At 37.2% G+C, this 288,358-nt stretch overlaps 12 protein-coding genes across 29 annotated transcripts in view; 6 read left to right on the forward strand and 6 right to left on the reverse strand.

Moving 5' to 3' along the window:
* Positions 1 to 9,600: 9,600 nt before the first annotated feature.
* LOC133522267 (host cell factor-like) lies at positions 9,601 to 29,866 on the reverse strand. Of its 3 annotated transcripts, XM_061857541.1 has the most exons (15): positions 29,796 to 29,866; positions 28,009 to 28,038; positions 25,545 to 25,708; positions 25,092 to 25,190; positions 24,884 to 24,987; positions 24,348 to 24,543; positions 22,333 to 22,444; positions 21,907 to 22,044; positions 18,952 to 19,079; positions 18,127 to 18,317; positions 17,706 to 17,786; positions 17,312 to 17,473; positions 16,090 to 16,260; positions 14,553 to 14,739; positions 9,601 to 10,697 (listed from the first exon to the last, which is right to left on the reverse strand). In XM_061857541.1, exons 3-15 carry the CDS (start codon positions 25,693 to 25,695, stop codon positions 10,609 to 10,611), a joined length of 1,809 nt encoding a protein of 602 aa, XP_061713525.1. In that variant the 5' UTR covers positions 25,696 to 25,708; positions 28,009 to 28,038; positions 29,796 to 29,866; the 3' UTR covers positions 9,601 to 10,608. The 3 variants fall into 3 exon arrangements, with proteins under 3 accessions (XP_061713525.1, XP_061713540.1, XP_061713532.1); XM_061857556.1 differs by lacking the exon at positions 28,009 to 28,038 and having other exon boundaries at positions 29,796 to 29,813; XM_061857548.1 differs by lacking the exons at positions 28,009 to 28,038; positions 29,796 to 29,866 and adding an exon at positions 25,900 to 26,381.
* LOC133522338 (small integral membrane protein 8) lies at positions 26,792 to 27,470 on the forward strand. Its single transcript, XM_061857661.1, has 2 exons — positions 26,792 to 27,048; positions 27,234 to 27,470. The coding sequence occupies exons 1-2, from the start codon at positions 26,941 to 26,943 to the stop codon at positions 27,387 to 27,389; spliced, it is 264 nt and encodes an 87-aa protein (XP_061713645.1). The 5' UTR covers positions 26,792 to 26,940; the 3' UTR covers positions 27,390 to 27,470.
* On the forward strand, positions 29,528 to 44,063 carry LOC133522314 (antichymotrypsin-2-like). 5 transcript variants are annotated; one of them, XM_061857626.1, is made up of 10 exons: positions 29,528 to 29,771; positions 30,063 to 30,166; positions 30,500 to 30,634; positions 30,867 to 31,070; positions 32,325 to 32,423; positions 32,669 to 32,809; positions 36,690 to 36,899; positions 37,500 to 37,644; positions 40,983 to 41,155; positions 43,455 to 43,594. In XM_061857626.1, the coding sequence occupies exons 1-9, from the start codon at positions 29,753 to 29,755 to the stop codon at positions 41,132 to 41,134; spliced, it is 1,209 nt and encodes a 402-aa protein (XP_061713610.1). In that variant the 5' UTR covers positions 29,528 to 29,752; the 3' UTR covers positions 41,135 to 41,155; positions 43,455 to 43,594. The 5 variants fall into 5 exon arrangements, with proteins under 5 accessions (XP_061713610.1, XP_061713600.1, XP_061713619.1 ...); XM_061857616.1 differs by lacking the exon at positions 43,455 to 43,594 and adding an exon at positions 41,414 to 41,552; XM_061857635.1 differs by lacking the exon at positions 40,983 to 41,155 and having other exon boundaries at positions 29,532 to 29,771; positions 43,455 to 44,063.
* Positions 44,064 to 45,359: 1,296 nt separating this feature from the next.
* On the forward strand, positions 45,360 to 55,635 carry LOC133522287 (rab-like protein 6). The gene is made up of 11 exons (XM_061857569.1): positions 45,360 to 47,064; positions 47,236 to 47,390; positions 48,064 to 48,251; positions 49,471 to 49,617; positions 50,452 to 50,626; positions 50,965 to 51,123; positions 52,216 to 52,358; positions 52,973 to 53,107; positions 53,818 to 54,056; positions 54,906 to 54,946; positions 55,042 to 55,635. The coding sequence occupies exons 1-11, from the start codon at positions 46,953 to 46,955 to the stop codon at positions 55,234 to 55,236; spliced, it is 1,689 nt and encodes a 562-aa protein (XP_061713553.1). The 5' UTR covers positions 45,360 to 46,952; the 3' UTR covers positions 55,237 to 55,635.
* A 10,108-nt stretch (positions 55,636 to 65,743) lies between these two features.
* LOC133522209 (uncharacterized) lies at positions 65,744 to 95,694 on the reverse strand. Its single transcript, XM_061857451.1, has 10 exons — positions 93,916 to 95,694; positions 92,634 to 92,829; positions 86,822 to 86,978; positions 84,861 to 85,021; positions 83,911 to 84,077; positions 82,799 to 82,939; positions 82,422 to 82,586; positions 80,829 to 81,054; positions 78,749 to 78,905; positions 65,744 to 78,167 (listed from the first exon to the last, which is right to left on the reverse strand). Exons 1-10 carry the CDS (start codon positions 94,726 to 94,728, stop codon positions 76,277 to 76,279), a joined length of 4,074 nt encoding a protein of 1,357 aa, XP_061713435.1. The 5' UTR covers positions 94,729 to 95,694; the 3' UTR covers positions 65,744 to 76,276.
* A 135-nt stretch (positions 95,695 to 95,829) lies between these two features.
* Positions 95,830 to 175,784, forward strand: LOC133522215 (uncharacterized). 9 transcript variants are annotated; one of them, XM_061857491.1, is made up of 15 exons: positions 109,151 to 109,296; positions 120,775 to 120,847; positions 122,051 to 122,476; positions 141,215 to 141,327; positions 145,271 to 145,388; positions 150,427 to 150,509; positions 156,079 to 156,200; positions 158,935 to 159,146; positions 160,262 to 160,617; positions 164,625 to 164,717; positions 167,564 to 167,715; positions 167,939 to 168,073; positions 169,958 to 170,246; positions 171,716 to 171,882; positions 173,268 to 175,784. In XM_061857491.1, the coding sequence occupies exons 3-15, from the start codon at positions 122,169 to 122,171 to the stop codon at positions 173,406 to 173,408; spliced, it is 2,289 nt and encodes a 762-aa protein (XP_061713475.1). In that variant the 5' UTR covers positions 109,151 to 109,296; positions 120,775 to 120,847; positions 122,051 to 122,168; the 3' UTR covers positions 173,409 to 175,784. The 9 variants fall into 9 exon arrangements, with proteins under 9 accessions (XP_061713500.1, XP_061713507.1, XP_061713457.1 ...); XM_061857516.1 differs by lacking the exons at positions 109,151 to 109,296; positions 120,775 to 120,847; positions 122,051 to 122,476 and adding exons at positions 95,830 to 95,974; positions 99,165 to 99,407; XM_061857523.1 differs by lacking the exons at positions 109,151 to 109,296; positions 120,775 to 120,847; positions 122,051 to 122,476 and adding exons at positions 96,086 to 96,253; positions 99,165 to 99,407.
* A 3,097-nt stretch (positions 175,785 to 178,881) lies between these two features.
* Positions 178,882 to 192,741, reverse strand: LOC133522295 (zinc finger CCCH-type with G patch domain-containing protein). The gene is made up of 11 exons (XM_061857581.1): positions 190,453 to 192,741; positions 190,168 to 190,286; positions 189,639 to 189,842; positions 186,306 to 186,416; positions 185,580 to 185,717; positions 185,208 to 185,302; positions 185,008 to 185,125; positions 184,558 to 184,741; positions 181,712 to 181,869; positions 180,299 to 180,469; positions 178,882 to 179,423 (listed from the first exon to the last, which is right to left on the reverse strand). The coding sequence occupies exons 2-11, from the start codon at positions 190,207 to 190,209 to the stop codon at positions 179,007 to 179,009; spliced, it is 1,638 nt and encodes a 545-aa protein (XP_061713565.1). The 5' UTR covers positions 190,210 to 190,286; positions 190,453 to 192,741; the 3' UTR covers positions 178,882 to 179,006.
* Positions 192,742 to 192,838: 97 nt separating this feature from the next.
* Positions 192,839 to 197,465, reverse strand: LOC133522303 (uncharacterized). 2 transcript variants are annotated; one of them, XM_061857595.1, is made up of 3 exons: positions 197,196 to 197,465; positions 196,879 to 197,046; positions 192,839 to 196,597 (listed from the first exon to the last, which is right to left on the reverse strand). In XM_061857595.1, exons 1-3 carry the CDS (start codon positions 197,252 to 197,254, stop codon positions 195,346 to 195,348), a joined length of 1,479 nt encoding a protein of 492 aa, XP_061713579.1. In that variant the 5' UTR covers positions 197,255 to 197,465; the 3' UTR covers positions 192,839 to 195,345. The 2 variants fall into 2 exon arrangements, with proteins under 2 accessions (XP_061713579.1, XP_061713588.1); XM_061857604.1 differs by lacking the exon at positions 197,196 to 197,465 and having other exon boundaries at positions 196,797 to 196,934.
* Positions 197,466 to 199,506: 2,041 nt separating this feature from the next.
* On the forward strand, positions 199,507 to 214,024 carry LOC133522346 (cytoplasmic 60S subunit biogenesis factor ZNF622). Its single transcript, XM_061857669.1, has 6 exons — positions 199,507 to 200,520; positions 200,714 to 200,914; positions 201,521 to 201,675; positions 202,474 to 202,614; positions 208,565 to 208,693; positions 209,446 to 214,024. Exons 1-6 carry the CDS (start codon positions 200,053 to 200,055, stop codon positions 209,555 to 209,557), a joined length of 1,206 nt encoding a protein of 401 aa, XP_061713653.1. The 5' UTR covers positions 199,507 to 200,052; the 3' UTR covers positions 209,558 to 214,024.
* A 4,595-nt stretch (positions 214,025 to 218,619) lies between these two features.
* Positions 218,620 to 260,829, reverse strand: LOC133522358 (arginase-1). 3 transcript variants are annotated; one of them, XM_061857677.1, is made up of 7 exons: positions 260,693 to 260,829; positions 227,067 to 227,218; positions 226,309 to 226,512; positions 225,820 to 226,006; positions 223,634 to 223,744; positions 222,714 to 222,841; positions 218,620 to 220,213 (listed from the first exon to the last, which is right to left on the reverse strand). In XM_061857677.1, exons 1-7 carry the CDS (start codon positions 260,731 to 260,733, stop codon positions 219,975 to 219,977), a joined length of 1,062 nt encoding a protein of 353 aa, XP_061713661.1. In that variant the 5' UTR covers positions 260,734 to 260,829; the 3' UTR covers positions 218,620 to 219,974. The 3 variants fall into 3 exon arrangements, with proteins under 3 accessions (XP_061713661.1, XP_061713672.1, XP_061713666.1); XM_061857688.1 differs by lacking the exon at positions 260,693 to 260,829 and adding an exon at positions 227,670 to 227,916 and having other exon boundaries at positions 227,067 to 227,193; XM_061857682.1 differs by lacking the exon at positions 260,693 to 260,829 and adding an exon at positions 227,670 to 227,912.
* On the reverse strand, positions 229,182 to 230,628 carry LOC133522374 (uncharacterized). Its single transcript, XM_061857699.1, has one exon. It carries the CDS (start codon positions 230,062 to 230,064, stop codon positions 229,192 to 229,194), a length of 873 nt encoding a protein of 290 aa, XP_061713683.1. The 5' UTR covers positions 230,065 to 230,628; the 3' UTR covers positions 229,182 to 229,191.
* A 25,948-nt stretch (positions 260,830 to 286,777) lies between the features above and the next one.
* LOC133522386 (odorant receptor 4-like) overlaps positions 286,778 to 288,358 on the forward strand; it is a 20,726-nt gene continuing 19,145 nt past the window's right edge. Inside the window, exon 1 of the mRNA XM_061857709.1 lies at positions 286,778 to 287,555. Within this exon, the coding sequence (XP_061713693.1) occupies positions 287,278 to 287,555 (278 nt within the window). The 5' untranslated portion in view covers positions 286,778 to 287,277. The remainder of the gene's footprint in view (positions 287,556 to 288,358) is intronic.

Below are 288,358 nucleotides of genomic sequence, written 5' to 3' on the forward strand. Positions count from 1 at the left end.
ATGGTGACGAAGGTCTGATAGTGAAATCGGAAGTTGTCAATGGAACTCATCGATGACTTCCCATAATGCTATCGAGTTTAAGCTCATTTTAAATGTCATGACGAGTTTTTTACGATACACATGGTTGAGGTTCATCATTTTTGAAAACCTAAAACATTCCCTAAAACCTGTAAAACGACATCCATGACAACTTTTATGACAAGTTGCATGGCCGCCATCTTGGATTCCAAAATAGTCATGACTTTCGAAATCCGCACTCCCTAAAACCTATAAAACGACATCCATGACGACTTTTATGACAAATTGCATGGTCGCCATCTTGGATTCCAAAATAGTCATGATTTTCGAAATCCGCATTCCGTAAAACCTATACAACGACATCCATGACTATTTTTCTGACATATTTCATGGTCGCCATCATGAATTCCAAAATGATCATCATTTTCGAAATCCGCACTCTCTAAAACCTATAAAACGACATCCATGATGACTTTTATTAAATAGTACGTGGCCGTCATCTTGGAATCCCAAAATAGTCATCATTTTCAAAACCCGCACTCCCTAAAACCTATAAAACGATATCCATGACGACTATTATGACAAAAAACAAGGCTGCCATCTCGGATTCCAAAATAGTCATGATTTTTGAAATCCGCCCTCCCTAAAACCTAAAAAATGACTTCCATGATGACTTTTATGACAAAATGTGTGGCCGCCACCTTTGATTTCAAAATGGTCATCATTTTCGAAATCCGCACTCCCTAAAACCTATTAAACGATATCTATGACGACTTTTATGACAAATTGCATGGCCGCCATCTTGGATTCCAAAATAGTCATGATTTTCGAAATCCGCACTCCCTAAAACCTATAAAACGACATCCATGACGATTTTTATGACGTAGTACATGGTCACCATCTTGGACTCCATCCATGACGACTTTTATGACAAATTGCACGGCCGCCATCTTGGATTCCAAAATAGTCTTGATTTTCGAAATCCGCATTCCCTAAAACCTATAAAACGACATCAATAAAGACTTTTATGACAAATTGCATGGCCGCCATCTTGGACTTCGAAATGGTCATCATTTTCGAAATCCGCACTCCCTAAAACGTATAAAACGACATCCATGACGACTTTTATGACAAATTGCATGGCCGCCATCTTGGATTCCAAAATAGTCGTGATTTTCGAAATCCGCACTCCCTAAAACCTATTAAACGATATCTATGACGACTTTTATGACAAATTGCATGGCCTCCACCTTGGATTCGAAAATAGTCATCATTTTCGAAATCTGCACTCCCTAAAACCTATATAATGACATCCATGACGATTTTTATGACATTGTACATGGTCACCATCTTGGACTCCAAAATGGTAATCTTTTTCGAAATCTGCACTTCCTAAAACGTATAAAACGACATCCATGACAACTTTTATGACAAATTGCATGGCCGCCATCTTGGATTCCAAAATAGTCATGATTTTCGAAATCCGCACCCCCTAAAACCTATAAAACGACATCCATGAAGACTTTTATGACAAATAGCATGGCCGCCATCTTGGACTCCATCCATGACAACTTTTATGACAAATTGCATGGCCGCCATCTTGGATTCCAAAATTGTCATGATTTTCGAAATCCGCATTCCCTAAACCCTATAAAACGACATCAATAAAGACTTTTATGACAAATTGCATGGCCGCCATCTTGGACTTCGAAATGGTCATCATTTTCGAAATCCGCACTCCCTAAAACGTATAAAACGACATTCATGACGACTTTTATGACAAATTGCATGGCCGCCATCTTGGATTCCAAAATAGTCATGATTTTCGAAATCCGCACTCCCTAAAACCTATATAATGACATCCATGACGATTTTTATGACATTGTACATGGTCACCATCTTGGACTCCAAAATAGTAATCTTTTTCGAAATCTGCACTTCCTAAAACGTATAAAACGACATCAATAAAGACTTTTATGACAAATTGCATGGCCGCCATCTTGGACTTCGAAATGGTCATTATTTTCGAAATCCGCACTCCCTAAAACGTATAAAACGACATCCATGACGACTTTTATGACAAATTGCATGGCCGCCATCTTGGATTCCAAAATAGTCATGATTTTCGAAATCCGCACTCCCTAAAACCTATAAAACGACATCAATAAAGACTTTTATGACAAATTGCATGGCCGCCATCTTGGACTTCAAAATGGTCATCATTTTCGAAATCCGCACTCCCTAAAACGTATAAAACGACATCCATGACGACTTTTATGACAAATTGCATGGCCGCCATCTTGGATTCCAAAATAGTCGTGATTTTCGAAATCCGCATTCCCTAAAACCTATAAAACGACATCAATAAAGACTTTTATGACAAATTGCATGGCCGCCATCTTGGACTTCGAAATGGTCATCATTTTCGAAATCCGCACTCCCTAAAACGTATAAAACGACATCCATGACGACTTTTATGACAAATTGCATGGCCGCCATCTTGGATTCCAAAATAGTCATGATTTTCGAAATCCGCACTCCCTAAAACCTATAAAACGACATCCATGACGATTTTTATGACGTAGTACATGGCCACCATCTTGGACTCCATCCATGACGACTTTTATAACAAATTGCATGGCCGCCATCTTGGATTCCAAAATAGTCATGATTTTCAAAATCTGCACTCCCTAAAACTTATGTAACGACATCCATGACGATTTTTATGTCATTGTACATGGTCACCATCTTGGACTCCAAAATGGTCATCTTTTTCGGAATCTGCACTCCCTAAAACGTATGAAACGACATCCATGACGACTTTTATGACAAATTGCATGGCCACCATCTTGGATTCCAAAATAGTCATGATTTTCGAAATCCGCACCCCCTAAAACCTATAAAACGACATCCATGAAGACTTTTATGACAAATAGCATGGCCGCCATCTTGGACTCCAAAATGGTCATCATTTTCGAAATCCGCACTCCCTAAAACGTATAAAACGACATCCATGACGACTTTTATGAAAAATTGCATGGCTGCCAACTTGGATTCCAAAATAGTCATGATCTTAGAAATCCGCACTCCCTAAAACCTATAAAACGACATCCATGACGATTTTTATGACGTAATACATGGTCACCATCTTGGACTCCATCCATGACGACTTTTATGACAAATTGCATGGCCGCCATCTTGGATTTCAAAATAGTCATGATTTTCGAAATCTGCACTCCCTAAAACCTATATAACGACATCCATGACGATTTTTATGACATAGTACATGGTCACCATCTTGGACTCCAAAATGGTCATCTTTTTCTAAATCTGCACTCCCATAAACCTAAAAACCGATTTACATGATGACTTTTATGACTTACTGCATGGCCGCCATCTTGGATTCCAAAATTGTCATCATTTTCGAAATCGGAACTCCCTAAAACCTAAAAATGATGATTTTTATGACAAAGTGTGTGGCCGCCATCTTACTAAAACCGGATACAATAAGCATCTATATAGTAAGTCAACATTAACGAAAAGTACTTTTACGTCGGTAGTTACAATATAACTATCGTCAATCAATTACGTAATGCCCATCTCTGCCGCGGTGCCGCAGCGGTGGGGGAAAGGCGCGGGAGAGGGGTAAGGCTTACCCTAAACCGAAAGGTTACCGGTTAGTACATGCAAAACACAAACCGAATCAGCTCCTGTAAGCGGTAACCACTTGTTACGATTAGGTTAATCTGAATAATACGGGTTAATCATTATTGTTGGGTAACCGGTTGAACGGGTTACCCAAACGATTAGCTTATCATATGAAGGGGTTACCCATTCGAACGGGTAAGCCAAATGAACGGGTTTTCCGGTCCCTGTTGTCATGTCTAATTCCGTCACTGTCTTAACTATAGCCCGCTTGAGGGAGTCAAGATTTGTGTGGGGTTTAGCACAGGCTTTTTCCTCAATAACCTGCCATATGGCATAATCCAGGGGGTTAAGATCCGGGCTGGAGGACGGCCAGTCTTCGTGGGCAATAAAGTCAATTTTGTTCCTTAGAAACCAGGCTTGAGTTGTTTTTGCCTTATGTGCAGGAGCTGAGTCCTCTTGAAAGACCCATGGCTGGTTTTGAAATAGGGTGTGGCTTAAGGGCTTCACTATTGGTTCGAGAACGGTTTCCTGGTAAACTTTGGCCCCAGTTTTCACACCTTTTTTCACAGAAATGAACCTGTGTTAGCCCTGAGTATGATACACCCAGCCAAATCATCACATAAGAGGGATGATGGCCTCGTTGCACTCTCGGAACAACCGCAATCGCCTCTTGACTGTTTTTTAGGGTTCCGTACCCAAAGGGTCAAACGGGACCCTAATACTGAGACTTCGCTGTCCGTCCGTCCGTCCGTCCGTCCGTCCGTCCGTCTGTCACCAGGCTGTATCTCATGAACCGTGACAGCTAGACAGTTGAAATTTTCACAGATGATGTATTTCTGTTGCCGCTATAACAACAAATACTAAAAACAGAATAAAATACAAACATAATTTTTTGCCGTTTTTATAAATAATGGTACGGAACCCTTCGTGCGCGAGTCCGACTCGCACTTGCCCGGTTTTGCATACACTCTTGTCATTCTGGCGGTTACAACATTCTTCAATGGTATTTTTTTTTTCATCTGTAAATAGTATTTTTCGGTGGCCATTTTGTGCGTACCGCTTCAATAGCACGCGACTTCTCTCTAGCCTCATAGTCTTTAATCGTCCATTAAGCAAATGACCTTTTTGTCTGCGGTAAGCGTGTAGGTCCAAGGTCTTCATTGATAACTTTTTTTAGAGAGCTTCTCTTCACAGACATCTGTATTGCCAACAACTTTTGCTTCCGGACGGGGTTTCTTGCAATTCTCGCCTTCACTGCCTTTATTAGAGCTGGGGTCCGAACGGTGCGTGGTCTTCCAGACCTCTTGCGATCATCGAAGCTCCGAGTACTTTTGTATCTATTAATTGTGCGATAATCAAATTGTTTGTTGATTTTTAGGTTTTCAAGCAACTTCAAAATCATGTTTGGTGGGTGCCCACATTTGTGCAACGCAATTACTGCGATACGGTTCTCTTTTAGGCCCCAATTTGTTATAGATACGACGAGATAAGTGTTATGTGTGGTATATAATTATAGCTCACAATATCACCACATAATGTCATTTTTTATTCTTTCGGTAGCATTTGTTTTAACGGAAATAAAGAGGTTGCAAATCGAGTAACAGAACTTAGTAACCAACTAGGTTATCGAGTTTTTATTTTATTATTTTACCACTTTGTCAACAGATTTACATACCCGTGCCAAATTGCAGCTTTCTAGCACTAACGGTCAGCGAGCTAAGCCGGGACGATTACGGCGAACCTATGTATAAGGGTTCCTAGTTGACTACGGAACACTAAAAACCGTCCGTCACAAGTCAGAATTAAAAGGGAAGCCCCCTTTTAGTCTGACCACTGAAGGATGTTCATTCAATTAAAGTGGTTCAAGACAAAAAACCTCCCTTCCTTACGTTTACGGGATCGTACCTTAAACAATTGCATAAATTGTAAATAAAACAGGGTTTGTGTTCAACCTTACACTTGAAGTGATTTATTTGATGAATATTATGACTGTAAACAATAGTTAACTTTCGTAAACGTTGCTTATTTTATAACTAAGCCATTAACGAGGCCTACAGAATTGCATAATTTGATAGTCGTATCTAGGTACAGTGGGTACATAGATTGGGGCATTAACGCTTCTGAAGGATTCTGGACAGTTTCCATTCCAACGTTGTGTAAACAGATGTTATATTGATTACTCGAGTTGTTTGTGTGGACTCAAAAGAAATTATTATTACATACATTTTATCTCCAATAACACTCGATGGAGATATTTATATCGGTGGGTTAAACACAAACAAAAAGCTTGGAAAAATAACTTTATTATCTGCAGATAAAAACACGTCTAAGCTATATCTACATTGCTATTAAATCTCCTGTACATTTTATTTAAATAAAGGATCGAACAATTTTAAAAGCAGTTCTACATTTTATTACATGGTTGCCACAGAATTCCTGATCTAGTATTTGAAAGAGTAAACTGACATTTGAGAGCGTGTTCTTCATAAGATTACGACGATAGGTATATAATAGATCTTTAACTCTTTCTTAAACTTACAGCCTGTTTTACAATGTCCAAGTAAAGTCCTGAATAAGCTACTTGACATTTATCTGACGAATAAAACCATCGTTGGCGTTTTACAATCGCCAAATAAGCTTTACCGGTAGATAACGTGCCAAGATTTGCAGGAAGTTTTATCTGGCAGTTATTTTTTTGTTAATTAGCTATTCAATAATTTACTTGGACATTGTGAAACAGGCCCTTAGTCCCATACCTTCTTAGTCATGTTCATATGTATTTATATAAATAAGTCTAAATCAACTACATCAATCAACTAAACATGTTTTTTCGACGCCATGTCAAACACAAAACCAAAGAGCATATAATCACTACGTTTTACACAAAACCGCCAAAATCAAACGCCACGGTACCGAAGTGTCAAAACTGAAATTGAACTTTATGCATATACAAGTAGGTCTATGTTGCTCTGTGGTTTGTGGCGGATTAATCCGTGGTTTGTATCGTTTGTTCGTAATTGTTTAGTTGGTTTACATACCTTTTAGAACCTAAAAGAACAGACTATAAAGATAAGATAAGAAAATCGCTGCCAGCTAATCTTGGTCTGATCCTAGCCTCGGTCATAGCAGATGAGCACGAATGTGAAAGAAGTGATGGGATATGAAGTGCTAAAAATATATTTTAGATAAATAGTGGTCTGTGTACAATCCATAAGAAGCATTGACTTATATATCTAAGGGCGGCCCTTACGGGCAATAAGAATGGGGCCAGTACAGTGGTGTCACGCACACGAATTCGAGCCAATCGTGCAGTCTAACGCTGCAACACGATTAGTTGATGAATGATGAGTTCACACCACGCGCGCCATTGGTCGCACCTAGTTGCGTTAGACTGCACGATTGGCTCGAATTCGTGAGACACCGCTTAACTAGTACCATTCTTAGTGTCCGTAAGGCCTGTCTTTAGATATATAAGTCAATAATAAGAAGGTCAAATACGGCGTTCTCTGAATAAAAGATTTCCTTTGGCAGAATTAATCTTTGTGTTCCTAAGAAATATTTAAGTGGAGCCACCCAGATTGTTGATACAGGTTGGTGAAGTCTGAGGTTAATAATTGACAACATTTGATTTCCATAAAACCCTAAATTTTACATATGATTTGGAAGAATTTTGTTTCCTGAACACTGCGATATATTACTATCAATTTAATATCGCTTATTACCAAAAATATGAAAGAATTTAAAAAATGTTTTTACCAATTCCACGACACAATAGGTGAAATGCCATTGCCATTCATCACGATAACAAATTAGTTGGCGTATTGAATTCAAAATAAAGAGAAAAATTACATAATTAAGTTACTATATACTAATCGTTTTTAAAATGGACAAATGAAAGTTTTTATGATGTACTCCTCCAAAGTATACTGAATATTGTTTCGTCCCTTACTTACTGCAAAAAATGATTCTATGAAGACATCGGACAAACATTTTATTACATTCGTGTTTATCCGTATGAAAGCCTGGGATCGTATTAATGTATCAGTGTCCGTTATTATATACAAATCGTCGTACATCTCTGATATATTATTAAAATTGTTTTAAAACAATAACAGACCAATTTAAAACATTGTCAATAACAACGTCAGATTAATAATTAAGTCTGTAGTTACGCCATTTTAGAATAAGAACTCATTGAAATAATTAATAATAAATTAAATACAATCCCTCGCCTCAATTAAAATGTAGAGATCAATAAAATGATAGGGTCAGAAATATGAAATGTTGTCAATCGTTTAAGTTTAGGTCTCAGTCAAGTTTGGTATCATTTTCAACTAAATCCAAGATGTAGACGTAGATTTCATCTAAATCGGTTAAGCCGTTATTGATTCCTCATACAGACCTATACCTCCCTTTTCACTTATATGGGTAAAAAATTGGGATAAAAACTATCCTATGTTCTTCCCCGGAACTCAAACTATCTCTTTACCAAACATCAAAATCGGTTCAGTGGTTATTGATTCCTCATACAAATTTCCACCTCCCTTTCCACACTCTTAAGGGACGATTTTTGGGATAAAAACTATCCCATGTTCTTCCTCGGGACTCAAACTTTCTCTACACCGAATTTTAACTAAATTGGTTAAGCGATTTAAGCGTGAAGAGGAATTTAAAAAAAGTTTTTATTATTATTGTTTATCCTCGTGGCGCCCAAGGCTTTTTTGGCTCTTCTTTAACTATGACCCGACCGTCCTTCTTATAGGACATAATAGTTATAGTCCTATCCGCCCAAGATTTCGAGTTGAAATTTTTATGTGTTAGAGTTACCGGTTTGAAGTGAAACTTTCGGGGTATAATTATGATTATATTAGCATGTGTTTTTCAATTCAATTATTTGTCTACCTTTTGTTCTTTACAAAGGCGACTGGGCCACAATTACTAGATTAGAAGGAATTATTAAGTGATGTAAAATTAATAACTTTTTTAGGATTAATATGTTTATTTCAGTTATTTTTCAATTAAATGACTTACTTCTATTACAGTTATTCTTTAATCAGTCTTATATTACAAGGCTTAGGTTTGGTTTACTCATTAGATTCTTATAATAATAACAAAATCTTAAAATTCTTCTATTGTAAAATCTGCATCCGCTTCTCCGTCATCTTCAAACTCCGAATTGTCCAGGTTACCATCGCCCATAAAGGCTTGGATTTCTTCATCCCGCAAACCTGTGATTAAAACACCTTACGTATAGGTGATCAATGCAATCCTGAACCTCTGGCTAACAATACTGGGTTAGAATAGTGCTAGATAAGTGTATCTACACAGACTAGACACGAAAACTTAGTAGTGTAAAGAGTATTAAATTATTAGTGAAAAAGTAGCATTTTCATATTAGTAATATTTCATAAACCAGCATAACATAAAGCCACAAACTAAAAACATTAAGATATTTTTAGTACTAGCTTCGACCCAACCGACTTCACAAAGTACATATTATTTTAAACCAAGATTTCGAAGAATTTAAGCTATAAAAATGCGAAATAATTATCTCCATTTAAGAATTACCCATTCATTAGCAACTTTTTGCATAAAAACATACTCGACAGTCACGGATTATCATAATAAAATGCGATCTACTTACCACGTGTTCGTGAGCCAGCCATACCGCCGTCCATTTATCAAAAAAATGACATATGTCAATTGTGACAGCTAATGGTAGCATACCGGAAACTGTTCCCTAATATTTCGTTCAGAAATCGGAATAAATTATTTCTTTGACCCGCGAAATTTCAAAAATCTAGACAGAGTTTATTAATATGACCTTCTGAAAGGCGCATGAGCGGTAATTGAAAGTTACTTGAAAAAAGTTCTGGGCTGGAGTCGCCATGTTTATTTTGGTTTATCAAAAGGCGCGTGGGCGCCACGAGGTTATATGTTTTTACTTCGGAATGGTGTCAATATGATATGTACCATAAATGAATTTGGCATCCACGATTTATACGAAAACGATACCACACTTACCCTAGTAGCTTAAATGATATAGATATCAAGATAAAGTTGAGACCAACTTCCAAATTACGTCAAGATTCTCGGTGGCTCCTCTACTTAAATCCATCCTTGAACCTTTAGAAACAATCCTGCAAAAGTAAATCTTTATTTCACGCAACGCCGTATTTTATGAGCTGCACCATCAACTAAAACGATATAAAATCATATTCATAGAATACACTTAAACCATTTGTAAAGTCATGTAATTTGCAATGCAGATATAAACAGTCAAACTAATCTAAAGTAAAAAGTCGAATACATTAACTTATTTTATTACGCCTTCCTTTGAAGGCTCTAGCATAATTAAGCTTGACCAGTAATATATGATCACGCGCTATATTGCGGAATTTCATTTGAACTACATTTTTAATACTTAACTGAACTGTCACCCTATACATGTTTGACGACCGGTTTGACCCTGCGTACGAAGCTGATGGTCCCGGGTTCAAATCCTGGTAAGGGCATTTATTCGTGTGATAAGCATGGATATTTGTTCCTGAGTCATGGGTGTTTTCTATGTATTTAAGTATTTATAAATATTTATATATTATTATATTATATATATCGTTGTCTAAGTACCCTCAACACAAGCCTTATTGAGCTTACTGTGGGACTTAGTCAATTGGTGTAATAATGTCGTATAATATTTATTTATTTAAAATATTTATTCATGAGAATAACAGCGCCCTCTTGACAATCATCATATATTTCTGGTCAGGCTTTAGAAAGGAATGGTGAACCAAATTATAAAAGAACTCAAAACCTCAAGAGCTATTATGATTTTTAGAACGAGATTTCATGTTTCGGAAAGATGGATCGAACAATATTCACTCAGTCTGTACATATAGCTACTTAAATCTAGGGATACTTTGATTTAGTCACTCGAGTTGTTTAGTGCATTATTTGTTTAGGCTGTTTGGATGGCGACGCGCCGGGTAACCGGCCCTCGCCTGACCTTTTTACTCCCGTTGACTTCATATCTGAAACAAACAGTACATTTCTTTCTAAATGTACGTGTATTTTACGTTCCAGGTAGGAACGACAGTACTTTAAAGGAATATTTTTAATATAAAAAAATTAAACATAAATATGTAAAAACGACCTTACTTACAACTACAGCCTTCTCACTATTAGGATGTAACATTTCGCAGTCACACATTTCTAATGTAAGCCGCGTAAGGTTGATCAAATCGTTTTGATGTAAGTATGACTACACATGATTTTGTTTATTTTAGCACCCAGTTGTCTATTTGTTGAGATTCTCCATATTTGTGTGTATGTATAAACTCGTTATTGTATAAAACACAAAACATAAATATGGCACAGGATAGGCAGTACAAACTTATCCCTTTAAGTGATTTCTTCCAGTAAACCTTTCCTTACCTATCTTTTTTATCTTTATTATTTTTTATATCACATGTTCAAGCATATCTAAAAAGTATTTATAAATTAAAATACTTTAGGCATTTAGTCCCAGTACTGTAGATATGTAGAGAGTGAAAAGCAAATAGACTACATGAAGAATGAATGGGCGTTTTCAGAATTAGGGTCCGTAGCGTAATGGGATTCAACCCACCAAAAAAAAATTTTTTAACTAAAAATGGGTTTAATTTAATCTACATTATCGATATTTTATGAAAACGTTGCTTTCTTTCGACATACATTATTTATATTCTCAATAAATCACTTTAAACGTAATGACAATCAATGTGAAGATCGATTACGTCACAAATTTTAAGTAGGTTTTAAGGAAAGATCGAAGAATTTTAAGTGAACCAGTCTTTATTTATTAAAATTCAAAACAAAAATAATCTTCTAAAAACGAATAACATCTGCAATACTATGTATTACAATAACATTATTTGACAAAGTCTTTCCAATACGCTTCATTTTTGGTTTTATCCGTTGCTTTACAATCATCTTAGCGTAAAATACGTAAGGTAAAGGTACTATAAAAAGTTGCTTTTTTTTTATTATCACTTATTATTCTTGCAAATGAGGTCGAAATCAGTTTCAATTATCCTTATATTTAATATAAATTCTTATAAGATCAATCACAGCTACAGTAGGACAAAGTGACGTTATGGACCATAATGTGACGTTTAGGAATCACAAGAAAGGTTCACATGTACGGAAAATCTACTTAATTTAGTATTGAATTAGGGATGTAACTAAGAATTATGTACTTAATATGCATAAAAGGGATGTTTTATTAGACATTCGATTTTGTGAATTGTTAAAAACATAAAAATAAAAGAAATATGCACAATGAATACAAAAGTAAATCAAAATCAGCAATTAAAGTTCATTTTAGGACCTTTAGGTACATTTTTGTTAAGGAAACAAAGTTTATTTAAATTATTAGCAGATAATCTGTTGTGAAATCATTTTGTATTTGCGCTTTTCAAACTGAATATCGGGTGTATTTAAATCGGCGATTCCGATATATCGGTATTGTTACATCCCTATACTAAATGTAATGTTTGTCTCTCCAAAAATCTTATTATTATGACTTTAATGAATCTTTTTTTCATTAATTCGAAAATGTAAACACGTACAAGTTATAACTAAACTAAACCTATCGTAACTGTAATAAAAACATAGATGTTAGTGAAACCCACCGAGTTTCCAAATATTTCAATCAACTGCTAACTTATTCACTCAATTATTACAAAAGAATGTATGATAGATTTTTTTTACAAAATTTAAATAATCATGTTAATGTACCTACAATTTATTATTTATTTATTTTTTATGTAGCTATAATGATATGATGATACTAACAATGTTCTATGGAATTTTTAATTTTCTGAAATAGTTTTTTTTTTGTTGAAATATACGATAACTATAGTAATTTCATCGCCTATTTGGAATTTGAAAAGCGTAAATACACAATGATTTGCGCAACAGATTATCTGCTAATAATTTAAATAAACTTTGTTTCCTTAACAAAAATGTACCTAAAGTCTAATGTAACTGTAATTGCTGATTTTGATTTACTTTTGCATTCATTTTGCATTATTCTTTTATTTTTATTTTTCAATTTTTCACTCTTCACAAAATTGAGCGTCGTTAACATTTCATACAAGTTATATAAGTATGGCTCAAAATGCAACACCACACCAGTTAAGTTACCTACTAGTTAGGTCGCCACGAATATAGCTAGAGTAAAATGATTTGTCTTTTTAATATTATGATCTACCTACTATATTTTGGCAGCGTATTTATTACTAAAATGACGACATGTAAACCGTGCATTTTTATTCCATACTTCACGTTTTTTTGTTCCACTAATACATCACGTGACGTTTAGGATGAAACGTAGGCATTCCGGTTGGTAAATAAAGCGAAATAACGGTTTCATCCCTTGAATTTTCTTGATTCTAATTATTAGATGTCTTACAACACATAACAATCTACCAAAATTCATAAATATTTGGTCAATAAATGGTTCCTTACCTTCAACTTAATCCTGTTCGTAGTTGAAAAAAAAATCTACACAGCGTGACGCACAACCTAAACCTTGCTTTATTCGACCTCAACTGCCTTGTAATAGAGGATTATAATGTTACAACCATGTAAAAATGCGTCAGATATTAGTAGATTTTTGCAACTAAGTTGGTAAAAACTCCGTGACGTGGGTGGAAATTTCCACTACATCGATATTAAATGACAACCATAAATGAAACTTGTGCAAATTTTTGCTTTAGGTGCTATGAAATGAGATTTTAAATTTATTTTGGCTGATACAATCTTATCACACAACAACCAGGTTCAGGCCTAAAAGGAGATAGATAAATAAAATAATACTTGGCTCCAAAGTTTGCAAAGTGTGCATGGGACACTCATAAATCAGTTCCCTTTCTTCAGTTTTTACAATTTTTTACCTTTAAAGTAACATTTTAACAGTTTTTATAGTATAAATACTCAGATTATAAGTCACTTTACAATTATTGTACCTATGTAGTACACTTTAGTGCAGTATTACATGGTAAAAAAGTACACCAAAGTCGTGGGACAGTGATATTTGAACCAGACATTTATTTCTGAAAACGCCCGAATATAATCATAGACAAAAGTAATAATAATAATTATATCTACGATTAAATACTCGCGTCAGATATTGCGTTTTTAAACAATTATATCCACGATTAAATACTCGCGTCAGATAGTCTGTGCGGAAAGAGAAGAGTCGTGGAATGTATGGGGCCCAATACATTCCACGACTCTTCTCTTTCCGAACAGACTATATTCCGTTTTTAAACAAACAACCTATTAATTATAGTTTGACAACTTCGTTCATGACACTCCCATGGTCTGCACGGGGGGCGGGTGGTGTTGCTCACCGCTGCGCGCGATATGATTAGTGTTACGGATATGTCTGCTGATACCCCTAAGAATGTTCCGCAAATCTACATTAACCGAATTTGTTTATAATATTGTGTAGACGTCAATTAACCTCGAATTGAATAGATATAATATATTTGATAACCACGTAATCTAAGCCGCCAAGTTCGCCAAATTAACATCGTTTTGCTGTTCCATTGATGTTGGATCAGCCTTGAGTTGTTTAATTACATAACAATACAATTTGTTTAGTTTAAGGTCCAATAACTTTTCCTATACGCGGACTCTGCTTTGCAATCTCATGAGTGTTTCATTGCGGCCGCACTTGTTTACACAAGCTACCGCCAACAGCCACGGCGGCCAACTGATGGCCCCGCCGCCCGCACACTTCATACCGCCCCTGCTGTCTTTCGGCCCTCGTCGCCCGCGGACCATGGGAGTGTCACGTACGAACAACAACAGCAGCCAGCGGTATAGGATGAACTAACCTTGCAGCCACCTGACTTGCGTGGCGGGCCCGTAGCCCTTCTCGTTGCGCGCGGCGATGCGGAAGATGATGGCGGGCTTGGTGGAGGAGTCGACGTGCGCCGCGCTCAGCGACGACTGCGGCACCACGCACGTGTTCGCCTTGCCGCAGTACACGCGCACGAATGCCAGTTGCGACTTCGATGCCTCCTGCAAACGTTGAGTAGATTAACAACAGATACACTCGTAAGAGGGTGACACCTATAAACTTAATAGGAGGCAGTTTTTGCGACTGGCGACATCTTATGTGTTAGGGCAGCAAAATGTCCTCACCCGATGCTCCCAAATAAATCGACTACATCGACTACTGGCTTAAAGGACTCGCATCAGGGCCATAATTGTAAAAAATAAACTAAATAAATATTGTATTGTATAAAATAAATTTAGATGCTCAAAAACTGCTACTTTACGTATGTAGCTGTTTAGCGTTCGCAAAGTTGGTTTTTGCGAGCTAGTGCTTTTTACTTTACAAACTTTTTTAAATTTATTACTGACCATAATCCATACTTCCACTCCAAAGAGATTGGATATCGTAGAAGTTTATATATATTTTTATATCGCCATTACACGTTTATTACGTCCAAAAAATATTATTTCATGATATAAATTAAATATGTATTTGTTAATGTATAAATAAAATATTTTAAATTACGATATTTCACTAACTCTGATTTTTTAATCATCGGATAGTGATTTGTCATATAAAGATAACACTCTATTTCTTCTTGCTTGTGAAAGAAAGGGAGCGTGTTATCTTTATCTGACAGATAATTTTATCTGATGTTTGGAAAATCAGACCTAAAACATTTTTTTAATTACTAGCTGAATTAAACTATTATTGCCACGTTGGCTGTCGTTAACAGAAAAAATGAAAAAGTAAAACCTGCGCCCTTTTTTCAGTGTTTTATTTTAAAATTTAGTTGTATCAAAATAATTCAACTTAAATTACAACTGTGAGTGTTTTGTATGAAATGAGTTATTGTGATCAATTTATGCAATTAAAATCATCGCTGAACGTAGTGTATAGTGATGAATTAACAATATCATTCAAGTTCCAGAGATAATTCATAACTGTACGGTCTGTAAGTGTAATAGTCACGTAACCAATATTTGTTTTAAACTATTTTGCATTTAAAATAGTATATTTAGGAAGTATTTGTATTTTGTATTTAAATACTTTTTATAAACTACTGTTCCCATCACCCATTCACTGCCAGCTAACCCCGCTAGGCGGATTTTCTGTTCGTAAGCTTTTTACGCTACAAAGCGGAATAAACACGTTTAATCAATCGGCTACGTTCGTAGCATGTAGGTCGCGCTGGCAGTGAATGCTTAAGTTAAAGAGTAGGCAGCAAATTTAACTGGATTTTACCCTTGGAATCCCACGGATCGAAATTTGCTTGCAAACATTAAATATTGATTGTCAATGCAGACGCGATCGCGTCCGTGGGACTCAAGGGCTAGCCTTAAACCAGCATATTGTTTTTAATAAGAACTTACCTTAGGTTGAGTATTGGAGCGCACTGCCAGATAAACTGAGTATTCGAATATGCCCTCGGCGGCCACTTGCGGGGGCTCCCACGACAGGTGAGCGCCCTCCACGGACTTGGATATCTTTATAGCAGACGGCGCCCCGGGGAAACCCGGTAAACAGGTCTTGAATGCGCTTTCCTAAAAAATATATGCACAGTAATTCTACTATCTATCCTACTAATAATCTTATACATTTGACAGTTTGTATATTTATTACAACGACTGCTGAATTGGATTTGCTGACGGTCGATTTGACATACATATGTGGCGTTATTAAAAATGTCTGTGAAATCTAACAAGTCATTGATAATCATTTGATTTGAAGCGAAATTATAGCATAGGTTTGCAACATACAATAAAATAAGATACTTTGAATCAGGGTATTCGACCCCTAGTCAAAAAAGAGGGGCAGAAGAGGCAGTTTAATGACTTCTATATGAAGTTTTGAACGAGTGGGCAAATCATTTCCCCAAAATCATTATTTCACTGCAGTAATTTCTAGTCGCGTATTTTCCTATTCTTAATTTACACAAGACGTATTTATTCCTTACATGATTTCTCCATTTGCAGATTTTCCCATTAGACAATTTAACCTCGCATAAATATTTCTAACGGCATTTATTCTACAATCGAAATTTTTGTTATAGACCTTTCTCCCACTATTTTTTTTTCACAGTCCTAATACTCCCTGTATTACTGCAATGTTCTGCCGCCAGAGTGAAGCACTAGCACCTTTCATAAAGTAAATACGTCTGGTGTAAATTAAGAATAGGAATAAAACGCGACTGGAAATTACGCTGCAGGGAAATAATGATTTTGGGGAAATGATCTAACGGATATAACCAGTCTTTTGAGCGCATGCCAAGTTCGGCTTATCAAATTAAAGCTGCAATGGAAAACTAGCTCTTCAGCAATAAGACCGCCCGTTGTCACCTCTGTCTTCATATATTATGTGTGTCTCTCTGTAAATGTTATTTTGAAGTTGTGCAATAAAGAGGATTTGTATTGTAAAACTAGCGGTGGATACACAATCGCCCGCTATTATCTTGGTGAACATACTACAAATCAACAAAATAAATTGTCAAGTATCAAAACTCTAGTTAATTATGTCCCATACTAATAAAAATGGCCTGAGATAAGTGGTAAACCTATAAATAGATAGGTACTATAATTTTATTTTTTAACTTACTTCACTAAATTCTCCCCTTCCGCACGAGTTGATGGCCGCGAGTCGGAACTTGTAGGCGGTGCCGTGTTCGAGAGGCGTCGTTGGCAGACCCGACAGGTCGGGCAAGTTGTCCAGTGACAAGTTGGACAAATCCACGTTTGGATCCGACAAATAGTTTTGAACCTAAAACAAAACCATTGAAGCTGATATGAATTGTTTGATTATTGTGTGGCACTAAAAGCACCAAGCAATTAATCCGCGCCCAGTCATAAATGTGAACCTTGGTGGCCCACAGAACAGTAGAAGTGAAAATGATTAAACTTGACGCATTTTTTGCCATAAACACTGTGCTGGATTTCAAACTAGGGGCGTGGTCGATTTCTTAATCAATGGTAGGAAACTAGGAAATATTTACCGTAAACGTGGTTCCTTTGACGATTCCCACAGTGAACCAAGCATCTTCATCGTTTATTTGTTTCGGTTCATCGGCTTCATTCTGAAACAATACTTTCTTTGAATAATTGGTCATTATTTCGTTTCTTTTTCTTGGTCTACCTATGTACAGTCAGCGTCAAATACTTTGTAGCAACCAAAGTAGCCAAATAGTTCGGTACACCATATATTTAGTATGGTGTACCGAACTATTTGGCCACTTTGACTGCTATAAAGTATTTGACGCTGACTGTACGAAGTCATATTGAGAACATGAGTGTCATCACATTGCAATAGTCGAATTGGCTCCTTTATTTCATCCCCTTTTCAGTTATTTTGCCATTTCGAAAAAAATGTGGTTTGTTTTGTCAGAGAAACACCCTATAAACAAATGAACCTCGTACCTGTTCGTGGTGGTGCAGCGCAGCGCTGGCCAGCGTGGCGAGCGCGTGCGCGGCGTCGGCGGGCCGCAGCGGCGGCGTGCCGTTGTTGCCGGCCACGGAGCTGCTCACGGCGCCCTCGCCCTCGCTCGCGCCGGCCGCCGCCGCGCTCTCAGCCGCCTGAGACGACGACACGCCTGCTCCGCCCTCTTCCCCTACACAAAGTTTACATCGATTTATGGCAACTATTCATAAGCGAGTAACGAGCGAGTATTTTCTCAAGAAAAGCATTCACATCTCATCAGAGGGCGCCATAAGTCCTCAGGAAATTGCATATACTTGGAATAAATCGACCCATGTCGCCGTGGCCCGGGTGGCCGAGAGTACCTGCCGCGATAACAGAGGACGCGGGCTCGATTCCAACCGTGGCCTTGGTAATTTTTTCTTTTTATTTCAGTTCATTCGCATCTCTTTTAAAAGAAAACACACTCAAGAAAAAATTCACACAAGAAGAATCAACTTTAAGGACTTCTTTTTTGTATATAATATTACAGTTTACGGTGCAGGTCATTACACTTACGATGTCGATTATTTGGTGCTACTAGACTTGAAAGTAACGGACAACATGCAATAAAAGTGTCAAGGAGAGAGAGCATATTTTGAATAAATATAATTAAAGCTATGAATTTCAACCTACGATATGCATACGATATCATCTTTCTTACAATCCGGGAGAGAGCAACGCGGCACCGTCGAGATCATAGTCAGCAATGGCATAGACTCGCCGTGTCCGTTGCGCCCTCCATCTCCGAAGTGTTCGTGTCGCCGCACCTTAATTATGCTACTTGCCTTGCATCAAGCCGGGAGAAAGCAGCGCGGCGCCATTCGAAGCCATCGTCAGCAATGGCATAGACTCGCTGACCGACGGCATCGTGTCCGCAGCACCCTCCATCTCCGACGTGTCCGCATCGCCGAACCTGAATAATGCTCTGTGTTAAAACCATGTTCTACCTCTCTCACATCTGGGGAATCACACAGAATGACAACCTAAATCATAATTGATTTCTGAACTCATATTCAGCCTGAGTCAGATACAATAAAGAATATTACGTAAAACTCTGCATAGAGAGCGCTACTAGCACAAACTGAAGGCCTACCGCGAAACACGAAAATCGAAATTTCGTTGTCTGCCTCTCTATCACTTTTGCACATTCGAGCGATAAAACTATACGCGTTTCGCGGTACTCTTTGTAAACAAACCGTAAAACTTGTCGAAAAACTATTTAAGGCATAGTGTGTATAAATAACTTAAATCTATGGTCAAAATATGTGACAGAAAATATAGTAATACCCCGCTTAAACCTCCAATAGCGAAGAGAGGTTTTTTAACAAATTCTTACGTTTACTCATGTTGCAGTTTGTGTAATTCAATTTTCGAATCAATACAATGAAGCCGAGGCCAATAGAAAGCACCACATCGTGGTTCTGGTATTTATGTGACGTGACATCATACAAACACAAAGGGAAGAACCTAACCTAACCTAACTTCGTAAATAAACTTTTATAAATGTACTTTCAACATGACTGCAATCAAGCTTACTATTAAGACATTTTACCTCCCTATCTCGATCAGCTTTGGAAATATAGGGCGCAATAGATTGCCAATACTCATTAAAATTAAAAGTGAAAACATAGAAAATTTGGCAAAATTATCTCGCAAAGGCAGTTTTATCTTTCGCTTCAAAAGCTATGAGTTCGTCTTGTCAATAAAAAAAAATTGAGCACTTTATTGAGGTCCTTAGTGTTCCACTTAACGCACGTTTGACGTTAGCTGCGATACCCACAATAATATTGTAGACTCGTTCAGCAGCTACGCTACACGGGTTGGTCTCGTTTGCTAAGGAAATAATTTTGACTTCCATTTGAGTGTTCTATGTCTATACATAACTAGTCTATACTCATTGAATATTTTTTAATAAAAAATACATATTACCAAACGTGAAATACGTTTCGTTGAGGTATTCCATTCTGGTTTACATCAGCAGTTCTACATCAAATGTCATTTTTGAATGTAAATGCTTGATTTGTTGATGAAATTACAATAAGTATGCTATGTATGTATAAAATAAATAAATAATAAATAAATATTATAGGACATTATTACCCAAATTGACTAAGTCCCACAGTAAGCTCAATAAGGCTTGTATTGAGGGTACTTAGACAACGATATATATAATATATAAACATGTATAAATACTTAAATACATAGAAAACACCCATGACTCAGGAACAAATATCCATGCTCATCACACGAATAAATGCCCTTACCAGGATTTGAACCCGGGACCATCAGCTTCGTAGGCAGGGTCACTACCCACTAGACCAAACCGGTCGTCAAAATGTATGCTTATAAAATTTGAGGAGTTCCCTCGATTCCTCATGGATCCAATCATCAGAACTACATATTGGCAAAAATGGGACCAATCTGTAAGTGTATACTTTCAAACATTTTTTTTATCAGTTGATAAGTGAGGAAGTTCTGAGGTTACAAACAATATATAAATAAAACTAACTGTATTGAGAACCTCCTCCTTTTGAAATTTTCAAGATGGTTTAAAATACCGTACCTAAGGATTAGTCCTTTATCCACTATAATATATAATTAAATTTGTTTTTAGCTAAACTATAAAATAACTATCATGCATTATTTACAATTCAAAATATTAATATTGAACAAACTGGTTTAACTAAAAACAGCAGAAATTCGCACATGCAATATGAACAAACAGCAGCCAAGCTAAAAAGGTAAAAAAAAGAACTTTTTTCAGGTATATTTAATATTTTTACTTATATAAAAAAGGGTTACTAGACAATTCAAGTAAAAATCGTTCATTTATAGTTCGTGTCATCCACGATGACTTGCAGATTTGACAAATTTAACCTTTAATAACATGACAATACGAGTCAAGGCAAGCGTCTACGCAAATGACACGATCTATATATGCCTTAAACGAAACTTTAATTGATAGAAAGTTGTTAGATCGTAAAGCGGTAATCAATGTCATTTTCACACTAGCTCTCAAACGTCATTTAGGTTGGTTTTGTTGTTTGAAGAAAATGTCGGCGTCGTAATTCGCGGCGCTGTAAGAATATTACTTGAGAATGGATAAATTTGTTACAAATGTTCAACTAACTGAAATAATGTCAACTTCATATATGGTGTAGCATGTCAGATATATATATCAGTTCTCTCCTAAGCATTTGCTAAACATATAACATATCGTCACCAAACATTATTAATTTTCGCCGCGCCACCGAGAAAGGTTCTAATCTAAATTTAGCCAAAATCAATATGCACTACAACTTTGCTCTCAGCATCCCGAACACTGGAAATTCAATTTAAGCTAGACGTAGCATGACCTAGTTCCTGGTTATTGCTTTTGTTTTGTCTATCAATACCTTATAGAAGATACAGTTATTAGTGTTAGTATGGATCGTAAAATTATATACGGCCAGTAAGTGATCATAAAGTTATAAATTGGTATCTACATATGTTCAAACTGAGAATATCAAATGAAAGTAAAAATTAACAGTAACTTACTTACTGTTAACATTTGTCGATTACAGTTCAAATTATATATTGGAGAAATATTAAATTCATCATCAACATTATTATTAGGTACTGTGCATGAGAAACTGCATCACACAGTAGATAATAATAGAATATTTTTTTAAATACTTAACTAATTTAAAATATTTGCTATTATCATGAAAAATGTATTAAGAAAAAAACAGAATACATACTCATTGGCATGCGCCTGTTGGGCTGCAATGGAGAAAGAGTGGAGTAGCCCAGCTGGTCCATTTGCTGTAGAGGATATCAGTGCTGCCTCTGTCTGACCACTGCTTGTTATGTCCGATCCAGCTTCAGCAGTGCTTGAACTGAAACAAACAATGTTCGTCAGAATTATAAATATTTTATTAATATATATCATTACTGCCATTTCAAATTATATTGAAACATACAACCTTTATAAACCCTTCATTATAAATAAATAAATAAAGGGACAAATTGGCATAAGTTACTTCTATAATGTGAATGTGTGCAATAATAATCTTCCTTGAGGAGTAGGGTAACAATAAATATATATCCCAAAAACTGTATTTTTACTGCAATTGCGTTTTCTGCGTAAAAGTTCTAGGACGTAAAATAGGTCTTATTCTATTTACCTTATTCCTGTACTCAATGCATCCTGAGCAGCACTGCTGATGTCATTGACATCATCACTGCTGGCAACACCTTCACAAGCTCCCATGTCTTCATCCATAGTGCTGGACTCATCTAGGACAATATCTTACTTGTACTAGGAGTATCATCACAAGGAAAGGATGAGAATACACTTTATTATTGACATGTCACTATGAGCAATGTCGGGTCACAATGTTATTATAAATATACAACATTTCATTACAGCCTTAGAAATTAATTCTGTACAAAAAATATTCATGTATTATGAGTGTCATAACAATATTGTGTAAAGAATAGTATGAGTATGGCTATGTGCTGGTGGTGCTTGACTAGTAACTAAGGGCCAAATTATTAATTTAATGCATTCAATGCTCGCGACCTCTCTGGTGTTCACGACAGGCAGGCTCGCTGTTCCTAAGTGCTTATTGCTACAAAGCGGAAAATAAATATTATCCTCTACACTCTTATCGTGTAACTGACACTGGTTTTATTCACTAACTATATCGTTAATTATAAATACAGATAAAACCTGGTCTGTTGACATGTGTATTATTTTCTAAAGCTGATTTGCTATGTTCTTATATAATCTGAGGGTATTTTTAAGCCATATCCATATGTGATATAAGATGTGAACCAGTTTAAAAATAAATTAGACAAGCATATTATATCTACTACTCGTTCATCATAACTATCTCTATGAATACTGGATACAGGTCATACCAGGTGTCATAACTGCCTGCCTGCTTATTAAATAATAATAATAATAATAATAACCATCCCCCATGATGAGAATCTCGTGAAAGCCGAGAAGGACAAGTCCAGTAAGTACCTAGACTTGGCTCACGAGATAACCGCCATGTGGGATGTTGATTCGACGATCATTGTCCCGATAGTCGTTTCAGCGAACGGTCTCATAGCGAAAAGTCTCGACCAACACCTTGAGAGACTCTCGCTAGATGGTTGGATCAAGGGTCAGATGCAGAAGGCGGTGATCTTGGACACGGCGCGGATAGTCCGTCGGTTCCTCTCTCTGCGGCCCTGACCACCGGCAGCTTGGGCCCTGCCCCGCTGCTGGCGGCACCCTAGGTTAGGTTTTTTATAATGTGTTTATATATATTTTGTATTGTTTTGTAAGTGTTTTTATATTTTACTTTTATATTCATATTATAAATGACCTAGCCTAAGACCAAAAATAAATAAAGGGAATAATAATAATAATAGGCAGCGCGTGCGTTTTCCTCGCCCGAGCGCGCCGCCTCGGCCGAGGCACCTCTACACTGGCCGTTTTGTGCGTGAGGAAATTGCCTCGCGCGTATGTTCGCTCTGTGTGGATCCGGCTATCTAAGTGATTCATGACTGCTCAATTAAGCATCCACAGACTAAAAGTGGTGATTTTTGGTTTTTACATAAAAATGACTTTATATGCAACATTTTGCATTCCCATCAATAATATCTGGCTCCACCGGAATGAGGGAGACAGCTAAAAGAATCAACGAAAAACCAAATCCTGGACATTCATGACATTGAACCATCGCTAGAGCAGCAGTGACAGCATGGTGGCATTTTTATCGCCTGTCACATTGTAAGAAGTATGTAAATGCGAAAGCGCAATAGAAAAGGTGATGAAAATGCAACCATGCTGCCACAGCTGGTTGATAAAAACACTCCATGATGAGTTATCGCTGCATGTTGAGTTGTCATATTAGAATAGAATAGAAATACATTTGTTGTATAACATGATATTAAGTAACATCATAACATGCCATGGTCTCTAAAAGGTCACCAACAGGTCCAAAGATTTTTTAAACTAAAAGAATTGATTAGAACATGGGTTCCCAATCTTTTTCAGTCTGGTGCACTTGCATGTTTTAATCATGGCACCCTAACATTGCTAGACTATTTGCAATAGATAGGTAACATGGTGAGGAGGATTGCCTCATGGCACCCCTCTTTACTGTCCATTGCACTCCTGAGCACCAGCACCATTAAGACTTACCATCTTGCACCATTTGTGCACCATCACCATCACCCTCCCCATCCCCAACTCCACCTTCAATTGGAGTAGCTGAGCTAATTGACTGATCAGGAGATTCCTCTTGAGCTTCAGTTCCTTCGAGCTCATCTGCACCTTGGTCTTTCAGGGTGTCCATCTGATGTTCTTCATCTTGGGGAGAGCCATCATCTGTTGCCGCCTGTAAAAATCACACAGGTGTAGAAACTGTACATTTGTAGTAGATGCAGCAGTAAATTGTAATGGCATTTTAAGCCAACTAAAAATCCATTCCACTTTAACAGTGTCTACAAAAGTAAGGTCATTAAAACACTTCTGAAAATCAAATCAAACAAATCTTTGAATTTACAGTGTTATGTATGCAATACAGATAGTAAATAATCTAGACAGTGTATTAAATGAAAATTTATATGAATGCATCGATTCCCATCTGCACCCTGCAGGAATAAATGGGAACACACCATATAGACTGACCCTTAACACACACTGTATAAAGTTAAAGATGTGCAAGCTGTACTCACGGGTGTAGACAAGCAGTTATCTCCAATGTAAACCGGACCATCTGTCACCGTTCCAGTAGCTGTATCATCAATATCCATTTCCTCTGGCTCAGCCTCAGCACTTGCTACAAACAATGCAATCTGATCAAGATTGTTAAGTGAACCTATTACAACCAACACTTACTTATGTGCTGGATTGAATAGTGTTCATTCCATTATCAAACATTACCTTCATCATTATCTTGGATTTCATCTTCTGCTTCACCAACAGCAGATTCAGGCTCTTCCAAGGCATCACTACTGCTAGTTGGAGCGACACCATTTGTAGCTACAAATCACCAAAAAATAAACTTATTGGAAATAAACACAATTCATCATTATGCATAACCATATTACCAATAGAGATAACTTAAGGTCATCTTTAAGTAAATGATGGCATTTGAGTGGGGGTTGAAGTTTTATATAAGTTAAATAATAACCTAAGACCCTCTACTCTATTTAATGCACTTAACACTTATATAAGTGATCTGTCGTAGTAATAGAATGTATAGCAAAAGCTATTTTTATATGCTTTAGCTACATTTACGATCAAAGTAACAAGCCGATTATGGGGTGCATCCTGGTGGTGCAAGATCCGCATCGGCATCAGTTACTAACATTAAGCATTGGTAAACCTTCATACCTGATTCTTCGGTAGTGGCTGCTTCCGAATCTTGGCTAGTAACATTGTCTTCAGAGTAGTCGGCATTTGCGTCGGTCGCTTGAGCTTCCTCCAAGGGAGAGTCTTCCGCGCCATCGTGAACTTCGTCGTGCAGCGCTGAATCAGACTCCATTTTCACTTAAACTCTGAATTTAATCAACACCAAAACAATAAATATAGAAATTGAATTGAGATTAAGCAACCATAAAAAACATTTTATAGCAGTAATATTAAAATCGGAATCTTTTTTGACAAGCCTTCACGACCATAGTGTTACTTTCGCTTGCCTGCCATCTTGGCGTCATTTTCAAACGACCATAGACTATGCAGTTGTCACCTGCTAAATAGGGACCGTGCGCGTTGGAGGGTCTGCCATCTTGTGGCCTGAATCGGAACCATAAACATGCACATGTACACGTCACGTGTTTTCTTGTGCATAGTAGGTTCTGCCATCTTGTGGGCTACATCGGAACAATAAACATCACATTTACGCCCGCGCCAAAAATCTGACGGCTCCTGTGCTGCCTCCTACAGTTCATGCACGCTCCCTATAATGATAAAAATATTCAGTCGCATCACAAACGTTATCAACGTAACAAGTTAAGAAGCGTAATAACATCGGTAATAATGGTAATATCATTCTCCACAAACTACAAAGAAGATACGCAATAGTTGAACATTACATCTTAGTCTGACTCTAAACTAAATTCTAAATGACTAAAGCCTACTGAGTTATAACTGACCTACTGTTCCAGTATGTACATCTTGTTTGTGCAACGTTTCTTAAAGAGTTCACTCTTGTATATAAATTTATATTTGAGAAAATAAAAAAAACTTTTTAGGCGGTCGGTAGTATCTTAGGGAAGATACTACCGACCGCCTGTTGTTACCTATTGTAATGTGTGTTCTTTTTATGTATTCCCTTTTATAGAATATATTATTATACTACGTATTCATTATTTTATAAGCTGCCTCCTTATGTTTGAACTTGTAGGTCGCGCTCTAGTCTAGTCATATGCTGTATGCAAAGAAGAGCCATTGAAGCAAAGAGTAATTTGAAGACCAATTAAAGACACTAAATTTAAAGTATAACTCGTGTAACATACCCTTAAAAGATAAGAAAAACTAAACATTATTTAAATCTGGTATCACCTGCATTCAAATGTCATAATGATGAGTGAAAATAGTGAATGTTAATGTTCATTCTATTAGAACGTAGTGATTATATGCTCTTTGCATTCTATCTTGGTTCACTCACGTTTGTGATGTTTTTTGAATAAAATGACATAATCGTTAAAAAAATCTTTAGTTCTTAGTAAATATTGTGATTTATGAAAGAAAAGTTCATCAATTTACAGATATTCTAAAAACTTTCATAATGTCGAGTAATGAAAAACCAAATGTTGAAAAACCTGGTGATGGAATCCGTTCTATGAGATCAAGTACAGCATTTAGAGTTGTTAATTTTGAGCTGTATGCTAAGCCAGTAAGCGCAATCATTATCATTAGTTGCATAAAACAAGATTTGGTTATAATTTGATCTTATACGAATTAGTTATATGAAATTGATATTTTCTATTAAATAACTGGTACATGTTAATTTAATAACTTAAAATGCAATGCATTGGGAAGGATACAATGATTAATTAATTCAAACATTTTGTTTTGCAGAACATTGTTATCATGAGTATAGGCCTCACATGCTTTGGCCTTACTTTAGGTTACATTGCATACATGAGGCATAAATATGAATCTTTGGGATACTATGCAGCGGTTGATAAGGATGGGAAAGAAATATTTGAAAAGAAGAAATCTAAATGGGATTAATATTAATGAATGTTAAAATATGTTGAAATATAAGTGTAATGTCAAGAATTTTGTTAGTAAATAAATTATTTGCACCACAAATTTATCTTATTTACAAATAAATTCTCAAATATTTACATAGTCTGTTACACAACTAGACCTATCTGTAACTTATCTTTCAGACCTACTTAATTTTTTGACATATGATTAGTGTGTAATAATTCATTTTCATAATATATCACTATAGTAATTCATCCAACTTGGTTCCAATTGTATTCACAAAATATGTCTTGGTTCATGAATAGACCCCTTTTTATAATGTGTTTTTTGCAGTATTCCCTCTTTGTGTGATTTGTGTCTATAAATGATAACTTAAGTTTCAGAATGGGGTTATTACCGGACACCCTGCTATCTTGCTGCTAAAGATTCAAAGATTCAAAGAATTTATTTGCATAGAACACAGTAATATAAAGGTCTTACAAGATAAAAGAAAATCCGTGCATTCAGTCTGCATGCAGGCGTGCAAATATTTTAAAAAACAGTCAATATATATAAAAATAGAAACAAAAATTTGAAAATATCAAATTTACACAATGTCAAGTAAAATTAGATAGTAAGAGGAGGGACTGGAAAAATATACCTTTCTCCATCCATCTCCAAAGAAAGTGTCCTGAAAAAAAGATAGATATATTACATTCAAACTTATTTGAATGATATTAAATCAAATCTTTTTGTAGGATTAAACTGCAAGTGCATCATGAATACTTCCTTTCTGGCTCACCCTATAGGAGATGGAGCCCAAGGTCTATGAGATTTAGTCAAGGACCTTTTATTTTATCAAACTGCATATGCCTCCGTTAAATTGAAGGTGAGATAAAATAATGATCTTCAAGGTGGAAGACACACTATTTTTATTGACACAAGCATATTAATGGACAACAATGCAAAACATGATTTTGCCTCTCTATTGCTCAGCGCGAGCGATAAAGACGCAGATTCGATTTTCGCGGTGATACTCTCGGATCCCATTTAAAAAGGTCATGTTATATACATTAGCAAACCTACTTAATCAGTAGAAAAAAAGCGAGAAATTAAAATTTTGTATGGAAGACTTCGCCATACATTTTTTTTAATTTGCCGCCTTTTTCTACTGACAGAAATTGGACTGTCTCATTTCAAACATAGAAATAATCTTTCTGTCTTTGTCTTACGCTATATTTGTTATTACTTGGTTATTACTTACTGACAAGTTGTGTTTGCTTAGACTACATATAGCAGTGTTGGCCGAAACGTTAATGCAATTGACCATTAACCATTACAAATTCAACGCTTAACTGTAACCGTCCGTTACGGTGCAATTAACGCTCGGCCAACACTGGGCTCCTACCGGGAAAATCGAAGTTCGTCAATTGCGGGCATTTTTCTCTGTCACTCTAATTACGTCTTAGTAAGAGTAAAAGAGAAAGATCCCCGCAATTTGCGAATTTCGGTTTTCGCGGTAAGCCCGAATATGTAGTCTGTCAAACCACTTCCGTCAGTGGAAATAAGGGTTCCGTTTTTTGCAATTTGGCTACGGAACCCTAAAAACCGAACATTTAAAAAAATGTAGGCGCGTAGGTTATCGTCCCATAGAAATTTCGAAATTCCCGACTTTTTCTACTGACAAACTTGTTTAACGGCTAACATAAGCGTAACATCAAAGAGTAAATATTGTATTCTTTGCTTTACGGAAGGTGGTGCTTAAAACGTAGTGATTATATGCTCTTTGGTGCTTAATTCCACACTCCATACTTTGGTTACAGGGGGCCTACCGCGAAAACCGAAATTCGCAAATTGCTCTTTCTCTATTACTCTCACTAAGACGTAATTAGAGTGACAGAGAAAAATGCCCGCAATTGACGAATTTCGATTTTCCCGGTAGCCGCCCTGGACTTTGGACACTTGCTTGACCAATGGCGAACAGCCTTTTGACCGGTGTTGCCGGTGTAAATTTTTAACCATTTAGGTGACTAAAGATTGATTGGGCCTTGTTATTTAGTCATATTTTAGCTATTATCATCATTGAATTTAGAACCTTATCACGAAGAAATACAATTTTATTTCACTTGTCTGAACTAATAATGACAATACGAGTTTCTCAGCGAGAGCGAGTGGAGTGACAAAATTTAATGATGACATACATTGATACATTGGAGATTTTGTATTTACATTTTTTAAATACTAAATAAAACGAGGATTATTTGAATTTTAACCTTTTTAGAAGTGTTTACTGTTGAGTGAATAACTGACTAATTCTTGGAGAATTGTTGATAAATACTTATCTCGCAGAAGTTAGATCGAATAGATCGTACACTGATAATCAATTCTCTACCTCGCTCCAACTGATGTCAACGTTTTTACTAAGTAATTATCTTTATTTAATTATACCCATTGATTCCAGTATCGCAGTGCTCCAAAAATTCACACAAATTTACGTGACGTGTTACAAGCACATATAATTACCCACAGTGTGTAGATAAAAAACATAACCTTGGATTCCTGCAAGTCCGCGATGAGTCATACTCATACTTTGCCGGCCGACCACAGCCCACAGTGTATTTATTGAACGACTCACCAGTAAAGGCATCCATTTGCTTATAGAACTGGTGTGTGGGCTGTTGCGTCCATTTCGTTTAATCAACGCATTTGTTTCAGCCTTTCTGTTTTTTATATTTTCAACAAACCAAATCAGTTCCACAAATATGGATTCCGCTGCTGTATCCTCGGCTGTCGCCAAGTTCTCCATGCAGTTCTGCAATGTGAGTACTTATGATTGGTTTTCCTCCTATTCTATTTCTATATTTTCTATAATCAGTCATTCAGGTGACTCAGTATTGGCAAGTTAAAATAATAGAATGTGTAGTGTATGTAGGTTTACCTTCATATTGTAGGTATTTAATGCATCAAATTAAATGGACCCATTATGAAATTCAATAACAGTAAGTGAGCCTAAGTAACATATTTTAAGTAATTACTAACCATTACTTCATTTAACATGGTTCCTAGGTGCCTCAATCAGATGGTGATGGTTTTTGAGTCTGAGATCTATTTGGTTTTTGTACACTTATTATGCAATATGGTTTGTTTCTCAGGAGCTGGATAAAAGCCAGAATGTGGTGTCTTCCCCCCTATCGGCTGAAATTCTGCTGGCACTCCTTTCACTTGGATCCTCTGAACCTGCCCTTCCAGAGCTTCTAGGAGCCATTGGATTTCAAGACACTGATGCAGTAGGTTTTAAAAACCTTACATATATATGTTGTCTGCAGTTTTTTAAATAGATATTAGGGTCTTGAGTTTGAATAATAGGTATACGGCAATTTAGTGATCATATACTATCACATAATGTAAATTATCTATCCGATATTATCTAAAGAATGTGATAAGATTATTATGACTATTAATAAAAGCAAATTAGTAATTGTCTTAGGTTAAATATGTTAAGTTCATTGTCTTTTTCAGATCCGCTCATCATTTTCACTTGTGTCATCAAGACTGAAATCCGTGAAAGGAGTCACTTTGGATGTGGCCAACCGGGTTTACTTACAACAGGGCCATGAGCTGGATCCCAAGCTTAAAGATGATGCAGTTAAAGTCTTTGATGCAGGACTTGAGCCCATGGATTTTTCCAATGGTGCTGTTGCAGCAAAAGTTATTAATGACTGGGTAAGTTTATTAAGTAATTTTTTTTGAGAACATACACAAATCGTCCTAGCCTTAACTAAGCAAAATTGGTACAATGGGTACTAGGTGACAATATACATACTTAAATAGATAAATACATACATAGGTAACACCCACGACACATTTGTATTGTATTGTAGTACGGGCGATTTTTCGCAACTCGACGACTGGCGCCTATTTTGCGTGACAGGGTGGGTGGGGGGGGGATGGAGGGTTGGCTACTATTGCCAGCCCAACTCCTCGAGGAATCCTATCAAACCTTTGATGTTGAGTAGGACCTCAGGGAGGTCTCTCGGGTATCCAAGATGTTTTGCCCTGTATGGGGCCACTGCTGCATTCCAGCACCACATGAGAGGCTGTTTCTTCTGTCTCCATGCATCCTCGGCATAGGGGACTGTCTGTGACACCTGTTATGAAAAGATGTTTGTTAAATAGTCCATGACCTGTTATGACACTGGTGGTTGAAGGAGCGCCCTTGTGAGCTTTCCGTTAATGCCAGGCATGGCTTCTTTTGCCTGCCTGCATCCAGTCTGGTTCAGCCAGTGTTCTGTGTGTAGTTTCCCTGTACGTGCCAGCAGCATTGAGCGTACCTTGCTAAACGGTATCGGAAGAATCGGTTCCGGACCAATCGCCCCCGCACCCGATCCTTGCCTGGCAAGCTCGTCCGCAGCATCGTTACCCCGGGATCCACTGTGTCCCTTGATCCATTGTAAAGTGATCTTATTATTATTATTATGACATACCTCCATTAGTTGTTCGTGGCATTCGAGTATAAGTTTGGATGTAACTATATGGCTATTTAGAGCCATTAAGACTGCTCTACTGTCGGAGAGTATGCCGACCCACGATACAGGAATAAATATCCATGCTCATCACACAAATAAATATTCTTACCGGGATAAGAACCCAAGACCATTGGTTTTATAAGCAGGGTCACTACCCTCTAGGCCATACAGGTCATTGAATTTGGCTTCACTTTATCAATTATATGATACAATTTCTCATAGTGTTGATTGTAATTGTTTTGTATAGATTTAGCCATAATACAATACAAATCCTCTTTATTGCACAACCTCAAAAATCTCAATATAACATTTACAAAAACACACATAATACATGAAGACAGTCACTACCACTCCACTCGACTAACCACTTGAGTGATACTGTAATGAGAAAGCCTGGTTGTGAGGAAACACTGACCTATATCATCTTTTTAATACTTCTACCAATTGACAGGTGGAGAGCAAGACTAACAACAAAATCAAGGATCTCATATCAGAAGACTCTCTCAATGCCCTGACTCGACTTGTACTTGTCAATGCTCTCTACTTCAAGGTAGGTATACTATAATTGTCAAATTATTGCTAAGTTTCGTTCATTTCATTACCATTTCAGACCTATTGCCGAACTTGTACTCAAATAAATTGCTACATTAACAAAAAAATGTAAGATGCCACTACTATAGACCTGAAAACAAGATCTAACTTGACAAACTTTCTAATAATTACTATCATACTATGTGTTTTGAAATATTTACATACATACAAATAAATAACATCAATTTTTAAACAAATTTTTAGGGTAAATGGAAGCATCAGTTTAAGCCCCATAACACAATGGACAAACCATTCTATGTGAAGAAGGACACTACTGTGGATGTTCCTATGATGTATATTGAAGAACAATTCAGATATGGGGAGAGTGACAAATTAAATGCACAGGTTGGTATAACAAAACTTTTTATTTATTTTAATTGTTTATCACAGGCGCATAAAAGTCCCACAGTAAAGCTCAAAAAGGCTTGTGTTGAGGGTACTTAGACGATGATATATACGAGTATATAATTACATAAAAAACACCCATGACTTAAGAACAAATATCCATGCTCAACACATGAATTAATGCCCTTATCAGTATTGGAACCCGGGACCATCAGCTACATAGGCAGGGTCTCTACCCACTAGGTCGGACAGGTTGTCTACGAATAATAAGTACATAACAATCCTTGTAGAATGTGTGTAATAATCAGAGATCGGACAAATTTGCGTCATTGCTCGCAATAATGTGGACATGACTCCAAAATTAATCAAATATGTAATCATTTAATTAATTTCTTACTTGACTTAAATTTTAATTCCTAGTCAATAAATACAAAAGTTTGTTAAAGTATAGATTTATTAAGAAAATGATCAGTATTCTTTCCAAATTTTCTGCAGTCAGTCTATTTCTTTTTACATCAAAAATATACTTAAGTGCTGAAAAACTCCGCTCGCACTCCACTGATGTTAATGGGGCAAACTTAAGTAGTTACTATAGAGGCCGGGAAACGTAGGGTTACAAGCCTAGTAGATATAGACGTAGCGAAGCCGGATAGAGATACGCAGCCGGCAACCCCGTTTCTCGCCGAGATTTGTATAGTGCTTTTCTCAAACTTACAATTAAAACAAAAAATGTAGTCAATTTCTTTTGAGGCAAACTACTCGGCTCGCCACTCTACCAGCGGTGCCCTACGCGCGTAAGTCCGCACGCCTGCGCGATGAGCCTCCGCCGCTAGAAACGAATATGCTCAACAGAACACCGTACCGTACCTATATTTGTTGATGGTTGAATGCCAAGACGTTGTGTCACAATTTGATGTTAAAAAACAAAAGAAGGTTTCTTTACAGTCCTAGGTGTGTAAGGCAGTATGAAATTCCTTTACATATCATCTTCACTCATCGCACCTGATATGTAGTATTTCCGGACCTAATTTCACGTAAGTCATGTCATCATTTCATAGCAAATTTGAGAATAGTACCTACATTTCGATGCTAGTGCGGAATAAATGACATTTCCGCACGTGTATCGATCGACGTTTTTTAATACAGTTGCGAAAAAATAACAAAAAGAAAACCGGTCAAGAGCATGTCGGGACACGCTCAGTGTAGGGTTCCGTAGTTACTCTTCCGTCACAATAAGCTAAACTGGAGCTTAAAGTATAGTAAATTGTTAACCAAGGGATGAAACGGTACCTTTCACCGAGTTAAACAAATAGACGAATTTGCATAATCAGTACTTAAGTAAAGTAAGTCTTAACTGATCATGTCCGCTATAGTTTTCATTTAATGTCTTTCTTAAGCTCTACTTCCACGATTTTTTTCATATTTTTTGGACCTATGGTTCAAAAGTTAGAGGGGGGGGGGACATTTTTTTTTCTTTCGGAGGGATTATCTCCGAATATATTCACTTTATCAAAAAATGTTTCTCGAAAACCCCTATTAGTTTTGAAAGACCTTTCCAACGATACCCCACACTCTAGGGTTGAAGCGAAAAAAAAATTTCACCCCCACTTTACGTGTAGGGGAGGTACCCTAAAAAAAATTAAATTTTTAGATTTTATTGTACAACTTTGTCGGCTTTATTGATTTATATATCCATGCCAAATTTCAGCTTTCTAGCACTAACGACCACGGAGCAAAGCCTCGGACAGACAGACAGACAGACAGACAGACGGACATGGCGAAACTATAAGGGTTCCTAGTTGACTACGGAACCCTAAAAAACGAGTACTTTTTTATGCATGTTCTGTAAGACAGAAACAATTGTAAATATAAAATATTATACTATTATAAATAAAATTGAATACCGTTTTATTAGGCAGGCGTCCGGTTTTTTATCCCATAGCCCAGTATTTATTCCATCGTTTTCACCCAATAGCCCAGTTCATTTTAGATTCCATCAACTCTCAAATAGTCCTTGCACCCTGGCGGGTGCTGCCTCTGCGTGCGTCCCATGACGCGGGCAAGGGCAACATCCGCTAGGTGTACCCCTTACATTTCATTAAAGTGTCAAAAGGGACTCTACGTGTTGGCTTCGGCTCCGCGCACGCCTCCCAAAGGTCCGGAACACCATTGTTCCGTGATGGGAAAGACATAATAATAAATATTATAGGACATTATTACACAAATTGACTAAGTCCCACGGTAAGCTCAATAAGGCTTGTGTTGAGGGTACTTAGACAACGATATATATAATATATAAATATTAATAAAATATGAAATATGTTTATATTTATTATTTTTAAATTAACAGTAGTTTTTTATGTTGATTACGACTTTTAAAGGAAACTAACATTAACACTCATCAATAAGTAAAAAGCACTAGTTCGCGAAATCCAACTTTCCGCACGCTTAACAGCTACGTAAAATAGCACTTTTTGAGCAACTGTAAAAAATAATATTTACTGTGCATATGGTGCTACTTTCCTGCACGCGTGCGGGAATGAGCACTTTCCGTACATATGTCGATACTTCAAAGAGCCATATGTACTGTAAAACGTTGTACGATACTCGTAGTGCGAATAGGTCATTCGCAACTCGTGTCGATTTAAAACACTCCCTTTGGTCGTGTTTTAATTTATCACCACTCGTTGCGAATTTCCTATTTTCTGCACTTGTATCGTAAATAACTATTATGTGCCTGTGAAACTAATCAGTATTTCTCCTCATTTTGTTTACGAAAAGGAATCAATTTGCCCAGACTACATGACTCGTATATGTTAAGGACTTTCCCCAATGGGATGGAGATATTCCCCACGCCTTTCTTGTAATGTATTTCTGTGGCATTAGGGCGCCACGACGTAGCCTAGACATCTCTTTCTAATTAATACAGTTAAAAAAGACGATAGGTCTATGTGCGTGCGAGATATTGTAACACTTATTAAAAATCAATTGGTTCTACAGTAGGACCAAGATAAGTTGACAGCGATTTTGACAGCCCAGACAGTGCAAATGTTATTTTAAACCTCAAATTTCTATGAAATTATGTCATTTATTTAACACTTGTACAGGCTGGGCTATCAAAACCGCTGCCAACTTAGTTTGGCCTGACTCTAGGTATAGGTCAATAAGGTAATACGGTTCTCACGAGTATAATATAGGGTGGGACTTTACTTCTTCTTCTTCCTCGCGTTGTCCCGGCATTTTGCCATGGCTCATGGGAGCCTGGGGTCCGCTTGACAACTAATCCCAAGATCTGGCGTACGCACTAGTTTTTACGAAAGCGACTGCCATCTGACCTTCCAACCCAGAGGCTAAACTAGGCCTGGTTGGGATTAGTCCGGTTTCCTCACGATGTTTTCTCTTACCGCTAGGCCACCAGCGCTGCTTAGGGTGGGACTTTACTATCACTCATTATTGTTTTTACTTGGTACTTACTGTTGAATATCTTGCCAGGTCTCAAGCTCTTGATAGCGCTATAAATACAGAAAGCTTATTGCAATTTAGTGAAATCACTCATTCATTAGGTACTCGTAAGATACTATTGATCACTTGAACTGTAACTATGTGATGTATTTCTAAGTGGTTTGTCTTTGAGCTATTTTGATCTTATCAACTTTAAATACCAATATTTAGGGCAGATAGATTTTCGAAAATTTTGTCAAAACTGCCTCTACTCACGGTGTTGGCTTTGACTCCGCACACGCCTCTTGCTAACATCCGGGACACCACAGTCCCGTTGCCGGGGAAAACCTGTAGTCCTACAGGCCCAACAACCAAATTCAGCAGCAAATTTTATTCGTATTTATGTAATCAGTAATATATGCCTTATTTAATGACTTAGTTACTGGAGATGCCGTATGAAGGCGACGAGGCGAGCATGGTGATCGTGCTGCCCAAGGACATCGAGGGTCTCGACACGGTCCTCAAGCAACTGGCCTCGGGCGTCGACCTCGTCCAGGAGCTGAACAACATGATCTCCACCAAGGTGCAGGTCACCGTTCCCAAGTTCAAGATAGAGACCGAGATCGACCTTAAGGAACTGCTGCCTAAGGTAGGGCTATGTTTGAATTATTTAAACTTTTGGTAGTCGGACTTCACACATTTATTTTTCAAGTAAACCTAAAGCCGCGGGCTAGACACAAGCGGCGCGCGGCGCGGCGGTCGGTATATCTGGTTCATACTCGTACATTGCGCTCGACCGAATGTATGAATGGCCTTGATTTTCCGCTCTTAATGCTTGTGGCGCAGATGACTAAATATACTATTTTAGTATGATTGACAAATAGTTGTCATGTTTTTTTTATTTTAGACTTGGGTATCAAACTCGGGAACCTCCAGGAGCCGGGACATTTAAACAAAATTTCAGCTTGATTCACAAATTAAATTCCATTCATAGCCACTCATAACACTTATACTACATAAATAAAAAAAGGTATGGCTGCTATGGCATCGACTATAACTTGCTCTGTTGGTACAGTCAGCATATCTATTAGCTTAGCACTTCTGCATGCAAACGTGTATGCAGGAGTGCCAAATTATAGCTTTGTTGACTGTAAATTTTACAATTTCTTAACTTTTTTGTTTGTACCCGTTATGAGTAAGTGTGATGTGACGAGAAATATTTCACATCCCATGTACAACGTGATTGCAGCTAGGCATCAAGGCCATCTTCGACGAAAAGAACTCTGGCCTAACCAAGATCTTGGACAGCACCGAGCCCCTGTACGTGTCCAAGGCGATACAGAAAGCGTTCATCGAGGTGAACGAGGAGGGTGCGGAGGCGGCTGCGGCCACCGGTCAGTATTCACCTTTGTCTTACTGTTACATATACCACTAGGTGACGTTTGGTAAATAAATAAATAAGAGCGGTAGTTTTTAGTATAAGGTAGCTTATTTCATAACTAAGGTTGCTTACTTTCATAATTCTATACTTTTATAAATGTTAATGGGTTGCGTTCTTGTTTACTAGCATCAATATTAGCTGATGAAATAACGCGCCAAAAGTTTGTATCTGCCAATGCCACCGTGGATAACTATTCTGAATAGAGATTAATCTATCCGATTCGCGTAATTTTTTTTATTACAGTCTAATTGTTCTACACAGAGATGTATCTGTTTTTGATAAGCTGTTTGAGAATGGCAGATACTTTTGACTCTTAGGCTGATCCGCTACTTTTGATGCTGACTGTACCATAGACAAAACTGCAAGTTCATTTAGTTTGGTGTTTTAGGTACCTTAGTTTAGTTTCAGTATTTACTTATCATAGCTAATACATTCAGTCGCACGCAGCCAAAACTTCAACCCATATTCATCCATAATAACCTCTCGCCAACTGTGTGAAATAACTAAGTGGTAGATGATTAATGTCATAGAGCCTACAGCGATATTTGCAACAGTACATCAGCCTTTGTGAAAGAGCTTATCATCGGATGAGTGGTGCAGTGATATTGATCGGTTACGATTACCACGTAGGCTCAAGCTGGTGGGCTGTATACACCCGTCTCATTCTATCAATAAGACTAACTACTCGGCTCGACCCTTCATGGAATATAACAATACAGCCATATCCATAACGAATCTCACCCGTATCACTGCATAAAATCACTGCGTAAGATAGCCTATGCTTGCATGTACCGTAAACTAACTAATCCTTTCGAATCCACTTCCAATGTTGCGTGGGTGGGATTCGAAGAGGGAGAGAAAGAAAATTACCTAAAACATGCGGCTTCACTGAAAAGCTTCTCATAGATTACTTTCTTATTTGTATTTTATCCACCGTGATTTAACCTCGAAGGTCATACGTACCTTTAGATTTGGGTACACTTTTCAATGAAGTTCATTACGTATAATTTGTTTACATTGATGATAATTTTTATGTTTAATTGACGGAACAAACGATGACAGCTCATAAGTGAAGTAGTTTCAAGTTAATTCAGTTTTGTGAGTGTACCAACAAAATGTTGCTTAATATGACAAAATATGGGACTGACAGAAAACGGCAAAATATTTTTGATTAATTTTTTTTTTAAACATTTCCACTTATCCAATGTGCTTATTATTACAAGTATAAATAGCCCAATCTACGTTAATTCCACGAATACATGTGTGATGGTTTGTTATGATAATGCATGGTATCTGTTTATTTTGGTGCCTTGTTCGCGTATTCGCTTTGCTTTGCTTGTTATTGATTAATATGTATAGCATTCTTCAAATATAAGTGTTCGATCACGCGTTGTATTTCGGACTGTATAAAATAAAAACTGATCTTGACAAGATATCTTATACCTTTAAACGAGCAATTCTTGTATATTTATATATATATATATATATATATATCTCGAAAACAGCTATAACGATTACGATGAAATTTTCTACATATATGGAGGTTTTCGGGGGCGAAAAATCGATCTAGCTAGGTCTTATCTCAGGGAAAACGCGCATTTCTGAGTTTTTATATTTTTTCCGAGCAAAGCTCGGTTTCCCAGATATTCTATTTTATACATGACAAGGGTAACAAGACAATAGCCACCTGACTCATGAATGTCCAATGAAATTAGTTTTACTTCAGTTCAGTAAGCCCTGATGCTCACCAAACCAAACATGTTATACATAGCAATATTAGCAATTCATGCAGTAATTAAAACAATAATGCATACATAATAATGACCCGTCTAACTGACACATCACGGAAAACACGAAGGCGTGTTCTGCAAGTGCACAACAACAAGCACAAATGAATATCTCCAACCAGTATTGTTACTCGTCATTGTATTATGAATACGACCCAGTAAGCTTAAAGTGCATTGTGTATACTATATTATTGTACTATATTTGTATATTTAGTTAGGTAGGTATTAACTGTGGCAGGCTGGTTTACTGATAACTGGTCGGCAGTATGACGATAACACTAATGTTGCGTTAAATATGTGTCATGTTGGTGGTATTTTTCATTGTTGTGAATTATATTCCTCGCCTATAGTAAACACCCCTATAATGTAACAGGCACTAGTAATGGGATGGTATAGACAAATCATGTAAAACAAGTATTTACCATCAGTTTTTAATCGCTGGTGACATTTTACCATAAATAAGAGCTGCTTCAGTTTAATATTTCATTGATATTTGTGAGATTCAAAATTAATGGCGCCATACATCCCATGAATGGAGCAAAAAACCATAGTTTTAATTGGTTAATAAAATTGAAACCAATTTCAGTAGCTTTCATTAAATAAATAGAATACATAAAGAACGAATTGGCCGAATTGGACATTCAATTGTTAAAGCATAAAGCGGTAGAAATTTTACAGATGTCGGTGAAATATCGAAAATACTCCAAATATGTCCCATGATTGGTGCCGTTAACATAGATAATAACATTATATGCTCGTATTTATGTTTCATCGAGAAATTTTATTTAAATATTTAAGCTTTTAAATTCGCGCCCCTTATGTGTGTACTTAAAACTGACGTATAATAAAACAGGTATATATTGCGACAATAACGACAGAAAATATTCTAATAGTCTCCGTCTCCTAAGTGTAGTCTTATTTACTTCATGCTTCTCTTTTTGTGTCTAAAACTTTTTTGGTAGACTGCGTATTGTTGTTGTAATAGATACATCTAAGCTATGTATCTATTTGAAACGCTTTGTTCAAACTTTTGCGGTTCTGGCTGAGGATTCACTTTCACCCAGCGCCAAATGTTTGTCATAAAAACTGACTACAAATTTGACGTGTGATTTTCTGCAGTAATAAAGAGCACTTAGTAAACGATATTTAGGAGGGTACATTATGTGTTATATGAGAGTTCGACAAAATACAAAGTCTATAGAAATACAGTAAAAGTAACTCACAAGCATGCTTACTAACAAACGTATAATTGGCGGTTACGCGACCTCCATGGCGCCACCCACTGGGATTATCGGCGGGACATACCCGGCGTACCCGTATACAGACATGCAACCCTGCTCGGAGCTAAGGGGATTTATTCTTCTGATGCATGCAATACGATGTGCTTTTCGATCGATATATGTTCGCGGTTTTCCCGCCGGTTTCCGAGGATCGCTTAAGGGTTGGTAGTTAGGCATAGATAACGTTTCCGTCCGGTACTGAGCGGTGATTGTGTGGGGCGCAGTTGGAGCCATCCGCACCCGACGCGCGGCGCCGCTGGACCCGCGCGTTTTCACCGCAGACCGGCCAGCGCTCTGGTGCCTGAAGGTCGGCAACCACGTGGCTTTCGCGTCCTGGTACCGCCCGTCCGCTAGGGCACCGCGCTCTGACCTTTAAGCGCCAAAAACTGACGTGAAGGTGAGACAGTATAAGGGTCCGAAGCTTCTTACCCTTAAGTCAACCTAATCGATAAATTGTAATATTTAGTTAGCAAATATCGACTAATTTACATCGCTTTGTCGCATCTTCTATTTTCGTTAAGCGTTATTAACTGAGCGGTTTGCTGATTGCGTGGTGAAGTGCCGTTTATTTGTGTAGACATATCCAATTGACTAGGTATGGACGTCCGACGGCTGTACATAATAATGAGGGAGCTAAAGGCGTATGTTGGTGCAGGCATGGTCCTTATGGCGCGGTGCGGCTTCGTGATGAACTTCTCCTTCGTGGCCGACCGGCCCTTCCTGTACGTGCTGGCCGGCAGCGACAAGGCTCCGCTCTTCGTGGGGCTCTACAAAGGAAACAACTAAGCCGATAACCTGATGTGTGATTTTGCGGTGTTATTAGGGCCACTCTTTATTAATCACCTTATTATAGCATAATGATTTATGTACAAATACGCACAGAACATCTCTGTATTGTCAATTAGTGGCTTGTGATAAAGCTTGGGTATTACAGTAATAGAATATATATAGTTACGCAAATAGGTGACTTTAAGGTATTGTATGTAGTTTAGGCTTTATAATTGTAGGTTAAAATATTACCGTATACTAAATAATACATTAAAACTAATAGTGTATATTTATTTTCATAATGTCTACACTAATCTAGTTTATCCGTCTCGGTAATTATATATAATACATGTATCAGAATTTTCCAAACATTCGATTCGAAAAATCATGTCTTTGAGTGTTAAGGTTTTGAGGTTTAGTAAATACGCTAAAGCTTCCGTTATTGTCATTCTTCATGATGAAATATCACATAATTACCTATCATACAATTATATCTACCTCTATACCTATACTTTTGGTAAGTACCTACGCACGCGCACAAATTTAACGGGTCTAAGGCCACATAACATAAGGCATTAAATTGCATTTAAAATATATAATTATGTAGAGTCTTTGATTAAGATTAATATTAGGTATGTATATGTATGCAATGTTGTTGTATTAAATAGTTTATAAAAGTTTAAACATTAGACGTTGTTTTATTGCGTGCTCGCTCCTGTGGGCTTGCTATACCGCGAAAATCGTTACTAGTTTTCGTTATTTGTCTCTTTATCGCTCTTGCCCGTTTTAACTATATAGATAGAAATAAACGAACGCACGAAGGAAGTGTTTCGCGGTAGGCGCTCTATTCCCTATAGCGTGTTGTGTACTCGGATCTACCTGATATTTCAAAGTATAGCATAGTTACCTAGCACGTAAATGTAATGTTTACCTTGCACGTCATGTTATAAGATGACAACTGACAACCACAAAATACTTACACATACAAGGTGTAACTAAAATAGTGGGGATCCGTTTAATCCGTCCGGGCATACAAAGAGAAAAGAAAATATTTTTGGCTTTGTATGGAGGGTTGGCCGACTTAGACGACCTGCCCCATAGAAAAAAATATCATCATATGACCTAAATCAGCTCACGGTACTAAATATGCCCTTAAATGGATACCCACTATTTTTGTTGCGTGTTGTATAAGAAATTAGCTCTACTAAGTAGAGTTATCTAGTTGTAGTTGGTCATTGGTATTCAGGTATGGTTGCTTTCTAGATATTCATAAAAAAGAAAATCAATGTTTATCAATTAGCCTAAATTTATCAGAGAATATAATGTGCGTTCACATGCTCGATAATCTCAGGGGCCTCCAAACTCCGCAAGTCTTCTAATCCGAATCCGGCCCACGGAAGCGCCTAAGCGAAGGCTTCACCGTCAACGGCAACAGCAGCCATAAAATATTGAAACGTACGAATTTGTCTAAAGTGCAATTTGGCCCTCTGGTCTGGTAAAAAAGTTTGGAGTCTCCTGCAGTCTATAGGTATTTACTGCACGAGGGTCATGACGGTGTTCAAAGGCTTCTAGTTTTGCTGCAGCTTACACATGTAAACGTATCATTATTCTGATTATATAGGTACCTACTTAATTAATGTGGTTAAAACCCCTACAGATCTAGTTGGCTTTTGTTTCGGAACCGAACAAAAGTCTGTGGTATATCTCTTGCTTCGCTCAATTTCAGCCACATTCATCCATGTCCATATCCCATAAAGATTCATATGTTATTTCGATAGCTGGGATTAGAACACTACCGGAAACTGGATTGTAGCGCTATCTGCGTTAAGCTTTGCGTGTTTATGTACAGAGTTCATCCGTTAGATTTTCATCCTTAGATTGATTCTAAATTGCTCTTAATATCTTACTTCTTTGTCTCATATTTACAGCGATGAATATTATGATGTGTTGTGCAATGGTGGACGTCGCCCCCGTGCCAGTATTCACTGCGGATCGACCTTTCCTCGCGGTCATCCAAGCTCACGGAATACTTTACTTCCTGGCCGTACACAGCGGGAACGAATAAGATATACAGTACAATCTCACTAATCGAGCACTGATGTTGATACAAGAAAATTCGGATTACTGTTACTAGTTAGATCAAATCTGCATGTTTTATTGATGTGTTTTTAGTATGTCGTAGAAAAACATTTTACTAAAAAACTAAATTTAAAGAAAAAGTTTATAAAGAGATTGAAGTGTGATTATGTAAGCGCACATAGTAAATTAGGACATAGAATAAATATTTCTACCCCAGTTTCAGTGCCGTATTACTGGGTATACTGGACCATTGAAGTGCCGGATTATAGAGATTTCACTGTACGTACATTCACGAGGCAGTTTTTAGTATTTACAGAGCTTTACATTTCTTTAACTATGATTAAGTATTACAAATATAATATAGGTGCTGTAACTTTTTGTCAATTTAGAAGTTTTATAATGTAGTTTTCAACTGAGATTTAAGTTTTATAAAATGTTTAATAAATAAGTGCTAATAATTTTGTTTATATTTTTGTGTACTGTATTTACGCAATAACATAGAGTCAGACCAAGTTAAGTTGGCAGCGATTTTGAAAGCCCAGCCTGTGCAAAAGTTTGACGTTTTAAATAACACTTGCACTTTCTGGGCTGTCAAAATCGCTGGCAACTTAGCTTTGTCTTACTCTAATGTCAATCTTAATAATTAGGTCAAGGCACATAACATACAACACTTAAGATCATTTTAATTAAAGTTACACACAATTTTTTTCATGTTATCCCTGCTCAGAATCACGGGTTCTTTCGATCCTAATACCATTTTTCATAGACTTTATTGTATGACGGTGACGGAATGAAAGGAACGAAATGTATGTATTCTTCGATTACGAGTTTGTGATTCTGAACAGAAATAACAAAAAATCCCCAATATGAAAAAATCATGTAGTAAATGGGATATTACGCAAAACTCAGCGTAGAGGGCGCCACTACCACATTCTGAGGGATTAGCACGAAACTCGAAAATCGATATTTCAATATCTGCCTCTATCACATATTCGAGCGATAAAGAGGCCAGTAAACGAAATTTTGATTTTCGCGTTTCGCGGTAGGCCTCTGTAAACAAACCGCTTTGATGCATCAATGTCAGTAAAAACTTCTCAAAAAACTGTTTAATGCATACTTAGTATGTATAAGTTACTCCATGGTTTATGTGAGGTGATAGTGCTGCTCTCTGGCAGCAGAACATTGCAGTAATACTCCCTATTAAAATGTCCCCTTAACGACAGGCAAAAAAACAAAAATTTGGGTTCGCTAGACTACATGGGCATTTGTCAGTAATTAGGCGGGTCCACACAGAGCGAGCATACGCGCGAGGCAATTTCCTCGCGCACAAACCGGCCAGTGTAGGCCAGGCGCGGAAAACGCGCGCGCCGATGCGGCCGAGGCACATCTTCACTTACCGGTTTGTGCGTGAGGAAATTGCCTCGTGCGTAGGTATGATCGATCTGTGTGGACCCGACTAATAAGGAAAAAAAAAGATCCTCATCCGTGTTCTTGGGTGCTAGTACTAGTGTAAGACAAAGACAGTATGATTATTTCTATCTATGTTTGAAATGAGACAGTCCCTGGTCAAACTATCAATTCTCTTTGGTCATGCCTACCTATTGGCGAATTTGCCAAAACTCATATTACATTTTTTGCTCCTTATGACCTCAGGAATTTACCACGCATTCCTGAGGTCATAAGAAGCAAAAAATGTAATATGAGTTTTGGCAAATTCGCCAATAGGTAGGTATGACCAAAGAGAATTGATTGTAATAGAGAGGTAGTCTAAGAAAAAAACGTACCTATTAGTTTGACATCCAAAGCAGATGGCGTCCAATGCTCCGTATGTTTTGCGATCTCTGAATTGTCAAAAGTCAACTTTTGCACGTCATGCACGAAATTTTCTTAGATCTTACGCATCTTACTCAATGTATCTTTGCTATACTAAACCATGTCATATAGTGGCAGCGTCACGACTAAAAAGACGTTTTCCACTAAGTTATAACAAAAAAATTCATTATCTCTAAAACAAGAGAAGACATTCTAGTCTCTAAATGCGGGCAAAAATACACATGTAAAGTCTGTCGGGTTTAATTTGATCCACGGTGTATATTTTGGCATGACTTACGCCAGTACTTGCATCCAAAACTTTGAAATGAAAGGGATTAGTATAATTTTCCTGGTTCTGGTGACTGCCTTTTGTATTTGCCAGACTATACCGGGTGTGGCCTTTAAATTAATTTAACTGTAGGCTGTATTCCTCAAACTTACCAACATTTGTTTTTTTTTGCTCCTGTTGCAGGCCAAACCCGGTATATCAACTATATATACTCTGGTACACCCAGTTTGTCATTGGAAACTTTGTCCTCGTAGAAAATCTTAATTTCGCGTTTTTTTCTACTGACAAATTTGGGTACGCCAGAGTAGGTAGATTTTTTCTATAGGTGTATAATTACCATCGCCCATAGATACCTGCAACACCGAAGGGGTTGCAAGTGCGTTGCCGGAATTTTAGATGGGAGTACGCTCTTTTACTTGAAGGTTTGAAGGTCGTATCGTTTCGGAAATACCGCTTATAAGTATTTTGCGGTAGCTAAGTCTGTCAAGCCTTTTAATCGGCTATAGAGATATATGGGACACACAAAACAAACATTATTTAAACGTCGTGCAAAATCTTCAATGATTAAAATCTTGCGAAAATAATAATCAAGTTTTAGTCTGTTAAACAATTTTGTCAGTATAATAAGGCGAATTCAAATTCGTATTTCCTATGGGACGATAAGCGGAAGCCTACAGAGGAAAATCACTACGGAACTCTAAAAAGCTTTGTTTCGTGCCCTTTTTAATGAAAATGGACAAAATGAAAATTTGCGCAACGACGCGGGAATTTTGTAGCTGGCAACTCTGAATTGTTGCTGTCATTCATACGTCAAATTTGATGTGCTCGAAATCCATTCCAAATCAATGCTGTAAAAATCATACACCCTAATCCGTAAAGTATGTAAGATTACAGCCTGTTAGTCAAAAGAAGAAGAAGTAAATTTTAAATTTACTCATAACATAAATAATCTTATAAGCTAATATTAGTTTTTTTTATATTATACTAGTGAGAGCTTATTGTAGTACTTATGTCAACGATTTGGAACGCAACTGCATCGGTTCGTTTCTTGTGACGTTCGTTCTGCCTGTTTTTATTAGTTCACAATATTGAATGTTTCATACTGGTTGATGAGTCTTGTAATTTATTTTAATTGATAAACTTGTTTTTAAATTTGAGTATATAACTAGTATTGATTTACGAAAGATAAGTCTTGTTAATTACCATATTGGGCATACAACCTCAGTGTAAATTAGAAAGTTTTAACATGTTCTCTGCCCTTAAGAAATTTGCAAAAGGCAACGATGAACGCTGCACTGCTCCAGTACCCATGTCCTCCTCTTTACAAAAGAAGTTTTCGCGTGGAGTTCACTTTAACAGTAAGTACGGGTACATTTTAAATCTTAAACACGACCATGACACCGATAATTCGTCGAAAACGTCTAGTATTTGTAATTTAATTCATCGCACACTATTCCGTACATTTTGGGATATATTTAAAAGAAGCTTTACATAAATAAATAAGGCATTATCATGCTTCCTGCTTCCAGTGAAAATATTGATTAAAGGCGACCGAAATGTTGGCAAATCTTGTCTGCTGCAAAGACTTCAAGGTGGACCTTTTATAGAAGAATATGTACCTACTGACCAAATTCAGGTGGCTCCTATACACTGGACCTATAAAAATACTGATCACATAGTAAAAGTAAGTATGCAAATGAATTCTGTTAATATTGATATTTACTATATCTCTGCTGGACATTATATGTTATCAGGTGTTTTTTTTTTTAAATGTGGGCATAAATATTAGCATAGCAAAGAGAAAGCTAATGTTGCAAAGAGAATAATGATAGTTTGTGTAATATTTTTGCCTAAATAAAATTTTAAGCATGCATCCCTAAAAGTTCTAAACTATTGAGGTAGAGGTTGCACTAAAATCTAACATTATTACAATAATTTACTGATGCTTGTAAGCACTACAAAATATCTGGTGAAAACTGAATTGGTCTATTTCTTAGCATGGTACTTGATATATAAATCAAGGAATACTTTTTTTTCAATATTCTAACCCCCTTATTCATAAATGTCTACTAAAGTAAAGTTATGGTGCTGCTAATCATCGTTTGTCCCTTTCCAACATACCAATATGTCGGAAAGGGACAAATGATTATTAGCGGCATCATAACTTTAGACGTTTATGAATAAGGGGATAATAGTATAAACTCTACTATAAGTACTACATCATATAGTGCTAAGTCAGTAGACATTGCTTGATAAATAAAAAACTGAATTGCACTTTATTGAAAATGTTTATTACTCCTATCCCAAAAGAAATTAATAATCTCAATCTTAAGTTATTTCATCTGTTTACATTTTAGGTTGAAGTGTGGGAGGTAGTAGATAAAGGTAGAACTAAGAAGAAATCACCTCTGGGCTTGAAGTTAGAGAACCAAGCTTCTGTAGTCCAGGATGAAGGTTATGAGACTCCAGTACTGGACGCAACATTTCTTGACGTGTACAAGAATGCAACTGGTGTTATACTGATGCTGGATATCACCAAACCTTGGTAAATCTATTTTGATAAGTAATCTTTATGTATGCTGAGATAAAAAAATAACTTTCTTAATTATTTTAGTAGTCGTTATCGGTTTGCACAAATGATGCCTATTGGTCCAAGTGTCTCCACAAGGGCCTGAAAAATTATAAGATATGACTAATGGGAAACGGTTAAAGAGATGCTTCAGAGCCAGAAACCACCACCAACTTTTGGTTTTCTGTTGAGCATGGTATTGGGTTTCTATACCGCCAAGAGACAGTGGCGCCGGCTGTCTACTTCACTTTAGTGGAATGACACCATCTAAATGGCTCCCACCTTGTTGTGACTACTGTATATGGGACCCAAACTGTGTATTTCACATACATGAGTGGGGAATGAAATCAAAGCAGATTAAATACTTTTAGTTCACACTGCATTCCAAAATATACTAAATTTTAAGAAGTCTTTAGGAAGATCTGCTGAATTTTTAAGGATACTGGAGCCCCATTTCCAGTTGTGGCTAAGACCACAGCTTTGAGCTTAGCTCAAACTGTCTATATTAGAACAGAACCTAAATTCGATTCGTGATTTACGAGACGTGAGCAGGGCAACCCTCACGCTCAATAAATGCTAATAGATTGTTTTTTATACTACAGCAGTGGCAAACAGGCATATAGGCCTGATTGAAAGTATAACACGACTTTCCCGGTTTTTTTATCGTGGTTACCCTACAACAACAAATTAAAAAAGATAAAACCTCTTTAAATGTTATGATAGCATGTTGAGATACGATTTTTCAAATTTACCCTGACTGATGAAATTCAATTTGATACTGTTCACTGATAAAGTAAGGAGTATCGGTATTGGACGAAAGTATTCTAATTGTAGGGTGACAATAAAAAATTTAAATTCTTTTGCAACACTAAATTACGTTAATCTCACTAATGCTGGCACGGAACAGTAGCTTATCATCTACTGAATAAGGTGGGTTGGTCCTGCTCACGACAGTTCACGTATCCTGAATCATTTTGTATTTGATTTGTCCCCTAAATTTTCCTTGTCCTTTATTTCCATTCAAACATGCAAAGGAAGTAATACATTATGGTAACCTGGTAATATGTATATTTATTCTTAACTTTCTTTCACAGAAAAGACTCCCTAGATTTGACTACAATTTTTTTCCCATGCAAACATTTTGCGTATTTGTCCTTTGCATTCTAACCAGATAATGTGTTCTGTAATTACTTAGGACATTCGAATATGTCGTGAAGGAGTTGTCGCGGGTGCCTGCCGACCTGCCCGTGGTTGTGCTCGGCAACCACTGCGACATGCAGCATCACCGCCAGGTGCACCCACACCACATCGAGCAGGCGCTTGAGCAGGCTAAGCTGAACAGGTGAGAGGTTGTTGACCTAGCTACGAGTGTTTTATCGCGGATGAGCTAATAAACTGACCAGTTGACACACACTCACACACACACACACATATATTGGACACTCTTATTCAAAATTCAAACATACGTCCAAAGGATGGCTTTAACTATTTTCGTCTCTAGTCTTAGTAATATTTCGAGTGTCGTTTTTTGTGGTTGTTTCTGTGGTTTAGTAATTGACACCGCCAGGATTAAATGTCACGATACAAGTGTTTTACGTATGTATCTCACTGATTTTCGTATATGGATCTACAAATATTGTGTGAACATCAGTTATAAGACGCTAGGTCTTTATATTCTAATAAAGTTAAATCGGATAGCGTTAAGTAGATACGCATAAATGAATGGTATGTTAGAGATTTATGTTGAATTCTTTCATAGACGCTTATCCAAATTATTGTAGTGTAAATTCTTTCATTCTTAGATCCGTAGCGTTGACATTAGAGACTTTACTCTACCGTCGCTAAATTTCAAGCAGAATTGAAGCTGTAATAATTATTCCTCCTATAACAACGACAAATGAGATCTTACATTATTGTACGAGCACGAGCCAGAAACTAAAAACGAACTTTTAGCTCCCCTTTAAGGAAGAGATAATTCCTACAATGATTTTGATCTTTATTTCAAAATGATAGGATTAAACTTCCTAAGTCTGTATAGATGTAGAAAATACTGTATTCTCAAGTGCTTAAGTGATTTTTGTAAATTTTTTTTGGGAATAAAGTTCTTAAACCATAACTTCCACGTGACCATATACGGACCACTATACGAAGAGTTAACGACGCTTAAACTTACCAGGACGGCGGCAGTGCGGTACGCAGAGTCCTCCATGAGGAACGGCTTCGGGCTGCGCTTGCTGCACAAGTTCCTCAGCGTGCCGTTTCTGCGCCTGCAGCGGACCAGCCTGCTGGAGCAGCTGCAGAGGAACCAGAAGGACATGGAGGAGACTGAGAAGGAGCTGGATGACTTCCAAGTATATTATATTCCACGTACATTGTTTTCATGCTTTTCCGCGGCCTTGTTGTATAATGCTTTTCTGGGGACACTGGAAATGTGTTTTTATTTTGTATTTTAATCATACGTAAACCAGGTAATTTGCCGGAAGATTTTGTTTTTGTTTATTGATACTTAAATATAGGTAAGTATATAACTCTAATTATGCCTTCTCAGCATTTTTATAGAAGATCTAGGTTGGGGGATCTGAGGCACTTCTAGCAGATGCTTTAAAAAATTTAACCCAATTAGTGTTTAATTTATAAATCAAATAAAAACAATTGTATGGTTTATTGTAAAACTGTGCTGTGTTTGCAGAATTCGGAAGAGTCCCACTACAATCTATTCCTGGACCGGCTCGCCAACAAGCGCCGTCAGAGCCAGGGCGCGCTTGAGCCGCGGCCGAGCAACGAGCGCTCGCCGAGCATCGTGCTGGGCGCCGGCAAACCTATCGTGCCGCCCGCCGTCAACCCGCTGGTCAGTACTCTACAACTTATCCCAACAAGCCCGTCAAAGCAGAGCCCGGGCGAGTAACGATCGCTCGCCCAGCATTGTGCTAGGCGCCGGCAAGCCCATCGTGCCGCCCGCTATCAACCCGGTGGTCAGTACCCTACAACCTATTCCAACAAGCCCGTCAGAGCAGAGCGCGGAGGAGCAACGATAGCTCGCCCTGCATCGTGCTGGGCGCCAGGAAGTGCCGCCCGCTGTCAACCCGCTGGTCAGTAGTCAGAGTCAAGTTAGATTTCACAAAAGGGAACTAAGAACATGTGATCTTGAAAGTGCTTCTTTATATGGATGCACCTATGTAATGTCTATACACTACAGCACCTTTTTCCACTACGCGTATAAAAAAGTAGGTGGTGCGGACCACACTCGGCTGGAAAGATTGGCTGGAAGAACAAAGTATTAATTTTATTATAACTTTTATGACGTGATCTTGTTAAGTATATATAAGAAAGGCTCCACGAGGCGAAATATTTTTACGCCAAATATTTAAATATTTTTTTTAGATTTACAATAAAGACATAAGTTTGAGCAAAACGTGTTACCTAATAATTGCCTATCTTGTTGAAAAATTAACTTTAAGATAAATTTCTAACAGTATTACATTCTTTAACATGTTTAAAATACACCATATTTTTTTCAGATTTTAAAATGTATATTTAATTTAATGTTACGTACTAGCTTCTTCACTCAAAATGAGACGCGGAGGTCTGTGTTCATCGTTGAATAAAAAGTATAAATAATGGAGATACATTTCTACAAGTGAAGACTTTTTGACTGAAAATTTCCTCCTCTTTAATAATATTGTATTGACATTTCTTAAATAGCAATAATTTTTGAGATATTGGTGAAAAAGGAAATATCTTCTTTTTGCCGCTTTTTTTTGTCTACAACTTTGAAATTTTTTGTGTGCTAATAAACACTTCGAATACATTTTTCTATACATTAGATCAAATCTATCACACGTAACTTTAGGAGTAGTATCTCTATAATTCACCATTTTGAACTTGTCGACTAGACTATAGGGCTTAGACTGAATATTTATTCTTAAAATTTATCTTAAAGTTAGCGCAGTCCCTGAACCCGTTGGGCATAAAAGCGCAGCACGGAACGCCGACGCAGAGCCAGTACGTGAGCCCAGAGCTAACGAAAACCAGGCCTACTGTCAGCATGGACTATACGCCATCCATACTTAAGCTCTCGGAGAGGTGAGCAAATGTAACATATATTGTTAATTATTAAGAATAGTGGACTACCGCTTATCCACACAAGCGTAGTTCCCATTTTACTCTTTAGACCTTGACGTAAAAAATCACAATTAGATTTAACCAGAGCTATGCTCCTTCGTCTGACTTTTTTTTTCATTATTACAAATGTAAGGAGTGGAAAGCAAGTTCCATACAATTTTTAGACGCTCCTAGCTTTCATTGATAATTTAAAGACGTGATTAAAATAGATATGATTGTGTCAAAAAAAAATTTACAATGTTGATATCCGGCGAGGAAAATGGGAACTACGTGTGTATGGAGAAGCTGTCACGTGACGTGGTCTTGTTTCGTCTTAACCGCCAAAAACGCCCATCCACGGTGATGTCAGTTGGGACCTAAAATATTTCTGCGCCGTCTGCGTTAAACTTCATACTTTATATTATTTCTGCTCACAAGCTCTTTGGATTTGTATCAAACAAAAAATACAAAAATTTCATTGTGTCACCTACCGTCATATAAAGTTTATGAAAAATTGTAACGCAATGTAATTAAACGCACTGATTTATAAAGTGTTTAGTAATATTCAGTAATGTTATGTTTACTAATATGGGCAGCGAGCAGAGTACACCTTCAGGCGCCAAGTCCCCGTCGGGCACGTTGGACGAGTTCTACGCGGGCGCGCTGGATAGCAGCTTCCTGGATGATCTCGCGCCTGCTTCCAATCAGGAAGTCACTTATGAGAGCGACAGGTTAGCACTTACCATTCTTAGCAAGCGTCACACAACAGGGTACATATGTATTTACGGCATTTCGGAGTTTCTGACATTTTCAAATGCTTGGAAAGTTGGAAACTTAGGGGTTAAAGCGACTTTGGGGCATCCCACGGGAATGTCTCTTACGTAACGCTTTTGCCTTGTATGGCAGCTACATCCAAATCAATCAAATCCATAAAACTCGAAAATATACCGCCAGTTTCTTTGCCAAAACATGAAATATTACCAGACCCAATATGGTTTTCTCAGCATTTTCAAATTACATATGGCGTAACATTATCGCGCCCTTTTAAATGCCGGGCCTATCTTTTACCGGTGGTATAGTCAGCATCAAAAGTAGAGGATCAAACAAGGTTTCAAAAGTATCTACCATTCTGTAACAGCTTAACAAAATGTGATGGTTTTATATGTAGAACAATTAAGACGGTAAAAGATATACTTTGGAATATAAATTTTAGAGATTTATCTATATTTGGAAAAGTTATCCAGAATATCAGATACTTTTGGCGCGTTGTTTCATCCGCTACTATTGATGTTGACTGTACGTAGTTAATCCAGATTTTGAATCTTTGTCCCCGACCATACCTCACTTCTATCAGTGTGCCTAGTAGACGTACTGACATTGAAATTGTTCTAGAATAGGAATACACTATGTAAAGTACTGTAACACCGGCACATGGTTTTAGTGATGATGAAACGACGAACCCAAAGGTGACTATCGAACAAGACGACGTAGACATTGACTACGCCGCGATGATCCAAGACCTAGCCTCAGAGCAGGTCAAGCCCTTGCCCGAGCCCCTGGAAGACCGGTTCACCCAACTGGACGTCAAAGAATACTCGTCGCCCGAAGGTGATGTGCAGTCCATGGAGAATGAGTTCCCGCTTTGGGCCGGTGACGCTAGCGCGAGGAGGTCACCAGAAGGTTAGTTGATTAGTTTTTTTTTTTTTAATAACAATATAGACAATGGATATATACAGAGGATTACTATAACTAGCTTATATCTTAAATAGGCCCTTGAGGCATTAGTTATATTATATTACAATTTAGAATATTGTGAACTTGTGAATAGTCAGGTAAGAGGTGGAGAAACTTTTATGACTTATTATTAGTTTGTATTATTGGCGTACCCCGTTATTGAAAATGAGGGTTGGCAAACATATCTACCGTAAGGAACCTAACTTCACCTTCGGTGACCAAATTCAACCCAAAGGAAATATTAAAATTTTATTTTACTAACATTTACATGTACCTATTGACATTGGGCACCCTGCCATCGGGCGACGAGCTAGCCCCTATTTTTTATTTGTAAATATATGGATTCAGATATGTTTCTTTACTTTAGTTATATTCTTTTTTTGTATTTTATGCGTTTTAATAAATTAGTTTAGATATATTATACTGTAAACTTACATTGTATTAAATCGATTAAACCCTATTGATATCACAATAAATAAAACTCCTCCAAATTAGTTTTGAAGTAAAATCATAAACACTCTAAAATACCCTAACTTATACTAAAATACGTAATACACCTTGAATCTTATAAAATACCAGAGAAACAAATTATAGTGGTTTTCTGACTAAATACTATGTATAGATAGTGTCATTCACAATGACGACAAATCTCACCTTAAATGGCATGACAACAACTCGTACGAACTAAAGTATGCGTCCTCGTGAATAACACGATCTATTTATATATAAAGGCGTAATTAATTTACGATACGTAGTTTCGCCAAATTATTGATATTGGTATGGATTTATTTTCAGGAGGGGAAGATCCTGACGTTGCTAAGGAAACTGAGGTCAAGGTCAGTCAGTTATTAGCGAATTCGATAAACATACGATTACATTGATAGGAGTACAATTGCCATTTTATTTACTTCTGTGACTTTTATCATTTCAGACTGAGAAAAAACACAAAAAGAAGAAGTCTAAGGACAAAGACAAAGGCGATTATTCTGAGAAATCGGAGAAGAAAGAGAGAAAGAAGCACAAAAAAACTAAGAGCGAAAAGAAGATAGTAAATCCACAGGCGGCTCTACTGGATCCTACACCAGTCGACGGCTTCTACGACGATGTCGAGTATGACTCTCTATGAATTAAACGTTTTTGCTTGACATTTGTAAAGAGAGTCTGTTACAACGAATAACGGTGGCATATTGAGATAGAATGTGCGCATACGTTGAAGAAACATCTGTAGAATATTTCCTACATAATTATGGAGTCATTCCGAAGCGCACAACTTTACTGTCTTATGAGCAAAGGGAAATTGAAAGGGTTTTCAAAAGTTATGTTTGACGACCGATCTACCGCAGAAATTAAGACGCTACACAGCGCCACCTACTGCAACAACTAGAAGACACGATCCTTTCTTAGACTAAATTATAAGCAATACTCACTAAGAGCAATGCAGTAAATCGTTGGAAATGATGCACGTGCATACGAGTCACCGTTTGTCGGAATTGCGCCAAATGAATAATAATATATGAATAGTAAATTATTTGTTTGTATTCGTAATTATATTGCTATTTATTGTTGCATAGCGTGAGCACAGCTTACGGCCTATAATAATGTTTTGATATCTTCATTTGAACGAAAACAAGTTAGTTGGTTATTGTACTTAAGGGGCTCCCCGCGGTTTTCATCGATTTTTGTCAAGTTTTGAGTCTTTACTCCTATATTTGCACTATAGATAGAATTATAAGACAAACGGCTATCGGTTCTTCAATCTTTTATCTCCATTCTGGTCTACCAGATTTTGAAAGAAATGAAAAATATTTTTTAAACATTGTCTAAAAAACACTTATTTCGTTACTCGATTGCTGTGAAGGAATTTACATGTACGAAACTACATATTTAGGTTCGTCTTTAATGTCTCTAAAAACTGGTCTGAGATTTTAATTTTAAACGAATTAAGACAAAAGTTATGGTCAGAAAACCAGTTTTTTGGCCAAGATTGTTCAACTGTGATGCCCAATATCTCGAAGACAGTGAACTTTGAAGTAAATATGGGATACTATATTGCTTAAAGCCGTTGCTGTTAATATTGTTTGTTATGTTCAGCCCACTGGTTGACATTTTACTTTTTTTTGTAAATTTGTGCAATAAAGTTTTAATAAATAAATAAATTATAAGTTACAAAAACCATTAGAAAACTAAGGGATTCAGATCGAAGGTCATTTACGTTAGGGAGGGGAGGTCAATGCAACATTCATCAATTCGTTCTAGATTACAATCAATGACTAATTTAATATCTTTAAAAAAAATATCGTAAGCCGGTGAATAATGTATCATATTTATGGGCGTTTTCAGAAAATATCGTTTACCGTATAGTTTATGAAATGGGCACCAAAACCAAGTTTTTACTGAAATTTAATGCTAAAATTAATATTTTGATTATTGTGAAAAATATGAGCGGAAAACAGATTTCATATAATTTTTTAAATGCTCCTAACTTTAATAATAGTAGAAAATTCTAAAAAATCATACGTAGGGGCATAGCTGTGGTTAATATACAACAAATTATGTCAAAATATTTTCAATAATGTTAATATCCAAAGAGGAAAATGAGGACTACGTTTGTATGAAAAGGCGAATTTCGCTCGGGTCCTCCACTTTCGTCTTAACAACTCGCGCTAATTGGGTCACTATTTTCCTTATATCATTTATAATACAAGTTTTTAAACTCCTTAAAAAGGTATTTTAGGTATTATTACACAATCAGATAACTATGACGATGCACCTATGATCGACTAGAATCTCCTAACTAAAAGATCTGGTTTCTTGTTTTATACATATATTATTGGCCTGCTAAAGTACAACCGAAGCTCCAATTACATCCACACTTTCCGATATCCGGCCCGAAATCAATCCCGATTTCGGGCCTTTCACGGAATATCAGCACATCGTTAACAATGTTTGAAATGTAAAAAATACGTTGCCTCTAAATTGCCAAAAATTTACAATCTTTGATATTTTTTGCATACGAATCATTGTTTTACATTTCAAATATTGCAGGGGTGGCCAACTTGATTAGACCCAAGATCTCCTGTTTACTAACGAAACCCTGTGCGATCTACCAATTGCATATTTCGTGAAACCTTAAATGAAACTGGTCTACGTATTTATATTTTTTGCCTTGCCACGATCGACTGGACTAACAGTCGCGATGGACCGGTCGATGGCGATCGACTTGTTGGCCACCCCTGAAATATTGTAACCGATGTGCTGATATTTGGTGAAACAGAAAAAACTCTTGCTCGGGCCCGAAATCGGGTCAGATATCAGGCCTGATAAAGTGTGGATGTAATTGGCACTTAATGTCCCAAATACAAAAAACCCTCCGAGGAGCAAGTTTTGCCATTTAGTACTGGTCTATAGATGTACCTAACTACTAAAATTAATCGCATTTTGTCCAATTCTTGTATTTAATTACTATTATTATGAAGTGTTTACAATTGTAAGTATTGTGTGTATCTAACGACCACTTTTCTCTTGTATATTGTGCATATTATTCGTATTTAATTATTGTGTTAAGCTTTTCTTATTACATAAAACGATGGTAAACAAGGAATCGAACAAGTACAATCGTTATCAATAATATCTTTAAGTACTATATAACTGACAAAAATATCAGTCTATGATGGTACTGTAGCTTTTTTATGCTGTAAAACTCCTTTAAGTTATCGAGTTACCATGCAAAAGGATTAGTAAGCGTCCAGCCATGAACTCTATAGGCACAGTAAACGTACGTATTTTTTTACAAATATACTGAATCATACGTATGTACTTACCCATCTACCTGCTAGAAAGAGACTGACTGTTTAAGAGTCCTTATTCCTACAGACGAGCGTATTTTGTAAAATGCTTCCTTTTTCATTCAAGATTACGACGTAACTATTAGTATTTATTCAAAAACTGGTAACGTACTTAAATAATCGTTTCCTAAACTAGCGGCTCCAACAGTTCAAATTTTCATTTTCTCTTTTAAACCTCTTTTTTAATGAGTTTTTTTGGGAGTCTTTTCCAAAATTTGCAGTGAGATGTGGCGTTTCGGTTCTCAATTTTGCTGTAAACAAGAATCATTTGGTACATGAATGACTACAATTTGATTCAACATATCTCGTACGAGGGGCTGGAATGATGAACAATCGAAGATTCATTTGAAAAAACTGATAAAATACCTTCCGAGTTTTCTTCATTTTTTTGGCGAAAACAGGGTTTTATTATATTTTTTTTCCGCAAATTGTACGCATATTTTGTTTTAAAAATAATATTATAGCAAACTGTAACTTTATGTTAACCTATAAAAAAAAAATCATAACTATGGGACCTACATTGCCGTAAATTTATATTTTTTTAAAACACGTATAAATCACGCAGCATTGACGCCACGCTCTCATTCTGCGCGGAGCGCGCTTAGAGGACGGACCTGTGCTCGATTGTAAGGCATTCGTTACGTTCGTAATCAGCTACGGAGTTCCGAGAAGTGCTATATACTGCGATTAGAAAATCTTAATAAAAGTTCATTTTTTACACTATGCTTAACAACAGACTCTCGCTTATCGATGGATTTTCAGTGGTCCTTTTTTTTATACTACGTCGGTGGCAAACAAGCTTACGGCCAGCCTGATGGTAAGCAGTATCCGTAGCCTATGTATGCCTGCAACTCCAGAGGAGTTACATGCGCGTTGCCGACCCTAACCCCCTCCCGACCCTCGTTGAGCTCTGGCAACCTTACTCACCGGCAGGAACACAACATTATGAGTAGGGTCTAGTGTTATTTGGCGGCGATATTCTGAAAAACGCATTTTTACTTGAAATTACGTTAGGGTTTGCATTATTATTTTTGACCCGGATGAAGTCCAAGTTCTCATGATGGAGCCAGGAGTTGGTCACCAGAACTCCTAATCTACTCATTATAATCCCATCGTGTTTGGGCTCAAAAGATTTGCCCTGACGAACACCATCGATCTAGATGAGGTCCAGGGTCTCATGATGGAGTCAGGAGTTGGTCACCAGGACTCTTAATCTATTTATCATAACTCCATCGTGTTTGGGCTCAATAGATTTGCCCTGACGAGCACCATCAAAAGTCCAGGGTCTCATGATGGAGTAAGGAGTTGGTCACTAGAACTCATAATCTACTCATTATAATTCCATCGTGTTTGGGCTCAAAAGATTTGCCCTGACGAGCACCATAGATCTAGATGAGGTCCAGGGTCTCATGATGGAGTCAGGAGTTGGTCACCAGAACTCCTAAACTACTCCTCATAACCTCATCGTGTTTGGGCTCAATAGATTTGCCCTGACGAGCACCATCAATCTAGATAAAGTCCAGGGTCTCATGATGGAGTCAGGAGTTGGTCACTAGAACTCCTAATCTACTCATTATAATTCCATCGTGTTTGGGCTCAAAAGATTTGCCTTGACGAGCACCATCGATCTAGATGAGGTCCGGGGTCTCATGCTGGAGTCAGGAGTTGGTCACCAGAACTCCTAATCTACTCATCATAACTCCATCGTGTTTGGGCTCAAAAGATTTGCCCTGACGAATACCATCAACCTAGATGAGGTCCAGGGTCTCATGATGGAGTCAGGAGTTGGTCATCAGAACTCCTAAACTACTCATCATAACCTCATCGTGTTTGGGCTCAATAGATTTGCCCTGACGAGCACCATCAATCTAGATAAAGTCCAGGGTCTCATGATGGAGTCAGGAGTTAGTCACTAGAACTCCTAATCTACTCATTATAATTCCATCGTGTTTGGGCTCAAAAGATTTGCCCTGACGAGCACCATCGATCTAGATGAGGTCCGGGGTCTCATGCTGGAGTCAGGAGTTGGTCACCAGAACTCCTAATCTACTCATCATAACTCCATCGTGTTTGGGCTCAAAAGATTTGCCCTGACGAACACCATCGACCTAGATGAGGTCCAGGGTCTCATGATGGAGTCAGGAGTTGGTCACCAGAACTCCTAATCTACTCATTATAATTACATCGTGTTTGGGCTCAAAAGATTTCGATAGATCGAAGATAGGTCGATGGTGCTCGTCAGGGCAAATCTATGGAGCCCAAACACGATGGAATTATAATGAGTAGATTAGGAGTTCTAGTGACCGACTCCTGACTCCATCATGAGACCGCGCACTTCAACTAGATTGATGGTGCTTGTCGGGGTAAATCTATTGAGCCCAAACACGATGGATCTGTAATGAGTAGATTAGGAGTTCTAGTACCAACTCCTGACTCCATCATGAGACCCTGGACCTCATCTAGATTGATGGTGCTCGTCAGGGCAACTCTATTGAGCCCAAACACGATGGAGTTATGATGAGTAGATTAGGAATTATGGTGACCAACTCCTGACTCCATCATAAGACCCTGAACCTCATTTAGATCGATGGTACTCGTCAGGGCAAATCTATTGAGCCCAAACACGATGGAATTATAATGAGTACATTAGGAGTTCTGGCGACCAACTCCTGACTCCATCATGAGACCCTGGACTTCATTTAGATCGATGGTACTCGTCAGGGTAAATCTATTGAGCCCAAACACGATGGAATTATAATTAGTAGATTAGGAGTTCTAGTGATCAACTCCTGACTCCATCATGAGACCCTGAACTTCATCTAGATTGATGGTGCTCATCAGGGCAAATCTATTGAGCCCAAACACGATGGAGTTATGATGAGTAGATAAGGAGTTCTGGGGAGTTCTGGTGACCAACTCCTGACTCCGTCATGTGACCCTGGACCTCATCTAGATCGATGGTGTTCGTCAGGGCAAATCTTTTGAGCCCAAACACGATGGAATTATAATGAATAGATTAGGAGTTCAGAGGGCCTACCGCGAACCACGTTCGACAAGTTACCTCCCTATCACACTTACGTACGAATTTACAAGTGCGACAGAGAGGCAAACGTCGAACGTGGTTCGCGGTAGGCCTCCTGGTGACCAACTCCTGACTCCATCATGAGAACCTGGATGGACTTCATTCGGGTCAAAAATAATAATACAAACCCTAACGTGATTTCAAATAAAACTGAAACTCTATACCACTAATGTGCGCAAACGATTGGCATCTTGACTAGGCAGCATGGGTGCGTAGCCACCATGCCAAACGTTTACGATACGACAAGGAAACACTATCTGTCTCTCTATCGCACTAATATGTGCAATCGATTGGCTTCTTGGCTAGGTATCTTGGGTGCGTAGCCAACATGCCAATCGTTTATGATACGACAACGAAACACTACTGTCTCTCTATAGCACTAACATGCGCAAACGATTGTCATGTTGGCTAGGCGCCATGGGTGCATAGCCAACATGACAATCTTTTACGTCACGACAACGAAACACTATCTGTCTCTCTATCGCACTAATATACTTTATTTATACCTGCAGTTATTTACTAACTTTTTCATTTTCCATTGGTGTGAAAGAGACAGAATAAAGAGCAAGGGTTATAGTACACTCTGTAGTCTGTACACTTAGTAGTAGTGTATATAAAAAAAAAACTACTGTGCATATAAAATAAAATAAAGTGTGCCCATATGATATCATATAACACTAAAATTAATGTTGCTTGACATTATATTGAAAACTATCAAGATTATTCTAGTCTGCATTGAAACGCGCGTCGCGTTGCCGGCGCTCGCGTACCGAGCGCCAACGCCATCTATCGAGCGTTATTTCGTGAAATCGGAGAACGCTCCAAGGAATAAGGGCTCTTAAAGACGAACACAAAAGCGGAGGTGGTGTTGTCATAGTTTAATTTTGTATTCTCTCGAGTTCCAGAGGTCCTTATTCCAAAGGCTTTATTCCAAAATGTAATTTTAACTTTGATTAAATAAATCAAGTCAAAAATGTGGTCAGCGTTAATGCTGGCTTAAGAGTCACAAAAACCTACTCGCTTCCATACAATTGCGCTCCCATTTTAAAACAACATACTGAACTGAAATGTCACGTGGCATAGACATTCGAGTAACATATATCTATATTTGATATTAGTTTTCATAGTTAGAAATTGTAATACGAAGAAAACTGAGCAAGTTAACGATTTCCATAAGTCGGTTCGCTCTATTTTCTTTAAATTTAAATATTTAGTAACAAAACGAATACTAGACTTGTTTTAGTATATGTTACTTAAATATACATGCCAAGTTTAATTATTTCATTTAATGCTAATTATTTAAGTATAAGTAGGAATAGAGTGCTAACTCCATACATCAGTTTTCTTACCAAGTCGCGACACTCGTGACATCACGCCGCGTAGCCAACGTGCAAATTGCTTACGCTCCGTAGCGATCGAAACGCAACCGTTACTATCGCACTAATGAAGAGTGATAGAGAGACACAAAGCCTTTCGTTGTTGAAGCGATTATTACCGTGGCTAGGCCGGCTGGTGTAGTAACAGTACTAATAAATTCCCTACATGACGCTAGATGTCGACTAGGAAAATAACCCGCGTTTTTGTAAGAAAACTGATGTACTTCTACTTATGGAGTTAGCCCTATATCCTTACTTATTTCTCTACGGTCTTTAATGAGAGCGTAACTTTGGTTGAATGGGAACGGCTTTTTTGCGGCGAGTTCGTGACACTTTTATACTCTTACCCCCTTATTCAAAAACGTGTACTAAAGTTACGATGCCGCTAATAATCGTTGGCCCTTTCCATTATACCAATACGTCGAAAGGGACAAACGATTATTAGCGGTATCGTAACTTTAGTACACGTTTATGAATAAGAGGGTTAGTGTGTAAGTTGGAATACTTTTATCCACTCGTACCTATATCCTATGTCCATTAAGACGGTCTTAACATTAGATGTGGATCCGCATGCTCTGGTGTACGAGCGTGTGATAACCGTGTAACGCGAAACCAGTCGAATTATTCACTTTGGGCGAGAGACACGTTAGATGTTTGATTGATCGAATTATTTAAGTACTTCTTTCTGTTGGTTCCCAGTTTAGTAGTCACAAATCAGGAGTGTTGAAGGAAACTGGGAATAGTCTAGAGTTGTAACGCTCACAATAAGCCGCGGTAAAAATGACCATTGCACAGGTAGCATTTACGATTCATAAGATTGTGTAGTACATTATGTAGTCAGCAGCAGAAGAAGGCCCGCCTACAGTTCGAAAAACTAAATTTCGATAGGTATCAGCCTCGCTATCGCTCTTGTATTTTCGACCGAGAAAGAGGTAGATCAGATATTTCGATGATTACGGCAGGCCCTCATCAGCACCTGGTGCACATGTGGAGGCTCACACCTTGCCTCTTCTTCAATCCTCGAAGCACGCAAACGAACTACAAGTTGTAACAACTTCGCAAATAAAGGGATAATAAAAACACCTGCTTAGCATTTTGTCCTTAAATGAACATTGGTACTTCTACTACTGACTATTATAAGTCCGCTTTAGATTTTATATGAATATCGTATTATGTATTAATTATGAACTTTATGTCTAGTCTACTTAAAAATGTTATTGCTTCAAGTTTCGGTGTTGTATGAGCGCGAAAGCAAATTACTATTATAAAAATATTTATATTTTTTGTTATTGAGAAAGTGTACCTACCTATTATGCAATAATAAAAACAAAAAATCATAATATTGACTTATTAATTGTCCAGCAAGCATTATGACTATACTGCAGATCATCACTACACCTTAAACAAAATCCTCCGCCGCTGGTATTTTCATGCGATTTCACCAATCACTAGAGTGATTCTTGAGGAAGGATTAGGTGTAGGTATAATTTGTTTAAGTAATCCGTGCGAAGCCGGGGCGGGTTGCTAGTCTAGTATATTATATACCTGAATGCATACATGACATATATTAAAATTAAAATGTTGTATCACTTAGAATAACTTCACCAAGAAGTTCATAAAGGTTTATTCTTGATTACACCTTTATTCTAAGTGATACAACATTTTAATTTTAATTCTTGATCTTAATTACTTTTAACAAACCGTTTTTTCGATAATTTAACAACCTTGGATTATTTCGGTTCAGCACCACGAGGTCTTAAAAACAAGAAAAAAGTTTTCCCAGTTTTTCATACAAATTTTTGGTGTCATTTAAGTGATAGTCCATACAAAATGTATGGGGAAATTCACAAAACTGTAAATATTTTTCGGACACTTTCGCGTTCGCTAGTTATTCGCTCACTTAAGACACTGCCTTAAACAACAGCTCAATAGTTGAAAAATATAGACTATATTTTCATGGGACTTAGATCAAAAAACGCAATTATTCAGAACCAAGCATTTCACAAGGACTGAGCAACATTCAGATTATACATAGCTGCCAGTGGATTTTATGCAGATATAAGTAGTTTCGAATGCAAACAGCTAGTAATGTATGAAAATTACCAGCAATTGATAATTCATTCGCTGAAAATTACCCTTTTCCAGCCTGTTTCAAGTCATTAAGGTCTGTGTAATAAAGGAAAATTTTTTTTACTAAACTTTAAGAAAATGAAACAACATTGTACAGATTTTAAAAAGCGTAAGAAATTATAAAGCCCGGAACAAAACATAATACAAAATTAGGTTTTGGCCGGAAATTGAATATTCGGTAATACCTGTCTCGAGTAGTGTTGGTATGCTTATTACTGGATCCAGGCGCCTGTCAGCTATTTTTAGGTGGACGTCAGTACAACAGGCCAGCAAAACTTTTCAGTTACGAAAAAAGAATACCTACGTACAGTCAATATATTAAATATCGATACGGACTAAGTGTCAAAAATATGTAGGTACACATTATCTTGATATATGGGCAATAAAAGCGTTATCACATTGCCCGATCCGATATCGGATGGAAGTAAATTGTAATGTGTTTTTGTGTATTTATTAAATAAATCATTATTACTTAAAAACGAAAGATAACGTAAAAAAGGCGGACGTGATGCAATGTGTCACTCTCCTGCAGCAGTTTTTTTATGAATCGGAAAGGCACTTCCGATAATTTCTGCCATGTCGGGGCCCCGGCAGCTGTCGGACCAATAATATTTGTTTGTGTGCGTAGGTATGTGTATGCTGAAGTAGAAAATGTATGACGGGTAGTTCAAAAATCTGTATAAAATCAGAGTATGAAAAAACACCTGAAAATTGCCTTATTCCTTCTTACTCTAGGGGTGAAAAGCTGTATACCCGTATACTTACGATAAATCTTTTTAAATGGCAACACTGGTGAGACAACTTCGTGAAGGGTTTTTGTTTACCCCGCTCGCCGCTGGAGGTGCTTTTATTTTAACTGTGGGATGCAAAAGTAGATACATAACACAAAGTAAACACGCAACGATTGCAAAGTACCTATGATTAGTCGTAATTACTAGTAGCCGCAGCGAACGTGTTAATTTAGGGTCAAGGAGGGAACAGTGGCTCGGTAAAAAAAAGCCGGGTACAGTGACTCAGTCAACCTAATTTCAACACGAGAGAGGCGATACTTGAGCAACTGAGCCTCTGTTTCCGCCTTGACCCTACTGGGGCCATATTGCTGTCGATAGCTCCAAGACTGGATCATGTGGGATTTGGTAAAATCAACATAAAAAAGGTAGTAACAAGGATGGGATAAGGATTGCAACAAAACAAGTTCAGTAAATAGAGTACATTCTATTCAAAATGTAAATGTACAACCACATCGATATTTTATTGGTTAGGTTATAAAAATTGGACCACCTGGGAAGAAGTCCACGCAGTAGTTTAACAATATTACAAACAAAAATCTCTACATAACAGAACTTACAAGTAAACAATATTAGTCAACTTTATACATAGGTACTATCGTACCTACACGATTATTTAACATTAAAATTTACCTAATATTAAATTTTATACATTCTATGTATAATAGGTAATATTCTTTATTTTGTAATAAGTTAATAAAACTATTTATTATAAAATATTTTTTCAGTTACTCATTAGGCATTTATAAGGCTAATGTGGGTAGTGGAAATAATATTTGGTGGTTGTCAGGATTTTAAATACAATGATACAATATGCGGAATTACATTACATACTAACAGTAGCGCAACTCCCACGCCTGAATACCAGTGGGCTCTGGCGCCTTACCTTACAATGTACCGTAATATAACTTATAAAAGCACTTTGTACTTGGCTTGCATCATTATTACATTGTAAACTTTATGAATTGATCTTTCATTCGACGATAACAATACATCTAAATAATTTGCCCATACAATATAAAATAATCATATTGCTTCGTGAATAAAAATAAATATAAAAATAGATACAAAACATACGCAACCAAGATCCTGGTGCGCAGCGACCATCCCTTTGTAAATGCAGCCTTTCTTATTCTTTGTACGGGGTTTACAGTAGATTACTTTCTCGACCTAGACTGATTATTAATTGATGAATTATTTTCAGCTTGTCTTTTATATTTATAATATTATGACGTTTATGTAACAATTCGGTGGAATATGAGGCCGAGAAAATAATCTGACGAAAAGATACGTAGTTTGATCCACCACGAATACGCCCGTAAAAGAAATGTGGAAACTATTTTCATGGAAACAAGTTTATGTGTAAGTTTATGACTTTTTCGGTTTTTTTAGATACCACAAGCGTAACGGATAATGTATCAAACGAAATTACCTTAGAAGCACAATGCCCGCTTCACTATGCAGAGATCCTAAGTCTAGGTAAACTAATATTACTAGATCGTGTTTACTTAACGAACGAGACCGCGGTACAAAAATACGTGGTTTCTTATTGCTACAACGTTAGAGCGTTTTCACATTGCCCGATCTGTACCCCTAGTGTAAATAAATTCGATTTCCAAACGTGACGTACGCGTTTGCGTTTAGTCTCATTTTGTATTGGATTTCGAAAGAGCGCGCCAAGCGGGACGTTTTGGAAACTCAAAATCCTATACAAAATGAGTCTTAACGCAAACGCGTTCGTCACGTTATGATGTCGATCAAAGTTACACTAGGGGTACAGATATCGGATGTTGGATGGAAAGAAAAATGTAAGGCATGTGTCTTACGTTATAATTATAACGTATGCAGAGTGAAATCTCAACAAAGTTATGTACATGTAAAAAGCATAAAATATTAAACTGAAATTAATATCAACTTTAAAGTCTATATATCTGTCAATTAATCCGGTAAGTTCAATGGGCATTGGATTCTTTCTCTTATGGTCAATCTAGAAGAACACCGTGGCGACCACAAGACAGTATGTAATTTCTCCAGTATTATATCCCTATGGCCGAAAGCGAAGATAGTGGAGCATTTTGTGGAAACGGGTTAGAGCTGAAGGTCAAGTTTATGATATTTTTTGCGTCCTTTTTCTTTACAAAAACTACCGCTAGAAAGTCAGATTCAGGGGAAAATTTCAGCATTAGCTAGTTTTCTGAGAGAAATCGATATTTTTATATGGAAGAATCTGAAGGCCCGCTGAATCGAAAAATCTTACAGAGAAGTCACGATAACATTCAAATGTGGCAGTAAAACTGTTTAAAAATATGAAAATATGGGCATCGGGAAACGTTTAAGAAAAGTAAAGTAAGACCGTGTCCGAAAATAAAATAACTCTGAAATTGCGGGTACATAATTTGGTCAAAATGTAAACAGTTAAGTATTATTGCATTATGTGATTTATGGGGAACTAATCATATGTCACTTAAGTGTAAATTCATGGCAAGGCACAGTGATTCCGCCGTAGGCTATAAATCACAAAAGGTCATAAGCGTACCCTGGCCTAAAAGGTAAGTTGTTCACTAATAGACAATCTGTCAAATACTATAAATGTCACAATAATAAATTGCAATTATCATTTACATTTGTGCAACGAAAGTTATAACATTTCAACCTTCATTAGCAGTGCACTTTTGACGCTGTTAATCACTTTGTTATCGTGTATTATTATTACTATTTCTTTATTAACACGTGGTGATATTATGGAAATCCAAGAAGAAGGTATGTACTTTATTTTCTAATATGTTTTATGTATATATACGTGTGTTTGAATTTTATACAAATTTTCTACGGGAGGTCTATCGTTTCGTAAGAAATATTCTTAACTACGAATTCAATTAGAGTTATACTTTGATGCCGACCTGTGCCGCACTAGTGGCATACCTCATTTTAAAGATTAAAGTGTCCTTAATAAGAGCTGTAAGCTTCATTCTCGTCTAATGTCGTCTTTTCTAGTTAATGGGGTGTCAACGAATAAGTGTCGTTGGCCAAGAATAATGAGATTTTTTTCCAGCATGTTTATATCTTTATTATAGGTACTATTTTGAAATGTGCTATTCCAAGGCGTACTATTTTCGATATGTGGAACTCCAAACAAGGCACTGAAAAAGAAAAATGTCAACACGTTCTGGGAATTTTCAGTAGTAAAGGTACAAAAAGGAGAAGACTTGCTGAACTATCCAACTTAGATTCGTCTGCTATCAACACGTTGTTCAATACTTCCGTTCATGCCAGTTTAAGCTCTACAAAAATGATGTTTTGTCGGTTATTGCAGCAGCTAAGTTGACTAGGCACCAATATTTATAAATTAAGAATTGTATAGACATTAAGATATCACTGCGCCAAGAGGGATATGGCAGCTTTTAAGATCGACCACCGAAACTGGGAAAAGCTTGCGGAGAAGCGAACGGAGTGGCGCAAGTGCGTTGGAGATGGTCGCAAGTTCTGCGACGAGGCCTGGTTTGCGGCACTGGCAGACAAAACGTAACCGTAGCGAAACGTCACAATCCGTCGCGAACTTCCCTTGCCAGCTCTGTGGCAAAGTATGCCGCTCTCGCATCGGCCTTTTCAGTCACCAAAAAAGATGTTTTGCGGACATTGCACCATAGATCGTCTGAAATAGACGCTAAGGCCAGTATATAAGATATCAAAAAATAGTATGGCTTCCTATCAAAGTATTGTAGAAGTTAAAAACAATGTTATCCTCCAATTGTAACTGTTACCGAATCATCCGCTGAAGTTGATCTTCAGAGTTTGTTAGACCACACTGCCACTTGGATTCTTGAGTCTGAGAAAGATGTTTTAGACAGAGTACCTAGCTAATCTCTAGATAAAATATCTTTAATAGGCAAATGGGGGTTTCGATGGCAGTACTGGACCTGGCGAATATAAGCAATGTTTTTCTGATGCCAACCTTAAATATAGTAGCTTGTTTGTTACCTCCTATGTACCATTTCAACTTGTTTCGACACCTGAAGTTTTAATTCACGGTGCTGATATCATGAACCACGGTTTGTTATCCATAGGGGAGCTATCTGAAGAAGCAGCTGAAGCGAGTAACAAACACATCACAGCATTTCGACAAGGGCATACACGGAAAATGAATCGCGTTTTGACGAACACAGGCTTGATTAACAGGCTTCTTCTTCACTCAGATCCACTTATATCAAGTCTAAGAAAGTTACCCACAAAAAAAATGACTGTTTATTAAAATCTGTAATAAAATTGTTATCTTTGAATAAGTAATTTTAATGCTTGACTGATATTTGTTTTATATGATAAAATTAGTACAGTTTTGTGTTTATGATTTTTGAGTATGAATTATATGATTTTTTATTATTATCTGTTTGATTTGATGTTTGTTTAACAACTAGCAACCCTTACTTCTGCCTTTTATCCAACGGATATCGCGTATATTAAATTCAATGTCGAAAACCAGATTACTGCGAAGCATTTCTAGACTAAAAAAACGTTATTTTTTATAAATATATATACCCATTGTGTATAATTTCCATTTTTCAAATTGCTTTCATGGTATTATAACGTTTTGAGTAGAAAAAACCTTTATTTCGCGGTAAACGTATTTATGGCCGCCCTTGTATGGCAGCGGAATCACTGTGCAAGGTAATCATTATTTTTAAGAACACCAATGATCCAACGGACGAGAACGTTGTCGAGCGTACGAAATTTTCTAAATTCTAAAGGAGAATAAAATTTTAACTAAAAAAACCGATCGACACCGATGGCATTAAAAAATACCATAACTGTCGTTAAAAATCTCGCATTGGAGTAAACTTTTTCTTGCATTTAACATTGTTAAATACATTATTTAAAAACATGAAAATGTATAAGAAATAACCATGTTGTTTTTATTTGATACGACATTAAATTTTCTACAGATTTCATACCGATTCAATAAATCATTTTTCCCTTTTATTAAATTTTTTAAATCATTATTATTATAAACGATAGTTAACGCAAAAAAGGCGGACTTGTTGTCATATCGCACTCTTGCAGATCTTTTTCTCATAGGCGTCTCCCGACATCCCATATCGGAAAGGTGCTTCCGATAATTTTACCTATGTTGGTGATGTCGAACCGATAATATTTGTTTGAATTGTTTGTGTGCGTATGTGTAGGCATAATGTTTGTTGTAGTGTGCGTGACTGCTAAAGACGGTGCCCCCGCGGCCTGATTACACCTCCGTTCCTCAGATCCTACATCCGATATCGGATCGGACAATGTGGAGACGCTCTTAAGATTCACTATTTCACTGCTTTCCCCTATGAACCTATTATTCAGAAGAATATAACAGTTGGAAAAATAAAACGTTAGACTATCCATAAAACGACATAGGTATTCATTTTGATATTTAATAAAGAAGTATGGATACGCTCGAAATTTAACGCCTATTTAGTATTTAGCATAGCCAAGAAGCCCGACAAGGAGAAATTTAATAGAAGCAGATAGGAAATAAAATAAGCGCCCTGTGAGAACTAGTAGCGTGTGAAAATGTAAAAAAGGCGTAGACTATATATTGCCATACGGACGTCAATGTCGTTATATTGAGTAGGTGCTAGTAGAAAAAAAAAGATACCACATTTACTTCGATATTGTCTACTTACAAAAAGGAAAAACCACGCTAGCTGATGTCATTCATATAACACAAGTTTATTCATTTTCAGTGTGAGCTATACGAGATTCATTCTGCAGTGGCAGCATGGTTCTATTTTTATCGCTTGTCACTATGCCCGTCACTTTCGCACTAACATACTTGTTAGAACGTGACAGGCATGCTGACAAATGATAAAAAGCCGACCATCTTAGCCCTACTGATCTTGTTTACTCGGATAAAAATTATATAAATCGATATATGATATTTTACAAGTCAATTGATAACTAATAGAAGTAAAAAGCCTTCCAATTTCATTCATTAATTGATTGTACAGTCAGCGTCAAATACTTTGTAGCAACCAAAGTAGCCAAATAGTTCGGTACACCATATATTTAGTATGTTGTACCGAACTATTTGGCCACTTTGACTGCTACGAAGTATTTGACGCTGACTGTATGTGCATAAACAAGTAAAATGTTAATAAAAAAACCGGACAAGTTTGAATCGAACTCGACCATCGAGGGTTCCGTACAAAATTTTGTTATCAATCTTTTTTGATTTAATTACAAATGTATAGTTTTTAGATTTTTCCCTATACTTGTAGTATACAAGACGACTTGCCAAATTTCATAGTTCTAGGTCAACAGAAAAAGAGAATGTATAGTCCCATTCATTGACGTTCATTCTATGACGTCTCGGACATTCTATGACGACCGGTCTGGCCTAGTGGGTAGTGACCCTGCCTATGAAGCCGATGGTCCTGGGTTCGAATGATATTTGTGTGATGAGCAACAGATATTTGTTCCTGAGTCATAGATGTTTTCTATGTATTTAAGTATTTGTAACAACACAAGCCTTCTTGGTTTACCGTGGGATTTAGTCAATTTGTGTAAGAATGCCCATAATATGTATTTATTATTATTATTTATTTATGACTCTTCTCTTTCCGCGCAGACTATACAAGAGTGTCGAAATATATGTATTTTCGCGGAAAATCTTTTACGTTCACAGCTTTAAGGGACTGTACTCATGTCGTATGTGGTCTTAATTTCAACTCAATACCTCCGCGCGTTCCGCAGAAAGGGTCTTGGCAGACAGACGGACATCAAAGTGATCCTATAAGGGTTCCGTAGCCAAATGGCAAAAAACGGATTCGTCATGTCTGTCCGTCCGTCCGTATGTCACAGCCACTTTTTTCCGAAACTATAAGAACTATACTGTTGAAACTTGGTAAGTGGATGTATTCTGTGAACCACATTAAGAATTTCACATAGAAATATAAAAAAACAACAATAAATTTTGGGGTTCCCCATACTTAAAACACGAAACTCATTTTTTTTTCATCAAACCCGTACGTGTGGGGTTTCCATGGATAGGTCTTCAAAAGATCATATTGAAGTTCCTAATATCATTTTTTTCTAAACTGAATAGTTTGCGCGAGAGACACTTCCAAAGTGGTAAAATGTGTGTCTTCCCCTGTAACTTCTAAAATAAAAGAATGATAAAACTAAAAAAAATATATGATGTACATTACCATGCAAACTTCCACCGAAAATTGGTTTGAACGAGATTTAGTAAGTAGTTTTTATTTAATACGTCATAAATGGTACGGAACCCTTCATGGGCGAGTCCGACTCGCACTTGGCCGCTTTTTTCCTTTACCCAAAAATATATTACAGAATTTAGATTCACAAGATTACAATTTTGATCACTGCGTCTAAAACCGGCGTAGCGGCGATTGTTCAGACATTGCAGTGGCAATACAATCAAAGTGCAGAAAATTACTATTATACACTATTATTTATTATTATTGTGCACCAGCGAAGGGTATTTTACAAAATTGCATGTTGAAAGAAAACTTTCGGCGTCCTTTAACGATATTGCTAAATAGAATATAAGGCAACCTTTATTGTTCGGCAAAAAATAAATATCTACATTAACGTGATACATTACTGGTGTAGTACTTATAATTAACTACATCTATATATGTATTGTAACGCGAAGAAATATAAATAAGTTATATGCTTCTGCGCTATCGTCGCGCGTATACAAGGCGTGGGCCAAACAAGTCTCGTTGCGCAACAATTTGCCTAGCAATCTGAATAAACAAAGAGTTTTATTGCTTTAATATTTGTATGCCGACAAAAGGGCGAATGGCAGTTACTTTGTGAAAATTGCTTTAGCCTAAGGGACGAGCCCTAGCGAATCTAAGTAACAATTTTTACCATATTATGTATTAACCTAACTTCCACGTGCGGCCATTAAGGATATACACAACAAATACAGCCCGTTAACAAATCAAGCCTTAGAATTAAGGTTTAGTCAATACTGTCTTCCTATGGGTAGCCAGGCAATTAGGCGTAACGCAGACTCGACCATAGTCGGAACACAGATATTTATTCATTACGCGAAATGCATAATAATAATCAGGTTAGATCATCTTCCAAGCTTTACATCTTCAGTGAACGTCGAATCATACGAGTTTGCTGTGGGAAAGCGTCTAAAGAACTCGATTTGCAATGGCAAGCCTACTGACAATTGATAAGGTTTAATCCACGCAGTAAAGATAACATGAATTGATGATTGATTGAATCAAAAATCAGTACTTAAGTTGAATTTCCTTTATTCAAGGAGTCAGTGCAAATGCTACTTTATTTAGTTTATTGATAGGATTAAACTTTATATCATGTCGAGAGGTCTCATAGTATAAACCAGATCAAATCAGCTCAGGCTTGCCACCTGGTTTGTATGACGCTCAGTCACTGGTAGGTTGTGCAGTACTGCTATGTATGTACCTAATACGGCTAATACTAATAAGATTGTCGTGGAGTGGTATATTTAGAATTTAAATTTGTGAGTAAAAAAAATATGGCGGATTTGTGGCCAATTAAAATCGTTCACCTGCGTTATGCCTTAGGCGAGTGATGGCATGTGTCCTCGATATAAAAAAGATTTTGAGTGCATACAACACGCACATAATTATCTACATGTGTTATTTAACGGTTGACTCATCTTTATTCGCGGTGCCGCACGGTAAACTAGGTTTGAACCTAGTTTATATATCACAGATACCAAAATGACAGTTCTTTTGCTCCAATTAGTTCAGATTATAGTACAAAATTCGTACAAAAGCAGAATGATTGGATAATAAATTGGTTAAGTGAACTATTATTTTAGTATGGGATATTTATATTTATTTGTTATAAAAAACACTGCTTACAAACAAGGCTGCTTACAACTGTTCTGTATACTTAGCACGAGTGTGGCGCGACAGTATCTCGCGCGCTGCATAAACTACCCGTCTTTTTCTAAAAGTATTAATCTCGCGCGCGTAATACTGTCGCGGCGCATCGTACCAAGCCTATTGATACGATGAAGGTATCGAACGATTGACAGTTCTTTGTCACAAGCCATCAGTGCCATCACTCACCCGATCCCACTTTATAACCTTATTTAATGGAGATATGTCCTAGCGTTTCTCTCATAAATCCATGACAATCAACTTACGATAACTAATAGCTGCTCTAACGATGCCGTGAATGCTACACTAAAGCGTTGTAACAAATGAGATGTTGGGTCATTTTATGAAACCATTACAAAAACAAAGTTTGGCAGTTACTTTGTTACATTGTGAGTTCTTTGGACAAGAGGATATAGTCAGTTTAAACAGTTTAAAGCACGCTGCGTGACAATTTGACCTATTTTTACTGGCTATTCGATATGTGAAATAAAAAAGTAGCAGTTTTTATTTTCTACTTCAGACCTTCTGTTTGACAAACAATATAACTTTATTAAGAATATGAATGTGAGCTTTGTGATATTGTACTATTTCTTATAATCAGAGTGATGTTCTACTATAAATAAGTAAGATATATTTATAAAATAGAAAATATCTGATATGGTGTTTTGAAGAAGTAACACAAACCAACTTAAACATTTATCTAAAGCATATAATAATACAAATATTTGTACACAGATAATATTTTGCGATCTGAAAACAACTGTTAAATATTTTATACAAAAGGAATGTTCATTATTATTGCATGTTATCGAGTATAGGTACAAACTGTTACAGAATAAAAAAATATAAAAATGTAAGACCAAGTTGATGAAAATAGGAAGCTTCAAGTGAGCTATAATGAGCAGCAACCATTTGTACCGTGAAGTTTTAAAGATTTCTACATACATCGAGTCTGCGTAAGTTCTACCGGTGTGTTTGGTCCTTAATCTTATGGAATAACTAAGTACCACACAATTTTCATCAACAATCATAGAATATGAAAAAAATAGGAGAGAAACAACATTAGCCTAGGTATAATGTTTAGATTTACGGGACAAATGGATGCTTTTAGAGGCGAAATAAGTACTCAGACGCTGCAATATTAGGAGCAGAACGAGAGGCATGCTTCTGTGTTAGCTCTGTATATATAATATATTACTTACTCTTAAGGCTTACTATCTCGACACACAGGGCTTCAGAGAGGATGAGTTATCTTAACCAAACTTAACCGAATCTCTTAAGGTTTAACACTACTCAAAAAGATGTTTAGCTTTAGGTAACTGAGCGTTGATAGTATAAGTTACTTAGAGCCTATCCGATCTGTAAGACCAAATTCGCCATAGATTTACTATGACGTACTTGATCTTAGAAAAGCGGGCAGACTATATATCAGGCGGTTCAGTACAACCCTCTCTTGCAGCCAGTAGTAGTTCCAACTGATGATTCAAACATCTGCTTCTAATAATCGTTTGTATTATACTCACTATCGAGCTTCTGAGGCACTATCTCATAATCTACTGAGGTATATTTGTAAAACATGTGTCTCCTCGAATAACAAGGCCTTGACAATATATACGTCAATATAACATTTATGTATGTATACATATACGAGTATATAACTCCTGTACGATTTACTATCCGGTGTTTTTAATCAAAGGCAAAATATCTATACCTGGAAATTGTAAAAACTTATCGCCTCCACGAAAACATGATTTGCATCGGGAAAGCAGAATATCATCTTGGTCTCATAAATGGTATGAAAACTGTTTGGTATCGTAAGAAAGAATCACTCTAATATCTAGCTCAGTGTATAATCCAACTTCTAAGATGGATGAATTAACTATATATATTCAGCTCTCATCTTCCTATCATAGGCTGCAAAATAATGTTAATGCAAACCTACGCTTGTTAATGCTACATCTAAAAAAGATAATCTTATATACAATCTCTACAAGATAATTGTTCAAGGTGTATACATACGCAGTGAACGCGGTGAGGTGCGCGGCCGCGCGTCATTCGAGACGCGAGCCCGAGAAGCCATCGCCCAGGTAGCTCTGCGGCAGGTGCGGCAGCGCGTGCGGCGCACTCAGCGAGTCGAACGACACGTTCTGTTCCACAAACGTATTGTGCACTTGATGAGGAGGCTCCACACGAAACTGACCTAATGTCCACGGGTCACTCATATCGTTATTGGGTCTCCGCGCACTAGAAGTGAACGAGGGCAGGCCGGGCCACGCCTGCGGGGGTGGCGTGTTCAGCATGGGGGGAATGTTGTCGAGGCGCGGCGCGGCGTGCGTCGACTCCGCGGAGTACGAGCCGCCGGCGCCCCACACCAGCGACTCCATGCTCGTGCTGCCCAGCTGGCTGAACCTGTCCAGGCCCCACGCGCCCGGCAGCTCAGTGCCGCTGCCGGCCATCATGTCGGGCAGCTTCGCCGCTTGCCGGCCGTACATGTCCTGCGTCCGGCCAATCGCCGGCCTCGAGCTTTGCCCGCCGTCCGGGCTCGGTAGGTGACAGTCTGGCCGCATCATGGGACTGTAACCGCCGACGCCGGGGCTCTTTTTGTTGTTGTAAGCTACGTTTTCGGCGCTGGGTCGCGGGGAGTAAGGACTCTGGTGCAATCGATCTTGCCGCGACATAGGGCTATACTGACCGGGAGTTTTATTGGGATTACTTCTTATAGAGTCACTTTTAACTCCTAAGCCGGGATCCGGGCTCGCGTGGGTCGACGGATGAGGTGAAAACGGGGCGTGGTGCTTCGGCATCGGGCTGTAATTGCCAGCGTTCCAAGCTCCGGATTTAGGGATGTCTGATTTTACCATTTGGCTTGTGTCAGGACTAGGCTGGGCGGAATAAGGACTAGGTTGGGAGGAGTATGGACTTTGTTGAGTGGAGTACGGACTAGGCTGAGCAGAGTACGGGCTGGGCTGCGCCGGACTCGGTTGCGCAGAATATGGGCTTTTCTGAGAAGGAAACTGACTATCTTGCCTGGTCATTGGACTATAATTACCATAATTCCAACTATTAGGATTCTTTATGTCCTGCTTGGCGCCCAAGACTTCCGGACTAAGTTTATTTTCTAATGACGTTGTTGGGCTACATTGTTCTATAACTTTACTCGCTTTCACTCTACTGTGGCTGTCTAAGCGATTGAGAGGACTAGCTTCAGATCTGTGTGTTGGGGTTGTTTTAAACTGTCCCAGGTTCCAAGAGTTGCTTTTGAAGGACTCTGATAATACTTCAGGACTATTTTGCACTTGACTATCGGGTTTTGGCACGGGACTGAAGTGAGGACTGCCGAGATCAGTTTTGGCCGAATCAGACCTCGGAGTGGAAGAGGAATCGGGTTTGGACTGTACGATGGGACTGAGAAGTTTCGGAGTCGGCTCTCTCGTAGAACTTTTGCCCTCTGGAGTGTGGACGGGAGTGTCCACGGCATCTTTGCTAGTGGAAGACTCCGCCTTAGAATCTGGGGAACATTTCGTCGATACTTCGGAAAGTTTCTTATCAGATATGACGGTGGCATCGGATACGCTTTTAGGTTCCTGGAAAACGCTCGAGGAAGACTTCTCAGGTGACTTGGCTTCTACTTTGGCAGCGGACTTTTCGTCATTGTCATGATTGGGCGTCTTGGCGGACTCTGATTTAGAGTCGTCTTGACACTTTTTGTCTTTTTTGTTCGGGGTGTCGTCGTCCTCTTTGTCGGAGTCTTGTTTGGTTTTGACCTTGGCGGGGTCGAAGCTGTCCTTGAGGTCCTGCAGCTCCTTGCCGGTGTAGAGGCGCTTCATGCCGCGCGGCAGGGCGCGGCACGCCGCTAGGTTCAGCGACTCCAGGTGCGGACACCGCATTAGAATCTTTTTCACAGGTTCTAACGATACAGATGACCCGCACAAGTTTAAAATCCTGTGGAAATAAAATCATCATGTTAAGATTTTTAGTACGGTTTATTATAACGTAAACATTATAAGTATTGCACGATAGAGATGCTGCACACACACAACAACAGTTGCATATAGATTATGAAAACTAAACACCCTGTTTTTATAAACTCAGTTAATTTGAGTGCATTCGTGAGCTTAAATTAAGTTAATTTCTCAAAGACACCGGTATTCTAAATAAATCAATTTTGAAGATAATCAATCATTTATTTTTATCTGATAAGGCCCTTACGAGCGTGTACACTTGTTTTAGGGCCTGTTTACATATTGATTAGTGTTTAGTACGAGTTCAAACATTTGCTACTAAAAGTACTATCTCAGACTATCGATGTTCGAAATGACATAGATATAGTGCATTCATAGTTTTCAATCATTTCAGTGATACAACAAAGCCACATGCAGCGTTTAATTATTTCTTAAGAAAAAAAATACGCAAAATTAACTTGCCATTTAGTTTCCTTAAATGTACTTAGCCATAGCCGGAATTTAACGGAATTCAATAAAAACCCCGTGTACGCATATGTGTATACGCCTCTCCAGATATACCTGAGCTTGCTGTGCGGCGCGTCGGCCAGCGCGCACACGGCCGTGTCGAGCACGCGCTCGGCGGACGCCCACGACAGGTCGAGCTCGAGCAGGCTGTGCGACCACTTCTCGCAGATCAGCTCTAGGCACGAGTTGCTCTTGCGAGTTACGTTGCAACCTGGATTGAGGAGTTTATATTATCTTAATAATAAGTTCTTTGTCAAAACTTTCATCTAGCGATAGCAACTAGTAATCATCGAGACAATTCTAATAAACCGAAACAAAATTAGGTTGTGTTGTTTTATCAGAGTTCCTAGGGCCATCTCCTGTGTCCATCATCAGATAACCTCAATCAATCAATCTTTCAGTAACATGGCTCCATCGATACTGTTGACGATTTCGCCAACGTAGTAACGTACCGCAGATCGAATTAATATTTTATGGAATAGTCATAGTCATTTATTCATAGAACAATATACATTGCTTTTGAATTTTACATTATATCACAATTACAGTTTTATAAACAACAATTAAAATTTAAAGGGTTACAATTATCTTGCATAATAACAAATTTAACGAATAAAATTAATACATATAATATAAAAATAGAATATAATAAATAATGAATATCTGCAATGTCTACGTCCATTCCTCTAAATTAATTAATCATTATTCATTACTATTATGTCAGAAAGAAAAAAAAACGAATTTGTGAATACTATATTGTACTCTGAGCTGACAAAAACTCATCCACCGAATAGAAGCACTTCTTCAACAAATAGGTTTTGGGACACTCTTTGAACAAATTTAATTTAGTGACTGACTTCCATTCGGATGGCAATCTATTGAACAGAGTAACTGCCTGGTAAGCCAAATTAAGAATGATTGACCACTTGCAGTTTAGTGGTTATTGTTTGTGGTAAGTCTTTCCTTCTATTTTCCAGTCGTTTTGTCTTTCTTCCAACGTTTCAATACAGTTAAGGTACTTTATAAGGTCGCTAAGAATCACAAGAATGTAGAGACTAGGTACTGTGAGAACTTCAAACTTATTAAAATAAGTTTTACACGATGTTATCTGAGGTATTCTGGCTATTGTTCTGATCGCTCTCTTCTGGGCTACGAAAGCAGACTGCATGTTGTACAGGTAACTGTTACCCCAGAATTTTATGCTGTACCTAATTTTCGATTCGACCAAAGCGTGATACGCGTGATTAATAAATAACCTTCAGCCAGTGTACGGTATAAAACGGTAAATTATGGCTTGGATGAGAGGTAGAAATACCGAATGCTCGTAGAGCACGACGTTGTTCGGTCGTTGGGTTAATTATGAGCTCTTAATAAGGTGATAGTTAGATTTTACAAGGACCCGCATAGGCTACCCGGCGTTGATGCCAGAATGGTAGTTAAATGTGTTTTGAGATTAATTCTTTATTATCTGCACACTTTCACATTATTTTACTGCATAATACGTTATCAATAATGCACTTTAAACAACAAATGAAGAAAAACAAAAAAAATATCACGCAGCAAAATGTCACCAATATTTATTATCCGCACACTTTCACATTATTTTACTGCAAAAAAAAACTAATAGATTTTGAAATAGAGGTGTATTGTCAAAGAAAAAAAATTAAGCCACTTAAATTACTGCCATTTTTCGACACACGATTAAAACTTTTAGAACGCCATTTTACTTTGATCCTTATTCTTTCACTGATATGTGTTAAATTTCAAAAAGTGGCGCCGTAAGTTCTCACTCTGTTTGCTCGCATACGTTTGCATTTGTTTATATACAATTACACGAAATCAATTGGGAAGAACTGGACACATGTATCTGGCAGACCAAAGTAATTCTACCGGGACTGAACTACAAGCTCATCAAAATGAGAATGAAGACACCTAAACTGATAGCCCCATGTGCAGAGAGTACAAAGAAACAGAGGAAACAAACAACATATTTTCCTAGACAATCCGAAAACATTGCTAGGTTTCGTGGAAGAGCTGGGTTGGTAAGAGTAGCGCTACCTCGTTATTTACGCAGAATAGGCAAAATGCCCAATATAACTAAGTGACAGAGTCCGTTTAGTCAGTTTGTACTCACCACCCAGGAACAGGTGTTGCAGGTCCCATGCCGGCACGCGCACCAGCCCCGAGTCGGACAGGCGGTGCAGGCCGCGCAGGTCGAGCAGCCGCAGGCGCGTGGCGGCGCGCACCAGCCGCGCCAGCGCCTCGTCGCCGAGCCGGTACTCGCCCACGCCCACGCGCTCCGTCGCCGCCTCCGCCGCGATCGACAGCTCCTCCAGCAACGTCCAGCCGACACACTCCATCTTGTTGAACAATACATATGACTTTTGATACGTGTTTGTATTATTTAGAAAAAATGAGTTTTTATTCTAACTAAAATATTCAGTTCTTACTCACTCGAGTCACTAACTGTGGGTGTCCAAAAACATGAGTTCAAAAGAAAAGTGGGACCAAAATACTAAGAGCAACCCTTCTGCAATGCGTGACGTTACATGTGTACTGGTACATACATACATACAATCACGCCTATTTCCCGAAGGGGTAGACGGAGACCACGGATTTCCACTTGCTACGATCCTGACATACCTCTTTCGCTTCCTTCACTTTCATGACATTCCTCATACACGCTCGTCGGTTTAGGGTGCTCTTGACCTGGCCTTTCTTCAGGATTTCCCCGATTTGATCAGAGAAAGTCCGCCGAGGTCTACCCCTTCCAGCTCCCTCTTCTACTTCTCCCTTATACACTCTCTTTGTTAACCTTCTTTCACTCATTCTTTCCACGTGTCCAAACCATCTCAACATACCTTTCTCAATTTTTGTCACTACATCTTCGTTCAGTCCACACTTTTCCCTTATCACACTGTTCCTAATTCTATCTTGTAATTTTACACCACACACACTTCTCAACGCTCTCATTTCCACTGCATTCACTTGACTCTGATGTTTCTTCTGCCATACCCAACTTTATGGTACTTATGCGACGTGGGATGCTTTTAACATTTCCAACACCTCTTTGATACATCATACCACTGCCCTGTTACGGAAAAAGAGCGTTTAGATAGAAAATATCAAATAAAATAAGTGAAGAAGCGCTGGTGGCCTAGCGGCAAGGGCGTGTGACTTACAATCCGGAGGTCGCGGGTTCAAACCCTGGCTCGTACCAATGAGTTTTTCGGAACTTATGTAAGAAATATCATTTGATATTTACCAGTCGCTTTTCGGTAAAGGAAAACACCGTGAGGAAACTAATCCCAACAAGGCCTAGTTTACCCTCTGGGTTGGAAGGTCAGATGGTAGTCGCTTTCATAAACACTAGTGCCTACGCCAAATCTTGGGATTAGTTGTCAAGCGGACCCCAGGCTTCCATGAGCCGTGGCAAAATGCCGGGACAACGCGAGGAAGAAAAGAGAGATATCAAATAAAATAAGCTGTTTAGTCGTAATAGGGCCGACCCGTCGTTCTGCCCCACCTGTTTAGATGTGGTAGCCGAAACCGATACGAGCTGAGAGTTCGTGGCCCTGAATACCCTCAGCTTGGGGTAACCCTTCTGCAACACTCCAGAGCCACTGCCGCTCTGCACTTGGGTGCGGGTACGACGTAGATCTTGCGACCAAGACCCCCAATACCTCTATAGATGCTACATCATCCTCGTCGTCAGCTGACTACACACCTGTTGCGACGTCGTAGCAGAGGCCAGTACTAGCTGCGAGTTCGCGGCCCTAAATACCCTCAGCTTGGGGCAGCCCTTTTGCAACGCCTCCAGAGGCACTGCCGCCGGGTGCGACGTAGCTCTTGCGCCCGAGATATCCAACACCTCTAGATTCGGACAGTGCGCCTGTAAACCAATACATTTATTATTTTACGGAATTCGTTACACTATAATGTAATGTTCTTATATAAGAAACGGTTAAGCATTTCAACCTGCCAAGTATTAAAATGAGCACTGTCATACGATCTGACATAATCGATCAAACAGGCCTATGCAAAAAAAGTAAAAAATTGCCATTTTATGAATTGTATCCTCGGTTATTTGATAGTTCCACGTACCGCGATAGAGGAGAGTATCTGAGGCAGCGCCGTGAACTTGTTGTTGGCCAGCGTGAGGTGTGTGAAGCGCTCGCCGAAGTTGGCGGCCAGGCGCGCCATCGACCCCGCCGAGAGACATGTGCTCGACCCGCCCGTCTCCGACTACAAACCAACATTACAACCTTCATATATTATTTTGAAAAATCAATTTCAGTGGCATTCAGATATTTCACTCATATCCTCTCTATTACCTGAGCTTTACAAATGCCATCAAAAAAGCTAAAAATGTTTTTTCTTATTTTACCACCACACAATTCATTGGAGCTAAGAAACCAACCGAGTTAACCAAAAAAGCCAGGAATACTACAATTTTGCAGCTTAACATATTTGTTATGTGCCGTGGGAAAGTTTCCGAAATTGCAAAATTTTCACATGGAAAAATTTCGGAATCTTCTCATATATATAAGTAATATAAGGGAATAAAATTTTCCATTTCTAAAATGAAAGTTTCCTTTGTTTCCTGTGAAATGTTATTAAAATTAGGAAATTTCCGCAACTTGCATATCTGTTGTTGTATTAGTGTTTATTAAATACAGTCCAGATTATTATACGACAGTTTTGACGCTTTCCATAACCCTCTATTTGAGTCAGAACTTGTAGTCAGACTGCAGAATAACGAAATGCAAGATAAGTGGGCGGCAAATTATAATATTGACGCAGAAATAGCGTTACAAAATCATGAGCTCAAATAAAAATTCATTGTTTTGAATGCGTGCGCTTAAGACCTTGCCTTGTTCGAAAATAATTTATGAAGAAATGTATTCGTTTTCTGAATGTATAAGTATTGTTAGGTAACGAAAATGCAGGCAAAATTATGTAAAATCAGCTCAAATTACACAAACCTTGAACTGTGAACTGATTCAAAATATACTTACAAATTTAAATTAAAGGTACAAGGTTTAAGTTTAAGGTACAATAATGTTACCTATAATGGAAGCTTGATTATGAAGTTTCCGTTTTGGAGAGTTACTAAAGCTGCCAAGCCAGACAAAAACCAACCAATCCAAATCACACAAACAATAGCGAGAATGACAACAGCCTAACTCGGGATTTCTAGGAATCTTCGTACATACCGTCAGTGAGAGATCCAACCGCTGAAGCTTGGGCAGCCCTTGCGCGAGGTCGTACAGCTGCTCCGGCGTGAGGCGGCTCCAGCCCGCCACGCTGAGCTCGGCCAGGTTCGGGCAGTACTCTATCAGGCACGCCAGCACCCAAGACACGTTGCACACCTTCCACTGGGCTGCAAGTTACATTCATATGTAGTGCAGCTAACGGCCGAGACGGTACAAGTACTCGCATGCGAGTTCTATTACGTTGTGGTATTTAATCAATCAGTTGAATTGGTTGTGTACCTCAGTATTCAATGTAACTAAATTAAGCTCGCGTGCGAGTTACCGCAACATCTATCTAAACCTTAAAGATTTATTTTCTTGGACTTCATTATCCTAACTCGAGAAAAATAAGAAGAATTATCGTTAGGTCATGCGTACCGTGCGGCTTTTTCGCAAGCTAAAGGTCCGTGTATGGACTTCCCCCTTATTCATAAGCCTTTACGAACCTGAATTAGTTAAATTATGTTTTATCTCTTTTTACGTCTGTATGACAAACGATTCATAGATAATTCAGTCTAGTGGTTTATTACTCAAAAATCAAATAAAATATGAGTTATACGAATTGTTCATCTTCGGTACAGTTTTATAATATGCTTTAAGGAATCTCTCAAATTTAAAAGAGAACCGGGATGGGCTGCAGCAAATGTTTAAAACGTTTAATATAATCTCACCTGTAAATTACATACAATAACAATCGAAAAATAAATATAAATCGCAAGATGTATTCAAATATCCACGACGGGCAAACTCATGCAAAACATATAAAACTGATTAAAACATGAGGAAAATATTACAATCATTTCAATGATACGCCATTCAGAATAAAGTAACAAAGTAAAACTGTACTGACATACATGAATTTATATTTTAAATAAAGTGATTCAGGCTGCCCGGGCCAAAAATATATTTACCGATATTGAGACTCTGGCAATGAGATAACCGATTTTCGAGGAGCGAAACTAGTCTGTAATCGGTTTTGTGTTTCTCGCTGGTGTACTGAGCCAGGTCCACCTGCTTCCAGAGCTCCGGCCGGAGGCTCACGGCGTGCCACAGCTTGCACACTTTACCCAGTCTGAAAAAAAATTACACTCACATCAAGCATGATCGATATTAAAGCTATATTATATGCTCACGTTATGTGATAAATAACGTTTTAACGGTTGTTCAGTTACGCCTTAATAATATACTTACTGTATTCACTGTGGCAACATCATGTCACAGTTGACATTCAAATATTCAAAAAATAAACTGTTGCCCTGTCAACTTAACGGTAACTTCGCCCTACACTGTTTTTTTTACACTCAAGCTCAATTCAGTAATTTAATATTATCGCAACACAACTTTCTTGCTCAACCGACCCCTAAATTTCATTCCCTATCGCCCTTTTTTTTCGACATACAGTCCACTCTTTCGCTAGTGAACAAGTAAGTACAAATCCGGGTAATTTGTACTTATTAAGTGTATTTTATTTTTGTTACGTTATTTATATAATTAGTAGTAGAAAGTTTTTAATTTTAGCACTTACATTACAAACCTTAGATTTAGATATAACAATAGACAAAACTGATATGATTTTTTTAGGAAAACTGTCATAACAACAATTCTTAAAATAACTACTTTAAATAATATGTTTGGTAAAGATAAATCATTCATCATACATCGTACAGGTTTCATGTCGAATTCTTTCAACATTCAGGCAATCCGGCTGTGGAATGATCTTCCTTTCTCTATGAGACAAACCCAGAACAAATTCTCCTTCAAGCGCATGTTGCGCAAGCATCTGTTTGACAAGGTTCAAAGGTCGTCCTCATGATGTTTCACAATGGGTATATATTTATATATGTATGTATTTATATTTATGTATCATATTATTTATGTACGTATAATTTTATATAGGTAATTTTGTGATATATTTTTTTATCATTTTACTCTGTATTCTGACCCTGCACCAATTAGGATCTTTCGGTTTGGCTCATGGTTGACTGGTAGAGAATGCCTTCTGGCATTAAGTCCGCCATTTGTACTCTTCTTCTATTGTGCAATAAAGTTTAAATAAATAAATAAATAAAATCATATGACCGTGTAAAAATTAACACCCACATACATTTTTTTGTTAGTTTGAAATTAATACTTAATTTCTCTTACTAGCAATATACCAGGATGACATCTAGGGAATGCAATCTCAAACCGAGACGAGATTCGTGATGTAGTTTGAATCGAAATTGGGTGTGACTCTCTCTCTCTCTCTCTCTCTCTCGACCGTCAGACATTCAAATCGAAAATAATTTTGACGAGATCGAGATTTGACAAAGTAATTAATAATGAGATATTTTGTCCAAATACAACTAATATAATAATACTACTATAACTTATAATTGGTATTGTAGTATTGGTAAATACGACCAATTTAGGGTACTTGCTGTTATAGTTGTAAAATAGAACAGCAACTTACAAATAAATTAAGAGCAAAAATTATATAAATAATTATGATGAGTATGCTCCACTTGATTCTTCAACACGTAGCGCGCCTCAGCGCTCTTATCGTTAGTTAAAGCCGACTTCATAATCACATAGAAGCTGTCCGAAAAACAAAATAATTCAATCGAGTCAATCTTTAAAATCTCGTTCGAGATCTCGAAAATATTAATCGAGATCTCGACCAAGATTTCAAAAACCGAGATTTCCTGCAACGAGATAAAATCCGGGGTCCGCAGTTTCGAGATCTCGCGAGATCTAGATTGCATTCCATATGACACCGTTATACGTATATTAAACATAATCCCGCAAACTTATAGAGTAACATAATAAATCAGGCTGAACCGTTTTCCAAATGTCAGTTGCTCAAAGAAAATCTACAGAAAAAAGGACTTACTTGATAACGGAAGGTAAAGTCCCCTGTGAAGCCACTATGTAATCGAAGATCTTTACGAGAATTTCTTCTGGCATGGAGCTCGCCCACCCGCTCTGGGGTCCGCTTTCTTTGCTGCTCGAACCGCTAACCCTACTTTTGTCAGTCTTTTCGGTTTTACCTATAATATAAAATAAGCTTTAGCAAATAGTAAAGTAGGAACAGACCATAGGGAAACCTTAACTAACTGCATTAAGGTTCACAAAGTCAATTCACTGTATCACTGATGATATACTACTTAGATTGCATTTGTGTACTGTAGTAAGTAGTGTGATTGTACTAGGGTGTGTGTTGTGTATTTATTAAGTTAGAAAAAACATAGATATAAGTAAAAAAACACACACACACACACACCTTTAAAATCATTTTATATGTTTGGGACTGACTATGCCACAGACAGAGAGATACACATACATACAAAGGTGTTACACTGTACAAATCGGTATTTCAGAGCCCGTAGTAGTAACAGTAACTATTACTACTAGATTAAACTACAGGTAAATTGAGTCTAAACAAACTCAATCAATTAAATAACACTTTAAGTTCACTTAGCATTAGGCCTGATGTACACATTGATTAGTATTAAGTGCGAGTTCATATATTTGCTACTTGCGTTTAGTAGCAATTGTTTAAACTCGCACTTAACAGTAATTAATGTATAAATTGGGCCTTAGGCCTGAAAGTCGCCCAGCATAATTTAAACAGCGTATTATACGCCTTACAATTCGCCTTCGCTTTGCCTTCAAATATCGAGTATAATTCATACTCGCCATAGTGTTAGTTAAATTTCGCGGAGCAACATTTATCGCTGGGATAATCAATTCATGATATAGATGTTAAAGAGAGAATAGAAAGTTCACTTTGTAAAAAAACGTAATATGCAAAAAATTCTACGACTTAAACATGCAATGCCATGTCAACAAGCTTCATCCTTAAGACAAGTGTATTATGAAATAGACAACTATACATTCTCGTATGTGGACAGTAATAATTTATAAAGAGCCATTTTTGCATTAACACATTCACTGCCAGACAAAAAACGGCGCACTACCCCAGAAACCGGTGGTCTATATCTGCGTACAAAACAACCCGGCATCTGAACAAAGTTCACGAGCGCCCACCAGGTGGGTTACCGGCAGTGAATGTCTTAAGAAAGGACTTTGGTATTCTGTTCAAATTTAGCGTAATTAGGATGTAAGAACGAAACAACTGACTTACTTATCTCATCAAAATGGGTTAAATTCGACTAAAGATTCATTGATCCCGACTAAAGTTTGACACCTAAAGATGATCGAGCTGTACAACGCCATATTTATTTATATTTTACGACAACTTGACAGCCAGAGTTACTGTATAATGGAACGAAGCACGTTTGTCTTAGACTTTACACACAAATAAGTATTTTATTCATTAAAAAAATATGTGTTCTTGTGCTGTGCTTTAAGATTTTTGTAATCCTTATGCAAGATCTTTTAACAGGACAAAATAAGAGCTATGCAGAAACTAAACTGTAAACTTGTTCAAAATAACTGAAAGCCCAACATTAAATAAAACTGCCTTTATGCTATGCCTGTCCCTTGCTGCTATTAGAGCCGGTACAGACGGACTGCAACTAGTATGGGAACTGCACGCCGACGTTGCAGTTGGCGTCTGTATCAGCCCTTATAGTTCAGTAAAACAATTCATTTTGATAACTGTCCCATTCCCTTTATTATTTTAAATTATTTTATTACGATCGCTCAGCAATAAGCACAAATACCTGTTGCAACGACTAAAATAAAACATTCGCACATGCAGACGCAAAATATACCTACACTTAAGTTCTACGTATGGTTAACTTTTACTGTGGTATAAAAAGACTTTTGACTCGTGAAAATGTGAAGAATCAGTTAATTATAAAATTATCAGTAATGTTCAACTGTTCAACAGTCACATCTCCTTAAGCGCTGTAATAGTTATTTGATTAAAAGGGGGCAAAGTTGTTGTTTAACAGCTCGTGTTAATATTGATACCCGAGCAAGCGAAAGAGTGCAAAATTGAACCACGAGCGTAGCGAGTGGTTCGAGAAGTGGCATCTTGAGCGTTGCGAGGGTTTCAAGATCCGAGGATTAAACAAACTTTGGCTCCGAGTGAAACCCAAAATTAATCTTATAGATTGCTTTTTTGACTGGATACCAATTAGCATAATGCCGCAGGAACTCTACAATATATGTAAGAGAAAGGTTTCTATTTCGATACATGTTCTCAGTTTTCAGGAAATGTAACTGGAGTGGAATGTCAAATAACGCTTAATGGCAATAAGTTCGCACATCAGTATGACAATAATGATAAACAAACTACAGGAAACCATTCGAAAGCTTCTCACTTAACAAATAATAACATTCTGCATTTATTATAAACCAGTAATCACTGCACATTCATAAATACCATAACAATGTAGTGCATTACTCATCTGATTTTGGATGTTATTCGAATTGAGGAATTATGTTAATTTGAAATTTGTTAATATGTTATTTCTACTTAGAATTACGAGCTCTTTTGTCTTAGACAAGAAAATAATGACTAAATCTTTTTATACCTTTCTATACATCTTGAATCAAGATTACAGAAACGAAGAATCTAATACATGAATATTTTAGGATATCTTTAAAAAAAGTGAAATGAGCAGTTTTTTTTTGTCAAGCCAATATACACTTTTATTAGGCCGACTCACAAGAGCCATATCACCAGCTTCACATTAAACCGGCCTATAGCCTGATTTTTTTACTATGAAGTCATGTCCATAGGAATTAGCATTAAAAAAGTATGGCGTAGCGTATTATTTTATAGTTTAAAAAAGCAGACAGTTATAATTAGAATGATAGGCAACAGTATAAGGCACAGATCCAGTTGCAATTCATAATTATGCGTTTACGAGTATGTTCCCTTAAATCATTCAAAGCGATTTCGTTTTGAGGTAGAAAGCAACTGTTGGTAGAAAATTATAAAAAACCGGACAAGTGCGAGTCTGGCCCGGTGAGGGTTCCGTAACTTATTTATGTTTTACAAATTTAAAGAATTGTGGTTTTTCCCTGCACTTGTAGGATAAGACTTGCCAAATTTCACAGTTCTAGGTCTATGAAAACTACCCTATAAATTTTGATTCCTTGAGTGTCGAAATACACTCACGGGCAATTAATACGGGTCAGTACGCAAAACTAGAATATCTCCTAAATTAATAAAGCTGGGAGCATGAATTAAATTGTATATTATAGATAAACTCATAGTTAATAAAACAACATCAAAAGTTAGTAATGATATTCACTTGTTTATTTAAATTACATAGTAAACACGATATCAATTCATTATAGGTAAAAAATCAACAGTGGTACCTCACACACAAAACAAAAAAAAACATATTCATTTCCTCAAAGGTTAACTGGAAGAGATCCCATACAGGGATAAGTTCGCCTTTGTTGTATTTAATTTACTCTGTAACTGTGTTTTTCGTGTTTTATTTCTATGTACAGTCAGCGTCAAATACTTTGTAGCAACCAAAGTGGCCAAATAGTTCGGTACACCATATATTTAGTATGGTGTACCGAACTATTTGGCCACTTTGACTGCTACAAAGTATTTGACGCTGACTGTACAATAAAGTATATACATACATACATACATACATACATACATACATACATACATATACATACATATTAATACTTCATATTGCCTCCTCGGGCTCTTCTTATAGCTTCTAAACGATTGGGCATACTGTTTATTAAGTTTCTTATGCTTTCTTGCGGGATATTAGCCCATTCTTCCATTAACGCCTGTTTCAGGTCTCTAAGTGTAGCTGAGGCGGGGTTTCGATTTCTTACACGCCTCCCGAGCTCGTCCCATACGTGCTCAATCGGATTTAGGTCCGGGCTCCTCGAGGGCCAGTTCATAGTGTTGATGCAAACTATTCAAAATAATCTTCTACAATCTGAGCATGAACATGGAGTTTTCATCCATATTAATTAAATATGGGCCGACATGCTCATTAAGTATCTCTTCCACATATCTGGCACTTGTTAACGTTCCATTTTCTATCAAAACTAATTCCGTGCGACCCTCTGAAGAGATTCCAGCCCAAAACATAACAGACCCACCGCCGAAGGCAACTATTTCTTCAAAACACGCTGGAATAAAACGTTCACCTGGCCGTCTGTATACTCTTCGCCGCCCGTCATGTGCATAGAGCATAAATCTGGATTCGTCAGAAAACATAATTCTTGCCCATTCTTCGTCACCCCATCGCCTGTGTTCGCATATGTAAAGTTTTCTTACTGTTCGATGTCCTCTGTCAAGTTTTGGGCCATTTGCCGGTCTATGTGGGATCAAATTAGCTTCACGAAGCTGCCGCCTTACAGTCCACTCGCTGATGTCATCTCGGTCTACCAGTTCCTGGTCTTCGAAGGTTCCTGCCAGTTTCTAGGACACGCCTGTTCTTCTTGCTGTATATCTCTGACTTCTGCCTTCTTGTAACAAAGTGATTCATCTAGTGTTAGCGACATGAGAGTAATTCAATATTGACCATCAAAGACAGCAATAACTGCCATTTAACATTTTGCTTTGACAGATTGAAAACAAGCATAAGTGAAATAAGCTCGATTTGAATTTAATACCAAATTAAATAAAACTATTTCCAGATTTCTTGTAGAACATTGAAGGTTCAAATCAATTCGATATTAAAGTCTCTATAATACACAGTTTCCTGCACATACCACTATTAATTTGCAAAATATAAGGGTTTTTGTCACTGACCCGTATTATTTGCCCGCGAGGCACTGAAGACCTGAATATATGGTTATAATTTCAACTCAGTACCTCCACATGATCCCGAGATAAAGGGTCTTAACTGACAGACGGACAGACAACAAAGTCACCCTATAAGGTTTTCGTTTTTTTTTCTTTTGAGGTACGGAACCCTAAAAAGTGACCAATATTACAAATTCTCCCTTTAATAAATTGTCTAGATTTGGCAATTACTTATATATTGAAAATAAAATCCTAAGGCAATAGTAACACTTTCTCATACACTTATCAAGTTATCAACTTATCACTCAAAAACGTGGACTTATCTCTTGACATGGCTTGATATTGCTAGTGAAAGCAAATATAAAGTTTAAAATAAAGTTTGTACTTCGTATTTGACAACTAGTATATAGATGGCGCTGTTGGGCTCCGTACATTATGCGGTAACACTGGTTGTCAAAAGTTGACGATTAACAATCGGTTATCAGTTAGGTACCAGAAAAACATATGGCGCCCTATAGCGTCATCTAGATAGACTAATAAATTGTGGTACTTATACTGAAGAAGGTAGACTTTACACCTCTTTCCCAATTAATTACTCTTTAGTGAAAGTAAAAGGTGACGAATGTATTAATTAGACACACTGAATTTAATAGTAAAAGTTAAAGAGTTCTCCTCAAAACTTAGGTTTGAATAAAAACAAAAAAAAATCACAACAACCATGCCAGAATAAGTACTCATTAGAAGTATACAGACTTTAGTGCCGAGACTTATGGCCCTTCTTGGATTACCCTTCCTGGCAGAAAATGAGTAGTACAAAAAGTTTTTGGACACTCTGAACAACGCAAGAGTGCTAGTATCTTAACTATTTTTAGTTGGCTACTAGATAATTGACTTGTAAACATTTTTTGTTGATAGCGCTGGGGTTTCTGGAATGCTCTGAGAAAGTTTTATCAATCACACTAGCCGCTCCAAATATAAAGTAAAATCGGCTTACTTTTAGAGTTGGATTTCCTCGTTTTGGTTGGCGGGTGTCGCGGCTTGGGCGCGGCGACGCTCATGGCGGCGGCGGTATCGGGGCGCGCAGGGTCATACTCCTCGCCCGAGCTCACGCTGCCCACCGGCGACGCCGCGCGCTTTTTCTTAGACTTCCTCTGTCCAATGTCGGCTATCGACGTCGGGGTCGGCGGCACCTGTAAACATACAATTAAAATGACTTTATCTTATTATTTTATTTATTTAATCAATTTAGATAGAGTTTAAAGAGTAGTGATTGGCAATTAGAATAATAATTAAGTCAAATCACAAACTAGCTTTGACATACCTGAACAATTATGTTGCTTTGAAGAGACCCACTTCTATTTACAACCTAATCATATCACCATCTTCCATATATACCACTGCTGAACACTGGGTCTCATTGATGAGAGGGAAAAATGTGGGTTGTGAATACAAAGTTCATATACACCTATGAATATCTGTGCAGTGATGTAGATGCCCTAACAACATTTAATGGAATACAATAATCAAATAATATCAATAGATCACTAGGAAAAGAAGAAATAATAATTTTAGAATACCTATGATTAAACCTTAATGGCACTAAACACATAATGAGAAACCACAAAGAAAAGTGTTCGTAAGATATAAAGGTATTAGGGAAATTATGAGATTAGAGTTATTACTGGAGAAATGTTGAGGAGAGTAGCAAGATAAGTGAAATTGGAGGGTTACTTTTGCAGAAATATGAAAATCATGTCAACTGTTCTAGTCTAGGATTATGTTAACTTTCATATAATTATTTTAATTTAACTAAGGTAAAAGATGGAATAAGTGCAATAGGTAAATAAGCTAGGACCAAAAGCCATTTTACTTTGGCCTTTTAGCATGGCTGGCATTTTAAAATGGCCAAGGTACTTTATTAATACCTACTCCCAATATCCAAAAAAAGAACTAGAATAATACACACTATTTATGTTCATTAATACAGAAAACAAATTGTGGTTTTGAAACAAACATTTTCAGTCTTATGAAAGCTGAAAATTCAGTATTTTTATTCTAATATTTTCATTTCAGAGTTTAAATTAGTTACAATTACATATAGTGAATATTAAATGCTCTCTAGCTGTAACAGCTATCATATAACTAAAACAATAGTAATGACAGGATGAGTAAAAGCAAAACTTGCATTCCTACAGTTTTGTAACTATTGTAAGACTAAAATGGATAGATAAGGAGTTTACTTGGACTATACATTAAGTTTAAAAATTAAAACTTACCGTTTCATGAACACTAGTTCTTCTAATTTTTATTTTAATAGTATTTGTGTCCACAATCTGACTGTGATATGTGGGGCCACTATCCGATTTCTTAGATTTCTTCTTGCTTTTGGAACTACAAATATCTAACATAGATCTGGGCTTTCCACTACATGGTGTCACAGCATGAGTCCTTCTTTCCTTCACAGAGTCCTTGGATTTGCTCTTTTTTGTTGATAATTGACTAAGTTCATGACTGTATGGCTTGCCACTCTGCCGCACTACATTAATTAAAGGTAACTTCACACTAAATTTGAGCACTTCATCCTCCGAACTGTCCTCCTCAGCATCCTGCTCTACCTGACACTCACTACTACTCACTAAGTTCAAGTTTTTTCCACCTTTCACATGTAATGTCACCGCATTGGTCGGTGAATGGTTGTGGCGAGACTTCTTCTTTTTCTTCTTTTGCGGGAGGCAGCCATTAGGAGGTGACTGCTCTCCATGGGAGTGGGAGTTGTGCCTAGAGTGCTGTTTGTGTTTGCGATGCCGCGGGCGCGGGTGCCGACGCTCTGAGGGCGACAAGGCGCCATTGCCCTGCAGCTTTTGGTTGGCGATGTCATCAATGCTCTTCTCAAAGTCTGTCTCGAGATTGACGCACGAGATACTCTCCTCAAGCAGATCCTGCTGCGAGTCGTCCGCGTCAGCGTCCACGTCGGCGGCGACGTCACCCGGCTTGGGCAGGCGCACTTCCGGGAACAGGTCCTTGCGTACGCGGAGCGCGGGCTCCGCTGTCTCGTACCCGCCGTTGGCGGGGCTCTCCCGACCCGCCATGCCCGCGCACCTGGCCCCTGGCCGCGGCAGCCTCGCCGCCTTGCGTGCCACTACTACAAACCGCTCACGCTCACCTGTGCGCCGCGACGTAAACAATCAGTTTGACACATCACATTTTCACTTTTGTACATCGAAAATTCAACGATCGTTATGCGAAGATATGTTTTCGATTGATGATAGTCGATACACAGGACATTATAATTGCCGTTGATAACGTTACTTGTGACAGTCCAAAGCATCTTTTCTTCTTCACGTATTCGCATTTTAGGTCATCCATGTTCATGTAACGATGTGATTGCGAAAAACAAAGTACAGATCATTTTAGCGAACACTCGCGCATGTATCTTAGATAATGACGGACAAAAAGCACTTTCTTTAAAGATAAAGGCATAATATACACTGATTCTTCATTATTTTCGTTGTAGAGTTGATGAAAACTGTTGACCTTGTTTAGATAGAAGCATATAATAATGTTTCAAATTTTAATCAACAGAGGGGGGCATTCCTGCTACCCAAACGACGGTACCATTGCGCACGTAGTCCGAGACTGTCAAATGTCAAAATTGTACCTGCCACTTTCATCCTTATGTAAATACAACAAAAACCATTTTCGCATGAATTATTAATAGCTGTATTCAAACTCTATAGCAGCACAAAAGCGTTGTTGAGAGAGTGAAACCTGTGTCACAAAAAAAGTTATTCATGAGTTAACTGCAACAACATTGTATAAGCGTCTAAATAATCGTAATTTGAAAAAGTATCAAAGCATTGTAATGTAATATCAAATTTCATGTACACTTATAACATCACATAAGATTCAATCATATCAATAATATATAATATTTATAGAGTGTACAGTATTTTGAAATGATAAATATGCAACTAGACTTCATTACAAAGTCACTACAGCTTTGTGTCAAACAATATGATTTCGCCTACTGGCTGGCGTCGTGTAACTGATCTAATCCCAAAGAGGGCACCACTAGTACGAAATTCAATATCTTTCTGTTTTGTTTCATTCTGTAATAAGAAATCTCGACCGTAATGTCAGTGAAAATTTGTAGGAATCGCAAATTAATCAAGTATATAAATAAAGATTCTAACTTAATGCAGTATACATAATAACACCATGGTTATTCTTTGCAAAAATAGTAATACGCATGTGCTGTGTGCGACGTTTATCACTATACTTGATACATAATGATGATAACCTATACGGTCTCTGTGTAGCCAAGTATATAAACGGGTGAGTCACATTTATATTTATTACATTTTGCTGTATCGATGATCTCATGAAATTGTAGGTATGTCAGCGTTCTAAGCATTCACTGCATTGCTAGGTATCCTACGATTGGTCGAGTTTCTGTCTTATATTAAATAGGGTTTGTTTGTTCCTAATTACACTATCTACGATTACAAATAAATTGTAGTTTTATCATCAACCATCGAAACAGGCATTAGTTATTCTTTGAAACTGATTTAGGAAAATATTATACGTAGTTCTTACCAGTAATTTATAATGTAGGTAAGATACTATGGTGACATAAGTACTCACCTATGTATGTAAACTTTGGTTTGTTTTAATATGTATATTTAATTGTTTATGCATGCCAATCATAATAATTTAAGACTTTAATGTGTGATTTTTAATAATAGCTATGTTTCATTACCATTTTCTGAGATTCTAATCTCATTTACTATGTTTTCATTCATTGAGATGGAGTGGTTAATTTTAAACAAGGCATGTAAACATTCATAAGTCCTTTAAAATGCACTGGTATTTTCTCAATTTGATTCCTTTCTATCAATTAATAAATGACACAAGAAATTAAATCTTGTATTAACTTTTAGGGACCAATTGTATCACCTGTCCGTAACCAAGTATGATCTATAGGATGATAACTTGGAACCATGATATGGATCCATTTATAATTGTGTGTTAAAGACTGCTTTAAGCAACACTTGTACTATCCACTAACTAAACAGCTGTATGCAATGTTTAAAGCAGACAATGCATTTTCTTATAAAGGCTTGAGTAAGCAGGTAAAGAACACTTATAAAAATTATATCCGCAACTTATCTGGCAGTTTAAATTTCAATGCTTTTTATTCACCACCATCACAACTTAAAATCAGTAAAGAAACCAAAATGAGTAAAGAAACCGGAATGTACCTGTCCTGCCCATTTAGAAATATAAATTCACTATCTTCTTTCTTCCAATGACTTTGTGTAGCACTGAGTGATGATTTTCGCAATGAAAACTATCCTGTATATTTCCACAGAACTCAGATTATGCCCATGTCAAATGTTATTTAAATCAGTTCAGCTCAGAACCTGAAGATGTACAGATAGATAGACAATAGTTTTCTTTCCCTAACAATGTACCATCAGGTTCAAATTTGCATGGAAAATTTATGAATTATTTCATTCATAACTCGTCCATGTACTTTTGTACCCTACTGTACAATTGTACAAAAACACCCCCACCCTTACATGTTTCTAATTGTCTGTTAAGGTGTATATGACCATCTGTCTATCTTAGACACTTCTCACATTCTGAAACCAAAGATTCATTTTTCCCTTACCTTATTTTACAATTTAATCTTATTAGTATTAGTACTCTGACATTGGGGAACTTTTACATCTCCAAATATTATAAATTTCAAGTTTAATATATATTTATTTCAGACTGTTTAGGGGTCATCCATTAATTACATCACACGTTTAGGGGGAGGGAAGGGGTCAAGAACGGACAAGAAGAAAAAGAAGAAGGACAAGGGGGTGGGGGAATCACAAACTTTGTGACATCACTTTAACTTCATCTGTAACCGAAAAAATTATTTAATAAAAAAACCAAAATAATCATGTGACGTAATTTATGGATGACCCTATAGGTCCATAACATTATTTTTATTACAATTACAAGTAGGTACTTACATTTAGGAGTTAATGCCTACACAATACACATACATACAATAATAACCAGAACTAATTGACATATAACAAAAAGTAATATAAAAATCTAAATTAAATCATACAATAAAATTTTGTTGAAACTCAAATTCAATAATTACATTAAAATAACAATTATCATTAATTATGCTATTCATGTCAAATTTATTATTCATTCCTGTTTATTCTTATTTAACATTAAAAATGAGAGGTCAGTTACTTGTATGGACGTAGTGCCAATGCCTCATAACAGGGCACTCACACTTTTAAATTACAACACTCAGGAGGCTATTGGTAGTCTCTCCTACTCTGCGCATCAGGGAAGCAATATAATTCGCGAAAATCGCTTAGGTGGGAATGGGAATGAATAATTATTGCTAATGAAATCTAAGTTTGGAATATTTTAAAACCTTAATTGTTTTGTTTAGCCATAAGTTGCATGTGTCTACTGTATCTACTTGGTTGCAAATAAACATTGAAATTGAAATACGTTTCCGCAGTATCATATTGAAGCCATCCATGTTAGCCTCTTAGAAACAAACATGCATGAACACAACAGCATCCTGGCTTTTGACGACCGGTCTGGCCTAGTGTGTAGTGACCCTGCCTATGAAGCCGATGGTCCCGGGTTCAAATCCTGGTAAGGGCATTTATTCGTGTGATGAGCATGGATATCTTTTCCTGAGTCATGGGTGTTTTCAACAAGTTTTCAACAGTGACCAAGGTTATTGAACTCGGTGGCCTTTTTCAAGGGGACTACAAGCAGTTTTACTGGTGGAACTCTACTCAGTTTTCTAGTTCCAGCCTTGAAAATAATATTAATACCCCTGTAAAAAATTCCAGTCTCGCTCAAATACATTTTTTGCAAAGTAATTTTGCACGCGTCTGGCAAGTTTAAAGACCCGACCAAATGATCTGGCGTATTATTTTTATTAATCGTAATATGATAGGAGAAGTATGAGACAAATTTTTACCTTGCCTCAAATTCCTACTCTAAAATGTCTACCAGCTCTCTAACCATCAGTGCATGTACTAAAAAAATGTTTCATAAATGTTATGTTCGTATGTAGTCGTATGTACCTAAATATTATCTTTATTTCGGTTTTGGTATACCTAAATAGTGATAAACTATTTCTTACGCATCAAAATTTCCTTCGTTGGTTTTGTTTGCGTTGCGTATATAACGTAGGTCCTTCGGAAATGGTTTGTCTCTAGTATGGATTACCTATTCAATGATCTTCCAGTAGAGACAGAGAGCCAATCTTATAGAAAAGTTAACTCACAGGGTAAATTCGCGAAAATCGCTTTGGTGGAAAACCGATTCATATATAATCATGAAGATAAAACATTGCACATCTCTAGTGGAAAAGCAGCCCAGAAACTCATAAACTCAACCTACTGGCGTCATGAAACAGTAAACTTTTGGCCTACACAGAACTACCTTGGTGGTAGTTGATAATAAAATACTGTTTCAATTGTTTCAGACATTGGCATCGCAAAATAAATATGAAATCAATTAATACAACAAGAAACCGGAGTCAGTAACTAGATATGTCGGTGTCGCATGGCGTGTGATCAGGTGTCGGAGGGTTGTGTGTGTATGATGTTGTAGTGGGCGTGGGGGGGTGCAAGTGATGCCAGTCGCGGTGATGCGGAGGAATGGTGGACGTGGCTGCGGAGCGCCGGGCCGCCGCCGCCTGCTACGACGCTGCCCACAGTCTCACCAAGTAAGTGCCTTTTTCAGTAAGCACTACGATAAAATTGTGCACCACGATCATATCTCTTTCTTCGACTACAGATAATATTTTCTATAGGCAAGGCACGGTGAAATGCGGGAGTGAGCAGTCTTACTCGTAGTACCTACTTCATTAACTTTATAGCACTGAAAAAGTCATAGGCATTAATGAGAAGCTGTGCCGAGACACCTAGATTTGAGATCCAGCAGAATTATGAAACGTAGGGTTGCACGCCAAGTAGATATAGACGGTTGGGATACACGGCCGGTAACCCCGTTTCTCGCCGAGATTTGTATAGTGCTTTTCTCAAACCTGCAATAAAAGAAATGTAGTCAATTTGTTTTATTCGTAGATTTACACAGCTAAAAACAAATTATGAATCTACTACTATTTGATGGTTAAAGGCCAAGACGTTGTCACAATTTGACGTTTAAAAACAACAGAAGGTTGTGTACGGTACAGGCCTAGGTGTGTAAGGCTGTATAAAATTCATTTACATAAATCATCTTCACTCATCGCACCGGATACGTAGTATTTCCGGATCTAATTTGAAGTCATGTCAACATTTCATTGCAAGTTTGAGAAAAACTCTTTACAAGTAATATTATTTAGTAGTATTGATCTTCTCCTTGCTTACTTGATTTAAATTGTAAATCCTTTAACTTACCTATGGCGCATTGGTGTGGGTAAAATATCCTTTATCACTTAACTAAATTACGACTTCGTTACTATACTTACAATCTACATACATACCTAATTTGAGTATCTAACTTGTTTAAAAAAAGTAAACATAAACTATTGAAACAACTAAAATCTACTTATAAAAAAAATGCCTTCTAAATCGCTGCTGGTGCTGTGTGCCTGTAGGGCGTGGTCAAAGTCAAGTAATATTAGGTCATAAAATTTCAGAACACTTCCTAAGGTTCCTTTTTCAGATATGTGTACTCTAGTCTACCCCGTGTTTATTACTTATAGTACTTTAGTCGCACAGTTTCAAAACATATACCATATACCTACCTTAAATTGATGTAATTAGCTGACTGTACATAATTATGAAATGTGTAAATATATACCTTCATAAATAATAAATTGTCAACGCTGGTTTATTCTCAACCATTCCAGATAGCTTAGGGTCAAAAAGGCAAATATTTAATACTTATATAGAAACCACCTAATGTGGTTATGTCCGACATACGTCTATAGAAGTATGGCTCTATAACTAATATTCGGAATGTAGAGATTTGTTTTATAGTTAAATTACCTACTATACATTGTATAGTGTTGTAGCAGCTAACCCTCTTAATTGAAGTTTAGTTTTTATGATCACGATTCATCGGCGTGATGATGTCAGTGGCAGTAGGGCCCATTCGAAGCAACCAATAAACAGACAATAATTTATATTCATTGCTATAGTTCACATGTCAAGTCTTCACTATTGACCGTTGGCATTTTGCCGTTAACCCCTAATATGATCAGCGATCATTCTATTGAGTCTCATTGGCAGGAAGCACCCATCCGCGCTCGGGCAACGTAATCAACTACAAATCATCGGTTAAGCACATTATAACTTGTACTTAGGTACCTATAGTGGTATGTAGGTATAATTTAAGTACTTTCTCACATTAATCTACTAAAATGTAGTAAATTCAAACGTCCTCAAGCCCTTTCATTCCTGACCAAGAAATTTGCGCGGTTTACGCGGTCATCACTGATGCGAATTGGCATGTCGCTCCGGTGTGACAGCGTGACAGCGCTATGCATGTATATAGCGATGTGTCGCTGCACACCGGAGCGACGCGACGTGCGAATTCGCATCCAATGCGAACACCGCCTTATATAGTTCTCGTCAAATTTTACACGTGTCACGTAGATATACTTTTCATTTAGCAAAGTGCGCTTAATCAATCTGACACTGAAAGTGCCTAGTTGCAAAACTGCCTAAAATAAAATTTCGATAAATAGCTAATAGACACATGGCTGCCTTTCAGCATACATCATAGAGCGATATTTCGAGTTTCGATGTTCGCGATACTTAGTAATACTTCACGTCCTGATCCGGATTTTGGTTGCAAGCTAAGTACCTCCTATATTTTATCCAGGTAAATATCACTAATACTACTATTTTCTACACGTTTAAAAGAAAAAGTAAGCTGCATGTTACGATGGTAGAAAGTTCATCTCCCTTCAATACTGATCGGCCCCAGAACTAAATCGTCCATCCAGAGACGTATTTTAATATTTGGCGCTCTGGATCAGTGGACTGGGCCCATGAAGTAAACAAAAGCATTGTTTTATCAGCCAGGCCGAAGGCCGAGCTGCACGAAAGCATAGTTTAGAGTCGAACCTATGGCCAATTGCGTATATCCGCATAAAGCCGGAGGCCCAGAGCGTCCGATTGCGGTGCACTGCCCTACGAGGCTTAGGTCAACTATAGAAGAGCAGCGCTTAAACCAACGTAAGCGAGGCTGCGAATAGGATTAAAGGCCTGGAGTTTTCTGCGGGCCTATAAGACTTTGAGCTTCAGTGGAGCTGAGCTGTGAAAAGAACCAATGGCAAAGTGTTTTAAATGCAAGAAGCCGAGCCAAAGGTTGAGCTGAGCGGTTCTATTTTTCACTGTGATTTTTGCATATTGCTCAAAGTTTTGCCTGGTAATTAACCACTAAATGAACACAGTGTTTGATAGAAACTTTAGTAGAAAAGTGCTCGGTTGTTTCTGCCAAGCACGGGTCACTGCTCCTTTCGCCACCTTACATTAAATTGGGACTATAGTCGGAGTAAGATCTACCGTTTAACTGATAGCCTTAGTATTATATATATATATATATATATACACGAGTATTATTGTATATCGGCACTACCCAAAGGTTGTATGGAAGGGATCGCTTCTTAGGGATAATACCGCCTGTTGTTACCTAACTTTTAAGTTTTTTTTCATTTCTTGTCTATTTTTAATTGTATGGTATGGTGCACAACAAAAAATATTTACTTATATGAGTAAGGGTCAATTCTTAACTGTCAAAGCCTCCTCCTCCGATTACAGTACAACAATGTATTGAAGATATTTAGCAGTTTAGCAGCGTTGTTCTAATACATAGTACTGGGATAGTAGGTTGTGTTATTGACTCTGTTGACGTATCGTAAGTCTTGCAACAATTGTTTGATTAGGTGTAAGGCGAGCTGGGCACGCAATTTGCCTCGGGTAATGAGAGCACTGATGCTTGTCACGGCCTTGTCACAATATAAGAATTTTATTCGACATAGTGACTGTCCGCTATCGCTTTCGTGCCTTGTTTCTACAATTTCTCAACTTTTTTATGTATGTTTGTAAGTACGCAGTTGTGCTCAATCTAAGTAGCTAAACGTTATATCAATATCAAAACCGCGTCAATGTGAGTGTGCTCGTTTCAGTCGCTTGTAGGTGTAAAGCCAAGGTGCTGATAACAATAGTTGTGCTGTGGCCTGTTATCGGTGTGAAGATGTGTGAGGCAGTATCACACACGTGTTACACATGCGTTACGCCTGTGAGCGTGTATAGTAGCGCTTCCAGGAAACGCGAGTAGGTTTCTCGGAACCGATCCACGGTAGCAGCGCATTTTCTTTCACAAATTAAGAGATATCTAACACGGAGGCTTACGATTAGGTATGACATTTACATATACTTTTGTTTCAACCGCTTTATCGCATGTACCTACTGAATGCAGTACGATATGAACTTATACAGCCCACTGTTCTATTATCAACGCATTATTCAAATATAGTCCACGCGGGCTCGCTTGTAATTGCCAGCGTCTATAAAATAACTTTACAGTACATAATTATGGTGCTACTTTACCGCACTAGTGCGAAAATTAGCATATGACGTAACTGTGTCGAACATTTAAAGGGCCATATGTCAGGGATCGGAAACCGGTATTTTTTGTATGGGAACGATAACGGTATTTTTTCGTTCTTTGTTAATTACTTCATTTCTAATTAGGCAATCTAATAATACGAAGTCGTTATCTGAAAACACAACTGAGTCCTACATTTAGAGTATAAAATAAACCGAAATATATGGTTATTTCGATGTTTTTGTAAAAAACCGGTTCCGATCCCTGCCATATGTACTGTAAAACGTTGTACGATACATGTGCGAATAGGTAATTCGCAACTCGTGCCATTTAAAACACTCCCTTCGGTCGTGTTTTAATTTATCGCCACTCGTTTCGAATATCCTATTTTTCGCACTTGTATCGTAATGTACTATTGTCATACCCCTTAAATAATTACAAATCGTAAATAAGTATGTTACTTACTGTTGACTTCTTGCTCCCCATATGGGGGGCGATTACATAATAATAATAATAATATTGTTCATGGGTGTCTATTGTTGCGCCCGTGAACGGGTTCCAGCAGGCGTTCTACATGACATTAAAGCTCTCCAAGAGGCCTCTACGTGTTGGATCTATATCCCCACGCAAGCCTATCAAAAGACCGGGATTTATAGGCCCGTGAAATCCAAGGAGATATAAAAATAATAATAAAATAATAAAATTAAAGTTAATTCTAATCGCATATAGGCAGGCAGTGGCCTAACAATCACTTGTTGGCTTGTTGCCATTGTCAAAATTTATAATCATTACCTACAACATTCTTATGCTACTACCGTGTAGGAAAACATAGTTAGGAAATCCGCATACACCTGCAAAATAGGCGTTTGATTGAAGTCCCGAATCGGGACTATATCACGAAGTCAACCCCGTCAGCAACCCAAAAAACGATGGATGGATTGTGTGAAAGAGGATATGAGAAAGAAAGGAGTGAGTGCTGAGGTGACGAAAGATAGAGGAGAATGGAAGAGAAGAACATGTTGTGCCGACCCCACATAACGTGGGATAAGGGCAGGAGGAAGAAGAAGGTACAGTTGAAATGAATATCAGAGGAGTTATCTTAAATTAAAAATTCCATTTCGTGTATATGATTTGTACGAAATGTCAAAGACGGTAACTTTTGTTAGTGCCAAAATGTACCACCGCATGCGCTGCGATAACTTTAATATAGTCCCACCATGCACTTCGCACGTAGCCAATTCGCGTCCAACGACAATCCCAGAGTGAACAAGTAGTAAATAAAGACGCGATCTAAATTTTAAACTAGTACTTATATTACGTTGAGATCAGCATAAAATAAGCTTTCAAATCATGGCAAACTTTTTTAGGGTTCCGTAGCCAAATGGCAAAAAACGGAACCTCAGCATTACACATAATCGGCGAGCTCACCAGTACACATGTCGGCTGTCATATACAGGGTGACCTTAGCCATTGGACAAACCCTGAAATCTCACGTAGGGCTACTTTTCAGGAATGCTCTGACGTTAATATTTTTTTAATTAGAACAAAAGATAAAAAAAAAAAATATTCGAACTAAAGTTATTTGCAATAATCGTCAACAAAAAGAAACACACTGTGTTAATCTTTGGCAGTGTTTTTGACAATTTGTTCGAAATATTTGATAATGATGATATTTTTCAAAAGTAGCAAGCTTATTAGTGTCATAAATAAAAAAGATAATCAAAAAGGTTGAAGAAGGTTCCATACTATTCTTTGAGGATATTACCTTAGGAGCTCCTAACACATACAAGCTGCTCCAAAGTAAAAATTGGTAATTTGTTAATTTCTTCGTAACCGCTACACTGGCTACTTACGATACTTTGTGCACTAGTTCTAAATACCCTAATGCATATGTACATTTCGGCTTTGTCCAATGGCTAGGAACACACTGTAGATAGAGTTTGTTTCAATAACATAAGCTATGCAGATGACATGGTACTGTTGAGCCCGTCAGATGGTGGTTTGAGATTGCTTATTGAGAAATATGAGTCATATGCCCTAACGCATAACCTTAAATACAACGTAAAGAAGAGCGAGTACATGGTCTTCAAAGCGGGAAGCAAGTGCCCATCACACATCCCACCTATTCGTTTGAATGGCATGCAACTAAAAAGGGTTTCCTCATTTAAATACCTTGGGCACTTGGTAACCGACGATTATCGTGATAACGCTGATATTGAGAAGGAGCGGAGGGCCTTGGCCGTCAGGGCCAATATGATAGCTCGCAGGTTCAGCCGGTGTACAGCGCAAGTTAAAATAACATTATTTCGAGCGTTCTGTACATCGCTGTACACCTGCAGCCTGTGGACTCGGTACACGCAAAAGGCTTTTAACGCCATGCGCGTACAATATAATGACGCGTTCAGGGTATGGTTGCGGCTGCCTCGGTACTGCAGTGCGTCGGGCATGTTCGCGGATGCACATGTGGACGGATTCCTCGCGACACTGCGCAAGCGCTGCGCCGCGACGCTCCGCAGGGTGCGCGACAGCCGCCACAGTCTCCTAACCGTCGTGGCTGACAGATGGGATGGCATTTATCTCTAGTACCTAAGATAGTTATTTAAGTTTATTTTTTAAGTTAACCTTAGTCATAGCTTTTAATTCTCAAGATGTACTAACAAAATATGGACCATGTTTGTATGAAAGAAATGCATTTTAATTTATTTTATTTATTTATTACCATGCAAACTTCCACTGAAATTTGGTTTGAACGAGATCTAGTAAGTAGTTTTTTTTAATACGTCATGAATGGTACGGAACCCTTCATGGGCGAGCCCGACTCGCATTTGGCCGCTTTTTATTAAAAGGTTTGTATTACTTTTGGCTGATAGTCAAAACCTTTGTGACAGAACTTATGACCTGAGTACAAGAGATAAGAAGCGATTATGAAAAATGTTACCCCTAAGGTGGTTAAAAGGCGGTTGAACCCTTGTATAGCGTTCAAGTTTTATTTTAAGCCAAAAAGTTGAAACTTCGTGGAAAGGTAGGTACTTTTTTGGAAATTAAATTAAGAGGGTTAAAAATGGGATGAAAGTTTGTATGTCGTTTGTAAGTCGTGGGCAAGAGCTTGAGTTCCTATATTTTCATAAATATTTTCACAATTATTTATTTCAAAATAATAAAAAAATATTTATTAGAAATTCATATATAACAAGCCGTTATTTGATAAAAGTGGCATGTTCAAAATTGATTTATTTACATGACTCTTTGGGTCACCGCCTGAGTTAAATATGTGTCCAAAATTATGAAATTTTATTCCGATCGGTGTAGTTGTTGTAGTTTGGACAGACAGACAGTAACGGTATCATTTTTAGGGTTCCATAGACAAAATGGAACCCTTATAGTTTCGTCATGTCTGTCTGTCGGTATGTCACAGCTATTCTACTCGAAAATTATAAGTAAGTCATATTTTAATGATATTTGGAACATAGGTATTTGTTTTTATGGAGTATTGTGAGGCGGATTTGGACCGCTCCTGATCTTGAGCGAGTAGGCATGGGCAGTGCAAGGGGCACACATCTCGCTGCTGGCAGGCGAGGCGCTCGGCTCGACGCCGGCTGCGCGGGCAGTGTTCGACTCGGCCCTCTAAATCCGGCGGTGACGGTGCGAGGGGCCGGCGGCGAGGCGGGCGGGGGACTATTTTCGTCTGGCGGCCACGTTTGGAAAAAGGCCCGGTGACGTCACGGTCCTCCGCGGCGATGATGCCATCGAGAGCTCGCGACACGCATCAGTTGCCGCTTTTGCCAAAATATCACTGCAGGCTACTTGCCATCAACTTTATTTTGGTAATTGTTAAATGACACATTACTTGAGATGGACTTAGCTATTTTAATTTTCATACGGTCCACGATTTCATTGACCTACACTAAGATTTTTAGCATAAGCATGAAATACCTAAGTATTGCATACAGAATGGCCACTCTTTATGTCACCCCGAGCCCGAATACAATCAGTCTATGCAGAGGGGGGAGGTCACCTCTCTCTGCATCTGACTGTACATATCTCAAACCGCGGCAGCAGATTGAATGAAGATCGACCGGCTCTCAGTTTGATTAGCAACGCAATGACGGAACGTTCAAAAGGCCGGTGCATTGTGAAATATATGAGTGCTAGTAATTTTCAGTAAATAATTTGGTACCTTCTTACAAATAGGTATACTTATCCGTTCGTTTCCCGTGTAAGGCACCTAATGTCGTTCGAGTCCATTATTATTTCTTGTGCTTCGTTGCCATGGTTACACCAAAATATTTTACAATATCGAAAGCGACTGACTGGCCTGTGCACATATTGACACAAATCACTAGTCATGCAGTCACACACACAAATACAAAATATTTTCGTACTATGCCGTGTCCGCCCTGTGGATTCAAATTGAACTCCACAAATATAAGTTTTAGAGTTAAACCAAGATATGTTGACAGCGATTGTGAAAGCCCAAACGGTGCACGGCTTATTTTAAACGTCAAACTTATATGATATTTGTAACTTATTTCAAAATCGCTGCCAACTTATCTTGGTCTGCCTCTACCAGGCTTTTTAGTTTTACACACTAATATGATGAAGTACACAATATGTAGGTTCTTAGCTTTAAATTAAATTCGACTCTTCCCAATTTTTTGCCCTAAATTCTAGTTTTGTACCGTTAAGTGCAAAGCCTATATGCATGGCAGATGGGGTCATATTTGTAAAACTTAGGGAGCGGAACTATAATTTTACTGCATTAAGCCCCTGATATAAATCTTTTGTAAAGTTGTTACTATAGCTAGAAAAACGTATCTAGTATCCATAGTCCGCGATAAAAGATGGATGTCGAAAATATCGATGAAGTCAGAATTTGTTAGTGCTTGATAAGCTGCCAATAATCAGAGGATGAAAGCGGAATGAGCCCTTCAACCTTATCGTGTAATCATACTTGAAACCTATAATAAGCTAAGATGGGTAAGGCAATTTGTGTCGATGCGTGTCAAAAGTAGGTTAACGACAGAGAATTGGCAATATCTATCGTAAAAACGCGCCTTTTGAAGTGTTTTACCTGCTGCAAAAAATGGTTTTCCTTATAACATATTTTTATATTTTTTCGTTCGTGCTCGTTAGTCGCGTTATAGTTAGTTTTTTAGCATTAGAAAGAAGGCAAGCGGTCTTGACGTGTCTTTATAAGACATTTGAAAATTAAGTCACAGCAAATATGTAACAATTATAAATAATATACTTACTCAATAATAATAAAAACTAATTTTTAAAAACGTTTTTCAATTATTTCCAATAAAAAGACACTTCAAGATTGCTTACTTTTTTTAAAGCCAAAATAAACGAAGTATAGTGAAGATTAAGACAACCTTAACGAGCTGGTGTGGTGAAAAAGTATTTATTTATGTTGGGAATGGGATATGCGTTTGAACAACACGTCAAGGAGTTAATCAGAACTAGCGTAGCTTTTATGTGTAGGACTCAGGTCAGGGGTTTCCTACAGTAACTACTCGTATGTATAATAAGTTAAACACCATTTCAAATGCATGAACAAAGGCGCCAGGCTCAATTTGTGTTCACGAGACATTTGAGATTTTTGTTATCATAAAAAATAAATGTGTTTTTTTTTACTTACTAGTATATATATATATATATATATATATATATTTAGTTCGGTAATGCATAATTATATTGATGTACCTATACGTACTTAGTGTGCGGATGAAGTTGTATTGGTATACTAGCTGTTATCAGCGTCGAGGTAACAATGCTCGACACCTCATACCGCGGAATCGAAGCGACGATTCGAGTCGTATCAGAGTCATGTTTAATGGTAGAGCGCTGGTTTAGTGGCGACGGAGCCGCGGTACCGTTAGTAGAGGAGAGGTATCGTGGTAAGAGGCGACGGGTCGGGCGCTAGCTATCGTTCGCCGGCCACCAGTGCTGCTCGAACTGTTCCGCGGCTTGGTATAGCGCGGTTCTATATATCCACAAGTTTCAGTCGCGCCAATTCAACAATCTTGCCAGTTTGTTTACAGTGACGTGTGTGTAACTAATTTCTAAACGTACCTACTCTTATAGGTAGGAGGACTTATCGATCGACATCGACATAGTACAACCTAGTTGTACAAGTATGTAGTCCGTTTTGTAGCGGGAAATTCGGTATCGTGACTGTAGAGGACACGAAACTTGTATTATTAGCAAACACCTAACTAAATTGTGTTCAGTTATGTATGCGTTAACCGTAAGCTATGGGTATGTTACTTATTTATTATATTATTAAAGTTCTAAGCTAAGAACTCACATTATATTTTGTTTATTTATTCAGCCATGTTATATGGTAGTGAAATATGTATTGACTTTATGCCTTATATCAGTGATATAAAGTAAACTGTACAAAACATTATTTGACTTCGACTGTACATAAATGTCGCTTTACAGCAGAGAAGGGTCCTTATGCTTCATGTGCATGAGGACATATCCATCAAAAAAAGGGGCCTTATGCACATGGAGCATAACGACCCTTTTCTGTGGAAAGCCACATTAAAGTCTTATGTCCCTTAAAGTATATCAATTAGAGTTTACATCAGGCTGTGATTAATTGATCAACTGTAAGTAAATAAATAACTTGGCGATTACGTAAGTCGAATAGTACCTATCGATATGAAAAAGTTAGATTAACAATGAAACATTTTGAGGACCACGCGGGAAACCGACCGCTGCCGTTGGTGCCTAGCAACTTGTTCATATAAAATTGTGATTGATTTATCTACGGAATTATAAGTTGGGTTTTAAATTCTCCTTCATAAGTGTATGCCATGCGTCGAATATTATTATGCTCTATTGCGCAGGTGTATTAGAAATAGTAATCATGCTTAACCTATTTGGCCGAATACATAAATATGCCAAATTTAAACATGACGTGATTGTGGCAATTTACTAATTTCATGGTGTACATTACGGCGGTAATAGGGCGTGAAGTCGGCATTTAATTTGGTCTGTAATCGCATTGGCAATACCTCTGAAGAACATACTAGGTATATCACATTAATGGTTCCGTAGCTGAAGAATTCATACAGATTAATAGTAAATAGAAGGCAGTATACAGATTGACCTCCCTGTAGGTTTACCTATAGTCTAGTTTTGCCGCAGAGAAAACTTTAACGTAGTATTCTAGTGCAGCCAAAAAGTAGCCAAAAACGTATGACGTGATTAATAAACAACCCCTTAGGTACTTTACAGTTTTCCCGGTACATTTACTCGAAAACATCATCAATGTGTAATGTCATCGAATAGCACCCTGTTAAACACATTTTAGCAAAGGACCTGCTCGTAGTCAGTTTCTTTTTCCATAGGAATACTTTGGTCATACGTCCATGTAGCAAATAACTGAAAATTATGTTCCTTTTCTTTGGGGTGATAGTTATGACGTATAAAGGAAAGAGTATGCGTCTCACAGCCGTTTGATGTTGGTCTACGAATACTTCTTATCTGAGACGGTTGGTTAGAGGTTATTATGATAATCACTATATTCAGAGGTCTGGCAGCTGTCCGTCGGTAGAGACCAGGAAACCCAAGCCAAGCCTAAAATGCAAGTTTAGAGTTCTCTCTCAGTCTATAAGCTAATGTCTACTACAAAACCACCTTACCGACCGCCTTGAGTCAAGTGGTCCACCTAAATAATGTTCGCTTTGTTGCCCCAACATATTTTTTACATCGACACTTACGAGTAAAAAACAATAAGTGGCCAATTATGTGCCTACATCTAATCCAATCCATTATGATGTCATTACATATACTGATAAGATATTGGGCGTATTAATTTATGCAAATTTTTACACGGAATGACATAATTACATAATATATTCTTAAATAAGCCGACATGGTATGATTTTTTATTTCAATCTGGCTGGCGGTTACCTCTAATCTTACAGGAGTAGTGATAAACTGACGCAAGATTTATACTGAATTGTTAAAAATCTCAAATAAAATCCGCGCCAGCATTCATGATTTTGCGTACGACAGTCGTACTTCGCGAGAGTTCTGCATAGACGGACGAAGGATTGGAGCGTCCTCGCTCCAGAATAACTGTAACCATAGATTTCAGTGCTTTTAGTAATAAAGTTATGTAGCACATATATTATATATTATTCCTTTCCTTTCGAGTGAGTACTTATTTTAGTATAACATTGAGAGGAAAGGAGACAGGCCCCTTCTCCATACAAATGTGGTCCCCATTTTCCTCCATAAATATTAACATTATAGAAAATATTTTTATGCAATTTAATGTATTTAACTATGGGCTAACGAAGGGGTCGTTTGATTTTTTGATTATTATTAGGTTTCGGAGCACTCGCCTACTTTCGTCTCTATAAGTTATCATCATTAATATGGCGTTCACCTGTACATAATGTATGTCGTCACGGAACCTGTGATTTCTCTGCCTAATTAACTACATTCAAGTATCGTACAGTTTTTTAGACTATTAATTTGGTAAAATGTTTAACATAATTTAGGTTTTCATTAGATGCTCAGGGCTCGAAAAAAATACCTTCGTTCGTTCATATTCGTTCTTTCTTATCAGTTCGCCACGGCGGTTAAGTTTTATGCTGTTATACACTAAAGGGTTAACAGGAGCTCAATATTACTCAGGTCGATGATCTACCTACCGATGACCAATACCTACGTGCGATTTCGAGCTCCGCTACCGTGCCGGGCATTTTCCTCCGATGACGGCATCACGCAGAGGATGCTCGGCTATTATAACATCTCATCTCATCAGTAAAAGAGATGACCGTATGCTACCGGACGTTAAAGATAAACTTTATTTTGCCATTTATAGACAACTAATTAATAAAAAAAATATCTTTTCCTGTCTCTTATGCACAATAAAGTGTGTACATACATACAGCTGCTATATTGTATGTATGCTTAAACTTTGTATTCGTTCAGTCTTGGAATTAATGTCTGCCACGGATCTGAAGCTCTTTGACACCGCGACAACTTGCAAGTCAATGATTAAACTTTCATACAATTAATTAATTCAATCAATAAATTTAATAACTATATGGTCGCGGTTATTGTCTATAAAGACAAAATGTGAATATTGCCAGTCTTGTATGCTTTTTTTCTATAATCTTACCTATAAAATATACATCATGCATGTTTATCTCATCATCATGCATGTTTATCTCACAACCATCGCGGTATAATTGGTAAGGATGCGGGTCACGCGACAAAACTATTATGCCCGCGGTCTAGAGAGCAATGTGATTCCGGAGGCCTAATAAAACCGCCAATGTAGTGAACTTTAAGACGCTATTCAAATATCACAATTAAATTTGATTTAAATTTATGGGCTGTTATTGTCAGATGGAGGTGTTTAGTTGTCGGATAGCTTTATTGCCAGGATGTCTTGAACCCGTTTTAAGAGCACAATAGCTCGGTATATGCCACAATGCGTGACCTCGTCCATTGTAAACGGTGTATGCGTATATGATTTCTACTACACTGGCCAACTTAAGGAGTATCTTCTTCTTCAATCACTGAGCACTTCCGGGTCTTTGACTTGTTAATTCACCCGTTCTATTATTATTTTATCTTATAAATCTACTATTGTAAATCTTTATTATGTTGTATGCGTAATTTACATACACGTATTCATTGTACAGTCAGCATCATTCTGTAACAGCCTAACAAAAAGTGATGTCTTTAATATAGAACAACTAAGACTGTATAAGATATAGTTTTGAACGCGAATTTCAGATATTTATCTATTTTTGGAAAAGTTATCCAGAATATCAGATACTTTTGGCGCGTTGTTTCATCCGCTACTTTTGATGCTGACTGTACATGCGTAAATGCACAATCTTTTGGCATAAGCCTGTGCGAAAGAAAAAGAGTCGTGGAATGTAAGGGAACCCATACATTCTACGACTCTTCTCTTTCCGCACAGGCTATATTATGCTAAAAACCTAAAACTATTGCTGTATGCCTTCCCATTTTGGGAAAAGCTATCTTACAAATTTGTTTATCTCTTTCCTGGATATCCTTGAGTTGCTTGTGGAATTGAAAGCAGTACAGGTTCAGAGCTGATGTCTTATTTTTGAAGATGACTAATTAGGATTCACTTCCTTTTAAGCAAATGCCGACCGTGTAACTCAACCGAACTTAGTCAACTTCCTTTGAATTTCATTGATTAATGCAATGAACTGTGGTCACCGGCCCCATTAAAAGTATATCGACACCATTTGAGCATCTATAGTTTACTTAAAAAACGAAGGCTCTCAAAGGGGGAGCAGTATTCAGCGATATTATCATTTAAACTGACGCTTTATTAGTAGTGTTTTCGTCTTTGTCTGCTTCTCTTTTCTTTAATTTAGCATATATAGTTTTGGATACTCTACTTCTAGTCATATATCTAGTCATTATGGTTTTAAATAAAACATAATTAACAATATTCACTAATTATTTTGAATGTAGGTAGACATATTTTATCGGTTTAGTTACGTCACGAAACGGAGAAATGAGAAATAATACTCTAAAAAATATTTATCGTCAAACGTGTCACATATTGTTTTACAGTGCATAATATGCTGTTTTACCGCACTAGTGCTATAATTAGCACATTATATGTACTGTAACACGTTGTACGATATCTGTAGGTACAAATTCTTATTTTTCGCACTTGTATCGTAATGTACTATTAAAACCGTGTAAATTTCTAAGAAGCAAAATAAAACCAAATGTTATTGATTACGCTATGTACGATAATGAAACGATTGCCTGAGAATTTCGCCGCTACTCACCCTGAGAATTTTAAAACCACTAACATCACTCATCATCAAAACCAAAAACAAACTATCTGTAGACGTATTTATCGAATTGATAGTTGTGCAAAGGTGTGCCAAAATAATAAACAGTATGTCTACTAATATTTTAAATCAATCTTGGGATAAAATTCTCCGTAACTATCCCTGAGTAACGAATGTAGTAACGAATTCGTACTGAACTTAAAGAAGAATTTATAAGGACTGAGTAATATACGATTAAACTTTAACAGAAACCACCTTATCTTTATAAAAAAATTAAGTGGGTAAACGATGGAAACAAGTCAGTGAGAAGTCATAGAAATCATTCCTTGCTTCTTGCTTGACCCTAAATATAGGACCAAGTTTTTTAGGGGAGGATTCAAGTACGCAGCAACAAAAATTTGGAATGATCTCCCACCACTACTAAGGAGCCCTATGCCGTTGCTAAAATTCATGAAGCTGGTTAAAGCACATTTACTTAAAATACAGAAAGGAGATCGCCCCCCTAAGTAACTAATAAATATATATATATATATATATATATTTATATTTATTAGTTACTTAGGGGGGCGATCTCCTATATATATATATATATATATATATTATTTACATTCATTGTATTTGGTTCTTGAACACACACACACACACGCGCGCACACACACACACACACACACACACACACACACACACACACACACACACACACACACATATTCACATAAGCAACCGCGCCGATCGCATATAGTATAGGTACTGGGTTTTATGCATCCTTGGATATGTAACGACCGACCTGTCAAAAAAGGCACCCGTCTGAAAATCGTTGAGTATATGAAGTGACTGCATGCATTACAGAAAAAAACTACTATTTTTTTAAATTATTATTAAAAAAAACCCCCGACTGCACACGAAAAAGAGGAAAACAAGCCCCACAAGAATATAGTTTAATCAAATGCTAAAACAAAGCTTTGAAATACCGTTTAAACAATATAAAAGGCACTATGAAATGTGTTCGTAATCGATAGTTAAATAAATAAAAACTTATTCTAAATATTATCTATAATTTATAAATGTTGATGGTAAGTATCGCAGGCGGGGGCTTGGTTTTAGCATTTGATTAAACAATATTCTTGAGGGGTTTGTTTTCCTCTTTTGAGTGTGCAGTCGGGTTTTTTTTGTAATATTTTTTTTATAACTTTTTAGTTGTTTTTATTTAACGAAAATATTGTAGTTTATTATGTAAGTACCACGCCACAAAGCCAACAAAGAAACAGACATACATACATACATACTTACAAACACTCGAAAAACATTATCCTCCCTCCTTTGGCAGTCGGGTATAAAGGAAAAAAATAGAATTGTTATAAAAATATTTTTATCTGAATCAGAAGAGTTACTTTTATTACATTACCTTAACTCCATTGTGTTTTATTTTCAAAATATTTTTATAAAGAATCCGTGTTTTTACGGGACAGTAAATACACTTAAAGGTACATATTTTCATGCAATTCACCCTACAATTGTATTCCTTACTAATATAATGACAAATTAGAAATTCTTAACGACTACAAGTCTTAAATTGGGTTTATAGGATCTTAAATGTAAATCATAAAACCCGCTTTCTAAACAACAGGATCTATAAAGGCAATTGACGTGAGTGAATATCTATATACAAAGTACATTGCACGCATGCGCGACTATAGGAACAGTAGGAACGTGTAGAAGATTACATTGAATTGTTCTGTGCATCCCGCCGCTCGATTAGAGGCAGAAGTGAATGGTTGGTACGCCCACATCACAAGCTGCGGCTCGGCATCCGTCTCGCCGTGATTGATAAACCAATTGACATCATTGCCGTGGGAATATTTAATGTAAAAGATCGCTTTTTGCTTTATATTATAATACTCATTTGATTGAATAGATGCTCATTTACCTAATTAAGACAGCGCGCTTCTGGAGATGCAAGCGCTTTCAATCGCTTTACACCAGGCAGGCCGTACGCTATCTTGTGATATAATATTACCATCGTGATATAGAAAATAAGGGCATGAGGCATGAGATACATTTATACCAGCGTTATCCTTTATTACTTTAGGGGCTGGTAACGAGTAAATAAATAAAATAAATACTTGGGGGCAATCTGGGCACTGGGCGACGATATACATATATGTATATAGATAAATACATAGAAAACACCCATGACTCAGAAGCAAATATCTGTAATCTGTCAATAAAGAAGTATTTGGCGTGGTTAGGATTACAGGATTGCTTATTTGTTTGCCCAATGGTTTAATTCAAGAAATTATCAAATATTAACATTCATGAATTAAGTACCAGTTTAATGGGCCTAATTTTCTGTTCGATTTGATCCGTACAAAGACAGCCACCAGCAGCAGACAGATAATTGTGGTCTGGGATGCCTTACATTTCGTTTGCCTTAAACCTATAATTAATAATCGATAAAATCAAAAGCTTATATCAGTACTATCAGTACTTTGCATTAATCCCTTTGTGGACGACGTCGATAATATACATTTCCCGTCATATGTGTAATTAGATGGATCTATTAAAAAAATAGGTTGCAAATCATATATAATCATATTTAATAGGAATGTTAAACCACTGAAGAGTCAACAAAAATACGCCTAACAAAATAACAAGCAAAATCGTAGGATAATAACTATGCACGCGGTATTGCGTTTTTAATACGATACTATGCGCTTTAATTAAAAGCTTGCTGCTACAATGAATAGTTTTTTAACATGACTAGGTAATAGCTACAAATTGTCGATCGGTGTGCCGATAATCGGTCGATGTGGAGTGGCAGCGGCGCGCGGCCGGTGGGAGACCGCGGGTGATGTAAGATCGGCTCCGGTGGTGATGTCAGCTCGCCCACGCCTCGCCCCCGCGCCCCTGCCACTGACCCCGCGGCCCGCGAAGCCTTCCGCAAGCCTATTCGAAACATACTATCGCAAACAAAACGATAATATTATATCCACATCAACTAAGCGTGTTATATGTATAGGTGAAATAAAACTAGACTCAGACGGTGGTTGGGTAATCGATAAATTGATTGCAATTGAAACTGAAATTTTAGGAACATTCGTAGATTGAAAGACCAACAGAGCTACAAATTAAAGTAGAAGCTACGAATCATAAAGGTACCCATAAGTAGACCAGATCCAGGCTTTATTCCATTTCTCGCGTGCAGTGTACCGCTGTTCAAGTGTACAGCGCTTGCATAAGTATTTGTTCTATTTATATCAATTTTGTTGATAGGTTTTCATGTTTTTTTTTATGTGAACATGAAAACGCCTATAATCCCTGTATGGCTTAATATGGTAAGCTACTCTAGGTAGTATGTCAACCGCTAAGATTTAAATACTCGTATACAGATTATTTTACAGCCTTTAGGCAATTGTAGATGGCCTGAAGGGTAATGATAGGAGACGTGCTATCGCTACCTACATACTGCATTTACCTCTCTCCGATTGTAGCGGCTATCCGTTCGTGGAGCAAGAGGGGTAGAGACTAGAGGGCGCGTCTCTTTGTTTGCGCGAACACCTACGCATCATAATATATCCTACGCAACGACCTGATACTAGCAAAGTGAACATCAAAAGACCCGTGGCCTTATGATAATTTAATTTTCATCCGCATGCATTTCGAGTGGTCCGCATTGCTCGACAATCAATTGACATTGATGTGATTATTTACCAACTACTGCAAATAAGTCTGTTAACAATACTTCAGCTAGATCCAAGGTTATTGTAAAAAGTATTAAATACGTGTATCGCCGCCTGGTGTGTTTAAGTGTCGTATTAGCACCAGTCAACGACTTGGTGCAGCCATGCAGTCGGACGGTCGCTCGCCAACTGGACCGCGACTAGCAGTAGGTATAATATGACTATGATATGATTATTGACATAAATCAGGAAAACTAATACCAACACGTCTTAGCGTAAAACTATCAAAAGAGTAACACTAAAAAGATGATAACTATAGTATTTTGGATACGAGGCTGGTAATTCCTGACAGCTGCAGGCTGGAGGGAATTAAAGACCCGAGTTTGCAATATTCTTACCCCCGGAGTTACACACAATGTTTTTCATCACACTTGTGAAGAAAAAACTAAATTTTAAGCGAAATCTTATACCTTTAAACGAGCAATTCTTGTATATATATATATTACTATGATCTCGGAAACGGCTCTAACGATTTCGCTGAAATTTGGTATATGGGGGTTTTTGGGGGAATACAATCGATCTAGATTAGTATTATGTTTGGGAAAACGCGTGTTTTCGAGTTTTCATGCGTTATTCTTTCGACGCAGAATATGGTCGCTAATTTCACGTTGCCGGTCACTGTCCGTCTAGTCCAGCGGGTTAAGACGCGGACGGCTAGAAACGAGTGTTACGGGTTCGAATCTCGCCCGGTGACTAACTTTTGTTTTTTTTTATATGTTCAAGTTTATATACATTTTTATTGTTTTAGACAAGTTTAATTTAGTAAAAAAATGAGCAATGTAATAAGAGAAATTGTCAATAGATGGCGTTACTCTGTGACAAGTGCTGTAAGGTTGAAATCGATTGTAATTAATAATAATTGTCAGTTCACATTTTACTTTTTAAGTTTATGTAGATTAATCACCTATACACCACCATATTACAATAAATAGTTATAACCGAGCAAAGCTCGGTCGCCCAGGTACTAATTCTTAAATACGGTGACATATCAAACCAAAGAGAATATAACCACTACGTTTTAAGAGACGGGACTTTCTTACTGACCAGTGGAATCAATTTGGCATAAGTCTAGTGACACACGCACAATAGGACACACGTCAAACGTCAAAATTGAGTCAAGCAACGTGAGTGCCAACATAGCGAAACGAATAGTGCTGTACGCACGCATTCCAAGCATTTATCGATAAATTATCCGTGGTACCGCTCGGATGATACATAAGTTATCATTTTTATCGATAAAAAAAAACAAAAATAAAACAAATAACCTTATGTCAAAGTATTTTATTTACTAAATATTACAAACATTAACCTATTTTGCTGTGCCACCTTGCTCGGCCTTTTTTAAGAAGTCGGCAGTGTTATCTTCTCGCAAAGAAAATCCGTCATTTTGGCTACGACATTCGTTGCGTAGTAATAAAACGGAAACATTAATGCTAACTTCTCAGCGCAGTCGGCATAATGCTCAGGGCACAAATGTACTATTGCTAACCTTTTTTGTAGACGGCTTTTCTTTCTGTTGAAACAATTGGGTTGAAAGTGATCACCACAAACAAACTTGGTGTAATTTTTAAATTGGAATATAGGCCAGGTTCTCGTTCCCTATAATTTTCACCCACTGCCTGCAACTGATAAATAAATATGAAAGTAATCGATAGTTACTAAGAGCAGCACTAGTGTTACGAACAAAACAATTTTTAAAAGTTTTTAACGAATAAAGCATACAATCGTGTGTTCACGTTACACGGGATCTAATTTCTTGCTTACCGGTCAGGATCCAAAGGAAATCTCGCCATAAACTGCCTTTCTTTATTTTCACATCGGTAGGCACGAATTCCACAAATAACACAGGTTCTATAATGTTCTTTGGTGGCATTTTTGTAAATATGCACAATCCGTTTCTATAAATTATTTTTATATAATTATAACACAAATTAAGAACAAAAACACGAAGAAAAACTCAAAAACTAACAGTTATCTTTGAAGCTCCTGCAAACACAATATGACCACAGAGAAGATTAAAATGGCGACTATTAGATGAAGTAAGATGGATAAACTAAGAGAATGAGATGGCATTATCCACCATTAGTTTTAGGCAAAATCCCATACAAATTGTTTTGTGTTCCTACTTGCGCCAGGCTGTATCAAACATTCGTCCGCCATTTTGTATTTTCTTGACAGGTTAGGTATCGAATTCAGCCACGATTGAAAATTATGTAAAAATATTTTAAACGGCTGTTAAATTAATCAAATAAGATCATTTTAAACATAAACAAAAATATTAAATTTTAAACGTCATTAAGTCATGGTTCGTATGAATTAGTGACAGAATTAAAAAGTTATAGCTTTTTTTTTCATAATACATAACTCCCGCGGGAACAATATAGGCCTTTGTCCTTTAGTATACCTGCATGAAATAAGATCTTTTTCGAGCAAGTGTGATGAAAATAAGTGATTCTATACTGATCTTATAACTGAACACAATTTATTATTTGTTGTGCATTTATTTATAGTATATTACGGTTACCGATGAAGACGATTTAGATAAGATTAAAAATTATTGTTACAACATAACGTCAGAGCCCCTAGTGTAAATTTATTCGATAGCGAAACGTGACGTACCCGTTTGCGTTAAGTGTCATTTTGTATGGGATTTTGAGTTTCCAAAACGTCCCGCTTAGCGCGCTGTTTCTAAATCCCATACAAAATGAGACTTAACCCAAACGCGTACGTCACGTTTCGCTATCGAATAAATTTACACTAGGGGTACGGGTGTCAAGCAAAGCTCACTAATTACTTAAAAAATAATTAAACATAAATCAATCTTATTTTACATAATAAGGTTGATTATTGTTTTATTATTTTTTAGTAATTAGTGAGTATTGGTTGTCACCTGACGAATATACAGTTGAATACAATGGGACAATACTATACATACAAGACCTTTACGAAATTACATTTTTATTGACAGCCTTGTGGATAAAATAAAATGAATTGAGTTAAATATTTACATTATGTGTTGTTTTTGTACCAGCAGAACATTGGTAGGTTCATTAATATTTTAATTTAAGTACGAGTATAATTAGGTTGCTAACATTTTCCACAGTGCGATAGCGAACTTATACATTTATGGAACATCTATCCGTATGCATGTACATTAACATGGGTTAAGGGAGGACATTAGTGGCAGTAATGTATTTATTAAAACTGTAACTGTTGTTATACCTACTAATACATAAACCAGCCCGCCAAGCGAATTATTTTTTATTCTTAGGCAAATGATGGACGATCAATACCTATAAATTGTATTACTAATGTCTTATGCGTATTCAGATTGTAATAACAGAGTATGGATTTGATCTGGATTGGTTATGGATATAATCTTCAACCAGAAATGTGATGTTAGATAATGTCACTATTGAAATATGTTGATGCCCTCTCTACCTGGCCTATATTACGATCAACTTTGATTGTCTGACCTTTGTCTCTATATTTATCGCGTCAGTACGTAACGCATCGCGACTACAAAAGAAATGAGCTTTACCATACTAGCTAGTACCATTAGCTAGTATGGTAAAGCTAATTTCTTAAGTAGCTAGCTAGTTTACATACGTACGAAATGCGTTGCATGCTGCTGTGATGAACAGTTAATTATGTATATCACGAATCATCTTTATTGAATGACTATTACGGTCTTAATATAATACGCATCGTTCTCACCTACGCTTAAAGTCGAGTACTGTACGTCCTTTTCTGTCTATATTATATTCCAAAAGCAAAAAATCAGGCATGGGTTAACTTAAGGAATATTTGATTGATCTGTAAATGCTTCGAGATTTATTAATTGGTATTCCATCAACTTCCCGTCAAGGATAGAATCTTGTAACAAAAAAGTGTGCAAATCCTTTTGAGTAGGTAATTCACCCACGTTTCGATGACTAGTGAGACTACAACACGATGACAAACTTGAAACTTTTAGGTGTCTTGTGTTACAAAAGGTCATTTTTTGTAAAGGCTTCTAGTAATGTAGTATCAACTATTAACCGGACGTTATGATTTAACGAGTGTAGCATGCAAGGGTGATTATTGCAAATTTGATCTACTACTTTGTGCGTCACCGTTCCGTAGAGTTAGTTATCTTTAACAAATTTGAATAAATCTGTATGGGTCTTTTCTTTATTAAAAACGCTTTCCCTAACTCATATTTTATCCGTAAGGCTGTATTCATAAATTTTATCGATTACTAGTGACCGTCCCATCGCGAATGGATAAAACGCTGTGTCAAACATTAAACTATCAAGTGCTGTGTAACACGATAAATATGGATTCAAACATACACTAAGTGCAGTTAAACTGTGTCCGAAGATGGATGGTGGTATTTTGAGTACCCCGCGAAACAGATTCCAAACACAACTGAAGAATGCTGCGAGTGCTTTGTGCTCTAGGAAGCACAGGAGAAGCGAAGACATGTCAGCCGCGGTGTTTAGTTCCGCTCGCCCTCACACTTATCCTCGGGCGACATCGACCAAACGGTCCACCTTATCGTGCGGAATAGAGCCCCATGTTTGCGAACAGCAGACCATCGCGTTAGAGACTAGTGAACCGTTCATAGCTGACGTCATTCATGTCTATGCTACGAAATCTAATGGAGTCTTTAAAGGAACTTTGGCAAGGTAAGATTTATTTTATTTAATCCACAGGAGCAAATTAAATGTACTTTTTTTTGTAATGACCAGTTGAATTATCGGTGCAACATATTATAACTTATTTATTACAAACACAAGTATGTTCACGCTATCAATTTCCATATATTAAAAAAAATACACAAGATGTGGAGTACAAAGGTGTAGTTCTTATTACGTTTTAATTGTACGCGTGTAGCATGTGAAGACGGAATTTTTAGATTTAAAATGATTGGCAGAATGCAGTGAAGCGGAGCTTTAAAAATCGACTTAATATTAAGGACGCAATAATAATAATAAAAGTGGAGTTCAGTAGAAATTACAAACCTCTTTTAAACAAATTATATAATTATGGAATCACATATAACGCGTATAATTAATTAAAATCTTTTTTATCCAATAGAACACAAATTGTTAAGCTAACCGCAAACGGTCAACGATACGATTCTGACGTTGGAATGGAACTGTCGACGTTGGCATCCCTTAAGGCTCAGCACTTGGAAAAACCTTATTTCCACTTTTTATAAAGGACCTTCCGTCCGCCATTAGCACAGGCCTATCTGTGCTGTTCGCTGACGATACTACAGTTATTGCTAGTGCCCAGACGTATGAAGAACTCAGTGCAAAGGTTAATGAGACGTGTGTGCAGCTGCAGCAGTGGTTCTCTTCAAATGGATTGCTTTTGAATATAACAAAGTCTAACTCTTCAAGTGGCAGTTGTAACAATCAAATTTGAAATTTAAATGACATAATCGGTTGGGAGTCGACGGCCTACCACTCTAAGGGATAAGATAATGCTTTTCTCAGGACGTCACGTTGAAGTGCCTCTTTGTTTTGCAAATATCCCAATGACAATTTGTAATGAAAATCGGTTTCTAGGGTTGATGATAGATTCCCACTTAAATTGGAAAAGTCACGTGGATAAACTCTGTGCTAGATTAAGTAGTGCCGTTTTTGCACTGCGGAAACCAAAACCCCTTATATCTCGGTACGCCTTAAGATCCGTGTACTATGCGCATTTCCACTCATTAATATCTTACGAGACAATAATACGGGACAAAAACGAGCACTAAGTATCCTAGCCGGAGTGAATGCTAGACACTCGTGTAGGTCATCGCATTATGACGCAGACGATCTGTTTGTAGAACATCGCATTATGACGCAGTTTGCCTTATATTTTTTTGAAATCATTATGTTCGTTAGAAACAATATACCAGCATATCTCTCAAAAAACCCTCGTGTGATAAGACCTACTTATTATGAAAAACTTCCAGCCGACAACATAAGAAGTGAACTGTGTGATCAGACATTCAAACGCCGATTGAGAGATTTTTTGTTGGATAGACCGTTGTATTCTGTTAGTGAAATTATGAACGATGTATATATTTAGACGATCCTCTAAAGGAGATACTATCTTGACATTATTTTAAAATGTAATTATTTAATTTTTGAATTGATATTTTTTGGTTTATGTTTTTGTATATCTGTTTTGACGATCATAATATATGAATTCATGTAGATTGGCATGCCTGCAATTTATAATGTAATCTGTATAATGAAATTAATAAATCTAAATCAAATAATGTAAACAAATATGATAGAATTTGTTAGAATTTGGCAAAACCTTAACATTTTACGAAGGTGTTTTTCACTGAAATATAATTATTTATTAAATGAAACTAAATTAAAACGACAACCATCCAACTCATCTGAAATATTAATAATTGACTTTGACTAAAAAATTATATACCAAATAAAAATGTTTAGCATATGTGGCTTTCCATCATAGTAGGGTCCTTATGATTCATGTGAATAAGGACCTTTTCATCAGAAAAACATATAAACTGTTGATAAGATCAGAGGTTTCCCTAAAAGTGTGTGATTACGAAGTAATGAAGGTAAATTGGTGCTGTTAATGTTATTCGCCGTTTCTATTGAACTCTACTTTAGAGTCACTGTCCGATCACGGCCCTCCTGCAGCTCAGCCCTCGGCCTTGCACTGAGGTCAAAGCAGGTCTTTGAAGGCCGGAATCGTTCACTCATGCTACCCGATGGAACATATTTCATAGCATAAAGCAAACGTCATGTTTCTGCAAATAATACACATCTTTCAGTCGTAATGGACACCAATTTTAAATACATTTCATATCATAACGAGTGTTCTTGAAGCCATATAATTACCATATCACCGTCACCGTTACACATGGGATCACCGTCCGATCCCATAATCGTGATAGGCGAAATGAAAATGCATAGGTTTTGCTGTCTATTTGTCATCATTATCTTATTCTATGGCTGCGAAGGGCATGGCACCTTACTAATATGCGATTAGTTATGACAATTGATCTGAAATAAAGACAATAATGTAATTAGTTAATCAAAAGTCTGTCAAATCTAAAATGCCATTGATAATAGTTTGTCAGTAGATCATTTTATTATGATTACTAGGAAAAGACAAATTTTAACCGAAGTTTGCTAACGCGTTGGGTTACGAGTACAGCAACGAATGGGATGATATGCATCTGTAAAACGTTTAATGGCGGAAACCTTAGTTAAGTGGGGAAAGTAAGTGCAGAAATGTATGGAGCAGTTTGCACTCTTGTCCTAGGCGACGTCACTTGGCACAATTGGTCTCTGGGTCATACTTAGCTGACCGAATGCCCTATCTAAGACATTGTTAACTCTTGCTACTCCCAAAAATGTATGGAGAAAAGACGTCTCTCGTGGTGCAGTTCGCGACCTACATCTACCTGTATACATATTTATAAGGTTAAGTTTATTTTCATTTTATAAATTGAGGACGAAGAATTCATTTACGAATAAACCTTTACCTTTTCATAAAAAAAATGGGTTTTAGCACGAATAATGAAAATTATATATATCTACCTTTTGCCCGCAACTTCGTCTTTGTGGGATGCTGATGATGATTGATAAAACTATGCTATGACCTTCCTTATCTATCTCATGCCAAATTTTATCTAAATCGGTTCAGCGGTTTCAGCGTGAAGAGATAACAGATTGACAAACAGAGTTACTATTGCCCTTGTAATATTAGTAGTCATTATAATTTTTGTGTATAAATTATTATTATTTGTATGAAAAGGTCAAACGATTATTTCATAAATGAATTCCTGTTCCCAGATTTTTATACCAATCTTGCTCTTATAGCTTTAAGATGTAGAAATAGAGCTAGAACTGGATCGCCGGAACCGACTTTCCCCCACTCTTTTTGGGTGTTAGCCAAGTGTTAATCTCGTCAAGAACAAACGTGCCAAGTGACATCGCAAGAGACAAAAGTGCATACTCACTGCACTTACTTCCTCTACTAGGTCTATAATTTGATCTAATGCCCCTTTAAAAAAAATATCTATAAATAGTATAATATTTTACGAGAACAACAACGAAGGAAATACTAAAAGGCATGCTCCTGCGCCGTTTCGGTCAACAGCACAGCACATATGACATCACGCTCGCGTCGATTTGTTTACCGGCCGGGGTAGAGGTGATCGAGTAATTGATTACGCCGCTATGCCAATTGTTGATTCAATTTTGCTATTTGCAGGCCATTGTCCGTTTCACCAAAGTACCTACCCTATTAATCTTTATATCTAGGACCGATTGAGTCATGGTATACAAAACAAAAACAATTCACAAATACATATAACTCTCGTGGAAATTGTGAATGACTAGATGGGTCAATATTTTTACAAGATAAGAGTCGCTATCTATCTACTAATGTCAAGACAAACGCAGTATTGCTTAATTATCCAGCTAAAGTAAATATAGATACTATCGTGGGCCGCATTTACAGCGTTTTGAAATAATGAAAACGAATAGAATCGTCATATAATCGATACCTAGCTACATCTAGATTTTATCCCAAAGTGTACTTACCTGTACCCCTAGTGTAATTTTAGTCGATAGCGAAACGTGACGTACGCGTTTGCGTTAAGTCTCATTTTGTATGGGTTTTTGAACAGCGCGCCAAGCGGGACGTTTTGGAAAGTCAAAAATCTCATACAAAATGACACTTAACGCAAACGCGTACGTCACGTTTCGCTGTCGAAAATATTTACACTAGGGGTACTGATTAAGTCATGTAATAAGAGCTGACGTTCAGTTTTTTGTGGGTGTGGTTTTCTGTGGGATCCCGTTTTAGTAGTATACGTGTTAATGTTTTTTTGGTTCGTGTATTTTACTCCCGCCTGCGGCTGTCGCGAATATATAGACTCTCGTACAATATTTCACTTACCCCCCCTCGTTGCACAATGTACTATTAATATTAATGCTAAAAGTAGTCTTCTCTTCTAAAATACCTAAGTATTTATGGTGATTTGTTATGTTATTGAGGTTTGTCGAATTATACATCCTCACATTACATAAACGTTTCTTATGGCTATTACGGTTATTATTTTTATTTACCGTGATCATGGCTTCAGGTTAAAAACTTAGATTGCGTTATACAGTTTTAAAACCGGATTGGAGAATAATGTCAAACATTTTTAGATTGACAACATCGTTAAAAATTAAAGTACAAGCAGTCCAATGAATGTATGTATGTATGTTAGTATAAACTGTTTATTGTACATAATACAAAATATAAATATGGCACAGGATAAGCAGTACAAAGGCGAACTTATCCCCCCTATCCCTTCCCCCTAACCCCTTCCCCTTCTTTATCCCTTTAAGGGAGGTGTATGTTCTTTATTATTTTACATACATCTCATTTCTCCAATAACTGTCAACGGGATGAGCTTCTACAATATAGGAGGGATTTAATGAAGGGATATTTTCTGTCGGGTCAGAGGTGTAAGGTTAAATCCGGTGTAGCTTTATTTGACGTTCATAAGTGCGTTGTAAAATAAACTATATTTATCTAACGCTAAATTCATCGTATAAAAGGAAATCTTACATTTATTTTTATAAGAGGGTGTACTAAAAATATTGGAGCACAATCGTGATACAAGGTGCACGGACCAGGTATAAGCACCGGGTCAATAACATGAAATGACGTCAGAGTCAAAAGCTTACATATCGTCACGCGCTGATGACTCGTTCGAATGCCCAACATTGTCCAGCAGAAAGGTGTAGAACCAAGCTATAAAACAGAAAACAGGAATTCTAAATAAAAATAATTAATAATAGTTACTGCGAAAAAAATATATCTTTCATCACACTTGCTCGAAAAAGATCTTATTTCATGCAGGTGTGCTGAAGGACAAACGCCTATTTTGTTCCCGCGAAAGTTATGGATTGTGAAAAAAAAGCTATAACTCCCTAGGGAGTCATAGTTTTTTATTTATTTATGTCACTTATTTAGTGTTGTTAAAAGACTAGTCTTGAAGACTTTGAAACCTTAAAGACTCGCAAACCTTGAAGGTTCAAGCTTTGAAGACTTAAGCGTTGAAGGTTTGAGCTCAAAAACGGTTCAGAACCTTAACGAGTGTTTTTTTTTAAAGAATATTATGAACCTAACTACGTTGCTACTTTGTAGTCATGTCTGGGTGTAGTGATTAACAGATCGCAAAAACGGTTATGTCACTCATAAAATTGATCTTCAGTCGAAATAAATCTTTAACTTTACGTTTAGAGGTATTGCTTACCCATTCTAATTGATATTTTACAAACAAAAATGCGATAAAGTCCAAATATATTTTTTCTTTTTTCCCCTATTTCACAAAAATTTATAAAATATTTTTTTTAATTCTAATGACCTCAGGATTACGCTGTTAAAATCGCTCGGGGTCCTCACGGGCAACCTGTATAACTATCAAATATGGCATAGATTGATCTAATTTGTTAGAAGCTTTTAAGACTCAAATGCTCCAAACCTTATAGACTTAAACCTTCAAAGCTTAGGAGGCTTTAAAGCTTGAAGCCTAAAGACTCGAGGTTTCTGTGATCGTAAGAAGCAACGCGAACTTATTAATTTGAGGCTTATACGGTCGAGGCTTTAAGGTTCAACACTTCTAGACTCAGCAGTCGCGACTCGAGCCTTGTAGTTTACGCCTCGAAGCTTAAATTCACAACACTACACAAACCAAGTAGCATAAATGAGTTTTACTTTTAAAATACTGACGAATTGAATATTTTTGTTTATGTTTAAAATTAATTAATTTGATTAATTTAACAGCCGTATAAAATATTTTTACATAATTTTCAATCGTGGCTGAATGCCGAATAGGTCTGTGCCTTCGATGCCTCATCTGCCAAGAAATTACAAAATGGCGGACGAATGTTTGATATGTCACCGTATTTAAGAATTATTACGCTTAAAAATAGGTTTTTTCTTCCCAAGTGTGGTGAAAAACATTGTGTGAAACTCCGGGGCTAAGAATATTGCAAACTCTGGTCTTTAATTTCCTCCAGGTTCCGGCTGTCGGGAATTACCACCCTCGTAACCAAAATTTCACTTACCCCCCTCGTTACACAATGTACTATTTATAACGTACTTATTTGTTACCGACTGTACTTAATGCAGTACTAAGAAGTGGATCCGTCAAAACTAATTAGTCGAGTTTTATGTCTCCATCTCAAGGGGTTTAATTTACTACTAGACACCGAAGCGTTCCACTGTCTATCTTCAGGGTTCATCCTCAGATTAGCTCGCTGGAACCAAATAATTTTATTGCAATGTATTTTGTACGAAACATACTTGCAAATCGATATGGCTATTAGTTAGCTTGATTATTGTTTTGTAATTTGAATAGAATTTTAGTAATATTTTTTAACCATAATAGATCTAACCCCGAAATGTTATCATCGCATTCAAAGACAGGCAGTCAGGCAGTTTATTTTAAATTGTATATTATTTTACAGTACATATGGTGCTACTTTACTGCACTAGTGCGAAAATTAGCATATTACGTTACTGTGTCGAACATTTAAAGGGCCATATGTACTGTAAAACGTTGTACGATACATGTGCGAATAAGTAATTCCCAACTTGTGTGAATTTAAAACACTCCATTCGGTCGTGTTTTAATAAATCGCCACTCGTTTCGAATTTCCTATTTTTCGCACTTGTATCGTAATGTACTATAATTTTGCTGTATACAACATCCTTTACACAAAAACTCAGTAACACATACACGGAAAGTAGTCATTACTAACTATGTTATTAAATGTTATGATGTAGATTTACTACATTTGAGCTATTTCCCTAAGCTACTACTTTTGATACTGACTGTAGTCGAGTTTAAGTTCCTGAAACACAAAACGAATACGTATTATTTATTAAAAAAAGAAAACAATACCTACTTAAAAGAGTGACTAGACGTAGCCAGCAGAAGGCGTTCTTTCAAACGACCTTTGATTATTTACGTGCACCTTATACTTGCGCTTGTATATGAGCTCATACCCTACTTGCCTAAGCATTTATTTTCTCTCTATTTTTCATTTTTCTGATTTGAATGTTTTTGTACTGATACACAGTTTAATAAAGGTATAGCCGGTAGAGGTAGTAATTTAATAAAACTAATTAGTCATTCAGATGAAAAGTAAAATCATACTTGTTGATCACAACATGTGGTGGTTCGTGATGTTAGCGGGGCATAGCGAGGTAAACAATCACGACTTGACGTTTTACATAATTATTGTTGCTACACACGTGTATTTCTACTAACAGATTCGTTACATGTGTAATAGCAAACTAACAAAATAGACAATGCAATGATGCTGTAGACATAGGAACTACCATAACATACAACACATATCGATTAGGGTATTTCTAAATAATAACCTACGTACAAAGTCTCATTTTAAACGCCATAGTATTAACACTATTAACGGAGAAATTAACGATTTACGATTTAATACTTCGGAACAGCCTGTTTGTAAATACACAGTAATTAAAGAGCATGTCATGTCACTAGTATCACTTTAATCATATCGACATTGTGAACGACTAATACAGAATGCTCCTATTTATTGATGATTGATATGAATTTATTTAACTTTTAAAATATATTTTTTTCAATGTTTATCTAATTCAATAATTTACCATATTAGAACATCCCTGAGAAGGAACTTCACTCGGGATCTCGGTCAATGTGCAGAGTGTAGAGACACGTTTATATGTATATACCTGGATCGATCGATTTAGCAAATCATGAACATAACATGATTATATATTATTGGAACATATACCTACTTAAAGTATTTTTAAATCGAATTGTATTAAAATTGATATAACAGTCAGCAGGGCTTTCATGGTTTAAGATATACTTATCCCACCAAAAACATTTTCATGTAAAATGTTGCCACGAAGAAACCATAAAGCTCTATTTTATTCTATTGGACAAAATTATCAGATCTTGTGGAGCAAAGCTTCCAACTCTACAAGTCCTAACTTTACAAATTCTACGTCTTAGTAAAAATATGTGGCTTGTACACTCCAAGTACAGGGAAACTACTGCAGAATATGTAAACAATAAAATAAAAAATTAAGTTAAATTTGTACGGAACCCTCGGTGGGCGAGTCCGACTCGCACTTGTCGGCTTTCTTTATATTAGATAAACTATATATTTCATATCAACATCATCTACGAAGTTGAGTTTGCAATGTTAGGTTAGGTTAGTTTCAAGCTCAGCTCGAAATAAATCATTTCTATGCAAGAAACAAACGTGCGTCCATACTATTTCCTATGGACATCACTTCATAATTAAAAAAAAAGAAACAAGACTATAGTACTAAGCTTATCAATCGCACACGTCCGCACGAACTCTGGTACATAGTATAACACGAATCGAATACATGCCGTCGTGTATTTATAATAAACACTAGAGAGAAACAAATGACTATCCCTCTCGCTCGCACACCATGATGTCATGGTGTATTTTTATAAATGCTCGCCTGAGTTGCACGTTTTGAGTCCTACTATCGGTATCAGCTTTACAGTTAATGCTGTTTTGTTGTTTTACAATTCCTCGCGCATAATTAAGGTCAACGATTCCCATTTTAATGCTCCCTGAAAATAATATGGCGTCTCACTTTGCGTGGCATTGATAATCTTCGTCAACGTAATTTAGTAGTAGAATTATTATCAAATTATAATTACTTATGCCACGAGTATTTCCAACTATCCAGTGTTCGGCCTAAGTTATTTACAATTAAAATGTATCACGAATAATTTTTATCATAAGTCCACTCATAATCGTCAAAACCTGACATCAATATTATCTAAAATTTTTGGTAAGTTTATATCAAACTATACTGCATAACAACTAATAATTAAAATCGGTCGAGTGTTTCAAACGTTTAGATAAAATCTCAAAACTTACTCTTTGCCACGATTAATATGAATAGTATTTTTTTGTTTTAACAAGGGAAATAAGTTGTGGTTTACGCTACGCCTCGGGCTTATACATATTGAAATACGAGTATGCGAAATATTCCAATATATGAATTAAACTAGAGGTAGAAACTAAGAGCGTGACGAAAAACGAATTAGACTTATTAAGAGAGAGACAAGCTACAGACTTTGACCAAAGAAGATCATGACAAAAAACAAACAAGATGAATAAAGAACGAGTGAGGAACACAGATTAATAAACGAAAGACGAATGAGACGAGCGATGCCGTACCGAAGTCGTCAAGCGAACCCCATTTCGTTTTTTCGTTTTTTGCTTTAAAATCATATTTACGATCAAAATAGGTCATGATAGCTGATAAATGGTAAACTGCAATAATACTGGACGAAACAGTAATAGTAAACTTTATATGTTCCAACATCGAGCTAGAAATTAGGCTTTTATATCATATAGTATTATTCCAGGCTTACCAACGTAACGGCTGGCTAACCATTTTATCTAGTCTTTAGGTAATTGTAATATTAGTTATAATGAAAGTTACTGAAAGCCCGTCAGAAATACACTTTTGGCACGCAGAGTTGTCTATCGTATGTCACAACAAACGTGATAAGCGAAAGAACATATGTTTTAACATAAAATGAGTTGATTAAAACCTGTGACGAAGGGTAAAACTTTTATACTTGAAAGCATCATACGTATCCCCAGGAAGAGGATCACGAAGTGGGCTATCAAAACATAATGAAAGATACATTTTTTCATCGAATTCGTAACGAAACAACGACGAAGAAAATTAACCGAATAATATAAAATACACCGATAATTCTGACTATTTTCAGTAAAGCAAAAGTCAAGTGTGTTTAACATTAAAAATGAAAAGATTCCGCACATAGGTAACTAATAATTAAAGTAATATAGGTATTATAGTAAACATTTTTAAGGAATAACCTTTATTTTGTTGAGCTCATTATTTGACAGGTCCTCAGTAGTTGCGAACGCTAAGCGGCGCTGCCATCGTGCACGCCAATTGGTGCCCGTATTTTAGTTGAAAAATAAGTGTCGTACAGTAAAGTTTTTTTACAATACCTGTATATCCCTGAGCTTAAATTAAGTAACTTTCTCAAAGACACTGGTATTCGAATTAACTCCATTTCGGAGATAATCAATATTTAATTTTTATCTTATAAGGCCCTTACGAGCGTGTACTCTTGCCTTAGGGCCTGTTTACATATTGATTAGTGTTTAGTATGAGAGAAAACATTTGCTACTAAACGTAAATACTATCTCGGACGATTGATGTTTGAAATGACATTGATATGTCACAGTTTTCAATTGTTTGGTTGAGTTAAATGTAATGCCCGGGTTACAACAACGCTATATGCAACATTTAATTACTTTTTATAAAAATAAAAATTATTTAAAAAATTGATTAAAGTTTTTACTTTGAAAATTAACTATTCCATTTAGTTTCCCTAAACGTTCTTACCGATACCCCGAAGTTAACGGAATTCAATAAAAACACGGTGTATATGAGTAAAGTATACGAGTGATTATTTTCTGCTTACTTGGCTAATTTGTTTATATATATTTTGGGCTTTAAATTATTAAATTATAACGAATGTTTCTATATCGTTGGAAAATTATAAAATACAGGACCATAAAGGAATGCGGAGCGCAACTAAATACTTTCCGTCCAAAGCAATTCAGATCGCTAGCCAGATCAAACATTTATGTCTAAGCTTATCAAAGATTTCTGTGTAAGTTTTACCATAAAATTAAACTGTTTTAGATTTTTTATACTCGGCATATATTTTTAGTAGTCGAAAAATATGATATAACATACGTTTGATCATCCATGAAAAATATATTCATATCAAATTGCAAAGAATCTTGTAAAGGTTTCCTAAACATGTTATGAAACTCTTATATTGTCTTACCAAATATTTGAGGGTTTATGCATTTTTATGTTTTTGTTTTGTATTGACACACTTTTTACTCTTTGGCCACTAGACTTGCTAGTTTTTTTCTAAATCTTAAGAAACAAACAGTCGATTACAAACAAGTTTACAAAATATTTCTTAAATCAAGACCTGGAGTTTCCTTATTTTATATACATTGCAGTCTATAAAACGCTCGTTGGCAGTTACTATAAAAAACTCATATATCATTAAATGTCATGTCATGTTATATCTCCTAATGTTTGCAGTACATTGCTGCTCGGTAAATTTTCAAAAATTAATTACGGGAACATTAGTGTGTAACTTAAAAACTTCCTAATTAATGATTTTATGGATATTTTCCATATCTGGTTTAATTTATCGCCCTTAACCTGCGGTTAAAATTAAAATTCGCTATCTTTCTGATCAAAGTAAAAGTTGAATTATGCTTTTCATTGAAAGTTCGCAAAACTGTTTTTTCCTATTTTTTTCATCGTCACATTTATTAAGTCAGGTGATACGCTGGAAAATCACAAACTGGGCAGTGCAAGCAGAAATAATCATTCGCTCAACTAGTGCAATTTATCCTTAGACAATATTAATGTAAAAAAACTGAATAATAAATTGTACCAGTTGGGTGATGTGTTAGACACCGTTCTAAAAGTTTATTCATTGGTTGGTATGCTTTGTCCATAGAATCCTCTATAATAGATTTGATACCTATTATAAATCAAAGGAGTTTTCCTACACAATTACATCCTTCAAGGAAAACATGACATTAAAAAATAGACAGAAAACACCCTGGATGTATACATTTTTTGCTCGAAGAGTTTGATTAATATTAAGTTAAACGGAATGATCTCCTAGGTCAGAGATCCGTCTCAGGATGTTATGACATGCTAACCCTAATTAACCATCTTTGTTCGATTTGAATTACTGCCAGGCCGTGATCTCATCCGTCGGTCAACGTCGTTTGAACTTGCTTGGTACAAGTCATCCTTCACTAAATCATCTTCTCGGAATGCCCTTAGGCATTGAACGAATGTGTATTTACTAACATCCTTCCCCATTTGTCAAATCGGAAACGAGAATGAGTAAGTACTCTCTGATGATGACATCCTACACCTTATAAAACGAAAGTCCCCCGCCGCGTCTGTCTGTCTGTTTGTATGTGCGCGATAAACACAAAATTCTGAACGGATTTTCTTCCGGTTTTCACTTATGAAGAGCGATTCCTAAGGAAACGATTCTAAAGTTAGTGGATTGTCTCTCTTTCATTGGTCTCCAAAAAGTCTGCGATGGTATATGATGTACGTACAAATTTCTTCTATAAAGAAAAGTAGCTACTGTATGTAATTGCATGGTTTCTATAGTAATCTATATTGTATTTTTTCTTATTTAATGCATGTTAATTATAAGATGTAATGTTTTGAAAAGATGTGTCCCGCCGAGTTTCTTACCGGTCCAATTGGGATACCCTCCTCCAATTTCAAATATTCTCGAGTCAGAGGTGTATGTAGGGTTAGAGCCGGTGTAGCTTTACATATTTGATATTCATAAGCGCATTGTAATATGCCTACTTTAATAATAAATAGTAGCTTATGTGACTGCTACATAATAAAAGGCAAATATACACCAGTGTGGGTTTAAGAAACGAACGAAGTGAGTTTCTTAAAATGATCACACTAGTGTTTTAATGCCTAATTATGTACAGTTACATACACTATTTTATCTACACACATATTATAAACTTTCTATGATATATTCACTAACCCAAATTACAGCGAACGTTGAGCATCTTTGCTCTCTTGGCGGAACTCGCGGATATGTGGTGACGTCACCGAAATATTTTTATCGCTCATTTTACACGCACCTTTTGCAATTGTTACTTTAAAAACAACAAAACATATTCATTTTATACTTAAAACTAATTAAAAGATAACTGTACGTCAAATGACGGTAAATGAAAGTTTTTTTTTAATTCAGAGATAAACTAGAGTCGGGGGCCTAAATTGTAGCAATTGACATTTCATTTCGAACAAAAAGGCATCTCGAATGATATTAGAATAGAGGTCAAATCGAATTGCTTTTTTTTCCGAGATGTTCCAAATTTGAATGTATAACCACACATCGATTTTGATGTAGTTATGAAGCAATTACAACATCATCACAGATAAGAAATCTGTTGTAACAAAACAGTTTATCGTAATGTTGGCCATTATTTACGGATTTTGGAGGCATCATAGAGGGTTTATGATATGTGTGTAGATACATAATATCTTTATCTTTACGTCTATCTTTTAAGAATAACTTACTATACCCATTCTTAACTTCAAAAAAAAATCCCTTGTAATGAGATATTTGCAAAGCTATTAATCATTATCAAATTAAATCCATTATGAACATTGAGTTAATTATTAATTTTCTTATTTTAAGTATTAATTACTTTTTGGCAGCAATTTGCTTTACGGGGTGGGAATATAGTCGGGTTATGGACTGGATGAAGATAGGGGTGGGTTGGTATTTTGATTTATTTTTCTTTTTTTCCAATAAAACTAACCAGGAAAGAGCGCTTAATCGATTTACATGGGTATAAAAATAAAACTGGAATTCATACAGACGAAAGTACCCCTACAACTGGGTAAGATATATATACTAAAGATATTCAATCTGCGATGTAGATAACCTTTTATAAATCACTATTAATATTTAGACATATTGCGCCATTTGCTAGGGTCAGACAATAGGTTTGTTTGTCCGTTGCCGTTCATACGCTGGACAGTAATTGCTTTGTAGTATCCCCGCCCTCAGAAGGCCACATCGTCATCGCGCGGAGCGTACTACGTTGTACGGAGTATTTTGAGTGATGACTCATTATTTTTATACATTAATAATACTAATGATTCAAAGGGAAACAACAAGGGCTTATTTAACATACTAATATGTAGCATATTACTATGCTACATATTTGTATGTATGATACAGGAGTCGTAAATATATTTTACAGTACTTATTATGCTACTTTACCGCCCTAGTGCGGTAACTCGCACTATATGTCCGTATGTTAAAAATTTAAAGGGCATTGTAAAACATACACGTGTAATACACGTGCGAAAAGGTATATTTATTATTCTAACTGGAGGAGAACCATACCACGAGCGCATGAGGTTCGCATCGGGATCGGAGTAATTAATACTAAGAGTATAATAGTTTGTTTGGGACTGATGTACTCTATCATATAATATACCATAGCTTGTACTGGCTCACGTGCTATAAAGCACTTGTAAAAAAAAAAGTTTGTTAAAGTTGCAATTTTTTGAGATCCATAGTTCCATACCATATGGAACTTAGCAAGCAAGAACTTCCATGCAATTTACGTTACATTGCCGACTACTAAGTAAACTGCGTTCAAACGCTTGATCAGATACCACATTGTATAGAATATTGCATGTAAGTACTTGCTAGTCTAAACCTAAACCTCGCTCTAGTCTATGAAACTTTTTACGAGTGTCCGACTGATGTTTTGGATTCGGAAAGTATTTTTAAAAGGACAGTAGGCGTGTATACGAGTAAGATCTGCAAGCCAAGTCCAGCATAACAAACACAGCAGGCCCAGCCGTACCCTGTTTTCTCGAAGCCGTTTGGGGCATTTTCGACCCCCCTCTAACTTCGTTCTAGATCAAGATATAAGTATGAATTCCCAGTGACCAAGTGTAAATAAGTAAGCATAGAGTGCTCACTCCAGACATCAGTTTTCTTACCAAAACGCTTATTATTTTCGTAGTCGACATCTAGCGTCAGGTAGTGGATTTATCGAAACTGCTGCTTGACAATAATTGTGGCGACGAACAAAAAGTTTAATGTTCAACAATTTTCAGATAATATTATAACCGGACTAACCGGAACTATATTTTCGACTCCTTCTTCTTCTAATATTAGTTATTAAGTCGCGACATCCGCTACTTGACGCTAGATGTCGTTTTGGTTAAGAAAACTTATGTATGGAGTGAGCACTCTATGCTTACTTATTTCTCAATGCTACTGGCAAGAAAATATTTGGGAGAGTGATTTTAGTAGAATAGATACCATTATATTCAGTTCTTACTAGACGTCAACGAGGATATTAGAGGTGGGTGACAAATATATTGAAAACGAAAGGAATTACAATAAAGCACAAGTTGGTTGTGTATGTAACTTGAAGAAAACTATTTCTGGCTCTACGAGTACGAGAAGCCCAGACCCGTGGGATAAATTTAATTTGCGTAAAATAAGGTTCCCCATCATGCACTTAACAAAATTATTGTTGTTGAATAGGCGGAGCATACGACGCTCTCAAGCGAGGAAAACGCGCGCGCCGGCTCTGCCGAGGCACGTCTACACTGGCCGGTTTGTGCGTGAGGAAATTGCCTCGCGCGTATGCTCGCTCTGTGTGGACCCGCCTAATGACTAATCTAACTTGGCGGTAGAGAAAGTTTCCGTAATTCAACTACGCAATTTTCCTTTTAGTGTCGGCGTCAAGTTATCGTTATCATCAGAGTCAAGAGGAAGAGCAAATTTGACGATGATTATATAAAATATATTTTATCTCTTTCGTTAGTTTTTAGTTGTATACTATATAATTAGTTTATTAATTGTATTACGAGTAAATAAACTAGATTATTTAATGGGAAATCTACAAGTGATAGTACGGTTTACCGGTGGTACAACATAGACAACTTTCCTCTTCCCTATACTTAATAAGTAAACGCAAGACTAATCAAGTAATCAATACGGGTCACGGGTCATAGAAATCTCCATATATATACAGTGTGTATGTGTATTTTTTATATAACCTCAAACTTAAACTAGACGTAGGTTTCCGTGTTATAAAACAATTCTGAAAGATATTTTTAGTTTAGTCTTCACTAGAGCGGCAATGTATTTCGTACATCATGATCAGTTGTGACAGTTGTGACGTCGCGTCATTAATGAGATGTTTTGAGTTAAAACAAAGTAGTGATACATTGCGTGCTGAATTATTTTGTATGAATAAATAATGGTCGTCCATTTTTTATAAAAACCTATGAAAGTGTGTTAATTACAGCCTAAACTAACTGCCCTTTGATTAAGTGGTCGTATCAAAAATACACGCTGTTGGCCTAGTCAAGGTGACAACCGCTATCGCTACGACAACAAAACGGTTTTGTCTCTCTATTACTCTTCCATGTTAGTGCGATAGTGACAGTTGCGTTTCGATCGCTTCGGGGCGTAAGCGATTTGCATATTGGCTACGCGCGGCCTGTTTACGCATTGATTAGAGCTTAGTGCGAGTTTATACGTTTACTACTAAACGCCAGTAGCAGATGTATATGTAGTTATATACATGCACTAAACACTAACCAGAGTGCTTAGCCAACGTGCTAATCGTCAACGCGCGTAGCATAGCGTGGTCATCTCTCTCCACAACTTTTCCGTTTCTTTGCGTTTCGTTCGCTACGGAGAATTACAATATCTATAATATATAATATAAAACTTGTACCTAACTAATCTGATAAGCTAATAAAAATGCGTAAATGTTAACTACCGAGATACCGAACTGGTTAATTTCTATACAGGGTGTGCGTTCTGTACGAATCAAGCGAAGGTTAAGGATATACCTTAAAAGCGACAGATTTGACTTCCAATGTACATATGTTCAGCGTAAATTAATTTCTCTAACGGTTGATAACCATAATTTGTAAGGGCATAATCGAATTACTTTCATACTTTTTTAATAATTTCTTTACAAGAGTTAGGTTAGAACTGTTAACGAACTTAACTAAGAAAACAAAATCTATGATTTCTCCGAAATCGTTAATTTTCACTGAACACACAGGAACAACACACAGGGGTGAAATCGGTAGCTATTAGAATTCTGTATAATTGGTATTCATTTAATCTGTCCGTACTGAAACCGACACCATATGTTAACACTGGTATTCGATCCCCGCTTTAAAATATCGAGATTTGACTTAAATCTACAGATATGAAAATTAGAAAAATTACTACTATGTCAAATAATTTTAGAAAAATCCATCTTGCATCATGGCTACCGTTCCTGGTAATACCGTAACTAAGTAATCTGGTTAATCCGGAGTTTGATACCCTTAGCAAAAGGAGTTGCTGAATAGTTATGACCCGACGGAACGAAAACGGATTTAGGTTTAGTTGCGGTTTTTTGTAAAAGATCTGTAGTAGGTACACCATCAGCGATGGTTCTTAGACAGGTTTAAACTCATCAGATTTCACTGTTATAATTTTGTTAGGGATTTTTAATTTCTTATTAAATTCCGATAGAGAGGGTGAAAAATTAATAAAATAATATCAGTTTTTGCATGCTAAAGGGCACTTAACGGGCATTTGCGTAGGCTTGTCGGAAATATCCACAACTGATAACAAGTTCAGTAAGTCGACATAACAGTTTACCGCAGCTCATGACTTCATTACTGCAAGTTTTATGCTAAAGACGACATCTCATATACATGTTAATTATATAATAATGTTTAATAAATTTTTAACCTTATTGTGCAGTTGTATCCTGGTGTCGTGTGTTTTATCATATAATTGTCATTGTAATTCAAATTGTGATCAATATTTATACGAGTAAGTTTTTTTATTTCAGTGTATTCGCTGTCCTTGCTTTCTGTCGTAAAATATATAAAAAAATCTTCCAAAATAGCCAAGACGGCCAGTGTGCATACACTTACTACTAGTAATATGTAGTTGTTTCTCTTGCTCTCTCTTTACTTTCGTCCCACGGAAACGTGGGCAATTGCTCTCGGGTACAAATACACATTCTTAAGCATAAGTAGAAAATAACATGTAGTGTGTGGCCTATGGCTGTTTGATACTACATGGACTTACCGGGTGACAGCGGTCAAGGTTTTAAGGTAGCTACTTTAGTAAGATTGTTTACTAAGTACCTGCTTTATTTATTAATGGGGAATATGTTAGATATTTCTATTTAGGTTAGAAAAAAGAAACAAATAAGAATAAGAATCTGAGAAATCAAATAATGTAGAATCACTTGTGACAAGTATAAGTTCTTGGCGATAGGGCAAGTCTGGGGATTCAAAATTATATGTACGTGACTTATTTATTTTTGTTATAGGTTATACTCACTTTTCGGGAAGTTTAATCTACAGAAATTACTTGTAAACACTGATAAATATAAATACAACAAGGTCGTTAAAAACGTAAGCGCGGTTCATTATTTTTCATTCTTTCAGTATCTACGGCAGACGTCTTATCGTATACTATTATTGACTGTGGAGCTCTCTAGTTTTGATATAAAACTTGTATTTAGTTAAATCATTTTTATGAGTAAAAGTCTGTGTAGAATTCAATATGTGGATTTACTGCACATTAAATATGTGTGTATCGGAAGAACCTTTATTAATTTTTTCCAAGTTGTTTATTGTGTATATATCAACTTAGTATTAATTGTTTGATTGTTTTGTTTCAGAGAGGTAGCGAATGCTTGGGAGAGAAAGGTGGGCAAGCCAGACCAGCCGGCGCCCGCCAATCGCGTCAAAAGCCTTTTCTACGACATCCAGCTATATCCGACCGATCCCCAAGGTAAGCTTCACTTATATTATAAGGTAAGCTTCATTTTAACGTTTTTGCTGTCATAAACTCCATAAATATTGTAGGTGCAGTCAAAGAATTTAATGTCATTGCCATTTTGTACCTTGACACAGTGACAATCAATATGAAAGTCACTAATTACGAGGTAAAGTCAGCGTCAAATACTTTGTAGCAACCAAAGTAGCCAAATAGTTCGGTACACCATATATTTAGTATGGTGTACCGAACTATTTGGCCACTTTGACAAAATGGTACTGAAATGAATAATATCGATGTTCCAAAATTAATTTGTATATTTTCATGTGTTTGCACTAAGAATTTGTAGTCTACTCCCGGGAAGTAGTCGACTCACACAGGTTGCTACTGCTAGTTACGAGTAAGTACATTCGAAATAGTGTTTGTATTTATGACGAGCAAAATAAATAAGTACTGGGACTTATATTATGTTAATCAATAATATAAAAAATACTTCAATAGTAAAAGGAATTTGCTATCACTTAAGAATATTGTTTTTTTTTTTATGTAATCTGTGTGGCGATTCAACTTGTATAAGGCTAAGAAATACAAATCAAAAACAAAATAAAACAGCAAAAAAAAATGTGTACAAATCCTTCACCCTTTCTCCGTGTTAAGTGCATACGACGCAGTGCAGTAACATAATATCTTCATCTTTTACACATCTTCAACACTCTTGATAATTTTCTACTTTACTTACAAATTATCTTCGTAACAATGTATTAAAATTACGGATGGGCGATAGGCGATTATGACAGCGGGCATTACATTACTAATCCAAGCCTGGTTATGCCGGTCGTAGATCGATGGAGCGATAATTGGTACGAGTGAGCTGGCTGAATCAACACGACAGTTTATATGCCATTAAAAATTACGCATGCCCGTTCCGCATGCCGCACGTCGTCGCCGTTCACCATTTGACGAATAGACACCGATGCATATATTGCAACATAATTCATTGAAACCGTTGGCCAAGTTAATACTTATAGCATACCACATGATTTATTGTATATTATAAGTTATAATTACGATATCTATATTTTTTGTACATATGAGTAATCCGGAGAATCCCTAAAACACAAACAGTTAAAGTAATGAGTAATTTTTCTAGGTACAGTTATAAGTGATTTGAAGATAATAATAATGATTCATAAATTGTGTTTCCCGGTACTTATTGAAGGGTGGGTTCGTCAAATATCTAATGAGCTACTTTAGTGAGTCAGGTTCACGGGTGTACCTAAATAAAAACGAAAAAAGCTTACCATATGTTTGTACCTAATTTGTACTATTTAGTAGTAGTAGTAATAGTAAAACACTTTATTGTACAAAAAGAAACATAAAACAGGAAAGAACTCTCATCATTTGTACAAAGACGAACTTATCCCTTTCAGAGATCTCTTCCAGTACTATTAAGGAGGTACTATTTAGTACCTCCTTTAATTGTACCTCACGGTACTTCAAAGTTATCGGCAAGAAACAGTACACCCGCCATTTTGACAGTCAGAATGGCGCGTGTACTTTATAACACGATGATCCCGCGGTTATTGATAACTTCTACAAAAACAACATTTTTGCACCTTTTTTGTAACTTTATATTCAATAATAATACGAGCCATTTATTTGTGGTTTCCAAGTTTTACCAATTTTACATTTTGCTTGCTATTACACTTTTGCAGGCGCTATAATTTTTTAATTTTAAAGCAAACACACTACGGTACAATTATTATTATTACGCCAGGAATTAGTACCTTTCACTTATTAGTACAGTCAACAAATTTAATTTGTGACCAATTTCGTACCTATTCACAGTGATAATATTATGAGGTCTAGCGACTTTCATGTTGTTTGTCACTGTGACAAGGTACGAAATGGGTCACAAATTAAATCTATTGACTGTACTTTACAAATTCCTGGCGTAGTAAAAATAATTGAAAAAGGGTTTTTCTTAGGAAAAAACCCTTGACACGGCGCTTGGCCTTTTTTAAGACGTAATTTTCTCAGTTAGTTGAACTTACCGTATTTAACGTGAATAAAAATAAATTTTAAAATGAGTAAAACTTGGAAAACACCAATAAAATGCCAAAATTTATATTAGAATATGAAGGTACAAACATTTGGTTTAGTCAGGATAGCGGGTGTAATGTTTTTGGTAATAACTTTAAGTACAGGGAGGTACAATTGTTTTAAAGGAGGTACGAAATGTAGATACACCCGCCATCCTGACTCTCACGTTTTATTTCGTTAAGATTCTAGCAAAACTAGACTACATTGTTGCACTGATGTTTTGGAAGCATTGCTTGTGATAATTAGGTATGTCACTTAGGTATAAATTTCGGCGTTGACTTCTGTGTCAATTTGGCATTTTTCCATCTATTAGTTAAATAGTAGGAGTGAAACACAGTGTTTTTTTTAATATTGTGGACAATCTTACTTAAATCGACCTAGCCCCAAACTAAGCATAAGCAGAGCTTGTGCTATGGGTACGGTAATACTTACTTTTATACATAAAAGACACCCATGACTCAGGAACAAATGTCTGTGTTCATCACACAAATAAATGTCCTTACCGGGATTCGAACCCGGGATCATCGGCATCATCGGCATAGGCATGATCACTACCCACTAGGCCAGACCGGTCGCCATCATCATCGTCGTCAGTTTGCGTTGTAGATTTTTTAAGGAAGCTAATAACTATTTAGTTCCATTGACTGCCATTTGCACGAGCAGACTTCAAAAGTGCCGGCGGCGGTGATTCTATCTCAAAGTGCAAATTGTTGAACGCGGCTGTCATATAAAGCAATTTACGGTTCTGTGTGGTTATTAAGACACGCCCCTAGTGTATATTTATTGCCTATGAATCTCACGAGCGAGCCATCAATTCACAGCCCACCGTTAATGTCTCTTGACAGACATCATCTCAGTTTATGTTATTTTACAAGTCAGATGAGCATCAAACACTTCTATGAATGACCTATGCTCTGTAGTTGCTAATTGTGTGGTGCAACTAAACAGTCTATTCGTACCTATGTAGGTACATATTACCTACACGTGATTTATTACTTTACAGTTGAATTTTTTGTATTTATTAACGGTTATAATTGATTTGTATAATGAATTTTACAAGAATCACTTTTTTAAAACATTCAATAGTAAAATCAAACACACACACATAAACGACACGATTGTTGGACTGTGTTTAATACCTGACTTCGCGATTGGAAAGATCGTCTGTATCGACTGCTGACAAATTGGTACCCTTTGACTGAATACGTCGCGATTGATTATAGTCATAACATTATACTAGATAATCAAACTTATCTACCATTCCTAATTGAAACATTAGTATAACGCGACAGGTGTTATTACAATGATCTCACCAATTGCTCACTATAGTTGATGACCAATAACCGACTTAGGTCACGACCGCTCGTGATCCGGCTTTGTAACTATAACTATACCGACGGACTCAACCGGAAGACCGCTTTGAAACGTAAACTTATTATCGTTTCGTTTTGTTCGTCGTTTTTTATTGTGGTTCATATTGTTTCGATAAACGTAATTCACTTACTGCGGTAAATTTTATTCCAAATTCCAATTTTGATAGTTATCCCACCAAAAACATTTTCATGTAAAATGTTGCCAAGATGAAACCTAGTAACTTACTTTTACATGTCCCCAGTAATAGTATTATCTGTTCCCCAAGGGGTTAGAGAGGTTACAGACACTTCCACTGTATCCTAATTTCCACAGTCCAAAATGGAAAGTGTGTACGGTGTAGTAGGTAGTGCCTTACCCTTACTCTCATCCTTGTATTCCAAGGATAGAACCACTGACCAATTGTCCATACTTACGAGCACTCCTTATCTTGAGCAGGCATAGTTCTCGATAGTCCATGTTCTAACTGTTCCCTATGTTTCAGTGTTCGAAATGCTGGTCTGCGCCAGACAGTGTGCGCGACGCAAGTCGCTCACACTTACGTTCGGCGAGTTCTGCGTGTTCGCGGCCGAGCTGCGAAGGCATTCGAGGCAGGTCAGACAGTGAGTAACGATTTTAACTACAAAGTAAAATTAAAATACTTGACTGATATTAATATTATTATGCACATGTCACTTCAAAGACAGGTTGATGATAGTTAGTGTTCCCTAGTGGTAGTGGCAATTTTCTAACCAATAAATTATTTAAATTTTATAAGTTATTTTCCATAATGTTGTCCAAGCTTCCACCGCAAAAGTGCGTCCTCCACGTTGGCCGTAGCTTGGCGCGCATCTAAATGCTCCATAATATTTTACTGATGTCCAGTGACGTAAAACGAGTAAAACGTTATTTTGAGTACCCGTCAAATCGTTTAATTACGCATTCAAATACAAACACAAGTAAGAAACAATGTAGTAAAAAAATAGCATTAACCTAAATACAAGATGAAACTAAACTTAATCTAAAAAAACGCCCCTGTGGTAAGGTTCCGAAGATGCGGGCTGCATTACCCTGCTGAACTGCAAGACTAATGCGTTGAGCGAGGTAACTACCAGCTCTTCGCTCCCCAGTTGCGTCCCTAAGTCTCTTTGACAAGTCTCCGAAAAGACTCAAAGCGCCAGGGCCGCCGCCTTCGGACCCCGACGCCGAAGGGAACTAAACTATACTCGGCACCGAGACTACTGTTTGGCCCCACCTTGGCATTACTTTGAATTACCTACGAACAATTTAGTATTGAACCCGAACAAAATTTTGGTGGTAACTACTGGGAAAAAAATCCCACCTTTTACCAGTGGTAACCACTGGCAAAAAAAATCCCAGTAGTTACCACTGGTAACAACGTGGTGGTAACTAGTGGGAATAACCCTGGACAACTCTACGTGATGTGTTGTTGTAAAATCGGCTCGCAAGTTCATTATACATTGCCAGCTCGATTTAGCGTTATTTATAACGTGGCACCGTGCGCACGTTAAATAAGGTTAAGACTGTATACAAATTGAATGCAATAAAGCCGTAAATGTTGCCCCATTTGTCCTCTGCGGGCATGAATCAGTATTATTTCGTCGATGACGTTAAAACCAGCCCGCTTGTCCGTTCTTGAACCACGGCTGACTTTGCGGCTGCAGGTTACCGACTCATTAATATTTTGCGGTTAATAAAAGGGTCGTCTTTATTTTTGACTAAATCTTTACTTCCGGTAGGCCTGACGATGATGATTCAGAAGTTAAGCTTGATAACTTTAGTGGTTAGTTTAATGTAGTATTTACTTGTCATAATCACCCATTAATTTTTTTATTTTTTTAATACTTAGGATACTACTTCACTACTACTACAGAATATACTTCTATTCCCAATTACAGGAAAACATATAAGAAGGTAAAGCGTGAAACCATCTTACGAAATTATTTAATAACTTTGTAAATAATTGTGTGATGTACGGAACTCTTCAGGCGCCAATCTGAATCACACTTTTCCGGTTTGTAGGGTTACGAATCCAAAGGGTAAAAACGAGACCCTATTACTAAGACACCACTGTCCGCCTGTCTGTCACCAGGCTGTATCTCATGAATAGTCATGAACCGTGATAGCTGACAGTTGAAATTTGATGATTTCACAGATGGTGTATTTCTGTTGCCGCTATAACAAAAATGCTAAAAACAGAATAAAATTAATATTTAAGTGGGGCTTCCATACAACAAACGTGTTTTTTTGCCTAATTGTATGGAACCCATCGTGCGCGAGTCTGACTCGCACTTGGCCGGTTTTATTTTTTAATTTGTCTCTCAATAATAGTCCACCTTTCAAACATATACTGATTTGTGTAATTTACGAACAAAATAAATGTGGTAGTTAGTTATATTCTGGGCCTGGACCTGGTGACAGCCAGAGCGGAACAAGCAATAGAAAATAATGCTTGGCCACTTTTCTAGACGCGGAGGGGGCTTTTGACCGCACCACGTATCAGGCAATCAATACTGTAGCATCTAAATATGGTATAGAACCGATAATCTGTAGATGGACTGGTACTATGCTAAATAGCCGACTAATGAAATCTTACTTTATGGGAGATGAAATATTAGCAACGGCCACGAAGGGTTGCCCACAAGGTGGAGTTCTCTCACCGACTCTCTGGAGTCTGGTAGTGAACTCACTGGTGGAAGAACTTAACAAAGGCTCAACATAAACGGTAGGGTATGCAGATGAATTAGTGATTCTTGTAAACGGGAAATTCCCGGGACCAGTATCAGGAATCATGAATACAGCACTGAAGCAAGTGGAGAGATGGTGCAACAGCCATCAACTCTCTATCAACCCAGGCAAAACAGTGGTAATACCGTTTACCAGGAAAAAGACCCTTAATGGCATGGAGCAACTAAAGCTTTATGGAAGGGTACTGGAAATGTCCGATGAAGTGAAATATCTAGGTGTACCACTAGATAAAGAACTGATCTGGAGGAAGCATGTCGAGCTTACCACAACCAAGGCACTGAGAGTGTTTGGAATGTGTAGAACGGCATATGGGAAAACATGGGGTTTAAACCCAAAGGTACTAAGATGGATCTATACCATGATGGTAAGACCTATCATTTTGTACGGATGCCTGGCATGGTGGCCAAGGACACTAAAGAGCACATGCAGGGAAACCTTTATGAAAATACAGAGAACAGCATGCATGGCTATTACCGGGGCGTTTAGAACAACGCCAACAACGGTGATGGAGGTACTGCTAGACCTCCCGCCGCTACATCTGGTGATACAATCTGAGGCACGGAAATCGCTACACAGGCTGGTTCTAACAGGCCTATGGAGCGATAGCAAGCCAAAGACTAAACACACAAATATGGAATGTGACAATTTCATGGAAAGGATAACGAATATTGGCTGCGATAAAATGCAACCCAAGTTTGTATTCCGTAAGAGTTTGAAGTTAAAGTTCCAACAAGGGCTGAATGGGCCGAAGGTCTTCAAGCACCAAACTCGGATGAAAACGACATCATATGGTACACAGACGGGTCCAAGACAGTATCTGGTACGGGGGCAGGCATTTATGCAAATGAATTTAGTTGTAGCATAAGCAAGGGTAATTACGCTACTGTCTTCCGAGCCGAGACGTACGCTATAATTGCCTGTGTGCATGAGAATATAGTTAGGCAAACCCAAGGGAAGAATATCTATATATTCAGCGAGAGTCAGGCTGAACTCAAGGCGCTCATGGTGCCCATAGTGGACTCTAGACTGGTATACAATAGTGTCCAAGCTCTGAACAAGCTTGGAAGACAAAATAGAGTGCAACTTGTATGGATCCCAGGGCACGAGGGATTCATAGGCAATGAAAATGCAGATGAACTTGACCACATAGGTCCGGAACCATTCGTGGGGCTCTCAACTCAAGACCAGACACCAAAAAGAATGGGACAGTCTGACGGGTCTAAAGCACTCAAAGCTCTTCATACAAGGAGTAGGTAGACTCCGGTTGGAGCAAAAAGCTATGGAAACTTAGCAGAAGACAACTCCAAATTATAACAGGGGTGTTTACGGGCCATTATGGGGTCAAAGGGGTTTTGGCCAGGATGGGACGCTCCGACAACACCGATTGTCGAATGTGTGGTGAAGAGGAAGAGACAGTAACACACCTAATGTGTGAATGTCACGCCGTCGCCAGACAAAGAATGAAGGACTTTGGAGCAGGCTATCTGGAACCAAAGGAATTCAAAAGGCTACCCATAAACTCCATCATCCGGCACATGGAAATGGTCAAAAAAGCTCTTGAGTAGGTAATGGATCTTTCCTTAGACTACACAAAAGATCCCTATGGGTCGAAGTGTATCCGCAAGGGCCCCCGAAAATTAGAAGATAAGATATATTCTGGGCCTCTAACATATATATATATATATATATATATTATAATAAGCAGAAGTAGTTAAAGCATTTTAACCTTTTCTACATTCGCCCTTACTTGTCATTTACACTAAAACTGTATTAACCCTTTACCAGGCAAAGGGTGATACGCCAACCACATAATATATCGTTTACCATATTCAGGTGTTAGCTCGAAATCTCCTAGAAAGCATTATATCGATCCCTGAAAATATTATTTTACGATCTTCATTCACAACACGCTTCTAAATCCAATAATGTTTCTTTGGCAGTCGTTTGAATTTTCTTGGCCAGTTATTTCGGTGGTTTATGACGAAAACGGAGCACTTTACTTCATAGCAGATAAGTAGGACAATTTTTTGATATTTTGTAGATTTTTAGTGTTGTAAGATTATCTAACCTCATATATTCGTAACGTAAAAAATAGTGCTTACGCCAATTCTAGGGATTATTTGCCAAGCGGCCCCAGGCTCACATGAGCCGTGGCAAAATGCCCAGAATTTGGATGTGGGATGACACTATCCCATTGCCTTGTTAGAGTTTGACTATGTGGGAACTATTCTGCCCATAGCCCGGTTAGGTATCCTGTCTGTAATATAAAGCTTATTGTGTTCAATCTATAACTAGGGAATTTGCGTAGTCTTAAATGTTCCCTTTAAAGACTTGTCCTCTAAGGAGATTTAGAGTAAAATACTGAGTATGGTAAATGATATTCTATGAGGGTGACATATCACCCTTTGCCTCGTAAAGAATACAATTACACTAAATTGAATATGGCAGTTCATTAATAAGACAGGAAATGGGATTACCGTATCCCACGTTTTTTCTTCTATTTTACAGGAGCATATCCGACTATTGTACAAGACGTCCAATACGGTTGCAAATCTATATTAATTACTTAATAAAACACGCTTGTTGTTGGCGGCCTGGTAAAGGGATGATATTAGATCGGGTCGGTATTAGTATATACTTGCTAGGACGTTTCCGCCGCTCTAAATACTAGTAGTTTTTATTCGAACACATTCAGGCAAAAACGTATAGTAAGTAGCACACTCACTATTCAAACAACATGTTGAGTGACTCACTCCATTCATCTCCGGCGCGTGACGTTCGTTCGAAAGCCAACTATCGAATCTGATCTTAACAATCGGAGTAAATGCAATATGCCATCATTACGCATTAACAATGCACTGTTTTGTTTCTAATTTCAGTTTTCATTCGCAGGAGTCCAAACAAACCGGAGTCACCGCAGTGGAACGTAGAGAAGGAGTTTAGGGAGAGGGAGACAATATGCAAACCCAATATCGGTAAGCTATCTTAAACAACTAATAATACAGTATGTGTTTTTGATGTCTGCTTATGCTGAAACTGAATATTTTTCTGTCCCAATATTAATATCTCCAAATATTGGCTCCATCATACATTTTTTATTACAAACTGTGCACCTCGAGAATGGACATCCTGTATAATGTCATAATTGCAGTTTCATAAATCGGGGTTAAATAGGTAACCAATTTTCTACAGATTAAGCTTTTATTGTTCTGGTGAATTTTTGACGTCTCTTTGTTTTTTTTTTCATTGTCAATTTTCATCCTAATTTAATTAGGTTTTTATACAACAGGCAGCATGGCAGTTAGGTACACCTACATCGCATTTCAGTAATGTTTGACGTGGCTGCACTTCATTGAACTTCCTTCCTTCGAAATTCACAAGTAGGTAATTCGAGTCACAAAATGGTCGTAAACGCTTTATCGAACACGGAATGACATCATGCTCTGTTGTAAATACACTTCCTCAATAAATATTTGGATTTTCTTTGTCGCGCGTGTACCTATGGTAAGTAAAGTTTGCACACAATGTCTCCTGGAAGGTCGATCGGAGACGGCGTCTCGCAATCAGACATGCAATGAGTAAACTTTCCGCACGGTACCAATCCAGAAATACCCGGCAGTCCCAGTGGTGCGGCCTCGGCATGTGCTCGGCGCAGCAGTGCGGCATCGTCGCCGGCCCACGCCTCGTCTGTCGTCCACGACCGTTAGTTTCGCCGTAGTTCATAGTACGCATTCAACCCCCCCTCCTCATTCTGCTCTTTGGCCAAGTCCTACACTATTAGGGATATTTATTGGTAACAAACGTTTGTGCACAGTTCATTATACTGTAGATGCTTGAGCTATTTTGTCGTGATTTTCTTTAACAAAGAGAGTATCTTAAGTAGGAGACATATTTGATATGCGTCAACGATACAAAGTGAAACAGCTGAAACCACAATTTGAGTAAAACAGTTCTAAATCGCTGATAAATATTTAAATTGTTTTTCCTTAAAATAAAATGTTATGTGAATAACTATCAAAACATATTAATATTTTATACGACAGATCTTTACGCTTAAATATATTAAATAAAACATGTTCAACTGTTCAATCATTATTGGCTGTTGTCTTGTGCCTCACCGTGTCACGAGCATCACGGCGACGGCGCTTCTGAGCAAGTGAGTACAAGTACCTACTATTGATCGGGGATGTCGAAATACTCCGCAATAGCTCACGGCAATCATAACAACAATACATTCTAAGGGCATACGATCATCGCTCGTTACGTATCTGTTTTATTGTTTTTACTACCTACTTATACAACCGCTCTATCGTTTCGTTCGGATTTTGCACTCGCGACTACGGTGAGGCGTCCGATTTGCGTCAATCTCCCATAGCATCTGAGTAATAAGTTATTATAGGTCCAGGTGGATGTTATTGTATTAGGATTTATAGTTAATTTAGAAGACCGCCACCGCTCACCTTCCGTTTAAAATACTTCGCTTGAGAGATATTAACTACTTATTTTCTATGAATGACACTTTAACTCCTTAGGGCCGGTACAGACGGACAGCAACCTGACGCCGTCCGGCCCTTACTAATATTATAAATGCGAAAGTAATTCTGTCCGTTTCCCTGTTCCCTCTTCACGCTTAAACCGCTAAACCGATTTAGATTTTGGTATGTAGATAGTCTAGAAGTAAAGGGCATGTGGTAGTTTTTCATTTCATTTCATTCCACGCAGACGGAGTCCCGGTCTGAAGCTAGTTTAGTTCAATAGTGTACACGTAGGTAACCAGCGGTGGCAGCATGGTTCCATTTTTATCACTTGTCACTATGCCCGTCGCTTTCGCGCTTACAGACTTGTTAGATGGTGACAGGTATGGTGACAAATGATAAAGAGCCGACCATCTTAGCCCTACTGTAGTGTATAATAATTTTTTCACCACACCAACTGGTAAAGTCCCTCTTGATTGTTCAAAAACGAATGAGAAAGTAGCATTTTATCCACGTGTGGGGCAAAGTAATCAGATGCAAATTTTGAGTTGTTTCCTTATGTTAGCTGGTGGAATTGACTTTTAAATGATTTTGAATGATACATTTTATATTACGTTCATTTGGATTTCATTTGGTTTGATTTTTTTGGTATTTCGTAGTTAGTATTTTCCTCGCGTTGGTGTGGTGAAAAATTTCGTGTTTCACTCGGAGGCAAAGTTTGTTTAACCCTCGTGCCTTGAAACCCTCGCAAGGCTCAAGATTCCACTTCTCGAACCACTCGCTACGCTCGTATCAATATTAGCACGAGCGGTTAAACAACAACTTTGCCCCCTTGTAAAACAAATAACTATTGTTACTACCTAAGTGCCCTTTGCGTGACAATGGAACTATTGAGGTTTATAAAACTACAATTATAACAATTACTACACAAAACAAAACTTTTGTACACCGAAAATGGGCTTACGAGTACGTCTCTCCGTCTTCCGGGATTTCTGTTTCGTTAGTTATAGACCTACCTATGATCTACCTATGATAACCAACTATATCATAATATATGTTTAGCGAAATATCTAAAACACTTTATAATGTAGTTAAAAACATATGCAAAATGATAAATCTACGTATACATAGAGAATAGACTGATAGTTGTCTTGACTGTGACGTGCAGGTGATCTGTGTGACACATACTAATACCGCAAATGTATGTACCGCAGAGTACGAGTAATGTGTCGCTAAAGGTTTGAGAACCGGCGTGGCCTCTAGGCTCTTCCGCACGGACTATAATCGGAGCACGGAAGTGTCGTGGCGATGCGCCGTAGCAGCGCCCAGCGACGCGCGCCCACGGTTTTGGACGTCGAACGTCGGAAAACAGACCGTTCATTGCCGTTTACGCTACACATAGAAATATTGCGAAAACAACGCGCGCGAGCTTCCTTATCAACCGGAACAATACGCATGTGACTTAAACCGTGCTGTATATTTTGACCTTATTTCAATTCTGTGGGATAACACTCTGGTTTCCTAGTAAGGGATAGGTACAATCAATATCATATGTACATATATTGTATCATATGTACATGTATTGTAATAAATCTCCCCCCATTGTTTTTTTTTTAATATACTACGTCGGTGGCAAACAAGCATACGGCCCGCCTGATGGTAAGCAGTTTCCGTAACCTATGTACGCCTGCAACTCCAGAGGAGCTACATGCGCGTTGCCGACCCTAAACCCCCCTCCCCCACGTTGAGCTCTGGCAACCTTACTCACCGGCAGGAACACAACACTATGATTAGGGTCTAGTGTTATTTGGCTTCTGTAAGTTTAGTTTTTGCATAACATTTTTTTTGATTTGTTATTGATATAGTAAAATGCTTTAAGCTGTAGTTTTTTTTTTAATTTTTAAAGACATTATAGGAGAGTTTTCATTTCCTATATGGACAATTTTTTACGAATTATTTTATAAGAAATAGAGATCTTTTTTATACTTATTTTTTTGTATAAAAAACAGAGAATTATTACTTTCGCAAATTACATCTTTCATGTCCAATCAGGACTGCGACTAGCTTACGTAGCTGCCACCAAGCGCTCTCTTTGGTTATGACAATACCAGCCTTTGCCAATATAGCCACTCAATGCAAAATGCTTATATTCCAATCTTTTATCATAGATTATTATCTTATACTATTTATTTCTCTTCAGTAGAATGTTATAATATCGTGTAAGTCCGTATTCAACAACAATAACGTCGCGAAATTTATCAGCCTCATAATAAGTTTAGTCATCGCCGTATACACGCATGTAACGCGAGTGTCGTTAAGACAAGGTAAACTATAACTGGTTTTTTAGATGAGCTTGTATTTAATCAATACAATGATTGTCTTTATGGAGCTTTAGATATAACGGAATATTTTAAAATGCGGAATTGGCTAGCAGTTGTGTAGAAACGGCGAGAAGTGGCGTTCAGTTGGCCGCCGACCGTCCGACGGTGGAGAGCGCGCACGGTGTGGATGACGCTGCCCTTCGATCAGCCGCAGCCATGCCGCCGACCACCATGATCGTGCCTTGTGCGTCTTGCTTCCTATTTTTTTAATAAGATACCAATGAAAGTCCTAGTGCACTACGACAGATGCTATTCTCTACCGCTTTGCGCGTAAATAACCGCTCCCTCGTTTCAGAAATAAACAAAACATAGTTTTCACCGCCTACGTATTTTTCTCCATCTCGTATACTGTGTTACAAAGTGGTGTATCTTAGCAGATATCTGGTATTATATCGTGTTAATTCTATGTGAAGTTTTGTCAGTTCATGGACATCCTGTCGCGAGTCCTGTCCAGCGCGAAAAAAATATGATCAGTTCAGTCGCTTGTTTGTTTTTATTTTGAAAGTGGCGCCATTCGTGAATGATTTGACTTCCGGGTTAATGTTGTGTTCCTTAGTTGAAATTTATCAATGGATATGAAAATGTTACAAGTTACTATAATTAAGTATTAAAGGATATACATACCTAATTCGTAAGTAGTAGATATTAAAATTATAATTTTTTTGTTGTTTATGTACCTACGCAACGTGTAAATGTGGATCTTAAGACAACATACATACATACCACAGAACCAGAGATTCTATTTATTAATCAATAACCTGATATCCTGTTGCCAATAACAAATATAATAACCGAAGCGAATTTTAATCGACTGGTGCCAAATATTTGTCTAGTTAGATTGATTTGTATCGTTTAGTTGCTGACACATGTTGGTCTATGAGTTGGAGTAGGTGTATTTCATTCAACACGTGGTCTATGCCATATGTGTCTATTTTAATCTCTTCAGATGTGTACTGGCAACAACACAATATCATTGTCGTCATTATTATCTTAATTCTGTTCGTGACCTAATTTGGAATATAAGAAAGCTGGCTTCATAGTTTAAGAGCACTTTATGTTACATTCTTATCGAGTCATCCATTCGAAAGTAGGGGTGCTTTCGTACAAACTGCCGAAAAGTTGCAGCCCACGCAGTCGATGCTCATCAATCATTAACGATGAGTGGGCAGGTTGAACGAACCGGCACACCGCTCACCTGACTTAACCGCGATGCTTTAGAATCAAGGTGTACTGTCCCTCATTCTCTTTCTGCAGCTCCACGTAAACTTGCCCCCTTATCTTGGCTGATTTATAGTTCCATTTAAAAGTACATGATTGATCAACGATGGTGATTGGTTTCGTATTAAACGGTAATGGGTCTCGTTTAAGGTTGTCCGTGTCGTGCGAAGTGCTGATCATTGGTTGCTAACTGCTGCGGTTCAAGCACACGCGCGATTGCGTGCCGGACCGCACTACAATTGTTAACAATTAACTGTATTTCTTTTGCGTGCCTCGTACCCATCTCTACAAATAGGGTCAACTCTGTTCATCTTTACTTTGTAGTACTCAAGTCATGTTTATAATGAAGGTGCTAGGACGCTATGGAAACTGTCAATTCATTATGATACAAACGTTAAGTTATTTATTCATAAACGCCCACTCTTGCTTTTGGATCGGAATAAAAGTTACTAATGTAGTATCTTGCGCAGGCAGCGAGGCGTCGTCGCTGGACTGCGAAGTGTTCCTCGGAGGGTCCTGCAACCCCACCACCTGGCGAAAAGAGATCGCTATACCTAAACTGAAAAAGATGGGCATCACGTACTTCAATCCCGTAAGTTCACTTCATCTCCAACTACAAAAGTTGCATGCACATTTCATTAACAAATGTAATAGGAGCTCATTCCATAAATTGATCTCCCGTGTTTTGGGTCCATAACCGTTACAGATATTGTCTACTGAGCAGGAGGTCTAATAAGTATGGTCGCAGTTTCATCGTCTGTCATTGGAACTGTGCATTCCTAACAAGTGTTTAAGTACAATAGAGTGCCTTACACTACATACGAGGGCGGTTTGAGAAGTCAGTGACTTAATGTAAAACAAAAATCATTTTAACATATAAACTTTTTAATTACAATTCTGAACTCCTTGGTAGCTGGCAGTTTTTTTTTAAAGGCGGGGCATTAAAAAAGTTGTCATATGTCAAATACGATCAGAAAATGAGTTGGAAAATGGAGAAAAGCGAATTTCGTGTGTTAATTAAACATTACTTTTAATGTGGAAAAACTATTAAAGAGACTGAAAACTGTTTAAAAAAATATTATGGGGAATCTGCTCCTTCTCATGGAATGGTACATAAGTGGTTAACAGAATTTCGTTCTGGACGTACACCACTACCAATGACGCAGAACGCTCTGGAAGGCCGATTGAAGTGACCACTGATGATGTCGTGAATAAAGTTCACGATATTGTTTTGGATGACCGTCGAGTGAAGATTCGTGAGATAGCTGAGACTGTACACATTTCATCTGAACGAGTTTTTCATATCTTGCATAATATTTTGAATATGAAAAAGCTTTCCGCAAGATGGGTGCCGCGTTTGCTGACAGCCGATCAAAAACGACTTCGTGAAACAACTTCCGAGCAATGCTTAGCCAAATTCAAACGTAATCCTAATTAATTTTTACATCGATTTGTGACGGTAGATGAAACGTGGATCCACCATTATACGCCAGAGACATAAAATCAGTCAAAACAGTGGACTTCTGCTAACGAACGGGCCCCAAAGAAAACGAAAACCGTTAATTCGGCAGCAAAGGTAATGGCCACTGTTTTTGGGACAGCGAAGGGTTTATTTATATAGATTATTTAGAGAAAGGTAAAACAATAAATGGGCCTTATTATGCTACTATGTTGAAAAAATTTAACGCAGAAGTTGTGAAAAAACAGCCACATCTGGCAAAGATGAAAATCCTTTTTCACCACGACAATGGCCCTGCACACTCGTCAGCAGTCGCAACAGCCAAATTAGTAGAATTGCGTTAAGAAATACTGCCCCACCCACCTTATTCTCCAGATTTGGCCCCATGTGGTTTTTTTTGATTCCCAAGCATGAAGAAATGGCTCGGTGGGAAAATATTTTCATCAAATGAGGAAGTCATAGCTGAAACTGAAGCATATTTTTCAGGGTATGATAAAAAATATTTTTTGGAGGGGTTGAAAAAACTGGAACATCGTTGGATGAAGTGTATGGAGTTGAAAGGAGATTATGTAGAGAAATAAAACTAAAAAAGGTGAAAAAGTTTTTTTTTTTTTGCAAAAAGTCACTGACTTTGAAACCAACCTCGTATATACCATAAAAGTGATTCGAACAGTTTTTTTTGAATCGAGAATTGACACTTGAGATTATTTAATCGCGAACTAAAATCAATTGACTCTTAGCATTTGAGAGATTTAATAATTATATCATATAATGAAAAAAAAATAGTATGCAATATTCCTCTATGCCCACTATGGTAATAATATAAGGAAATTGTTGACTTCTTCGAATGGACTTATACTTATTGAAACATCATACACGTTCTAGGAAGAAATCTATACGTATCTATTAAAAGTCGATCTTAAAAGCCACAAAGCCTAGTCTAGTAAAGTCTAAATTAGGTAAGGTTTATATTGAAACTCTCGTGATCGATTTCATTGCCCTTTACGCCTATGGTTCTATGAGTTGATTTAACAAATACAGAACTGCGCATTACGACACGCGCCCAATTCTGCTGGACGCCCTATAAGGTCAGAAGCCGATACCATTTTTACATAGTCGATCGCCTTGGCGGGTTTTTCATCATCCACTTTGATATTGTGAAGTGAATATAAGCACAGTAATTTAACACAGAAATTCAGACAGTTTAAAAAGTTTATTGTAAAAAGCTGCAAAATATCCATCTTTATTTCATTTCCCATAGATATAAATTAACATCGAATGCCGTGCAAGTCCTTTACTGTCGGCGGCATCAATGCCTTACTTGAATCCACTAGTTTCTCTTGAGTGAATTTGAGTTTTGTTATTTTCCATGTCATAATGACTTCTACGACAGTGCTTATTGAGTGATGCGTGTCAAGTATCTAGTAGTTAAAGCGACAAAGTTCTATAGTGGCCTAGGATTCTAATTGGTTGACTGTACCTATCCTGAATTCCAAAAAGACAGTGAGAGTAGCCAATCTACTCACATTAAAGTAAAAAACCAGTCAGTAGTAAAATTAGATAGTAAGTAGATTTAATACTCAAACTGTTCTATGAAAACAGACTTTAGTCGGGAAATAAGTTCCTACGTGCAAAAATTGCTCGTCGTCCGTGATTTACTAGATATTCACTTACCCCCTTATTCATAAACGTGTACTAAAGTTACGATGCCGCTGATCATCGTTTGTCCCTTTCCGACGTATTGGTATGATGAAAAGGGACAAACGATGATCAGCGGCATCGTAACTTTAGTACACGTTTATGAATAAGGGGTATGTTTCTTGCACGTTACGGCAAGCCCTGTGGATAACAAATGATTGCTTACCAGCAAGTGGAGAACTGGTCGACGGAGCTGATGGAGCGCGAACACCGTGCCAAGTCGGACGCGCGCGCGCTGCTGTTCGTGCTGGACAGCGAGACACGCGCTATCGCGGCTAGCGTCGAGGCGGCGCTCATCGCCGCCACGCCCAAACTCCTGCTACTCGTCATGCGCCCCTACTCGCGCCACCAGAAGATCGCCCAGGAGTCTATCACTGATGAGTCAGTTTACCATTTTTACCTGCACGATTCAAGGCCAGCCGACACGGTTTCGGCTCCCCTAACTGTTTACCGAATGCGTAGGATATGCAATGCCAACGCTGTATCATGCAGTAAGCCGCAGCCGTGTTACATTACGCATGCGGTATAATTTGGTCTTCAGTTCCACCGTCCTCGTTCTATCACTGAGCGTTCAGACGTGGAGAGCGAGTACAGCCTTAAGAGGTCGATATAATAGTACATTACGATACAAGTGCGAAAAATAGGAAATTCGAAACGAGTGGCGATAAATTAAAACACGACCGAAGGGAGTGTTTTAAATCGACACGAGTTGCGAATTACCTATTCGCACATGTATCGTACAACGTTTTACAGTACATATGGCCCTTTAAATGTTCGACACAGTAACAATAATATGCTACTTCTCGCACTAGTGCTATAAAGTAGCCCCATATGTACTGTAAAGACTATTTATTCGCATGAAGCGTTTTACCCCGTCCTCTTTAACGCGAACTGCTAAAAAGTAACCACCATCGATTCGCTACCATCGTCTGTATTTTCTGAAAATTACAGTCATTGATTATTAATATTCCAGTAAATCACTGGTCAGTCATAAATACATAGTATTTAAGTGTGTCACTAGTACGATGAGAAGATGAATATTTACAAAGACTTAAGTTTTCGGTTACATTTGTTTTTAATTTGTGTACTGTCAACCGTGGCTACATTAGGTACCTTGTTGAAGCAACTTGTCTACCCTTAGTTATAAAATATGGCATTCACTAACTATAAAATACGAGTAACTTGTAAAAACGATAGCTTTTGTTGAAGAATGTTTCTTGTTACTAAAGGTATACTGGTGAAGTTGCTTACAGAATGTTGCCACGTTTGTTTTGATTTAATTGATTGACAAAATAAGCAAGCGAGCAAATATTTCAATGCTGTGCGATTTGACTTTGTTGTCGGTGAATGTTTGTTTGCGATAGAGCGGAGTGACAATGCGAATTTTTGTAATCATTGCGTTCATATTTGTTTCTTTATGTGAACTTATCAATCCGCAGAGAGGTGAACTGTACGAGCGCAGCTCGACGAATTTAATTGTTAACCATTCTTTTCAGAGAGTACATTGAGTTATCGCGAGCGCGTGCGACGTTAAAAGAAGCCGTAGAGAGGAGAGGGTTGCCCACTTTCCATGACATTTCGTCGGCGCTCGACAGCGCCGGCGAGGTGCTCCGAGGGCGGAACCTGACACACCCGCGCCACAACATCGGGAACTACATCCACCGCCTGCGGCGGCTGTACGACGCGGCGGGCGGCCGGAGCGCCAAGCTGCCGCGCCAGCGCGCCGTGGACGCGCTGCAGGAGGCCACGCGGGTGCCGCGGGACGTCGCCGAGAGGAGCCTGCCCGCTGCCGTCGACCCTGTAGACTTTGACACGTTCTGCGCAGCCGTTGCTGAAATCGCAGCTGACTCAGGTTAGTGCTACGATCAATTGTTATTATGGAAAAGTTTCATTGTCACTACCACACTCTTTATCTAATTAAGTAAATAAATTACTAACTCATTTAATTCTTCAACAACTACATAAAAGTCCATGTCATTTAGACCAAAACGAACGATTTAGTTTCGCATATTGACAATCTATGCTACTTTTTCTGATAATTTCAACCTATCAGTAATTCCACGCAATTAGCTTGGAGATAAGTTTTCTTTGACTGCGCAATGTTAAAGATACATTATGTTATGCATTTGGTAGTAGTGTTTTATCTTAAATACGATAAGATTTGATAGTAATCGTAATACGCCGTAAACGGCGCTTAGAACGTGCCATCTTGTAGTTCCATTGTATGTGTGAAATCGGAATATTGCCCGAATTGATAAAAGCTGAGAAAGACGCTTGGGAGAATACCGATGCCATACAGGAGGAGCTATGCTTAAAACTTTTCATAGTTATTTACAGTATGGTTTGATTGTTCGTTGAATGAGAAAATTCAAATTTGTTAATTATGAACATACATTTCGTGCGGGAATGATGTCGTGTATTTATAACTTTGTTTATTGTAAAATAATTACCAAACTATGTCTTAATAATAGGTAGTAACCTCCAAATATCGGGCCAGGCTTAGACCCGTCCGTCACAATAGGCAACCTTGAACGGGGGCTGTTAGTTGATATTATTATAGCTACATCTGATTAAGAAGGGAATACATTTTGCGAAAACTTGAAAACTGCATTACCGATTATGTTTGCATTACTATAATAGCTGTAACTAAAGTGTTAATTGAAAGTCTTAATCGCGCTTTACTTTCACAATTGTTTCATGTTCAATTGTGAGTTACAATGAAAATTGGTTTTTGAAGACCCTTATTCGTTTTGAAAGATCTATCCTACGATATCCCTCACCTCACCAATCTCACCATAGGATTGAAACCGAAAAAAATCACCCTCTCTTTAAGTACAGGGGAGGTGAAATAACATACCTAAATGTATCTAAATATGTATTACTAAACTGGCGAGTAAGTGACGTCACCAATAGTAAGCGTCAAGGATTCAGCGATCCCACGCATTAAAACTTGGTCGTAGTTAATTGTCTGTGTAGAGGTTCCCAATAAGGTTACAATACTTCATTCGATGATGATTTATTTAATAATAAAATGAAATATACAGATAATCCAAAAATAAGCAGGATTTGGCATATAACCTGACCGCCGATTATACGGCTCAGGACCGCTTCATCCACAATCCTTATTTTATCACCTTAACTTGTCATTATTGTCATATAGTCCACAGTTCTGATTCGTGAATATTCTTATATCTTCACTTTCCTATCTTGTCCATATTCTAATGTGGTCTGCAGTGCTAACTCGTCCACATTCCCATATGGACCATAATGCTGACATTAGTGGAGATCAAAATCACAGGCAAACGAAACTTTTCACTTGGAGTAATACAAAAGTAAATGAAAACTGCAGAAGTTGTTTTATTCATAAAAGGCAGTCAGGATAATGGGTGATGATACAATTATTTGGACGAGTTAGTACTGCGGTTATAATAGGAATGTGGATTGTGGACGATCTGGGACTGTAGTCAAAATAGTAACGTGGACGAGTGAGGAAGGTGACGATTTAGAAATTGTATGTTGATTGATTTAAAAAGGCGACGAAATAGGATTCTGGACGAAGAACGTAAAAATAAACTAAAAATAAAACGCTATTGTGTGGTGTTACATTAGGTTTTCTTTCAGTCATCTGAATACAGTCATATGTCTACACGTGCCCATGCAAAGGGCATCTTTTAGAATGACAACCCGAAGAATTAATTTCATTAAATAATTACGTCAGCGTTTTAGCCTTTGACAAATCTCTCTATCCTAATTTTATTTACGTACCCACCCTACCACGTTTTTCAAGCTGCGGATTTGTGATACTTTCAACACACGTAATATGTAGAAAAAGCTATTTAAAAAGCGTTTATAAAAAAAGTAACCTATTTACCTTCTCAATACTTAGCTGTCGTTTGATGGAATTAGATGAAGCCAGCTATGCCGCAGACTATCATGTTTTGACTTGCGTCGTGGGTGGTCTATTACTGTGAAACAGTGGGGATCCCACCGGCTTCGTGTGACACTTTTTGTTTTTGTCGCTCTGCTAATAGGCCACGTGACGTCATTAATCTTAAATACAATTTAAATTATATGCTGACGATCCTTCTTTATTATTTAAATGTTATAGGAAAGATACTGAGCTTGTTGAACGAAAAAAATACCCTATCCATGATATCCGACTGGTTTGCTGCCAATAATCTAGTACTGAATCCGAGTAAAACGAAATGTAAGTATATGGCTCTCACTAATATCGAATGGTCGGACTTTAGAATTAGTTAAGACTACTGTTTTCTAGGAATAATTTTAGACTCCTAATTAAAATTTAACTTCATTAACTAACAGGTTGAAGTCCGCTGCATTTGCATTAAGGAGGATAGCCTTATCTGGCTTACCAATGTAGAGACGGCACGGTTAGTCTACTTCGCTTACTTTAACAGTATAATTAGTTATGTTCTTATTTTGTGGGAATCAGCTGCTGAGATTAATTCAATATTCATATTACTACCTAAAGGTTATGGCGCCATCGCTCTTCGTTTATGTGACTACTACATAATGATAATGAAATGCATTCAATGAAATACGAGTGTTTATTTAGGAATATTTTCTATATTAGTAGCTTATTACTATTATACTTAACCGATGTTAAGTATAATAGTGTTATTAATTAAGAAACGAACGTAGTGAGTTTAATAAAAGGACCACACGGGTATTTTAATGCGTAATTATATAGTTACATACACTATATTATCTACACACATTATTAAAAACTATCTATAATGTATTCACTAACCTCGTGCTAAGCCGGTATTGGGGCATCGTTGCCTTCTGGTGGCACTCGCGAATATGAGATGGCGTCTCCGAAATATCTTGATCGCTCATTTTACACGAAAGTTTTGCTATAGTTCGTTTAAAAACAATAAAAAATATTAATTTTATTCTTACGAACTAAAAGATAAACTGTAAATCAAATGGCGGTAAATGAAACCTGTTTTTCAGGCATGTCACTTGCATGTCACGCATCCGTACTTTTTTTAATTCAGAGACCAAAAACTAGAGTCGGGGGCCGATTGCCTCATCTTTTGATACCAATGCAATTAGAGATTTGTCAAAATTGTTTGCATTTGACATTTCATTTCGAATAAAACGACTGATATTAGAATAGAGGTTAAATAAAATTCCTTTTTTTTTTAATAAAATTACCGAATCAATTGTGATGTAATAATAAAGCAATATTAACATTTTCTCAGATAAGTAATTTGTAGTAACAAAACAGTTTATCTTAATGCTGGCCATTATTTGTGGATTTTGAAAGCATCATAGACGGTTTAAGATGTGTGTGTTGATAAAAATTATAAAACCTACACAAATATTTAAAATATTGTAAATATAACGAAGTACCATGTGAATGTAAGAATTATGTGATGTGACTGCTGCCACGATGTTCCAAGAACTCAGTCGTGATGCATTGCTTAGCTCATTCCCAAGCGGTATTCTCACGGGCGCTACGTCATACTAACGCAACGATAGGTAACCTATGATGTTAAATCATTATTGCAGATGCAGACCTATCTTGATTGTATCATTTGTCCCTAATGCCTATTTCTCATGCACCGCCAGGTCTTCTCATGTTTATTTTAGATAGACGATGAGATGACAATATTCACATAACACACAGTATAATTAGGTCGGCGTTAGAATAGAACGTAACGGGTCGTTCGAAATGATGAATTTGAAATCTCGCGTTAAGATTTATCTTGAGTATGTATGGATCTATTTCGTACGTATTATTGGAAAAATCCTGAAGAACCCGCTGAAAGGAGGAAATCCAGTGGCCTTGATTAGGGAGCTTGGCAGTGACTCGTAATGTATTTTTTAAAGGGCCCAGGCAGTCGCCGCGGGCGGAGGGGGTGGCCGCTCGCCTGCGGCGCGCCTTCCGTTCCTTCTGCGACAGGTTCTCCCCGCTCGCCGCCGGTGCGTGTACGCTGCTGTACACAAGGCTTTTGCTTCTTCACTCAGACATTTTCAACGCATTTTACCTAACATTAGCTTCATACAAAAGGGCTCGCTCACTCAGAAGCACCCTTCTAATGTTTAGCAATTTAGTTGTTTTTTTTTCTCCGTAAGCTTAATATTTAGATATTTATAATCACGCGCTTGGCCGATTTAAATGTGATTTGCCTGTTTGAACGCACGTACATTTTTTTTTTCAAAAGCTAAAATCGGCACCAACGATATTGATGAAATCCAAAAACTGCCAGTTTCGTGGGAGAGTCTTCTGAGTACCTACTCAGCTTAGGTACTTATATCAAAACTATGTTCCTTATATTAAGTTTGGTAAACACATTTAATTCATCAAAAGTAACACCAATAGACGTCTACACAGGCCGGTTTGTGCGTGAGGAAATTGCCTCGAAAAACAAGTGAGCGAAACCATCCCCGTGTGTAGGTACGTCAAAATGTGTACATACTGTACATGTTGATAATGATATTGTTAGGATGGGACGGCACGCATACTATGATTTAATTAAGTTTTTATAGCATTATTTACATAGCTTGGGTACTATGACAGCTGTCATCTCAACACAATTTTGCATTTTAAATTGTATGGAGATGTTCGCTGTTAGCGTAGGTAGTCACGGTATCTGGAAAACCTTATAGTTCATTGTATTCGCGCCCTCTCATCTCCGATCTGCTATGAATCGGTCTACAGCTAGTTATCAGTCAAAACTGTCTTCAGAATGTATGATTAGGTATTATAATATAAAGTATATAAAACGAAAAATGATAACAGAAGACTTTTTTGTGTTCTATTTTTCTAATTACTAAGACAGGGTTTACATATCGTTCTAAAATAGGAGTGGATAGTATGTTTTGAAACCTGCTTAGTCTAAAACAAAGGTAGCTCCTTTATCGGAGTTGAGCGCCGCGCTCTCATTCAACATTAATAGATAGTTAGATAATAGTAGTTTGTGACTGCTACATAATAAAAGGCATCAACTACACGAGTGTGGGTTTAAGAGCAATTCCTAGCTGAGCAACTTTTCAAATCTCGAATTTTTGAAGCTATGTTTCTGTCGCGCTGCGGTGGGCGGGAGCCGGAGCTATCTAAGTTTCTTAAAAAGATCACACAAGTGTACAGCGTTATTATGTACAGTTACATACACTATTTTATCTACACACATATTATAAACTTTCTATGAAATATTCACTAACCCAAATTACAGCCTCCTCGTTGCCAAATCGTCATCTCACTTGGCGGAACTCGCGGATATGTGATGGCGTTACCGAAACAATTTTAACGCTTATTTTACACGAAACTTTTGCTATAGTTACCTTAAAAACAACAAAACATATTAATTTTATACTTAAAATATAAACTGTACGTCAAATGGCGGTAAATGAAAACTTTTATTCGTGAAGCATGTAGTTTTTTTTTTAATTCAGAGGCAAACTAGAGTCAAGGGCCTATTTCCGTATCATTCGATACAAACTAACATGCGAGATAAGTCAAAATTGTATGCAATTGACATTTCATTTCGAACAAAAAGGCATCTCGACTGATATTAGAATAGAGGTCAAATCGAATTGCTTTTTTTCAGAGATGTTCCAAATTTGAATGCATAACCAAATCGATTTTGATTTAGTTATTTATGAAGCAATAACAGATAAGAAATTAGAATTTGTTGTAACAAAACAGTTTATCGTAATGTTGGCCATTATTTACGGATTTTAAGGCATCATAGAGAGTTTATGATATGTGTGTAGATAAAATAGTTTATCTTATCGTTTAGTCCACACGTTTCATTAAAAAGTGCACGCGGGAGTTTCTCTATAAGCTACGATTACGACATACCGCTTGTAACGTTATTTAATAGGTACTTCATAAATCACGTTTTATGGACAACTTTTTTTATCGTAACACATTTTGAGGTAATACTCTGGTTATACAATAAGTAATTCCATAAGTAAGAATCCTCCTCCTTAGAATCTATTTTAGCCTTCAATTATTTCAATGATTAATTTTTTTACGTTATAGAAATTCATTTTTGTAGTAACGATCTAAATCTATGCTCTACATCTGATCTGATAGACCAAGGAACTATTTGTCACAGCAGTATTTTTAATGTTCCGTACAAAACGTTTTGTGCTAAGTGAACTCTGTTGCTGCAAGCGTTTTGTGCTAAATAGACGTACCAGCATCAGCTGCCTGTCTAAAACTAAATAATAATAATAATAATAAATTAAACTTTGTTCACGGAACACTTTACTTAGCTATGCGATCAGTTCGATTTTGAAAATTGGTTAATTTCTTTTAACATACGACGTCAAAGGAATTTAAGACACTTAAATGGGGTTTTTATTCAAATGAAATAATTATGTTACGTAGGCTTCATATATTTTGAATTACTTATGCACTTCTGTTAAAGGCCATAATTATGTTGTCTAAATTTCTCTGTGTGTAATGGCTAGAGCTCTTATTTATCTTTACACTTTTTTCATTCCTTCTGTCTAATCTCATTTCTTCAAATTAAAATGTATCTGATGCATGCGGATTAGCCTTGAGTGATTGGATCTTTGAAACTATTTGTGATGTGTTTTACTACACCGATTTCATACTTGGATTAAGAAGGAACATATTTAACAACGGTCCTTTCACTCACCATTTTAGAAGCTCATACCATGGAACGTACGCTACAAATCAATTCATAAATTCATAAAAGCCTTCAATTTTCTTTAAAGCTGTGCTTTTAACACCTTAAGCCAAAAAAAGACATTACTTTTAGAAGTATTATACAAAGTAAATATTTTGTTCACAGAGAGTCAAAGTCGGAATGGCCGAGAGGAAGCGGGAGCGGCGGCGGGCGCGGAGGCAGAGCGCGGCGCGGAGAGCTCGCCGCCCGCCGGCCTGCGCGTGCACAACGCGCGGCTGCGCTCTTGCGGGCGGAAACTACCTCTCCTTATACCCAAGGTATGGACGGAAGATCTTACTTTCAGCTTCGTAGATTTTAGGATCTCGCGATAGGCACCTTCACTATTGAGAACACAAAAAGCGGCCAGTTAGGAGCACAGAAAATAATCTTAACATTGTTATCGGAGTTCAAATGAGTAAATACGGAATACATTAGAGTACATCTAGATGTCACAGGCGTATACTTTGTCTTCATTCTTCAAAGTATGTCGTATTTTGACAGAACGGCGGCAACAGAAGTGAACCCGAGAGCGGTGGTGACTCGGTGCTGACGCCCGGCACGGAGCGTCGACTCGAGGCGCTCCCGGCCATGCTGGGGGCACCCACCTACGACGTCTACCTCGGCGGAACTTTCCCGGTATGTCTGCACATTCCGTATACATGAAACGAGCGAGCCGGACGATGGCGACGAAGAAGTTTGGGAATATAACAGGACAATTTTTATTTGGCGTAAAGTCGTAGACAAACGTTCAAAAGTACCTAGCTTTTAATGGGTCTTAGGCCGAAAACGTTTATATTACTTATGCACATGAAAGTCTCTCTGTGGAAAGTTTAAGCCTTCTAGAAAACGATCTACCTGATTTCCATGAAAAAGTTTACTTTTTTTGGGGATACAAAAGTTACGTTGGTTTTCATTCATAACATAACATTGTGAATTGTAAAGTATATGCGTTAAATATATATAAATAGTGGCTACAATAATATCAAATGGTTCAAACATTTATTATTTACTATTTTAAAAATAAAAATGTTATTTTTCGAATGTTCAAAAATATTGTATACCTTTTCATGTAAGTATATATAATTAAAATCAAGAATTCATGGGTCCGTAATAGTTTCCTAGCGCCGACTTATACATCGTTTCGACTTATTAGTCGTTTGAACTATTACACTATTGCTCATATTTTATTTTAGTCCATTGAAGAATGTAGGTGTGATACAACTTCCGTTCGTTCGCTTTTACACTTCGCGGCCTCAGGCTTGCTCTGACTCACAAATGGTGGCCAAAAGGGCAACATATTCAACTTTATAACATATAGTTAAATGCATAAGAAAATTGTAACATATAAAAAAATAGTATAATTTTTTTTTATACTACTTCGGTGGCAAACAAGCATACGGCCCGCCTGATGGTAAGCAGTATCCGTAGCCTATGTACGCCTGCAACTCCAGAGGAGTTACATGCGCGTTGCCGACCCTAACCCCCTCCCGCCCCTCGTTGAGCTCTGGCAACCTTACTCACCGGCAGGAACACAACACTATGAGTGTTAGTGCTTGTGTTATTTGGCTGCGATTTTCTGTAAGGTGGAGGTACTTCCCCAGTTGGGGTCTGATCTAGATCTGGAATGACGTCCGCTGTGCTGTGCCCTACCACACAGAGCGAGATGACATTCACAATGCCCATACCTCTCTTGTGGACGTAGTTTAAGGACGTGGGTGACCCGGGTGGGTCCATAATAATAAATAATATAAATAATTCATTATTATTTATTGTAATGAATAATAATATAAATGATTTAAATCGATATGAGTTGCGAATTACCTGTTCGCACGTGTATCGTACAACGTTTTATAGTACAAATGGCTCCTTAAAGTCTCGACGTATGCACGGAAAGTGGTCATTCCCGCACGCGTGCGGGAAAGTAGCACCTTATGTACTGTAATAGTGATTTACAGTACATGTGGTGCTACTTTACCGCGCTAGTGCGAAAATTAGCATATTACGTTACTATGTCGAACATTTAAAGAGCCATATGTACTGTAAAACGTTGTACGATACACGTGCGAATAGGTAATTCGCAACTCGTGTCGATTTAAAACACTCCCTTCGGTCGTGTTTTAATGTATCACCACTCCTTTAAAATTTCCTATTTATCGTAATGTACTATTACTATACAAGTGCAGAAAATAGGAAATTCGTACCGAGTGGTGATACATTAAAACACGACCAAAGGGATCGATCGATATGAGTTGCGAATTACCTATTCGCACGTGTATCGTACAACGTTTTACAGTACATATGGCTCTTTTTAAGATTCGAAATAGGCACGGAAAGTGCTTATTCCCACACTAGTGCGACAAAGCATCACCATAAGTAGTGTAAAAAAAAAATACTGGCACATGCCATACTGTTTATTTTTTAACCAAAAAAACAACAAAAACGGTTATTTATCGCTTTGTCTCAGGACACTTAATTATATTGAGATAACTAATTATTTATAATTGGTAATTGTTGTGGCAGTCCGGCACCCGTCCCGACGAGACGCTGCGCCGCGAGGGCTATACGTACATAATGCCGCGGCCGAACGACTACGCGCGCATGTACTCTGCGCCGGCGCGACGCTCGGCGCCCGCACACCCCGAGTCGCCGCGCCGTGACAAGAAGCCGCGGCCCATGTCGCCCGAGTCGTCAGAGGACGTGACGCTGCGCTCGCGGGACACGGACTCCGCCGCCGCGCCCGCCGGCGACCGCCTCAGTGCCAGCGACTTCTACAACGTCACCGATGACGTGACGCCGCAGCCCTTCAAAGGTACACCTCTACAATATCAGCGACATTTGACTCATGCTCACTTATTTAGGAACACAAATTCTTCTTCCACTACACCCGTCTATCATTAATAAATACTTCTTTATATTATTTATATAACGTAATTAAAATGTTCGATTGATCGTTAATTATACTAGTATTACATCAGTCTTTCGAACTAATAAAAAAAATCCCAAATCCTTTTGTATCGGCCAATTTGCTCGTAAAGTAGGAAGAAATAATGGAGAATGATGGTGTCATCATGACTGATTACTAATGAGGAAAATTGTTTGAAAACGCGAAATATAATGAATGTCACAATGACTAACGCATGGCCCTACGCCATAGTGTATGACTTGCAAATAAACATTAGGTTATTGCCGACTATATTTAGGTGATCACTGGAGGTGTTTGCACACAAACTTTGCAATCCACAGAACACTCATGGAAAGGAACGACCGTTACTGTTGACAGAAATGGGTATCATTAGGTACGAGATGGCAGTAGTCATCCGCACACCATATAAATAAAATAAATAAATAAATATTATAGGACATTATTACACCAATTGACTAAGTCCCACAGTAAGCTCAATAAGGCTTGTGTTTAGGGTACTTAGACAACGATATATATAATATACAAATATTTATAAATACTTAAATACATAGAAAACACCCATGACTCAGGAACAAATATCCATGCTCATCACACGAATAAATGCCCTTACCAAGATTTGAACCCGGGACCATCGGCTTCGTAGGCAGGGTCACTACCCACTAGGCCAGATCGGTCGTCATATAAATGTGATGATATACTTAAAAAAAAACCCCGACAGCGTAAATGAAAAATGACCAAAGAAACCTGAAGATGATTCTCAAATCCCTATAAAATAAAACTCCAATCGACAGTATTTCGATTTTTCTTTTTTACACGTATTATGGTGTCTGATTGTCGTCATATTGTTTAATTTGTCTATTTTTTGTCATGACTTTAGTGACACTCGGACAAAGTAGAATTGTAGATAAATTGATTGACGTAAGAATCATTAAAATAGGCCGACGCGTTTGGTTTAGAGTGTCACAAAGAAACACACTGATACATACATATTACATACATAAACTGGTAAACACAATACCCTCCTTTGCGTCGCGCTGTCAGGTAAAACGAGCCTTCTAAAATTATAATGTGGCAAGCTGCGTTTAATCTGAGTTAAAAATATTTATAATCTTTATTAATTTTTCCTTACTGCCTCCGTAGCCTAGTACTAGCTGGATGTTCTGGGTTGGATTCCCTATTGAGTATTTATTTGCGTGATGAGCACGAATATTTGTCTTTGCTATGAATGTTTATGTATATTTTTAACCGGCTAACTGTTATGTACCCACAACACCAGCCTTATTGCGTTTACCTGGGAGACTTGTGTAAGCTGGTCCCATAATATTGATTAATGAAGTGACACCGGTTTGATGTAGGAACGTTCGACGAGGACCAGTTGCTGGGGTCGCGCGTGCTCGTGTTCTCAATCAGCGCGGAGGCGCCTTGTTTCGCGACCATGGTGCTGGCGGCGCACTACATGGGCCTGCAGACTTCCAAGACGGTGCTCATCGTGCAGCCCATGGACCCTGCCGCCTCGCATCCGGTAAATACCCTCATTTTCAGCGTCATATACCGTGTTTCAGTGCAATGGTCCCCGATCGTAATGCAATATACCGTAATGGTCGTCCTTGGCCAAATATAAATTTGTCAAATAGTTCCTTATTTCGTAAAGGTTAAGAACCACTGCCCTATTTGTAGAGCGCAAACAAAGTAAAAGTTTTTTTTTCCATTGGAAACCGATTCAAAACGAATGTTAAAAACTATAACTATATAAGTTAATTTTCTCAAAAATTGACGGCAACGTCGATTTTGCCAGTTCAAAAATAGGTCGTGAATTGCGTAGTTTATGGTCAGTCAAAAATTTAAAACATTGAAGTCTCGATTTCAGGACTGCAATGTTGCATAAAAATTCCAAGGTTTCAAAAAGTTGAAATGGCCATATTCAATGATACCGCGACATTTACCTGTCTCAAATTGGTTGGCGTATTTTCGGCAGAAAAATACACTTCTATTTTTTAATTTAAAAATTAAAAGGGTGCAGAGCAAATCTTTCCAATTGTTTTTACTTTTTTCTGTGAGTGTATATGAAGAACATTGCTTCTGTTAAATATTTGTATTAATAAATAATAAATAAATAATAATATTATTACACAAATTGACTTAGTCCCACAGTAAGTTGTATTATATTTATATTTCTTGCATCTTTTTGAGAAAACCCTAGGCTGGAAGGCTATTTGGTGGCTTCGGATTGAATCAAACGGACTCCCAAGGTTGTGTTTATCACGAATCCTCAGACAACAAGTAGCTACTTCCAAGCCTCGACAATAATGTACTATTGGTTACTTAACAGTTTTTTTGTAAATAATGTCAATCGATCTTGATCTTCCTAAGGATCAAATGTCTATATAGGACTCATGGCATTTAAGAAACACAAAGATGACTGACGCTCGCACTCGACGATTGAAACGCCTCTAACAAAATGATATTCTAATTTGACTTCACATTACATTAGCCTGTCCTAAATGTATGGAAGATCAAGAAAATTGCTATTTTGACCCTGAAATATTGCGTTCGTGTATATAGTTGTGATACAATTTATTTTTCAATAAAATGGAAGAAATCGAATGGTACAGTCGAGTTCATAAATATGTATACATTTCTTCATCTTAATCCATTGCAATAAGATGAAAAAATGTGTACATATTTATGAACTCGACTGTACCATTTTCTTATTAAAAGTAAAAAAAAAAAATTTTTTGAGATCTTGGAGCCTTGTATTTTTTTTATAATCTCAAATCTCAATATGTCTTTAAATGCCACTTTTTTATAGTGGCTCATTTTCTATCCATTTAGCTAAATTGTCAAATTCAACATGTGTCAAGTACCCAATTGTAATTGTAGTAATGTTGTTGGTATTTTACGTTACAGTACAGCAAAGTAGCCGTGCAAGATTACAACCGAGGGCGGACGTACTTGTCGGACCTGGCGAAGCGGGAGGGCATCCCCGTGTTCGACAACGTGGACGCGGCCATGGAGTGCGTGCTCGCGCGCCTGCAGCCCGCCGCGTAGCCCGCCCGACTGCGCGTGACTACATGCCGCACTCTCCTTCATGTTTAGGATCAGCTAAAGCGGGATCATGTCTGACAATCCTGGACTCGTGGAATGCGTGCAAACTATACGGGTGAATCGTAAAGCGTGGATACTTACTTCAGCAGGAGATTGTATACGTGAATAAGTGATACGTAGACCGAGCTTGTCTATACGATATGCACAGACTTTAGTATACATCACATTTTAGTTTTAATAATAACCACGTAGGTTTAAATTTTAGGAAAAAATAGGCTGACTAAACTGATTTTACGTGATTACAATCGCCTGTTGCAATGGTACTGTATTTGGACTCGGGAACGACTTCTTTGATGAAGGTGGCGCTCAGTTTAACAAATCTGGCTGTGTATATGACTTTAAGCCACTCGCACTCAGACACATCGATTAACAGAAGCGCAAGGGGCATGGCCAAGCTAAGAACAGTCAACTCCAATCAAAAATATAGATTATGGTTGAAAATGATCATGCCGATCCATTTTTTACTTTTCGAACACGAATTATGTTTGTTACATTGGCTACGCCCTTTGATATGGCTAACAGTCATCTCAACCTTTAGGCCTATATAGAACTGTGAGTGTTATGAACCTTAGTTCATAATGTCATGAATCAAGAATACAGTCCGGCCGCTTCATGTCTGCCTACACTTAATAAATGCTACAGGTAATCTAATCTAATGAATATTTATTATTTAAACTATACAAGGTGCCCGTGAGCATTGCGAGACATTTTAACTAAGCATTCCTGGTAATATTTAGAAACTAAAATGTCTTAGGCCTAGTTTCAGAGATAATTAAATGTTTTTCGAAATCATTCTTTCGTCATAAGTCGGTACAAAACACATTTTTGACTGCGGTATTGCCACTTTGAGGTCTAGTCTGAACATACCTATTGATTGACATCGAAAAATTAAAAAAATATATTCGAGAGGCTACCCCCAAATAAAAAAAAAACTTTATGTTTAATTTTAGATTATGTGTTTATCAATAAAAATTACGTTTTATGTACAAGGAGTGTTCAAAAAAAAAGGGAAAAAAAATTGTTTTTTGTCGAATTTCACAAAAACTCATAACATTTTTTGCTTCTGTTGCCATCAGGAATGCACCGTTAAAATCTGTCGCAATGCTCACGGGCACCTTGTATAACTATATACAATTTTACACTTTCAAACAATTGGAATCTCATGTATTGTGTTGTCCATATTTATGTGCAAGTGTTCATTTGTGTTATTCGTTATATATAGTACGATTCTCACGGTACATGAAGCAGCTAGTATCACAAATTATGTAATCCAACACATCACAAATACTATCCATCACGGAACGTTGTTGGCGACGAAGTCTCACACTGCGTGTACTTATTAATTACAAGTTTAGTTTAGTACAAAGATTGTCTCTCTTTAATTTAGGCACTCTCTATTGTATTATACCTATTACATTATTTTGTAATGCATAGGAATAGGCACTAAATTTTTAATGCAATTGTACTAAGAACATGTGAGCGAGTATGAAAGGCGAAGGTTTTAAAGAGGTAGTGAGGATACAAGGATACAACAAATCTCTGTGATTAATTTGTTTAGAAAAATATAATATTATTTTGAATTTTCAATGCATAAGCTTAGTTTAGTAATAATGTAAGATTGTTCGTCTGGAAATGGTCAGACAGCGCATTAATGTAATATGTGGTATGTCTCCCCGACGCGGTGCGCGGCCGTCCACTGTCCGCCGCCGCCTCCGAGCAGCTGCCGATGGCGGTTACTGACGTCGTGCGTGAGGCATATGGCCTCGTCGCATCGTGGGAATCTATTTGGAAAAGCGGTAATAATAAAAGTACAAATCATCTTGCTCACGTAGCAAAGTAAATGTTGTAAATTTTCAAGTGGGAAAGTAAGAAATATCGATTTACTCTTATCGGTATATCACCTTATACTCATTTTTATTACATCTTAGATTATTGTATTTTTAGAATTGAATATGAATAATATTTAATACAAAATGATTAAATTAATGCTTGTAATTTGATAATCACAACTCTGGGCTTTGAAAGCTTTTAGAGCCTCGGTCCAAGCCTAATCTAGTAACTAGTATATATAATAAGATATTAAGTTTTACAATTTTGACCCACTGTCACTAAAACTATTACAATTTGATATATTTCAGCAAAAAATATTTTGCTAGTCACACTACCCATAACATGTATCAGTACTTTATAACATTATCTGATAGTACAAATATCTAATTTATAGAAAATGATAAAAATTATATATTAATTAAATATAATTTTATGCCATGTACGCTTATTTTAAACTAATTATTATGTAAATAGAGGAATTTGTAATCATTGACTTGTTTTATTGTTTACCTACTTCCTAGAGCGCTGAAATACATATTTGTTAGATCAGAATGTCACGAAAGTTTTATTAACAGCGATACAAAGCAGTTATATTCGCGCAGCACAATTCTAATCTGGTAAGGTCATAGTCATATATACGTGGTCACACCAATATTGACACACTTATAAACTGAAATGTCATATACTAAGAAACAGTAATAAATAATTTAATTTGTTCGAATACTTCTAATAGTATTGACATACTTAGGTTAGGTGTTTATTTTTGCTGGGTACAGTGCTGTAAATTAATTTAGCTAGGTATATGTGCGGAGCATCGAACTTGTGCATAAGCCTGTGTAGGGCAAGCCATAGTTATTTTGGCTTTATTTAGGATTAGGAAATGGAACATTGTTATGAAGTAGGCACGGCAAGTTGTCGGAATGAAGGCTACCGTTTTTATGGTCACTAGTTGACCTCGATTAAGGCTCGAAGTGCAGCTGTCAAAGTGGGAAACAGTGACAATTGACATTTCGGAGACCTCATCCAGTTCTATGATCGATTCTTCACCATTTCTCCGCTGACTGTTGAGTAGACATAGATACGTGGGTATCGGCAGAATAGCTGAGGCGAAATATTTGCATTCACATTTACGAGTAGATGCTAATTGAAATCCCAAAGCCAAAACATAATGTGATTTGACTGTACGGTCACGTCAGAAAGTATAGTATAGGGTCGGCAACGCGCATGTAACACCTCTGGAGTTGCAGGCGTCCATAGGCTACGGTGACTGCTTACCATCAGGCGGGCCGTATGCTTGTTTGCCACCGACGTGGTATATAAAAAGAACATTAATATATAATAAAGTCGTGTATACATATTTTTGAGACTTCGTTCGTATTGACATGAATTCAAAATTCTCTCCTTCATTAACAATGAGTTTTTTTATTGGAAAAAGGTAAGCATTTCACCATAATCTCACCTGTCGCCGATGCAGTCTAGGGTGGAGCATGCCTATCAAAAAGATGTCTATTCACTCTCGATTTAAAAAGATCTAAGTTATAGTGGGCTACGAATAGATTTGCAGGAAGCGAGTTCCACTCCTTAGGCGTTCGCATGCCCAAGTTGGATGTATAGCGTTTAGTGCGAATCAGTGACAGAGTAACAACGTAAGGGTCATACGCAAGTACGCGGCCAGTGGCACGGTGGCAGAACCTATACATATATCATTAGCATTAGAGCACCAACGGGATCCTGAAAATGATAGCCGAGCGGTTAGTTTATATGGTATTTTGGGACGATTTATCGAATTGCATGTTCACAAACGTGCAGTTAGTTGCAAATAATCAGCAATCTAAAATGTGTAAGTTTACCTAATTTCTTTTATGTAATTTATTGTACGGTAACATAACATAGGTTGTAAGTTGATACTAACAAATATGGACTGTATTGTCTGAGAAAAAATAATTTTTATTTATTTATTTTATTTATACTTCTGGTCTATGAAGGAACTTATGAAAGGTAAACTCCCAATTGCACTGAAGCGCAAGCTCGTCGACATATTCATCTTACCCATCCTCACCTATGGTGCCCAAACCTGGTCAAAAATTCACGGCTCAAGGTTTGCCAAATGACACGAATGAATGGAGCGGAGTATACTGGGTATCAGAAGATCTAATAGGGTTAGGCACACAGACCTTCGCTCCAAAACCCGTGTCGTTGATGTTGGGATGAAGACCGCCAGGCTAAAGTGGGACTGGGCTGGACATGTCTGCCAGATGAATGATGACAGATGGGCCAAAATAGCCACTAGCTGGCATCCCCAGAGTAGTCGTGGCAGAGACAGACCGAGGAAGAGATGGCGGGACGACTTGGATACGTTTCAGCGGGATTGGCGGGATCTTGCTCAGCACAAGGAGGATTGGAAAGCGAGAGGGAAGGCCTTTGCCCAGCAGTGGGACACACAAATAGGCTAATAAAATAAAATAAAATACTCTTTGGGCAGAACGGAGATGGGGGGTCATGTAATCCCATCGCTCATTCCCCGAGATGTATCCTGTAGAATACCGATAATAAAGGTAATAAGTAAAATGAATACTTAATGACACGTTCCATTAGGTCTGGTGTCGATACCTATACTTTTAGGTAGGTATTTTTGTTCGGTTCAGTCACAGAATAAGTACCTAATAGTACCTACCTACTAATAATATTATATACTCGTATTTATATTACCAAAGATACATTGATTAAGATGTGTAAAATCTAAGCCAATTTCGTGCTCTGAATTTGACATGTAAACGAGTATACATTTTGCGGTAACTCTGTGCCCCTAGTGCAAATTTATTCGATAGCGAAACGTGACGTACGCGTTTGCGTTTAGTCTCATTTTGTATGGGATTTTGAGTTTCCAAAACGTCTCGCTTGGCGCGCTGTTTATAAATCCCATACAAAATGAGACTTAACGCAAACGCATATGTCACGTCCCTTATAAATATACACTAGGGGTTCTGATTATCAAAAGTTGCCGTTTGACAATTCGCCGACCGCGCGACATATGGCGCAGTACAGCGCCATCTGTTTTGAATGTCAAAATAAGGAGCACGTTTTTTAACTTAGATTTTACTCTTTAGCACAAAAAATCCTCTTTGGTATTACTAATGTAAAAAGTAAATGTCTGTAACATGTTTAGACTTACTTTATTCTATGCTTTAACCGCAGAAAGAATGAAATGTTGTATGGAGATAGTTTGAGGCCCGGATATAGGAAAGTTTTTATCAATCACCAATATCGTTATCATCATCATCATCATCCCACGTAGACAAAGTCGCGGGCAGAAACAGGTAATTCATAGTTTTGAAGTGTAATTAGGTGTAAGCTTCATTCATGGTTTATGTGAATATTGTTGTTTTAAATCTGTATGACTTCAATGTTCTTGGAGCAGTAGGTAACACTTCAAACTACGTAGTTACGTACGTTATTACTATTGGAAAAGTAAAAATTTGTTTTTAGAATTCCCTTGTCTTGAGAATTTTTAATCTGGGAACGGGCTGATTACAGTTACGATGGACTACGGGCAATTCTTCGAAAGACGTGTGATAAAAGACGTGAATAAATATCAAATAATTTTATTCTAGCATACGATTTGTAGTACTTATTTAATAATCATAACACAATTTATATTCCAGCAATCACATTAACTATTCACAACACAAAATAAAAAACATTGTCACAATGTTAAAAAACTGTCATTTTCCGTTTATCTTTTCGATGGTTTTGTTCCTTAGCTATTAGATGCTCTTTTTTCTTCAAAATGTTCAGTTCTGCATTCTTTTCAACAATCTGTGAGTTAATTCGTTTGTAGCCTTCGGATCCCGCCGAATGTCTGCACAGAGAACTGTTCAACTTGCTTATTTCCTTTTCAATCTTCTTAGTGTCTTCAGTTATTTTAAATTGTTCTATACTTAAGTCTTTGCTTGATGATTGCTTAATGTCGATTGGAGGCGGTGCTGTTTCGCCTTGTTTCGATTGGTCACCAAGAGTTTTGTTGATGAAATTAAATACGTTTCTTCTTTCTTTTTCCTGTTCTCGTTCGTAGGCTCTTTTGTTGCGTTCCTCTTCTTTTTTTTGCAATCTTTTTAGTCTTTGCTCTACCTGCGTGATTAAAAATTACTATTAGTAGACAATCAACTGAAGGCCCTAGTTGAGTCTAGTATTAACCCTTTCAACGCTTTATGTCATGAACAACAACATCACTCAAACGCCCAGCTCCCGGGCGCAAGGGAGCTAAAGTAAACCTTACTCGAAAGTGTGAAGGTTACTTTGACAGCGTCTGCCGTAACACCTATAGGTGTCCTTGGCCCTCTGGACACAAGTAAAGACGATTTTAGAAGTTTTTGGCGTTCAAAAGGTTAAAAGATGAATAGAAAAACTGAATCTCGTAATGACTAGTGTTAGGTTTTTCAGTCGGTCGAAATAACAAGGTGTATTGCCGTTCTCGAGAACGTTCTCCGTTTACTATGGGGAATATTCTCGCACGAGAAAATTCCCCATACCAAGGTGTTCTATTCTTAGGGCCGGTTCAACCATACCGCCTGTCACCGTTAAAGCGTTCGCTAAATTGTATTTTCTCTACCGTGTGATGTTGATTAGTCTGTCAAATGTGGTTGGTGCAACTGGCCCTAATACTAAAGAGTTCCAGTAGAAGTTTCAGATTCGTCCATCCTTAGACTAGAGATTGACTAAAACGTTGTTCAAAGTTGCCCTTTGATATGTCAGTGAAAGTTGCTGTAGACCAAAATGACATGTCGCTGTCAGTCGGTGCTTTCGCAGAGAATGTTAATACCTATTACTATGAAGAAAAATTAAGCGTCTTAAGTCTGTCAAGCCATTTCCGTCAGTGGACAAAAACGGCAAATTAAAAAAAAGGCACAAAGGGTTATCGTGCGATACAAAATTTGAATTTCGCGCCTTTTTCTACTGACGTAGTTGTTTGACCGACTATATTAACAAAGAGTTTATAAGTTCACCTTAAGAGGATCCTGAGCAGCGAGTTTCTCGGAGAGCGCCATGCAATGATCGAGGCTGCGGCCGCGCGGCACGGCGCGCGCCTCCACGGGCCGCACGCGGCCCTCGCCCGCCGCGCCCAGCCCCGCGCCCGGCACATAGCCCATCGCCAGCATCAGCTTCGAGCCTATGCCCTGTTAAACACGTATATTAAGGCAAAGAGAATTTGGAATAGAGGTGTATTCTCAAATAATTCTTTGTAGCGACGTAAAATTACTGCCATCTTTCGACACATAATTAAAGCTTTTAGAACACCATTTGACTCTGATCCTTATTCTTTCACTGATATGTGTTCAATTTATTAAATCAAATCAATTATCTATATCAAATTGTCTTTGATTACATTAGGCTTATTAACACACTATGAGCTTCTCATACAAATTACGCGATTTTAGTTTATTGTCAATAATCTCATTTTTGACCCAACTTTCTGTCACCGATTCTGTCAGCGAGCAGGCATAATGTGCAACATCATATAATAATATATACCTATAGGTTTGTACGGAACCCTCGGTGGGCGAGTCCGACTCGCACATGGCCGGTTTGTTTTTTTTAAACCTAACAAATTTACGGTTACTTCACTTCATCGATTTAAGCAATAAAAAGAGTGTCCCACTTTTAATTGCCAATTTTGTAACGCAGTTAACTCATAAATTTTGTATGGAAAATTAAGGATATAATTATCCTTAATTCTAGTAGCGGGTACATTTTTTCACTTTGGAAGTCTCTCGCGCAAACTATTCAGTTTAGAAAAAAATGATATTAGGAACCTAAATATAATTTTTGAAGACCTATCCATAGATACCCCACACGTATGGGTTTGATGAAAAAAAACTTTTTTAAAATTTTATGACGTATTAAAAAAAACTACTTACTAGATCTCGTTCAAACCAATTTTCGGTGGAAGTTTGCATGACAATGTATATCATATATTTTTTTTAGTTTTTTCATTCTGTTATTTTAGAAGTTACGGGGGGGGGACACATTTTACCAATTTGGAAGTGTCTCTCGCGCAAACTATTCATTTTAGAAAAAAATGATATTAGAAACCTCAATATCATTTTTGAAGACCTATCCATAGATACCCCACACGTATGGGTTTGATGAAAAAAGATTTTTTGAGTTTCAGTTCTAAGTATGGGGAGCCCCCAAAATGTATTGTTTTTTTTTCTATTTTTGTGTGAACATCTTAATGCGGTTCATAGAATACATCCACTTACTAAGTTTGAACAGTATAGCTCTTATAGTTTCGGAAAAAAGTGGCTGTGATATAATCGGACAGACAGACGGATATGACGAATCTATAAGGGTTCCGTTTTTTGCCATTTGGCTACGGAACCCTAAAAAGTACCTATAGAAATGTCTAGTTTACTTACTCTGGTATGTCGTTCCCATTCGCCCATAGCAGGAGCGTTGTTTTCTAGGCTCTTTTCCACCAAGAGCGCTCTAGTGCCGTCGTCCGGCCGCGGCGCCTTGCTCTCGGGGTACTCCGTGTCGCTCAAGCTTTCGTCAGAGTCTGAGTCTGAATTATCCACTGCAAATGTTAAACAGATCATATGAAATCAGTCAATCTTATACCTTTAAACGAGCAATTCTTGTACGAGGGTCATGCCAAAAGAAGTTAGATACTCTATGGTCATTTGATCGATACTGGCCAGTTATACACCATTGTAAAGGTAGGTTATTTGCTAATAAATTCAAATATGGAACACTCGGAAAATGTTAGGATTCCTTTTTTAATTATTTTTTTTCTGGGTAATTTTGGAGGGAAATTTTCGCAACAATGGAGCTCACTCGACGTGATTTTCGTGTTATGATTTATTATGATTTTAAAAAAGGTTTAAAACCTCAAGAGTGTTTTGAACTTTTAGTTTCAACTTTTGGCGAGTCTGCTTGTTCACGTGCAACTGTTTTTAATTGGTTTGCTGAATTTAAAAGGGGACGAGAGACCTTTGAAGATGAGGCGAAGACCGGACGGCCGCCAACCGCAGTCACTCAAGAAAACGTACAGGCTGTGGAAAAAAATGTTCGTGCGAACCGACGAATTACATATGCAGAGCTCGAGCGTGAGCTGGGTATTGGATCAGCAGCATTGCAAACTATAATTCATTATCATCTGGCCCTTCATAAGCGTTGTTCAAGATGGGTGCCGCACAAACTCACCGATTTGCAAAAAGACCGCCGCGTAGATTGGTGCAAATTTATGATAGATAAATTCGACGCTGGCGAGAAAAAAAATGTATATGATATACTTACAGGTGACGAAACATGGCTATATAACTACGACCCCGAAACAAAGCGGCAGTCCACAGTATGGTGTTTTGAAGATGAGCCGACGCCAACAAAATGTCGCCGAACCCGAAGTACACAAAAACAAATGATTGCCTCATTTTTCTGCAAGACGGGACATATTGCTACGATAGTGCTAGAAGATCAAAGGACAGTCAACTCTGAATGGTATGTGACAGTTTGTGCCCCCAGAGTACTGTCAGCTTGGTGTGACAAGCGGCCGAAATCGGGAACTCAGCACCTGCTCTGGCACCATGACAACGCTGCCCCTCACACTTCTGCTAGAACACTTGACTATTTCAGCTCAAAAAACGTGACTATCTTGCCCCACCCGCCATATTCCCCCGACCTAGCCCCTTGCGATTTTTACTTATTTCCCAAAATTAAAGAAAAATTAAAAGGAAGGCGATTTGAGAACAAAGAAGATGCCCTGGCTGCGTATAATTATGAAATTTCTGAGGTATCTAAAGAAGAGTGGTCATCGGTATTTTCTAAGTGGTTTAGACGGATGGAAAAGTGTATACGTGTTCACGGTGACTACTTCGAAAAAATAGATAGCTGTAATAAAGAATAAAGTCGGTAACTTTTGAGTATCTAATTTCTTTTGGCATGACCCTCGTATATATCTATATTTCTGTGATCTCGGAAACGGCTCTAACGATTTCGCTGAAATTTGGTATATGGGGGTTTTTGGGGGTATACAATCGATCTAGATTAGTCTTATGTTTGAGAAAACGCGTATTTTCGAGTTTTCATGCGTTTTTCTTTCGACGCTGAATATGGTCGCTAATTTTGTGTTGCCGGCCACTGTCCGTCTGGTCCAGCGGGTTAAGACGCGGACGGCTAGAACTCACTCGACTAGCACTCGTGTGTTACAGGTTCGAATCTCGCCCGGTGACTAACTTTTGTTTTTTTTTCAAGTTTATATATATATTTTTTAATATTTATTGTTTTAGACAAGTTTAATTTAGTAAAAAAATTTAGTTAAGATTATCCCTATACACCACCATATTACAATAAATAGTTATAACCGAGCAAAGCTCGGTCACCCAGGTACTGGTTAACTAATCAAACAACAGCTTATTCAATATGACCTACACTACTTGCATGAAAAATATTTTCATACATTTTAGCGCAGCCGCTGTGACATCACAGGCCGCGCAATTTTTATATGGGGCACAAGAGATATCAGGTCAATAAAACATTTGATTAACACGGGGAGTTGATTCGTAACATCATCCGAAAATTCATGCATGTAGCTAATTTCATATTGACACAGTACCGGCCAATAATATATCAACTCCGTGTTTACACGGTATGACTTTTTTTACACATTTGTAAGTGATTTCCGCCACTACAATTACTTTAGGTAGTCTATTAGTAGTCCTTAATGCGAGCGGTGAGAAAAATTGGTCTCCTGTAACGGTTTTATCAAGAAGGTTTTTTGTTTTAATATACATATACTAGACAACTTGATTTTTTTGACTTAGTAATATGCTGAGTCTTCTGTTGTAATTCATGGTATTTGATTGCAGTATTCATCATATATTTGTATATTAACTAGTAGAATATGCAATCTACAAACTCACATATATCATTCACTCTATAAACGTGTTCATACAGGAAAAGGTGATATTAAAAAAAAATAAAGAATATGTTTCCTTTAAGTAAAATAAACTATATTAAGATTTGAAGGCACTTTCCCTCCAGGGCCGATTAATTTCATTTCATTTTATTCCACTGTATACCTGCGTGCATTAGTAACGGGGAAAGGTGAAAACTAAACATAGATGGTGCTCTGGACTATGACACACTTTATGTATGAAATAGACAGTTGCGAGTTGCGTCCCCACTTGAAGACTCTTTTATTTCTTATCGTGCAAAAGTTCCATTTTTTTAAAGTGCTTACACTGAATCGTAGCTCTGCTCTTACCAGTCAAAGGGAAGATCTCTTCGAAATTCACTAAACACTCGTCGCCACACTTCCTCTTTTCTCCTGTTTTGACACCACTCTCGAGCTTCACCATACATGTCCTATTCTCTTCGTCGACGCTTTTCACAACAGCTCTGTGCCATAAGTGGTACTTCTCACTCGACTTCTTTGTTAAATTCGTGTCCTGTAAATATATACTCGTTGTAAGAGTTTGTAGGATTTGGGATTACGATGTTTTGACTATTTGTTAAAAGTAGTTGAGTTATGGGTACAGATTAACTAGATTCTAGAATGAACTCCGAGATATGCATGCTAGACTAATTTAATCTTCACTGGGCGAAGAGGCGATCGCACTTCTAGCCATAGTGGCTATACGCTGTGCTGTGGCAATCTTACCCTTGTAGATCATTACCAAAAAGACATTTAATATGAGGATGGAAGCATACAAACCTCACCATCCGGTGGCTTTAACTTTAAAAGGACCCTGCTGCCAACTTTTATGCCATTAAAATCAGGCTCGATTGCCTCTTTCAAATTTGATAAGTGTACAATGGATCCATGAGAATATCTGGAAATTGAATCATGATTAGCAATTAAGGGTATCAACCAGAAATTAGCTGTACCGGTTTTTTGTTCTATTACTGACTTACCTACATTGTTCATCATCGAATCGGCATTCACCGTCTAAAAAGAACGGGCACGGCAGCATCTCAGCATGAGTGGGATGCGTGAACAACACGCGCACCTGGCGAATAAGTGTTTAGACAGTTTTATAAGGGGGGCGGGGCAGATTTTTATAATAGCGCAATTTTTGATGCGGTGCACAAATATGCGTACATTTTTCCCATATATTTTGTACAAAATTTGTACGGCAACTTACAAAATCGCTCACACAGCTAGACGGCTTTCCCGCATAGACGCCGTACGGTCAACGGGAAAAAAATACGCCTTGTGAACTAGCCATATAGTTTCTTGCTTATCTTATTTATTATTAATACGAGTACTAGTGCGAAAATACAAACCTGGAGATCATTGAACTGGTCTTGGTCTTGTTTTGGCACCACTGAGCTAACCATTGCATTGTGAAGGCTGGGTTGCCCGCCCCATTTGTGTGTGTGGTACACTGCACACTTCATCCCAAGTAAAGTCGCTAATTCATCCTGTATACAATTGGGAAATGAGCTGATTGCAGCATGTTGTAATTTGATAGTTATAGTTATATTTTTCATTTATTGCATGCAAGGCAATGCAAAGTGAGAATTCAAAAGAGTATGCTGTTTGTTGTGCTTTCAATTTCAGTTCATTACTGGCATGTGGGGTGTGTCAGAAAGAGAAAGTAGGAATTCTGTTTTTATGTTTTCATACGCTGTACACACAACAAAGGACTGATAAGAGTTATAACATGTATCTTATAAACTTCAAAGCAGCATATTTGGATTAGGACACAAGACACCTTAGATTAGAGCATTTAACCAACTGGAGAATACTTGTCTGTAATTTTCTGTACAAAACAGTCTGCCGATTTTCGCGGTAAGTAAGGTAAAAAAATACTTTAGAAAAAGGGTAAACAATCTGCATGTCTTTTTAGTGAAAAATAAGACACAGCATTGTTACACATTACAATGATATAGCATATATGATAATTTATATTATTTTGGTTTAATAAGTGTTAAAAAATAATTTAAATTTAAATAATACTAATTTAGCAAGGTAATGTTTTAAGCCTTTGGATACTGAAGCCTTCTTACCTCAATGTCACTTTCATCATCACTTTCTTTTGATGTAACAGCATCCTTAGAGCTGCCAGGTTTTTCTTGTGAAATATCTTCTTCATAAGCACCACTTGCTGCCATTTCTTTCTGTAAGCAATTTAAAAATACAATTATAAGTACCCAGAAATCATAATTCCATTGTTGGTTAGTATTGTAAGCAAGCAACAGGAACATCTAACAAGGAGGAATACTTCAAACAGCCTAGAGCCTGAAAATTCAGTAATAAATTTAAAACTTCTAGGTTGTTTTTGGTTGATCCATTATTGCAGTTCTGGTAATGAGTAATGACATTTTAATGGGTCTCTATTGGTTCCCATAAATGTTTAGTTCCGATTTTCTCAGTCCATAACGTTTTCTACCATAATTTTTATTAGTCATATTGTTAATAGTCATAAAATTAAACGACATAAATTGTAGATCCGATTTTTGCAGGTCATCATTATTGTTAGTCATAAAATTTGTCGGTCATAATATTCAAAGCTCAGATTCTATATCATTACATAATGTAGAAGGTAATAAACTTGTTTATAATAATTGTCGTAAGGTCTATTTTCGCAAGGTATAATGATCGATATTCACTTGATTAGTTACTAATACAATTCAATGTTCTGGTGTTGTCAGACTTCATAATGTCGCATTCAATAAAAAACACTCGTAATAATTATAATTTATAAGATTATTTCAATTAGTAATTTATAAGATTTCATGTAACTTATTAATCCATTTCGTGCCGCCAACGAGTCGACGGAGCCCCGCTTCGCGGGACTCCTATTTTCGCTCTGAGGGACACAAGGTAACTAACGAACCTACCTGGGGAAACATGATTTTTTGTTTGGCTTACTGACTTTACCTCCGTTTCCTATATTTCATGTAACTTATTAATACATTTCGTGCCGCCAAGGAGTCGACGGAGCCCCGCTTCGCGGGACTCCTATTTTCGCTCTGAGGGACACAAGGTAACTAACGAACCTACCTGGGGAAACATGATTTTTTGTTTGGCTTACTGACTTTACCTCCGTTTCCTATATTTCATGTAACTTATTAATACATTTCATGCCGATTTTCGCTCTGAGGGACACAAGGTAACTAACGAACCTACCTGGGGAAACATGATTTTTTGTTTGGCTTACTGATTTTACGTCAGTTACCCATATTTCATGTAACTTATTAATCCATTTCGTGCCGCCAACGAGTCGACGGAGCCCCGCTTCGCGGGACTCCTATTTTCGCTCTGAGGGACACAAGGTAACTAACGAACCTACCTGAGGAAACATGATTTTTTTGTTTGGCTTACTGACTTTACCTCCGTTTCCTATATTTCATGTAACTTATTAATCCATTTCGTGCCGCCAACGAGTTGACGGAGCCCCGCTTCGCGGGACTCCTGTTTTCCCTCTGAGGGACACAAGGTAACTAACGAACCTACCTGACGAAACAGGTTTTTGTTTTGTTTGGCTTACTGACTTTTGCGCCGTTTCCTATTTTTCGTGTAGATTATTAATCCATTTCGTGCCGCCAACGAGTTGACGGAGCCCCGCTTCGCGGGACTCCTGTTTTCGCTCTGAGGGACACAAGGTAACTAACGAACCTACCTGGGGAAAAGGTTTTTTTTTGTTTGGCTTACTGACTACCATGCCGTTTCCTAAATTTCATGTAATGTAGCTTACTAATGCATTTTGCGCCGCTAACGTGTCGAGGAAACCTCGCTTCACGGGACTCCTATTTTCACTCTGAGGAACACAAAGTAACTAACGAACCTATCTAGATACATAAGTTTCTTTTATTCTTATTTTACAGCATAATTTTAACAAGACATTATCGAAAGGCATAATTATAAAAGAAGCACCTTCAAAAGTATGTCTTTAAACTTTTCTGAGTAAATATATGTATGTGTATAAAGTATGTATGTGTAAAACTATAGGAATAATAACCATTAGTCCGTAAAAATGTATGCCTTTAAATATTTCTGAATAATAATGCATAGGCCTTAGAATGTTATAAATACTAATCAATTTTATAACTTTTGCGATTATAGTATTTAATATTATAGAATGATAATGTTCGAACTATTAAACGTTATGCTTAGCAAAAATTATGACTATTGATCTTTATGTTCTTTAATTATATGGATATCAATTTCTGACTATCGAAATTCGGAACAATAAGAATATGGGAAAGAAAGGGATCCCCATTTTAATACTTGAAGTAACATGTCAACCATAAATACAGTGTCCAGTGGCAGATTCCCAATTTCGATTTCAAATTATTAAGTGCAAGGGATCCACAGTTTTTTTTTTTAAATATATATGGAAACTAGAACACTGCCACTGGACACCCATTAAGTACAAATCTACATTTAAGACTAAGCCACATTTGATAAACAGTTTCCAAATATTCTAATAACTGTTATGTGTAATGTTTATAGAAACTCAGTCTTTCTAGTCTAAATTTGAAGAACTTGACTTCTTTTTATGACTGCCCTAAAAAAACCTTTTAGTCTTAAGTCTCAACTGACTCACTAGAGTTTAAGCTTTATGTTCAATTTAAAAAGACTTGACCCTCCGTACAAAAGACTCCTTCAACAATTTTGTAGGTTTTAACAAAATACTAGAAGCAGTAAAGAACCTTAATGAATGGTGTACGTGACTATGAATTTTACATGTAAACAATACTTTTCGAATTTATTAAAAAAAAGAGAGTTCTCTAAAAAGGACTCAAATTTCTACAACAGACTCCGGTCTCCAACAACTTGAACAGAACTTGAGTTTTGACTTAATTATATGAGTCTGAAATGTGTTTCACTGTGGCAGAGACTTGACGCTAAGGACTTTTTTTTTCATTTAGAGTTGTTGATGTGAATCAATTGGTCATCGCTAGAGATATGGGCAGCGGTTGTGTTTCATGGTGAGACTCAAAGGACTCGAGTCTTAACCAACACTCTGTGTTGATGTATATAAAATTTTGATGCCCAATTATACCAGATATACTTAACTTGTATAGTAAAGTAAATTTGCAAGTGCACAAATATGACAGCCACCAAGACTGGTATGATGCACTTCTGCCTACAATTTCGTATGTAACCTCACCCACCATACTATATTTTTTTAAGCAAGTTGGAATTGTTGTACTTATTTTATATTGTTAAATTTCATTTATTCGAAAGTTTTGTAAGATAAAAGTAATGGTACTTTGTATGTTTGAATTAAGGTTAAAATTCCAGTGAAATAGAGAGTACATTGTAATGCACATTGAGCGGTACGAAGCTAAGCAACACATTTGGGTCACTTTTCTTTCTAGAGGTAATTTTACCATAAATAGAGAATATTCATCATCCAGATCATGTTTTTCGTTCTGCTGTACAGGCAGTGTTGAGATGCTGGTTTCCTTGGCAATGATGGCATCCAAGCTTTCCTGGGTAAGCTGTATTAATTGATGCAAGTCAGACTGCAGAGCCAGTAGTGATTCTTTCTCACTATCAGTTGCTTCTAATAAAGCTGTATTTACCATACTTAACTGTAACAAAAATTACACTTTAATAGTATTTCAAATAAGATTAAATATTAAGAAATAAGCCACTCAATTAAAACTTTTAATTTATAAAATGAAAAGCCTGAAAAGGGAGGTCGAAGTTTGTATGGGGAATCAAAAACCGCTGAACCCATGTAGGTGAAATCTACGTCTACATCCTTGATTTATTTGAAAATGATACCTAACTTGACTTAGAACTTAAACAATTATTGAGACATCTTTTCACTATCCAATTTGACAACAAATGTATTTAGGAATCAGTAAAGGATTTCTGAAACATCTAATATAATACATGTTTTATAATACTTACTTGCTCATTGTATTGAGTAAGAGAACCTTTTAATTCCTCCATGGTTTTATGTGGAAGGATCAGTTTCGGACAGGATTTTAAATATTCAAATTATTTTACTGCACAAACCAGATATATGGCTAAAATACGAAAATCAGGAAAAGAAAATAGAGAAAAGTAATTTTAGGATAAGTTATAAAATGTTCTAGCAATTACAACCTAAAACTTAAATTAAATAATGTCGAAACGGCAACAAAACACTCCCGATAATTAAGATTTGCACTATTTGCAGAATAATAAGCTTACAATTCACAAAATAATATAAATTTATATACTCGACGTATGAGTATCCAATCACAATGGTTGGTAACTGTCATTGTAAAAACAAATTTGGCATTTCGACATGTCCACAGTGGGAGCGTGCACGACTGTCACGCAACCTAGTGTCCGCAAGTCTAGGGGAAAACGTCAATTCACTACATCTTATAAAACTAGTCCAAAACTAAAAACTACTGAACGGATTTTCATACGACTTTCATTTATCAATAGAGTGATTCTTGAGGAAGGCTTAAGTATATAACTTGTTAAGGTTTTGTGTAAATTGTTTGAAATATAACGATGTTTTCGGTAAAAATCACGCTGGCTAGGAGCTTTAATCGAAAACGCTGCCTAATCCGTTTGAGCTATAACAACACAATGTATGGTGGGATTGTTTCTCATTCATAGGTCTACAAAAAAGTCCGCGATGTTAAATGTCTATCTTTTAAGGATAACTTACTATATCCATTCTTAACTTCTAGAAAAAGATCACGTAAATGTGGCATTTGCAAAGCTATTTGCATGGATACATTATTAACAATTATCAAAATAAATACGTTAGTTATATTAAGCATTTCATACAGATTACAATGGTCCCTTACACCATACAATTTAAATGAATATTTCAGGAGTAATCGTAAATCAAAGTTTCATTTCGAGCCATATAATTGTACGAAATGTTTAATACGCTATCCGCAGTTAGTTCAAATTTTTACCACCTTATGCGCTGGGATCGCTTTGCTTACCCCCACCATGCACTTCGCACGGTCCCATGCGTGCATGAACTGTAGGACTTCTAGGAGGCAGCACAGGAGACGTCAGATTTTTGGCGCGAGGCGTAATGTATGCTCAAGAAAACACGTGACGTGAGGGCTTGCAATTCGAATTTTCGCATATTCGACCTGTTTTCATATTCGAATATTCGGCCGCTCAGTTTTCGAATATTCGAATATTTTTTATTAATCGCAAAAATCTATTTCATCCGCTATAGTTACAGTTTCTGTGTGTTTTGCCGGGTATTTTTTAAGGTGAATGAGGAACGGTTTCAGTAGGGTTACTACAAACGTAAACGCACCTGCCCGACGAATTTAACCATGCACCTTCAGGTGACGAATAATCTACCCAGTAGTCAGCCAACTTTTCCCCTTTAATATTCCAATATTATAATAGCCAACCATCAGGCATCAAAACTTGCCAAAAAAAAGCAAATAAAAATTCAATATACATAGACACATACAATCACGCCTATTTCCCGGAGGGGTGGACAGAGACCACGGATTTCCACTTGCTACTGTTTAGGGTGTCTAGACCTGGCCTTTCTTCAAGATTTCCCCGATTTGATCAGAGAAAGTCTACCGAGGTCTACCCCTTCCGGCTCCGTCTTCTACTTTTCTATTATACACTCTCTTTATTAGCCTTCTTTCACTCATTCTTTCTACGTGTCGAATGGTTTGATGGTATCTCAACATACCTTTTTCAATTCTTGTCACTACCTACATCTTCGTTCAGTCAGCACTTTTCCTTTATCACACTGTTCTATCTTGTAATCTCACACCATACACACTTCTCAACGCTTTCGTTTCCACTGCATCCACGTGGCTCTTATGCCTTTTCTGCTATACCTAACTTTCGCTACCATACATAAGTGCGGGCACCAACACCCCTCTAAGCACAGACAACCGTGATTTTTGTGACACCTTCTGGCTGCTCATAAAAGCGTTAAGTGCCCCATCCACACGACACGATTAATTCCCAGCATTTACTCCCATTCAAATGTCTTTATCATGCTTACCGTCTCTAGTGAACAAAGTTCTCAGGTACAGTCAGCGTCAAATACTTTGTAGCAGTCAAAGTGGCCAAATAGTTCGGTACACCATACTAAATATATGGTGGTGTATGGTGTGGTGTACTAAATATATGGTGTATTTGGCTACTTTGGTTGCTACAAAGTATTTGACGCTGACTGTACACAAGCTATTTCACTTGTTCCACTCATTCTTGACCAATAAAAAATTTCACAGTTTGTCATATTTCCCCCCTTTCCAAATACCATTACTTTCGTCTTGCTTACATTTATTTCATTCCTTTCCTTTCAAAAGACCCATTCATTCTAGTTACCATCTCCTGCAACTCTTCACCCGATGATGCTAGCAATACCAGGTCATCTAAAGAAGACATCTGAGTAACCCACTCATTCTCAACCCACATTCATCATTTCTCAAATGATGCAATGCAAACTACTGTACATGAGTAGATAGAACAGCCACGGTGACGTTACACATCCTTGCCTAACACTCTTTTCGATGCTAAGCCACTCGGTGTACTATCCGTTTACTCTCACACAACCACTGGAATAGAGCGGAATAAAATACAATTGAATGAAAGACTTTTTTATTGGCAACTGAGTGACTAAAAATAAATATTAAATATAATATATTATATAATCGCAAAAATAATACCCTACTACATTTTTTTCTCTTACGTTTTTGGATGCTTATATGTAGTTATAATAGTATTCATTCACACAACGATGCATTTATACTAAAAGTTTTATCTACAAATATTGGATACGGCAAATTTTTGCGTTTCGACTCGTTTTTATAAATGTGGACATCGCAGTAGGGTGATAAAGCTAGTCAATTAAGTGGATTTCTGCAAAATATCATTAGTTTTTGCAATATTTGCAAATAGTTTTTGAATAAACGATAAAAAAAACGATAAAAAAAACGAATTCCCGGTCATTTTTTTATTTCTTTAAAATATTCGAATTTTATTCGAATATCTCGTCAGAAAAAGTCGAATACCCGAAAGTTTCGAATATTTGCAATCCCTAGTGACGTGTAAATGTGCATGTTTATGTTTCCGATTCAGACCACAAGATGGCAGACCCTCCAACGCGCACGGTCCCTATGATAGTAGGACGGCGGACCATAGACAACACATCAAGAATGTCATAAAACATAAGTCCGTGCATAGTCAAGACATGTCTATTTAACCAATAGTTGTACGAGGGTGGTTTGATAGGGACCGTGCGCGTTGGAGGGTCTGCCATTTTGTTGTCTGAATCGGAACCATAAACATGCACATGTACACGTCACGTGTTTTCTTGTGCATAGTAGGTTCTGCCATCTTGTGGGCTACATCGGAACAAAAAACTGAAAAAACATCACATTTACGCCTCGCGCCTAAAATCTGACGGCTCCTGTGCTGCCTCCTACAGTTCATGCACGCTCCCTATAAGTCAGTGACTTTATGCAAAAACTATTTCACCTTTTTTAGTTTTATTTATCTACATATTCTCCTTTCAACTCCATACACTTCATCCAACGATGTTCCAGTTTTTTCAACATAATAATAAGGGCCATTTATTGTTTTACCTTTATCTAAATAATCTATATAAATAACCCCTTGGCTGTCCCAAAAAACAGTGGCCATTACCTTTCCTGCAGAATTAACGGTTTTCGCTTTCTTTGGGGCCTGTTCGTTAGCAGAAGTCCACTGTTATGACTGATTTTTCGTCTCTGGCGTATTATAGTAGATCCACGTTTCATCTACCGTCACAAATCGACGTGAAAATTCATTAGGATTATGCTTGAATTTGGCTAAGCATTGCTCGGAAGTTGTTTCACGAAGTCGTTTTTGATCGGCTGTCAGCAAACGCGGCACCCATCTTGCGGAAAGCTTTTTCATATTGAAAATGTTATGCAAGATAACTCGTTCAGATGAAATGTGTACAGTCTCAGCTATCTCACGAATCTTCACTCGACGGTCATGCAAAACAATATCCTGAACTTTATTCACGACATCATCAGTGGTCACTTCAATCGGCCTTCCAGAGCGTTCTGCGTCATTGGTAGTGGTACAGTCAGCGTCAAATAATTTGTAGCAACCAAAGTAGCCAAATAGTTCGGTACACCATATATTTAGTATGGTGTACCGAACTTTTTGGCCACTTTGACTGCTACAAAGTATTTGACGCTGACTGTACGTCCAGAACGAAATTCTGTAAACCACTTATGTACCATTCCATGAGGAGCAGATTCCCCATAATATTTTTTTAAACAGTTTTCAGTCTCTTTAATATTTTTTCCACGTAAAAAGTAATGTTTAATTAACACACGAAATTCGCTTTTCTCCATTTTCCGATCGTATTTGACATATGCCTCCAAAGAGCATATAATCACTACGTTCTATATTATGATATGCCTACACTTTTTTATTGCCCCGCCTTTAAAAAAAAACCGCCAGCTACCAAGGAGTTCAGAATTGTAATTAAAAAGTTTATATGTTAAAATTATTTTTGTTTTACATAAAGTCACTGACTTTTCAAACCGCCCTCGTATTATTTGTATGTACAGTAACATTTATATAAAACAATTAACAATAAATTTGTATACATTTTAATGGTAGGTTCATATCTAAACATAAAACATAAGGTGTCCAACTTATTACCTTACATAGGCTAAATAATTAATAAAAAGCTTTAATACATATTATATCTTAGCCTAGAGTTAACTTTGAATAAGTTATTGCATAATTTCATGTTGCACTTCCCTATCTTTGAATCATATGAAGTGCATCATTTATCACATTTGGTCACATTATTCCATGTGTCATAATATGGCCCACCTTGAGTATTTTTCGATGTGTGAGTATTTCTGCCACATGACAAGGAAAGTCTGAAAGGCACTGTGCCCCACAGTTCCTTAAATTTATTTAAAGTCCTAATACTCCCAATTATGCATAAGTCACAACATATTTAAAATATTATTATAAATTGTGTGATGTCTGATTGATGAAATATGATCAGGTTATAGTTGTGGTTCAGACTTAATTCTCAGTCTACATTTACTGTGTATGAAGCCAATTTTCTAAATTAGTTTAATCATCTCCTTTGTTGGAAACATTGGCATCATTAGGAAACAAATTTACTAATGAGTCCATTGTATTTTTTTTTATTACAGCTGCTAATATTCCTTTAACATAGTTCCCAGTATAATTAACTTCATTGTCAAAATTGCTGGCAAGTGAATGGAATGTATTGTTCATAAGAGTTTTAACCTTTCTGTTTATGAGCATATGCTCCTCATTGTCAAGAATCTTTGTATGTCTTTCTGAATTTGTTTTTTGTACTTGTTCAGTCAAGTTATTTACACGGTCAGCTAGTTCCTGTTTCATATTTTCAAGGTGCTTAATAGTTTCATCCTTTTTGCTGATCAAATCTTCTAAATCAGATATCTTTTTTAAAACTTGGTCACTTTGGGACTTTTCAATGTTTTGTGATTGTTTTATTTCCATTGTCTTTACAACACTCTTTAGATGAGTAAGTTTGTGTATTATGAGTTCTATTTCTGCACAAGTGTCAGCACCATTAATATTATCTATGACAGGAACTTGCATATGCAATGGTACCATATATCCATTCACATAAGTAAATATTTGATTATTGACTAAAGGTACACTTCTTACTGTTGTTTGACCACATTCCTTCATGTTGTTTGTTTCAATATTATTTAGAACTGCCTGTCCTGCAATACTTTCATTAATCTCTGGCATTGATATATTATCACATTCTTTTCTTATTCTGACATTTGGTAAAGCTCTTGATTGGTCTGCTGAACCATGCAGGTCAGAAGTGTTTGTTACTTCTATTGAAGTTGATTTTTTTGCAGGACTTCCTGGTAATGATGGTAAAATTGCATGGCCTACATTAGCAATCCGATTCAGAATGGAGGCTTTATCAATCTCTGATATGGCAGGCATGGCAGTGCTATCCTCTGTTTTACTGCTATTTCCAATCTCATCAGTGGCTACATCACTCTCTTGTATTCTTACCTCAGTTTTAATTTCAGTACTTATGTAAGGCTTTATGGCAACATTTTCTTTTTCTAATAGTTCTTTGACTCTTTCAATATTTTTGTCATTAAAACACAACCCCCAATATTTTTTTTGATCATCATAGTATGATATCATGGCACCTGATGACATAGTCACATCTAGCTGTGGTGTGATTGTAGTGCAGGATAGTGTAGATTTATCCGGGCTGTAAAGTATAATTTTACACAAACCACTTTTTACTATTTTCATCATAGCAAAACCAACCTTCCCTTTACATTTGTGGGTTCCTTGTATCCTGAAATAAACCATTTATATTATTGACATGACATTTTGGTAATAGAAAATGTAAAACTCATATGACTACTATTTTATTAATTACAAGTTCTACAATGCCACATCAAAGTGAATAGAAATATAAGTACATATACTACTATTTTGTGTAACTAAAATCAATGTGTTTGTTGAGTTGTTAATCATTAGGCGGGTCAACTTACTCACACTTGCTGTCTCTAGTCATATGTGTAGTAGCCTTCTTCAACTGTTTATGTCATAATAAGCCCCAAAAAATGAACTCACCACTCATATGCAATGATGGAGCAAGAAAACACACATTGTGAAGTACTAGCATCATCAGGCTTACTACTCTCTTCTGTCTTCTTTAGTTGAGGAGGTTTGTATTTAAGAGAAGAATTAACTGCTGCGTCATTACTAGTATCTTCTTTAAAAATGCTTGCCAAAGTAGTACTGAAACGGGTATTTAAAATATTTTAAGTAAGGCTTAAGTATAGGTGATACACGAGAACAACTAAAAGCACTCCTCATTCTAATATCAATTCAATAGCTAGTAATCGGGGGTGGAAAGTGCTGAATACAAACGATTTAGTTGTGTTTACCTTGCGACTGGAGTAAAGTATCCATCGTCTACCTCGTCAGGTTCCAATATAATAGACATTTTTCTTTACGCTTGTAAAGTACTAAATAGCAAAACAAATAACCTAGATTTTTTTACAGACTTTATCAACTATACGATATATCATTAGGATAATTCAGGATATTGTGCATGCAACAATTGCAGCAAATGTTGAGTGTCAAATTGTCAATGGATTGAATGGATTTTGACGTTTCTGACAGCAGCACAACAGATCATACACAGCACAATACTAATGAGCGTCCACAGCAAGTCCACAGGTATGCTTGATTTACACGATCTTAGCAGTGTTGCCAGAGCGCTTACAGCTTAATGTACGTTCATACGTCAAAAAAGGTACGATTTGGGTAAAAAAAGTACGGTTTTTTTTTATTGTATAAATTCCTTAAAGAAACAATATTTACATTGAACACATCTTTGTAACTGTCACAAATTAGTGTATTGACGTCATATTTAACCAATTTTGTTTCACATTGAGAAAATCAGTCTCAAATCTAATCATTGACTCAGTCGCAATCCACGAAGTAACTTGTGTAAAAAAATTTTTTTTGTTATTATTATAACCCTATTGGGTTGTTTCCAATTTTTTGAAACGCTCGTTTTACGTTCTATATTAACTAAAAGTTGCCCTAAAATTCAACTTTATACTAAAAACGGCTTTAAATATGTTAAATGAACAAAATATATTTTGACGGATGCTTTCGCGCCCAAAACGCTCTTTGAAAATTGAGTGACGTCACAGTTTACGGTATGACACATAACTACATACACACGTAGAAGATACGAGCTGTCAAACGACATTTGTCATTTGTTGTCTATCGCCTAACTGTCAACAGTTTAAATCCGCGAGTTGTGACGTCATCAAAATCTTCAAAGACGTTTCGAGTTTGGTCACGTGACGTGTGCCAAAAGATATTTTAAATTCAATATTTACAAAAAATATGGTCATTACAGATCCCCTAAAAGTAGTTTAACATGTTCTTATAATCCAAAAGAATTTATTGGGATACAATTCTGCCCTAAGATTTGTAGGTGGAAACAACCCTATTACAATGTTTGATTGTGAAAATTAACGGTTTGTAATTTTTCCGACGATTTTAACTAAGGTGTTAACGTGAACGCTTGGATAGTACTTCAAATGTGTTCGTCCAAGTGTGTAGTACGCCTGCTGTCACTGTCAGCTTGACTTGACATTGACATTGAGTACCTCTTGTGTCGATGTCAAAATTAGTGCTTACTGGGGTAAAATCAGGATCCCTAGTTAGTCTAGGGATCCTGATAGTAGGGGTGACAGGACTGATAAGATTAGGAACCCCTAGTATAACCTATGCATATAACTTTGTTATTCCAGATTCTAAAAAGGTTATAAATCAGCATCAACTTTTGCCTACATTTTGCGATTGCAATTTGCAATAAAGAAAAGAACTATGTATTTTAAAGTACAAAATACAACTCATTTGTTTTAAGTATTTGTCTCAGGACAGTAATTAAATTCTAACATAGCAAAGTTAAATTTTATATACATGAAAAATAAAGTGGCTGGCCGAATTTTGACTGAGTTTTGTAATCTGGATAAAACAAAGTACACGCAGATGACTAAGTAACTTTCTCCCGGATATGCAAATATAAATAAAAAATAAATACATTTGAATAAGGTAACCACCTTACAAGATAAACGAACATGATTTATTTACCTGATACCCCAACCCTGACCCTGACTTATACCTGATAGCCCATGAGCAAAATTAAATTCTCTCTCAGTTTTTTTTACATTTAGACTTTTTTATTTTTCTTCAAACAACTGCAGCGGAAGCAATCAGTGAGCAAGTAATTTGCAATATTATTTTTAAAGTTTTCAAACTAGGAAACAAAGGCAAGACAAGACAAGACTGAACATTGGTTGAACGAACCCGCGCATTTCCATTTTCTTTCCTAGCTTGAAAAAAAATAGAGATCACAGGTAAGACACAACTGCCCACTGCAACTTGTACGTAGTTTGGACGTGTATTATCTATAGTACTTTTTTATGTTGGCCATCACTGTCAGATTAGGAATTTTGCCCTGAACCAACATAACGAATATTTTTTTTTGTAAAATAAATAAAACAATCATACATCAAAATGTACGATTTTAGTACGATGTACGCTGCATACAAAAAAGGTACGCAAGGGTCCAAAAAAAGTACGTAAAACCGTACTAAAAGGTACGATTTGGCAACACTGGATCTTAGTTGTTAAGTAGCCACTACAGTATTTCTCTCCAAAGGAATATAAAAAAATATTTTGTTTTAAGTCTAAAGCAGAGTCCAAATCTTGATCCACTTTGCTGCTATCGTTTTACTGTCCAAGTGATTTATTCTGAAAGCTCTCTTCACCTGAGAACCTTGTTTACACTTACGTTAGTGCGAAAGAGAGACAACACGACGAATGTGACAACCAAGTGACAACATATAAACCATAATCGCCAACTGTGTAAACCAAGCCTTTTGTACCGTTTACATCATGGATGTGTACTAAGTTGCAATCTGTTAATCTGATACTGTCTCTTTCTATTATGGTAAAAAGGAACGGTAACGATAAGGATAAACGAATGACGGAGCTATGTAAAATTTTTCTACGTTTTATCATTTAGAGTATTTTGTGCTACTGACTGCTATTTGGTGTACTACGACATTGTACCAACCACGTTGACCTTATCATTCCATACGATAAGCGTGTTCTCATAGGTCCTTTGAAATAATTCATTTGCAAAACATATAGAAATAATTTTCGGATCTACCCAATAGTGTTCACAGAGCTGTGATCTTTCTTACCGTGATAACCATGCCTGATTCATTTTCGTGCATCACCTGCCAAGTGTTGTTCAAAAGCCCAGAATTGCAGCGGGAGCATTACAAGTCTGACTGGCACCGATATAATTTGAAGAGGAAGGTTGCCGCGATTCCCTCTGTAACGCTGGAAGAGTTTGAAACGCGAGTGAAGGAACACAGGGAGCAGGCGCAGGACGAGAACCGTGATGATTCACATTATTGCAAGTGTTGCTCAAAGTTATTCAATACGACCAATGCTTACAACAACCACCTGAACAGCAAGAAGCACAAGTTAGCGCAAGAGAAGGCTCAGGAGGTGTCTGACCACAGTAACCACTCAGACACAGATAGTTTCGTAAAGGTAGACGCGCCTGAAGCCGCAGGAGCAGCTAAGAACTCTGATGACAGGGTTAAGTTTACACTCGTCAACACTCATGGGTCTGGAGACGAGGATGCCGAAACAGCGTCAGAAATAGAGGAGGTATACTCAAATTGTACAATAATAGCAGCTAGTACCTGATCAGGCACTGCAGGAACGCAAGTCGGCCGGGTCTAAATAGTAAATCCCAAATATTAGATATCCTGTAGCTGCTTAGTTTGCCTATAAATGAGCGTTTTACAATAAAATCTAATTATTTATAAGTTATACTTATTTCAATGTTTTTAAATTTCAGCTAGATTCAGATGAGTGGGATGAATGCCGTATTAAAGGTAGTGATTCACTCATCAAGCCGCAAGATTGTCTGTTTTGCTCTCACCACAGCAAGAGCATGGTGAAGAATTTGAAACACATGTCTGAGGCACACTCATTCTTCATTCCTGATGTGGAGTTCTGTGTTGACATCAGAGGTCTTCTGCTGTACTTAGGAGAGAAGGTAACTCATTCAACATGAATACATTTACGTATCCAATGAGGTGTAGTCATTTAAGTAAATAAAATTACACATGTGTTTCGCACATTTTTTGTGTAAACTCTACTATTCAATTATTATTTATGGCTTAATGATTACAGACAATACATTTACCACACTAACCATTATAATGAATTAACCCTTTAACGGGCATACTTTGATTTTATATGGCAAAAATGATGACCCTATAGTAATGATTTGAAACTTCATTTCAAATTGACAGGGTTCAATATTCTGTAATTTCTGATACTCACTGACTATTAAAGGGTTAAATATAACTTAAGCATATTAAGGACTATGTGTCAAAATGGTCCCAAAACCAACAGGGTTGAGAGTTTGTTGGGCACCAAGCGGAATTCCATTGCAGAACTGTGATATTGGTATTTTAGTCAAAATGTTGTCACCCAGTTGCCAACCAATAGAAATTGGTTTTTGGACCAGGCTCCATACAAAATTGCCCATGATCTTTTCTATTTCTATTTTAAGTTGCTTATTCATACAAGTTATAATGGTAATTTCCCTGAATGTCTAATTTATTCATAAACATGGTTATGTACTATAAAATTTCAGATCTCTCAAGGATATATGTGCCTTTGGTGTAATGAGACTGGTCGTACATTCTACTCGATGGAAGCTGCCCGTGGACATATGGTGGACAAAGGCCACTGCAAGATGCTACATGAAGGTGTGGCTTTGGCAGAATATGCAGACTATTATGATTATAGGTAAACATTGGCTAGCTCTCTTTTTTCAAGATTAGAAAATTAACTGTCAAATCAAATGACATTACTTCATTCATACTTTATCCCTTGGAGTGGTAGGTCATCGACTCCTGAATGATTATGTCATTTAAATTGCAAATTTGATTAATTGAAATAAAATCAAATTTCCAATAACTCAAAAACTAGATATTCCACTTGAAGCGATATTTATTTCAGCCACCAAAAGTTATCTGTTAGTAAAATTTTGAATATGTTACTTTTTTCCATTATAAGCAGTGATTGGGGTTTTGGTTGCCTCAATAACTGCTTACTTAATGTCGTATATTTTATAAACATGCAGTTTAAAAGCGAGCAGTTTAAAAGGTATTGGGGTATTTTTAGTACTATTTTAAGTTGATATACTGCGGCATGGCAACCAAAACCCTGATCACTGATATAAGTCAATCAGTTTTTGCATGAATCTTAATAACAGAAGGATGCATTTATTTCACCATAGAGCAGTGCCCTATTTACTATAATGGCACACAGAAAACCCAGGGTCTCTTTTTGTCTATTTAATTTTTGTGTCCCACAAATTCTGTCATACCAGAGGACTGGACATGGGGTAAATGACCCTGCTGTAAATCAAGTCTGTTTTATGGTAATTTGGTTTGATAGGGTTACTATGAAACCTGTTAATTTATGAGTCGTAAATTATGACACATCTTAGGGAGGAAACCAATAAAAATGGATTATCTTTTCCTCATCATAGTACTTTCCTGAACTACTGATATAGCCATGTACAATATTTGTTATTTTCAGTGCCTCTTACCCCGATCAGAAGGAAGGGGATGAAGACATGGATGTGGATGAGGAGGTGGAAGGCCCGGCGACACTGGAAGGTGACGATTTCCAGTTGGTGCTACCATCCGGTGTTACTGTTGGCCATCGGTCACTTATGAGGTATGATATAAAAAATTACAATGCACATGGTATAATAGTGTCTTACTTATATGGACACATATGGACAGTAGATGTATTTTTTTGTCACGGAGCGCTCGGAGGATATGTAACGAGCATTTTGAATTCCATTTAAAATACTTACATTTTCATGGAAGAGCGGATATTATTATTGATGTTCTAAGTGCCAATTATTCTACGGTCCCTTTACCTTAGAATCAATACATATTAAAGTAAGTAAGTAAGTAAATATTATTTATTGCACCAACAATTATACATAAAAAGTATTATAAGTATTGTAAGTTTATGTATAGTTTAAAAGGTATTGGGGGCTTAAATAGCTTAAGTACTTTCACCATTTATACCATTTATACGTCTATAGCAGTCACAGTACAATGCACTTGAACAGTAATTTATTGAACTAATTTTGTGCAATGTTGAGTTCCTGTGTTGTATAATTGCGTGACCAGCGAAGTATTTCAAACAAAGCAGGCAATCAAAACGAGTGTATTATATATTTAGTTATAAAATATATCAGTTTGGTGCCTGTCTTTTGTATAATATCGAATTGTCGATATTATAATTATTTTCTTGTTGTGTTATGCTTTAGGTATTGGCTGTTATATAATGTGTGTTTTGTTGCTTAATGATTATTATAAGTAGTATTAATGAATTGGCGCGACCATCTTCTAAACTTCTACATATACAGTCAGCATCAATTGTAGCGGATGAGACAACGCTCCAAAAGTATCTGCTATCTTGGAATTATTTCTGAATAGAGATAAAGCTGTACAACTGGTGTTCAAAAGTGTCTGATAAGCTGTTAGAGAATGGCAGATACTTTTGACGCGTGGTCTGATTCGCGGAGCTTGTATATGCCTATATGCAGGGGTCGGACAAAAAGTGCGAATGACGTCAAACCACTTATAGGATGATTTCAAATAGTATTTTTGATTTTCATAAACAATTATCACGTATCATTTATCAATCTCTTTATTGACCTCTTTATTAAACGATATCGCCACTTGAAATGAGTAAGTACGTTTTTGACTGACACATTGTCAATCAGATGAACAGTCAGCGTCAAATACTTCGTAGCAGTCAAAGTGGCCAAATAGTTCGGTACACCATACTAAATATATGGTGTACCGAACTATTTGGCTACTTTGACTGCTACGAAGTATTTGACGCTGACTGAACAATAAATTGACTTCGTTATTGTTTAGCTATTGTATCCTCACGATTATATTTAGCTAAAATGTATATTTACTAATATATAAGAAAACGCTCTAAAATGTCATCTTTACTCGAATATTGTGGCAATTTTCCGTTTTTGGAGGTACGTGACAAACACGTATACTGCTAATCTTACCTACTGTTCCCACTTTTGACTATTAAACCTATTTATCTGAGGATCCCACAGACTTGTTCTAACTAATTTCAAATAATTATACCTTATGGTAACAAGTTTCGTGAAATTTATTTTATTCACTACATCACCCTACCACCTGTATTATTAATTCCATGGATTTATTTACGATTATTTTGTTACTTCATTAATACTACTTTGTTACTACATGTCACACGGAAGTTTAAATACAAACTCAAACATCATCCTGTGTGCAAGATTAAGTACGTCATTTTTACGTCATCCGCACTTTTTGTCCGACCCCTGCCTATATGGTATGACCAGGCAAACCATATTGTAACCGTGTAACCATTTAGGATTGTCAAGCAACAGCTATTGAGTATTGTCATCCCACCGAATTATTTCGCAGGCAAGGATTAGGACCACGAAATGATGTTAAATTAAAAACCCACCCATCGCGTAGCGCGAACCCACACAATTATAAATGATTCTAACTGTCAGGAACGCAAAAAAGCATCTTTAAATTTGGCATATGTTATGATTTTTAAACGATTGCAGCACCATCTGCGTTAAGCTTTGCGCGTTAATCCTCATTATATACTTTCGTCTCGCGCACACACTTTGTACAGTAATGTGAAATTAAAGTAACATTGCCGTTATGTTTTATGTACTTGTATACTCTTGTACAACTTGTGCATTTGCGAATTGTCATTATTGACAAAATACGAGTTAAAGTTCATTGCTACGCTCTAGTGTATAATATTCATTTACAGTACATATAATGCTTTTGCGCACTAGTGCGGTATAATAAGCACTTAACGTGCCTACATATGTCGAAAATTTATAGTGCCATTCTGTACTGTAAAACGTTTTACGATACAAGTGTGAATAGGTACTTCGCAACTATCTAAAACACTCCCTATCTATTTAAAACACCCCATTCGGCCGTGATTTAACTTATCGCCAATCATTTCAAATTTCCTAGTTTTTGTTCTTGTGTCGTAATGTACTGTTAAATACAATCAACTTCTCTATTATATTGGTAATTACTAATTATAGGCCCAATTCAAGTTAATGTTTGTTTCTATACGGGGTTATACTTGTGTGCCATATTTATATTATGTTATGTGTAAGTAATTTTCATGAAATGTTATGTTTACTATTGTGTAATACGTTGTAATTCCCAACTCTTATCAGATAGTCATACTCATAATCATAACAAATAACGGGGCACTTTAATGCCACAAACATAATTTTTAACCAATTATAGGAGATAAAAGTACATTACACAATTTCTGTAGTACAGTCAAGTCTGAAAATATCGGTACGAAAAAAGTGCCAAAAATATGTATACACTACCTTAATATATGGGCAATAAAGTCGTGTATACATATATTTGGAACTTTTTACGTATCGATATTTTCAGACGTGACCGTACCGGTATTCAACACTTTTATGCATTACTTACTTCATACATACATGATTTTAGTATTTTAGTTCTTAATAGATTAGAAATATGATAAATGTATGCGCAGCTGTGATTTTATCGAATCAGTTTAAGCAGTGCGAGTTTTAAGCTATAAGCAGGATATTTAGGCGAGTGTGTTATACTTGTTTAAAGCCTGAGATAGTGTCGCTGCAAACAGCTTACGTATGGCGATAATGTGCGTACGTCATGTATAGTCGGGGTTGTGGGCATTGGCTTCATGTTGATACTCGTATAATGTCAAAACATTGCTTACAGAGAATTCGCTTCTTTCAATTTACCAATTCGTCAAAATCTGATTCTAAATATTCAACATTTATATAATCTTCGTTTTCTGACTCTGACGAAGTCTGATTTTCATCAGATTTTGTGTCGCTTTCAGGACCACCAACCTCGATTATAAAACGTTCAGTCTCCAATTCGATTATAGGACCTTTATTCCTATAATCGTCTTCAATTTTTTTAACATGGTCACAGCAATTGCTCCAATTTTCTTGAGTTACTTCCTATACGATAATAATTTATTAAAATTTTAAATCATTAATGATATAGATTGAATTCAAAATAATTTACATAATTTAATTCTAAACACTGAAATAAGTTTTATACCTGAAAACTATCTTCAACAACTTATCTTTAGAAAAGCCTTATTATCGATAGACACATTTTTAGTTGCCATTTTAGCTTTTACAATGCCCCAAATCATCTCAATAGGGTTTAAATCACAGTGATATGGCTTTAATCTTACCACTTTGTGTCCGTATGTGGAGAGAATCGTGTCTATTTCATATATTGGTTCAGGTTTGTGACGTCTCAAAATCTCCACCAATCTAGCTTTGGATGCTTTTTGTGGAAATGAAATTTTATTCGAACGCAGTCACTCTGCAATGACATGCTTTCTGTCGCCAGATGTTGGTGGTTTATTAATGCGAAAAGAATGGTATCGGGCGTTATCCATAACTATACATGTGGGTTCACTTAGATTGGGAATAAATTTCTGCATAACCCGTTATTTTTATTCATCGAATCATGGTAATCTGCTTTTTTTTTCTTTATCATTATATACCAGAAGTGCATTAAGAACCAATCCGGATGGTCCACCGGCATAAACAATAATATGTCGTTTCCCTGCTGAAACGGCTTTCGATACTCCAGGTTCATTTTCGCTCTGCCAACATTTGGCGTGGTTCAGAGAAGTATGAATGTAGGTCTCGTCCAAATAAACTATAGGCATATTTTTATCCATTACTTCTTGTATTTGATCTAAATAACTTTCACGCCAAACCACAATATCGGAACGCTCCATCAATATTGACCGTTGTTTTCTGCATTTTTTATATTTGAATCCCATACTGAGCATCAGTTTTCGTAAGTACTCTCTGCTGCTTGTAAATCCAATGTCTTTTTTCAATGCAGTGAGCAGAGTTTTGATACGCGGTACTTGTTTTCGCACGGCATAAAATTTATGAACTGTATGCCATATTGGCACATTTATCGAAATCGTCTATTTGAATTCTCTTTTTGTGTAGGGCTTTGTTTTGTACAGGGGGCAAAGTCAAGATCGTCTCATTATTATTATTATTTTTTCCTCGATTTACATGAACCTTAAATGAAATATTAAAGTTTAAACCAAACAACTAACCAGTTCAATACAACCCCACTATAAAATATCAATACCGGTCATGTCAACAACCAACAGACAACTTTAAAACTATGGAAGGTAGAGTTAAGGAATAGTATCTCCATATACCAAAAAGTGTCCGTGAAAACCATAAATAGGTGGCGCTACAATACCTAGAATACTAGAGAAAAAAATCTAATCATAGACAGCGCACTTCACTCCGTCAATAACGCCTAGGTACTTAGCTACTCTAGCGCTAATCTGGAGAGATTTGAAACTATTATTTATAGCTGAGAGCTGGTCACCTTTGCAATAGTTCTGCCTATGGAGGCTCTATTCCTTGCCTCTACCTTCCATATTCAAAACATTGTTTATTGGAATGCTATGTAATCCTTCGTCTTTTTTTAAGCTGTCAGTATTTGATTGCATTCACTATAATTTTTTTCGCATCTTTGGAATTTTGTTTTGGCATTTTTGTAATAAAACCGTTTATATTTGAATATATACGTAGATATTTTCTGTTTGTTCACATCGGTGACATTCGATGACATCCAACGTTCGTTGTCAAAGAGTATTTGTTGCCAGTAAAAGAAATTAGTACCATTGAAAATCCGCAAAATGACGAGCGTCAAATAAACTGTTGTCAGGCTTTAGATAAATATAAATCTTAAAACGAATAATATTGATGATAGCTTTCATAACATTGATTGCCTATACATTGCCGTAATTGTGCTCTAAAACAAACTGTACTGTAATTTCATCGCTGCTACGGCTTTGTCGTTTTCAAGTAATTACCTAGTTTCTCTTAGCAAGTATTTGTTGATATTATCCTCAAGAGTACACAGGCACCGCATTATGAAACGTTTACGAAGAGTGCGAGGCCACCACACATAGGTGTATTTTTAATTGGGTAAATTTTGCCGCGAATTCGTGTTATACTGACTTACTCTATTTTATGCTACAACAGCCTATGTTCATCCCTAGAGCTCCATTCTCGCGGACGTTCAGTACTAGCTTCTGTCCGCAACTTCGTCTGCGTGGAATGATGATAATGATTTAACATGTCTCAAACTACCTCCTTATAAAATGTCATCTAAATCAGTTCAGCGGTTTAAGTGTGAAGAGGTAACACACAGACAGACAGACAGACAGTTACTTCGCAATTATAATAATACGGGTAAGTAGGGCTTAATTTATACGTGTACTGATCATATAGAGGCAACTAACATATGCGGTCGCCCTCCCATACTAAATAAATACGGGTGTTATATATGTGACTACCTCACATAGGCTATATATGTGTGGTAGTCACCACACCACCGCAGTCGCGTGGTTTGACGGTTATGAGCTATAATATGTTGTATTACAGGTGATCCGTGAAATTACCCGAATAAATATACTTATCGTTTACAGCTACTACGTTTAAAATTGTTCATTTGTGTCAAAGTAGAGTGGTGAGCAGTAAGCTTGTTTTCAGGTACTACAAGCAAAACCTGACGCACAGCAGCGGGGCGCTGGTGAAGAAGTCGGACCGCAAGCTGCATCGGCTGTTGGGCGTGTACCGCGCGCTCGGCTGGGCGCCGCGTGACCAGGCGCTCGCTGCCAAGTAAGCTATAACTTCCTAGTTTAACCTTTTGACCGCCGAACTCGTCTATACTGGGGTAAGTGCAGAAATGTATGGAATGCATTTATGTCTTGGCGCGACGCCGCTTGGTACGATTATTCCTTATGTCAAACGAAGCTGATTTAGCCTGGTAGCCACGAAATCGTGCTGTGAATGCCCCCCCAAACAGAGAGGGGGGGGGGGGGCCGGAGGGAGGTGATTTCCAATATAGGCGGTAAGCCCTCTGAACGCACCCTTAACCCGAAATTCGACTGACGTGCTTCTTTTTTTACTAATGCATGGCGGTCGCCGCTGCATGCGTAAGCGTAGATCGAATTCGCCCGGTCTTGGAACTAGAATTGCAAAAAAAAGTATACATCCATAATCTGGCGAACAGTGGTATTAATTAAAATATGAAATCGCATTTATATTTTAATTAATACTACAATTCGCCAGATTATCAACTAATCAAAAATATCTTAATTACTTAATTGAGAGAGAAAGTTTATATTAAGTGGAATCGCTACCAGGATTCGAAATTATCAAGATAGTTGGTTATACTCATGTTAACATTTAAGTTTACAATATTTGAATGAAAATATTAATCTAACGGGAAATTCCTTCCAGAAATTGAGGTTATAATCATTCCGATAATTATAGAACTTAAATATAGCGATAAATATCGCTATTAGAAAATTATTTTTTGTATTTGATTAGTAAGTTTGCTATTGTAAATGGTTGTGGTGTTGTTGCAGGAACGCGCGCGACATCCACTTCATGAAGCGCGTGCAGGCCAAGTGGCAGATGAAGCTCTCCCTCAAAAGCAACAAGTTCCAGAAACATTACCGCGCGCAAGTCAACTTCTAACCTGCCTCACTCCGCGGGACTCAACGCTTATCGCTATGGATAACACATTTACACTCTTTCACTTACATGGTTGTCGGAACGTGACGAATGCCTTATCCACGGCGAGAAGTGTTATAAGCACTTTTCTTTCACATTACTGTTGTTACACAACATCCCTACCACTTAACTGGGACCGTTTATAAGGTGATTTTCTAGTAGTCTGTAGCTTTGTTTGCGACTAATTCTAGTTAAACCGCCCTTATTTAAAAAATAATTGAAATTCCACCAAGTACACATATAAAGGTTACTGCAATGGAAAAAAAACATTTTTGCTTAAGTACAGTCAGCGTCAAATACTTCGTAGCAGTCAAAGTGGCCAAATAGTTCGGTACACCATACTAAATATATGGTGTATCGAATTATAAATAGTTCGGTACACCATACTAAATATATGGTGTACCGAACTATTTGGCTACTTTGACTGCTACGAAGTATTTGACGCTGACTGTACTTAAGCAAAAATGAATAAGACTTTTACTTCATAAATATTTATATTATTTTACTGATCACGACACAAATCCATTGCACACATCCATGTTGTCAACCATAATAAATTCACACGAACCATCTCAGTTAAGCGGTACATCAATTTGATAAAATCCTCCAGAGAGTGCCATTGTCTCGCACATTTCGTTGGCATAGACAATGCAATGACAATATATTGTGCAATGAAGTCAATATTGCTAAATGTGTTAACCAGAGTCCATAGAAATTCAATGTCAGAAGAACAGATGACTGTTATTATAACTCGAGTTGAAGGTTCCTAAGAACTAATTTAGCTATATTTAATAGTCTAATTTTCCTCCACTGTCACATTTGAATGAAACATGCTGTACATTGTTTAAATTCATGATGCTTAAGACGATAGGGCACACCGCCCCGAAACCGCCTATCCATAGAAACGTATTCCCCATATTCTCTCTGGATATTAACATTATTGAAAACATTTTTATAAAATTTGATGTATTTTGATCATAGCTATTTAAAATTTGTATGAAACCTGGTTTTCGCTCTTATCTATTATAATAACTAAAAAAACCGGCCAAGTGCGAGTCGGACTCGCGCTCTAAGGGTTCCGTATATATCACGATTTTTAAATAGTGGCTCTGCCAACTGTTAACCTCACGATAGACTTAATATAACTAAAAACAGACTACAAAAAAAATCTGCATCACGTACCTATATCAGGCGTCGCCCGACTATACTCTTATTAGGTACCTACTACAAGGGCATCGGATCACGAGCAGCGCGCCCTGTTAGTTGCCCCGTTAATATGAGTAAGGTAAAGGCGCCCACCTTTGGTGCTTAGGACTTTACGTCGGCCTTTACTCGCCTCTTTTAGCATGAGGACGCCATAGGCGTCCGACACTGGCCTGCGCGCAGCGCGCCTCGAATGTCAAGCTTCTCAGTCCAAGGTTCAAGGGCGCTTCAAAAAACTAAAGCGCGCGCACCGCGTCTAATATATATACGTCAGGATTTTCCGGTATTAAGGGCGTCGAAGGCGCTGTGCACTGTTCATTACGGTTTGCCCAACTCTTTTTGTATGAGTGCACCGAAGGAGCCTGGCAGAACCCGCAGCGCGGCCCCACGAAGCCCGGCCCTATCAGTACCAGAGCGCCCCAGAGGGCCTACCGCGAACCACGTTCGAAGTGTTACCTACCTGTCACACTTACGTACGAATTCACAAGTGCAACAGAGAGTCAACACGTCCAACGTGGTTCGCGGTACGCCCTCAGGACAGGAGCGCTCGCAGCGGGCTTCGTTCTGCTTTGTAGCATGTGGGCGTTGTATGGTTGTCAAATTATAATGAGTACTTATTTTAAAGAGAGAGAGTGAGAGGGTTAGAGTTAGCTTTATTGGACGTTCATAATTACGAACATTGTAATATGTCCACTTGAAAATATCTTTTTTTATCCAAAAGATTTTTTTGATACATGTTTTTATCGCTGAATGTACTTTTGTTTCCAAAGGCGAAAGGCTATACGTACTCATCGAGACAGGTTGCGTTGTTTATCACAGAGGTCTAATGGCCACCTCCTGTCTCCATCATCAGATCAGCTCGATTATGATAGAAGTTTTTGAGGAATGAGATGTACATACATACATATACATCCTCATGCAGTATATATGTTTTGCTTTGCTGTAGTCGGGTAAAATATATAAAAAAATACTTACATCGTTGTCATCATCGCGAACTCACAATAGTCCTTAGCGTCAGAGACCTTAAAGGCGCTTAAGTCCTTTGAGCCAATCATCGCTATTTTTAACTAATTCCAAAAAAAACTAAACAAACAGAAATTTTAAATAACTCAAACCTGCTCACAAAATTTCACCAGGTTTAGTAACATCTCACCTTCGCAGCGACAATTAGTGCATCTCATAACTTAAGTTTTTTTTTTCAAAGTCCGACTTACGCTTGACTGTAGAGTTCTAATAGGTTTTCCTGTTATCTTTAGGTGAACAACTATTATGTGTATGTTTTCAAAATTTTAGACCCAGTAGTTTCAGAGTAGTGGTCATTTATTGCCTATTTCCTTGAATAACTTCTAAAATAATTATTTAAAGATTATGAAATAAAAATTCAGATTGTCTTAATGAGCCCTTTAATTTGATTTATAGCACGATATAGTTTGCAAAACTATTATTTTTAAATTTCTTGTTTACCCCCCAAAGGTGCCCTCTATATTCAAAATTCACTTGCATTCAGTTGCATGTCCGTCTTTGGGTCACAGATTTACATATATGTACCAAATTTCAACTTTATTGGTCCAGTAGTTTCGGAGCAAATGGGCTGTGACAGACGGACAGACAGACACACGAGTGATCCTATAAGGATTTCGTTTTTTCCTTTTGAGGTACCTACGGAACCCTGAAAATAGAAAATAATCAAACGGTCGGGCACAGCTATGATTAAAATACATCAAATTGTGTACAAATATTATCCATAATGTAAATATCCAGGGAGCAAAATGAGGACTACGTTTGTATGGAGAATCGATCGTAGCCTTTCCTCTTAATAACTACGAAACGTATATTGTGAAGTTACTGAACTGAAAGTTACAGATTTACGAAGGTAGAATATGTATCCACGCATAAATGAATACTTGTGTTATATAGGTAATGATGCAATAATTAATATGATGTTATCAAATCGACTACAATATAATTATGTATATATTTTTCTCGGTTGAGACCGTAGTACTCCATAGTACACGGTGTGACGGTGTAGCTTCCAGTATGGTTTACACGAGTCCTGTGGTCCTGTGACTCGCAATGACCCCCATGCGAGTAATCTAATCATCGATAAAGTTTTATTTCTATTTTTAAACGTATGACTGTAAGTCGGGTGTGCCCTTACACAATATTAGCCAGGAAACCAGAATGGACAATATTAACCCAAACCGCTACAATGGTTATCAGTTATCACTGTTTGGAGACAGATATCAATGATTTTTCCGAAATCATTGATTTTACGCTGAACATAGATGGGGGTCAAATAAGGTACTATAATCCGTGCCCTGAATGTATGTAATTTTTTTTACGGATTGACATTTTACTAGTGGGCAGGTGTAGTATGTTACCCTTTATCAGGCTGACAGTTAAAAAATGACAATCGAATGTCAGTCTTATTCATTGGAAATTAGTTACTTGCTAGTAGTGTTCGGCGAGTGGCGATTTTTTTTTCTTTTGCTATTCATGTTGACGACTGACGAATCTCTCGAAAATGAACTGACTCGTCAAGAAAAGCAAAATGCGTGTAAGTAAACACGTGCACACCCACCCTACCAAACCCTTCTCTCTCTGCCGCCACTGTACTCGGTACATGTGATCAGGGCATAAGGTTCGAAAATAATTTACTTCCACAAAATGTTTTGGCTATTGAGGAAATGCTTTGTAATATTTCATTATATACAATAATGTACTTATTCTATTCGGTGGCGCGGCGCCAAAATTATCAGAAGGCAAGCCGAAGCTAATTTTACTTAACCACCTAGACGTAACATTTGGTGCTCTATTTACATATTCACGATTCATCCTTCATTCACGAGCACTTTTAAAACACAAATATGTGAATCCTACCTTGAATTGGGAATATTCCTGTGATCGAACACCACAAAGTATTTGAGCCCCACTGTCGTTGCGTACGTGCTGATTTGACAAATTAGTACGGAGTTGCACGCGGTCAAGCCTTCGTAAATGAACTCCTTGGTTTGATATCTATATGGAACCATGTATAAATTGTCACCTCTTGTTCCTTAAACGATGTATTTAAATATGCTGCCCTGTATGTCCCTCACAATGGAATCTATAGAAAATGGCTACCTCTAAATAGTGATTAATAGTTAATCATATTTTAACGAAATATACATTTTGTAGGTAAACATGTAATGAACCACGAAATATTCTAAATAGATCATAACCATCAAACCTTGTTTTACTGATCATAACCATCTATGTTTTTTTACCATATGCATGATATTTTATCGTATAAACTGGGGCGTAGTTATTTGTTTTACAAAACTGAAAAGTTGTTGTTTAACCCATCGTGCCAATATTGATACCCGAGCAAGCGAAAGATTCCATAATCGACCACTAGCGTAGCGAGTAGTTCGAAACGTGGAACCTAGAGCGCTGCGAGGGTTTCAAGGTACGAGGGCTTCACAAATTTTGCTTAAATCCAAATGAACGCTATTAAATATTTATTATTTAAAATCAATTCTACCACCTAACATGAGGGAACAACTCAAAATTGTCATCAAGTTACTTTTCCACTCTCCAAACCAAAATAACCTCATTCACCTCTCACGAAATTGCTCCTACTACCGTAAAATGTGCCTACTTAGCTCCAAGATTCTATTTGAGTTTAAAATTATGATATTGTGATAGTTAAGTTGACTTACCCTATTATACCCATTTAAAGTAGATCATCATTATTACCACCACCTAAAGTTTTCATATATGTATAAAAACTGATGGAGCGCAATTATAGGGGAGCGAAGTTTCACAATCTGTCAGTCGTCGTTTATTCGAAACATTGAAATTGGATTATGTTAAAAAACTTAGTATCAAACGTCGGGCGGCCGTTGAACAAAGCGCATCCTAACTCATGTCGTTCGTTGTGCCGGTTGAGCTGCGTCCGTCCGTTTTGTTTTGTTTTTATTTATTGTAGCTGTATTTGCGATTTAATTTTTTTTATTGCCATTTGGTCATAACCGATGCTTTCACGTAAATCCGACCCAAATATATTTATATGTGACCGTGGCCGGTAAAACGTCCCACTTTGTGGCTTGCCATAAGGACGCCGTGACACGTTATTCGTTAGTCTCGTCCTTATGGCAAGCGACAAAGTGAGACGTTTTGCCGATCTCGATCACATTACTTCTGGCCGCGAGTTCATCTGCGTGGAATGCTATCCACGATGACGCGCAGATTTGTCAAATCTAACCTCTAATAACATGATGATATGAGTCAAGGTATGCGTCTTCGTGAATGAAACGATCTATAATGATGATCTATATAAAAACTACGCTATGTCCTTCCCGGGCCTCAAACTATCTTCATACCAAATTTCATGTAAATCGCTTCAGCGGTGTGAAGAGGTAAAGACAGACAGACAGAGGTATTTTCGTATTTAAAATATTAGTAGGGATACCTACATATCAACAATGGCTGTTATTATTCGAACTTCACCAAGTTTTGGCCGAAGGATGTCAAGTTCCGGCGGTTCCGCGGCCGGCTCCTTGATACTGCAGGGTTGCGAACTGCATCGCAGCCATAATTATAAGTTTTTAATAGTTATATTTTATATTGAATGCCAATTTTTTTGGTGTTTATCTATGGGCCAATAGTTTCCTAAAAATAAATATTTTCTTTCTTCTTTTTTATTATTCTTACAGTTTTGGTACCTACACGGTAAGAAATTAAAATAACCACAGAATTTCCCGCGCCCTAAAATTACCCCATTTTTATATGCATGCGATATTTGGCGGAGTCAAATATTGTATTGACGTAATTGTAATGCCGCAAGGTTTGATATATAGAATTTTATTTAAGCTAAAAAAACTTAGACCAATAAAATATTTTTTTTACAATTTTTTAATAGCGGGAAAGCGTGTATTGGATTATGTTCAAATATGCGGGCTAAGAGCTTCGTCTGTAGGTATGGTAGGTAGGTAGGTATATTTCGTGCCTGTGCCTACACGGTGTGACTAAGTAGTCAGATAACACTGTCTAAGTTTAATTTGTATATATATTTCGTAATAGTACATTACGATACAAGTGCGAAAAATAGGAAATTCGAAAAGAGTGGCGATAAATTAAAACACGACCAAAGGAAGTGTTTTAAATCGACATGGGTTGCGAATTACCTATTCGCACATGTGTCGAACAACGTTTTACAGTACATATGGCCCTTTAAATGTTCGACACAGTAACGTAATATGCAATTTTTCGCACTAGTGCGGTAAAGTAGCACCATATGTACTGTAATAGTACATTACGATAGATACATACATTACGAAAAGTAGGAAATGCAACGAGTGGCGATAAATTAAAACATGGCCGAAGGGGGTGTTTTAATTCGTTGCGTGTATCGTACAACGTTTTACAGTACATTTGGCCTTTTACATTTTCGACAAAAGCACGTAAAGTGCTAAATATCGCACTAGTGCGGTAAAATAGCACCGTGCTGTAATAGTTATTTACGATACAAGTGCGAAAAATAGGAAATTGGTAACGAGTGGCGTAAAATTAAAACGACCGAAGGAAGTGTTTTAAATCGACACGAGTTGCGAATTACCTATTCACACATGTGTCGAACAACGTTTTACAGTAGATATGACCCTTTAAATTTTCGACATAGTTACATTATGTGCTAATTTACGCACTCGAGGTTCAAATAGCTATGCGGGCTCAGAGCTTCGTCTGTAGGTATAGGTATATTTCGTGCCTGTGCCTACACGGTGTGATCATAAGTAGTCACAGAACACTGCCTAAGTTTATTTATATATTTCGTAACAGTATATTACGATACAAGTGCGAAAAGTAGGAAATGCAACGAGTAGCGATTTACATTTTCGACATAAGCACGTAGTGCTAATTATCGCACTAGTGCGGTAAAATAGCACCGTAATGTAATATTTATTTACGATACAAGTGCGAAAAATAGGAAATTCGTAACGACTGGCGATAAATTAAAACACGACCGAAGGAGGCGGGCGCCCACGAATAGGAATTGTCCGTATGGTCCGACCTTAGATATAGATAATCTAATAACGAACGGATAATAAGTGTGGGTTAATCGAAGCTAAATTTGACGTTTCGCCAAGATGCCAATCTCTCTCTGTCGCACTGGAAGTGTGAACGAACGAATGTAACTTGGCCAGGCACCCTGGTCTGCATTTTACATAAAATGATTAAATTCTAAGAATCGATAACCTGTAACAGGAAAAAAATACTGTCATGATATTTTGACACCATTTTATATTGAGTATTTTGCGTAGGATTACGTTCCGGGGGCGGTCGGTCCACGTACGTACTTGTACTCGATTTTAGCGTTATTGTGTGATTTGGCAATTTTGTTTATTGTTCCTTGCTCCACCGTCCATGGTATCTTTACAGGTGTGCGATCTATCTTCACTGACATTTTGAATAAAGGTAACACGCTTATTTTGTCTTTGAAATATTTTGATATCGATTTCGACAATCCTTCGTTGAGGACGTATTTGGATTCAATGTCGGGTATTTTATCGAGGTACCTTTGAAGTATTCTTAGAATTTCTGATTCCGTATTATTTCGTGTTTCCAAGGCATTCGTACAAGTAATCAAAGCAAATACCTAAGGAAATGATAAGGCAGTGATTAAATTTAGTTGGTATTGGTAATGATTGGCGTGGAATTTTAGTATTAGCTATTCTGATTAACCTACTTACCAGAATAATGTACATTGTTGACTTGATCATCTCATTTATTTATACTCACAGGGTATGAAGAAGCGTGCACAAAGCACCTGTTTGTGTAATATAATTGGAAAGCGATAAGTCGCTACAGTAGGTACCTTCTATTCAATCAAGGAAATTCTATTACCCACTGCTATTCGGGCGTTACGCTAATTTACAGATTTGTCGGAGGTTCGTTGTATTTGTATGGAATTAGATAATATAATAATGTTGTATGTTTACGTAATATAAATAAATAGGGTTATCGCTAAAGAAAAGGCGATTTGCGGTCACGTGATTCAGTAAGAGTAAGAGGTAGCATTTAATTTGTTTCTAGTATAGTCAGCATGAAATATATAGTGACAGAAAACGTGGACATATATATCATAAGACACCTTTGTTACCATAGAACGCCGTCACTATCTGTTTAATAATGCCTGTACCTGGTATAGGTATTTAAATTGGTATAATATTTTTTTTTCAATCGTTTCATATATAAATACTTCCCTTAATGCATATCTTAAGATTCCATGTGTGCTATCATTTTATAAACAGTATTTGTTTAAAAAACAATTCGATTTTGTAGGTGCTGCCAGCTCATTGCGAATCAGGACCTATTTCACGTGTCAATCGTTTTGAATGAGTAAATAGATATAATTACGACTTTATAGATGTCGAGAATAAGGCATTTCATGGGAAATAGTAACAGGGACCAAACAATTCAGCCCGGGTAAATAGAAGTTCGACTTTTAAAGATTTAAATACGAAATTCGTCTAATTCTGACTAAAATTGCCGTTTTTAGGGTTCCGTACCAAAAAGGTACATTCCTTTTGTACCTTTCCTTATGACGCGACTCTGTCCGTCCGTTCGGCCGTCTGTCTAAATAAATATAATAGAACATTATTATACAAATTGACCAATATTTGGATATTAATAAATTGTAAAAACTAAGTACTCGAGCTCTCGATTTGAAATTTGGAATGGTTATGAACAACGCTAACCCAGACACATTTAATGAAAATACCTAATATAAAGAGGGGCACAATTTCAAAATTTCAAAGAGACTGGGTAAATGAAAGTTCGACTTTCAAAGATTTAAATACGAAATTCGTTTAATTTTCACCAAAATTTCCGTTTTTATTTTCTAAGTAATTTCTAACTTCATACAGAACAGTTTTCTATAGAAATACTTTTCAGTGCGTATTATTAACCTATTACCAAACTTACTAACTCAACATAAAATATTCTCGATTTGCATAGTACGAGTACATAAGCGATTAGGGAAATGAGAATAAATAACGCGTCATTATTTTAATTACATCTCAATTATTCCAAATTAAACACCCTTCAGTTCCTCAGTTAATAAGCTTTGGTCGACCAGTCGAAAAAATTGCGTCGTACGAAGCCCCAACAAATCATTTTACTCGTAAAATCCAATATCAAAGTCAAAATATATTGGTGGTGGTTATTGAATTTTTTACTACGTGGTCGGTATAGTTAGTCAACATATAAATGAGTGCCGCAATGTGGCCGGAATCGGAAAATAATACGTAAAATGACTTCAACGTTAAGCATAAAAGTTATTATTTTGGACCACGGATTCATAACAGGTTAGTGAGCAAGTAATTATTTGGCCCTGCAGATACTTAATAACTATGATAAGATTAGATGTTAGAAGACGCTAAGGAGCGATGTATTTATTTATTTATAGCGGCTCTTGAGCCAACCCGCTCTCACACTCTGCATACTGTTGCTACTGTCAAGCGCGGCCGGCGCAGGGCCTGTTCACACATTGATTAGTGTTCAGTGCGAGCTCGTAGATTTTCTTTAGCAAATGTATGTACTTGCACTTAACACTAATCAATGTAATAACAAGCCAAGACCTTCTACATGTGCGTCCGCGAACATGCCTGACGCGGTATGGGCGCGCGGCAGACGAAACAGCATCCTGAAGGCGTTGTTGTATTGGATCCGTAGGGTGCTGACCGATCTCTGCGAGTAATTAGCTAATAAGCTGCATGTATATAGAGAAGTACAGTAGCTCTAAAGAGTATAATTTGACCTGCGCTATACAACCTCTGAACCTATGTGTTTACATATTCGCCATATCGCCAGCGCCCTGCGTTCCCGGCCGCGTAGCCAACGTGCCAATCGTTAACGGCTCCGTAACGTAGCGTAGTCATCCTTCTCTGTCACTCTTCCATATTAGTACGACAGTGACAGTTACGTTTGCTACTGAGCGTTAAGGATAGGCACGTTGGATACGCGGGCTGTTCTATGTATATCCGCGTCGTCATGCAGATTTTCGTTGACTAAGTGGCCTACATACTTGTTTGACACATGCCACTTTTTAAGGGGTGTGCTTCATAGATATAACTGTGGTACAAAGGACACATAGGGTTCACTGGGTTAGAAAGTTTCATATTTTAGGGCTCGACGTTTACTTGTAGGGTGAAGTTTGTATGGGGAGGTCGAGCTTGTCCCGAGGCGCGGTGCCACGTCTGGAGAAGCCGAGCGCGGCGCGCAGCACCGCGACGCCGGCCTCGAGCGTGCGGTCGCGGTCGGCGCCGCTGCCCAGCGCTGGGTTAATTTCCACGAGGTCCACGGCGCGCAGCCGCCCCGTCGCGTGTATGAGCTCCATCAATGTGATGCCCTCACGGAGCGTGAGTCCGCCGCGCACTGATAACAATAAGAGTTTTGTTGCTAACGGTAGGTTGTAAAATATAAATTGCATTTTCTATAAACTTGGGTATATTGGGGGAATGCTTTGCGAATGTTAGTTTTGTAACAGAATTAAAATTGGCTACTTGATGTTTTTTTGTAAATAATGTTAATCGATCTTGATTTTCCTGGGGATCAAATGTCTATATAAAGTTAAAGCCTGACGATCGCACTCGATGATTGAAACGCCTCTAACAAATTGATAATGTAATGTGACGTCACATTACATTAGTCTGTTCTAAATGTACGGACGATCAAGAGAATTGCTATTTTGACCCTAAAATATTGCGTTTATGTATATAGTTGTCTTACAATTTATTTTTCCATAAAATGTACGGAATCGAATGGTACTATTTCCTTTTTACACTTTGGGAGCCTTGTATTATTTTATAATCTCAATATGTATTTTTAAGTTTCACTTGTTTATAGATGGTCCATTTTCTATCCATTTATCTAAATTTTGTTATAATATTCAAAATGAGTCAAGTACCCAATTGAAAAGATTACTCTGCCAAATGAAAATCTTTCAATAATTGTTCTGCTAATTTACGCAGAAGCGAACTGAACTGTATGTGAACCAAGAGTATGAGTAACGTTAGTCGACCAATAGTTACATCTACAAATGAATCACTCTGCGAAACGATATTCGGCGAATCGTTGTCTGCGGATCGATAATCTGCGAATTAATTTTCGGAGAATCATTAGGTACCCAATTTTGTTCTCCTGTTGCACATATCATAGTTTCTGTTTGGCTTAATGGTTGCCTGGTAGGGAGTGCCTTAAGGCGTTTAGTTTCGTAATGCTGAATAAATAAATGTAACTCCCCGGTGGCAAAATTCCAGTCTAGCTAAGCTAAGTCAAAGTAGGGTCCCGGAATTGCTGACTGTAGTACTCTGTATTTCAGAGTATTTTTTGAGAGATTTTCTGTGTTGAATCCCGGACTCTCGCTGACCCGGATTATTTGAGTTCCATAGCCCCGCGTGTCATGGAATTCCGGCATCACGGTTTGTAAAACATTTTATGACGCCGCAGGGCACAATAATTAAATTAATCCACTTTGATTATATGAGTCTTTACGAAAACGAGCTGGAGCAAAAATAATCTTAAAATATAAATTGGCTGCCATTTTAATGGAAATGAAAATAACAGGGCTTTGTTTTCACGAGAAGTTTATGAAAAGATTTAAAATTGATGAGTGAATAAATTGAGCCGGAAAAATGACGATATAATGTTGTACATGCGCGTTTGTGGTTGCTTGCAAATTGAAGGTTGGCTCTCAAGGCTTCATATTATTAATCAATATTCTGTACACAATATTATTAAATTTAAGAATCACACGAATGTACTCCGCCGCCATACAATAAGTTAATCTCTCATTTTAAAACGATATTCTGTGTATGAAATAATTTTTTTTAAAGAAATCATGGCTTGCAGAAGTTTTACAAACAAAACTTCTACTTAGTCGCTCTATTTTCTATGTACAGTCAGCGTCAAATACTTCGTAGCAGTCAAAGTGGCCAAATAATTTGGTACACCATACTAAATATATGGTGTACCGAACTATTTGGCTACTTTGGTTGCTACAAAGTATTTGACGCTGACTACCTACATCAATTATTTTTAACGGAACCTGGGACCTGGCGGCGTCGGGGTCGTCTGACTCTTAATAGAGAAGAGATGAAGCAAATTGATGGGCAGAGGCACCATAAATAATTGAATGCCATATGCACGTTTGGAAGTATAGAAAACACATGTAGGTCACCTATGTATCTACGGCTTGGACGCTGCGCCCTTAATTGTGGGCATGTAGAAAATGTTTGTAGGTACCAATCTCTCCCGGAATTGTTATGCTCGACAATTTTATAATGGACGATAATAACAATGGAGTCATACAAATTTGACTCTTGCCCCGGGAATAACTTACGGACTAGATACGAGATTTTATGCGACTATTGAGAAAACTTTTAGAATGGCAAATGTAGGTTTTTACGAGTTTCCAGTTTATTATCATTAATTTCGAGGTGAAACCTCTTATTTGACTGGGTCAACACATTCGTAATTTCGGTGACAATAATATTACCAAACGGGTATGATCACGTAGATCGAAGGAATCCATAGGAAGTCCGTAATAAACGCAAACCTTATTGAGTTCTTTCACGAGCAGTGCCAAAGTCTGATTTATTTTTGTACGTTTCTGGGGTCCAATAGCTGACAGGTTTCATTGATTTGATTTGATTCTCAAGGGAAATTGGACTGATTGATACCGTACAAAAAATATGCATTGTCTTAATTAATTTTTTTTCCTGTTTGTACCTCAGTAAATAAGTAAGTACGTAATAGTTATTTAAAATAATAATTTTCTTGCTAGCTCATCCCTTTCTTTCTTTGAACTTTATTACCTAGGTAATAAGGTAACAACAGTTACCGAAAACAATTGAGGCGAAGGCTGCTTGGTTACCTGGAGTGCCGGTGCTGGGAGCCTCAAGCGCGTCCAGCGCGTCGATGTCGAAGCTGACGTGGATGGGTCGCTTCTGCTCCGGGTCCAGCACTTGCAGCACGTGCTGTATGGAGTTCACTATTCCGTGCCTGGAATAATAAGGACCAGTTATCACAGTTATGGGCGTTACCGCATTCGTCGACAACCAGTCGACTACGACGACGAGGTAGTATGAGCGACGTAGGTCACATCGGTCAAGCAAAAATTCATTTCTTGTTTAAAGAAAGGGCTATAGTCCAGTGACTCTTAATGACATCAATTCAATGAATTTCTATTTTGCCAAGCACATGACCACCAACCAACTGTTTAGGATATATAACTGAGATGAATAATCTCAAATGTTGTTAAGAATATTTTTATAAGTAGTCCTACTTCAGCTGCTTCCAGGATTAGTGATCAGCGGGTTATCGGTTAAAACACTTCTAGGAATTTTGATTTTCTGTAGGTCTGCCTTAGCTTTTTTCTGCTTGGATGATATATCCTAAGTCGCTCGTACAATGTTCTATGGCAAATTAATATCGCTGGTCTTATTAACAAACTATGTTTGGAAATGCACATACACAATTACAATACAATTTTGATATAACACAATAATTATCACATACATTATTTTAAGAATAACTATTTAATAACTATCGAGAACAAATAAGAAACTTATGAAGCTAGGTACTTAATAACTATCACAAGGTCTATAATAGGAACATAAGAACTAAAACTAAATCTGAGTTAAGAGATCATTGGTACTTTCAAAACCGACAACGTGGAAAAATCTATGTAACACGCATCTATAGGCAACAGTGTCCGCTTACCTTCATGTGAGCTGTACTTGTTTTGTCAGCGTAGTGATAGTAAATACTTTTGTAAACCTTACTCTGACTTACTTGTCAATATCTTCCATTGCAAATGTGGGGACATTGTATTTTTCTATCGCCAACCTCTCGTAGCTGTCTACGGAGCGCAAGGCGATGTATCCGAGGTTTTTGATTGAAAATCTGGAAATTTAACTTAATGTTTATGATTTGGTGTAAGATGGGTAGAAATAATACCAACCGTATATGTTACAATTACGATTATATGTATACAGCCTCAGGTTTAGTATTTAACTTTTGGAAAACACTGTTTTATTTAGCTTTTCGTATGTAAACCAAAAAAAAAATGGAAAGGAAGGCTTGAGAAGAACTCATTCTGTTGGTTGGTCAAACAAACACAAACATCAATACAAATATCAGTATCTCAGACAATTGCAGTTATTTATTTTAATTAATTATACCTACATTTATTTAACTTATACAAATATCCAAAACAGTATCGAAGGTCGCGATCTGGTCATATAAGATAAGTCGTCATCAACCTCATCGAGTTTAAGCCTTTACCTTAGAATCGTCTTGACCGGTCTATCTAAAAGTACAGCCCGCGACAAGTTGATATCGAAAGACTAACGGCCCGATTTGAAGAATGAAATACGAAAACGATAAGTTCTGGTTTAGATAAGTTCTCATTTAAATATTGTTTGTATGTCGTATAAATGACAGAAGGAGCTCGATTCGAGCAACCATTGTCCCTTTGACGTTAGAAATATCGTAGATAGATCTTATTGGGATCACAGCGGAATCGAAATAAACGTCAATTTTGACATGTCGTTTAGTTATCGATCTTTTGAAGATCATTCCAAGATCTTAAAACGTGTTCGAATCGGGCCGTAATTGTTGTTGTCACGAAGACATTTTATTTAAAGCAATCTTTACCTAATTTTAATATTCTTTTCTGGTAATATATATTTTTTGGATCCGCTTATTGCTATCTCTATTGCACGCAAATAATATTGCTGTCCCGCCCATGATGCTGGTTGGTTCCGAGGGTCTACAATATGGGGTTCTTCAAAAAAGGAGTGTACAGGTTTTTAAAGGGTCGGCAACGCGCATGTAACACCTCTGGAGTTGCAGGCGTCCATAGGCTGCGGTGACTACTTACCATCAGGCGGGCCGCATGCTTGTTTGCCACCGTCGTAATATAAAAAAAAAATATAGCAACAAGCGGGGCTATGTGTACTAAAATCTATAATGGAAAGCGTCTCTGCTTTTAAAAAAGAAACTCCTGATATTTTTAATTTATCACATGAGCGTATAACTTTTAATGGTTGTTCTAAATAATTTCAGATTTCTCTCAGTGTATAACTGTTTTCAGACCGCAGTCGGCTTTTTGTAATTGGTATAATGTTGAGAGTCACACGATCGTAGCCGCCGCCATACAATAAAAGTTACGCTCTCATTTTAAAACGACATTCTGTAATAACATGAAATTTGACATGAACAAACAAGTAACATACTCGTATCAGCTAAATTCGCAAGCCTCATCACCCCATTAGGACATTAGGGATTTGGTACTATATTCAATAATACCTAATGAACTAATGATGCAAACCTTGTAACTGGGAATTTTCAGAAAAAAGTGTACTTTGTATTTTTTTTTATTCTAACAATTTTTGGGTTATTTCTACTTAGAATCACAAGCTCTATCGATTTACGGAATAAAACAGTGTCCCACTTTTAACTGTCAGTTTTGTAACGCAGTTACATATAGGTATACATGTTGTATGGACCGTTACAAAATGACTAATAAATTTTGTATGGAAAATTAAAGATAATTAAGGCAAAACGGGTACATTTTTTCTGAAACACCCAACTACTCCGGAGGAGTTACGAGGTTAGCAACTTTAATCGACGAATACATCTGTCTGGTATTAGTAACCGTTGCTAGAAATTGTAATAGGTGCAAAGAAATTAGAGCTAGTAGAAGTTATTACATACAAAAATCGCTCTATAGATATGTTACGTAAATATTCATGCCAAGTTTTATGTAGTTTAAGCATGTTTTAAAATGAGAGCGTAGTTTTGATTGTAAATGTATAGCAAAAAGCCTTTCCTAAGTCATAATTATAAAAATTTGGTATTTATTAAAGTTTCATGGCGCATTGGATTTGTCTGTGAGGTCATGGAAACATATTTTCAAGTAAAAAAATAAAAATAACTAAATAATAAATGACTCAAGATTGTAATAAAATCATTACTTGGGCACTTGCCAGTCCATCGTAGGAAGATATGGCCAGTAGTCTGAGAGTTCTTTGACCAGGAGAGCTACAGGCATGCCGTGGACAGACCCTGAGCCTGACGTCTTGTTAGTATTCAAGTCGGCGTGCGCGTCCACCCATATGAGAATCATATCCTCGTTTACATTGTAGTGGCCATCCACTGTACCTGCAAAAAAGTATTAGTACCTAACTAGAAGACGTTGTTCGTACCGGGAGTACTGTATTCAGTATTTTATATGCGAATCTGTAATAAAACCAACGACAAAATACTCTAACTTGCAAGTTTGTTAAAAACCTATACGTAAATATATCACTCGGTTGATGAAGACGAATATATTGGCACCTTGCGTGTCAATATCAGCTCAGCATAAGTTGCTATTCTCTGAACGCGAGCGCCATATGTCTGACATAAAAAATACATTGCTCAGTGTGACTCCTCCGGGCAAGTACATAGCCCTAATAACCTACCGACTCCAATAGAATGGTCACCACCAATTGTTACTGCTATTCTTCCATCTCGGAGCACTTTCGAGACTTTCTCAGAGAGCCGCTTGTTGCATGCTGAAACCAGTGCTAGGTCTGACATGTTTTCTACATTTTTCACTGCTGTTTGGCTAGCTTCGAGGCCCGCGTGAGTGTCCACGTCCCCGTAGTCCTTAACATCCAGACCATCTGGAGAAAATAAATATTTATCCTTAGTCTGTTTCATGTCTTTTCATCTATGTTTTGCTTTAAGTTTTGTGTGCGGTTTTTATATTTGCATACCTACCTACTATTACTTTATTTACTTAATTGCACTCAAATCAATTTCTTTAGTATTAGTAAAAGGCGGCAATATTTGACACACTAATCCCGGCAATGAACACTTCCCTTATATGGAAAGCTTAAAATTGAATTAGCTAACAATTGGTATATAATTATGATTACAATTTGTAGTATAATATTTACTATTTTAATTCTGCTACTGTAATCATATTCTAGATAAATATATAAACGAAACCAAAAGCTGAGTTCGGCTTTGGAAAATGTTGCCGCTGCCATATATTGGTCTAACTTCTCTAACATTTGTAACTTGTTTGATAAAACGCTAAAAGCTTGGCAGCGCTTTGCGATCGAACTTTCGAGCCTCCGCTTCCGTGCTCAAAAGTTGAAACAATTTATTTTGCAAATTGAAATAAAACACCCATTTTATACACAAAATATTAATAAAGACAAGGCATACTTACCGATTTCTTTGAGTTTGTCAAGCAACCCAGCGTACCTCATTGCCGCGGGGGCAACGCTCACGCCGTACTTCTTCTGGCCCTTCTCGAAAGGAACCCCGATGATGCCCACCTTCTTAATCGGCTTCATCTGGCTCATGTTGCGGAAGAAAATTCTAATAAAATTCATTTCGAATTATACGCCTAGTTTCTTAAAATAATCGAATGCGACCTGATCCTCTAGTGGATCATGACAACTGACGCGGGAATAGCAGGAAGGCGTTATCAATCAAGAGGGCAAAGTTGAACATATTTTGTTTAAATAATTTAATGACTTAAAGTTAATGTAACGACGTATTTTTAGCTACAGATAGATAGTGATGAATAAACGCATACTTGACTATTCAATGGTGTTTGTATTCGATACAGAACTCAAACAACAAAATATTTTAATAAATCAATATCTAATTCTAAAAAAAAACTAAAAGCAAATTTCACTAATTGAAATGTTTCAATTTGAAACTATAATATACATTAAAAGCTTCTTATTTTTCAATTAAAATATGATTAGATACTGACTGGTATCATTTATATATAAAATGGAGTATTTTCAAGATGATCACGAACCTTGTTCAACCCGTAGTTGATAGACGGCTACATGTGCGGCTTATGAAGTTTTTTAATACAAAATAATAATAAGTATTACTATTGGTATTAGCAGATCTGTAATACCTAAGCAAATGGAGTTTGTTAATGTTCCACTGTTTTATATCGTTCTAATATCATTACATTTATTTCATTACATTACCTACACATTAAGTTACGCTGACTGGAAATTATTACTTTTTAACCGACTTCACCAAAAAGGACGTAATCAATTTGACCGTATTTTTTGTATGATTGTTACTTGAAAACTCCGTCATTTTGATTAACCATACAAAAGGAAAACCGACTTCAAAGAGATAGGGTCACTCACCAAGACGCGTGCCCAGACTCGTATTGTCATGTTATTAAAGGTTGGATTTGACAAATCTGCTCATCATCGTGGATGACACGAACTATATACCTTTTATATATGTTTGAAGTCGGTGCCAAGCCAAATAGTTGCAATACTGGTCAACGTACAAGTGCGTGTTGGCACTGTTGGACTTCCTAAATACCGTAGTTTTTCGATGTGTTTTGTAAATTTAGACAAATTCGCACTCTACAAATATTTAACTTCTTATGCCAAGTCGAGAGAACTCTCAAGTGATGGCCTGCTCACATATGCAAAAGAATTAACATTCTTCTCTTACAGATTACATTATATTTAGCTTCTCGCCATCTAAGTTCATTCTGAAGCTTGTGGACTTACCGAATTCGCCGATCGAGCGAAAAAGCAGATTTTCTGATAGGTACCTAAAAAAATTCCTTTTACAGGGAGGCAAGCGGATGAAGAAGTACATATAAAGACTTAGTAATTTAGGTTATTGTGAGAATCCTTTGATTACAGAACCCTGAAACTCAATATGCTATTCTTAATAAACTTGCATTGTTGTCAGTTCCGCTATTTACGCTTACAGTGCTTACAATATTAAATAAGTACAAGTAAGATTAGGTTTACTCTTATTAAAAAAAAACACTAGTCGTTGTTTACTTCTTCGTTCATAGAAATTGCCATTTGCACTATATTTTCATTGAAACATTTATTATATATATATATATTGATTTATTATTATTAAAGTGAAGGATTAGGGCAATATTATATATACGGATAATATTGAGATACTATTTCATACTGTGAGATACTTTCATAGTGTAACAGATTAAAATCTGAAATTAATAGAATCATAAGCAACCATACAATGCGCGGAATGCCCTACTTTTGTTTAAATTTTCACAAAAATTCATCTACCTAAATGTTAATTTATTTGTGATTTAATTTAACACTTGGATACATCGATAATGCGAGTGTTCAGTTATTACCGGCGGGCTCCGTCCTCGCTCAATAATTAGCTCCAGTAACCACGAATGTTAATTTCCGTCCAATTATAGGTTACCGGTTCTGAGCAATATAACAATGTTCGCTCGCATTAAGGGCATCTAATTATATTATACCTACCGTATCTACCTATCCGATAATTATCAATAAAAGCAAAATCCGTGATAATTAGTTTATTAAATGATCAACAATCAACAGTGTAATAATGTATAAGACAACGGCGGCACTACTATTACAATTGTTACGCATAATAAGTTTCAGTTTTTGTTCAGGTTTAGTGGTGTTGTCCTGATTATTTCTTATCCAAGAGTGATATTCCATTGCGACGGTGAAAATGTTGTATTTTACGCTCGTGTGTGGGATAAACAGTGCGCCGCATGGTGCTCCGGCTATAGCTACTACTTTACTACCCATTACAACAGGACCGCCTTCTCCAAATTGACTTTCGTATGTGGTTTCACTTGATTCCACTCCGCATACACAGTAAAACCACTGAGGATTCACGCACGTCTTTTGTATATATACTTGTCGCTGCAGCACGACTGTGCCAGCATCGATCTCACCGAAACCGATGACAGCCAGCGTCTGCTTTCGTAATTGTAATGGGTCGATATCTCCGATTACAGCTGCATTGGTGAAATAGTCCAATTTATTGTTCACGACGTAAATCAAGGCAACGTTACTGTTCATTATGGTCTCGCTTGGTTGTGTTTGACTTACGTAGCAGGAGAAAGCCTTGTGCAGCTTTGTGTGTGAAACTCGTAATATGTTTTTACCAACGATGTCATCGCCCAACACTGCTGATATCGCGACGGCGACTGGGGGTATAGCCAAGCAACTACCGGCAGTAACCACTGTTCGATCTGTTATAGAAAATCCCGTACAAATGTATTCATTTCTAGAATCTAGCACTGCTACTACATATGGATGGATTTCTGCCAATTTTTCTACTTCATTCCAGTCTGGAGTATATGAGTATGTTACAGTCCAAAAAGACACGATAATTACAATTTGAATAAAAATGTGCCATGTGAAAATCATAGAAACTTGCAAGCACACCCAACATGCTATGTGACATATGTCATAGTCTCACAGATACTCGATTTGACAATGGCAAGAGAGTCAAGCTTAGTGAAAGTCACCAGTGTCTGTGTTTTCGTATCAATTAGTCACGTCAGAGTTTTTAGTTTAATTCATACTTTTAACCCCGCAGTTCCATATTTGTCCGAGTAGTAACCCAAACGATATAAGTAGCTAACGGTCTATTTTTTCATAAAAACACTTAACAATAGAAATTCTTATTTCTGGAATCTCAGTAGGTTATAGCAAAAAGTTAGGACGCCAGGACATCTTCTCACAGTAAAATTTTCTGTAACACCATTTTTATTTCTCTGCTATAACCATACCTAGGTACGTGCTTACCGACAGCGTCCATAACCGCCAGTCAGAAAAAAAAGTAAAAATGTAAGTACTTACTCGTTTGAATTCCGCCGAGATCAAAGCACCTACTCACCGGGATTCGGTTCAATCTTGTAAAACGCGATGCAAAAAGTAAAATATTAGATTGAGGATATTTTATGGTCAATTACTTTACATAAAATAATCTTTCATACTTACTTTTGATTAGAAAATAAAGGAAATAACGATTTATGCTTTAATTATTCTTGAATTAATATTTGTATATTTTCATCTTATTTTCATTTATAAATTGACTTCAGTATCAGTGCGTTCAGTTTATTTAATAACCTGTCAAGGGGTTACAATATTTATAAATGAATGCTTGGCAACTAGCAAGATTGGAGTGTTATTTAAATTAAAAATAACAAAGAGGGCCGCAGGTCGAGCTCATGGAACGTCTACTAGAGGCCGATTCGGTGTGCTTTATCGCTTCGATCTCGTGTACTGAGCTTTAACGTCTCGGCATCGCTTTCATACATTTAATTTTTAACGGGCATCAAAAAAAGAAGGAGGTTATCAAATCGACCGTTTTTAGGGTTCCATAGTTAACTAGGAACCCTTATAGTTTCGCTATGTCCGTCTGCCTGTCCATCCGCGGCTTTGTTCTGTGATCCTTAGTTCTAGAAAGCTCCAATTTGCCATGGATACATAAACCATGCATGGCAACAAAACGATAAATTTAAACTACAAATAATATTTTTTTGAGTACTACTCATATAAAATGATTTCTTTTTTTGCTTTAACCCAATGGGTGTGGGGTTTAATTGGATAGGGCTTTTTAAATGAATATTGGTCACAATCATTTCTTGATAAATTGAATATTTTCGTAAATCCAGCCGTTGTTGAGTTATTGCGAAAAGTCTTCACTTCTTAGTAAAAAGACGTATATAGGTACAAAGCGCTGTGAAGGTACTCACTAATGGACCCGTTTAGCCTATTCTGCCCGAATGGTAACTACAGAAATGAGCATAGCTCGACATGCTCTTAACCGATTTTTATTTCTTTTGTATGGATATTACCTGAGAACTTCATTACTTCTGAACCAGCATTGGCATCCGGTTCGACAGGTGTGTTGACGCTTTTAAAATTATTCAATATCGTCGCCTTATTTTCGTAGCCGTTTGGCTTGGTTTTGTGCCATGCCTTAAAGGGTCCTATACCCAAAGGGTAAAACGGGACCCTATTACTAAGACTCCGCTGTCCGTCCGTTCGTCCGTCCGTCCGTCTGTCACCAGGCTGTATCTCATGGACCGTGATAGCTAGACAGTTGAAATTTTCACAGATGATGTATTTCTGTTGCCGCTATATCAACAAATATTAAAAAGCAAGGAACCCTCGGTGGGCAAGTTTGACTCGCACTTGTCCGATTATTGTAAATAACGCCTCGAAAAATAAAACACCTAATTGTTTTTAATAAATTCCGTAGCGCTCCAATTTCGCTGTAACCATACCACATACATCCATATAAGCCGGAAAAACTGCATTACCTCTAATAAAATAATCACTTTACAGTAAAAGAAGCTCTTTAAACTGAAAACAATATACCTAATGTAACTTACCTACTTATGTTTAAGTAACTTCATTATATTTGTTTGTATGATTGAATCTTGTTTTATGATTGATTTATTCTACCTTAACCGTGGCTGGGAAATTTTGTTGTAAGTTTATCAAAATTATAGAAAAAAGTGTAAGTAGGTAAGGTACTGAAAGTACTATACAATACAGGGAAAAATATGGACTTTAAAAGTACCTTTTACCTACTTAGGTACTTACAAATGGTGGTGAGTTTTTATAAAATACTTTAAGGAAATTTTAAGTATTCAAAGGGTCTCTTTGAATTAAGAAAACACTTAGCGGGCTTTAAAGAGGAGGAAAGAAAATTTTTGCTAATTATTTCTGTCTGGCTGCTTCCGTCCATTAAATTATTTTATTATTTTGTTTATTTTTCAGCAGATGCGAAAAGTGTTCATATTTTTTATTTTGCAGTCACAACTTTGCCACCGCCATCATTCAAATGCGTACCTACCTACCTATTGAGTAGTTTCTAAATAAATAGTTGACAAAAGCGTTCTTAGGATGATCGGTGGCTAAAAAAACAATTCTGGAGATATGTAAGTAGAAGCAGGTAATAAATATTATACACATCGTGCTATCTATTTTCGCCACTTCCCTCCCCTCTTAACTTAAATAGTTTAATACAGTGGGCAAACTAGATGCCCATGACTATACCTATAGATACTTATAGTGCCAATCATTGAATAGTTTTACCCCATAACTCTTAGAGCGGCATAATCGTCAATAGTACGATTCTTGTGTCATAAATGCCGACAAATACCCCTTTAAACAAAAAAATAATTTTCTTATTTACAATAATTGTACCCTTTTGACTTTACCTATAAATGTACATATTTATTACGGTACGTGACGAGATATCTTGAGATCACTCACACAACGGATGGATAGATGAGCTACACAACGGATAGAGCAACGACTTCCTTCTTGAATAGGGTTTCTTCGGCAATGGAACTCAGAAAAGTAGTTAGATAGGTATTGTCAATTCAGAAAAATGGGCAGTGTTCTTAGTTTTTCAGGTTGGTCCCATGTCCCAGGTCCCATGGTAAATAAAATTTGTACGCATTGTCAGAAAACAAAATATTGCATATCTACTACAGTTTTAGATATTGTATGAACTTTCAGTAAGACCTAAATATTATGTAGTACAAATGTATTCACACGTTGACAGGTGTTTGGAATACTCTGGGCGCCTGGGGAAGATAATTGTGCATGTCGGTATTGTATCTATATAGGAAGCTAAAGTACCTACTTTTACAAGTCTTTAATTAAAACAGCACGAAATCGCGAACAAAGTTTTAATTAAAGGGTTTATCGTTACTGACTTAATTTGTTCAGTAAGTAGGCATATTAAATAAAATTATTGTCAAACGAATGTTCCGTTTTTGGTCGACGAAAGAATTGTAGCGTAACATGTAAAGTAACCGCAGCCAAATAACACTAGACCCTACTCAGTGTTGTGTTCCTGCCGGTGAGTAAGGTTGCCAGAGCTCAACGAGGGGAGGGAGGCGTGTTAGGGTCGGCAACGCGCATGTAACTCCTCTGGAGTTGCAGGCGTACATAGGCTACGGAGACTGCTTACCAACAGGCGGGCCGTATGCTTGTTTGCCACCGACGTAGTATAAAAAAAAAGATGTTGAAATTTTGACTTCGCAGTTTGTTGACTTAAATCCATTCTAAAAAAACTGCGAAGTTCTAAGCGGGTGAGGTGTTCTGTGCCCAGGTGTAATGCACAACTTTATTATTAAGAGCGTGCGCACACCATTTTGAGCACTCACGTGCTTAGATTATTCTGCTGCTCACTATGCTGTACGAGTATGTCGAGTATAGTTTAGTATACTACTTGTGAGTGTGGTGTAGGTACTAGTAGTTCAAATTTTAAAAGGTGTCCGAATGTTATAAACTTTTGGATATCTTATTCTCTTAATATGTCATAGTTCCTATACAAGGTGTAACAAAAATAGTGGGAATCCGTTTAAGGGCATATTCGGTATCGTGATATAATTAGGAAAAATAAAACTTGAAAACAATTTTTAGCCTTTGTATGGAGGGTTAGCCAAACGACGACCTGCCTTATAGGAAAAAAAACTTGCGCTACAAAAAAATGTTTCTTCTACTTATTTCTGATCAAAACAAATAAGTATATCTACATAATAATATAAGTAATATATATTATGTACCCACATATAACTACGCGTTGTATTAATTAAAGAGAGTATGAGACGGTTTGGATGTCCGAAGAGGTTCCAATTATAAAATATAGATTTTTTGAGCTCTAAAATGATGCTCTGGAATATCGAATAGTTATATTATAAAAATAATGGTCTAAACATTATTATATTATTTCAAAGTCAATGTTGTGTTGATGAAACCTATCAAAAATAAACTAAACTTAGTAAACATAAATATGTATATCTGAACTTAAATACAAATATAAACTTAACGCGTATATATATAACCAGTGTAACCGACCCCCGGGCAGCACTCGGTGCAAAGGTGCCCATCACGCTCCCTGCGTTATGGACAGCATTTCTATTTGTTTAAAATAAGTAACATATTTACAGCATGTGATTTATGTAAATATATATTTGAAGTTTCAAATAGCAATGTTAATCAAAATTGCTGAATCTGTGCAAGATTGAGTAAGCGTGCGTCTGTAATTTTTATGTAAAATCACTTCCCGCTTACGTTATTTTTCTTGAAATTAACTAATTAAATTAATTTCGTTGAAATGATTATTTAAGAGGGAAAAATAGCTTTGTGATCCTAACGGAATAACGGTACTTTTTCTATGAAATTTCATCTCGGGAGAAACGGTTTCCACTAACTAAATCTTAACAAACCACTTTGATTAGGAAGTCAATCGCTTCAACATAATATATTCTAGGTTTATATTTTTCGCTTTAATTTTAATTTTGTACAGCTTATTTTGAAAATAATAGGAAATCTTATAAACCTAGTTTATTGTTGTGTCAATAACATATTTAAAATTATGGAGAATGGAAAATATTTAGAAGTGGAAGAACATTTTCTCTTTTAGTATAGACGAGTACGTGCTATACTTCCCTCTTAATAATAAAAAAAATCGAAATTTTTGATAATTTTATCATGATCCACGTTAAAACTGAAAACGAAAGCAATATTATGATACGACAAGTGAGCATTGCAAATAAGTGGTGTTTGACACAAGTGACATTTTATTCTAGTTGACATTTTAAAAGTAACGAATACATTTCAGTATCATCTTTCATTAGCCCGGATATATTTTACTTATTTTCAAGGATCGTTATAAATTTACGAAGCGGTTGTCTGAATTGAAATAGGAAGTAGGTACACCTGTTATGAAAACTAATGGTTTTGGGTCAACTAATGGACGTGGGGAAGTCTTTCATAATAAAATTCGCATTGTGTCCTAAATCAGACGCGCGCGTAAGGAAGGACACACTCAATCCGTCCCCCGGGTGGCCGGTCTGCGCTTCGCTAGGGCCTCATTCTATAATGCGCATTTCACGCGTGAAAATGACATCGGAAACGTATTGCTTGCGTTCGATCCCTCGCAACAACGCCCTGATATCGATAAAAAATCGGAATTATATTAGTATTGAATTTTTGTTTCCGAATATGAGCCAGCCTTTATTTGCTCTCCGATCCCGGGAGGCCAGCTTTCATTTCGATGGCTCTTCAGATTATAATAACTTTCGTGGGCGCTTTGTACTATTATGTTCTGAAGTATAACAAAGACCTATATGAAAACGTGCGGAACGCAAATAGGCATTAACAGTCCAAAGGACAAGCAGTATTTCTTTATGTTTAGGTATGAATGTTATTTATATAGGAACGAGTATAATTATAGCTTACAAATAACGTTGTATAATTATAGCTTACAAATGTGATGAATGGGTTAGGTTCCTACCTAACAGGGCTGAATTGTGTAAAACACCTTTCATACCCATGCTTTTGATCCTATTGACGACAAAGTATACTTAGGGTATATATAAGTCTCTCAATTCATACTTTGGGTTGTGCAGTGCTGAACGGCTGAACAGGTTTTAGGTAACGTACTCGTGTCTCGTAGTTACACAAGGTGTTGAAGGGATAACCATCTGAAATGACTCGGAGAGTGGTGTAATCATTTGTATAGTACTGGCAATTAATATTCGCAAGTGGACGACGGTCCCAAGTGGATGCTTTTCAGGAGAGGTTAATAAAGTTTGCCAAAAAATAAATTTTCACGTTAATTTAATGTTAGCTGTTAGACATTTATGTAAGAACTTTAAAAAGTCTTCGGAAATCCAAATAACATGTAATATTATCCAAATATAAATGATTATTACATATTTAACAAGAACAAACGTTGATGCAAGATTGGTGAGAATAAATAAATATGTCTAACATTCGATGTAAATAGTTATTTGTTAAACAAACTTTGCCTCCGAGTGAAACACAAATTTTTTCACCACACCAACGCGAGGAAAATACTAACTATGAAATACCAAAAAAGTCAAACCTAATCAAATCCATAGGAATGTTATAAAAAATGTATCATTCAAAATCATCATTTAAAAGTTAATTCTACCAGCTAACATAAGGAAACAACTCAAAAATTGCATCTGATTACTTTGCCCCACATGTGGATAAAATGCAACTATCTCATTAGTTTTTGAACAATCAAGAGGGCCTTTACCAGTTCTATGGTAAAGGCCCTCTTGATTGTTCAAACCTGACACATTCTATATTGTTGATTCGATATTATGCTTATCTTAACTTTTTAATAAAGAGTAAAGATATTTGATAACCACAGTAATAACCTATTTGTAATCAACATAAAATACAAAATACCAAAAAAAGAATGTTACCAAGTAGGTAACATTTTCTTGGAAAATAAAGGAATAATTTATACTTAACCTACTAGCTTCTACCCGCAACTTCGTCTATGTGGAATGATGATGATGATTGCAAATAACTACCCTAAGTCCTTCCCCGGGTTTTATAATATCTCCACACCAAGATTCATCTAAATCGGTTCAGCCATTTAAGCGTGAAGTGGTAACAGAAAAACAAACAAACAAACAGAGACACTGGCGCATTAATACTTAATAGTAGCTTTAGAATTAGTAATTTGAGTAGTTTTTTTTACTTAATTTGTTTTTTATTGTTTCGTCATATAAATTTCCATCCTCTTTTCGCCCCCTAAAGTTTAGGGCCTAAAGGGATGACGATTTGGTCAAAAATTCGTAAACATCATAAACACAGTGAGTCAGTAAGTCCCTCAGTCGGTCAGTTAGTTAAGATACGATATAAGTAAGATAGATAGACAGACAGACAAACAGACCGACTGTCTGGACTTATCTTTTCACCCCTAAAGAGATGACTAACAGTAATAAAACATTCTTTATTTTTTACGATAAATTGTGTGGTAAAATCTTATACCTATGTATAGTCCTTTTTAACAAATTATTGATGCTCCATACAAACTTCCACCCCGCCTTTCACCCTTTTAAAGGGTGATTTTTGGAATAAAAACTAGCCTATGTCCTTCCCCGGGACTGAAACTACCTCAATACCAAATTTCATCCAAATCGGAACAGCGGTTTACGCCTGAAGAGGCAACAGACAGACAGATACACTTTCGCATTTACAATATAACTATAAAATTGAATATCAATAACCGGCCAAGAGCATGTCGGGCCACGCTCAGTGTAGGGTTCCGTAGTTACTCTTCCGTCACAATAAGCTAAACTGGAGCTTAAAGTGTAGTAAATGGTACCTTTCACCCGAGTTAAACAAATAGGCAAATTTGCATAATCAGTACCTAATTAAAGTAAGTCTTTTTACTATGAAGGGGAAACTTTTTGCGATAACTCAAAAACAGCTAAACTGATCATGTCCGCTATAGTTTTCATTTAATGTCTTTCTTAAGCTCTACTTCCACGATTTTTTTCATATTTTTGGGACCTATGGTTCAAAAGTTAGAGGGGGGGGACACATTTTTTTTTTCTTTCGGAGCGATTATCTCCGAATATATTCACTTTATCAAAAAATGTTTCTTGAAAACCCCTATTAGTTTTGAAAGACCTTTCCAACGATACCCCACACTCTAGGGTTGAAGCGAAAAAAAAAAATCACCCCCACTTTACGTGTAGGGGAGGTACCCTAAAAAAAATTAAATTTTTAGATTTTATTGTACGACTTTGTCGGCTTTATTGATTTATATATCCATGCCAAATTTCAGCTTTTTAGCACTAACGACCACGGAGCAAAGCCTCGGACAGACAGACAGACAGACAGACAGACAGACAGACAGACAGACAGACAGACGGACATGGCGAAACTATAAGGGTTCCGTTTTATGCCATTTGGCTACGGAACCCTAAAAAGGCCACTCTGCTGCATCGACTCTGTTACTTGAGACATCTAAAGCATATTTGACTTACCTTAAAATATGAAGTACGAATACGAAGTGTTTTCCAGTTCTATGGATAGAAGTATCTACAGTCTATAGGTATACCGACCAGTGCCGGCTGCGCTCAGCGTTCCGCACACGTTCTATTTTGTATGATTTACATGTAGGCCAGTGGGATTTGTGTACATTTGAATACGAGGGCCTTTTCATTCGGCAAGTGAACGGGATCATGGTATCGACTGCTAATTTAACCGGCTTCTATAATAATTTATAATTATATAAATAATAAAACTAAAATGTGGATTTTATTAAACAAATTATTTTATATAAATTCAAACTAACTTAGAACATTTCAATATAAATGAAAAAAAAAAACTAAATATAAATCATCCCATCAAATAAGATAAATTGGTATTCTCAATTCTTTATATAAAAAAATATTGTTAATTACCTAATAATAGATTAGACCTAAATGTTGTTAAATGATCCTACCTATAGGTACAGTGTGTTATAATGAGAAAATTCTATTAAAATTCAAAGGGCTGCAACTCAAAGAAAGAAGTTCTGTTAAAGTTACAGAACTGATCCATGAATAAATTAATCTAAGATATTACAATTCTGTTAGGAATTCAATATTCACAAGGATTTCAACTTTCGTGCATATTTGTAACCATGAAAAATATTAGTCCAAGGGGCCACGTCCATGTTCATAGTTAATAGTACATTATGATACAAGTGTGCTAAGTTGGTCATTACACACGAGGCGATATTGTGCGCGCGAGCTGCAAGCGAGCGCGCAATAAGAAAGCCGATGTGTGTAATGACCATAGCACACGCGTCTCATACGACGTTTTTCAACACACTTGCGAGGAAGTAACAAAACTTATAAATTAGATTTATTTTGTCAAAACAGTAAAATTACGTACAATTTTCAAAATGATGGCTTACAGTTTTAACATCGAATGCACCAAAGCGAGCCGGGCTTGTAGGCACTTATTCACCAGTTCATTGAAGTAAGCTACCAACACGTTTTCCAAGAAAGACTGGGCGTTTTTACTGATTTTCCATCGAACAAAAGTTTCATATGCTGCCAATTATTTTTCACCCGATTTTGATGGTAAAAGGCTATCGTTCTCGGCTCTTGCCTCAATTAGTATTACTGGCAGCATCCATTTTATGTGTTCTTCATTTTCAATGCTTAAAAATGACATTTTCGTCAATATATACTCGTAAACTAAAAACATGCAAAACTATTCCAATTTTATGACAAATACGGAAAACGGCTGGCGCGTTTTTTTAACGCACGATTCCAATGCGCGCGCAAGGCAAAGGCGCGAACAAAATCGACAAACAGCCAATAAAAAAAAAGGAAAAAAGCTGTTATTTTCGTATTTCTATTCGACGGATCGAGATTAAATCGATAAAATGTTGTTTATTCATTAATGAAATTTACGTAATCTATAAATTATGTTTGGTGTGATATAACCTAATAGTTGGTAAAAAATAGTATTGTTTGACCAAATCAAGAAGGCTCCGTTTTCATGCATATTATTAGCGATCAGTTACCTCCTTAATTCAATCGGATAATAGAATGAAAACGCACAAGTGTTATAATATACTGCAAAAGTACACGTGTTTAATATCTAGGATTATGAGCGAAAAATCGGTGGGATAAAAACGTAGTTTTGAGCAAGTGTGTTGAAAAAATATTAATAGGTATCTGGGAGACCGAGCTTTGCTCGGAATACATATAAAAACACAAAAATACGCATTTTCCCTGGGTATGTCCCTATGACCGAGGTAGATCGATTTTTCACCCCCAAAAAATCACATGTAGCAAATTTCATGGAAATCGTTAGGGCCGTTTCCGAGATCTTCGAAATATAATAAAAATATATATACAAGATTTGCTCGTTTAAAGATATAAGATAATGGCTTACTTTTAATTTTATTCGTTAACTCACCTAATTGATAAGAAATACTTGGCTTAATGCCCCGCCATTCGACACCGCCTCTAATAGCCTTCGTTAGTGGAGAGTACTCCAGGCGTACTTATTCACCTTCCACCGACCGTCTCGAGCGACCCCAAATGCTCGTGGCCATAGGCGACATTATGAAGAGACTCCGCATTAAAAAGCGTCTACGAACACTCGCTGTCACCACACAAAGGTTCTCTCATAGGTTCTACACTGCGCCACATTACTGCATCCTGCACCATTATTCTACAGCTCATGTTTACTCCTAATACTCTAATGAACACAGCAAATTGTACTTAAACAGGGCGTAATGTAATAGCGACCGAAAAGCTCAATGGTGTGGTGACAGTGGTGATACTGCAAGTTGTCTTATCCTAGGTAAGTGATCTGTGTTCGTGACTAATGAAACTTAATTTGATACTTTTCAAAAGGACACTCCTAAGTTATACATGTCCTATTAATTTCAGTTAAAATCGACATTTAAACATGTGTGCAATCTGAATCTCATTCAAATTAGGGTAAATAGATATTCAATAGCCTGATTTTCATGGCTTGTAGATTTTGAGGGTATTTAGGTACTTAAAAGAGAACCTAGCTTCTAGCAGAAAACTAAATAAATATTAAAGGACATTATGACATATGCTCAATAAGTCTTGTGTTGTGGGTGCTTAGACAACCATATACCGTAAAATGGGGTGAGTAGGGATTGCGGGGGGAGTAGGGATGCAAACCCAGAATTTCTTTTTTCAGAAGCTACTTTGGGCTCAGTTTTTTCAAAGCGGCGGATTTTTGTTTGAATTTAACTTCGTATTTATGTGAAATTTGCCAAAGTAAGTTTCATCAACCTTTCGGATATCGTTTATATACTTACGAGGCTTATTGAAAACAGAAAATATAAGTTATATTTTCCTTATTTATAATGGTTGTAACATAGAAAACGATTCAACTGCATTTGAGGAATTTTATGGGTCGAGTAGGTATGTATTGAGGGGTTACGAACGGGGTGTACCGGGATGATAGAGGGGAGAGTTGGTGTTTGTACTCGTAGTTCAGGGTTGTCAAATTACATGAGTTGTCAAAAGTTTCTTACATTATGATTAAATGGTAAATATTATTTAAAAAAAAATTGATGTATCGGAGGAGTTGAAGAATTGCAAATGAAATAAATATGTTATATTAAAATGTGCCTTTTATTTATTTCATAGAGTAATACAGGCCATTACTGAGTGTTTAACAGACTTTATCCAGCTAAAGTAAAGTTCTGTTTGTAATCTTTGGCTAATTTCAAACATTTACGCATCGAAAACCCCGGGGTATGATCAATATGATCATGTCCCAAGTGAAACAAACGCACTACTTAAGAAATTTTATTGTCTATTACCACTTAAAATTCTTGTGTGTGGCATGACCCTATAACTAAAATTTGAGGACTTTTTACACAGAACTCGGCACCCATTATATGTAGATACGAGTAACAATACTCTTGACGGCGAAGTCGATAAAGTTGCTTATTGTTAATATTTGAACTTGGCTGTCATTCATTTCACATTTATGTTTTTGATGGGATTCATGTTGCTAATTCTATATATACCAAAGTAATTTTTAAAAATCATTAAATAGTTTTATGTAGGAGCATAAATAAAACATAATTTTGCTTGATAAATAAAATATTATCTTGACAAGTCAACTATTGTCATAATCCGAAAGTGTCAACCCTAGAAATTTTACCTTCTCACCCCATTGCTATGCCTTCTAACCCCAACTACGGGGTGAGCTGAGATTGCCTACTATTACGTTTTTATTGTTGAAACTATGAAATAAAACAACAAATTATCATTGACAAACTAAAATTCATACATCCGGAACACTTTTTTTGTATATAAATCAATGTGCTACAAAAAAATAAACTTTTATCCAGGGTTGAACTTCGATTTCGTCCCTACTCAACTCACCCCATTTTACGGTACAGCTTCATATCACGCATTACGATTACATTCTTAGAAGATTTATTGTAAGATTTGACTGCTGTAAAACACTAGTTCGCAAAAACGAACTTTCTGAACAGGCACCTTTCACCAGGAATTTATTCTAGAAACAATCTAGACTAGTATTTTTTATACATTTTTTTTTGTATGACTGTATTTTGTGAAAGTTTAAGTATTAAATTTGATCTATGAATTATATTCATTAGTATTATATATGGAATAATATTTACAACATCAATAAATTGCTCTGATAATTAGATTAAGATAATTATATGTAATACTGTCTTACTATTCATAAGTGCTTGTTGCTAGGCCTACATGAATAAAGTATATTTAAATTGAATTGAATTGCACTTTTTGAGCAACTGTATTAAAATAGTACATTTCGATTCTAGTGCGGAAAGTATGTCATTACATTACTAGGAATGACATTTCCGCACGTGTATCGAGCGACGTCTATTAATAAAGTTGCGAAAAAGTAAGAATATAATACATTGTAATTATTACCTAAGTATCGTTATTTACGTTTATTTGTGTATCGTATATTTAAATTGTATAAAAAATATCGAATGTTGCCTTTGAAAATTTTAAACATGCTTGCAGTAAGAAAAAGCGGCCAAATGCGAGTCGGACTCGCCCATGAAGGGTTCCGTACCATTTATGACGTATTAAAAAAAACTACTTACTAGATCTCGTTCAAACCAATTTTCGGTGGAAGTTTGCATGGTAATGTATATCATATATTTTTTCAGTTTTATCATTCTGTTATTTTAGAGGTTACAGGGGGGGGGGCACACACATTTTACCACTTTGGAAGTGTCTCTCGCGCAAACTTTCGAAAGTTTCGAAAAAAATGATATTAGAAACCTCAATATCATTTTTGAAGACCTATCCATAAATACCCCACACGTATGATGTTTGATGGGATTTTTTATTTTATTTTATGACGTATTCAAAAAAAAACTACATACTAGATCTCGTTCAAACCAATTTTCGGTGGAAGTTTGCATGTTAATGTACATCATATATATTTTTTAGGTTTATCATTCTCTTATTTTAGAAGTTACAGGGGGAGACGACACACATTTTACCACTTTGGAAGTGTCTCTCGTGCAAACTATTCAGTTTAGAAAAAAATGATATTAGAAACCTCAATATCATTTTTGAAGACCTATCCATAGATACCCCACACGTATGGGTTTGGTGAAAAATGGGTTTTTTTGACTTTCAGTTCTAAGTATGGGGAGCCCCAAAAATTTATTGTTTTTTGGTTTTTCTATTTTTGTGTGAAAATCTTAATGCAGTTCATAGAATACATCTACATACCAAGTTTGAACAGTATAGTTCTTATAGTTTCGGAAAAAAGTGGCTGTGACATAAACGGACAGACAGACGGACATGACGAATCTATAAGGGTTGCGTTTTTTGCCATTTGGCTATGGAATCCTAAAAACGAGTCTTCTTTGACAGGCGTTTTGCCAGCTATTCCGTTCCATTCAGACAACTTATTAAGAACGGTTTTTCAATATTCAATATTAAAAAATAAACGTGTTATAACGATGAAGAGGTAAGTAATAAAATATGAAATACCTATATTTTGATTATTCTTACATTAACAGTAGGTTTTTATGTTCACTACGATTTTTAAAGGAAACTAGCATTAACCCTCATCAATAAGTAGTCATGAATTGGAACAAGTATAAATTTAGAAAAATTGGAGAAGTGAGAAGTGAAAACTAGTTCGCGTAAACAAACCAAATTTCCGCACGCTAAATAGCTACTTACTTTACTTAAGTAGCACTTTTTTTTAAAACTGTATTAAAATAGTTATTTACGATACAAGTGCAGAAAATAGGACATTCGCAACGAGTGGTGATAAATAAAAACACGACCGAAGGGAGTGTTTTAAATCGACACGAGTTACGAATTAGTTATTCGCACGTGTATCGTACATTTTACGGTATATATGGCTCTTTTAAGTTTCGACATATGCACGGAAAGTGCTCATTCCCACACGCGTGCGGGAAAGTAGCACCAAATGTACTGTAAAGGATATTTTAACGCAAATCTGAATTGATTTTTCAAAGAGCTTCCAGCTCGGTTAGATTCCAGTTCTCCCCCAGTATCAGTGACTCGGATACATTAACTTAGTTCCGCCGGAAGAAAATCAAAAATAACACAGGGTATTTCAAAAGTAAACAGGTAGTGTGCGTTCGGTAATAGCACGCCCGCTGCAGGCGTCGCTTTAATGAAGTCGCAGCTCCACCGCTCTCACGCTGCTGCTCCTGATTGCCCTCATAATTACTAGCGCACTTAAGCTGCTTTACGCCAACTAACTGAATTTATATTTCAACTTTATGGATACAAGAGTACACTTTATAACTTTATTGTTTGTTTTGATGAACATGGAGAGCGGAATTTAACCGTAGGTCCAGTGAAACATGTTTAAAATGTCAGGCGTGCTGGAATTTTATTTATATATAATATTATATTTTTATTTTATTTAAGTATGCTTATAAAATAAATAAACTAGTAGTTCAACCCGAACTGAGAACTCGCAGTTTGCCAAAAACTATATAGAGTAGATTCTTAGACAACTACGTATTCTTCATGATCGGCACTAATATGAGTGACCTATAGAGAGTAGAACAGGTAAGTACCCTAGGCAACTGTACACCAGCGTACTGGAGGTATTTAATATTTGAGTCATGTCCTGGAGACTTTCCTCGAGTCACACTCCTTATGACCATTTAGATTTCCTTGGCCGAGAAAAGAATGTGCTGCTACGAGGGTGGTTTGATAAGTCAGTGACTTGTTGCAAAAAAAAAAACTTTTTCACCTTATTTAGTTATATTTCTCTACTTAATCTCCTTTCAACTCCATACACTTCATCCAACGATATTCCAGTTTTTTCAACCTCTCCAAAAATATTTTTTGTCAAACCCTGAAAAATATGCTTCAGTTTCAGCTATGACTTCCTCATTTGATGAAAATCTTTTCCCACAGAGCCATTTGTTCATGTTTGGGAATAAAAAAAAAATCACATGGAGCCAAATCTGGAGAATAAGGTGGGTGGGGCAGTATTTAATAACGCAATTCTACTATAATTTGGCTGTTGCAACTGCTGACGAGTGTGCAGGGGCAGTGTCGTGATGAAAAAGGATTTTCTTCTTTGCCAGATGTGGCCGCTTTTTCACAACTTCTGCGTTAAATTTTTCCAACAAAGAAGCATAATAAGGGCCATTTATTGTTTTACCTTTCTCTAATTAATCTATATAAATAACCCCTTGGCTGTCCCAAAAAACAGTGGCCATTACCTTTCCTGCCGAATTAATGATTTTCGCTTTCTTTGGGGCCCGTTCGTTAGCAGAAGTCCACTGTTTTGACTGATTTTTCGTCTCTGGCGTATAATGATGGATCCACGTTTCATTAGGATTACGCTTGAATTTGGCTAAGCATTGCTCGGAAGTTGTTTCACGAAGTCGTTTTTGATCGGCTGTCAGCAAACGCGGCACCGATCTTGCGGAAAGCTTTTTCATATTCAAAATATTACGCAAGATATGAAAAACTCGTTCAGATGAAATGTGTACAGTCTCAATTATCTCACGAATCTTCACTTGACGGTCATCCAAAACAATATCGTGAACTTTATTCACGACATCATCAGTGGTCACTTCAATCGGCCTTCCAGAGCGTTCTGCGTCATTGATAGGGGTACGTCCAGAACGAAATTCTGTAAACCACTTATGTACCATTCCATGAGAAGGAGCAGATTCCCCATAATATTTTTCAACACAGTTGCTCAAAACGACGTTTTTATTCCACCGATTTTGGCTCATAGTCCTAGATATTAAACACGCGTGCTTTTTCAGGATATTATAACACTCGTGCTTTTTCATTATATTATCCGACTGTGTTAAGAAGGTAACTGATTGCTAATAATATGCATGGAAACGGAGCCTTCTTAATTTGGTCGAGTAATACATTTTTTTTAACCAACTATAAGGTTTCAAATGTTAGTTCACAGAGGTTTTATCACACCAAACATAATTTATAGATTAAATTATCTCGTAAATTACATTAATGAATAAACATAACATTTTATCGATTTGATCTCCATCCATCGAATAGAAATACGAAAATATTAGCTTTTTTTAAATTGGCTGTTTGTCGATTTCGTTCGCGCCTTTGCCTTGCGCGCGCATTGGAATCATGCGTAAAATAAAACGTGCCAGCCATTTTCCGTAGTTGTCATAAAATTGGAATAGTTTTGCATGTTTTTAGTTTATATACTGACGAAAATGTCATTTTCAAGCATTGAAAATGAAGAACACATAAAATTGACGCTGCCACATAGACATACAACGCTGCCAGTAATACTAATTGACTTAATTGAGGCAAGAGTCGAGAACGATAGCCTTTTACCATCAAAATCGGGTGAAAAATAATTGGCCGCATATGAAACTTTTATTTAATGGAAAATCAGCAAAAACGTCCAGTCTTTCTTGGAAAACGTGTTGGTAGCTTAATTCAATGAACTGGCGAATAAGTGCCTACAAGCCCAGCACGCTTAGGTGCAATTATTCGATGTTAAAACTATAAGCCACCATTTTGAAAATTGTACTTTTACTGTTTTGAAAAAAAAAACTAGTTTCACAAGTGTGTTGAAAAACATCGTAATGTTTAATTAACACACGAAATTCGCTTTTCTCCATTTTCCAACAATTTTGGCCGGTGAGAGTCAGAATGGCGGGTGTACCTAAATAAAATTAAATGAAAATCATACCATATTTTTGTACCTAATTTGTACTATTAAGTACCTTCTTTAAAAAAAATTGTACCTCACGGTACTTAAAGTTATCACCAAAAAACAGGTCACCCGCCATCCTGACAGTCAGAATGGCGGGTGTACTTTATTACGCTATGTTCCCGTGGTTATTGATAAATTCTATAAAAGCCAAATTTTTGTACCTTTTTTGTACCTTCATATTCAATTATAATACGAGTCATTTTATTTTTGGTTTCCAAGTTTTACTCATTTTATATTTTGCTTGCTATTACAATTTTGCAGGCGTTATAATTTTTCAAATTATCGATTTCATTTTTAAGAAAAAACGCTAAGGTACAATTATTTTTATTACGCCAGGATTTAGTACCTTTAATGTTTAATCTGTTAAGTTCAAATAACTCAGTAAATCATGTCTCACTTATTAAGTGACATTTTAATAAATAGTTTCGATAAGGTAAAAATCAGTGCTAGTCATTTCCAGTCACCATGTTGGATTTACACCCATACTACCAACGCAGTGTTGAGCAAATAGTAGTTGGATTACAGATTACCGATTATGATTACAATATGTAGTTTTAACTACAAATTACAATTACTAGGAAAAAGTAGTTGAGCCTTTGATTAACTACATTTTGTAATTAGTTATCGAATTAATAACTACATTTTGTAATTGTAATCTGTAATAATTTACTTTATGCGATTACAAATTACTTTTACTCAAAAAAATGTTTACGTTCATCTTTGTTTCTCAAATCAGGTTAAAAAAATGAACAAATTTTAAGTTGATCTTAACATAACAAGTTTGCCTTTACATTTAAAAAAAGGTATGTTAGTTTGACAAAATTTTCTACAAAGGGACTTCTTAAAAAATATGAACATTTATTATATGTTTTATAGTATTGCCCTTATAACGAGGTTTTGTCAGATGATCAGTCCATGAAGCAGCAACCGGGCATTTTTTTTTAATTTATATGGTGTGAGGTTAAGTAAATGTATGAAGAAAATTATAGAAAAGATATTATCCTCCTAAGGACCACGGACCTACCCATAGGACTAATTAAATTAGTTCAATGCAATTTAAACTTTTCAAAATTGGAACACAGTTGCATTTATTTTGTTTCATTTCATTTGAAAACAAAAGAAACTCAACCTTATTCCTTACACTATTGATTTCAAATTCAAATAGCATTTTTTTTGTATGGTGGGCCGCAAGTGATTATTACCTTGTTGGTTACTAAGTTCTATTACTCGATTTGCAACCTCTTTATTTCCGTTAAAACAAATGCTACCGAAAAAATAAAAAATAACATAATGTGAGCTATAATTATATACCACACATAACGCTTATCTCGTCGTATCTAGAATGAATTGGGGCCTAAAAGAGAATCGTATCGCAGTAATTGCATTGCACAAATGTGGGCACCCGCCAAACATAATTTTGAAGTTGCTTGAAAACCTAAAAATCAACAAACAATTTGTTTATCGCACAATTAATAGATACAATAGTACTCAAAACTTCGTTGACCGCAAGAAGTCCGGAAGACCACGCACCGTTCGGACCCCAGCTCTAATAAAGGCAGTGAAGGCGAGAATTGCAAGAAACCCCGCCCGGAAGCAAAAGTTGTTGGCAATACAGATGCCTGTGAAGAGAAGCTCCCTAAAAAAAGTTATCAATGAAGACCTTGGACTACACGCTTACCGCAGACAAAAAGGTAATTTGCTTAATGGACGATTAAAGACTATGAGGCTAAAGATAAGTCGCGTGCTATTGAAGCGGTTCGCACAAAATAGCCACCGAAAAATACTATTTACAGATGAAAATTTTTTTAACATTGAAGAATGTTGTAACCGCCAGAATGACAGAGTGTATGCAAAAAACAGTCAAGAGGCGATTGCGGCTGTTCCGAGGGTGCAACGAGGCCATCATCCCTATTATGTGATGATTTGGCTGGGTGTGTCATACTCAGGGCTAAAACAGGTTCATTTCTGTGAAAACTGGGGCAAAAGTTTACCAGGAAACCGTTCTCGAACCAATAGAGAAGCCCTTAAGCCACACCCTATTTCAAAACCAGCCATGGGTCTTTCAACAGGACTCAGCTCCTGCACATAAGGCAAAAACAACTCAAGCCTGGTTTCAAAGGAACAAAATTGACTTAATTGCCCACGAAGACTGGCCGTCCTCCAGCCCGGACCTGGATTATGCCATATGGCAGGTTATTGAGGAGAAAGCCTGAGCCAAACCCCACACAAATCTTGACTCCCTCAAGCGGGCCATAGTTAAGGCAGTGACGGAATTAGAAATGACAATCGTGCGTGCCGCTATTGATGACTGGCCTCGTCGTTTGAGGGCCTGTGTCAAGGCCAGAGGAGGCCATTTTGAATCATATGTAATTCCTGATTTTGTGTACTTTATTTTAATATATAGTTTATTCAACTTTCGTTCGTATATTTTATATAGATAAAGATTATTGCAGTAACAGAATTTAGTAACCAACTAGGTACTTTTGTTTACTAAGAGAGTACTAAAGTACTAAATTTGCTTATCTTTACCTATCAAGAAGTAATTGAGTAATTTTGATTATAAATTAATGTAATTTCGATTACGAATTACAAAGTAATCTTAATTGCAAGTAGTTGTAACGACATGTAATCAATTACAAATAATTCCTACATGTAATCTAATTTATAGTTAAAATTACACAAATAATTGATTGCGCCCAACACTGCTACCAAGCATCACTAACACTAATAAGGAACGGAACAATTATTATAAATTTTCAAATGGTTTTTAAATATTATTTCTAGTATTTTTTTATGTTGGCGCCTACATAAGTACCTGTACATATTACTACTCAAACATCAGGGATGCAAGTGCAGAAAACCTATATAATAGCAGAAATTGTGTTATAGGTTAGTTGTATGAAATCCCAAAAATAATATCTTAGTTACTTTACGACAAAGCTAAAACACATAAACACTTTCCAAACTGTCCCGTATTAATATTAATATTTAACGACTGTATTATACTGAGATGGTTGGAATGGGAACAATTTCATGCGAAGCATCCTATCTGTAGAGATGCAATTAACTAAGATTAAGCATGAGTAAAGAATTCAGGTCAACTCGGAAGAGTCGGAAGTAGGGTTAACAACCAAAGATGGGCATTGAAACGTACCAGTCACTGGACATACGTAGTCCTGTCGCTACTGCTGTCTTCTAAATCGATTGAAGATTTAAGGTGCTCACAATACGGTAGTTTATCACAACCAAATCATAGATTAGATAAACACATTTTGAGTAATGGTTACTGCCTGTAGTTTTATTTTTGAAGTCTTGGCACGTTTATTTTTGTAAATATGCCTGCCTAAGTGCCTACGGAAATTACCATGGAGAGATCATAAATTAAATTTATTTAGGTACAGACTTATATGAAACCCTTTAAACAGATCAAATTACGTATCCCGTGTAAAATACACATTTCGTTTCGTTGTTTTCGAATTGAAACTTCGAGATGAATTTTACACGCGCCATATGCACGAATTTTAAACAAAATTATACTTATACATTAGCGCTATATCACAAAATCAGACTATAATTGGCATGATGTGCCACTATGGCATTTAAAAATAGATTTAAAGTATTTTTTTAACAATAAATAATGTTTAGTAGGTATCTTACACGCGATTTACTGGCTTTAGTTGTTTTATATGAGTAGGTAACTAAGTACCTAATTAAAGAAAATTGGCAATATGTAGCATTTACTTAAAGCTAGTTTTTTATGTTAATAAGATTTCCCATAGTTACTACGAGAGCTAGGCATTGTTTTCCCCGTTTTGCCGTTCTATGCTTAAATTACCTAATAAGGAAAACTAATAACAAACGCATGAGACGCAAAATGCGAGTCATGCCACGTCATGCTCACCGTAAGCCTTAATGTATGTTAAAGTGTTTAGTATAAATAGTTATTGATCTATAATATAGGTCATAAAAATGGTAACCGACACACGAGAATAAATGCAATATAAATTAGATGGGTATATCCACCTATCCGTACATCTCAGCAGTTAAGGATGGTCCTAATAAACTTGCTAATAAGTACCTACTGGAGCAACCAGTCCCAGTAGCAAATTTATTGCTAGCATTAAGTATTTGTCCCTCTTGCATGTTTATTGCTAGAGAGGGACGGGTATTTGGTGCTTTCGGCGATTAACTGATTCTCCTGTTTCGGCAGTAGATAGGTATATATTCTAATTATTCACCAGAACTCGAATTTTCGGATGTACCTAATGCCTTTACCACGACTAAGGGCCAAACCTGGGCTGCATATTGGTTTGGAAAACTAGTTTTAACTAGGGAAAGCCTATTTCTACGTTACAAGTTACATACGAGGGAAGTGAATAATAAGTATTATAGGTAGAGTTAGACCAAGCTAAGTCGGCAGCGATTTGGTAGCCCAGACTGTGCAAGTGTTGTTTTAAACATGAACTTCCTATGAAATTATGACGTTTGAATAACACTTGCACAGGTTGGGCTATCAAAATTGCCGCCAACTTAGCTTGCTCTACTTGTTATAACCGTGTGTGTAAAAAAAATAGTTATTTGTTTTACAAGTAGGCAAAGTTGTTGTTTAACCGCTCGTGCTAATATTGATAAGCTAAAGATTTCAAAATTGAACCACGAGCGTAACCAGTGGTTCGAGAAGTAGAATCTTGAGCGTTGCGAGGGTTTCAAGGCACGAGGGTTAAACAAACTTTGCTTCCGAGTGAAAAACAAAAATTTTCACCACACCAACGCGAGGAAAATACTAACTATGCAAAACTAAAAAAATCAAACCAATACAAATCCAAATGAACGTAATAAAAAATCATCATTTCTACCACGTAACATAAGGAAACAACTCAAAAGTTGTATCTGACTACTTTGTCCCACATATGGATAAAATGCAACTTTCTCATTAGTTGTTGATTAATCAAGAGGGCTTTTACCAGTTGGTGTGGTGAAGATATATATTCCAGGTTCACTGTAAAAAAAAAAACTGTCATAGGGATTAGTCCAATATCTTGTGCAATGTGCCATAATTAACGTCATATAAGTATACTATTTTCATATATATTTGACGTGTATGGTGGTGGCACTCCCACACTTTGTCATTGTAAAATCAGTGCAGAGTTAGCTTGGTCCAACTCTGTCTTATATTTAATCATAAAACTCATAAATATTCTATATTTGTCTCTTTGACTCCTCTGTTTAGCATATCGCCAATACATTTTACGTCAGATGTCACAAGCGGACGCCCCGACCGGCGTCAAGTGTAATGTAGCATAAAATTAATTGTCCTATTTTGAAGACGCATAACCTCAGGCGTTGGCAGTTTGCACGGCCACGACGCCGGCGTATATCAAAGCAAGCACGCTTTTAAATATAAAGAGCTAAGGATATTGATTAGGCGATTCTTTTAAAATTGGAAACATTAAGTGTACATTGAGCTGAGAAATTGTATGGAGAAATAAAAAAAAAATGAATGGATTAATTGATAAAGTCGCCATGCACCTTTACGGCTGATGGTACAGTCAGCATCAAAAGTAGCGGATCAAATAAGGTTTCATAAGTCTCTACCATTCTGTAACAGCTTAATAAAAAGTGATGTCTCTAATATAGAGCAACAAAGACTGTAAAAGATATACTTTCGAGCGTGAATTTTAGAAATTTATCTATATTTGGAAAAGTTATCCGGAATATCAGATACTTTTGGCGCGTTGTTTCATCCGTTACTTTTGATGCTGATTGTACATAGGTACGGTCAACCAATTTGATTCCTAGGCCACTATAGAACCATGTCATAATGACTTCTACGACAGTGCTTATTGAGTGATGCATGTCATGTATAGACTAGTTAAAGCGACAAAGTTCTATAGTGGCCTAGGATTCAAATTGGTTGACTGTACAATCACATATTATTACTGTCTATTATGACTAGTGATTCTGTTCCATTGTTCCGCTCGTTTGGCACTGACAAGAATAAAACCATATAATTATCGAACCTGCTCACAAAATTTCACAAGAAACCGTAGAGTGCGCCTAAGCTATAACTACCACCGTCTTAAACAAAATAAAGTGAGAAATGCCATATTTTCATAGAAATTATAACGTTAATGATAACATTAACATATTTTACCATAGAAAATGCCATGCAGAGTTAGGGTGGTCCGACTCGAGAGAAAATGCAGCGTAGGAAGTCTGGGGGCCTAGCCAAGATGACAATCGTTCGCAGAGAAACAAATCGAAAAGCTATCTGTCTCTGTAGTACTGATATGGAATAGGGATATAGAGACAATAGCGTTTCGTTTCGTTTTCTATAAACTATTATCATCTTGGTTAGGCCCCCTGGCTACTTAACCAACATACCATTCGTTACTGTTGCGTAGCGTAGCGTAGCTTCTCTCTCTCTATCACTCTTCTATATGAGTGCGCCAGTGACAGTTGCGTTTCGTTCGCTACAAACCTATACTGAGTCTCAAATTTATTAATTGCTGGACATGGGACTTCATATATATTTAATTTACTCTTTGCATGGGACTGCCCAAACAATCACCGCAATAATTTGTCCCCAATCCTGCCGCCCAGCTGATTACTGAGGTGACGTTCGGATTGCAACCGCGGCAGTGTTTCTGACGCAGTATTACTGCTGCGGCGTTTCAGAACGGCCAATCTCCTTGATTTTTACCAAGTGACAAGGGACCGTGCGCGTTGGAGGGTCTGCCATCTTTTGGCCTGAATCGGAACAATAAACATGTAAATTTACACGTCACGTGTTTTCTTGTGCATAGTAGGTTCTGCCATCTTGTGGCCTACATTGGAACAATAAACATCACATTTACGCCTCGCGCCAAAAATCTGACGGCTCCTGTGCTGCCTCCTATAGTTCATGCACGCTCCCTATGGAGAGGAGGAACATCTCTATGTAAGAAAAGTGTCCATCAAAAAACATTAAATAGGCGGCGCCACAATACACCGAAATAAAATGTCATAGACCTAGTATTTATATAGATGTGCTATACGCGTGCGCCTGTGAGGGACAGAACATACGCAATGCGACAAAATTAAAAACACATTTTAACATTCCTGGCAACATACCCAAAACAACCTACGTAATTTGGTCCGGTTATTTGTTGCCCCTCCCCCATTTCATCTCTATATTATTATATCTCTACGGTTCATGTAATCCATGAGCCTACCCAGGCTGACGCAACTAGGAACAAAATAAGTTTTGTATGGAACTTGTTTCGCAAATCTTTGCCAACGAAGAAAAATAAAACGTCAGTGCTATTTATTCTGTCAAGTTTACATCAAGTCAACTGTCAGCCTAATTGTTTTGTTTGTTATGAAGGCTTCAATGTTTTGTTCGGGTATTTCGTGCAATTTCTTTATTATTTAGTGAAAATATCGAAAATAGTGAACCGTGATCAGAGTAAAGAACGAGTTTGTTACAATGCCACCGAGAAAACGGTTTACTAAGTGTGAAATATGTGGCAAGCGTGCCACTCGAGAAAATCACGAAAAAAGGGATTTTATGACGAAATTTCCCTTGGATAAAGACCGGTACGTATTGCTTTAGATACTTTTGACCTTATTTTGGTGCAGCAGGCTTTAAACACATCGAAAATTAGATATTTTATATTATTTTTAGTTGTGAACTAGGGATGTACTAAAACTATCGATAATTGTATGTTTATTTGTATATCAGTGTAAGTAATTAAATAAAATATGTGAAATTTCCTGAGAACTTGCATGCAATATGACACAAAAATAATTCGTCGAAGATTTTCAGTGGAAAATTATCTATCATCTATGCATTAATGGTCATTATTTACCATATATGATTTGATTTATAGATGCATATTAGCGCTAAATAATCAGTTGATCATCTCATTAGCAAACACTCGGAATATAAACTGTACATAACCAAGGCTGTATGTTTTCAGATGCAGGCAGTGGGAACAAAGACCTGATACATTTCCCATAGAAAAGTTACATTTATTGAAACATATATCTGCAGATCATTTGAAAAATAGTGCTTTTAATAAAAAAAATAAAGAAAAAAAATAGTAAAGGATTTTATAATTACAATCTGAGTGTAACGAGGTATTCTAAAATAGAATCCTAGCGTAGTGAGGGATTCAATGTTAACGCCTATGGGTGATATTCCACCTATGCAATTTCTTTGTCCAATGTGTATTGCGTCTCACATTTTGATTAATGACAGAGTGAGACGCAATGACATTGGACCAAGAAATTGGATAGGTGGAATACCACCCTAAGGTGGAAATATTTTTGCTACCACGTGATAAATTTACATACTGCTTTTCACATCACCTGTGAGGAAATTATTATGGTACAAATAAATAAATAAATTTAATTAATGGTAAATAAATTAAATAATTTAACCTAAGAAGTATGCAAAACGAGGAAAAAAGTGATCCCTCCTAGTAGGGAAAAAAAGTGCTACTTTGATCCTTCCTAGTAGTGAATAACAACAAGATGTTCTAAAAAAAATCGAGTCCACATTAAGCTCGACCACGTATTAGTCCACTCATAGAACTATCCACTATATAACATACAACTTAAATGTGGACTCGATCCTAACTTGATTTCGAGTACAAAATTTGTAGACAAGAGTCTATATTTCAACCCTCCCCATTTTATCGATATCGATAAGAAACTCAAGCGTGTAGCGTACTACACTATTTAAATTGCTTATGTTGGTACTATGGTTCTTTGACAGTTCTTTGTCGTACATTTTGGTAATGATTTGCGAAACAAAGGGATTCCACTCGCTAGTATGGAAGTCCCGTCTCTTAAAACGTAGTGATTATATGCTCTTTGAGCCTACCTAGGGCCACCGGAGAGATTAGGAACTATTATTTAAACCTGAAAGCTGGTCACCAAAGAGCAAAATAAGTATATAGGTAAAGAGAGCCCTCTTTAAGCATTTTATTGAAACTCATTTGAAAGCGCCGTCTTTGATTTCTTCCCCAAGTTAAGTATGTATGTGTGCGTGCACAACTACATATGCATCCGTACGTGTACTTTCGTCCTACATAATATTAGGTCTACTTGGTCGGTTTACAAGTTATTTTTTTGTTTAGTTTCTTGTAACAAAAATGTTTTATACGTTACAAGAAATCAAAACAAAAAAAAAAATACATGTAAACCTCCCAAGTAGACCTACTACTATGTAGAAAAGGTTTTAAAAGAATGAAATGAAATTAAAAACCTAATAGTAACGTAAGTATGTTTAATTCTTTCAATTTGGTTTACAAGATAGTAATAGAGTAGGTGTAAGTACTCGTAGCTCCTAATCTCTTTGGAACTGTTTTTCTTTTTAGCCATGTTCATCTTAGTGCACAAAGCTGCATTAGTCTCGTCTCCTATGACTTGTATCTCAATCTGACCTTTAGTGCTCTTTCGTGTTCGCATAAATGACTTGCCAGGTTCTCAACTGAGTGTTCCTTCTTTGACATTAACAGCTAACTTAACTTGAATTCAAGATATTCCGGAAGTAATGTCTCTAGGATCTTGTACGTTAGGGGAATTTGGGGTAATTTCGTTTAACTCTATAGCTCCGTTAGTAGTTTGTTGTGAGCAATAAAGTATTTTACTATCAAGTCTAGTATTGTCTATGACCACAGGTCTATTGTTTGTGGGTGATGGCTTTTTGTTTTATGAAAATATGGAGGCTGTACACTAAGTTATAGTTTAGAATATAAACAGAATTATTGAGCATTATATGCGCGTTTCATTCTGGGCCCATAACCTAATGAAGGATATGGGTAAAATAAATAAATACTTAGGTTTTGAAGTACTTAAATCAGGATTTGGAGAAACAGTGTACTTTTTTATCTCAGAAAGAATATTTAAATAAGTTGTTAATTAACTATGGTATGAATGACTGTAAACCTTTATCTTTGCCTATAGACAAAAACTTTGACTTTAGTGTACTTAACAGAGAGTCTCCAGAGAGTGTAAGCTTGGAAAGCAGGTGCAGAACCCTGGTTGGAAGCTTGGCTTATTTAGCTGCTGGTACACGACCTGACATTACTGCAGTTGTGGCTATACTCAGCAGATACCAGAGTTGTGCGTCTATGCTGTTGTACAGACTGTTGTGTAATATTCTAAGGTACCTTTCAGGTACTAGAGATTACTGTTTGAAGTATGAATGTTGCGAAAGTGTAGTGGGCTATGTTGACAGCGACTGGGGAGGAAGTGATGATCGAAGGTCAACTACAGGTTGTTGCTTCAAATTGTGGGGTTGCACAGTTATGTGGTTCACAAGGAAACAACAATCTGTGAGTCTGTCTTCAACCGAAGCTGAATTTTGTGCTTTGAGTCATGCAACAAGTGAGGCATGCTGGCTGAAAGATATTTTAGCATTCTTTGGTTTTCATGTAGGACCTATTGTATTGTATGAAGACAATCAATCAGCAATTAAGATGGCTCAGATGACAAGGTGTCTTACTAGAGTGAAGCATCTTGATATCAAACAAAGCTTTGTTAAAGAAAAGATAAATAAAGGTATTATTGTGTTAAAGTACATTAACACTACTGAGCAAGTAGCGGACATTTTTACCAAAGCTCTGGGTGGAATAGCTTTTAAGAAGTTGAGACATTTATTGTTTAGTCAAGGTGTTTAATTTAATTGTACCATGTTAACGATTGTTTAGTTGTTGCTGTGTAATTGTTTAAAGACAATGTTTGATTAGAGTTATTCTTTAACTGTCTATTGTTGAGTGTCATAGACTTATAACTGTTTATTAATGTGAAGTGTAAAATGTAAAATATTTTATTGAGGGGTGGTGTTGTGAGCAATAAAGTATTTTACTATCAAGTCTAGTATTGTCTATGACCACAGGTCTATTGTTTGTGGGTGATGGCTTTTTGTTTTATGAAAATATGGAGGCTGTACACTAAGTTATAGTTTAGAATATAAACAGAATTATTGAGCATTATATGCGCGTTTCATTCAAGTCCTATAACATAGTTCGCTCCAGATATTCTTTAAAATTCACACATGAGTAATGAAGTCGTGATTCGGGTATTTCTTGTAGCTGATGAATTTCAGTCATAGATCGTATGTCTTGTCTACGCACATACCTCCATAGAAATCTAATCGCACGAATCTTTGCGGATGGTACTTTCTTCTTGCCTCCGATATTACCTAAATAAAGCCTCCCGACATTGGCATTGCCTTGAACACCATTAAAGTTTTGTAACATTAGGAGTCTAATTTTCCTATTTGAAACTACCCGAGTTTCTAGTCATTTTTACTCAGCTACCACTTTAAAATTAATATAGAACAAATAAGCTCATATATCTGTTTACGACATTTTTTTATTTCTGTCTGACCGTAAACAACAGTTGCTAGGTAACAACATTATAAATAAGGAAAGGTCTTGACAAACGAGGTATATGCAACCTTCTTAATGTTGTATTCATGCCTTAAAATTATATGCATTTGTAGTGACATCTAGTGATGTAGTTACATAATCGAAAGTCAACTTTACGCAAAAGTAGGTTGTCTGGAATGGAATTATAGAAATCGCCACCATCTTTACTAACGTAAACTATTTTCATAGTGTCCTCCCCCCCTGCTGGTCACTTTTGCAATAGTTCTGCCTAAAACGTAGTGATTATATGTTTTTTGGTTCTGCCATAAGAGATTTTCCTCCTTTTAATTCCACACTTCATATAATCGCGACTAATATGTCAACTATCAATCAATCAACTCAATGTCAATAGGGTTATTTACAATTTTTTGAAACGCTTGTATTACGTTCTATATTAACTAAAAGTTGCCCTAAAATTGAACTTTTATACTTAAACGGCTTTAAATATGTTAAATTAACAAAAGATATTTTGACAGATGCTTTCGCGCCCAGAACGCTGTTTGAAAATTGTGTGACGTCACAGTTTACGGTTTGACACATAACTACATACACACGTAGAAGATACGAACTGTCAACTGACATTTGTCATTTGTTGTTTATCGCCTAACTGTCAACAGTGTCAATCCGAGAGTTGTGACGTCATAAGAATCTTCAATGACGTTTCGAGTTTGGTCACGTGACGTGTGCCATAAGATATTTTAAATTCAATATTTACAAAAATATGGTCATTACAGGTCCCCTAAAAGTAGTTTAACATGTTCTTATAATCCAAAAGAATTTATTGGGATACAATTCTGCCGTAAGATTTGTAGATGGAAACAACCCTATTAACAGGGAATTGACTGCCAAAGAGCATACAATCACTACGTTCTACAAGTTCAAGTTCAGTTACATTCAGTTAGCTGTTAATGTCAAAGAAGGAACACTCAGTTGAGAACCCGGCAAGGCATTTATTTATGCGAACACGAAAGAGTACTAGGTTGAGATACAAGTCATAGAAGACGAGACTAATGCAGCTTTGTGCACAAAGATGAACAAGGCTAAAAAGAAAATCAGTTCCAAAGAGATTAGGAGCTACGAGTACTTACACACCTACTCTATTACTATCTTGTTGACTGCAACACCGTGAATGCCGGTCGCGATCTGAATGTTACCTTTGCTGATGAATTGTTATTGTTGCGGCGTTCCTCTACCGGCAAATGGGCGATGTCACTGTTAATCAATCTGTTAAAAAATCGTGATAGTTCTGTGGCAGCTACAATTTTACCGCTGCTGCTACGCGCCGCCGCAGTAACGCTCCAACATTATTACAGTTCGAATGTCACCTTAACCTCCACCTGATTGTTGGTATACTATTGATCTACAGCCTCTGCCGGGGGGTCTAACGCGCTCTGAGAGCTTAAGTTGTACCCAATTTATTGTCATTGCCAATCTTTTTGTCATTTATTTTTCCCAGGTATAAAAGATATCGGTGTGGAGTGTTAATAGTGTAAGGAAAGGACCGGATAGGTCTACTATATGTGTGTAGGTGTATATCTACACGTTGTGTGATTCTGGACGTTAAACGTGTTTGGTATCGAACTCCCGGCGTTAGAAAACGACGCATTCGTTAGTCTCATATCGAAATCAGTCACTGATGACAGTTCGCACGCAGAAGCAATTAACATTCAATATGCACATACACAACTAGCTACGAATGTTCAGCTAGCTTTTGCTCCTTTGGCTCATCAGTAGACAAGCGATACTAACGAGACGTTTAGTACGGTTCATTACGCTGGCAAGCCAGGCAACGCATATTGACGAGACCAATCGCGGTGACTGCTTACGGTAAATGTAGTTTTATATATAAAGGCAGGTAGAATCAGGGGCACAAAAGAAGCCGTCAATTACTATATAATTGCAATCGCTATTTGTGTAGTCACAGGACTGCGGGAAATTATATTGAATCTCGCTCATTTTAATGTTTGTAATAAAAAAGTTACTGTTAAAATATTTTTTGTGACATACATTGTTATTGCTGACTGTACATCATCATTACTTACGTGACTATCAAGTACTTCTCGAGACCTTTGTATTTCCCCATTGAAGAGTTCCGGTTCGCTGCCTTGCGACTGCATCATCAGATCAGCTCCATGTTAGCATATTATTGCGTTATCATCGGAATAAGGAAGTACTTACTCCAAATTTCAACTGAATCAGATACCTGGAATCGGTAAAACACAAGTTACAAAATTTGATGCACATAATACACATGCATACAGGTTGTAACAACAATACACGATACCGAGTACGCTCTTAAGAGCCCGGTAACGATTTTAGAGCAAAAATGTAAAATTGATAGATTTAGTCGTTGAAATTGTACACCTTTTGTTACGTTATATCTAAATAACAAGTATTGGTTTCTATTAGCACGTCTTCTCATCTTGCCTTTTAATAATGAGGTCGCAAGCGTGCGTCCCCGGTAATATGAGACGAGAAGGGACAGTTTTTAAAAATTCATCAAAAAAATATGGTAGTAATTTATACAAAAAAATGTATAAGAACAGTTTCAGGAAATGTTGTAGATTGTTTAAGTATAAAAATTACGTTGAAGTTAAGTCGATTTTCAGAGAAAATGTCACTTGTTTTGAAGTAATTCCTGGAGAAAATTGACTTCGTCTAACTTTCGTTTACACTACTTCAAATGTATAATAACAAAAATATCGTTTATTAAAGTTGAAGTACAGGATATGTGTAATACAAAATTACCATTTTTAGCAGTCCAAACTTTACGAAATTTACAAATAAGATCGACAAAATCACTGATTTACGCGCGTTTACCTAAACGTCCATCAGAAAAAAAATCATTACTAAATAAATGAGTCGGTTTTCTAAAATTTGATCTATTAAAATGAAAGATAACAAGACGTGCTAATAAAAACCAGTACTTGTTATTTTTAATAGTTAACAAAAGGTGTACAATTTAATGCGCTAAATCTATCAAAATCGATACCGGCCTCTTAAACGGATCCCCACTATTTTTGTTACGCCTGTATATGAATTATGCCGTTCTCGAGAACGTTATTCGTTTACTATAGGAAATGTTATCGAGCGAGAACATTCCCCATACAACAAATATGTATATACACACAAATATTCGCAGTGAAGGTAAGTAATGGGGTTGTTGTTGTTGTTGGAATTCTAGTTTAGATCCTAGCCATTCATTGGAAGTTTGGCATCATTAAGTACCTACTAAATTCTAAAAATGTGAATGAATTGAATGCAAAAGATTATGTATTATTATTGAGTGTTGTGCAGAACCTCCATAGCGCGAATCCATTAATCAGACTTAAAATAAATGTTTCAATTTCATATTCTTTAAAAGTAATCAATTGACAATCATATAAGTACGCATTGTATCTGCCTACTTCTAGACCTGGGAGAAGGTACCATCAATACAAAGGTAGCAATTCCCTTTACGACCAAACAAACTAAGCCACAAACAGATGCTATAAGGATTTATTCAAGGTGGCCCGACCTCATAAATAAGAATGAGGAACAGCGCAGGAACAAAGGCTCGGAAAGTGTTCAAAGACGATTTTAAAATCTTATCTAAGGCGTGATTGACAAAAGTCGGGCGGAACTCGATAGCATCGTAGATGTTTGTTGGGGTTTTTATTAGGGCGAGGCTGGAGCCGCCTTCCGCCGCAGAAGACTACAAAGGGATGTGGCTTTTACCCGATCGTAAAATCCGTCGTTATTCGTGCGTAATGGCGGCGGCTGTTTCTTCGCGCTGCGCGGGCCGAGGCCGGCCCGGCCGCATGCGAGCTCGGGAAAGAGGGCCAAAATGGCGGGACCAAGCCACAAACTAATTGTGAAACCATCCAAACGTTCAACCTTTTCGTTTGGATCAAATGTCATTGGCAGAGATGGACGTCGTCGGATTGTTCTATTGACGCAGAAAATGAGCCAAAGGTGGTTGAAAACGTTTGATGGAGAACTCATAAGCACACGCATACAAACGTAACACGCCGTCTGTCGGATGTAGACATTTTAGTCGAAAACTATAGGTAAGCTTTATTTTAAGGCGCAGTAAGTTCGTGTTCTTCTCTCACTCTCACTGAGCGTAAGCGTAAGCAAGGTGGAAGTGCGTACCCGGGAACGCGAATATCATTATAATTTTTTGTGTGTTAAAACAAAAATCGCTGATTTCCTGATTTAGATAGTATTTTATACAATCGTGAGGGTGTGCCCCGCGCCCGTTAAGTCTTTTCTATGAGAGCGCGGCGGCACGTGATTCGTCATTTTTTTTTAAAGGTGACTACAGCGCAGGTATCGAAATGAATCTTATAGTTGAGTGGGAGTCCATACATGAAAAGTACGGAATTATAGTTTGGTATACGAAATCTTAATTCAACCATTACAGTCGACGGGTAGAAAATAGTACTTTATACGATCGTGATATAATAGAGAGCTCTTCAGTCGAGTACCGTGTTACGAGATTAAAAAGCTTGATTATATCACTATTGTATACATTCTTTTCATCACACTTGCTCGAAAAAGATCTTATTTCCTGCAGGTGTACTGAAGGACAAAGCCCTATATTGTTCCCGGGGGAGTTATGGATTATGAAATAGAAAGCTATAACTCCCTAGGGAGATATAGCTTTTTTTATTTATGTCACTTATTCATACAAACCAAGTAGCATAAATTAGTTTTACTTTTAAAATACTGACGTTTATAATTTAATATTTTTGTTTATTTTTAAAATTATTTAATTTCATTAATTTAACAGCTCATTTTAGTGTCTATTTTATTCGTAAGTATTTATTTTCTTTGTGATAAGTTTTCTATGCCGCCACCACGTGCAAATAATGCCGTCCCCACCACTTTATCCCTGGAATTTACTGAAATACAATGCCCACTCTGTTCTCAAGTCCGCTTTTTCAAAGGGCAATGTGGTCTTAAAATTCACATCAGTCGTGCCCACGGTAACTCAACTCCCACCCAGGAATACGCCACCCGTTCGTTATATTCCGGTCCCCCACACACAAGACACAACAACGGTCACAAAAGCCCCCCTCTTAATATTAATCCGTCAATTTCAGAAACTTTAAGCAAACTTAAACAATCAATTCCAATCGTTAAAAGAATCCCACGAGGCGCTCGAATTTCAGTTGCCCAGAAACTTGCAGATGATTTGGATGCCACAGTGAATCTGAATTCTAAGGAAAGCTGGGAAAACCTACTTACCTTCCCTTACAGAGTTCTCTACGCCAAACAAGACGCGCAAAGAGGTGTTTCTCTAACGTCCCGGATCAAGCAAAATTGTTCCAATCCCCATGATGTCTCCGACTTAACAAGATCCGCCTTTAAGCGCAATTATTCAGTTGCGCGAAGCGTAGAAAATAAAATAGGGGAAGGTAATATTAAAGGAGCTGCGCACCTTCTTTTTTCCAGCGATGCCATAGCTCCTGATACATCTGATACCTTAAATGCCCTACTAAGTAAGCACCCTAATCCGGATGACAATCTTTTGCTACCAGATCCTCCTGGCCCAACAGATCCCTGCCTTCAGGTAACATCCGATGAGGTTTTTAGGTCTATTTGCGCCTTTCCAAACGGTTCAGCTGGGGGTCTAGACGGTCTAACTCCACAGCACCTTAAAGACCTGCTTGGCCACTCCAGCGGTGAAGCAGGAGATGTCCTTCTTAAAGATTTACCTTTTTTAGTGAACTTCATGCTACAGGGTAAGGTTAACACGGAAGTTTTAAACATCCTGTACGGAGCCAACTTTTGCGCCCTGATTAAAAAGGACGGCGGGATCAGGCCAATTGAAGTTGGCACCACCTATCGCCGTTTAGCGGCCAAATCATGCTGCAAGGCGGTATCAGATAAACTGAGAGCTTACTTTCAACCGGTTCAATTAGGCTTCGGTTCCAGGTGCGGGTGTGAGGCAGCGGTTCACGCATTACGTTCTTTTGTTACCAAGAAAGAAGGCGAGGTCGTATTGAAAGTTGACGTACGAAACGCATTCAACTCTGTCGACCGAGGCGCTTTACTTATCCAAGTCAAAGAAATTACTTTTTAATAATAACCTTTTATATTCATCAGTGGGCTGTCAACAAGGTGATCCTTTGGGTCCCGCGCTTTTTAGTCTTGCCATCCAACCTATCCTGGAAAGCCTTAATTCTAAATTTAATGCCTGGTACCTCGACGATGGTACCCTGGGAGGTACCGTCGACGAGGTATTTGAAGATATGCGAATTCTCATAAAAAAGTTTTCTGAAATTGGCCTGTGTTTTCAAAGTGCGAAATATTTTTTTCCGACAAATGCGTGCATAAAGATGTAGCTATATCAGAATTCAGCATCAGCTCCTGACATCAAAGTATTGGATAAAAGTTCACTTTACCTCCTAGGTTCACCAATCCTGGACGAAGCCTTCCCGAATCGCATTAATAATCAGCTTCAAAATTTTAAAAACTATTCCGATCGCTTGCTCATTATTAACCCTCATATGGCTTACACAATAATTAAATTTTGTTTATTTGTGCCCAAATTTACTTATGTTCTGCGTTGTAGTCATTTTTGAAAATATCCCAACCTTTTGGAAAAACTGGATCAAGAAATAAAATTTACAGTATCGTCCATTTTTAACATTACTTTTGACAACTCTCAGTGGTCCCAAGCCTCGCTGCCAATTAGGCATGGTGGTATTGGGATACGACAAACTTCTGCTTTTCTTTCTTCAGCGCATAACATTGAAATTTTGTTTCGAAAAATTCTAAAATATGACCCCGTTATTAACTTGGACGTCCCTTTCCTGCCGGAGGCTATCGACAGCTGGAAAACAGCCTGCCCTAATTCGAACTTGCCCACTACTCGCCATTCACCATTCGCCAGCACCAATGGGACGAGCCGCTCTGTCTGCTGGTACGGGATAATCTGTACGAAACGTCTACCAGCACCACAGAGCGCGCTCGACTCCTTGCTGCAACGAGATGGGAATCCGGTTCATGGTTGCAGGCATTGCCATCAAAGAACCTAGGCACACTACTGTCTACCAATTCTTTTAGAATTTCTTTGTGTTTGCGCTTGGGGGTGCCTTTGTGTGGCTCCTCATCGATGCCAGTGTGGTACGAACGTAACGCGTTTTGGTATCCACGGCCTATCCTGTTCCAGGAGCGTTGGGCGTTCTTCACGTCACGCGAGCCTGAACGACATTCTCCGCCGAGCTCTCGTCACGGCTGGGGCGCCGGCGGTTCTGGAACCTTCTGGTTTAGCTAGAGATGATGGGAAAAGGCCGGACGGCATGACCCTCGTTCCCTGGAAGATTGGACGGCCTTTGGTTTGGGATGCCACATGCGTGGATACCCTTGCGCCGTCCCATCTTTCAGGAACGTTAAACAGAGCTGGTGCTGCCGCCAACGCGGCTGAACACCTCAAGCGGCGCAAATATACAGCCATTGACTCTGGCTATATGTTTAAGCCTTTTGGGGTGGAAACCCTTGGGCCATGGGGACCTGGCGCTTACAACATTTTCAAAGAGCTTTCGAAGCGCCTCGTGGAGGCAACGGGTGACAAGAGGGCTGGCTCTTACCTCGCACAACGCATTGGCATTGCTGTCCTGCGCGGCAATGCCGCCAGCCTTCTAGGCACCTTGGCACAAGGCACCGAGCTGGAGCCAATTTTTATTTATAACTTTAGTTGTAGTTTTAGTTTTTAATCTTTTTCCTTTTTAGCTTTATGTAGTTTTGTTTAAGGTATATTTTAATGTAGTTTTTATTTTTCAATAATAAAATTAACATTTAACAGCAGTTTAAAATATTTGTACATAAATTTTCATTCGTGGCTGAATGCCGAATAGGTCTGTGCCTTCAATGCCTAACTTGTCAAGAAATTACAAAATGGCGGACGAATGTTTTCACCGTATTTAAAAATAATTTCGCTTAAATTTTAGTTTTTTCTTCGTAAGTTTGATGAAAAATATTGTGTGTAACTCCGAGGGTAAGAATGTTGCAAACTTGGGTCTTTAATTCTCTCCAGCCTGAGGTTGTCGGGAATTACCACCCTCGTGTTCCAATTTTCACTTACCCCCCTCGTTGCACAATGTACTATTTTCTACGAGTCATCTAAAGTAATACTTTTTTTACTATAAAACCTAAATCATTAATGAAAATTGGTAAGTATCTCAGTTGACAAAAATTTAGACATAAACGCGCGACTCCCGCCCCGCGTCCTGCGCCCCGCGTCTCCGTTTAGTCTTGTCTATGGGAGTGCGGCGGCACGTGATTGGTCATTTTTTTACAGTTGACTACAGCGTATCGAAATGAAATCTTATTGTTGAGTGGCTCACACATGAAAAGTACGCAATTATAGTTTGGTATACGAAATCTTAATTGAACCATTACCATCGACGAGTAGAAAAACATATATTTTTGAAGGGTACTCCATACATACCGTAAAATGTACCTACTTCGCTCCAAAATTTACTACAATATTCAAAATAAAATTGAAATGTTAAATCTTAATAGGGTTGTTTCCATCTACAAATCTTGGCAAAATTGTATCCCAATAAATTCTTATGGATTATAGGAACAGGTTAAATTGCCTTTAGTGGACCTCTAATAAGCATATTTTTGTAAATATTTAATTTAAAATATCTTTTAACACACGTCACGTGACCCAAGTCGAAACGACATTGAAGATTCTGATGACATCCCAACGCTCGGTTGGACACTGGGCTATAACCGCAAAAATCGAAGTTCGTCAATTGCGGGCATTTTTTCTGTCACTCTAATTACGTCTTAGTAAGAGTAAAAGAGAGATCCCCGCAATATGCGATTTTCAATTTATGCGCTAGGTCCCCCGTTGTCTGTTCTCAGTACAAAATTGAATACTCAAGCCGTAGCCATTTTGGTGGTGGGCAATTAATTGAAGCTTCGACATCTTCACTAAATTTAACTAATGGATAATGAATACTTTATGATATAATATTTTATTAGTTTTACACACACATACACAGCTTGCCCACTACCTAAATGGCTACGGCTTCAGTATCAAGTTTTGTACTGAGAACAGACAACGGGAGGCCTTGGTGTTACGTGTAGGTCAGCATCAAAAGTAGCGGATCAAATAACGCTTCATAAGTATCTACCATTCTGTAACGGCTTAACACAAAGTGATGTATTTGATATAGAACAACTAATACCGTAAAAGATATACATAGTTTTGAACGTGAATTTTAGAAATTTATCTATATTTGGAAAAGTTATCAAAAAACTGGAAACAAGCCTATTGTGGTGCTATGTTAAATTCATAATATTGTGGTTGATATACAGATTTTAAAGTAGATGTGTGATATAGTTTTTCATATATAAAAATTGTTGGAGCATAATTATTCAGTGGCGAGCAAATCAAAATGTGGCACATCATATGATAGGTACTATTTAAAACATTTAGGGTTTCTAAAAAAGTATTTGAATATTACCAAAATCTGTTTTTTTTCTGTTCTCAAATGTTAAGGACGCTTAGTCCCTCCCCTTGGCATAGGTACTTTATGGCAGCACCAGTATTTGTTTTACCATTTTTTTTTTTTAAATTTTGTGTAAGTACGACGTTCAAATACAAGTTAGGACCTACCTAATCTGTGTACTTGCTACTAATGAATACACATTTCACAAGGTTTTTTTATTATTATTTCGATAACAAATATCAAGTGTTACAGTAATTTCATCTTGAAAATAATGATCTAGGGTTCCATACCGCAAAAGAAACCCTTATAGGATCACTTGTGTGTCTATCTGTTGATTTGCTCCGAAAGTGCTAGACCGATTATATTGACCTTTGGCACACTTACGTACATAAGTCGGTAACTCAAAGACGGGCGGGAATAAATTGGCCATTCCCTCTTTATCTCCCATAGAAAACAGGAAAATCTATAAGAAGTCTATGGTCAAGCGTGAGTTGAAGTGAAAATACAAAACATTGTTAAAAAATGTGTCAGCTACAAGTCCGACTCACTCTAAAGCGGCTTTTCTTTTTTAAGTGGCCTTCCTTGCATGTAATATATGTGTTTCTGGTTCCACTCTCTTTTTACTGACACGCATGCGTTGCGTTAGTTTTTAAGATGATAATAACTAACAGTTTTAATCGGGTTTTTCAGTTTTAACAGAGTTAATCGGGCAAGGTAGGTTTCCCTAAGTTTATTGTAACTCGTGAGTTTGTCTACTAACCAATCTTACTAGCACAACGCTCGGCATTGGGAACGCAATAAAACAAACAAAAACGGACCCCAGGCGTGATCACCACTTCCGCCCTTCTACATAGCTTTGATGGATGGACTCAGTTTTCTCGATGACATATTCGGTGTGATGAGATTGTGAAAATAATTTGTTTGCGTGGATTTATTGGGGCTGTAGTAGACGTCTGATTGACGGACAGCCGATTTAATCAATTTAAACGCTTAAAATAAAGCGGAGTAGGTAACTGAAATATTCAGCGGCTTTGAGGGAAATTTTGGTAGCTCTTTTTATTTTTAGCATTTAATTTACCCCATAAGAAAAAAAACAGTCAACCGCGAGTTCGTTTTACTCGCGCACCGAGGGTTCCGTAAAGACTTTGAATTATCTCGTGTAACTATTGGGACCGTGTGAAGTGCATGGTGGGGGTAAGTAAAGCCAGCGCATAAAGTGGTAAAAATTTGAACTAACTGCGGATAGCGTCTTTAACATTTCGTACAAGTTATATGGCTCGAAATGAAACTTTGATTTACGTTTTCTCCTAAAATATTCATTTAAATTGTATGGTGTAAGGGACCATTGTAATCTGTATGAAATGTTCTTAATATAACTAACGTATTTAATTTGATAATTTTTAATAATGTATCCATGTAAAAAGCTTTGCAAATGCCACATATTACGTGATCTTTTTCTAGAAGTTAAGAATGTGTTTAATAAGTTATCCTTAAAAGATAGATTTTTAACATCGCCGTTATCGACTTTTTTGTAGACCTATGAATGTGATACAAACACCCCATACATTATGTTGTTATAGCTCAAACGGATTAGGCAGCGTTTTCGATTAAAGCTCTTAGCCAGCGTGATTTTTTCCGACATTTTTATAGTGGATAAATTTTTAGACCAGAAATATCGAGTTCAGTAAATAATTAAAGCAATAAACAAACACTGTGAAATATTATAAATATAATGTATTTTTATTCATATATGGACAACAGTACATATTATGTTTATTTGCTGTAAAAACACATTTATGTACTTAAGCTGTCGAACTGTCGAAGCAAAATAATTCGTCTGCTAGTAAATCGGTGCAAAAAAGTTCGTCTACCACTGGGTAGAGTCGCCTTTCCTCTTGTAGACGGCTTCAATTCTTTGTGGCATGGTGTCCACTAACGCCGCACATTCCGCAGAGGATATTGAATCCCACACTGCGGCTATCTTGTTCTTTAAATCTTCCTTCGACCTTGCGGGATCCTTACGCAGTTTCTTTTTCATCTTCCACCAGGTCTCGATTGGAGACAAATCTGGGATGCTAGGTGGCCAATTCTCCAGTGTAGGGATATTGTGGTTCTTTAACCAAGCCTTCGTGCTCTTGGCAGTGTGTCAAGAAGCACCATCTTGCTGGAAAACATACTTACTCTCATATTGTAAACTGGGAATTGAAGGCAATAAGCTGGTCTTTAAGATTTCTTGGTACTTAGGCGCATTCACAGTACCCTCAATAAACTGCAGCCTACCCATACCTTGAGCTGACATACACCCCCAGATTATGAGTGAGGCAGGAAACTTGACTTTTCTCTATAGGCAGTCTTTATGAAAGGCTTCGCCCTTATTGCGAACAATTTTTTTGCGTTCGTCGCCAACAGCCACTTCAAACTTCGATTCATCGCTCCATATTATGGATCGCCACTGATCAACAGTCCAGTTTCGACGAGCTAAAGCGAATATTCGCCTCTTCTTTTTCTGAAGTTCAGTAAGTAAAGGTTTTTCTTTCGCCGTATACAATCCGTATCCCATTCTTTTCATGACTCGTTTGCATGTATCGACAGACACATCTTTATTGATAATTTCTCGCCATCGCACGGTGAGTTCTCCTGCCCGAGCACGTCGATTTTGCTTATTGATCTTTTTTAAAACTCGGTTTTCGGCTGGTATTGTAATGCGTGGGCGACCAGTTTTCTTCAAGCTTGATATACGTCCAGTTTTCTTATAATGCTGGATAATAGAATGTATAGTAGATCTTGGTAAATGAAGGTCTTGAGCTATTATATGCACAGATTTTCCTGATTTACTGCTTGAAATTATAATTTCTCGAACGTCTTGCGAAATTGGTTTACCGCGACCCATATTGAAAATGAAAACTTGATAAATAATACGAAATTGAGAAAAATTGTCTTTTTATAGCCAAAGTGACATTTTCAAAATATCAAACAATTCTATTTTCAAACAGATTTATTTTTAAATTTATTCTAAATGTGCTAATTGCTTATTTGACGAACAATTTTGCACCGATTAGTGTGAAACGAACTTTTTTGCTTGTGATTCGTGAAAAAAGGAATGACTAATTCTCTTGCTATGTAAAATATCGTTTCGATATTACTCGTAGTACGTAACCCTAATTAGCTATGAAAATTCTTAGTACCATAGTCATGACTTCGGACTACCCTTCTTTTAAATTTATTAATTAACATATCGATAATATAATTTTGATTTGTTTTTTAAAGTTATAAACACAACCTCATAGACACACAAATACGATTAGATGTCTCTTTATAGTAGTTTTACCCATTGTGCTCGACGGTAAAATAGATCAAAGTTTTCCTTTGAATTCAGGAGTAGGTAGGATCTTTAGAAACTTCTGTAGAAAGCCGAGTAGATGTGCTTATTAAGTTTTCCAGCGAACTTGATTGTGTAAGTTATATCATAACTGAGTAATTTTGCAATTAATGTAGTACTTTATAGGGTGCCTACCGGGCGTTGAATAACAAGTCCGTTGTAGACACACTATGTTTAATTTAAAAGTTTAAGGACAGTTACAAGAGAGAAGAAGCACAGGCACAAGAGCATAGAAAGCACAGATTACAGTCAGAAGGAAGGAAACACGAAAGAAAGCGAAATAACACAAAATTAGGCGTAAGCACTGCACTCGCGTATGTAGCGGATCGATAAGCGGAGAGACATGCATTCGCCGTCGCGGATGAGATCGCACTGCCGGAGCGGCGCGAGCGCCGGCCGCTGTATAGCCAAACCGGCTACGTGGTCTATGCTATTCCCAACCATCCGCTCGCGCGCTGATACTATCTAACCGACTCCGGCGGGGAGGTTAATACGTTAATCATGATTATAATGCTGTGTGCAGTGATCGCCACACTACTCCCCCACCGAGACCGTTGCTTGCTACGGTCGATAGTAATCTGGAAACCGCACTGATCGACCGCAGCGCGTCTTCCTGGTGGTAGCAGGCTCCACGGGTACCGGTGTAGCCGTGGTTGGAGTTTGGATGGGGCTGGAACCTCTGGAGTCGTCATCCCTGGTCACATATGCTGGTTTGAGTCGGTCTATGGTTACAGTGTTCTCTTTACCTCTGATGTCGATTTTAAAGGTCTTGTCTCCTCGCTGCAGCACCTTGTATGGACCTGTGTATGGGGAATCTAAGGCTCTCTTGGCAGGTCCTTGACGCAGGAACACATAGTCTGCAGTACCGTTCTGGAGCATGGCCTCAAACTCTTTCTGAGCGATCTTGAGACGGTCGGGAGGGAGGCGTCGCGGTCTGCTTGACACGGGTGGGCCAGGTGTGGTACGTATATGATGCACAGTGTTATGCTTGGGCACTGTTGGCGTACCTGCTGGACGGGTGATGTCTGGGTATTTACGCAAGATGTCTAGGTACCTGGATTCTCCAGCCGTCACCTTTACCGACGATATGGCCATTATGGTCTCTGCTGCTGGCTGAGTGGGGGCCTTCACGGTGAGCGTTGTGTAGTTGTCGATTAGGCGTTGGTTTCCAGATTACTATCGACCGTAGCAAGCAACGGTCTCGGTGGGGGAGTAGTGTGGCGATCACTGCACACAGCATTATAATCATGATTAACGTATTAACCTCCCCGCCGGAGTCGGTTAGATAGTATCAGCGCGCGAGCGGATGGTTGGGAATAGCATAGACCACGTAGCCGGTTTGGCTATACAGCGGCCGGCGCTCGCGCGCTGATACTATCTAACCGACTCCGGCGGGGAGGTTAATACGTTAATCATGATTATAATGCTGTGTGCAGTGATCGCCACACTACTCCTTCAAAGTCGAGATGTGGTCGGACGACGTTCGGCACCCAGGATGGCTGACAGGGCACGAAACAGTTCACATTGGAACTGCGCCCCCCTGTCCGTTGTGATCTTCTGAGGGCAGCCGAACCGAGCTACCCAACCCGCGACAAAGGCTTGGGCGCAGATTGCCAGAGAAACAAAATCTCGCGCCATACCACCTCTCCTATATATCCTTTTCCTACTCCATCTGAAAGGTTTTCCCATGTCCACATGGACATCGTAGGGCCGTTACCATACTCTTCTGGTTACAGGTACTGCCTCACGCTTATCGATCGCTTCACTCGTTGGCCTGAGGCATACCCTTTACCTGACATCACGTCGGGGTCACCAATATAGGGTGCCTACCGGGCGTTGAATAACAAGTCCGTTGTAGACACACTATGTTTAATTTAAAAGTTTAAGGACAGTTACAAGAGAGAAGAAGCACAGGCACAAGAGCATAGAAAGCACAGATTACAGTCAGAAGGAAGGAAACACGAAAGAAAGCGAAATAACACAAAATTAGGCGTAAGCACTGCACTCGCGTATGTAGCGGATCGATAAGCGGAGAGACATGCATTCGCCGTCGCGGATGAGATCGCACTGCCGGAGCGGCGCGAGCGCCGGCCGCTGTATAGCCAAACCGGCTACGTGGTCTATGCTATTCCCAACCATCCGCTCGCGCGCTGATACTATCTAACCGACTCCGGCGGGGAGGTTAATACGTTAATCATGATTATAATGCTGTGTGCAGTGATCGCCACAACTTTACTACGTGGAGTACGAAATTTTCCCTCTGATAATGTTACATCAGGGAACAATTTTATATATTAGCCATCTTTATTTAGGTACAAAGGAAAAGCTATATGATTAAAAATACTGTAATATTATGGATAGAATAATATGACTAAAGTAGGGTATACAATTATAAACTAACTAAAAAGTCTTCTAGGCGTTAATTAACTCAGTACTTGCTTTATGTAGTAAAAGATTCCCGAATCAAAATATATTATTAAGTACGAGTAGATGCCTACGAATTAGGTTAATAATATTACCTCACGTTTTTTATTCTAGTAATTTGATCTCCCTTCATCCAGGAAAAAACGGTCAAGTAATCACCAAGTTCGTATATCGCGTTCATACAATTTCATTTGTCATACAATTTATACTTACTTAGGTACGTGTCTTGTTTCTTTTCCTCCGCGAGACATTAAATAATAGCTAGCTCCAATCCAAATGGGTATTGGAAAAAGATAAATGTGAACTTGTGATGTGGAATAATAAAATATTGCCGATAAAAGTCTGTTGCTAAGTACTTCTTGACGATCTGGGGTATGTTATAAATTGGATTATTATTACATACCTACAAGCGCCGTTCTGACGCGACAGCAAAATCTAACTTTACAGTACATATGGGGCTACTTTATAGCACTAGTGCGAGAAGTAGCATATTACGTTACTGTGTCGAACATTTAAAGGGCCATATGTACTGTAAAACGTTGTACGATACATGTGCGAATAGGTAATTCGCAACTCGTGTCGATTTAAAACACTCCCTTCGGTCGTGTTTTAATTTATCGCCACTCGTTTCGAATTTCCTATTTTTCGCACTTGTATCGTAATGTACTATTTGCGGATTTTTCAGTAAACTTACCCGGCTAAGGGCCACTTGTGTGTGGTAATAATTCAGAGTTGACCGTTAACAGGTTAAATTGTACTGGTAACTCCGGTCTTAAGCAGTTAACCCCGAGTTAGTGGCTAGCCCTGGATGGCGCAAGTGGCCTTAATATTTTTTTTTTTTAATACATATTAATACACACATAGACAGACACATAATACAGATTACCATATTATATTATTATAGGTAGGTGACCCATTCTTTTGGCTTCATCGTTTTAAATACTAAACATTTCAACTAAGTATTTAATTGTAATTCAGCCCCTGTAACATAGAAATAAACAAGTGTTTTTTTTTTAAATCATTTCTCATGATGAATTAAACTGGATAGTCAACAGACTTTATAAATGATTATTTATTCATGTCGTGCTCGTGGCAACTCTACTTTCCGTTTATTTCTTGTTTTGAAAACAAGATTATACAGAGTAGGTACTATGTAAGTACCTACATCATAAGCAGGTACATTGTGTACTAAGTAGTCATGGTTTAAAACATAGCAGAACTAAAAATAATCCGCATAAAATAAAAAAAACCGGCCAAGTGCGAGTCCGATTCGCACAGGAAGGGTTCCGTACCATTATCTATAAAAACGATCACCCATCCAAGTACTGACCCCGCTCGACGTTGCTTAACTTCGGTGATTGGATGAGAACCTCGAGATTGGAAAGATATATTTATTTTATTCTGTTTTTAGTATTTGTTGTTATAGCGATAACAGAAATACATAATCTGTACAAATTTCAACTGGCTAACTATCACGGTTCATGAGATACAGCCTGGTGACAGACGGACGGACGGACGGATAGCGGAGTCTCAGTAATAGGGTCCCGTTTGACCCTTTGGATAAGGAACCCTAAAAATGGAGTTGTACGCCACATAGGCTACGGAGACCGCTTATCATCCGGCGGGCCGTATGCTTGTTTGCCACCACCTAGTATAAAAAAAAAACAATCGGCCAACAGTGACACATTTAAATTGAGACTAAGAAATAGCGTATATTTTCTATCAAATCAAAACGGCGACTTGGAAACTTCTGTAAGTGGCTGCTCGTCCGTGAATGCAGTGGGGAAATCATTCCGGGCGGTAGACAAATTACGAATTCTAGCCGAGGAAAGCATTTCCTTAGAGAGCACTCGAATGTACTGCGGTCATGGTTACCCCTGTTACGGCTTACGGCCGGTTCGTGAGTGACCTACAAGTTAACGAAATCTTGATTCAGGGTAAACAAAGAAAACCGCTAATGCAAATGATGCCCGTCGCCAAATACAGGGTAGCAGGTACTTATAGGTAACTTAAATAGTTTTTAAATAACCTTTGTCGAATATTTTATTTGCTGTTTGTTTTTGGGACTAACGCTTTGGGACTAAACAAATATAATTATTACTTCAGTAAAAATGTTGAAAACAACACGAGCCCCTTTAAAACGTTATTTAAATATAGCGTATAAGGAGAAAGTTTTCCAATATTCTTAAGAAAAATAAGTTCTTATTATACCTAAGTACTGTACTCGTAAGTAACTCGTCACCTCAGAACTTTCTCAATTGCATCTGAGAGGAGACTGGGTCTACTCAGCTACATTATCCATGTTGTCTGGTGTAGGAATTTACTATGCTAGTTTGGGCAATAATAATTAGGTACCTACCTCATCACATTTGTAACGATAAGATTTTTAGAGGACTTAAGGAACTTATCGTTCTGATTTCTTTCAGTAATCTACGTTTGTTTGTATCATGCGTTCCACTGTAGCTCTCTCTAATGAATCGATTTTGGTGAATGAGGAGTCAATGAATTCGTAGTTGTGATGCAGACGACTACACTTTTAACTGTGGTGGTATGGTAAACAAAAGTTTCAGAAGATTTAAAAGTAACCAGTAAGGTAGGTCCCTTTTGTTCTCATCGCCAATAACCAGTTTTAACTGTTCAACATCTCTTGCATTGCATGCAAAAGTGCTCAGTTAACAACCACTCGTGGCGGTCCCACGTCCAGTGAAGGACATCCTTCTATGTTCTAGTAATGTGCGTAAGTTATCGAGCTCAGGTTTTCTGTAGGTAAGTACCTAATACTCGAGGAAGCCGCGTGCGCGAGGCAGTGTTATCAGCGCTTCGGCCTTTCAATTAGATTTCAACTATCACCAAATTATACTCAGCTCGCTAGTGCCAAATAGACAGGTGGACTGACTGTTGGTTAATCGTTAAAAACGAGCGATAAATTTATAAGCGAGCTTAGTATTCACAGGTTGAAATTTGTATGCAAACGTAAAACTATAAAAGCTTAATTAATGAAAGATTTAATTTCACAGTAAACGTTCCCTACCTTCATAAAACAAAAAAATATTGAACAAACATAAAAGCCTATATTCACAAAAGTAGGCAATTTAAATAAATAATTTGTTTCTAAAATCTAAAGCTTCCGGTACCCTGTGCGTTATGGGTAAGTGGCAGTGCAGGGTCCCTTAGCTAGGTAGGTGTTCGGCTTTACGACGCCGACTGAGCAGTCGGCTGAGGGTGAGCACCCTCAATATGCATTAGCCCATTATAGCTCCGGAGTACATATGTACAGGCAGGATCATAATATTGGACAGGGAGAACAACGGGGACATATTATGTATACACAAGACTTAGTTGGTGTGCGGTATGTAACTATATCAATATGTATACTTAACGCAAGTGGAAACTAAATGTCTTTATTTCCCAATAACCTTATCTCATATTATAATTTCAGATTTAACAATTTGTTAATGTTTTCGTCTTTTTTGACAAGACTATAATTGAATTTCGCGAGCACTAATCAGCGTGAGCGATTGATAAGTTCGTATATACATAAATTGGGCTTCCTATTTTAAGATAGGTGAAAAAAACTTAAGTGAAAATGTTGTATGTGGTAATAGCACGACGCTGCTATTTAGTAGCTGCTCGCTGGATAAAAGCAACCCCTAGTAGGTCGGCATTTTAAAAACTTGGACTCGACGTAGAAAATCTGATCATTTATTCAGAAAACGGCTCTTTCTGTTTACCAGAAATATACTAACCGGGAAGTGACGAGTTGACCAATAAAGGCTTTATAGGTATGAGGTAGATAAGGTAGGTACGAGAAATAGGTATACTAACCATATTTTTGGAACTAGTGTTACATGCCAAAACTATTAAAACAACTGTTAAACAATTAGCCAGCATAAGCATCTTTAGTTAAAAACATGGTAATATATTAGGTATGTATAGAAATATTATTCTTATAATTATGTTAGGTATGTTCTCATAAACATGGAATGTTATTTATGTTCGGTTACATTTCACGGAATGAGCACAATTTGCCCTGAGGCTGCAAATCAAAGAATGACATCATAAAATTACGCACGTATATAATATGAGATTGTTTGTATTGACGGCCGTTGCCTGTTTATATTTTGATGTATTTTACAAAATGTTATAAAAGATATGAGTACAGCTGTTTAGGTACTTAGATGGAGGTTTAAAAAATATGTAGTTACTGCTTTAAGTTTTTCAGAAATTATAAAGTAGGTAAGTATTTAATTAAGAGGTATTTTCCGATATTTGAGTTTTATAACTTTTTCAAATAATAAGTGTAGGAGTGTTTTTTTTCACCAAAGTATTAAATTTTTCATATTTTTATACACCCGGTATCAGAAGGATGTATTAACAAACTCCCTAAGAGTAGTTACTTAAAGGCCCCAATAAACTGTACTTTATAATAATGGTACATCTACTATGTTTTTATTAAATTCGTCATCAAAAATGCTGAATTATGTACGCTATAAAATTCAGGTTAAATATATATTAATAAATATTGACGTTATGGTAGTCGAAACGAATTAAAAAATTCCTTGCATAATCGATACATGATGGTCTGATAGCTGGTTTTAGAGTAGGTATTGGAGGATAAGGATAGGAAAAAGCTGAAAATGTGTATCGTAACACACATACACACACACACACACACACACACACACACACACACACACATATCACACAACATTCTTCTATCATACACTAACTGCAGAACTGCAGGTCTGGTTGCGGGGTAACGGGTTATATCAGCTCTTATAGTTTTAAAGATTTATTTTTATTTTTGTCCATAAATTATGGTTTTTCAAGCATCTCTAATTTATTATAAGTTAAAATAGAATGTCAAAAGAGTAAAAAAAAGAATATGACAGAACATTTAGTCGGGTCTTTCGTTAACCTTGCCACAAGCATGCAACTAAAATCTACGTTTCTTCTGCTGGTATTATGACCCCAAAAATAGGATTGTGTATGTATAGGTTTTTAATTCTATTTTTACGACAAAACTTGGTTGCCTGTTTTATTTCAAAAATTCACGCTGTATACTACATATTTTCTCTCTTTCTTCCGGTCCCTTAAATAAGCCAAGTTTTAATTTCATTAGGTACACACCGCGTGGGTCGAAATCAATCAATAAATAGTGACACGGCAATCCAATAAACACTGGCAAGTCCCTAACACAATTGTTTGTCGGTGGAAGTTAGCTAATCTCAATAGGCTAGTTCCCGAAAACTCCGCTTCCAATGTTTTCGCTCTTAATGGAGAGGGTGGCTAAAGATTATTGGAAAACTTTCTCCTTACTAATTTATGTGAACCAATATATTAAAGTAACGTTTTAATGTGGTTTTTGTTGATCTTTGATTCAAGTTTATTATTTAATGACTGACGTAATTATATTAATAATATTTTCAGAATAAAACCAAATCTTAAGTCAAAATGAATATAATATAATATATTATATTCATTTTGACTTAAGATTTGGTGGCCCTAGTGAAAAAGGGTACAAGTCTCTGGCAGTTTAGGTGTATAAGGGCATAAGTGTTACATGGAACTTACACCCCTTTACACCTGCGCTGCCAGAGACTTGTACCCTTTTTCACTAGGGCCACAGAATTATATGCTTGAGATATTCAGATGGGTAATAAGATCCAGTGTCATTTAACATAGTCAGAATCAGAATCAGAATAGCCATTTATTAAATTAACACATGCGTAGGTACATTGTTTACATTCATTGACTATATACTCGTATGTATATTTAACGAAATAATTTTTATATTAAAATGGCCTCTCCTTCATAATCATAATCATAATCATAATACTTTATTGCGACCATGGTAATATAGATGTTACACAATATTATAAATAATTTCACATGGGCCCTGTTAGGGCAAAGCAAGAACTTATGTAAATATTAACACTAATAATATTATATAATTATAAAATAATCTTATAATTAAGAAAAATCATTTGATAATATAAATCATCCGTAAAATTCATCAATTAAAAATTAAATATCAACAAATCAATTCCACAATTCTTTATAAATTTTAGACAGACCAAAAATAACAAAACAAACAAATGCAGACTAAAAATTAATTATTAAATGTGATATCAAAATAGTTATCACTATAAAAGTCGTCAACTGAATAATAACATTTCTGTATTAATATTTTCATTATAATGTTTTTGAATCGGGTATTATTATTTTGTTTTAAGATATTAGGGGGGATTTTATTATAAATTTGGGCACATCGGTAATATGGACTTTTTTTGAAAATGACAAGGTTTGCTAACGCTAACGGGGTAAAGTTCAGGGGGTACAAAGGAGGCGTGGTAATAAAACTCCATGGGTTACCAGCCCTGCTAGGAGTTTTTTGTGACTTACAATGGAAATGGAATTTACATTTATTTATTTTACGTTTTTCTTTTGTTTTTATTATTTCATTTATGTAAACGCGTTTTTCCAAAACGAGCTCGTTCCTTGCTTCCCGATCCCGGGCGGCGTGCCGCCAGAGCGGAAACCGTGCGCGCAGTTCGTCGTCCCAGCGCGCGAGCGGATGGTCCGATCCGCGATCACCATTTCTCGGTCTCCATTCAGTAGTCCTTATCGTCCATCTATTGTCATTGAGACGCATTATATGTCCAGCCCATTGCCATTCGTTTTTGCTTACGTGCTCAAGGATATCGATGACGCCGGTTTCTTTTCGTATCTCCGAGCACCTGATTTTGTCTTTAAGCCCTATGTTGAGCATACTTCTTTCCATGTTACGATCACAGGTTCGAAGTTTACGTTTTAGTGTCTCCGTGTGAGTGTCCATGTTTGTGAGCCGTATGTGAGTGTTGCTATTATGACCATGTTAAAGACTTTGCTTTTTAGGGTGATGCTAAAATCTCCTTTAAATATGTGTTTCATATTTTCCAGCCGAGGGCAAATCTCCTTTCAACTTCCCTTGTCATTTTATCTTCAAATGCGAATAGTTATCCAAGGTAGGTGTATTCTCACTTGTTCCAGATTTGTACCATTTATTGTCACTGATGCTACGGGTCTGTTCGACATTATTTTTGTTTTGCTTTCGTTAATTGTAAGCCCCGTTGTCTCCAGATGATTATTTGAACATTATTTGCAAACTTTCAAAGTTTGATTCCGCTAGGAAAACTAAATCATCTGTAAATCTCAATACATTCAGCTTTTCACCAGCGATATTTAAGCCAGATCTAAATCTTTGTTCGAGAACTCACAGAAACAACAATGGTGACAAAGGATCCCCCTGTTTGACCCCACGTTGTATATTTTAAATTTTCTGCCTTCGTCCTCCATCCTCACGCTGGCTGTACTTTTGTTATATATGAGTTTAATCAGTTGGATGTAGTTAGCGTTTACGCCTTGGGCTTGAAGAGAGTTTAGTATATAATTGTGGTTTATGCTGTCGAAGGCTTTTGTAAAATCAATGAAACACAGAAAGATAGTGATTTGTTATATTCTGTATATTTGTCAATAACCATATTCAACGTGTGCAAGTGATCAATTGTGGAATATCCTTTTCTAAATCCCGCCTGGTCCCTCGATTGTTGCTCATTTAGTATATTGTATAGCCTATTCTTAAGTAGTGTCATGAACATTTTGTTGACAACTGGTGATAAACTTATTAGTCTGTAGTTGTTAACATCTGCCTGAGATTTCTTTTTGTGTAGTAATACAATTGTTGAATGTGTCCACTCTTCAGGAATTATTTTTGTAGTTAATACTGCATGAAAGAGATGTAGAAGGTGTGTTACAAGTTTTTTTTTCGGTACGTTTTAATGATTTCATTAGTTTTTTGGTAATTTCCGGGTGCCTTTTTGTTTTTTAATAATTTTTGAACTTCCTCAACTTCGCTGTTGATAAAAGGAAAGGAAATTGAATCACTACTTTTTTGCAAGTGTCATATTTTTCTTTGTCTTTGTAAATATCTTCGTAGAAGCTTGTGGCAATTTCGAGAATTTTGCTTCGGTTTGGAGATTTATTTCCAGCCTTTTCATGAAGTGATGGAATAAGGGCCTACTACAATTTTCACAAAATGATATGACGAAGCATTTAGTACACTGAAGTTGCATTCGTATATAGTACATATACTTATTTACCTTTGTGCAGACAAGATTGTAATTATGTCGTTAACGCTCACTATTACATATAAATGAGTACATTTTTTAATTCTACCTCTTAATTCATATTTAAATAAATAGGCACTATAACAGGTACAAATGGTTGTAATGCAGTGAGGTGTTCTATTCCATTGCAAATTTGTAATTCAGCAAATTTGTTATTAAGTGGAATCGGAAAATGATAACCTGTCGAAAATAAAACGAATTCGACAATTTATTGCTGCGCTCTCGAACCGAGTCGCGAGTTGTTGACATCATATTAAATTGTCATTTCGAAATACGTGCTAACATATTGGGTTGGGCAAAATAAACATTTCGACGATACATTTGGCAAAAAATGAAATAAGGAGGGTGATTATAACCAAAGGTTATAACCATGAGTTGAATATATAAAGCGGCCAAGAGCCATGCTCATGTCGGGCCATGCTCAGGGCCGATGGTCCTGGGTTCGAATCTCGGTAACGGCATTTATTAGTGTGATGAGCACGGATATTTGTTCCTGGGTCATGGGTTTTGTATGTATTTTATTATTTATAAATATTTATATATTATATATATCGTTGTCTAACTACAAGCCCTCAATACAAGCCTCATTGAAGCTTACTGTGGGACTTGTCAATTTGTGTAATGGTGTCCTATAATATATACCTATTTTTTTTAAAATTGCCAATAGTCAACGGCATTACTCGTACAGCCAATAGTCTTGTTTTATATAATTAAAATATTAAATAACAATTGAATTAGAAAAAGAAGCAGTTTATCTCTTATATTTTACTTTATTTTCATAACTCTAAAAACCCATTTCATGTCTTAATAACGTTAAAGTGGGGCGTTACTTTTTTAGGGTTCCGTAGTCAACTAGGAACCCTTATAGATTCGCCATGTCCGTCTGTCTGTCTGTCCGAGGCTTTGCTCCGTGGTCGTTAGTGCTAGAAAGCTGAAATTTGGCATGGATATATAAATCAATAAAGCCGACAAAGTCGTAGAATAAAATCTAAAAAACATTTTTTTTTTGGGTACCTCCCCTACACGTAAAGTGGGGGTGAAGTTTTTTTTGCTTCAACCCTACTGTGTGGGAAATCGTTGGAAAGGTCTCTCAAAAGTAATAGGGGTCTCCAAAAAACATTTTTTGATGAAGTGAATATATTCGGATAAACGCTCCGATACGGGGTGCGGGAGATTTCCAAAACGCATGCCATTATGAGTTTCACTAGTAGTTATACCACTTTACCGCTTTCAGGGAGTCACCCGCATGATGTTTATCGACCAAACTATCGACTTGTGAATTTCTCTTGGATGTTCCCTGCGCTTCTTAAATGGGGCGGGAAGCATCTCACTCTGAAGCTGACCATAGTTCTGCGCGCCTGTCTGGCTCACAGGTACGTGCCGAAGCAATGGAGGGAGGTCAAGGTTATCTTCATACCGAAACCAGGTAAAAGCGACTACTCGGACCCCAAATCTTTCAGGCCCATCAGCCTGACCTCTTTCATGTTGAAAAGATTAGAGAGGTTGTGTGACAGATACCTTAGGAAGAGGGTGCTAATTCATGTGCCGTTGCATCCAAACCAACATGCCTACAGCCCCGGCAAATCTACAGAATCGGCACTTCATGCCGTGGTAAGTAAAATTGAGGTGGCGATCAAAATCATATCTATGTGATTAGGAACCTTCATAGATATAGAAGGGGCTTTCGACAGGACCAGGTTCAGCAGCATTACAGCAGCACTGGTAAGACATGGTGTGGATGCAGTTATGATAGAATGGATAAACAACATGTTGAGCCAACGAACCATCAAACTCGAAACACAACAGGCATTAGTGGCAAAAGGATGCCCCCAAGGAGGAGTCCTATCGCCACTACTATGGAACCTTGTGGTGAATGACCTGATCACCACACTAAACAATAATCACTATTACGCAATCGGCTATGCTGACGACATAGTGATACTGACGAGCGGCAATCATTCAGGTACGGTATGCGATGTTATCCGCTCTGCACTAGCCATCGTGGAGCGCTGGTGTGTTAACAACGAACTCTCAGTCAATCCCAATAAAACTGAGCTGGTTATGTTCACCAACAAACGCAACTTGGGAAACTTCTGTCTTCCCAAACTGTTCGACACTGAACTCCAACTATCTGCGGAGGTAAAGTATTTAGGGGTAATACTTGACAGCAAAGTGAATTGGAGCAATCACTTAAACGGCAAAATTGACAAAGCCACAGTCGTATTCTGGCAATGTCGTAGAATGGTGGGTAGAACCTGGGGGCTAACCCCAAAGGTAACTCTATGGCTTTACCAGGCAGTCATACGACCAATAATAAGCTACGGTGCGATAGTTTGGTGGCCACGCACCAAACTATCCATAGTTGAAGCTAAACTACAACGACTCCAGAAGTTAGCCTGTATGGAGACCACGGGCTGCATGAGGATAACACCAACCGCGGCCCTGGAAGCCTTACTGGGCCTGCCGCCGCTGCACCTCTTTATACAACAGGAAGCGCTAGCTACGGCGGTACGTCTCAAAAAATCGAATCTCTGGAGACCACCTAGGGTGCCACACACCGAGATCCTCTACGAGGCGATAGGTAAGGAACCGCTAATAGAAGCGGTGACTGACAGGATATCCAGGCAATTCGTCTTCGACAAGAAATACAAGATACAGTTACACGAAGAACCTCGTGAGGGAATCAACCCGAGAGAGCTGAGAATCTTCACGGATGGATCAAAGACAAGGTCAGGCACTGGCGCGGGAGTATTCTCAGAGGACCTAAACATACATATCTCAACACCACTAGGTGCCCACAACACAGTCTTCCAGGCAGAATCTATTGGCATCATAATGGCAGCACACGCAATCGTCTCAAGGAAAGTATTGGACTACCACATCCGCATGCTCTCTGATAGTCGGTTAGTACTACAAGCTCTGCAAAGTTATACTTTGACCTCAGGGCTAATCTACGAATGCCACAAAGCTCTGTCAGAGGTAAGCACCACCACCAGCGTAACTCTGCAGTGGATCAAGGGACACAGCAACTCGCGAGGGAACGATGCAGCCGACATATTGGCAAGAGGAGGCTCGAAACTGAGGATGGCAGGACCGGAGCCAATTATACCTCTGCCTTATGCCTAGCTCCGGAACTTGCTGCGACACAACACCAAGGTAAAACACCAACAGTACTGGTCTAACCTAGGCACGTGCAGGCAGGCGAAGGAGGCCCTCCCGACAATCGACCCCGGTTTATCGAGGAGACTGAGACAGCTGAAGAGGCCACAGCTCCGGCTTTTGACTGGGGCCATAACCGGCCACGCCCCACTAAACAAACACCTACTGACCCTACGTGTTACAGACAGCCTCCGCAGAGCGTGCATGGAGGCAGAGGAGACAGCCGCCCACGTCATTCTTGAATGCCCAGGGTTGGCAGAGTCCCGGGCACAATACCTCGGTTCTCCGGGGTCTCTCACAGAAGTCGTCGGCAGCATCAAGGTTCTGCTAGGCTTCTTGGTAGAGTTGGGTTGGCAAGAGTAGTGCCGACAATCCACCACGCAAAATAGGCGTGAATTACGACGTCGAGTTGCGGAAACCAAGCCCGCGAATACCAATACCAATACCAATTCACTAGTCGTTGTACCACTTGCGAGGAGTGCCCGCACGCTTTATATCGACCAAGTTTACCAATGGAACTGAGCCATTAGTGTGCTAATTGTTAGCGTGTAGGCAATAATATTTAAATGCCGTCCTAATGTGCTTCTATAGGTAATGCGTGTTCAAGTAAGAAAATGTTCAAATATAATTACTGAGAGTTAGTTAAAAATAAACAACTTGTTAACGTAATGTTATTATCATCAGCTTAATTGGGACCTTTGTATGTAATATGTACCTACTGACCATACCTTGAAAGTAACATTAGTCCCCTAGGCCACCTATTTATCTATCCTTGAATAAATTATACTTCACCCAACATTATTCACTTGAATGGTAAAGAGTTTTCTTATTTTACTTTTATTTCGAGCTCTAATAAAACTTTATCTTTAAAAGTTATGTTTTAGGGTTCCTCCCGCAATAAATAACAAATTGAGGAATGGTTGCTGGAAAACGAACATTTTTTTGTGGTGAATGAAATTTACAGATTTACGGTAAATAAATTACACTATATATACCACGTTACTAGTGAAATAACTATTATTTTATGTTTTATTTGTTTAAAAAGTACCACAATAGTTGAATACCGCGCCGTAATTGTGCATAGGTACTAAAAATCGATCATATTATGTGTCCCGCGCGGCAGCCAAAGGCTTAATGCTGTATATTATGCTGAAAAAAATTACTGTACTGATGTAAAAACATAATTTTATGGAACTCACTTGTATACAAATATTTAAAAGGGTTACGCAGGTAGACGATTTATCAAGTTACAATGTAGGTACCTACTTATTACAAACTTGTTAACTGAGAACCTATTATTTTCCAACATCATATTTAGTTTCACAAAACTTATTTATTACAAATATAATTTGTACCTAGTTAATCCCAACCCTTCAATAGTCTATCAAAAGATTTACATACATGGATTATTCCATAAACCAACTCTTTTTGTAAAATGGGTACAACAGCATATCCTTGGGAGTTGCAGATACAATCAGGTTAATATTTATAAGTCACCCCCTAAATTTATTAATCCTGGTTATTTTCTTTGTATGTCTATTTATTGAGAAGATAAATTTATTTTAATATGAACACTGCAATCTTGTTTAGCTCAAAAATACTAACTTTGACCGCAATTTTCTTATAGGTTAATTGATAATTACGATAACACAATAGGCTGGTACAAGTATTTGTACTTTTTTTTCTTAATCTGAATTAGTAACGCGGATTTTATGATAAGCCTTAAAAATCACTCTGTAGGTATACGTACCTTAAAGCCATGGTACTTATTTCTGTAAGGATTCGCAGGAACAATAATTTATTTTTTTTGAGCCAATAATGAGAAAACGCGAAGATTAGATTTCCAAGCTGATTATTACGTAATTGACCTAGTTTGGTAGCTCCCGACCTGTTTCCTGATTAAATACTTTTATAAAATTCAAAGCGCGGTAAGGGGCCGCCTCAGGCCAATTTAGGGTTAACTCAGGGGTGGGACAATATGGAAATGTGTGATCTGTGATCTGGTATTTTTATTATAATTCGATTTCAATACCTCAATAACGATGGACGCGAAAGCACGCGCCCTTACTGAGATTTATAAAAGTTTAGAACTGTGCAACTATTGCACCCGGATGATCGGGCTGTCTTTCATTGACGCGGTGCCGAGTAACGCGTGGGCGCGCGCGCGGAGCGGCGCGCTATACGCGGTTTCGGCGCTGGCTGTGATGCTGCTGGTGGCGGGCGAGATCACCTACGTCGCCGGCCTCGTCATCAACACCTCGTCCGTCGCGGAGTTCGTGTCGAGCTTGCATATTGTTGGATACGGTATGATGGGTACGTCGCCGATACGCAGCGGTTTAACTGACTTCAACATTTTGAAGGAAGGGTCTTTTAAACAGCTGGTTTTAGGGAGAGGTGTACACTTGTACAGGTTTCTATTACAGGTACACGGAGGTACACAAAGCGTATAAAATCCTCCTTTTTTCCATTTTTTAAATTCAAGAAACAGGATGCAGTAGACGTTTTCAAACACGAATTAATGAAGTCTTCTTCTTCCTCCTGCTTTCCTTCCCTCATTTCTTACCAATACAAAAAAAAACTCAGAAGTTTCATAGTGCCAGACACTGGAAGCTTACCATTATATGAAATAATCTTATTACTTATTAGCTACTTATGTATGACTAAGGGTATATATCACAGCGTAAAAAATCGTTGCGTCACTTTTGTTAGACATATTGAGGAAAGAGTGCGTAACTCGGTAACAGACCACGAAGTTATCTGGCGAGGTAGGTAAAAGACACCTCGTTCAGATCACGGGGCGACAGAGTGACCCAGGAGTTATAATAGTAGTTTATGTGATTGCTACATAATGAAAGGCATTAAAACACAAGTGTGGGTTTAAGAGACGAACGAAGTGAGTTTCTTAAAACGACCACACGATCATATACTATTTTATGTACACACATTATAAACTTTCTATGATATATTCACAAACTCAAATTAAAGCCAACATTGGGGATCTTTGCTCTTTTAGCGAAACTCGCGGATAAGTGCGGTTTTTGATATGTGTGTAGATAAAAACATTAATATAGTACATCTAGCTTATGAGAGTCCATTACTCTCATTTTAGGTCACAGTTACACT

This window comes from Cydia pomonella, chromosome 1, assembly GCF_033807575.1.
Source record: "Cydia pomonella isolate Wapato2018A chromosome 1, ilCydPomo1, whole genome shotgun sequence".
NCBI classification, from domain to species: domain Eukaryota; kingdom Metazoa; phylum Arthropoda; class Insecta; order Lepidoptera; family Tortricidae; genus Cydia; species Cydia pomonella.

What these genes read in the sequence shown, in the direction of transcription:
- LOC133522346 (XM_061857669.1), top strand. Translation starts at nt 200,053, where the DNA reads ATGCCTGATTCATTTTCGTGCATCACCTGCCAAGTGTTGTTCAAAAGC. An exon ending in GCAGACTATTATGATTATAG is followed by an intron (nt 201,676 to 202,473) that starts GTAAACATTGGC and finishes TGTTATTTTCAG; the next exon opens with TGCCTCTTACCCCGATCAGA. An exon ending in GGCCATCGGTCACTTATGAG is followed by an intron (nt 202,615 to 208,564) that starts GTATGATATAAA and finishes GCTTGTTTTCAG; the next exon opens with GTACTACAAGCAAAACCTGA.
- LOC133522215 (XM_061857473.1), top strand. Translation starts at nt 122,169, where the DNA reads ATGGATGGTGGTATTTTGAGTACCCCGCGAAACAGATTCCAAACACAA. An exon ending in GTTCTCCCCGCTCGCCGCCG is followed by an intron (nt 164,718 to 167,563) that starts GTGCGTGTACGC and finishes TTTTGTTCACAG; the next exon opens with AGAGTCAAAGTCGGAATGGC. An exon ending in GACGCCGCAGCCCTTCAAAG is followed by an intron (nt 170,247 to 171,715) that starts GTACACCTCTAC and finishes GGTTTGATGTAG; the next exon opens with GAACGTTCGACGAGGACCAG.
- LOC133522314 (XM_061857626.1), top strand. An exon ending in TCTCCATGCAGTTCTGCAAT is followed by an intron (nt 30,167 to 30,499) that starts GTGAGTACTTAT and finishes TTTGTTTCTCAG; the next exon opens with GAGCTGGATAAAAGCCAGAA. An exon ending in GTGACAAATTAAATGCACAG is followed by an intron (nt 32,810 to 36,689) that starts GTTGGTATAACA and finishes TTAATGACTTAG; the next exon opens with TTACTGGAGATGCCGTATGA.
- LOC133522287 (XM_061857569.1), top strand. Translation starts at nt 46,953, where the DNA reads ATGTTCTCTGCCCTTAAGAAATTTGCAAAAGGCAACGATGAACGCTGC. An exon ending in ATACTGATCACATAGTAAAA is followed by an intron (nt 47,391 to 48,063) that starts GTAAGTATGCAA and finishes TTTACATTTTAG; the next exon opens with GTTGAAGTGTGGGAGGTAGT. An exon ending in CTAAGGAAACTGAGGTCAAG is followed by an intron (nt 54,947 to 55,041) that starts GTCAGTCAGTTA and finishes TTATCATTTCAG; the next exon opens with ACTGAGAAAAAACACAAAAA.
- LOC133522295 (XM_061857581.1), bottom strand. Translation starts at nt 190,209, where the DNA reads ATGGAGGAATTAAAAGGTTCTCTTACTCAATACAATGAGCAA. An exon ending in ATGAATATTCTCTATTTATG is followed by an intron (nt 186,417 to 189,638) that starts GTAAAATTACCT and finishes AATTGCTTACAG; the next exon opens with AAAGAAATGGCAGCAAGTGG. An exon ending in ATGATGAAAGTGACATTGAG is followed by an intron (nt 185,718 to 186,305) that starts GTAAGAAGGCTT and finishes AATTGTATACAG; the next exon opens with GATGAATTAGCGACTTTACT.
- LOC133522209 (XM_061857451.1), bottom strand. Translation starts at nt 94,728, where the DNA reads ATGGCGGGTCGGGAGAGCCCCGCCAACGGCGGGTACGAGACAGCGGAG. An exon ending in GAGGAAATCCAACTCTAAAA is followed by an intron (nt 86,979 to 92,633) that starts GTAAGCCGATTT and finishes TTTATATTATAG; the next exon opens with GTAAAACCGAAAAGACTGAC. An exon ending in TTGCCAGAGTCTCAATATCG is followed by an intron (nt 84,078 to 84,860) that starts GTAAATATATTT and finishes TGTAACTTGCAG; the next exon opens with CCCAGTGGAAGGTGTGCAAC.
- LOC133522374 (XM_061857699.1), bottom strand. Translation starts at nt 230,064, where the DNA reads ATGATTTTCACATGGCACATTTTTATTCAAATTGTAATTATCGTGTCT.
- LOC133522303 (XM_061857595.1), bottom strand. Translation starts at nt 197,254, where the DNA reads ATGTCTATTATATTGGAACCTGACGAGGTAGACGATGGATACTTTACT. An exon ending in TACTTTACTCCAGTCGCAAG is followed by an intron (nt 197,047 to 197,195) that starts GTAAACACAACT and finishes TACCCGTTTCAG; the next exon opens with TACTACTTTGGCAAGCATTT. An exon ending in TCCATCATTGCATATGAGTG is followed by an intron (nt 196,598 to 196,878) that starts GTGAGTTCATTT and finishes GGTTTATTTCAG; the next exon opens with GATACAAGGAACCCACAAAT.
- LOC133522267 (XM_061857541.1), bottom strand. Translation starts at nt 25,695, where the DNA reads ATGGAGTCTGATTCAGCGCTGCACGACGAAGTTCACGATGGCGCGGAA. An exon ending in AATCCAAGATAATGATGAAG is followed by an intron (nt 24,988 to 25,091) that starts GTAATGTTTGAT and finishes CATTGTTTGTAG; the next exon opens with CAAGTGCTGAGGCTGAGCCA. An exon ending in TGCACAAATGGTGCAAGATG is followed by an intron (nt 22,445 to 24,347) that starts GTAAGTCTTAAT and finishes ATATTGTCCTAG; the next exon opens with ATGAGTCCAGCACTATGGAT.
- LOC133522338 (XM_061857661.1), top strand. Translation starts at nt 26,941, where the DNA reads ATGTCGAGTAATGAAAAACCAAATGTTGAAAAACCTGGTGATGGAATC. An exon ending in TTGAGCTGTATGCTAAGCCA is followed by an intron (nt 27,049 to 27,233) that starts GTAAGCGCAATC and finishes TTTGTTTTGCAG; the next exon opens with AACATTGTTATCATGAGTAT.
- LOC133522358 (XM_061857677.1), bottom strand. Translation starts at nt 260,733, where the DNA reads ATGGGGAAATACAAAGGTCTCGAGAAGTACTTGATAGTCAC. An exon ending in TGACAAACTCAAAGAAATCG is followed by an intron (nt 226,513 to 227,066) that starts GTAAGTATGCCT and finishes TATTTTCTCCAG; the next exon opens with ATGGTCTGGATGTTAAGGAC. An exon ending in GCAATGGAAGATATTGACAA is followed by an intron (nt 222,842 to 223,633) that starts GTAAGTCAGAGT and finishes TTATTATTCCAG; the next exon opens with GCACGGAATAGTGAACTCCA.